Raw genomic sequence first — 259,913 nt, 5'->3', positions numbered from 1 at the left:
GAAGCCGCCCCCTGGGCTTCCCCGCGTTGCTCTCTCCGCCGGACCGCTAGCGGTTTCTGCTCCATGAGGCGCTCGGTCCGAGCCCGCACGTCAGAGCTGCCGATTGGGTCAGGACTTCAGAGGGCCTCGGTGTCTGCCCTGCCCGAGGGAAGGGGTGGCGCTCACCGAGTGGTTTCCAGGTGGCCGCGCGTGTCGTCGCGAATCCTTCAGTGTGAGAGCTTTCTCCCTCCAGGCCGGCCGTCCTGCCTTCTTGGCAGGGTGGACGGAGAGGTCGGAACCGCCACAGCTGTCCCGGGGAAATGCCAGGCCCCAGGGCGCTGTGAACAGCTGATACACGTTCAGTCAGCCTTGTGGCTCTCTAGCCCCAGGGCTGACAAAGGGAAACGCTGGTCAAGTGGGGAAAGCTCCTTCTGGCGTTGGAGTCAGAAACTTGGAATCCAGCCGTGGCTCTGCCTGTCACGAGCTCGCCAGTCTTTAAGAACTTTCTTTACCTCCCCAAACAATTTCATCGTATGTAAATGGAAGAGAACCCAAGTATAATCACCTCGCGGAGTGTCTAGCCCATAGGTGCTCATTAAATACAATTCTTAAGGAACTACTTGAACAGTATAGAGGCAGAAGGTATATAGAGACTGCTGAACAAAACCTCCAAGAAATATACTGTGTATCCCACTTAACAGGAAACCAACTGTGTATATAGAGGCAGAAGGTATACAGAGACTGCTGAACAAAACCTCCAAGAAATATACTGTGTATCCCACTTAACAGGAAACCAACAGTCCAGTGTCCAATTTCTAGCTTTGAGTCTCTTCACCTCTCTGAACTTCAGTCCCCTCGTATAAAATGAAGATCATGTGCAGCACTGCTGAGAAGATAAAATGTGAATAAATGATGATGCCATTTTTTAAAAAGGCATTTATTGTGCTGTGCCAGGTCTTAGCACACAGAATCTTTAGTTGCAGCCTGTGGGATCTAGTTCCCTGACCAGGATGCATCCTAGCCCCCTGCATTGGGAGTACAGAGTTTCAGCCCATGGACCACCAGGAAAGTCCTGATGTCATTTATTTTTGCATCCTCATCTCCACAGTTGATTTCTCTGTGGCAGCACAGAGAAGCTTGCAGGATCTTAACTCCACAACCAAGGATTGAACACTGGCCACAGGCAGTGAAAGCAGGAGTCCTAACCACAGGACTGCCAGGGAATTCCTCATGGTAAAATTAATTGAACTCAGTGAAATGTGATCCTTTCAGGGAACTCTATTTAATACTCTGGAATGACCTACATGGGAAAAGATTAAAAAACAGTGGTGAAGTGAAAGTCGCCGAGTCTTGGTCTGACTCTTTGTAACCCCATGGACTTATACAGTACATGGAATTCTCCAGACCAAAATACTGGAGTGGGTAACCTTTCCCTTCTCCAAGGGATCTTCCCAACCCACAGGATCAAACCAGGGTCTCCTGCATTGTGGGCAGATTCTTTACCAACTGAGCTATCAGGGAAACCCTTAAAAAGAGTGGATATGTGTGTAACTGATCTACTTCGCTGTACAGTACAAACTAACAACATTGTATATCAAGTATACTCCAATAAAAATTAATTTTAAAAAGCTATCAGAAAATACTATGAATAGTTTTATGAAGATAAGTATGAAAACTTAGTTGAAGAAAAAGTTACTGGAAAAATTATTAAATGGATTTAAAAAGAAGGAAGAAAGAAATGTGATCCTACTATCCCTTTGAAGCCTTTTGGAAGAGAATCATCACTTACTTTGATTTCCAACCTCCTCCACCATAATACAGGGTGATTATAACGCACAAAGGTATTCATGGAAAAGCAACATCACCTAAAGATGTTAGGCTTTAAAAAATAATTTTACCACATATTTTCATAAAGAAATGTGTTGTACAGGGCTTCTCTGATAGTGCAGTTGGTAAAGAAATGTAGTCTACAAGTGAACCTATCTATGAAACAGAAACAAAATCAGAGACTTAGAGAATAGAATGGTGGTTGCCAAGGCGTGGGAGGAGGTGGGAGAGGGTTAGGGGTGGGAATTTGGGACTATGAAAAAGAATGTAAATATATGTGTACTGAGTCACTTTGCTGCACAGCAGTAATTAACACCACACTATAATCCAACTAAACTTCAATAAAAAATTAAAAGAAATATATGTTTTGTGAGACTGACATACTGCCTACTGTGCTAAGGAGGCCACTAAGAAATGTGTTTTAAAAGGAGCATGCAACATCTTAAAAGCACTAGGGATCCTGGGCCCTACAAGTTTTTTCCTTACAACAACTTCCATTTTAGAAACCAAGAGTGAAAAGTAAGAATTATTAAGGAAGACTATTTAAGGTACACCCATTGGAAACATTAGTTTATGGGAAGATTTCATTTTAAAGCCCCATACCAAGAACAGTTAAGGGCTGTAGAAGCTCCTTTACAGACTACCCTGCTGTGCCCAAACTAGCAGTAACTTCACATTCAGCCTCAGGGTCTTAGTTGTGTCATAACCCTGTAGACTGAGCTGCCAGTATTGTCAATTGCTGTGTATTTTTGGAAAAGAGCCTACTTTGGGAGTTCTTAAATTAGTCATAGCAAGTCTGTCTGCTTTTAAATTGACTGTATATTTTGTTTGTTTGTTTCAACACAGTATATGCTGACAGCAGAGAAACTAGAAGAAAAATGAATTTCAGAGTAATAAATTTTTTTTAAGTTTATTAATATGCCTGTTTTTCCCATGCAGGATTCTATAAATACATAATCTCTCTCCATGGTTCCTTACACAACAGATGGTTCTGTTTTTGAAAACTCCATGGTGGTTATGTTGGTCAACCAAAAAGACTGTACTTTTTTGTTAGCTTGTTTGTCATTTTCCCACCAGATAGATGGATTCTCATTCTTAACTACTCAGGGCTATCTCACATATAATTTGCAGATTTTATACGGTGTTTAAACACGTGTTTCTGCCTGACATGTCCTAGACTGTGTGTTTTAACTTTTACAATTATCCCAGACCTTCCTCTCCAGTTCCCCTAATGTAGTTACATTTCTAAGAAACAGTAAGTTATGATCATTTCTTCTTAAGGCAGCTTCCCGATCCCTCTCTTCTATTTCACTACCTCATCATTACCCTAAGTTAGCGCAGGCAGCCCTCTGTGTCTAGGGGTTCCACATTCATGAATTCAACTAACCTTCTGGGAAAAAAAATTCCAGAAGTTTCCAGAAAGCAAAATTTTAATTTGCTGCACACAACTATTTACATGGCATTTACATTGTATTAGTATTATAAGTAATCTAAAGATAATTTAAAGTATACAGGAGGGTGTACTTTATATTCAAGTATTTTATATACGGGACTTGGGTATCCTCAGATTTTGGTATCCTCAGAGTTCCTGGAACCACCCTCCACAGATCATGAGGGTTGAATGTATCCCATTTTCCCAAAGAGATGTTTCATAGACCCTGACTCACTGAGCAAACATGGAGATAGCCAGTTGACTTGCGCGTCTTCCAGGCAATGTCTTACAGCACACAAAATAAAGAAGAGATAACCTTCAATCAAAAGGAGCATCAACAACCCCAGGTAGGGACAGATCTGAGGCAAATCGCACCATGTCTGATATGAAAGAAGAAAAATCAGGGGTCTCTGGCTTCTAGCCAAAGCTTGATCCTCCTAAGGAAATCCTCTTGAGGAAATCCTAAGGAAATAACATCCTTATCTTTTCTGGGCCTCACTTTCAACCTTTTTAAAAATAGAGTCGTACCTTTCACTTCTAGTGTGTGGTCCACAGAGTGAAAAGAAAAAGATGGCTGATCAAACAATGCCTGAACTCCTATTAAATGATCCTATAGTTACTATATTTGTGAAGACTGAAATCTTAGAGGAAAAGTTATCTTTAAAAATAAAATGCATGCTAGCTGTCTTTAGAATTTCGCAGCATTTGCTAAACCCGCTACCTATCAAGGACTTAAAATTCACCAAAGACAATCAGTGAAATGATAGTTAGAAATACCTTTTCACCAAGACTATTATTCTTGACAAAGATGTTTCCTCTTCAATAATAAGACTTATAATCAGAGAGTATTCAAGGTCCAGAGAGAAATCCATGAAAAGCTCCTTGGACAAGGTACTTGTGGCTTCTAGACTATGAGGAAAGCTCATGGCAACATCTTTCAGCCCAAGCTGTAAACTTCACAACGTTGTTTTTCTCAGAGAGGACAAGACGAGACACGAGTTACTGCAGTTACGTGCCTGGGGCATAATGACTATCTATTTAATGACTCGTCATAAATACACCTCAAGAATAACTTCATATAGTTTTCATCTTTAGAATCTACACCCAGGCTACTTCTTTCTTCCTCCACTACATTTCTAATCTAAAGTAATTTTATTGGTCTTTGGTAAGTGTACTTTTTCCTAGGCTTATGAAAATTGATATGAAGTGTGTTCTAGAGAAGAGGCGGGAACTTGATTCCTAACTGCTCTTTAGAAAAGATATAGCTCAATTGACAAAAGCTCATGAAATCTACCTCATGTGTAACGTGCAAGATTCTGGGTGGCTTTACCAACTCCTTGTAGGATAGAATTGCTCTGAATTTTAAACTAGAAGTTTTGTTTCCTCTCTTGCATATATTATTATAACTGGCTGGAAAAATTTTCTTTTTCAGTTACAATTAATTCAGAAAACACTAATACTATTATTCAGCATAATATTCACCTGTTTACTGTAAGAGAAACTCAAAGAGGCTTTGTTCTTTTTTCTAGGAACTTTCAGTCTTCGACCAGTGATACTGACACCCTCAGAGACTATCACCATGTACAACTTCTTTGGTAGTTTTTAGAGTTCTTCCACATTTTTTTCTTTTGACCCTATTGCCATAGACAGAGAATTCAGTGAAGGATCCAGAGATACTGGGCGAAACAAAGTCAGCCTGAAAATGAAGGGGTAAGTGCAGCTCTAAACAGGGTTTCTTGTGGTGAGGCAGGATTTGGAGAGGGAATGAAATTACCACCTCCCATCGCATTAAGGAACATTTCCTGAAAGAGGTGGCGTTTGAAAGACTTGGTGCTAATTCAAAAATGTGTAATGCCTGCTTTTTTTCTTCCTTACTTTATTTATCCAGCTGCAAAACAAAATTAGTTTTGCTGTGCTAGAGAACTTAGCTTGTGAGTTGTGTGCCCAATTCAGAAGTGTGACACAGCCACCAGCTTCCCTCTCTCAAGGGAAGGAAATTTGAATTCTGTTTGGGCTCAACCCTGGGAAGTGGGAAGATTACTGGGTCTGGAGGACTTTTTTCCTCACCTCTCTCTCTCAGCTTCTCCTCATTCCTGAAAAAAAAATGCAGTTATGATGCATATTACTGATCAAATATGTCTAGAAATCAGATCCCAACAGGAAAACCCTGAAGAAGAGGGAGAGCAAGGGGTCCTGCCCATGACAGAAAAGAATCTGAAGGCAAGGTTGTGTGGAATAGGGAGTTCTGGCTAGATTTTCTTTGGATTTGTATCCCTCCCCACTCTATGTACACGTTCTCTTCGCTTCTTTGCTTCCTCCCCACCTCCCACCCCAGCCTTTTCTCACAGCCTTATTTTTCTTCTGGTCTATGTTTCCTTTCCCTTTATACCTCTATTTACTAACCCTGCCAGTGGCCCCCTTGAAAATGTATTAGCCATGACAGTGGTCCTTGGCCCCGAGATGATGTCATATAAAACATTTTTTAAGCGTTAGCCATGAGAACTGTTCTAGATGTGTCAGGAGACAGACAGATGGCTAAGACAAGTCTCTTCTCTTTAGAGGTTTCTAATAGATGAGGGGGCAAAAATCACTATGACATAGGAAGGCATGCTAAATGGGGGCAAAAACAAGTGCTGGGAGGTGAAGGTACCATGGACAGGAGGTTCCTCGTGTTCTCCATGGACATCCAGGGCGTCCAGGGTTTAGAGAAAGCTGGGGCGGGGATGTGTAGGAAAGACATTCTGCTTGGAATGCCTTTTCCCCTGCCATGCCACACCTGGCTATCTTCTACTTTAGGCTCAGCTCAGATGTCACCCACTCCAGTAAGTCTTCTCAAGCCTCCAGGCTGGGTCTGTGACCTCCAGTATGTCCGATCATATCCAGAACTAACCCTGTCTGTGGCACCGACCTGAAATTTCTTTTTTGCTAAAATAATTTTATTTATTGTTGGCTGTGATGGATTTTTGTGACTGTATGGGCTTTTTTCTCTCATTGTGCTAAGTGGGGGCTACTCTCTAGTTGTGGTACTCAGGCTTGCCATTGCAATGGCTTTTCTCATTTCGGAGCTCAGGCTCTAGGGCACAGGCTCAGTAGTTGAGGTGCATGGGCTGAGTAGTCTCAGGCTCTAGAACACAGGCTCAGTACTTGAGGCACATGGGCTCAGTAGTCACAGGCCCAAAGCTCTAGAGCACAGGCTCAGTAGTTGAGGCGCGTGGGCTCAGTAGTCTCAGGCTCTAGAGCACAGGCTCAGTAGTTGAGGCACGTGGGCTCAGTAGTCTCAGGCCCCAGGCTCTAGAGCACAGGCTCAGTAGTTGAGGCACGTGGGCTCAGTAGTCTCAGGCCCCAGGCTCTAGAGCACAGGCTCAGTAGTTGAGGCACGTGGGCTCAGTAGTCTCAGGCTCTAGAGCACAGGCTCAGTAGTGTGGCACTTGGCTTGGTTGCCCCATGCCATGTGTGATCTTCACATTTCAGCAGTCGAACCCATGTCTCCTGTACTGGCATGTGGATCTTTATCACTGAGCCATCAGGGAAGCCCCTGAAATTTATTTGTCTCTTTAACCTTTGGATGAGGTCCTTGAGAGGTCTTGTTCCCCACTGCAGTCCAGCACCCAGAATGGTCCCTATCCCGGGAGCTACTCAGTAAATGCTCACAGAATGACTAGGTCATCAAGATGAACAGTGCACACACACGGGATGCAGAGAAGTGTGCTGGGGTATGAGTCACCGTCCTTAGGAAGCCCCAACTCTCAGCCTACCTTTTCCTCTCTTCCCTTCCCTTTAGTGAACGTCGGTCCGTCGTGTCCCACTCTTTGTGACCCTGTGGGCTGTACAGTCCATGGAATTCTCTAGGCCAGAATACTGGAGTGGGTAGCCTTTCCCTTCTCCAGGGAATCTTCCCAACCCAGGGATCGAACCCAGGTCTCCTGCAGTGCAGGTGGATTCTTTACCAACTGAGTTATCAGGGAAGCCCTTTAGTACTGAGCTTCACAAAATAATGTTTATATTTGCCATCTATGCTTTCTTACCTTGCACTCAATCTTTAATCCACTGAATGTGTTTACTGGCCCCACCACTGACTCTGCCCTAGAGAAGGTTACAGTCATCCTAATGGCTAGATCCAACCTCCCCCTCCAGTCCCCATTCTGTTCTCTGTCCTTAAGACTAATTCAGACATCACCCCCTTAGGCAAACACACCCTGACCTCCAAAGGAAACTTAGATGTCTCTTCCTGGCACCTTCCCTGAAACACAGTTCTCTCTTGGCTTCCATGATTCTTCTTCTATCTCTCTGGCCAGTTTTTCTCTCTCTGGGGGCTTCTGTTCCACCAGCTCTGAAGAATGGGTTCTATCCTTGCCTTAGAGTGCTGTCTTTGGGCTCAACACACTCCCCACAAAAGACCTCATTCTTTCTATGGCTCTGTTCACCACCCCAGTGCTAATGACCTCTAACCTTTATCTCTGATCTGTACTTCTGCCCTGAACTGTGGTCCGTGTTTCCGATTTCTTACAGAGTATTTTCACCTGGCTGTCCCCATGACCCTCCCTCCACCCCAGAATATGTACCCTGCCACACCTTCCCCAGTCCTCCTTTCCAACGTCAGTTGAAAGCATTCCACAGACATTTCAGTCATCTCTAATGATTCCTTCTTCTTCACCCTCTGCAACTGGTCACCCTTGGCTGTTGTACCTAATCTCTAGAATATCTCACATTTGTTCCCTCCTCATGCATATCCCAAAGGCTCTTACCATCTCTTGCTAGGACTACTGCAGCAGCCTTCTACTTTCCCTCCCAGTATCCAGGCATTTCAGCCCATCCTCCACATCACCACAAGGAAAATTGCTAAAACCCACATTTGATTATGTCACTCATCCATTTCAATGTCCTGTGATTGATTTTTCTGCTGCTTCCAGGATAAAGTCCAAACTCTGGCCCAAGAGGCCTGTGAAGAGTAAGGCCATATCATCCTACAGCATTTCCTTTTTTGATTAGTGACCCTTTGCTGTCTAGCCCTTTTTCAGGCTAATCTCCAGCCATACATAGTAGAGCCCCTCAAACATATCAAGCACTCCCAGGACTTTGTGTGTGGAGTTCCCTCAGCCTGGAATGTCTCCTCTAGCGCATGGGATTCTTTGAAAAAGTACTGTATCTGTCACTTGTGTACACCCAGCGTCTCCTAACTTAGCATCTGGTATAATAGGGACTCAGCAAGTGCTGAATGAGGAACTCCCACTTCAAGGAAAGCCCAGCTTTCTGTTACATCTCTATTTCTCCTGACCACTGCCCACTTCCACCACAATTAAATGTGATAGTTCCTTCCAGCCTTCATCACTTAACAAAAATTTCATGAGTTCCTGCTAAGTACCATAAGAGAGAGGGCCATAAGGAACCTCAGTCAAGGGTAACAGAGGGACAAGCAGTGATCAGAACACTGAGATGTGTCCTATAGCAAAATTAACGTGAAAGCCAAATCATGACCATCCTGCTAACTGGTGAGTATGGTGTATGGGCAGAGGGAGTGAGCTGAATGAGTCAAATGTTTCATGATGTCTTAGATCATTCAGGCTGCTATAACCAAATACCACAGACCACACAGCTTATAAACAGAAACCTATTTCTCACCGTTCTGAAGGCTGGGAAGCCCATAATCAAGGCACCAGCATGGTCACATTCTGGTGAGAGCCTGCCTCCTGGGCCTGAACCAACACCTCTCTCTGTCCTCACAGGGTGGAAGTAGCAAGAGAGCTCTTTGGCCTTTCTTTTATATGAGCACTAATCCCACTCACAAAGGCTCCGCCCTCGTGACTGAAACACACCCCAAAGGCCCCACCTCCTAATAACATCATCTTTGGGGGTTAGGAATCCAATACACAGATTTAGGGAAGACAGCAACATTCAGACCTGATATGTAACCTGATATGCCAAATGCACAATAGGGTGCAGGCAAGAGCGGCCCTTCTGAACAGCGTGGGACCGATCACCCCCAACACCTTCCCCATCTGGTCCCCTCTTGCTGTTTCTTACTGATACATTCTCCTTAGCGATCTTAAAGCAATCTCCTGGCTTCTAGCCTAACTCTGCCTGTTTGTCCAGGCTCTGCGTCTAACAGAAGAAGAGAAGTGCATACCGTACAGCCTACACAACAGTCGGCTTTTTAAAAGTATTTTTTAAAACTTTTATTCATCGGTTTTTGGCTGCAGTGGGTCTTCATGGCTGGGCACACGCTTTCTCGAGCTGTGGTGCAGGGGCTGCTCTCTGGTCGTGATGCTCAGGCTTCTGGCTGAGAAGCGGTGGCTTCTCTCATCGTGGAGCACGAGCTCTAGAGTGCAGGCTTCAGTACTCGTGGTGCACAGGCTTAGCTGCTCCATGGCGTATGGGGTCTTCCCGGACCAGGAATCAGACTCATGTGCCCTGCATTGGCGGGTGGATTCTTAACCACTGGACCACCAGGGAAGACCCACAACATTCTACTTTGTATTAAAGGCATTTGTGCCTTTGGGATGGGGACTTGAGTTTCTTGTGCCAAACAGTGCTTCATACACAACAGACCAACGTGTTTGGTTGGATGAAAGGTCATACTTAAATCTCTTCAGACTCCTCTAGCCATGACTGTTGACCAGTCTGTAGCCTCACACCAGAGAATCTCAGAATCTGCATCAAAAATAGATCTACATTAAAGATGACAGAGAGACTTCCCTGGTGGTCCAGTGGTTAAGAATTTGCCTTCCGATGCAGGGAACGCGGGTTCGATCCCTGCTCAGGAAACTAAGGTCCCACTTGCCACAGGTCCTCTAAGCCCATGCTCTGCACCTAGGGAGAAGCCCACGCACTGCAGCTGAGACTCGATGAAGCCAAACAGATGAATAAATTTGAAAAATAGCATAGACCAATCAGCCCTTAATGCTTACCCTGCACCAAGCACGCGTCCAGTGCCTCCAGCGCAGAGAACGCCCTACCTTCTGAAACAGCCCGTGTACTCTATCAAAATCTGTATTCCTGTAACCTTCCTCCAGGCAGGCCCTGCCCTCAGGAGAACACAGAACAGCTCTTTGAATAGCTGAAGACTGCTCCCAAGTCTCCTGAGGGGTCTCTTCTCCAAACTAAACACATCCCTGTCTCCTTTTACCTCCATCGTGTGGTGGGATTTCAGGTATCTTTACCATCTTGCCCGCTGTCCCCGTTCTAAATAGGAAGGACAAATATGATACTGGCCATGGGCATAATACAGTTTCTTCCTTCAAGCTGTTGCCCTAAAGAGAACACTCAATCAGAAGCTTCACACAAGCAAAAAGCAGAAAAGTTACACAAAAGGTTTGAAAATAGGCCTCTGGTTACCTCATGGCTGGAAACAGCCTCTGCCCACTCTATCCACAACACAGCCCAACATAGCCCGCCACCCACTCGACCCATGACACATCCCAAAGTAGCCAGGAAGGCAGGCACATGCACACAAAGTTTTATTTCTAAAAAGAGGCAAGCGTTACTGCTAGAAGTCTGTATTTTCAGAAATTTCCTGCAAGCTTGCTGAAATTAAGGATTGGCCAGCCCCAGCCATTCATGTCCCTGGATGTGTGAAGTCTCAACTTCCCAGCACAATACAAATGACCGTGGTCTGGGGCAGCGCTTGAGGTCAAAAGGAGGTGAGGTCTGGGGGCCTGCACTGCCCCTCCTGTACCCACTTCCCATTGTCCCAAATGCCTCCTCCTTTCAAGATCCAAATATGCCCATCGTGCACGGATTGCTTCCGTCTATCTCTGAAACTCTCATCCATCAAGGACCTCAAAGAGAGTAAGAACTGTGTCTACCATTTCACCCTATACACTTGCCTTCCCCCACCAAAAATTGCTCTTCAGAAAACATTCCACCAAGTCATTTATATTCTCTTGTGAATCCATATGGGTATATTATTTTCCTAGGGATATTTGCATTTTAAGTATCCTTTGCAAATATGGTTTCCAGTTAAGGCGATTTCAAGCATCAGCTATGTAGTGAATACGATAGGTAGATTATGCCAGGTAAAGATCCTTCCTTCTTAGGCTGCAATTTCATCATCCGTCAACTGAAGGAGGGGTTTAATCCCCAGCTGTGGCATCTATGAGCTGATTATTTACCTGGTGTTAGTATAACCTCATTCTATTAGTCACAGTTTTCCAAAGAAGCAGAACCAATAGGATTTACATAAAGAGGAAGATTCATTATGAAAAAAGTGGCTCACAAAATTGTGAAGACTGACAAGTCCCAAGATCTGCAGGGTGAGTTGGCAAGCTGGAGACCCAGAAGAGCCCGTGGTGCAGCTCCAGTCCAAGTCCAAAGGCCTGAGAACCCAGAGAACAGTGGTGTAGCTCCAATCTGAAGACCAGCAGGCTTAAGTCCCAGGAACCGCCAGTGTTTCAGTTTGAGTCCAAAGGCAGGAAAAATTTGATGTTCCAATTTGAGGGCAGTCAGGAAGAAGGAACTCTGTTTAACTCAGAGGAAGGTCAGCCTTTTCATTCTATGCAGGCCTTCAACTCATTGGACGAGGCCCACCCATTTTGGCTTTACTCAATCTACCAATTTAAATGTTACTCTCATCCCCAGACATCTTCACAGATAGATTCATCATAACGTTTAACCAAATAGTTGGGCACCTTGTAGCCCAGTCAAGTTGACAAATAAAATTAACGATCACACTCATAGAAATAGATGATGGTCTCTCAAAAGACCTGGCCCTGGGTTTGAACAAGAGCAACATTGGATGGGAAACTGCTTTGAACTCCTGGACATAAAGGCAAGGTCATCCAAGTCTATCTTCCCCCCACCCATCACCCCTATAATCTCTTTCGATTCCCACTTCACAACCGTAATTTTTCTTTTTTTTTTTTTACATTAAGAAAAATTTACAAGTCTTTTAAAGAAAACATTATTTATCCATAAAGCTCATAGACATTAAATACTTACTTCTATAGCATACTGAAACAAAAGCCACAGACTCTTTCCAAAAAAAAAAACATGAAACCACTCACACAGTATTACTAAACCAAACCTAAAGGTCAAAAAAAAAGAAAAAAGTACCACAATAAACCACATGAAATGCAAAGGCAAAACACGGCCTTCATCCTCAGCTCAACCAACTGATATTAGAAGCCGGGGTGTTAAGCTGAGGTTGTCCGTTTGCTTAAAAATAAGATGGTTTTTATTCGCCCATTCATTTTGTTTGCTCAACAAGTCATTTAACCAAGAAAGCAAATTTAGTGAGCCCCTACTGTGTGTAGCTACAGACCTGGGTATGGGCAATGTAACAATGAATGAGATGCAGGTTTTGCTCTGGGAAAACTTGATAGGGAAACAGACTGCAAATGTCTGCTTGGGCTCCCCATCTCATTTACCATCACTTCTGGGGTGCCCTCTCTGCCCCGCCCCCACCAGAGCTCATCCCAGACCGGACAGGGGCCCCTGTGTGTACTCCCCTAGCCCTGGGCCCCTCGTCACAGCACTGTCACATGTTCTGAATTGCTTCTGTGTGTCTCCAAAGTCCTTACTGGTTGGGGACCTCCAAGAGGGCAGGGACCTCCAAGAGGGCTCCTATCTTTTCACCCTGCCACAGTTCTGGCACATGGTAGCTACTTAAGTGTTTGTGGAAAGAATTCATAGAGGAATATGCCATGTTTTATTAGAATATAATTGATGTACAATGGTGTGTTGGTGTCTGCTCTACAGCAGTGAATTGGTTATACATATATCCACTATTTTTTGGATCCCTTCTCCATATAGGTCATTACAGAGTGCTGAGTAGAGGTCCCTGTGCCCTACGGCGGGTCCTTACTAGTTACCTGTTTCATAGTAGGGTGTATGTGTCAGTCCCAATCTCCCAGTTTACCCCTCCCTCCCTTGCCCCTTGCTGATAGTAAGATTGTTTTATACATCTGTGACTCTATTTCTATTTTGTAAATAGGTTCATTTGTACCATTTTTTAGATTCCACTTACAAGCAATATCATACAATATATTGTCCTTTCTCCTCCTGACTTACTTACTTCACTCAGTATGATAATTTCTAGGTCCATCCATGTTGCTACAAATGGCATTATTTTGTTCCTTTTTATGACTGAGTGATATTCCATTGTATATGTGTACCACATCTTTATCCATTCCTCTGTCAATGGATATTTAGGTTGCTTCCATGTTCTAGCTATTGTAAATAATGCTACAGTGAACATTGGAGGGCATGTGTCTTTTCAAATTATGGTTTTCTCCAGGTAAATGCTCAGGAGTGGGACTGCTGGATTATATGGTAGCTCTGCTTTCAATTTTCTTAAGGAACCTTCATACTGTTCTCCATAGTGGTTGTGCCAATTTACATTCCCACTAACAGTGTAGAAAAGTTCCCCTTTCTCCACACCCTCTCCAGCATTTATTGTTTGTGGATTTTTTTTATGATGGCAGTTCTGACCAGCGTGAGGTGATACCTCATTGTAGTTTTGATTTGCATTTCTCTAATAATTAGTAATATTGAGCATCTTTTCCTGTACTTTTTGGCCTTCTTTGGAGGCCAATGTACATCTTCTTTGGAGAAATATCTATTTGGGTCTTCCAACCCATTTTTTGATTGGGTTGTTTTTTGTTATTGAGCTGCATAAGCTGTTTATATTAATATATTTTGAAGATTAATCCCTTGCAGGTGCTCCATTATTTTCCCCCATTCTGTGGGATAAGCTACGTTTTTGTCTAACATACATGAGTAGCACGTTAGCAGTGTGTTATGGGAAGACAGAAAAGGAAGTGACTAACTTCAGGCAACCAGAGAAGGAGAGGTTTAAGCTGAAGGTTGGAGAATAACTATAACTGCTGTAGGCAGAGAAGCAGAGGGTTTTCCACGAAGAGAGTGCAGCAAGGGCGAAAGTCCTGAGGCTCACACGAGCCAAGTTTGGTGAGCAGTGGGAAGAAACCCACTGTGGCTGAAGTGGTGTTTGAGGGGCTGGGAGAACGACGAGGTGGAGAGGAAGGGCATAAAAGGTGGACAGAGCCACGTGTGAAGGAGCCACATGCAGGTGAGTCTCCTGAGGTTGCCCTGCACGGGGCCATCAGCTCAGTGCATGGGAAGCTAGCTCAGGATGCAGTACAAGCATGGACCTGTAACTGCTTGAAGTCCGAGCAGTCGGGGTAAGTGGAGAGTAGACTGGAGAAAGCGAGATGGCCAAGGTTGATGGATTAGTCCAGGAGAGGACGATATGACAGGGGCAGTGAGGTTAGCAGTGAGGCAGTCAGGGTGAAGGATATTTACGACCAATGCAAGAAGGCTGAGAAAATGTACATATAATTGATTGAAGTACTCATGTATGTCTAAAGTGTTCATTAAGTCAAAAACCCCTGAACTTTTTTTTAGAAGGCAATAATCTTTGTCCTCTGCGTATCTGAGGTTATTGATATTTCTCCCGGAAAACTTGATCCTAGCTTGTGCTTCATCCAGCCCAGCATTTCTCATGATGTACTCTGCATATAAGTTAAATAAACAGGGTGACAATAAAACAGCCTTGATGTACTCCTTTTCCTATTTGGAACCAGTCTATTGTTCCATGTCCAGTTCTGACTGTTGCTTCCTGACCTGCATGCAGATTTCTCAGGATGCAGGTCAGGTGGTCTTGTATTCCCATCTCTTTCAGAATTTTCCAGTTTGTTGTGATCCACACAGTCAAAGGCTTTAGCATAGTCAAAGCAGAAGTAGGTGTTTTTCTGGAACTCTCTTGCTTTTTCGATGATCCAGTGGATGTTGGCAATTTGATCTATCTGGGAGTTCACGATTCACATATTGAAGCCTGGCTTGGAGAATTTTGAGCATTACTTTACTAGTGTGTGAGATGACCACCTTTATGACAGAAAGCAAAGAAGAACTAAAGAGCTTCTTGATGAAAGTGAAAGAGGAGAGTGAAAAAGTTAGGATCATGGCATCCAGTCCCATCACTTCATGGCAAATAGATGGAGAAACAGTGGAAACAGTGGCAGACTTTATTTTGGGGGGCTCCAAAATCACTGCAGATGGTGACTGCAGCCATGAAATTAAAAGATGCTTACTCCTTGGAAGGAAAGTTATGACCAGCCTAGACAGCATATTAAAAAGCAGAGACATTACTTTGCCAGCAAAGGTCCATCTAGTCAAGGCTATGGTTTTTCCAGTAGTCATGTATGGATGTGAGAGTTGGACTATAAAGAAAGCTGAGAGCTGAAGAATTAATGCTTTTCAACTGTGGTGTTGTAGAAGACTCTTGAGAGTCCCTTGGATTACAAGGAGACACAACCAGTCCATCCTAAAGATTAGTCCTGGGTGTTCATTGGAAGGACTGATGTTGAAGCTGAAACTCCAATACTTTGGCCACCTGATGTGAAGAGCTGACTCATTGGAAAAGACCCTGATACTGGGAAAGATTGAGGGGAGTAGGAGAAGGGGACGACAAAGGATGAAATGCTTGGATGGCATCACTGACTCAATGGACATGAGTTGGTGATGGACAGGGAGACCTGACGTGCTGCAGTTCACGGGGTCGCAAAGAGTCAGACATGACTGAGTGACTGAACTGAACTGAATCTCTGTCCCTATTTAAAAAGCATCCTCCTGGCAGTGATCTCTCCCCCATCCCCCTTGTACTCCTGTGTGCCATTGGCATGTGTCAAACTGCCTTGCACCATTAGAAATAACTCCATTTGAACATGCTTTATTTTTCCATGGAGAAGCCTCAGAACTCACAGAACAAAGACCACCTTTGATGTATCTTTATAACCTCCTTAGTTATATGTACAATGGTGCCTCACACCTATCAGTGAATAGTAATGGCTGATTAACAGATTTTTTGGGTGCCTATCAGAAGGTGGTGAGATGGATCAAAAGTCCTCCACATTAAAAAGAAAGAAACTTTTTACATTGGAATAATACAAGCTGCAAAGATAGCGCAGTCTTCCTCTGTACCCCTCCCGCCCAGTGGGTGGTGCAGAAAAAGCCCTGTGCCCGTGTGCCCGGGACAAGTCCCCTTCTCAGCAGGCCTCGGGCGTCCCTGGCGAAGCGGGGTCCCAGGGTCCTCCTACCGCTCTGCTCTCTTCAGGTCACCGGGAGGAGTCCCGGCCGCCTGTGAGGGAGTCCCTGGGTCCGGGTGGCTCGTCACGGGCGGACCCTCTCCTGGCTTCCCTGGAGCCACCGCCGCCCCAGGACAGAGCCCCCTGAGGGGCAGGGGGCCTCCCCGTGTGCCTGCTCCCGGCTGCACCTGAGCCGCCAGTGGCCGTCTTCACTGCCGCAGCCCCGGGGTGCGCGTCAGGTCAGCACGCGGGAAACCAGACATGTGTGACGAGGAGAGAACGGAACCTGGGCACTGTAGGGTGCTAGACAGCGTCCTGGGGAGCAGCACGTGGCATGGAGCCCCAAAGGACGGGAGTCCAGCACTGCGTCTGCAGAGATGGCCGGTTAACCCCTCACTGTACACACAGTGGAATGACTTGTCAGAGGTCAGACGTTAGTCAAGGGCAGACTGAAGTCAAGGGACGGGGTTGCCAGGGAGATCTCATGACAGTGTTGGGTATCAGCGAGTTCCAACTCTGCACAACCCTCCAGGCAACGGTGACAAAACTGCCAGGCTGCTGTAATCGGATCTGAACCTGGAAACCAAGGGCTCTTTCCCCCGGCTGCACGAGCAGCAGCCTGAGATCCAAGCTGCCCACCGAGGGATGTTCCCTACACCTGCTCCTCCCACTCCTGTTTCTACAGGGAGAAGCACCCCAGGCTGGAAGGACAGACCTGTGAAGGTACAAGGGATGGGACAGTGCCCATCCAACCCTAGTCCAGCCCGTCTCTGATTCCTGGGCTCAGACCACAAACCAGAACACGAGGCTCCATCCCGCTCTGGGAGATGGCAGGTGCCGAGGGATGAGGGCAGGGAGGTGTGGATAGCCTGACTCTCCTCTCTCCACACAAAATCGTTTCCTTTCTCTAAACTGTTAACGTCTTTGCTTCATGTTCTGAAATTTTCTATGTACATTGTACCTGATACATTTATGTACACCTGATTCATACCTCTTATTCCTTTCCATTTAAATTAATGATCTTAAAGGACACTGGCCAGGTTGTACTCATCGGAGACCCACATGGAAAGGACTGAGTAAATCTTATTTGTGGTGTCTTTGAGGTTACTTGCAGTTTCCTTCTCCTTTCCAGAGTCCCCTTTCTTCTTCTTTCCCCCCTTTCTGTACTTCTTAGTGAGCTGGCATTTCTGTGAGGGATGTAGTTTAAAGTTGAGGAACTACCATTGTGAATCAACTATAATCCAATATAAATAAAAATTTTAAAAAAATAACTGAAGACCTACAAACACAAGGCCTCACAGCCTGTGAACTGGCTTAGCTGGTCCCCAATATTGAAAATTTGTGCTAGTAAGGCCCTCTGAAATTAAGAAAACAATCTTTTGCCTGCAGACCACAACAGGAGAGTGGCCCCTGGGCTCACTGCAGCTAGAGAAAAAGCCTGCGCAGCAACAAAGGCCCAGCATAGCCAGTGAATAAATAAGTAACATCATATTAAAAAGATTGTTCTCCTAATTTCAGAGGGCCTTATCTAGGCTCTAGGCTTCGTAGGTGCACTTCCTCGGCTCTTAGAGCAAAGGCTCAATAGTTGCGGTGCAAGGGCCCAGCTGCTCTTTGAATGTGGAACCTTCCTTCCCTTCCCACAGGGATCAAACCTGTGTCTCCTGCGCTGGCAGGCAGATTCTTTACCACTTAGCCACAAGGGAAGCCCAAGAAAACAATCTTATTTACAAATGCATCAAAAGAATACATTACTTAGGAATAAGTCTAACAGAGGTAAATGACTTGTATTGGGCTAGCCAGAAAGTTCATTTCCTTTGGACCAGGAAAAACAATGAACATGCCTCTGGGCCAGATTCTAATTTCTAGTGGCACAGAAAGGCTGACATTAATGGCTGACCAGTGGCTCTTTCTGCTTCTCACACACACATACATACATGCTGGGCCAGGCCTTGAGCTCTGTTTCAGCGTGGTAGAAATTAGAGAAGTAAAATATACATGTATGTATATATATATATAAACACATGTAATCTCTAATCCTGAACGTAAATAGGCAGTATCAACGGAAACTCACCATGTATTGACATTAAACATCTTTTCCCTAGCTTTGTCCACAGAAAAGGCCTAATACCAATGATCAACCTAATAATAAACACTCTCAATGCCAATATTATGGTCACTGTGGGGAAAAAAACCGTTTCCCACAAACCTCAATCAGATGCCCTTAGGGAAAACAGCTCATTTCATATCTATGTCAAGAAATACACCAGGTGAGCAGGGACATCTGGTAATGCCAGACAGCAAAGAAGCTTTCAAAGACCATTAAGTTTGCCAGGTGCGTCCTCTTGCTAAGGCTGATAACGGGCGCTTGCTCCATCTTCTTGGCCTCACTGTGAGCCCTGTGATAAGGAAAACGCGCCCCTTCCCTGTGCCTTACTCCCCTTCACTCCCAGAGGGTCTCCCCAGTCCCTGCGTAGCGCAACCGACAGGCAAGACAGACGAGTGCTGGTCTATGGCGCCACCTGCTGGTGATGCTGGGACCTGTCGCTGCCCAAACCGGGTCCCTCAGGAAAGACAGAGACCAATGAAACATAGAAGGCTTTAATTTCATCACCATAAACATTATACTCTGATTGCTCACATACAGCATAAAATATTTACTCCGCTAAATAAATAAGACGTGACATTATTACAAACGGCACTTAAACCCCCAGAGAGATAAGACCTCCTTAGCCCAGGCAGGGGGTGCTCCTGAGTTTCTGCGCTAGAGTCCCTAAGCACAGATATGCCCTGGGGGCTGAGACGGATCAAGGCGCAAGGAGCCACACTCTGTGCTTCAGGTCCCAGGACAGCCCCAAGGAGGGGGCCGTGGAGCGGCGGGGAAAGATGGGCTTGGGCAGCCCAGCCCTAGAGAGGGTGGGGGGTCTGGGGGCTGGCAGGGTCATGGGGTGGGGGGTGCTAGGGAGGCGGCTGAGACCTGGAGCCCCACCCTTCGTGTTCCCCAGCCCTCCCCACCTCGGGTACCAGGAGCTGGGGTTATCAGTTGGGGTGAGCAGGGCTTGCAAGCTCAGGATTAGGCAGTTTGGGGGCCAGACCAATCCCTCCAGGAGAAGGAGATTCTGGCAACCCTCAGCCCAATAACCAACCATCTCCGGGGACCTAGTCGCCGAGGATCTCATCCTACCCAACTCCTAGACACCTTGATTCCCCCTCTACTTAAATAAATAAGTTAAATATTTAAAAACTGGGGTCCCTGTGATGGCACCACAAGGGCCAACAAGCAAAGTCCTAATAAAATGTAGGGGAGGGGGAGGAGCAGAGGGGTGCTGGAGGGCAGGGCAGCTTGCCTTCCCCTCTCAGGATTGTGCTCCCCAAGTCCTTTTCATACCTGCAAATCCTGCAGAGTGTCACAGCAGAAACACCCATGCAGGAGCGACAATGGGAGAGCCTGCCGGATAAAGGCCCTTGGTGCCGGAACAGGTGGCTGCATTTACTCAAATTTGGGATTTACCCCAGTCCCTTCACTGGGTGTACCTTGACCAGGACACTAGCTGTCCATCCTGAGCCTGGGTGATCCCCCGGCAGAGTCCTGCATTCCAGTGCATGGACTTACTTAAATGCCCTGCCCGTCTCCCCTTAAAGAAGCCCAGACTGAAGCCCTCTGAAGAGCTACCAAGCCAGCCGGCCCTAAAGATCTGCTTAGGGCTGGGAGGGAAAGAGGTGGGAGAGAAGAAGCACCTCGCTGCCACCGGGAGGCAGCGGAGAGCCACACCAACCACTTTGGCAGCAGCAGAAAGGGCAAGGCCAGCCCCGACCCCAGGAGGCTGAGCAGGGAGAGCCTGGGACCAGGGAGGTAGGCCCTCAGCCCTCCGTGCCTGGCGAGCACCCTACACAGAGTATTTGGCCAAGTCATTCTTGTCAAATACTACCTGCGTGACAAAGTAAATGGCAACCAGACCCAGGCCTGCCGCCGAGACCATGTAGGCAGTGACGGACTGGCTGAGCTGAACGATGAAGCCCATGAACAGAGACGGGGCCACCTGAGACAGCAGGAAGGCGCTGTCCAGGATGGCCAGGTCCAGGCAGATGCCGCGGCCCGGGACTGCCCTGGCCTCCGGCGGCTCAGCCCCGGCGGTGCGCACGGAGCCATCGCAGGCAGAGGCCCCGCAGAGAGCGGGCGGGGCTGCCAGCAGGCTGCCAGGCCCCCCGTGTCCATGCGGGAAGGGCGCCGCGGCCTTGGGGCCCGGCAGGAAGCTGGTCATCACGCCGTCCTCGCTGGCACCACCTCCGTCGTCTCCTCGATACTTGGGCAGGAAAACCTGGGGGAGGGGGGACACACCGGGACAGGTCAGCACCCAGATACGGGGTTTCCCAGCCGCGAGAACCGGCCCTGGCCTTCATCTTAGGGCCGAGAGGAAGCCAGGCATTGGGTCTCAATGAAAATCGGGAGCAGGGCAGAAAACTGGGCAGACCCCTGCGTGGTCTGCGTCTCCGGCGAGGAGTCTTCTCGCCGGAGTGGGGGCCGGGAGCCCAGAAGAGGACCCCTGAAACCATATGTTGAAGTCCAATCAGCATGACAGACGAACTCAGTACTGCCAGTTCGGAAGAGAACTGAGCCCCAAGGTAAAAGGAAAGACAGCAGAAGGAAGACAGGCGGGCAGAGAGACACGGGGCGGAGGAACACAGGTGAGGGCCCAGCCGCCACGAACCGCACACTCTCTCCCAGCCTCCTCACGGCCCCCGCCACCTGCCACTGGAAACCCGTCGACCCCCAAACAGAGATGAGCGCAACGCGGTGCCCAGGCCCAGGCTGCAACGGCTGCCCTACTGTGAGGTCTGTGGCCCCAGCCCGGGGCAGGCAGGATCCTCAGACTCAGCCTGAAGAGGCCAGGAGCGCCCGCCGTGGCTCGCACGGCCGGCTGCACTCCTGTGGGAGCTGTCCTGTCTGTCTCACCGTCTGCGGGGACGAGCACGGACTGCTCCTGCCCTGCCTGCGACGCCCCAGAGCCTCCCATCTGAGGACAAGGCCCGTCTGACCGCCGACTCCAGGCCCACGCGTGCCTGAACACCGAGTTCTCAGGGTCGGCTGCATCAGAGCCGGGAGCCTGCGGGTGAGCTAGAGCCAAGGCTCGTGTGCGGCCAGGAGGTGGAGGCGGCGGGCAGGCAGCACGGGGCCAACTGTGTCTGGGACCCCGCCCTGGCCGGCTGCCCTGCCCTGGGGACAGACGTGCTCCCCAGTCGAGGGGAAGACCAACGCCAGCACATTCCCTGGCACGTGTGCAAGCCTGGCCTCAGGACACCAGCCTGAGCCCCCAGTCAGCGCAGGAGAGACTGGAGGATGATAAAGGTCATCAGCGCGCCCACAGGGGCCGCGGGGGTCAGGTTCCCCCACCCAACGCCCATCTCTGCTGCTACCGATTCGGCTAACACGCCCCCCAGCTAGGTGTTTCTCTGCCACCTCCCTCGTGTCCTGCAAGGGGCAGAACATGTCTCCGCTACAGTCTGGAAGCCCTGTGAAGGCAGGCGGAGTCTCTTTTCTTGGGACACCCCTGGACAGAACTCTGCAACGGGGCCGCAGCCCAGTGAGGCTGGTGGAGGCAACAAAGGTGACCACAGTCTGGGTCAGAAGGTTCCCACAGGAGGAGGCCCCTGGAGGGGCTGCTTAGAGGGGGCTAAGCAGGAAGGAGGCCCCCGACTTACACAGCGCCCAGGCCAGCGGCAGCAGGGGCTTTCAGGCTCCAGGCTCCTGTGGGGGCGGGGGAAGGGGACCAGGCAAAGGAAGGAGGCAGGAAAAGAGAGACTAGAGACAGAAAAGGAAGATAAACTGAAAGAGGGGAGGGAGGAGTCGGGAGCCTTCCCCGTCTGAGACGAGAGCAAGGTCAGTCACCAGGTCCCTCCCTGAACAAGGCCCACACCAGGCCTTTCCCACTCACAGGCTGTGAAAACTAGATGCCCCAGAGGTCATCTGATCCAGCCCCCTGCTTCTGCACAGAACACCACAGCCCAGACTGAGGACTTCAGCTAGCCTGCTTCTTCAGGATTTCCAGAGGATTTCACATTTCCTGCAATCATCCACTTTAAAGGCTTTATAATCCTGACATCAGGAAGTCATTCTCAGAATCTAATCTACACCCTCCTTCCGCAGCCGAAGTCTCTGACCCTGGGACCACAACGGGCTTCCTCTCCTGTCAAAGAATTCCTCCTCCAGCTTCTCTGGCCAGAGCCTGGCCCTGGACCGATCAGCCACCCCTCCCTGCCCCCGGCTCCGCTGAGTACCTGCTTCTCGCGGTGGTAGAGGGAGGCGAGCGTGTAGGGCAGGATCTGCAGGGCAGAGAAGGTGACGCCCGTGAGGGCAGCCGAGGCAGTCACCACCGCCACGCTGCGGGACAGGCACGTGGCGCCAGCCGCCACAGGGAAGGCCACCACGCTGGCCAGGTAGACTGCCCGGGTGCCGAACCGCTGCACCAGCCGGTCCATGACCAGGGAGAAGAGCAGGGAGATGGCACACTGCAGGAACAGCCCCAGGCTGCCCATCCGGACGCCTGGGGGTGAAGGGGGAGAGGCCATGAGACGGGGTGGGGCGAGAGCACTCGGAATCAGGAGCACCGGCGCCTGAGCCCAAGACCTGCTATTGCCAAACCCGCACCCAGCACCCCGCACCCACCCCGAGCAGCGGGAGTCCAGGGCAGGGAAAATGATCACAGCCACTGGCCAAGGGCCGAGGAAGCCGCTGTGAGGGCTCAGAGCGCTCAGCTTCCAGGAGGGGCCCAGACAGCCCCGCCAGAGGCGCCAAAGGAAGAGTTTGGGGCGCCTGAGCTAGAAGGGGCTGGCCACGGCTGCAGCGGAGCAGAGGGCACACAGAACATGGGGCCAGGCAGACCTCGGCCCAGCCTCCAGACCTGAAGTAAGCTCAGCCTCTCCTTCCACAAGGTTGGGGCAATGACTGATCAAAACTTTACAAACAGCCTGAGGCTCCACTGAGGTTGCAGCCAACCTGCCACTCTTCTCCTGAGCAACTGCACACGCAGGCTGCACACTGGCCCATTTGCCAGACGGGGAAATCGGGGCCCAGACGCCCAGGCTGTGGGCGTCTCCCCATGCCCGAACACCCACCAGAGGGCAGCTCCCACAGCAGCCCCCCGGGCACAGCCACAGCCTTACCTTCGTCATAGTGTCTGCGGGCCTCCGTGCCTGGCTCGGCCCCGGGCACGCCCTGGTACAGCCCCTCGCCCACAAAGTCCGTGTAAAACAACGTGAACGTCATGAACGCCATCCAGCTGCACAGCTCTGCCACGAAGAGCCGACGCAGGGCGCGGGGCATGCGGCAACAGAGCCGGCGCAGCCGAGGACAGAGGGCACCCAGGCTCCGCAGGGCCAGGCGGGCACGGCATGGGCAGCAGGGCGGCACCGAGGGGGCGGAGAGCCCTTCCACAGGCTCGGCGGGGCCCAGGGCTGCCTCCTCAGCCACAAACGCCGTGGCCGCCACGCAGGTGAGGAAGATGAGTGCGAGCAGGCCAAAGAGGCACTCCTCCTGGGTACCCAGGTAGGGCGCCAGGGCGCTGGCGTCCCAGTCGATGGCAGGCAGGAGGTAGCCCAGGCAGCCGCCCAGGCCGATCATGAAGGCGTAGACGGAGAAGGCCTGGCGACAGTGGTCTGGGTCCCGGAAGAGGTCGGAGAGCAGGGCCTCCAGGGGCGTGAAGCACAGCTGCCCGCAGAAGGCCAGCAGCCCCACACCCAGGATCAGCAGCGCCAGCTCCAGCGGCCTGGTGTCCGGGCACAGCAGCCCCGCCAGCCGGCTGGCCCTCGGGATGAGGAAGAGGCTCAGCAGGACGCCCAGGGACAGGGCCCAGATGAAGGGCCTCCGGCGGCCGTAGCGCCCGCGCCAGTGGTCACTGGCCGAGCCAAGCAGCGGGACCGAGACCAGACCCAGCACGGGACCAATGCCTGCAAGAAGGGCAAGGAGTGTGAGCAGAGGGCCGGGGCTCAGACGGGGTCCATCCTCCTTGAGAAGGAGGGACGCGGTGACCACATCGCATGCAGGGCCCGCTCTGTACTGGTGCTGTGCTGACCACTTCACAGGACCCCGATGCACTCCTCACAACTGGGATCACTAACGCCCCATGTTAAGACGGGGAAACTGAGGCATGGAGCAGCCGGTCAGTGATAAGCTGCATGGGCACGGAGCCAGGGAGGGCGGGAGGCGGGGTTTCAACAGGCAGGCTGACCCCGACCCTGCCATCCTGACAGACCCCTCTTTCTGGGAGTGAAGGAAGTGACCATTTGCTTGGTCACCACCAAACGATGGTGACCATTTGCCTTCTGTGGCTTCCGCAGAATTCATCTCCAGTCAGGAGCCCAGCCCCTGCCCTGGGGGCCAGAAAGAGCCCTGGCGGCGGAGCGGGGAGAACCCCAACCCAACTTATCAGTATCGAAGTTAGCAGCACAGCTGGGCTAAGTCACCTAACCTCTCATTAGCTTCCACCATCTTCTCTGTGAAATGGGTAACCTCAAAGCGTTACTGCAGGAGTTGGATGAGGCCACAGGTTTGAACTGCAAAGGGCAGTTTCTCCATGTCTCCGGGGGCTGTACATGTGTAGCGACCTGGGACACAGAGGTAACCAGGGAACGGCCCTGTCCTCCTCTTTCTCTTGCAGCCCCTCGGCGCAGGGTCAGCCCTCTGCTCAGCAGCGCTGACCCCCTGATTCAGGGGCAGCAGGCACCTTCTGGGCAGAGGCACTGGTGCCTTCCTTCCCTGGGAGGTCTCTGGAGCAGGAGGGGACGAGGACACGGTGACTCACCCAGCACCATGGTCATGAACTTCTCCTCCACCCCCACTTCCAGCAGCAGGGGCGGCACGTAGGTGATGCCTGCCGCCAGGCACACCTCCAGGCCGAAGGTCAGCAGGTTGACCAGCAGGAGCTGGGCTTTCCGATGCCGCAGCAGGCGGCTTGCCCACAGCCTCTGGACCATGCCGGATGGGAGGGTGGGGCTCCGGCCCGTTCACGCGCTCCAGAACGGCTCCGTCTCTGCCTCGCTGCAGACACCGAGGCCTCTCCTCCTGGCTGCCACCGACTGCCAAGGACTCAGCCGGAAACCCACTTCTGCGGGCCCTCTCTGCAGGTCTGGTTTCTCAGCCATACTAACCGCCTATCATCATGGGGGGCCTCGGCGGGCACAGATGTCAATGCTCAGATCCTAAAAGGGCAGGGACAGTCACACACACAGAGCAGTAAGTTCCAGGAACCCAAGCTCGGACTCGCTCTGAACTCTGAATCTGGCTCCGTCCCGGGCTGGTGGCGTGGCCCTGCCACCCAGGAGCCACCCCCTGCCGTGCAGGCAGGAAGTGCATGTTCATATTAGCCTGAGGTTGACCTAATTAATAAGGTAAACATGGTTTTTAAACCTCAGTACACTCCAGAGTCTACTAGATGTTAGTAATTCTCTGTTTTGAAATACCCTTGCAACTGCCCTTGTTTCCTAGTATAGAAGGGAGGGGGAGAAAAAGGTCAAACCAGCTGAATCCCCAGTTCCCCGGGCAGTGCTATCAAGGTGCCCCTGGAGACCCTCTGCGAGGCCGGTTTGTTTTTCTCTCTCCACCTCCCAAAGCTGGGCTGTTCAATTCCCCTTTGTTAAGAGTCACACTTCCTATTTCACATTGCCTGGCCACAAGCCAAGCTGCACCAAGCTGCCACCCCAAGGAGGAGGACAAGGGGAAGAGAAAGGCTGTGGCTTCTTGGGTTGGGTTTGAGCCTGTCATTGAAACCATTTGAAAAGCACTCGCCTGGAAGAACCTCAGCCTGAAAACCCCTCCTGAGTTCCTCTCCACGCTCAGAGGCCATGGGGAAGAAGCATCCCACGTGAGCTGCCCGACTATCGGGGGACTGGGGACTGGTCCCAGGTCCCAGCCTCGCCACCTGGCAACCGCTGTGATGGCACCAGTGACCCCAGGGCGGCTCTGCTCTTGGCCAAGAAATCCCCACAGCCCTTCCCGTCGGGGCTTCTGCTCAGAGATCCCAGCAGGGAAGCACCCACCCTGGTCTCCAACCCCTTGGGCGGTGGGCCTCTAGGTCTTGTTTCCTGACCACGGCACCCCCTGCAGTCCAATCTGTTTACAAGTGACCACAAGAGAGGGAAAACCAGTCAGCTGCGCAGAGAAGGCAGAGGGGGGCCCAGTCCCCTCACCTGTCGTCCCACGGTGGGTGGACGGGTGGACAGAGCCTCACGCCCCTCGAGCCTGGAGCGCCCCCCCCCCCCCACCTCACTGCCACAAACCCTGCAGAAAAGTACTACTGCCGTGCAAGTTCCCTGCCGAGGGCCTGGCTCCAGCCCGCCCCGCCCGAGAGCACTCCTGGAGCACCCTCCGCCCTCGGGGCCCTATAACCATCTCAACATCTCCTAACTTGGTGCTTCTGCTTCCTTATCTAACATCTCCAGGCCCCACAGGGCCTGTGCCTTACAAAGCGTGGTGCAGGTGCTGTCTGCGCTGTGCCACAGAGAAATCAGACGCGGTCAGTCCTGGCTGAGAAGTGTCCATCCCGTCACTGCCTGCTGGGGTTGTGCAGCTTGTAGCCCAGGAAGAAAGGGGCTTCACACAAGGCTGGACAACCAGCAGCCTCCCCCTCCAAGATCCACTCAGACCCAGACCATCAGAGAGCCACGGACTGCCACGGGGTGGCATGGGAGACGCGTAAAACACTGCCCCGCGTGGTCTCGAAAGCGGGCTGGGGGACCAGACAACACCCTTAGCTGGGGTGCGGTCCTGCACTGCCATGGCAGCCCCATGAGGAGAGCAGGGGCTGTGCTGTCTGACCTGCAGGGAAGAGTTCGGGTCTCAAGGCTTCCAGCCCCTTCCATTCCCCACCCTGGGGACTCCCCTGCCCTGGGCTTAAAAGGGACCAGGTCCTCCCTGGGCAAACAGAGACTTTATCAGACCCAGCCTTACCCACATCCGGCACCCATGCCCAAACCCTGGTTTGCCCCGATTGTTTAGAATAAATTGCAGCTCTCCAGCACCATCAAGCACCACCCCCCCACCTCCCTCCCTCCCTTCGGTCCAGCTCCCCACAGACAGGACTGAGGAAGATGAAATCCTTCCCAGGCCCGGCTCCTCTCTCCACCCTCCAGAAGTGCTGTATCCAGGACCAGGGCCTGGGCCAGCTGAGGGATCCCTGGAGGAGGTGGGCGGGCCCAGCCTGCTCTGCACAGCCCTGCTCTCAGGGTGTGAGCCCAGCCTCCCTCCCTCCTGCCACCCCAGACTCTCCCCAGCCGGGAACTGCCCGAGAGACGCCCAGCCCATGAGAACACCCTCCCCTCCAAAGCCCCCCTTTCTTTTCCTTACCATTCCACAGTGCCCCGGCCTCCCGTTTCACCCCACCCCAGCCCTCAGGAGGAGGAAACTAGAGGATGACCCCCACAGCACCAACTCGAGTCACCAGTGTCCTTCCAGGGCCTTCTAGACACAGGAGCCCAGGGCCCAGGCTCAGACAGACAGGGGACCAGGAAGCGGTCTGTCCCCACCTTCCTGCCTCTCACTCCCATCTGCATCCCAGGGAACACCTCTCCCTAAAGCTTGAAACTGACCACTCCCGCTGTTAGAGCCCCCTGCATCCTCAGGGACACAGGCAGGGCAGCAGCATCCACTCCGCACCTCCACCCTCCAGCTCTAGAGATGCCTCAGATTCAGATCTTCCTCCCCGTGGCTCCTGGAGCCCAACCAGAGGGGCTCACCTGGTGGGGAGGGGGCGGAAAGACAGGGAAAGGGGGCTGATCCTGTGGACAGGAACAGAAACCTCTAGGAGGGCAAGTCCCTCTCGAGGTCCAACTATCTCCCCCTCTCTTTCCAAATCTCGGATGACGGGACAGCAAGGAAGCTGAAGGAACCCCAAGACTTCTGGAAAGCCTTAGGGAGCTCTGCCCTGGGCCATCTTCCCTCCCCTCTTGGGGAGCAGAGCTCAAGCCCAGAGAGATGGAGGGTGAACCTGCATTCTACCTGCCCAGCTCCAGATACCCAAAAACTCCGGGTGCAACACCCCCAGAGCGGACTATAGGCTCTGCTGCAGCTTTCCAGCATCCACCTCAGCATGAGAAGGGGCTGGGAAACTTTATCTAAAGAGTAACTCACTGACACCAGCCCGGGGTCTGGGGTGGAAGGGACAGGCAGGACATAAGTGCTGCCCCCACACCCAGACGCCCCAAGGAGACACCAGCCCAACCCCCGAGGGCGGCTCCTGAGGGCTCAGCCAGGGGTGCTGAGTGGAGGGCAGACGTTCCCGGGCTGGAGGCGGCCCTGTCCCCCTCGCCCCATCTCAGGTCAGACTGCAGCAGGGAGTACGGGAAGTGCAACTGAGCAACAGGAGCGAGCCTCGGCCTGAACTTTTTCTCCAAACTCACAGGGCTGGAGGAGGCCGGGCAAAGGCCCCTGCAGGAAGGGAGTGTCGAGGGACGCATAAAGAGGCCTTTGAGGCCGTTCAAAGGGGCTCCTGCCACCCCTCCGGCGAGGTGGGGCTAGGAGAGCAGGCGGCCCCTGCGACAGAGGCCGAGGGAGCGGGCTGGGGGCAGCTCTGTGGCCTCTTTATGCGGGCGCGAGCCCCCACACCAGCCCAGGCATCAAAGGGCCCCAGCCCCAGCCTGACCCTGGAGCCCCGCGCCCGCACCCTCCCTGAAAGCTCACACAGGCCAAGGTCTTTCTCACGAGGCCAGGGAGCCCCTCCCTGCAGAGAAGGAAACTGGGAGGGGTAGGCCCCTCGAGGAACACTGACTCGGGGGCAGAAAGGGGTGGGGTCACTCGGGGCCAAGCTCCCTAAGACCCCCAGCCCAGGCGGGGGCTGCAGGTGCGGAGGACCCCACAGGTAGTGCCCCGAGGCTGCACGGGACAGGGGACCCCGGTTTCCTCCACACCAGCCTGGACCCCAGAGCCACACCCCAAAGTTGCTGTCTCTCAGATCCTCTAGGGTCCGGGGCAGAGAATAGCTCTGGAAGCTCACCAAAACCTCCTTGGGGGGGGGGGGTCACCCAGCCCCTTGCCTGAGTCCCAGGGGGCCAGTGTCCTTGGTCCTACCTTGTAACACCGAGCCCCCCTGCACCCCCAAAATGAGCTCTGTTCTTGCAGCAGCTCCACAGGAGCCTAAGGACACCCCAGAAAGCTTGTGCTGGCCAGACAGGTGATGGGAGATGAACACGCCTGTGAGGTGGCAAGCTCTCCACCATGACAGACCCCCCTGCCTGGGCCGCTGTGCTGTGGGAATTCCGCCTGCCTGGGCAGCCAGGGAGAAGGGGACACCGGACAAGGCTCCAAGCAGCTCCCACGCCTTCCAGCCCAAGTTCAGCCTGCATTCTCCGGGCTCAAGTGTACTTCCAAGGAAGCAAGGGTCTGCTTCCCCACCCCCGCACGACCACCGGCAACAGCGATCTGCATAAGAAGCCAAGGCCCACGACCCCCCAGGCTCCCCAAGGCTTGCGCGAGCCTTACTCGGAATGCAGCCAGAGAGCGGGAGGCCTGGGGCTGCGGCAGAGAGAAGGCCCTCCCCCACCAGCCTGCAGCCCAGCCCCGGCCTCCCCCGGGCCCAGGGCCGGGGATTTAGCGTCCGCCCTGCTGCGCCGCCTTTTCTTCGCTCGGACGGGAAGCCTTCTGCTTAGCAGCTTGTCAGAGCGAGCGCGGGGCTGCGGGCCGGGACACAAAGGGGGATTAGGGAGAGACCTCTCGGCCGCAGAGTAATCCGTCAAACTCCCCCTGGCTGCCGCCCCGGCCCTGCCCGCTCGGGCCCCTTCCAGCTGCTGAGGCCCCCGCCCCGCCCCGCCCCTGGGCCCCGCCACACTGGGCGGCAGAGAGACCCCCAGTTCCCGGGCGGGGGGCGGCCGCAGACACTGGGAAAAGGGCAGCGGCTCCCTCCCCCCATTCCCCGACGTGTGAAAACCCAACAGGTGGCAGCCCCGCGGAGGGAAGCCGCTTTTGTTGCGCGTCTGAGAGCCCCGGCCCGGCTCTGAGACACACAAGTGCGGGGGAGGCCCGGGGAGGGGAGGGAAGAGACCCGGGGCCCAGAGCCCGCCCACCTCCCCCGGCCGACGCAGCCACGCGGCGGCGGGCCGGCGACCCTCACCTGGGCCCCTCTAGGCAGAGCACGTCTCCCAGAGTCACCTGGCAACCCCACGGGGGCGGGAAAAACGGACACACACCTAACGCCAGGCGTCCGGGCCTGCAGATCAGACGCCCCTCCTGCAAACTGCAGCGACCCAAGGTCCCCCGGGGACCACCTTGACCAAGCGCCCTCCGCACCGAGACAGTCACTCTCCGTCAGCTGGCAGCTCTCTGGACCCCAACATCCCCAGACCCAGTGGGTTCTCCAGGGTGGCCAAGGTTTGACAGTCAGCTTGACATGGGTTCGCCTGCCAACTCAGCACCTCACTATAACTATGGGACCTTGTTCACTGACCTCCCTAAGCCTCAGTTTCCTCATCTGCAATGACCAACAGCAGCTGACACTGAGGTCTGCTACATGCCAGGAACCCTTCCAAGTGTTTGAGTCTTCCAACTGGCTCGATGAGAGGGTACCCACTGACAGGCGAGGAAACTTAGAGGAATGCCACCGTCAAAGCACAGTGCGAGAGCTCGGACGTGCAGGTTCCTGCAGCACCGGGCTTCCTCGCGGAGAAACATGGGAGGGGGCCTCCCATTCCCAACAGGAGCAGCAGAGGTCGCAAGGGGACCGATGCGGCGTCTCCGCTCGGCTGCCACCCTCACCCACGTGGCTCCTGCAGGGGCCCCCCAAAGGCAAGAAGAATGCCAAGAATGTAAATGCCTCCCCAGGTGCTGGCCCCAGCAGGTGAGGAGAGGTCACTGGGCAGACGCGCCTGGTGCTGGAGGCTGCGAAGGGAAATGGAGGCTGGGGTAACATTTCCAGTTAGAGGACAGTGTGGTTCCCAGCCACGGAAAATAATCACAGTGGCCGACACTTGCTAACTGTCCAGGAGGTGTCTGCATGTACCGGATGTACCTTCTCCATTCATACCATTTGCACAATCCCACAAAGTATTTAACATTCCTATTTCACAAGGATGAAAGGGGAGTTTCAGAGAAATACGTTAACATGCCCAAGGCTCCACAGGTAAAAACAGTTGACTGGAAAGTTCAAACCATTCCTGAATTCTAGAAAGTGCTCCGAACTAGGAGCCTGGACAGTGTAGTTCAGTTTCAGCAACTTTTCCAGCTGTGTAGCCTGAACTACCTCTCTGGGACTGTTTCCACACTGTAAAATGAGCGCTAGTCTAGATGCTGTCTGAAGTTCTTTACAACTGTACAGCTACGTGATCTCACACCTGCCCCCTGGCCCCAGGTGGGGTGCTCACCAGGGACAGGTGCCCACCGACAACGCCACATGGCACTGGTGGGGGAGTCCTAGCCCTCCACCACCGAGAGCCAAGGGGAACCAGGCGGAAAAGGGTGCCCCAGCTACACTTACCCCATCCTTTACCTGCCTACATACTGCTCGAGTACAACAGAGCGCCAAGGGTCAGCGGTCACCTGAAACTGATCCGAGCAACCAACCCGTCTGGGGGCAGAACTGACCTCTCCCCTCCTCCCTCCCAGAGCTGGACTCTGTTCCTGGCAGAGTAGCTAAATTCTTTCTCTACTTGGGCCACAATGAACACTTCCCTACAAGGCGGGGTAGTGGTGTGTGGGGGAGAGGAACACAGGAGAACGGGGAGCGCGGCACATTCAGGCCGCTGGGGAGTCCCCTCCCCCTGCTCCCTACAGCCCCTGCAAAGCGAAACCTGACCAGCCTCCCTCCAGCGCACTTGCACTCTGCCAGCAGCCGGACCAGGCGGCTCTCCCCAGCCATACACATCCTTGTCACGCACACCCCCCACCACCGAGCTTGACCTCCCTCAGAAGGTGACAGATACAGGAAAGAGACCAGGACATGGAGGTCTGGGCAGACCCACTAAGGAGCAGAGAGCCCTGGGCCCTGGAGTTAGACAACGGTGTTGGGTCCCACTCCTCAGATCTCAAATTCAATGGTCTCCGAGGCCCTTTCAGCCCTGATGTTGAAGCTGAAGCTCCAATATTTTGGCCAGCTGATGCGAAGAGCTGACTCATTTGAAAACACCCTGATGCTGGGAAAGATTGAGGGCAGGAGGAGAAGGGGATGACAGAGGATGAGATGGTTGGATGGCATCACCGATTCAATGGACATGGGTTTGGGTAAACTCCAGGAGTTGGTGATGGACAGAGAGGCCTGGTGTGCTGTGGTTCATGGGGTCACAAAGAGTCAGACATGACTGAGCAACTGAACTGAACGGAACTGGTCCTAGGGTCTGTGACCAGCCCCATTTACCAGAGGGGGCTCTGGGCTGGACTCAGCCCTAGGGATGTGTTCTTCAAAACAGTCCCCTTAGCAGTAAGCAGGGTTGAGGGGCTCCAAGAAAGAGGCAGTTTTTCTGTTGCTGCTAAAGAGCCCGAGTTTGCCCACCCCTGAAGAGAGTGTGCCTCCATGCATTACAACCTCACCTCCCCCAGAGCAATGTCAGTGAGACTAAAGCCTGCCCACCCACCACCACCGAGCTCCCCCTGTGCAAGCCCCGAGGTGAAGGGGCTGGGGATTGGGAAATAACCCACCGCAGGCAGAGCACCCTGAGGTGGGGCAGGCGTCCATGCTCCGTGCTCTCCAGGGTTCCTGGAGGAGGCTGAGCCGTGACAGTCAGCAGGCAGGAACTATGCACAAAAATGTAATGTCCACAGAACACCACTGCAGGAGACGGGATTTCTATATGCGCCCCCCTCTCCTTTTAGCCCCTTCCCAGTCAGGTGTGGCGGGGAAGAACACCAGGCCCCAGATCACGGGACATGGGATATTCATCAGCACTGGGCCTGTTTTTATTTTCAAAGCAGCCATCATGTTCCAGTCACCTCCCCCGGCCCCACCCTCCCTTTCACCTAAATCTTATCCAGCAAAAGTCCCCACGTCCCCCAGGACTACCTGAACCTCCTGCTGCCAAGGACCCCTTTCCCCCAAACCCTGATGACACACGCTGGACACTGAGTGATGGATGTGGTACTCCTGGTCTCGGGCTTGTAGTCCTTCCCTGCCTCCCATCCCACTAGCCCTTTAGCTCCTAGAAACCAAGGAGCATAGCGCCTGCTCAGGCCCTGTCAAGGAAGGTGCTCAACCAAGGGCCTTAAAGGTGAGGCTGATTCAGGATTCCTGTCTGATGGGATCCAGCCAGTGTGTCCAAGTACACTGAAGGTGCTCGGCTCTAAGCCACAGGAGCCAGGAGCAGGAATCTAGATTGCCACACTCCCAGGGATGGGTCAGGCACTCCCAGCTTGAACACTATTTGCTAACTCAAAGTATGCTTGGGCAAGAGAGGCTGGGGGGGGGGGGCGGGGGGATAACAAAGCACTGGGGAATGAGGGCTGTCTCCAGCTGACTGCTCCTGGGGGCATCCTCTCTGCCTAGACATTCATCTGGCCTGAATCTGATGACTGAGGGACCACAGGCTATGAGACCAGAGGCTGGTCTCCAAACTCCATTCCAGCTGGTTCATCCCAGCTTCCTAGACAGAATGACCCCCAGAATTAACAAGCAAGGCAAAACCGACAAACATACCAAGCACCTGGTCTGTGCTGGCTCCTTGCTAAACATCATGATCTCATTTAATCCTTACCGTAACCTTGTAAGGTGGATATGATCATCTGCATTTATTACAGACACAGAAACCAAGGCCAACAGGTGAGGTAGGCTTGTCTCCAACCTCGGAAGCAAGAAGGCCCACAAGTCGTTCAGGGTCAGTAGCAAAACGTGGACTTCTTCCCGTGGGGGAGGGAACACAGACCATGTAGCAAAAAAAGGCTCACACAGGAAGTTCTGGTCAGCCATCAGGATCATCCCGGGATGGTGCTGTCACCAGCCCCTGCCCCCAGGCGGGGACGCTTAATACAGTGGACAAAGCTGCACGCTCCAGCCCTGCTGCTGGGAGTCAAGTGGCATCAGCGTTCAAGACACTGGGCCTGGTACCAACTGGTCCAGCCTCCACCCTTGCTATCCAGCAAACAGGGCCACAGACTGTTAACACACAGAAAGCCAGGCTGGGTTTTCTTCCTGACACCAGAAAGCAAAGGGTTCCAAGGGCTGGGGCAGGAGGACAGAGAACAGCAACTTCAGAACACTCCCTCCTCTCGCACAGTTTCTCTAAAAATCAGAACAAAAGAAGTCTTCTCTGCAGAGAAGGCATTTAACCTTTCAGGCGCTGTACCTTCACCATTTCATGCCACTTTCTTCCGACTTGAGGAAATAGGCAGGGTAGGGGTTTCTGGACTGATTGAAAAACAAGCCATGCACAGCAGTGACAGGGAAGAGACCAGGACGTCAGTCCTCCTGTGTTCCTTGCACTGGGCAAGTTCGACTGCAAGTGCCATTTACGGCTCACATACAGCTGTATACGGTGTAATTCCCTTGCTGAGAAACTCTGGTTCCTGAGCATGAACCACAAGGACTGCCTCCATTGCTAAAAAACAACAGCAGCTGACATTACTTGCAGCGGCTGTGCTCAGAGCTTTACCTACATCATCCTCACAATACTGCGAGGCAGGTACTGCTTTCCTCATCTTACAGAGGAGGAAGCTGAGGCATAGAAAAGTGAAGTAATTTGTGCAAAAGGAAATGAGATTGGGACTTCCTTCGTGGCCCAGTGGCTAAGGCTCTGCACTCCCAATACAGGAGGCCCAGGTTCCGTCCCTAGTCAGGGAACCAGAGTCCACATGCCACAGCTAGAGATCCTGCATGCCGCAGCCAAGACCCGGTGCAGCTAAATAAGTAAAGGAAATGGAATTCAAATCCAGGCAACGAGTGCTAGAGCCCAGTCTTTTAACTAGTCGTAGGGACTCCCCAGAGTCCAGAGGCCTTGATCCTAAAGAAACAAAGTCTACAGCAGAACCCAAGAACAGAGGCCCAAGGTGGGTGCTGTTGTCCACTAGGGAACACATGTACATACAGTGGATATAGTTAATACCAGTTACCTGTAACTGGGCACTTGTTACCTATCAGGCACACAGTCCAGTGCTCTGCATGCATGGCTTAATAAAGCCGGAGTGCTTTTTACATTTTAGATATAGGAGTTAGTGATGGACAGGGAGGCCTGGCATGCTGTGGTTCATGGGGTCACAAAGAGCCGGACACGACTGAGCGACTGAACTGAACTCATGTGTACATATATTTATATTTGCTCCATTATTATTTAATAAATAAGAAAGCTACAGAGTAGGAATTTTCATTATTACTATCATCCCCATTTTGTAGCCAGGGGTACTGAGACTTAAAAGATGTTATGTAACTTGCCCTTCATCCCGTAGCCCGTGGAGCAGCCAGGATACAAACACCTGATAGTCTGGCTGTTATCCATGATACTGTGTTTCAGGCTCCAGGAGTCCTGATGAGAGCTTAATTTGCCTTTCAGAGTCCTCGAGAAGATCCCGCCTCTCTCCCTTTTCTCCCCAGAGCCCTGCCCAGGCTGAGAGAGAGGTACCCACGCCATCCCTCCAGCACCCAGCGGCCTGGAGGTATCTCTGGCCACCGAGGATCACCGTGCAGCTCCGCATCCTCCTGCAGGCCACCTCAGAGCCAGGAGGGACACACTCCATGAGCAGAGAGGAGAACTCCCACCCCAACAGCCTGCAGTCCACAGCTGTACTCACAGATTTATCCTGTGGACTCAAGTTCTATTTTTCTGAGCGCTTTTAGTTAGAACAACAGAGTCCTGGTTTCGAACAAGCCTGGTGAGAGGAGATAAGGGAGGAATGGGAGGATGAGACCCGCATCTGTTGGCTGTGATCTCAAATAACTTCGCAATCTCACACTGGAACAAGTTGCTCTATAGGGAAGGCTGGGGCAATCAGCAGCCTACCCTTCCTGGCGCTGCCCTCCCCACCCCCACACTCCCGCCTGCCGCCGGCCTCCGCGCAGGGGCGTCCAACACCAAGGCTGCCCCACTCTGAAGTGCGCCCAGAAAGGCAGTCAGAAGCCGCCCAGGACCTCACCAAGCCCCCGAGCAACGCTTTCTGGAGCCCAGCAAGGGTCACTCTAGGACTGCAGCCAGCTGCAGACGACAGCTTCGCCGGGATGGGGTCTGTGTTACAGCTGAAGAACAAGTCTGCACCAGGTACCCACCGGGCCAAACCCTTCCGTACCCTCGAGTGTGGCCCCTGGGGGAAAAAGACAGGGAGGTGTGGCCCTGGGGGGTGGGGCGGGAAGCGGAGCAGGTCAAGAGTACCGGTCAGGAAGGCAGACACCGATTCAGGGGTCAAGGGCAAGGTCAACGCACAGTGATGCAGCGCCGGGGACCACAGGGGACCAGGGGCAGGGCTGGTCCTCACCCACGGGACCCGGCAGTTCCCTGGGACCTTCCCGGGCAGGCCTGCCATGGGAGCCCGGAGTCCTGCGACTGTGGCGGGTGTCCAGGGACCACCTCAGGACACCTGTTGGCTGATCTCAGGATCTTCAGCACCTTCGAGCCTGAGAGGCGAAGATAAGGACGCCCTTTCTTTTTCCTCCTCTTCTGACGGATAACCGAGGCTCAGGACGGCGCGCACACTGCAGCTCAGCTCTCTGCCCGGAGCCAAGCCCCGAGACTGACGTGCGAAAGGGCTCAGCCCCCTTTCCTGCCTAATAACCCCTCACTGCCCCCAGGCAAGCCGCCCGCGCCCGAGGACCCGAGGCGTTCCGGCCGTCGGCCCCTTCCTCGGCTCCCAGGTCCAGGACGCTGGCGCCCCGGTGACTCACCCTGCCCCTTTCCGGCGAAGCTGAGACAAGGGAAGAAAATAAATGCAACTTTCCAAAGAAAACTCTGACGCGGGAGAAGGCCACCGGAGAGAGCGGCCGGTGCGCCCGCCGTCGGCCAGACCCGGGGCTCCGGGGAGGGGCCTCTCTCCACCCGCCCCGCCGCCCGGCCGGCCGGGGACGCGGGGGACCCGGAGCCTCCAGCCCGGCCCGCCTCCGCGAGAGAGAAAGCGCGGCTCCGCGGGGGCCCCCGCAGCCCGCCCGCGGCAGGGCGAGGGGCGCGCCCGCGGAGCCTGCAGCCCGTCACACCCCCCCGGGACTCGCGGGGCCAGCGCGCGGGCGCCGGACGGCCACCGCGCCGCCCCCTCCCCGGGGGCGCAACACACGCGCCGCCGCGGAGCCCGGCCGCGCCGCGCCCCTCCCCGCGCCGGGACCCTTCCCGCGGAGCGGGGCGGGCGCGCCCCTACCTGGCCGAGGCGGGCGCCTGTCACCGAGGGCCGCCGCGCGCGGGCTCGTCCCCCCCCCCGCCGCCCCCAGCGCGCCAGCCGGCGGCTTTTAAATCTCCAGGTTACTCGGCGGGGGGAGAGAGCATGCGCGCTGGGGCGGCCCGGAGGGGGCGGGGCGAGGCGGGCCGGAGGTGGGGGGCTGCGGGGAGGGGGCGGGGTGGGGCCGGTACCCACCAGGGGAGGAAAGCGGGAGGTCTCCGAGCTGTCTTTGTAGCCGCGACCGCGACGGGCAGCCCCCGCGTGGCTCCCAGACTATCATTACCTAGGGCAGTGCGCCGCCCCCTCGCCCCCGCCCTCGCCACCAAAACATTTAGGTAGAACCTGCCCGGCTTCCCGGGTCGCCTCCGCTCCCCGCGGCCGGTCTGCAGCCATTACCCGCGCAAGCTATGCCGGCCAGTCCCGGGTCCCCCGGGCCGAGCCGCACCCCACCCGCCCAGGACCAGCCCTTGAAAGAGATGTCGCATTCTCCCAAGTTACTCTCCCTACTGTTTGCTGTTCTCGGAAGCAGAAAGAGCTTCCTGATGGCTCATTCAGTCCCTCTTCCTGAAGTTAAAAGATTTCAGATTTTTTTTTTTTTCTTTCTGTTTAAGGGTGTGTATGGGGAAAGGGGGGAGGGCGGGGATAGAATATGTTGACAGTAAAATGTTCCCTATATCAGCTGTTGAGCAAGGTCCCAGAAGATGCCTGTTTCCAGGATGATCTGTGCAGGTGGGAGAGAACTGGGGGCCCAGGCTGCCCTTGGGGTGGGGGCCCCGTTGTGTCTGTCTTCCTCCGTGGAGTGGAGAGCACTCCGATTTATGAGCATTGTTGGTTTGAATACTACAAAATCAGGGGGAAGATGCTTTTGAAGGGGAGGACCAACTATGGCTGTAGCCATGGACCTAGCACCAGGGCACAGGGCTCCAAGGCTGGCCCTGACATCACTCAGGTGTGATGTGGGAACAAGTCTCTCCCATATTCTGAGCCTGCGTAAGAAGGTGTTGGCCAGAGGGTCTCTAAAGGAACCTCCGATTGAAGGCTGAAAAGAACGGGAAATCTCAAAGGGAGAGAGGAGCAGTGGAGCCCTGGTGATGGTGGGGAGAAGAGTGGGCACAGGAGAGGGGAGAGGGAGAAAAAACAAGAATCTACTCAGTTTTCTGGATCACTGAATAAGTTGCCTCTCTGGGCACACTTCCCCCTCCCCCAGCCTCCCAGCAGGTGACCCTCCAGGGCCGAAGTCGCTTTCCAAAGCCTTTGGCACACCCATTTGTGGTCAGCAGAGAGATCGGGTGGAGTCCTGAGTCCCTGAGCTGGTGTCCCTCTTGCCCCTAAAAGAGGGCAGCAGTCAGGAGGAATTCCAGGTCAGTTGGAAAATTACTGAGCCAGGAGAGCATGGATGGTGGTATTTTCCAGGCTTGGGGGAGGAGCACTGGGGGTTCAAGAGGGAGCAGGAGCCCACCCTCCCCGCTGGCTGTTGCTGGGAGAGCTGGCTGTTGCTGCGCCCTGCCTTGAGCCCTGGCAGGAGGAAGGGGGAGGAGGGCTCAGGAGAGTGAGCTGACAGTGTCCTGTGAGATCCTGGGCCCCACCAGAGGGTCTGGCCACGTGAATGAGTGCTGGCTCACCCCTCTGCAATGCCGGTGACCCTTCTTTACCAAGCCAGGTGGGCCGACTCGCTAGGCCCCACCCAGCACAGGGGACTGGAGGACCCTCCACTGGCAAGATGCTCCCTCCCCTTTTTCTGCTGGTGTAGCCTCATATAATAACAGTCAACTTTTACTGACTGTGCCGGTCGCCCTTCTAAATGTATTTCACGTATAAACTCATCCATTCCTCATGATGACTCAATACACGGGTACCATTTTCAGATGAACTGAGGCAATCACTCAGTCCAATTACTACTGCTACAACTACATACCCACACTCACATACACAGTCTCTGAGCCCCAGAAACAAGGCAGAGGCAGTCCTGGCCAGTGACATCCACGCCTAAACGAAAAGTCCTAACATCCACACCACCCGCATGATGCTGGGTCGTTCTGGATTAGTAACAGTTTCCCTGGGTCTCAGAGCCCCACTAAGTCAGCTGTAGAAAAACCATCGTGTCCCTTCCCCGTCTTCTGCTCCCCCTCCCCCACCACACACACACACACACACACACACACACACACACACCCTACTCCCTAGCCACTTCCCATTTATAGGAAATGGGGGATGACGTGAGGAGCAAGGCATTCCTTGGGGAACTGCTAATAGTCTGGCTGGATATTGGAGAAACCAAAGATGCTGGCAAAAATGCATTAGCAACTTCTGCTCCATCCCCCACCCACAACCCCTTCCCATTATCCTTGGGCTCAGAGGAAGTGTCTTCCTCTTTCTACAGAGATAAAATACCCAGCTGGCGCTGGTTAGCCTGAAAAACTAAGGCTGAGAAGCTATGAAGAACCTAGAGTTACCTTGATGTTTCCACCTGCTTTCCCATCTCCACCACCCAAAGGCTGTGGTCCTGGTGGAGAGGGCTCGTTGCTTCTTCTCCTGTTTGCCTCGGGGTGATGGGTCAGCAGTCTCTTTAAACATAAAGGCCACCAACTGGCCCAAATCTTCACTGTGGACTTTGAAGGGGGAGGGATGGAACACAAGAATTCTGGACATAAGAATTCGATTTCTGAAATTTCTCTTGTGTCAAAATAACTAGAGTTATGTACCTCAAGGAGATCCAACTAGTCCATTCTAAAGGAATTCAATCCAGAATATTCATTGGAAGGACTGATGCTGAAGCTGAAACTTCAATATTTTGGCCACCTGCTATGAAGAACTGACTCACTGGAAAAGACCCTGATGCTGGGAAAGATTGAACGTGGGAGGAGAAGGGGACGACAGAGGATGAGATGGTTGGATGGCATCACCAACTCAATGGACATGAGTTTGAGCAAGCTCTGGGAGTTGGTGATGGACAGGGAAGCCTGGCATGCTGCAGTCCCTGGGGTCACAAAGAATCAGACACGACTAAGCGACTGAACTGAACTGATGTATATCAGAAGTATGTACAAGATGTTCATCCCATAATTCTTCATGATAGTGAAAAATTAGAAACAATTTAAATGTAGACTAATGAGCCATTGGCTAGGTAAATTATAGCAAATCCACACAATGGAACATTGTTGTTACTCAGTGGCTCAGTTGTGTCCAACTCTTTGCAACCCCAAGGACTGCAGCACACCAGACTTCCCTGTCCCTCACTATCTCCCAAAGTTTGTGCAGATTCATGTCCATTGAGTCTGTGACGCTATTTAACCATCTCATCCGCTGCCAGACTATTCTCCTTTTGCCTTCAATCTTTCCCAACATCAGGATCTTTTCCAATGAGTCAGCTCTTTGAATCAAGTGGCCAAACTGTTAGAACTTCAGCTTCAGTCTCAGTCCCTCCAATGAATATTCAGGGTTCATCTCCTTTAGCATTGACTGATTGAATCTCCTTGCAGTCCAAGCAACTTTCAAGAGTCTTCTCCGGCACCACAATTCAAAAGCATCAATTCTTCAGCACTCAGCCTTCTTTATGGTCCAACTCTCACATTCATACATAATGGAATATTATGCTGCCATTAAAAATGATAATAACAGAAGAATTTAATTGAATGGGAAAATGCTTATGATATATTACTGATAAAATTAGCTGGGTATGAAATAGTATGCACAGTAGGTGTACATTATTAAAAATTAGGTTTATACTGGGACTTCCCTGGTGATCCAATGGCTCCAAGCTCCCAATGCAGGGGGCCCAGGTTCAGTCCCTAGCTGGGGAACTGAATCCCACATGCCACAATTAAGAGTTCACAAGCTGCAACTAAGGATCCCACAATGAAGATCAATGCTCCCACATACTGCAATCTGATATCCTGGATTGGATTGGGGACAGAAAAGGAACATTAGTGGAAAAACTGGTGGAATCTGAACAAAGTCTACAGGTTAGTGAATAGTACTCCACCAGTGTGAATTTCTCAGTTTTGATTATTATACTCTGGTGTTAACATCAGAGCTTCCTTGGTGGCTCAGCAGTAAAGAATCCACCTGCCAATGCAGGAGACACGGGTTGGATCCCTGGGTCTGGAAGATCGCCTGGAGAAGGAGATGGCAACCCACTCCAGTGTTCTTGCCTGGGAAATCCCATGGACAGAGGAGCCTGGCGAGCTATAGTCCGAGGGGTCACAGAGACTCTGACACAACTTAGCAACTAAACAAAAAACATCAGGGAAAACTTGTTGAAGGGTATATGGGAAATCTGTATTACTTTTCTGTAAATCTAAAAGTATTACAAAATAAAAAGTTTTTAAAACTAGGTGAATATCCACAGAAAAGCAATGATTTTAAGAGGACATAGCCAAAATGTGAACTCTGGGTTTCAACGAATGGGATGGGTGATTTTGATAGGGTGGCAGGAAGCTAGGGAAATTTTTCAGTAGTGGATCATAAATTGCTTTTGTAAATTGAAAGAAAAGAATCAATAAATATTATTTTTTAAAGGAAAAGAATAAAATAAAGAGGAATGAGCCATCACCCACGGGCTGCTGCCCAGTGGGGTCTCTTGCACCCCGTTTCTGCTCAGAGGTTAGGGACTGGGAGATCAGGGGCCGGAGCAAGAAAACCACCCCGAGGGCCTCCGTAACTGAGAGGTTTAGAGTGGTTCAGGTGAAGAAATAGGATGGAGCGGTTTGAAAGGAGGGTCTACGCCCACATTTGGGCCATATTTCCACCGGCACAAACACTCCTCGGGCACAGAGGGGAGGAATCGGAATGCGCTGAGAGAACTGGACAGCCGCCTCTTCCCTCTCAAACCTCAAGCCTGGGAATGACTGTGGCCTCCAGGTCCTGAGGTGGCCCTGAGGGTCACTGCTAGAAGGTGGAGCTTTAAAATCGCTGGCAAATGCAGTCCCCACTTTACAGCTGGGGACAGTCGAATCTGAGTGGTAACCCATACAGGGAAGTGTCTGAAACAACAACACCTTCAAGGAAACTTCCCTCTGACTGTGAAGAAACAGAAACTCTTCTACAAAGAGAACTTTCCTCTGGAGTTAAACTTCCTCCTGAGTCCTCCTCACAGCCCCAACCAGGCACCCAAGGAATCAAGGGAGACACCAAAATTGCCTTCGAAGCAGAGAGATCCAGCTGAATAGGGATCAGAGGTAGACTAATGCTGAGTCCGTTCTTCCATGAAAACATGTAGGCTTTTCTGCAGGCAAGGTCAGTGTCAGAAGGGAATGGCTTCAGAGGGCCAGCCTAGACCAGAGGAGAGTCTCAGGGAGCCAGACCACAGGTGACTTCACGAAGGGGCAGGACCCAAGTGGCTTTGAGCAGATTCAATATGGTGGAAACACCTGCAGGGCTCTTTACCTTGGTAAGGTGCAGGAACTGCACGTTGCTGGAGTAGCCCTGAAGACATACCCCATGTCTAAGGTAAGAGAAACCCAAGTAAGATGGTAGGCGCTGAGAGAGGGCATCAGAGGGCAGACAGACTGAAACCACAATTACAGACAACTAGCCAATCTAATCACACGGCCCACAGCCTTGTTTAACTCAATGAAACTAAGCCATGCCATGTGGGGCCACCCAAGATGGACAGATCATGGTGGAGAGTTCTAACAGAATGTGGTCCACTGGAGAAGGGGGTGGCAAACCACTACAGTATTCTTGCCTTGAGAACCCCATGAACAGTATCAGAAGACAAAATGATAGGACACTGAAAGAGGAACTCCCCAGGTTGGTAGGTGCCCCATATGCTACTGGAGATCAGTGGAGAAATAACTCCAGAAAGAATGAAGGGATGGAGCCAAAGCAAAAACAACACCCAGTTGTGGATGGGACTGGTGATAGAAGCAAGGTCTGATGCTGTAAAGAGCAATATTGCATAGGAACCTGGAATGTTAGGTCCACGAATCAAGGCAAATTGGAAGTGATCAAACAGGAGATGGCAAGAGTGCATGTTGACATTCTAGGAATCAGCAAACTAAGATGGACTGGAATGGGTGAATTTAACTCAGATGATCATTATATCTACTACTGTGGGCAGGAATCCCTTAGAAGAAACGGAGTAGCCATCATAGTCAACAAAAGAGTCCGAAATGCAGTACTTGGGTGCAATCTCAGAAACAACAGAATGATCTTTGTTATTTTCCAAGGCAAACAATTCAATATCACAGTAATCCAAGTCTATGCCCCAACCAGTAACTCTGAAGAAGCTGAAGTTGAACAGTTCTATGAAGACCTACAAGACCTTCTAACACCCAAAAAAGATGTTCTTTTCATTATGGGGGACTGGAATGCAGAAGTAGGAAAGTGAAGAAACACCTGGAGTAACAGGCAAATTTAGCCTCGGAGTACAGAATGAAGCAGGGCAAAGGCTAATAGAGTTCTGCCAAGAGAACTCACTGATCATAGCAAACACCCTTTTCCAACAGCACAAGAGAAGACTCTACACGTGGACATCACCAGATGGTCAACACTGAAAATGATTATATTCTTTGCAGCCAAAGATGGAGAAGCTGTATACAGTCAGCAGAAACAAAACTGGAAGCTCACTGTGGCTCAGATCATGAACTCCTTTTTGCCAGATTCAGACTGAAATTGAAGAAAATAGGGAAAACCACTAGACCATTCAGGTATGACCTAAATCAAATCCCTTATGACTATACAGTGGAAGTGAGAAATAGATTTGAGGGACTAGATCTGATAGACAGAGAACCTGATGAACTATGGATGGAGGTTTGTGACATCATACAGGAGACAGGGATCAAGACCATCTCCCCAAAAAAGAAATGCAAAAAGACAAAATGGCTGTCTGAGGAGGCCTTACAAATAGCTGTGAAAAGAAGAGAAGCAAAAAGCAAAGGAGAGGAGGAAAGATATAACCTTTGAATGCAGAGTTCCAAAGAATAGCAAGGAGATAAGAAAGACTTCCTCAGCAATCAATGCAAAGAAATAGAGGAAAACAATAGAATGGGAAAGACTAGAGATCTCTTCAAGAAAATTAGAGATACCAAGGGAATATTTCATGCCAAGATGGGCTCAATAAAGGACAGAAATGGTATGGATCTAACAGAAGCAGGAGATATTTAGAAGAGGTGGCAAGAATACACAGAAGAACTATACAAAAAACATCTTCATGACCCAGATAATCACAATGGTGTGCTCACTCAGCCAGACAACCTGGAATGTGAAGTCAAGTGGGCCTTAGGAAGCATCGCTATGAACAAAGCTAGTGGAGGTGATGGAATTCCAGTTGAGCTATTTCAAATCCTGAAAGATGATGCTGTGAAAGTGTTGCACTCAATATGTCAGCAAATTTGGAAAACTCAGCAGTGGCTACAGGACTGGAAAACGTCAGTTTTCATTCCAATCCCAAAGAAAGGCAATGCCAAAGGATGCTCAAACCACCGCACAATTGCACTCATCTCACACACTAGTAAGTTCAATTGAGTTCAGTCGCTCAGTCATGTCCAACTCTTTGCAACCCCATGAATTGCAGCACACCAGGCCTCCCTGTCCATCACCAACTCCCAGAGTCCACCCAAACCCATGTCCACTGAGTCGGTGATGCCATCCAGCCGTCTCATCTTCTGTCGTCCCCTTCTCCTCCTGCCCCCAACCCCTCCCAGCATCAGGGTCTTTTCCAATGAGTCAACTCTTCGCATGAGGTGGCCAAAGTATTGGAGTTTCAGCTTCAGCATCAGTCCTTCCAATGAACACCCAGGACTGATCTCCTTTAGGATGGACTGGTTGGATCTCCTTGCAGTCCAAGGGACTCTCAAGAGTCTTCTCCAACACCACAGTTCAAAAGCATCAATTCTTCAGCACTCAGCTTTCTTCACCATCCAAGTCTCACATCCATACATGACCACTGGAAAAACCATAGCCTTGACTAGACAGACCTTTGTTGGCAAAGTAATGTCTCTGCTTTTTAATATGCTGTCTAGGTTGGTCACTAGGTTTACACACTAGTAAAGTAATGCTCAAAATTCTCCAAGCCAGGCTTCATCAATACGTGAACTGTGAACTTCCAGATGTTCAAGCTGGTTTTAGAAAAGGCAGAGGAACCAGAGATCAAATTGCCAACATCCACTGGATCATCAGAAAAGCAAGAGAGTTCCAGAAAAACATCTATTTCTGCTTTATTGACTATGCTAAAGCCTTTGACTGTGTGGATCACAATAAACTGGAAAATTCTGAAAGAGATGGGAATACCAGACCACCTGACCTGCCTCTTGAGAAACCAGTATACAGGTCAGGAAGCAACAGTCAGAACTGGACATGGAACAACAGACTGGTTCCAAGTAGGAAAAGGAGTACATCAAGGCTGTATATTGTCACCCTGCTTATTTAACTTATATGCAGAGTACATTATAAGAAACGCTGGGCAGGAGGAAGCACAAGCTGGAATCAAGATTGCCGGGAGAAATATCAATAACCTCAGATATGCAAATGACACCACCCTTCTGGCAGAAAGTGAAGGGGAACTAAAGAGCCTCTTGATGAAAGTGAAAGAGGAGAGTGAAAAAGTTGGCTTAAAACTCAACATTCAGAAAACAAAGATCATGGCATCTGGTCCCATCACTTCATGGAAAATAGATGCAGAAACAGTGGAAACAGTGTCAAACTTTATTTTTTTGGGCTCCAAAATCACTGCAGATGGTGATTGCAGCCATGAAATTAAAAGACACTTACTCCTTGGAAGGAAAGTTATGACCAACCTCAACAGCATATTAAAAAGCAGAGACGCTACTTTGCCAACAAAGGTCCATCTAGTCAAAGCAATGGTTTTTCCAGTAGTCATGTATGGATGTGAGAGTTGGACTATAAAGAAAGTGGAATGTTGGAGCATTGATGGTTTTGAACTGTGGTGTTGGAGAAGACTCTTGAGAGTCCCTTGGACTGCAAGGAGATCCAACCAGTCCATCCTAAAGGAGATCAGTCCTGGGTGTTCACTGGAAGGTCTGATGTTGAAGCTGAAACTCCAATACTTTGGCCACCTCATGCAAAGAGTTGACTCATTGGAAAAGACCCTGATGTTGGGAGGGGTTGGGGGCAGGAGGAGAAGGGGACGACAGAAGACGAGACAGCTGGATGGCATCACCGACTCAGTGGACATGGGTTTTGGTGGACTCTGGGAGTTGGTGATGGACAGGGAGGCCTGATGTGCTGCAGTTCATGGGGTCGCAAAGAGTCAGACGCAACTGAGCGACTGAACTCAACTGAACTTACCCTGGTGGCTCAGACAGTAAAGCATCTGCCTGCAGTGCGGGAGACCCAGGTTTGATCTCTGGATTGGGAAGATCCCCTGGAGAAGGAAATGGCAACCCACTCTAGTATTCTTGCCTGGAGAATCCCATGGATGGAGGAGCCTGGTAGGCTATAGTCCATGGGGTCACAAAGACTCAGACACGAGTGAGCAACTTCAATTCAGAGGCACCTGGTAAGGGTGAGCCTGGATGAACACCAAAGTCTTCTCCAGCTCTGAGAGCCAGTGAAACCCATCCCACATTGCTCTCAAGGGCCAGTACTGAGTCCTGTAGCCTCTTAGGTTTTCAGGGCATCAGTAGAATTCTGCCAGTCAAGAAGCCTAGAATTGGAGCCGCGATGGCTTAGTTATAGAAACCTACGTAATGGGAAGGGTTGGAGCTGGGAGTGAAATGCTTGATGGGACTCGTTCAGGGCAGTGAAGCAGAGGCAGAAAGGTGATGCTGTCTCCTTCTCCCTAAGGGTTTCAGGAGTGAACCCAACCACTTCCCTAGAAGTCTCTAGTGGGGAAGACACTTAGTTAATCGGGCTGGGTTCTAAAATGCCTGGAGCAAGGAGGTGATTCTGTCACAGTGAAAAACTCTCTGGAGCTCAGACTGCCTGAGGGGCTAACTGCAGGGAACGGGGAGGAGAATGGGCAGTGACAGCCAGAGGCTAGAGATCTCTGCCCACTCCATGCCCCTCGGAGATCTTTCATCAGCTAGTCAGTGAGAAGCTGTTCCGGTGGAAAACGTGTTGGCCCTGGAATCAAGCAGACCCAGCACCATCTACTGTGCATCCAGGCATTCACTTCTCCTTCAGCAAACATTTATTAAATAACAATTACCAATCAGGCTCAGTGCTAGGACATAGTCACTTTATGCCTGCAAGCAAGTCATTTAATCCCAGAATCTTTATTTTTATGCAGAAAGCTTTTTGGGAAGAATGCAAGGCTACAGTGTAAATAATGCATTTAGAGGAGAATCTCATGCATGTTTGTTCACTCTGCCTTCCAGACAGATTTCTCAGTGTGATTTAGGAGATGGGGAAGGACACACGAGATATCTCTCTGCCTTCGTGGAGGTTACAGTCTTCTCTGGGAACTAGAAAGTGGTGAGAAAACGTGATTCAGCAACACATCAGCAAGTGCAAAAATGTCGAGGCTAGAACCACATTCCAGAGGTCAAACATGATCCAAGTTCAGTGGTATAACTCCAGGGAAGCGGAGAAGTTCTGAGCAGGGTTTTGAGGCCAGTGTGCTGGTAATGGTGAGAGATAATTACTCGTTTCTGTGCTATACTTAACTACTTACACACATTTTCACCAAGATCAGCAGGTTTGATTCTCACAAATACCTTTAAGGTGGGCAGGTGCCACCTCCTTTTACGGATGGGAAAACTGAGGTCAAGCACCTGCCCAGGGAGGCGGAGCTGAAGTCGGGGGCCCAGGGCCCCTCATCTGGGCCGACTCAAGCCCTGGTTGTCCTGGGTCCCTGCCCGGCAGCAGAAGGCAGCGCTCAGAGCTCACTCGCTCACCTTGTTCCTGCAGCAGCGGCAGCAGGTGGACGGAGCCCGGATCAGGAGGCCAAGGCGCTCAGAGGAGTTTAGTTGCCAGCTGTGTGTCTACACTCTCCAGATGGGGGAGGAGGAGGGGTCAAGCGAGGGGCAGGAGGGAATGAGGCAGGAGACCTCGAGGTCTTGTTCCCATTATCCCGGTGGGGTTGACTTTTCCACTGCAAGGCGGGACTGAAAAAGAGGAGACTGCTACGCCACCAGTAGGTTCTCTCACACTCTTTGCTCAACCAGAGACGAGGAGGGCCAAACAAGGGTGAAAACACTAGAAATGCAGCAAGAAGGATGGGAGTCTGACTGGAGGACGGGCTGCCCTAGGCATGAGGTGAGGTGTGGAGTCTCGAATCTCCTTTCTCTAAGTGTTCTGGAGTTCAGTGCAGTGCAGCAGCTCAAGGATCGAGGGGAGCTTCCCTGCAACAGGCCCCACCTTCAGGGTCTGCCCTGTGGAGCCTGCCTGAGTGGGCAGCTTTGGCCATTCTGGAAGGGCTGGCCTGAATGTGCCAGGTGTGATGAGCAGCAGGGTGGAGTTGGACTGACTTTTGGCAGGACTCACTGCAATACCCAGACCTGTGTGTGTGTCTGTGGAGAAGGGGAACTGATACTAATGAAAGTGCCTATAAAGCCATTCTCACGCTCCTGGTCCTGATGCAATGCTCAAGATAATAAGCAAGAGAGTAATTAATAACTCGATTGTGAACTAGCCTCTTGCCTCAGGTGGGTGTTGTACCACTTTTGCACAATCCAGCCCCAGGCCTGCAGGGAAGAGAAGTGTAGATACACCTGGTTCAGGGGTCTGGGCCGGGTCCCAGCCCCCAGACTCTGCAGTTCCTGGGGACCAGGAGGAAGTCGTTGGTGGGGGTTGGGGCACTTGGCTGGGCTCCCAGGCCAGGAAATGGAGGGGGCACAAGCTGCAAAATCTCTATCCTGGAATTTGTTTGGTTTTTCTTCTCTTTAATTAATCGCGGAGTGCCTCCTAGGGCTGCCGTATGCAGTTGTAGCTGTTATTCACTTCACAAGTGCAACTAGGCAAGGCTGGTGGTCATACCTACCTTTGCCAAATTTGCAGGGAGGCCCCTTATGGGCTGGCTGCAGCCCCTGCACCCATGGCAGGCCAGGCACTCGTAGCACTGGGACGCCTTCGGGCCTCTCCCCGCCCCTCTCCACTGCCCTCCTCTCCTCCTACCCCATTTTATCTAATCTTATGCCCACACCCAGAATAGACTGTCTAGAGCCTTGGAGGGGTCCACAGATCACAGATGCTGGAGTTAGACTAACACGGGCTTGTTGGCCTGCCTAGAGGTGAACTTGGGGCAAATGACAACTCTGCTGAGGCTAGGTGGTCCCCGGCAAATGGGGAGGATCGTACCCATCCCCAGGGTTGTGTGAGAGTCAGGGCTTCGTGCTGTGCTTGACACAGAGCCCTAAATCGTCCCTGCCCTGTTCCTGTCTTCCCTGCCTGCTCCCCCAGCCTCAGGGCCGCAGCCTGTCCCGTAGCCCTGCGAGTCCTCCTCAGTCTACGACAGCCGGGTCCTTGCAGCTAAAGGGCACAGTTCTCAAGCACTCACACTGACATCTCCCCTGTGCTCCTCACACACACACACACAGTGGGCACACACACACACACACACACACACACACACACAGTGGGCACACACACAGTGGGCACACACACACACACACAGTGGGCGCACACACACACACACACACAGTGGGTACACACACACACACACACACAGTGGACACACACACACACACACAGTGGGCACACACACACACACACAGTGGGCACACACACACACAGTGGGCGCACACACACACAGTGGACGCACACACACACACACACACACACACACACACACACAGTGGGCAGGAAGGTGTCCGCGTTTCACGGGGGACCGAGGGCCCAGCCCCGAGAGGTGGCTCACCGGGGGTGACATGGCCACAGAGGGGCAGAGCTGGCCTTGAACCCAAGGCTCACAGCCTTGGTGCTGAGCTCCCCGCGATCACATGGGGCAGCGGTGGGGGGGTGGTTCTAGTATTTTACCAGCACCTTTTCAGAATAAAGGGGGAGAGAGGCCGGAGCCTCCTGAAGTCCACACATTTTCAACCTGTCCTCCTGCACCCTGCCAGCCCTGAGCACGTGAGCAGCCCAAGAGAGCAGAGGACCACGAGAAGCTGTTGCACCAGCCCTGGCGGGAAGCAGACCGCGATCTCCATCTAACTGTCAGGGCAGCAACGGAAGGCCGGGCCAACAGGGGCGATGCCCAGATCAGACCACAGGCGGAGGCCCGATGTGATGTGGGCCTGTGATAGCGCCTCCGGAGCCTGCCAGCTGGGGAGCGAGCTCTCTTCTGCTCGCTGCTCAAGGCCTCCCGCCCCTCCAACTGTGCTCAGGGTGGGTGATGGTCAGGCTTTCAGAGGCGGTCAGCCGTGGGGCCGTCTCGCCGTGGCTGTAACGGCAGGCTCCCGCCGTCTGGTAGGTGGTGCAGGCGCCAACACCACAGCTCCCTCCTGAGAAGGTTCCTCCCGGGCTCCATGGTTTCTAAGCTGGTTCAGTCACTCAGTTCTCATGAAGACCTTGGCAGACAAGTGCAGGACAGAAATGCTAACTTGGAGGAGTAGAAGGGATCTGCTAGGGCCGCACAGCCTGAGTGCTGGGGCCAGGCCTGAGCCCTGGTCCTCCATCTCTTTCTGAGGGGGATAACTGCAGGGGCACAGGCTGTGGATGCCGAGGCTGGAGCCCAGAGACAGGACGGTGCCCTGCTCTCTGCCCCGGGGACGGCTTCAGTGTCCAGGAAAAGCCTCTTCTTTCTCGGGGTGAACAGGGCAATGGTGGGGTCTCGGCCCAGCCCTCCTGATCCCCCAGAGACTAGAAGAAGGGATGAGGAGAGGGAAGGGGTCTTTGGGGTGGTGCCCTCTGCACAGGCCCCCGCCCTGCCCCTAGGAGGCAGCCCACCCCCTCCCCCACACCCTCTGCACGCCCCCCCACCCGGCCCCTAGGAGGCAGCCCACCCCCCCATGCCCTCTGCACACCCCACACCCTGCCCCTAGGAGGCAGCCTGACCCCTCCACACCCTCTGCATGACCCCCCCCACCCTGCCCCTAGGAGGCAGCCCGACCCCCCTTGGTTTCCTGTTCACCCCCTTGCCTCGCTCTGGGTTTGCTCTGCACTCCCCTCCACCACCCGCCCCCAGGCCACACACCAGCCTCTGCCATCTCCTGGCTCAGTCAGCCCTGAGTCCCTGCCACGAAGGGGGAGCCTCCCGAGGTGATTATAAGTTCCCCAGAGAGACAGGCCTGTCATTAAGAGCAGACTTCCCACATCCTCCAAGCAGCTAGTGCGCCTGTGTTTTCCTAAGAATCTATCGGAGCTCTCACAGGCTGCTCTTTGGGGACCCCAGTCGGGACCTGGAAGAGCTTCTGGGAGAAGAGAGGGTGCCTAGGGCCCCTCCACCGGGTAGACTGCCTTTGTCTTTGAAAGCTGACACCCCAGAAGTTAAGCCCCTTAACATCGCCACCACCACCTTCTAGAAAGAAAGTGAAGGGAGGTCTGAGGAGCAGCACCGGGGCGAGGGGCCCTGGGGGCTTCACTCTGGGGGCTCTGCCCCGAGGCTTATGGGTGTGCAGGCCCTCGGTGTCCCTCTGGACCTGGGGGGCTGGCGCGGCCTCCGTGGCCGGGCTAAGACGGCTGTGCGCAGGGTGCAGCAGGGCGCCCGGAGGGGAGAGCGGTTCCCGGGGCCTCGCTGACCTCCTTGTCGCCAGGCGGCCTCTCACACCAGCCTCTCACTTTTGAAAATCAGCTAGGGGACTGCATGCATTCTCTGTAAAGGGTCAAATAGAAACTATTTTAGGGTGGCTTCTGTCACAATTCAACCCTGCCTTCATGGCATGAAAGCAGCCACGGGCAGCGCGTAGACGAGTGGATAAGGCTGTGTTCTGATAAGCTTTATTGATGGGCCCTGAAATTTGAGTTTTTCACACTGTATTTTTGTGTCAGAAAATAGTCTTCTTTTTCTTTTTTTTCAACCATGTAAAAATGCACAAACCCTTCATCTTTCATGGTGCAGACAGAAACTGGCAGTGCCTGGATCCGGCCTGCAGGCACCAGCTTCCTGTTTAGCTCTCCATTAGAGCTGCCCTGGGTGTCAGCCTCCTTAAATAAAAATGACAAAGTTGGTAAAAGAAGTGAAGAAGTTAGCGGGTAGCAGCACCTAAGTTCTATTTTACTGTTTTTGGATAACCATGTGGATTTATTTTTAAACCAGTGCTTATTCCATATCTTATTCTGTGCTTTCATATAATTCTCTCATCCTCCCTGCAATCTTATGAAGCCACGTGGTAGCACTTCTGTGTTACAGATGAGGGAAATTAAATGCAAAGAGGTAAAGCAACTCGCATGCAGCGACGCAGGTAATATATGGCAAAGTGCAGTTGCAGACTTATCCTTGGTTTTCTAGTCTCAGCAGCCAGCATTCTGCCCACATTGTGGGCCTCTCTCTGCCCAAATGCAACCTCAGGGGATTCATCTGTCCATCCAAGGAAACATTGGTTAAACCCCTTCTAGACGCTAGGGACACACTCTAGGTCTCTACCTCTTGGAGTGTACATTCCGCAGGAACCCGCACATGCCTATGAAGAAGGTGGAAGGAGATGTGTTAGGGCGCCTTTAGGGAGGAGATGGCGGGGAGGTCAAGCAAGAGAGCGCCCTCTGAGGAGGTGACACCGAGCTGGGTCTGGAAAATCAAGGAGGCGCCCACCCCAGGAAGATCTGGGGGGAAAGGACCAGGAAAGAGGAAGAGCAAAGGCAGAGACCCCGAGGCGGGGCCAGCCTCTGAGGCAGGTGTGGCCAGGAATGGCAGGAGAGCCAGAGGAAGAGAGGAAGGCAGGGATGGTGCTGGGTGGGCGAGCTGAGTGACACCAGAAGGAGGCAAGCAGAGCAGTGACGCGATCTGCTTGATATTTTTCAAGCGCACTTTGGGAGGTCCGAGCTTGGCAGGGAGAAGTATCAATAACTCCAGTGAGAAAAGTGATGATGGGGGCAAAGACATCTGGACCAGAACTGGACAGTTGCTGACCGCTGGAGCAGCCGGCGGGGGGGCGCTGAATGGGTGGGAAGGGCTCCTTGTGACCGGGCACCCCCGAGGGGGGCTCCGCCTCCGTCTCCCCTCTCCTGTCACAGAGCACTGGCTTTGGGTTTCCCATGTAATACAGCAAACTCCCACTGGCTATCTATTTTACATACGGTAAAATGTATGTTTCAGTGCTGTTCTCGAAAATCAAACCACCCTCTCCTTCCTACAGTGTATCCCCAGGTCTGTTCTATGCCTCTATTGAAGAAAGAAACTGTCAGTCAGTTGTGCCCAACTCTTTGCAACCTCATGGACTGAAGCCAGTGGGCTCCTCTGTGTCTCCACTGCTTCCCTGTAAATCGGTTTGTCAGTATCATCTTTCTAGATTTCATATCTATATGATTTATGTGTTAATATATGATATTTGTCTTTCTCAATCTGATTTACATCACTCTGTGTAATAGGCTGTAGGTTCATCCACCTCATTAGAACTGACTCATATGCATTTCTTTTTATGGCTGAGTAATATTCCATTGTGTATATGTATCATAACCTCTTTATCCATTCATCTGTTGATGGACATCTAGGTTGCTTCCATGTCCTAGCTGTTGTAAATAGTGCTCCAGTGAACACTGGGGTATACATGTCTTTTTCAATCATGATTTCCTCAGAGTATATGCCCAGTAGTGGGATTGTTGAGTCATATGGAGAAGGAAGTGGCAACCCACTCCAGTGTTCTTGCCTGGAGAATCCCAGGGATGGAGGAACCTGGGGGGCTGCAATCGATGGGGTCGCAGAGTTGGATGCAACTGACGCGACTTAGCAGCGCAGCAGCATGGTGGTTTTACTCCTAGTTTTTAAAGGAATCTCCGCACCGTCTTCCATCGTGGCTGCATCAGTTTATATTCCCACCAACAGTGCAAGACGTTTCCCTTTTCTCCATGCCCTCTGCAGCATTTATTGTTTGTAGACTTTTTGATCATCCTGACCAGTGTGAAGTGATACCTTATTGTAGTTTTGATTTGCCTTTCTCTAATAATGAGCGATGTTGAGTATCTTTTCATGTGTTTATTAGCCATCTGTATGTTTTCTTTGCAGAAGTGTCTGTTTAGATCTTCTGCCCACTTTGTGACTGGGTTGTTCATTTTTCTGGTATTGAGCTGCATGAGCTGCTTGTTTATTTTGGAGATTAATCCTTTGTCAGTTGTTTCATTTGCTATTATTTTCTTCCATCCTGAGGGTTGTCTTTTCACTTCATTTACAGTTTTCTTTGCTCTGCAAAATCTTTTGATTAGGTCCCACTTGTTTAATTTTGCTTTTATTTCCATTACTCTAGGTGGTGTGTTGAACCTTACCTCTTGTCTCTATATAGAATCTTGCCCTCATTGTCCCCACTGCTTAATGCTGATGTCTTTGTGTCTTTTGATCAGTCCTTTCTTCAGATGGCGCCTTGATTTTTGGTTCCTTGTTGAGTGTAACTCCTGTCATATACTGTAATCCTCCCATCCTCCCTCGCTCCCTCTTGGATGGAAGTTCCAAAGTCAATGGTCCTGTCTCCAAGGAGCATTGACTGAGGACCCACTTTGTGCCCATGCAATGCTATCATTGGATAGAAAATCACTTGATACTCATGTAAAATGAACATCCATAGCAGCCGTATTTGTAATAGCCCCAAACTGGAAACAACCCATATGTCCTTCAAAAGGTGAATGGTTAAATAAACTCTGGTACCAACATACCACAAATTACTGCTCATCAATAAAAAGGATAAAAAGGGATGAATTATTGATGCACACAACAACTTGGATGGATCTACAGGGAATTATGCAGAGAGAAAAGCCAATCCCCAAGAGACACATGTGATGTGATTTCTTTTGTATAGTATTTTTGAAATAAAACCTTAGAAATGACTCACAGAATAGTGCCTGCCAGGAACGGCGGGCAGGGATGGTTATAAAAGGGTAACACAAGGGATCCTTGTTCCCTGTTGTAACTTCAGAATCTGGATTGTGACAGCTCAAACACACACAGGTGATAAAACTGTATAAAACTAAACACACACACACAGGCACACGTAGAATGGAAACGCTGAATAAGACTTGTGGTTTATATCAGGGTCAATATCCTGGTTGACTATAGCTTTGCAAATGTTACCTTTGGGAAAAACTGGGCAAAGTGTACAAGGAATGTCTCTGTATTCTTGTTAGTAGTTTTTTTGTGTGTGAATTTGCAATGATCTCAATAAAGATTTCAAATAGGAGAGAGAGAGAGAGGTCTGCCTTCAAGGGGTTCACAGTCTCCGGCGGCCTCTGCCTCTTTATCCAGCTCTGAGTTGACTGCAGTTGAGGTATAATAATTGAGGGACTGCCTTGGAAACGAAAGGGACGACAGAGGATGAGATGGTTGGATGGCATCACAGACTCGATGGACATGAGTTTGGGTGGACTCCCGGAGTTGGTGATGGACAGCCAGGCCTGGCCTGCTGCAGTCCATGGGGTCGCAAAGAGTTGGACACGTCTGAGCGACTGAACTGACTGAGGCATAATAAACAAACGGGCAGATGTTCCTCAGGAGAGAGATTGCCGAATCGCCACTGAAAGACCATAAATGCAGGTTAATCCTCACTCCCCTTCATGATTTCCCATTCCCAGTCTCCCCAACTTTGGCATTGTTTAAAACAAAGAATTGGGAGGGAGAGGCGTTGGAAGTTGGGGTGGGCAGCCCTGAGGCCAGGGTCGGGACAGCCTCTCCTGGGCTCCACGGCCGGCTCCCTCCCGGCTCAGCGGCTTCCTCCCTCTCGCCGTGGGTCTCACAGGGACTGTGGATCGTGGGATCTCTTCTCTCTGCGTCTCTTTGCGTCCGTCTATCTCACCGACAGAGGAAAGAGGAGAGGTGCCCGTAAACCTCACATCCTGGGAAGCGGGAAGCGGCAAGCGGCAGCCCAGCCGTTTCCTGCTCGCATTCCCGCCTCTCCACGTCCTCACCTAGGATCCCACGAGGGGCGACTTTCTGAACCCATCCCCCGGGGACTGGGCGGGCGGAGGAGGCAGCCCCGTCCCGGGCCTTCGCCAACGTCCCTCCGACCCCGGGGCGGTCCTCCCTTCCCTCCTCCAGCCCTCCCCCGACCCCCTCCCCCGGCCAAGCTCGAGCAGCGGCTCCATCCCCGGCGGCGGCTCCATCCCCGGCGGCGGCTCCATCCCCAGCAGCTGCGCGCTGCAGGGGTGGGGCAGCCACACCGCCCTCCCACCTGGGCGGCAGCTGAGGGGCTGTGAGGAAACAACTCCGCTTCCTCACGGTCTCTTCTGACTCCCAGCCCGTGTCCCCCCACCTCCTCGCCTCCTTCGCCAGGCTTTCCTCCCAGCATCCGCGTCTCAGCCCGGCCCAGGGGTGGATTCCGAGGCGTCTGCGTGGAGGAGGAGGCGCTCCGCGTCTCCAGGCCGGGTTGGGCGCCCCGGGCGAGGCCAGGGAAGGCAGGGGGGACTGTGAGCAGCTGCCTCCTTTCTTGTCCTTCCCATGATACCCGCGACGAGGGGGCACCGGGGACTTGGGTTTCCCAGCTTGGCCGGGAAACCATTTCCTTTCATAAAGAGGCATGTAATTAGCCTGGGGAGACGGGAGGACCCACAGTCACTGTGTCCTTGGCTACACTGACGAGAAAGGAGGGGCCCCAGGGGGATGGAAGCCCCCCTCCTAGCCTCCCGGCCTCTGCAACACACAAACCCTTGATGCTCTGCCTGTTTCTCTCCTATCCACACACACAGGCCGCACTCAGAAAAGAAATACTAGGTGTGCTGGAATAAATGGAAGACCTTTGAAATCTTGTTGAGTTGGGAGCACGCTGTGGCGGATTCCGGAGGCAGGCAGACACAGGGCGACCACGGCTACAAACAACTTGGTAGAGGAAGGTGGTCCCCTGGGATCCTTCCCTCCCAGCTTCCTGTTTCATGTCACTTTCCACTCACTGCCAGCTATTCCCCCTGGACCCAGACCTCACAGGCCTGCACTCGGCGGCCGGCAGTTGCAGACTGTTCATGGAGGTGCGGCTGAAACTCGGGGCCTCCCACCCCCGCCTCTCTCCTCTATAGGAGCTGCAGCATTGAATCAGAGGGGCCTTGGGGGGCTGAGTGGGCGTTCATATCACTCCCAACCCTCCCTGCCCCAGCCCACATCTGCTCCAGTCCTATTTCCTAGTCAGAGCCTCTCTGTAGACGTTTCTCTGTGTTTCCACCGTGCACCACTCCCACCCCTAACCAGAGAGGTCTGAGCAGTCAAGAGAATGTGGTTTCCAGGCAGGCCTAGCCTGTGCCCTTTGGGGGCGCTGCGACATTCCGACCAGAGACCCCCATCTGGTTCTATCCTCCAGTACCAAAATGTACATAAGAAGCCTTTTTGTTTGCCAGCTATTTCACAGGACAAGTATAAATAGACAGTGCCCCAAGCAAAGTGCTTGGGAGGCACAGAGGGTGGACAGCCGGGAGCCTTGAGACTAGTTGGCTGGGTGGTTCCCATCCCCTCACTTACCTGGATTGCCCCCTTATAGCACCCCCCACAGAAGGCACAGCCAGAGAAACTGCTGCATGCCTCTGCAGCGCGAATGAAGGGCACTCTGGCTCGAGAGCCAAGGCTGCTCCTCGTTCATATTAATGATGCATGATTAGCTTCGGGTCCCCTGGAAATAGCACTATGAGGCCTCTAGCTGGGCGGGCTCACTTACGACCCTCATAACAACCCTGAGAAGTGGATGTCACCGACACAGTTAACAGTCTGAGAAAACGGACACTTTGGGAAAGTCAGCGTCCTGTTGGCGGAGAACCAGAACTCAAACTCAGATCCTCGACTTTCTGTCTAAAGTTGTTATTTTTCTTCATTATATATCTTTTTAATCTATTTTTTTGGTCAATTCACCGATCCCTGATATTTCGGCTAGAGGCTGGGTATTCTGGGGAATAGCCAAATGCAAGCTATCAAGGTTGGCCTTAGTCAATAAAAAAGTAGCTAAAAAAAAAAAAACAGCAGAATGTTGTGTTTGTCAGGCCATGTGCCCCGGGGCACACCCTCTAGACCTCGGTTTCTTCCTCTGTAAACCGGAGATCGTGACATTACCTGGACCTCATGGGACTGCTCTAAGGATTCAATGATAGAAGCCATGATAAATGTTCAAGATGATTCCTTGAACATAAACACTCAAAAACAAGAGGTATTCTTATTAAGACTAATGTTGGAAGAAATACAGGGTTAACAGCCCAAATGAGTTCTCCAGGGTGAGAGGTAGATTATTAAAGGATGTTACTATGTATTTTCACTTTTGAACATGAACATCTGTTGTATGTCAAAGACATTTTCAAGGTCCAGTGGTCTTCCCAGAAAGAATTTGGAAAACAAAAACAAAAACAAAAACACTTAAGACCAAGGCTTCTGTAGGAAGTCCAAAAGCAGGCAGGATTCTTAAGGCACAAGATAAAAAAATCAGAGGTACCAGAGATGACAGCGGGATTCATCCCAGAGAAAAGGGCTGTTTCCATCTTTAGAGACTCTTAGAGAGGAATGAAGCATCTAGGGGTGAAGAAAATCATTTCCAGGAAAGGAAAATAAAGTGCAGTTATGAGGTTTAATTGGTGCTGTTGAGCCAAACTGAGATGGCTGCAATAACTGGTCTGTCACAATAGCACCATCTAGGCCAAGTTGCCTTTTCCAACAAGAAGAAAAGGGCAAGGATCTGGTCCAGCTGATCCTTTGTCATGATTTAAACTAGCAGAGGTTCTCAAACTTTAGTGTGCATTGTAATCAACCGGAAGGCTTGTTAAACCCCAACAATTGGGCCCTACTCCCAGTTTCTGATTCAATAGGCCTGAGATGGAGCTGAAGATTTTGCATTTTGAACAAGTTCCCAGCTGATGCTGAGGCTGTTGGTCCAAAGATCACATTTTGAAAACCACTGGTTTAAAGCCCTTTTCCAGGGACAGCCAAAGTGTATCAAATTGCAGAATCCTTAATACCTTCCTTTCCAACACATATAACAGTTGAATTTAGTTACTAGTCATCTAACTCCATCACACTGATTAGAAAATAAATGTGTATTCTCAATTAAGAATTTTAAGAACGTGGAAAACACAAAAAGAAATAAACACCCCATAACAAAGAAATATCTTTGGAAAGTCTGACTGACACAAGCAAGAACTGACTTGGCCTGTCGAGTGAGGAGAGGAACAGGGCCGAGGAAGGCAGGTTCTGTATCCTTCACACTGTGTCACCACTGGATGCTTTTCTATTGAGAACCTGCCTTCTATGTCTGTCTGCCCCCAAGCCCACATTCTGACTCTGCAAGAATGTTGTGAAAGCTAGGCCTGAGGAGAAGAGAACCATCCTGGTACATAGCTCAGTTTTCTTAATACTGTATTCTTAATTGGGGACAGAATTCCAGTTCTCACGACCTTAAATGCTGATGCTTATCCAAAGTGCCTAACGAGGAGGAAGCATGTGGCATGCACATTAACAGAGCTCAGAGACGCTAACTGGGTTGTGAAAAGTGAAAATTTTACTAAAGCCCAGATGACCAGTTCTCTCTCTCTAGGCGAGATCGCATGACAGGAGGAACTTGCGACTTCTGGGAGTTATTTTATCTACACAAGAAGCACAAACGATCTTCTTAAAAATCTGATGGAAGAGAGTGTTCAAGATAACAGGCTTCTGACCAGAATTTCCGTATGTTTAGTCTGACTGTTACTCAACTCACATAAATCAAACTTTTAAAAAGAAGCCTCTTTCATATCTGTTGAAATTGCATCTTCCTTCCCCTCAGACTGAAGAGAGTCTGTGGGGGAGGAGGGAGCATCCATCTTCTAGCTCATCCCTGCGGTCGGGTTGCCAAGACGCTCTTCGTCTGCAGAAGGGTTTCCTGATAGGGGCCTTCTACGGAAAGCACTCTAGTGAGGCCCCCGTGTCATAAGAACAGGATATCACACCGCAACAGTAAAGCAGTTCAGTTGACCTCCGGGGGGTCTGTCCCTGATAATGGCTCCAGTAGATAGTTTTGTGGCTTCCTTTCCGGTATTAAACTTGAAAAACCAAAGATACAAAAATAGAGTGATATCATACACCAGAACTACGCTCCTGACAAGTATTTCTAATCAGCTTTCCAGTGAAAATGAGCGTTCCCTCTTTTAAAATGTGTGTCCCATAACTAGAAACACAGTTTGTAACTACTGGATGGAATTTCTTTTCGTGTGAGAAGCTGAAGAAATATTCACACCCCAATCAGTTCTGTGTACCCCCACTATTAAAAAACCTTCTTGGGCTTCCTTGGTGGCTCAGTGATAAAGAACCCGCCTGCCAATGCAGGAGACACATGCTGTCCTCTCAGCGGGGAAGATCCCACAGGAAGCGGAGCAGCTAAGCCCATGTGTCGCACCTAATGAGCTTGTGTTCGAGAACCCAAAAGCCGCAACTGCTGAGCTCACTTGCTGCAGCTCCTGAAGCCCACGCACCAGACAGCCTGTGCTCCGCAGCGAGAGCAGCCACCACAGAAGAAGCCCGAGGACCGTAACTAGAGAGTAGCCCCGCTTTGCTGCAAATCGAGAAGAACCTGTGCAGCAGTGAAGACCCAGCACAGCCAAAAAGAAATCAATAAAACATGTTTTTAAAAATTAAAAAAAAAAAACTTTGACTAGAGTAGACTTGGGGATTATTGTCATCCTTCCCCTCTAAAGCCACCCTACATTGTGGGCTGGTTAAAATTTGCCCTTCTGCAAGAGTGTTCTTACTAATAAATAACTCATTTGTACTTCAGAGACAAAGCTAAAAGGATTTCAGTTCTGCATGAATGAGGTTTTCACCGCCTCCTGTACCTTTGCCTAGAGGTACACTACTGCTTTTGTTTGAGGCCGGTTAGTCTACAAAGTCAGCAGCAACTTAGGTTCAAGGCGTTAGGTGCACACAGCCTCATTCAGGCTCACAGCATCCCTTCGAAGCAAGGAAAGTCAGCCTCGTTATGTAAAATGGAGAATCATGCATGAGGTGCGGAGAGATGATGGGCTGGGTAGGTAAGTGACTAGCCTAAGATCACTCTCTGAGCTGATCTGCTTGATCCACAACCAGCCACAAAGTTTTTTTAAAAGCAGGTATCAAGATGAGGAAAGATGACACGAGGCTTCAATAAAAGGGGACTCACGCTTTAGTGGGCGTTATGTACTATTCTGAACTCTGCTGTTAACATCTGTTATACTTTTTATACAAGGCACATGCATTTCCTGAAACAATCCGGTTTTAAGTATTTCACGCATTAGTTCCTTAAACTATAAAAATATCACAGAAATGCTAATACTCTGAGTATTAGTCCAGACTGTATCTTAGACTGTTTTTTTCAATGAGGAGTAGGACAAAACTTCATCATACCACAGGTCCCAATTTTGGGCTGGGAGTATAGTCACCATAATTTTCATTGTTGAAAATTGCTGGCTAACTCAGAGGTAAACTCCAGAGGCAACAGATGAGCTAGAAACTCTCATTGCCACTGTCCGGCGGTAGGAGACTGTCCCCTCTTAGACCTGAATCTCCCAGAAGAAGGCAACTGCTTCTCAGTGGCTGCTCAGTGCTGTTGACTTCTTCAGTTGCTGGCCTGTGAGCCAAAGTTTCGGTCTTATTGCTTCACTTGAGGGCGTGGGAAGAGAAAGAGGGAAAGCAAGATTAGAAAAGGAACGGCTTGCTTTGTAGTGACTCAAGACCGGCCCACTGTGCAAGGTCTTGGGCAGCAAGCACTCGCTTTGACTGGGTGCCGTGTGTGCGCATCCTGTATCCTGAAGTCACAGCAGCAGCGCCTTACAATGGGGCCTTGGAATCTAAGCTCTGCACTGTTCCAGGTTTACCAGGAAATGCTGTTTATCTTGTACTTGGGCCAACTGTGTGACTCTACAGGACAGGTGGTTCCCTAACGACTTCTAGGGCTACCTGAATTCATGTACAAACAATATATTTGCCCCAAACACAGTAAGCCCATAGAAACTGTTTATTCACGAAAAAAGAAGAGACATGGTGGTAAATTCGGTCAGAGGCAGAAGACCAAATTGGGGAGCCTGGCGTCTGTAACTGAGATGTGGCATGCATTAGATATGAAGTCAGGTTACCAAAGCCCCAGGTTATGTTCCAAGATCTACCCAGAATGTCAACTGAGTCCTCTGTGACTCCTAAAGACATTCAGTGTCTTAGAAAAGTGCTTTGCTATTTCATTTTTCTTAACTACATTAGAGGTAAAACTGTATTTTTAAAATGACCAGTACCTTACTCCATGAAGTCAAACTAGAGAATCAATTATAGTGACAAAGAAGATTCAGTGTATGTGACTGCCTGCCTCTAAAGTTTTTGGGTAAAGACGTGTTTCATCGTCAACTTTTTATTAATTATATCACTGTACACATTGAGTTCATTGATGAGAATCAACTTTTACCACATAACTAATCTAGTTACCAAATTGGTAGTCACCCTAAAATTTAGGTCACTGATTTTCTTGTGCCAGTGACTTTCTACCTCCTTCAGAGCCTTACCTAACACATTTCCCCCATCTCTTGTAATCAGGAGAGGCTTATGCATTCATGTTCCTACCCAAGGTGGACAAAGTGTTATCTACTAGACACGTTACATATCAGCCAAGGAAGTGGTCTTACACATTCTAATAAAAGGGTTTGTGCGTGTGTGCGCCTCTCCTTCTATATTTATTCAACTGAATAGCTAAAATATTACCAACAATTGTAATATTATGTGACCTTCCTTTTATTTATTCCTTAAAGTTAGATTTTTAAACAAATAACTTCTGGGTGCCAGTTTGGAGCTCAATCAAGGCAAACTATTGTTTTTAACATTTTATGCTATCATATTTTAAAGTAATTATTTTCTTTACTAGGATGTAAACTCTGGCTGTGCTCTCATTCCCTGGCCCCAGAATCAACACGCATTTGTTTCACAGTATTTGTCCAGGACTTTTAACACTGAAACGGGAGGTACACCCATGAGCAATGCTGATTGCTCCTGGTGGTGCCCCAGCCAAAACATGTCAAATGGGTACCTGTGCATTCTAGTAAAGTAATGGAGGGAAAGAGAAGCATGCCACTGAGGTAAAGGAACACATGGTACCACGTTGCTTTGAAGTCTCAGTAATTCTGTCCACAGGCATGTTATCAGTGCTGCTTGTGCAAAAAGATGAGGCTTTTGAGCTGGAGGGCAATTTGAAAAGGCAATACTTGTTTCAAAATGGGGCCGAGAGTTCACAGCTATATTTTTGAAATCTCAACATATACTTTCATTTTGGGGACGTTATGCATAAAGGTTTTGGGAATTGTTAAGGGAATATAAACAGACAGATGTGCATGAATCAAGAGATCCTATTTTGCACTTAAAATCAGAAAATATTACTGCTGCATACACTAGGATCTTAAGCAGGCACACTGATCACAGAACATCGCTAACACAAGCAGACGGTAGTGTCTTGATACTGTGGATGCTGAGCCCAGGGCAGTATGGAGATGGTCAAGGCTAAGCGTATGGAGGACACCGCCCTCTACCGGCAAAGGATGAGAGTGGCAGTCAAGACACTTTTCTGTGTGTCATCACTACCTTAAAACATAATCAAAGATGAAAGGAAAGCTTTTCACATAAGCTGAAGCTTCCTATCTAGGGACCACAGGGGTTTTCAGGTAAATTTAAGCATTTAATGAGAATTTTCATATTTCATTGAAAAGAAAATTTCCCATTAAATCTCTGATGTAACACCGAAAGTTTCAAGCATTGCCTTTACTTAGTGATGCTGAAGAATATGTTAAAAATTTTATCATCAGTACGAAGGAGCTGGTTTTAGAACCAACAGCCGTGACAGCTTAAAGAATGACCTGATCTGAAGCCATGTCACATACCAGCCACATTAAGTCACATTCTACCTGAGCCAATTTATTTTCTACAAAATTGGAGGAACATCTGAGCAATCTCAGTTGTTGGGAAAACTGAAAGGTACTACATAAACAGAAATGCTTCATAGGCAGAAACCAATATGGTACTCTTACGTGATTATCCTTCTATCAAAAATAAATTTTAAAAAATGTTCAATTTTTTAAATGAGCTGCAATGTTAAATTACTGTAGAGTAATGCTCACAGATACGAGTCGAGGGAGGGAGGGAGTTCCAAATGTGTTTTACCAAACATAAACTATGCCTCTGATGTTTGTTGACCTGATGGTCTTTGAAGTCCTGTAAACCAGACTATTTCTTCAGCATTGTGCTCAAACAGAAATTTGATATGTTAGTCATAAAACATCAACAGAAGGAAAACTGGCTGGTTAACGTTCTTATGAAGTAAACTTTGGCTTGAAACAAAGAACTCTATATAAAAAATAAATGCCAAGTTAGCTAGTCACTAAAGGGTAACAGCATGCAAAAAACACTTAATCTCAAAGCCAAGATGAGTTTGTAACGTGAATTACAATGTTTGGATGACAAGGCCAGAATGTAAATCAGGGAAAGGTTGAAAAGGATAAAATCCCTAATACCTACAGTATCTTGTACCATATTCTCCATCAGAGGTTAACTGTAAACTGCAAGAGAGTGTAATTTTTACAGGTATTTGAAATTGAATGCAAATGTCTATTTTACATGTATAAACATTATTCTTCATTACATATGATTGTTGAAAGAATTTTGCCCTCATAAGACTGCATAACCTGGACATGAACGTGAGAAAAAACACTAACTAGGACTCCTCATGCACCCAGCCTCGTGCTCCCTTGAGTAATTAAAAGCTAATGAGTGTTTCTTGATTCCTAACTCTAGTCCTAGTTAAGACAAAACATACTTTTCCTGTTACCAACAACAGTGACGGCCACTGCTAATTTCTAAAGAATTCATTCATCTAGCAGTTTCCCCCTAAAGTCAAATTAGACTGGGAGGTGACAGGCCAAGGTGCCCAGTTGTATAGTAAATCAGTGTATTTGCTTGAGTATTACAAGAAGTACACAGAGCACGCATCTGGGTTACAAAAGCCCTTTTATAAAGCCATTTTAAAACAAAACAAAAAAAAGTTTACAAAAGAAAAAAAGATACAGAAAAAGAATAACTTGCTTCATATGTCCCAAAAAGAGAAAACAAATAAAAGGGACAATGCCAACATGCTCAACAATAAAGTGTTCTTTTCCTTATTTTTAATACAAAATACAAGCAGAGGACACACACACTGAAAGCAGAGCTCAGAACAGACACGCGGTCCTGGAGACCCTTCAGGAAAAGAGAGCAGGAGTTTGTTTATCTTTGTTTATGCAGGTACATACAGAGACTGGGGTATGTAAAAATTAAGGATCACAAAAGACCATCGCACAAGTCTACCAACGCATGTTGCATCTAGAATTCACGGACATGGTCAACAAAATCATGTTCACTGCAACCCCCATTTCATTTAAATTAAAAGAAAAACCTTTTAAATAAAGTGGTTACATTCAAACTTTTAACTTCCTTGGTACCATGCTGCAGGTATCGGCACTGTTAAGGTGTTGCAAGGATGCCCAGCCCTCTGGTGTCTGACCACGTGTACCTAGCAACATTACAGTCTTTAGGGATGCCCGGGTCTCAGCCCATGGGCAATTAAGTACATTTAAGCAGGTTCTTCTTTTTCACCCTTCCTGCTTCTAGAACATAAAAGGTTAAGGACTACAATTAAGGAAGACTGGGTATTTCAGAGCTGGCAAAATGAAGTCTGAAAGATGAATCAAGGCCAAAAATGACTGAGAACCTGGCTGCTGCTTAACCTGGCAAATCTTAAAAGTCGTTACTTCAACCTTGCGGGAATTAGGTGTAAAAGGTTTGCTGCAACATGTTCTTGGTAAACAAACTAAGTAGAGCTCTTATTTACAAATCTTGTAACAAATACTTCTGGAGAAAAAAAAAAGAATTTGCTAATTTCCAGAAGACAAAGATTTAATTGCCAGACATATAACAAACACACACTCACACACACACCCACACAATATGTCAGGGATTTTATACAAGTTATTTAGGGCATAAATTGAGTACTGTACCCCTATATCCCATCAAAAAAGGAACAACAGAAAAAAATCCCAATTTTACCCTCCCCCCGTAATCTAGAAAACCCTCCCTTCACCCCGATGTACAAAGTGTCTGCACAATGGTGGCGTCCCACCAGCCACACGAAGCACGCCATACAGATGTCACCAGCCCAGTCACTCCATGGCATGGCCACGGGCAGGTATATAGGGTTTTTTCCAATAGTGGTTAATACACAGAAAGCACCACTGTGAATTCTGAATTAGGCTTTGAGAAAAAAGTGTAACTTAGGGATTTGGGAGTCAAGAAAACTCATTTTGTATCAAGCTTATGTCAAGAAAAAGGGAAAGTGGGTTGCAGATTGAAATTTGGCTTTAAGTAGTTTGACGTCCCAATATTCAAATAAACTAACTCCCTTTTCAAATAAACCCAGCTCCATGCACAGAGAAAAGGACAACTCTCTAACCTCGAGCTATCCCTTGACAGCAAATGAATATTGCTTGTTCTATCTGAATGTCATAAAAACTGGAGGCCAGGCTTCTGCCTTTCCAAACTCCTAAGGTGATAGCTTCTTCTAGGCATAGCTACTGGTGATGCAGGCACAGAAAGAAGTGTTCAAATCAAAACTCCCTTTCTTCATAAAAGCCACGATGGTCATATAACCTTTTATAAAGCTTTCCCTGTAGCTCCTGGAGTTAATTTCTGCTCCTGCTTTTCTGACAAACTCAAAGCATCTCCTAGAGAAAGGGAAAAGGAAAAACAAACACTATTCCCTTCCCCCAATAAGGACTCTAAAGCCCACTGTCACTTCAATGTATATAACAAACAAACCCCAAAAATCTAGCCTCAGAAAAAGTGGCAAGTTCAGTTTAGTTGATCATATTATAAGAATGTCAAAAACTTTACTGGACTGTTAACCTCAAATTCCACTCTTGATCAGTTACCTGTAAGAAAATGCTGTTTGAACCAGTACGAAGAATAAGTATTGAACTGAGGGCTGAACCTGGAACAAACCAGTTATGAGAAAAAACAAAAAAGGTTATCAAAAGCTCCATAATGGGAAATCAACTACTATTCTTCAAAGATTCAAAGATTTCCACTCACTACCTCCCTAAAGGAGGAAAACACCCATTAATTTTCCTACCTGGATTCAGTAGGGAGCAGAGATATGAGAGGCAGAAATGTTTTACAACCTAGGGGAAAGCTACCCTTACGAAAACTAACATGGATCCTTCTAGCCCACTCCATTGATTCCAGTCTGAGGTGGGAAAGGCGAAGAGCAGCAGCAGGCTACAACAGGTATAAAAGGTCCAGGCTACCTAGCTCTGTGTGTGTGTGTGTTGGGGAGGGAAGTCTGAGAAAAGAGTCTGAAGAACTAGAATGTAGTGTCAGTCAGCGTAGCTGCCGAATTCATGTTCCAGAGGTAAACCTAACCGCTAACAGAGAACTGAGAGAACGCAAACAAGCACTTTCAAAGTCAATGTCCCACTTCCTGAGCAGCTGCAAACAAGACAGTGAGCACTGCCGGCACCCCCTAGAGGCACTCCAGAGAAAGGGGGCGTTCAACCAAGGGGGTGCCAACGGCGGCACTAGCAGCCTGTCGCCCGTAACCTGTGCAGACATCACTGTCAGCCTGACCATTGAGCACCTGTTTCCAGTTGAGACACCCCAGCTGTCCTATTTGCATGCATGATTTGAGGGGAAGACCAGAGTGTTTTAAATCATCAGCAAAAACTGGAGAAAACAAAGGTCATTCAGAGCCTGTCTCTCTTGGGACACAGATCCTTTTGTCCAGTCTATTAGAAATATACATTTTTTAATCTCATGAATTAACCTTTAAAAAAGGGATCCCAAACAAAAAGCCCAACCAAATGCACACAAATAACCTAGAGGATGTGATTACCCTAAAGGATGTGCATATATCACAGAAACGTTAGTGCAGATTAATATACTAAAGAGACTGTTACATAAAATACTAAGGCTAAAGTTTTAAAAGACCCTTCCCCCTAGTCTTCGTGAGGAAAGCACACATGTTACTAGGAATGTTAAGACTTAAAAGTTATAAACCCCTAAAAACAGAAGTGCATGGTGGAAACACTGATAGGTTTTTAAAAAACATGTGAACACAAACCTTCTTGTTAAAATACCTGAACAAACCAATAAAGCAAACAGAATAATCTTTAACACCTCATTACAAAGTTCACAACTGTAAAGTCAACCATCATGAAAGATAATAGTCCAATTGCTACTTATGTTCAAGTTTTACATATTTGGCTGAGTACTAAAATCTCCAAATTCCTTCTTTAATCCCCACAGTGCAACAGTGAAATGACTCTCTGCCACTGGTGCTTTCTTTAAAAAAAAAAAAAATCACAGAGTAAGGATATTCCTTACAGTGTCTCAAGAATATTCCTTAAATAACCGTTTTCTATGAACATCTGTAGGAAAGCCAGGTTGTTTGAGAGAAAAACATGCTATAACAGTAGATAGAAAGAAAACTGCATTAGTAAATACTGAGGAAGCAAATCTAGATACAAAGGCAGATGTTAAATTTCACTAATTTTTCAATTTATTAGCACACTGTGTCCTGTGCTAAGTTGCTTCAGTCCTGTCCAACTCTTTGTGACCCTATAGACCATAGCCCGCCAGGCTCCTCTGTCCATGGGATTCTCCAGGCAAAAATACTGGAGTGGGTTGCCATGCCCTTCTCCAGGGGATCTTCCCAACCCAGGAATTGAACCCGTATCTCCGGCGTCTCCTGCATAATAGGCAGTTTCTTTACCCACTTAGCCACCTGGGAAGCCAATTAGCACACTAAGACCCCCTCCTAAACCTTGTTCCCATTAGCTCATGGTATCAGAAAGTGGGGAAGCGAGCCTACAGATCTGTCCCCTGACTACCTTCATAAGGCATGTGACTGGCCTGTTACCCACTGCACACAGGCCTCCCGAATGCACGGTCTCCCCAGCTCTGCAGAGCCCCGTAACTGTGGCTGTAAGTGACATGCGGTCAGCAAGGGCACCGGTATAAAGACAAATGCTAACTGAGCAGTGTTGGAGCAGCATGTCCCATGCTCCCATCAAGTACAGGATTAGAAGTGAAGAACAGGACCAGGAGAAACCATGCTCTGGAGCAGGGCGGTGGGCGCTGCGAGCGGGCTACGCACTAGTGCCCTGTGCACTAGCAGGAAGCCAAGAGAGGCACTCCATATGTTTCTACCAAGAGATGAGAAGGACGGGTCTGACAGGAAAACTCTCTATCCCTCAACAAAAGCAGAGCATGGTTCATGGACTCTAAGTGCACATTTATGGTGCAGAATTTCAACTCTCTGTTTTCATAAAGCAAAAATCTCAAGTCTTTGTCATTGAGTTTCACATTAACTGGCACTTTATTTTGCTTAAAACCTAAACATTGTCAGTTTGAGAAGAAACCCACTGTGATATATAGATCTCCCCATTTTAATCTTAGGGTTTTTTCTTTTGATCCTTGGTAAAATTTTTTATCCAAGAAACAGAATAGATACATATATATATTTAAAAACATGAACCGTTAGAGAATGAAATAGGAAATCAAGAAAGATTTAAGTTTTGGCGGCCCTTGCTTTTTTTAAGTTCTTTAAAGACTGTAGCTGAATAAAAGGATCACTGGCTCCGAGTCTCCTAGAGATAACAAGTGATGAGACTAAAAACAAGCAAACCTATATCCTCAAACAGGGTCAGGAAACCTCGATCCCCTGCCTTGCCCCACAGTAAAAAACATGAATACCCTTAGTAGCAGTTCAGAATTCATCTTTCTCCCCTACCTGCCCCATCAGTGGAAGTTTAACATCATTATTTTTTAGACATCCGTATTTTTGTATATAGAATATAAATTTGTATTAGATGACAACTGATTTTTTTTTTAAATTCAGGTAGAGAAAGAAGCAATAATGTTTAACTAAGACCTTCTACATTTTTTGATTACTGTTCAACTTGCTACCATTTAGCAAAAAGCAAAATTTTCATAGCGTTTACCTCAAATCTTATTGCTTTACAACTGTGGCATACCCTCCATTGAAAATAAAAAGATGAAGCAGTCAATCCAGTGATTAATTTAACATGGCTTTCATTGGGAAAAGGGGAGGGGGGCGGAAAGAGGGGGTCATGACGAAGAGACCAATAGACAAAAAAGGTAAATTAAACATACAATGCTTTTCTTTAAAAAAAAAAAAAGAAGAAAAAGAAGAAGAAAAGAAGAAAATGTTATTTTCAACAAAAGGGAAAAAAAGCATTGAAAGCCCATGAGTCAAGCCATAGCCAAAACCATATTCTATCTTAAGTAGCTTTTCTTTTTTTTCCCTCTTTTTTTTTTTTCTTTTTTCCTTTTTTCTCTTTTTTTTTTTGCTTTTTAAATAAAATCTCTCCCCAGACCATCATCACTTTTAATCTTCCCCAGACTGGGCTTCCTCTTCAGACCCTTCATCCCCAGATTTCTCAGGCGGGGGACTTGAAGACGTTTTCTTCTCCAGAGGGCTTTCTGGTTCCTCATCTTCTTCTTTGGGAGAAGGAGTCTTTTCCTTTGATGCCTTTGAAGCTGTGGGGCGACCCACTTTCCCCTTGCCTTTCACAGGACTTGGCGTCACTGAAAGAAGAAAAATACAAACTTGGGGAAGGGAAGAAACATCTAACGTTTTTAACAAAAATCAGCTACAGAACAATCTGTAAGAAAAAAAAATCATAAAGACGACACCCAGACTTACTGAAAATGAAAGTGGGTACTTGGTTTTCAAACACTTTCAGCTAACATTAGTATGTTAACAGTAATGTTTGTAAATAAAGAAACTACACAGTATCCTTGGTGGCTTGCAAAACTGTAAGTTGTTTATGTTTAAAACTTGAGTGAAGAAGAGGTGATGCAACTTAATGGACTAGAAAGCCATCAAATACCTGTTTTTTTTACATTTTTTGGCCATGCTGCATGTGGGGTCTTCGTTCCCTCACCAGGGATAGAACTGGTGCCCACTGCACTGGAAGCTCGGAGTCTTAAACCACTGGAGGGTCAGGGTAGTCCCCATCAAGTAACTTTTAATATTTCCATCATTACCAAATAGTAAGACATGATGAATAAAAGTTCTATTTGCCAGAATAAGAAGGAAATGGCAACCCACTCCAGTATTCTTGCCTGGAGAATCCCATGGACGGAGGAGCCTGGTGGGCTACAGTCCATGGGGTTGCAAAGAGTCGGGGACACAATTGAGCAACTTCACTTTCACTTTGCCAGAATAAAAAAAAAAGCAAATCCAGTTTTCTGATTTAATGACAAACTAGCTTCACCCAGAAGAATATCTGACAGAAACCACAAGGGCCCAAAGAAAATAAACCTATGCTGTCAAGAGTGATTTCATTCTCTGTACAAATCAGAATGCTTAAATGTATTACTGTAGGTGTGTATTTTCACAATTTTAAGTCTTTAGGAGCTGCTGGGATTGTGACATCAGTGGGAAAAAAGGCAGTTAATAGCTCAGCTGCTGCTGCTAAGTCACTTCAGTCGTGTCCGACTCTGTGACCCCATAGACGGCAGCCCACCAGGCTCCCCCGTCCCTGGGATTCTCCAGGCAAGAGCACTGGAGTGGGGTGCCATTGCCTTCTCCGAATAGCTAAGTTGGTGCAGTGTTAATAGGTTATTCCCAAATCTTGCCTTCTGTACAGCACTAGTTGAAGAACAGGGCCAAGCCACCAAATTCCTGGAGGGGCTGGAGTCCTTAATAATAAATAAATGATACTTCCAGGTACAGAAGATAGGATCCTTTAGTTTTTGTTGTGTGACCACTATCAAGTCCTACTGAAGGATTTCTGTAGAGAACGTTTACTGGTGACTTAACCTGACTTCTGCAGAGCTCACCTGTGGCCTTTAGCCTGGGCTTCGGCATTTTCTTTTCTTTTCTCTCAGGCTTCGACTTCTTAACCATCTTTTTGTTTTTCTTTTTTGAACTGCCATAGTCACTATCATCATCGTCTTCCACTAGGAAATCCTCATCACTGCCAGAATCTTCTGAGAGGAAAGAAGAATTTCAACGTCCAACTTAATGTATACATCCTTCCAAGTGAACAAAGGGAGAGAGTGCTAAGAATGGGGGATGGGATTTGGAAGTCAGACACTCTTGGGTTTTATTTGCAGCTGTACTACCAATTCGTAGTACCAAGCTGTACTACAATGGAGCTGTCATTGGCCCCACCTGTAAAATGGTTTAACATGCACATGAGGGTTACACGACTGACTTGTTTGACGAGTAGGCAGAAAACAGGAAGAGATTAGGCTTATAGTGGATAAAAACTGAAGCCATCAAATAACTCCTGGTAGTTCTATATTTTCCATATAGTCCTGATAAGACCAGGGAAATGAAAGTGAACTGATTTGGTGTCTTTGGCCCAACTATAAACAAAGTAAGAAACCTACATACAAAGCAAATATACATATAATTAATTAATCTGAGTATCCTGTGAAACATCTAAATTCTTTTAACACCATTTTTGCAGAGAGGTCTACACCTTTCTCCACTAGGACAAAATACAGATCTTATTATTCTAACAATGGTTCATTCAGTATATGAGAATGAATGGTGTACTTAATCACTATTTGAGTATTTAATCAGTACTTAAGTATTTATTTGACGAACTTAATCAGATAATAATCATGAGAATCTCTGAGTCTTTTAAAATATAAATAGATATAAAACAATCATCTCTAATAACACTGAGTATCTAATTTAAGGGGCTGATTTTAACACTGAGTATCCAAAATATTGCTGAAGTAAAACTGAGGTCACAAACGACAACCATGACCAAGATGCAAGGCACGTTACGCACTCTCCTGGAATGGCGTCTCGTCCTCCTCTTCTTGCTCTTCTTCACTGCCCACATCTTCCATGAGCATCTCCCTCTGTTTAGAGGCTGCTTTAGAGGCTGCCTGCCGTTGCTGGCGCACATTTTTATGATCTTCTTTTTCATCTTCACTGTCCTCTGCAATATCAAAGTTATAATGCAATGATCAAAGAGTTATGGGTTTGACAGATGACTGGAAAAGGCAATGTAAGATATAAACTGCAGCTTTATTTCATTCAGAAAGGGAAAGTTCTATTCCTAAAAATGTCTACAAAATATGCAAAAAAACAGGTAAAATTCAAAGAATGAACTTGAATAAGGCTATGCATGCATTATTATGGGTTTCCCTGATAGCTCAGGTGGTAAAGAATCTGCCTGCAATGTAGGAGACACCAGTTTGATTCCTGAGTTGGGAAGATCGGCTGGAGAAAGACTACCCACTCCAGTATTCTTGCCTGGAGAATTCCATGGACTGAGTCAGACAAAGAGTTGCAAACAGTCAGACGTGACTGAGTGACTTTCACTTTCGCCCACTATTACATATGAAATAACCTAGGCTTGTAGTTTTAAGTAATAATAAAGCTGAATTTAGGTATGAACACATGCTTCCTATAACATGCTTTAAACTTACATTACTGCTGTACCCTAAAATTCTCAATTACATTCAAACCTATCTACACAGTTTTTAGAAACTAAAGTTAGAAAAAATATTTTAAATAGTAGAACAGGGGATGACTGTTTTCCAATATATCCATTCTACAATACAAAACACACAGAACTAAAAATAATGCCAAACTACTATCCTTTTCAACGAATGAGGTGTGGCCATTTCAGTTTAGGGGAGACGGAGGGAAATCTTCAAAACACACAATTAGATCAATCAGATCTTAATACAATTTTATAATAAAAAAATTACTCTCATACACTACAGTTTATTAATTAAAACCTTTTTAGCACATAGTTGTGGTCTTGCATAAATCTGACTTAAAGGGCAGGATGCCAGTCTACTGCCTCTAGACCAAGTTATATTTATATTAGTTTCACCTACAGCCCTTCTCCTGTCAAGGTTTAGCTGTTACTCTTTTGGAAACACTAGAATCTTATAAGCCTTGCTATGGTCACTGTTCAAGTCATCACTTCCACTACCAAAAACTTCACCTGAAGACAACAGACACAAGAACAGAGCTGATTTTGGCAGACTCAAAACTAAACCCACTTGGTAGGAGGTATGCTTAACATTAGTACAGAGTTATTCATCTTGAGGTGCTCAAATGCTTATAAACACGAGCGATTCAGTTAGGGTTTACAAGGTAAATGAGTAAAAGTGTATGTTACATTATCACATTACTAGCTAGATAGTGCAAAAAGTTAATACAATTTCTTTTCAGACAATCATTTAGCAGACTTGAACAAGTGAAAGTGAAACAGCTCAGAGGAGTGCTCTCCTGGTGACTCAGTGGGTCCATCTGCCAATACCGGGGACACGGGTTTGATCCCTGATCCGGGAAGATCCCACGTGCTGAAGAGCAGCTGAGCCCCTGCACCACAACCCTTGAGCCTGAGCTCCAGAGCCCGGGAGACGCAACTTCGGTCTGCGTGCCCTGGTACCCGCGCTTGGCAACAAGAGACGCCACGGCAACGGAAGCCGTCAGAGATAGCGCGGCTCGCCGCATCCCGGGAAAAGCCTGCGCAGCAGCGGAGACCGAGCCCAGCCCATTATTAGGAAAAAACAGCTCAGTAGAGTGAATGCAGTGGAACTTTGTCTACCCTTCACATCTTACCTAAACAGCATGGGGATGTAGACCAAGACTAAAATGGATGGGAGCGAGATGGAACTCTCAATTCTTGAACAAGTTAAATTTTAAAAAATAAATACCAACAACAAATAATCAGGATTTAACATTTAATCTAGTCAGAGTCTCTTCAATTGATGCTTTTAAGTTAAAACTCTTACAAAAAAGCTTTCTCTGTGGCTGTTTCAAAGGACCTCTTCACAGCTAAAAAGTCAAACTAAAACTAATCATTGTTTGCTTTTCAACCCAGTCATCACTTCCTGTATTTTATACCTGGATTTCACTTAGTATTATATATATTCTATATAGTTTGATATCTTTTATTTGTTCATGTAAGTGGTTTTCAATTTTGATTATGCACAATTTCAATTATGCATGAGAATAATCTGTAAATACTTTTAAAAAACAAAGCCCCAACATCCCACCTAGACCTACTGAATCAGAAGTCCTGGCATGGGATGGACATAAGTATTCTTAAAAAAAAAAAAAAAAAAAAAAAACTTCCATAGGAAACTGTAATAAGTCACTAGGAGTGAGAATCATTGTGAGCTCTTAGAATATGGAAACACTTACTGTTTGTAATGTGGTATTTACCACAGAGCCTGGCACTATTATGAAACCATTTATTAAAATGTTCAATAAATAAATATATAAATAGAATTACAGCTACTACATTAAAAATTGTTTACTACCTGCAGAATGAGAATCATCCTTCTTAGTCTTCACATCTTTTTCTTCTGAGTCCTCACTATAAGAAAAAGGGGGAAAAGTTTAAAAGTCTTAGATCAAAATCCAAGTGAACATAAATCTCTAGAAATCTGACTGGAGAACAATACTAAAGAAAATCTGTTATACATAAAATAATTCAGATGCTGAGGAGTGAAATTGCGTCCATCATTTCCCTAATACACAGAGATACTGGTGATTAAGAACAATTTTATCCACTTTTGGAAAATATTGCTTCCTTTGAAGACCCAAAAGAAAAAATGAAGGTATCTCAACATAGGCTAAAACTTTTTACCTATGCATAAGCCTTGGTTCACTAGAACATTTACTAAGAAAAAAACTTCGTTGTCAGAGACAGAGTATGACTATAATGAAAATAAACCATGTAATGTATCAACGGTGGTAAAGAAGGCAAATGAGTGGATAGCACCAAATATAAATGCAGCAAATACCCTTATAATTATTAAAGGAAACTGGAGTTATATAAATTACAATATGCCTAAAAATTTATCTGAAGCAAAATGAAAATAAATTAATTATATCCTAATATTGATATTTAGGAGTCCAGTATGCTGTACATCAGAAATCTGAATACACAGGCCTGCCTTACATCATGGAGAAAATAAAAGCGAGCTAAAGATCATTGCAGGGTAAAAGTTAAAGAGCTTCAAAGTTAAAAGGAAAATTTTATCAAATTTTTTATGTCACAAAAATGAACATTTTATATCTTCACAAATTTTAACTTAGAAATCTGGTGTCTAGTGTTCTGTCTTTGTCATAAATTAATTAGCTGTATGATCTTAGGCAATTCACTTGGTACTCTTCAGTGCTAAAATTTTATGATTCCATGAGAAATTCTGACAAACAACAACAACAACAAAAATCATATATAAAATTGTCTTCATAGCCTTCTTTTTTTCAGCAGCAGATTCTGTAAATCTTTTGGTAAGTATTCCCATAATCTAGATCACACTCAAATGACAAACTATTGAGCCCAAGATTTCTAAGCAAAGAAAAAAACCAAACACATTTCTTTACTAAGCAATCTGATCTAAATATATTGTAATTTTGAAAATTGTGACTGTTCTAAATATTTTATGCAAAATAAGCATTTAATTCACAAGTCTATTACAGTGATGAAGAATGAAATCATTTTCTCTATTTATCTTATTATTGAGTTTATAGAGGCCATTAATCCTTGAGCCCTTTTAAAGTGAAGTCAAGTAATAGCTAAACTTTTAAGTAAAGACCAACAGAAAAATCAACATAATACTGGTCTGAGGGAATAAACATATAAGGTAATACAAATGGCAACAAAAACTGTATTTCAACCATTCCTGGACACATAGGAGAAAGTAATAAAACCAAATGATTGCAACAATGAAAGATGTAGTCTAGATATCAATTATATTGGTGAGACATGATAACAGGCAATGAAGATGCTCATTCCTAGGGAAAATATAATAAAATAAATACAATAAAAGACAATTCTAAGTTGGGCTGCTGTATGAAACCGGAGTACGGACTTCCCCGACAGTCCGGTGGTTAGGACCTTGCTTTCCAATGCATGGGGTGTGGAACTGATCCCTAGCCAGGGAGTTACGATCACATAAGCCTTGTGACCAAAAAACAACCAAAACATGAAACAGAAGCAATACTGTAACAAATTCAATAAAGACTTTAAAAATAGTCCACATCAAAAAAAAAAAAATTATTTGAAAAAATAATTAGATTAGAGAGATATATTAATGAAACTATGGAAGAGTTATCTTCCTACAGTAAAATTTGATCTTATTTTTCCTCAAAATTTTTCCACATTTCTGAAATTCGCCAGGAAAGAAAATATTAGAGGTAAGTGATTCAAGCAAACAGAAAATGCTTGGTGAATGTATTAAGTTAGCTTTCTGTGAATTCAGAATGAAAGACTTCTACTCAGGGCTTTATTATACTGATTTTAGTGCTTAAAAGTAAATATCTTAGAAGAACTAATGAGAATTATCATTTCATTTCTTTGAAATGCTCATACTTAATAGTATTGTTTGGAAGTGGTATAGTCTAATGGCTAAAAAAATGGATTTTGGAGTCCAATAGACATGGCTTTAAAACCTGTTGATTCATTTGCTGGTCCTTAGATAAATCACTGACTCCTCTGAGTTAATGTTACTTAGCCTAATAAAGGTTTTGTGAGCATTAAATGATAATGATTATAAATTAGCACATAATAGATACTGGCACATAATAATCATAAATGGTAACTATCATCACCACCACCATCAGGTAAGTCTTGGTATAGTTATACTACCTTGAATTTGAGAGCTCACACGTATGCCTGTAAGAGCAGAGATGAAAGCTACAGCACCCTGGTCTTGTGAGGCAATTACAGGTAAAAATATAACTCATCTGAACTCATTTATAAAATGAAGGGAAAGGGAACAACTCAAAATGATTAAATCATTTAAACAAAGTAGGATTGATTCTATAAAACTCAGCAGGCAAAGGAACTTAAGATTCTATAAGCTTTAGTTATAATTCTGTCAGCGATTTGTGCCAGTGATTTTCTGAATAGGAAAGGTCACTTATTCTTTGCTCTTTCTACAGTGAAAATGGCAATAGTAACTTTGGGCAACAAATTATCAATACATACTTAAACAATCTTTCTGCCTTTGTTCAGAGGTTTGTGGTAGCAACAAAATCATTCTATCATTCCTGGAGCTCACTTGAGACTCCAGGTTGAGTCTAAGCAAGCCTCCATGACCTTAAAGAGGCTAACCTCTAGAATCAAAGCACTGCATGCTTTGATAATATGAAATACACAAAACAACACTAGGTGAGCAACGGGCACTTTCCCAAAGTAACTGAAGATTCTACCAGTTTAGAGATCAGAGACTACCCTCATCTTACAGTGGTGGCAGTGTAAGTAGAAACAGATAGGTAAAATGCCTCTTACCTATCTTCCTGTGAATTCTTTCCAGATCGCCTCTTATTTTTAGCTTCTCGGGGAGATGATCGAATTTTCTTAGCTGGAGGGCCTGAATCTCTTCCATAATCTTCATCTAAACAGATTATGAAGATAAAATTTTATTTATGAAGATAAAAATTATCAAATTCAATGAACTGTATTATGATTTTTACATATCAAAAATACCACAGTATTTACTGAGATAATTCTCTCAAGCTGTTTAAAAGTTAAGAAGGCAGAATTTCCTAAATAATTTTCTCTCATTACAAAAAAAAATTATTTTCCACTCTAGTTCCACTTTGAGTCATCATTTTTATTTTTGCCTATTGCTTTCTAGTCCTCATGTGTATACTTTAATATACTCACAGTCAAACATCTCTTATTTTATATTTTACTCTTTTAATTTGCTAAAGCTTTTTACATGTTTCCACATCTTTGTATTTATTTGGAAACTATTATAGTAACATGGTTTTATTATAAGCATTTTAGAATGTAAAGAACCCACAATTCTACAATCCTAATACAATTACTATTATCAAGCAAATTACTTTTAAGCTAAAGTATTATATATACCACACTCTGACACTTGAAGAAAACATCCTCAATTTTAAAAGTCCCATAAAACCTTGAAAGGTGACTATTTCCAAAACTGTTCACTATACCGTTATATACAGTCGTGAGGATCTAGAACAGTGTGAAGCGTCAGCAATTATTAAATGGTTGAATAATTATAAATTATGGAATACCACACAACCAGTAACAAGCATAAACTTTTCATAACACAAGAAAGCTAAGCAAGGGCAGTTGGGAAAGGTACAACAGAATCCAAAATTCTACAGAAAGATGTCATTATATTTTTAAAAGGAAAAAAGACCAAAAGCCTTTTAAAACAAAGTTTACTTGAGGGCTAAGGGACTTTGAATAATATTTCTGTCTCAGTTTCCTTATCTGTAAAATGAAAATAACAATACTTATAACACCATTTTAACAGGACTGAGCTAAGGATTAAGTGAGTAAACAAAAATAGTTAGCAAGTATTGCCTCTGGGAAGTTGGGTTATGTTCTTTTTTTATTCTTCTTTATACATTGCTGCATTTCCTCCATTTCCCCAAAGCATATAATATTATCTTTATAAAGTAACATTAGATTAAAAAAATAAAGAAAAAAGAACAGTAAACACATCTTGAAAATTAGAGTAAGGACATATTTTAAAGAAACCTTTTATGGCTAAGATTTACGATACACTAGCCTCTCTACAGTTAGTTCACAAATCAAAGGTGTTGCACAAAAACTCTCATCTTACTTCATCATGCAAAATACATCAGTTCAGTTCAGTCGCTCAGTCGCGTCCCACTCTTTGCGACCCCATGAATCACAGCATGCCAGGCCTCCCTGTCCAACTCCCAGAGCAAAATACATACATGCTCCCTATTACAAGGTATGAGTTTTATTGTGATTACAGCAGGAGATATATTAACTAATAAACAATGTATCAGAATTATTGCACATTTAAACTTTGGACTCCAAAACTAGGTAAGAAAAAAAATTATTGAAGTGTTTATTATCAATGACTTACTAAGGAAAAATTAAAATCCACGCAGGTTCAACATTTGAGTGACACAGACTGATGTAATTTATATGTCAAAATAGTCTAAATATTAAAAATTATTTCAAAAGAATTAAAAAAGTGTAAATAAGCTGGGTATTCTTCCATTAATCAGTTCAATTTACTACTTACTGAAATCATAAAACTTACCAGCATCATCGGATTCCTGAAATTGTGAATAATCAACGACCTTCCTATTTCTGTAGAAAGAAAAGACTCTAATCAAGATAATAAAAATATAGGACCTTTCTAAGATATTAGAACACACATTTTTATTTCATAAACAGAATTAGAACTAGCTCTCTGAAATTTATTTTTCAAAAAGCCCTCATCTCAGCCAAAAGAATGTCACATTGTGTTATAGGAAAGCGTAGCTTAAAACAAAAGTATTTCAAACAACAATTCTTATAAAGCTCTTCTCAGGGATAGCTCAAATATTATCCTTTCCAACAAAACAACCTCCCAGGAGTACAGAGAATGGCAAAATGAGCCATAGTACCATATATTCTTTATATGCAGAGTCTGATACCATATGCACACAAACCAAAACTGTAAATGTTATTTTATTCACACATATTCCTGATAAATAAGGTTACTACTAATTTTTTCTCACAGCAAATTGTCTTAGCTTTTAAATATAATACAGTTAATTACAATACACAAACCATGGGGACTGTAAGTTAAGCTTTACACAGAGGGAATGGAAGAAACTGATTCATTCAAAAGCTATTCTTTGGGACTTATCTGGTGGTCCAGTGGTTAAGACTCAGTGCTCCCAATGCAGGGAACTCAGGTTCATTCCTGGTCAGGGAACTAGATTCCATATGCTGCAGTTAAGATCCAGCACAGCCAAATATATATATAAAAATGCTCTTTATTAAAGAGCATTCTGGGGGCCGCACCTCACAGCTTGCAGATCTCAGTTCCCTTCCCACAGCAGTGACAGCCTGGATGGAATCCTACCCTCTATACCACCAGGAAACTCCCCTAAAGAGCCTTTATTAGAGAAACAAATTTATGTATCTACTTGGCTCAATGATTTTTAAGTCCTTTCAGTTCAGTCACTCAGTCTTGTCTGACTCTTTGTGACCCCATGGACTGCAGCAAGCCAGCCTTCCCTGTCCATCACCAACTCTCGGAGTTTGCTCAAACTCATGTCCATTGAGTCAGTGATGCCATCCAACCATGTCATCCTCTGTCATCCCCTTCACCTCTTGCCTTCAGCCTTTCCCAGCATCAGGGTCTTTTCCAATGAGTCAGTTCTTTGCATCAGGTGGCCAAAGTATTGGAGTTTCAGCTTCAGCCTCAGTCCTTCCAATGAATATTCAGGACTGATTTCCTTTAGGATGGACTGGTTGGATCTCCTTGCAGTCCAAAGGACGCTCAAGAGTCTTCTCCAACACCACAGTTCAAAAGCATAAATTCTTCGGCGCTCAGCTTTAAGTACTTAAAAGTACTTTTAAAAGTATTTCTTCCTAGGTAAAGCATCTTTAATACCTCAAACAAATTTAATTCCCATTTTTATACTTCATATTCTAAACCTAGAAGTTTAAAATTTCTCCCTTAAGAGAGATATAAGAGCTTTCATGTTAGTATCCAAACAGCCTGACATTTAGAAGAAACTTAGATGCACTGTAACTAAGGGGAAATTGAACAAATGAATTTAAAGAACTAAGAGAAACATATCACCAACTACACTTAGACCTAAGCTGAGGACTATTCCTGGTTTGATAGATTAAGACGCTTCCCAGGATGCTCAGTGGTAAAGAATCCACGTGCTAATGCAGGAGACAGGGGTTTGATCCCTGGGTCGGGAAGATCCCCTGGAGAAGGAAATGGCAACCCACTCCAGTATTCTTGCCTGGGAAATTCCATGGACAGAGGAGCCTGGTGGGCTACAGTCTATGGGGTCGCAGAGAGTTGGACACAACTTAGTGACTAAATAACAACACAACAATAGATTAAGACACCATTTAAAAGCAAAAACAGGGCAGTCAGAATTCAAGTACAGGTGCAGCGTCTATATAATATGCAAAAATGAGAGCAGGAGTGAATTCTGAACACATGCTTGGGGCCTAGATGTGCAAGAAGGTACAGTCGCACTCTTCCAAGCTGTGCTGGGTCTCTGTTGTGCACAGGTTTTCCTCGACCTGTGGTAAGTGGGGCTTTGTGTTATGGCTCACAGGCTCTAGGACCTTGGGCTCTGGCGGTCGAGGCTCATGGGCTCGAGAGCTACAGGCTCAGGCGTTGTGGCCCCAGGCTTAGTTGCTCTGTGGCATGTGGGATCTTCCCAGATCAGGGACCAAACCTGTGCCTCCTGTGCTGGCAGGCAGGTTTTCACCACTGAGCCACCAGGGAAGCCCTATGGACACACTCACTCTTGATTAAGGAGAGAAAAAGGACTCGTGAGAAATTTTGCATTATTTTTCTTTAGTCTACCAACAATGAATTATCTTCTGACTTTATTGCCTCAATGAGTCAAGATGCAAAACTATAAAATATATTGTAACTATGTTTTAAGAAACTGAGTTTATATATTAAAGATACCACTCTATTAGGAAAGTTAATTTAAAAAACATGACTATTAATTCCACTTACATGAGTTACCTAGTCAAATGCAGAGAGACAAAAAGTAGAATGGTGGTTGCCAGGAGTGGGGTAGAGGAAGATGGAGAAGTCAATGGTATGTATCGTTTCAGTTTTACAAGAGTTCTAGAGACTGAATGCACAGAAATGTGAATGTATTTAACTACTGAACCGTACGTTTAAAATGGTTAAGCTGGGGCTTTCTTGGTGGCTCAGTGGTACAGAATCCACCTTTAAATACAGGAGGCAGGAGGCCAGGTTCAATCCCTGATGCAGGAAAATCCTACGTGTGGCAGAGCAACTAAGTCTGTGTGCTACGATTATCGGGCCCACGCCACAACTGCTGGAGCCCGTGAGCCTGGAGCCGTGACCTACAACCGGAGAAGCCACTGCAGTGAGAAGTCCGAGCAGCCCAACTAGGCGGTGGCTCCTGCTTGCTGCAGCTGAAGAGCCCACCGGCAGTGAAGATGTGGCGCAGCCAAAAGCAAATAAGTAAGATCATATAAAAGAATCGGGAGAAAACCAGCTAAGATGGTGAATACGCTACTTTACCACAATTAAAAAAAATTTCTTTTTCTTAAAAAAAAAAAAAAAAACAAACAACAACCAAACTATTGGGGGAGCTAGTAAATATTGGGGGAGCAAAATAGTGATTTTTAATGACAGATACCATGAAAAACAACATTATGAACCCAATGCAAAGATGACCATTTTCTGCATTACTTAGTATCAAGGAAAATGGGACACTTAAGTTGGGGGAAAGGATCCAGGAGAGGGAGTTTTAAGCTTCAACTTCTAATAATTATGTACAGATTCTGAAATTGCAGGTATAATAATTTTAGGTTATTCATGCTGGTGGAATTGCAGCTAAAATGCGGTACAATTTCCAGGGATCGATAGACATATCCTATGATACTGTATAAAGGCAAGTAATCATAATAGAAAAGGATCATTGTTGTTCTTAAATCATTAAGTTGTGTCTCTTTGGAACCCCATGGACTGTAGCCCGCCAGGCTCCTCTGTCCGTGGGGATTCTCCAGGCAAGAGTACTGCAGTGAGTAGACATTTTCTTCTCCTCCTTCCTTCTTCATATGAAGAACTGAATAAATTGGGATTTTTTTTTTTAACTTGCAAAAGGGAAAACACGTTACTTTTGGTGGTCAGATTAAGTATGGGTTCAATATAAAGAACTTTCTAACAGTTTGCTAATGATAGTTAACACTTCTCTAGTGTATCCCTAGAAACACTCCTTAGAAAGGAATTATGTAGTGATAAATACAGAATCTGCCAAGAGGAATTCCAGGTTCTGGTTCTAGAACTTTAGGCCAATCACTTACTCTCTGGGCCCCAGTTCCTCAGCTGTTGGAACAGATGACCTAAGTTGCAAGATAGATCTAAAAAGTTGCTCAATAAAATTAAACACAATTATGAAAGTTTAATGAAAAACATGACTTTTTTCAAATTCAAGTAGTCAATGATCCTTTTGGGCACCACACATCTTAACACATACTGCGGTACCATTTGTTTTCTTCATTAATTTGAGCTCTCTGAAGGTAACAATTATATCTTATGTCCACATTGCTGCCACAGAACAGGTAGGCACTCAAATATTTTCTGAACTTTGCTCTTAGGGCCAAATTTTAAGACCTCTGTTAGAAATTTAATTATAGAAAATACTGTAGAGGTTAATCATCCAATCTCCTTATAGTCTGGAGAAGGCAATGGCAACCCACTCCAGTACTCTTGCCTGGAAAATCCCATGGACGGGGGAGCCTGGTGGGCTGCAGTCCATGGGGTCACTAAGAGTCAGACACGACTGAGTGACTTCACTTTCACGCATTGGAGAAGGAAATGGCAACCCACTCCAGTGTTCTTGCCTGGAGAATAACAGGGATGGGGGAGCCTGGTGGGCTGCCGTATATGAGGTCGCACAGAGTTGGACATGACTGAAGCGACTGACTTAGCAGCAGCAGCTCCTTAAAGTCTTTTTGGATCTCATTTCTTGCCACTTAACAATCAACACCAGGAGGCATAATTCCAGCAATCAGGGTTTTTTTTTTTTTTTAACCACGAGGTCCTGCAGCTTCCTTGCTTAGAATGCTATTTGTATCAGTCTCATTCATATCAGCTACAACATCACCTCTCAACACCTTTAATCCCTTACTGATACTACATAAACCACTAATGTCTGTCTCCCCTATTAAACGTGAACTTCTTGAGGACAGAGGCTGTCTCTCCTTCACTTAGAACATCAGATTCAAGGAAGGTTTGATGAGTGAATGGATTTGGCCTCCGAAAAGGATTAGGGTGAGAAAGGGCAACAGAAGGGAGGATGTATGTGCCACTGGATGTTTTAACCTATCAGACTTTCAATCCCACTGCCCTTAACAACAAAAGAAAATTCAGTTTTCTCCAAACTAAAAAACTTTTAGATTTAAGAGATTTGAAAGGGGAATTCCCTAGCAGTCCAGTGCTTAGGACTTGGTACTTTCACTGCAGTGGTCCAGGGTTCAATACTCAGTCAAGGAACTAAGATCTTGCAAGTCACCTGGCACAGCCAAAAAATTATTTAGTACGTTTTTCTTATTTTGGCCATGCTGCATGGCATGTGGGATCTTACTTAGTTCCTTGATCTAGCCTCCTGCTTTGGCAACGAAGACCACCACGGTCCTTGGACCACCAAGGAAGTCCCATATTTCGTATCAATGTATTTTTTTCTATCCTAGTTTTCAACACAGGAAAATTATGATGCCACTGAAAGCACGGAGTCTTAACCACTGGAGCAACTATCAAATGCCAAAACCAGCCCTTCAGTGTAAAATGAACATCAAACACTCAAACTGGGAGGACAACACAAAATTTCAATACAGACACTGCGAAGCAATGATTCTCCAATTAAAACAAATTAAATTAAAAATTTTCAATACAGCATAAAAGTTAAAAACATGGATTTTTAAAATTGGGTTTAAATCCTGTGACTCCCAGTTACTTCCCCTCTTTGAACTTCAGTTTTCTCACCTGTAAGACAGAAATAACAACACCTGTCTCTCAAGGTTGCTGTTGAGTGCCAGGCACACAATTATCCAATAAATAGTAGCCATTATTTCTTGTAAGCACTAACCTGTTCCATCCAGGATACCACTGTAATCTTGAACCCACCTGAATACACAACACTCTTGAACTATTTATCTGAACAGCATGATTAAATCACTCCTCTTAAAAACACTGTGTCTAGTTCTAGTATTATTTAGAAAGATCGTGTTCAAGTGTTGCTCATTTCACTAAAATGCAATGTCAAAATACCTATTTTAGCATTATTTCCAACTCTATGATAAAGTTTCCAGTTACCATTTAGGCCAGAGAAAGTAGCAGTCCTAGCTATTTTTAAATCCACCATTCAAGTTTGATCAATTTCTATTACTCAAATCAAATGGAGTTCCATTTAAACAAGTCTAAAAATTTACACTAGAAAGCAGAACTGTAATCCAGTAAGGAAAACAAATGTTTAAAATAGAAACTATAGGAACACAAAAACTTCAATTATGTGCCTGCTCTTATTTTAAAAGCTGATATAATCACTATATTTAGATTCTAAAGGTAACTTGGTTACACATGAACCAATTCCTGGATGACCACCAGAGGGCTTTGAGATAAGTCCTCACTTTTGCATTGGTATAAAGTGCAAAAGTGAAAGGTAAAGTTGGAAGCTAGACGAAGAACAAGATCCATTTTTGGCACCAAATATGGCTAACTCAAGCAATAGGATTTTTTTTCTTCTTCTCTCTTGATCATCAACTTCCTTCTACTAAATAATGGTGAGTCTACCCCCCAAATACCTTTTCTTTCTTATAGCAGCAACCATCTAAGACCAAGTCAATAATATTTGAATAACATTCTAAAGATCAAGTGAAGTGAAAGTCACTCAGTCGTGCCCAACTCTTTGCGACCCTATGGAATTCTTCAGGCCAGAATACTGAAGAAGGGAATACTGAAGATTCCCTTCTTCAGGGAATCTTCCAAACCCAGGTCTCCCACATTGCAGGTGGATTTTTTTTTACCAGCTGAGCTATCAGGGAATGAACAGTATTTCAGAGATGAAAATTACCACAGCTTTGAGATGATCTCAACTAACCCTCTTAACCTTACAGATGAGAAAACAATTAAAACCACAAAATTTGATGCTAATCTATAACAAACGTTCACATCAAATTCCAGGTAAGGAAGCAGAACTTTAAAATAGAAACACACATTTAATTGTTGACACCTTAAGCTTTATAGTACTTAAAGAGCACAAAATCATTTTCTCAAGGAAAACCGGAAAGAACTTATAAACAATTTACATTGTTTAGCTCATTCAAGCGGACTATCCTTCCATTTGTAACCCTGAAGAAATCACACTGCTCTGGTCAATGCAGGGAAGAAGAAATACCTAGTTTTCTAGAATTTAGTTTCTCATTAGGCACTTAAAATTCACTTGAAATCTGAGTTTTGAGAAACCCAAAACAGCTAACATAGCTCTTTTCACTAATCATATAAGTGGTAAATATCTATAACAATGTTTTTTAGTGTCAGTCACAATCCATTGTTGGGTCCTGGAGTCAATTTACTGATGTACGCCTTCGAGTGTGCTCAGTCACTTCAGTCGGGTCCAACTCTTTGTGACCCTGTTGACTGTAGCCTGCCAGACTCCTGTGTCCATGGGAGTCTTCAGACAAGAATACTAGAGTGGGTCGCCACGCCCTCCCCCAGGGGATTTCCCTGACCCAAGGATCAAACCCACAACTCCAGTGTCTCCTGCAGGTTCTTTATCCATTGAGCCCCCTGGGAAGCCATTCAGTTAGTTCAGTCGCTCAGTCGTGTCTCTTTGTAACCCCATGCAATGCAGCATGCCAAGACTCCCTGTCCATCACCAATACCTGGAGCTTGCTCAAACTTATGTTCACTGAGTCAGTGATGCCATCCAAGCAACGCATCCTGTCGTCCCCTTCTTCTGCCTTCAGTCTCTCCCAGCATCAGGGTCTTTTCCAATGAGTCAGTTCTTCACATCAGGTGGCCAAAGTATTGGAGCTTCAGCATCAGTCCTTCCAATGAACATTCAGTACTGATTTCCTTTAAGATCGACTGGTTGGATCTCCTTGCAGTCCAAGGGACTCTCAAGAGTCTTCTCCAACACTACAGTTCAAAAGCATCAATTCTTTGGTGCTCAGCTTTCTTTATAGTCCAACTCTCACATCTACACATGACTACCGGAAAAACCATAGCTTTCACTAGACAGACCTTTGTTGGCAAAGTAATGACTCTGCTTTTTAATATGCTATCTAGGCTTGTCATAGCTTTTCTCCCAAGGAACAAATGTCTTAATTTCATGGCTGCAGTCACCATCTGCAGTGATTTTGGAGCCCACAAAAATAAAGTCTGTCACTGTTTCCAGTTTCCCCATCTATTTGCCATGAAGTGATGGGACCAGATGCCATGATCTTAGTTTTCTGAATGTTGAGTTTTAAGCCAACTTTTTCATTCTTCTCTTTCACTTTCATCAAGAGGCTCTTTAGTTCCTCTTCATTTTCTGCCATCAGGGTGGTGTCATCTGCATATCTGAGATTATTGCTATTTCTCCCAGCAATCTTGATTCCAGCTTGTGCTTCATCCAGTTCGGCACTTCGCATGATGTATTCCGCATGTAAGTTAAATAAGCAAGGTGACAATATACAGCCTTGATGTACTCCTTTCCCAGTTTGGAACCAGTCCGTTGTTCCAAAGGGAAGCCCTTACTGATGTGTAACTAGCATTTTATTTTTTTTTGCCACACAGGTGGGGGATCTTAGTTCCCCCAACCAGGGGGTGAGAGCACTAAGCCTTAACTACTGGACCACCAGGGAATTCCCTGTAACTAGATCTTTAAAAGAAAAAGCAGCAAATAGAAAATATCAGAGAAAATTGTACCTAAATAACTGGCAAGTGCCTGAAGCTTGTTTCTGTGTTTGTATTCTTACATGTAACAAAATTGCAATGTCAAACCTATTTCTTACAGGAACCTCATCAAAAATGTCTTGAGAGCCACTGCTTAAGAATATACTGATTTCCAAAGTAGTTTCACTTTTACAAGAAACAGTTACAATCTGTGGCCACAAAAGTTAACATTTCTTCCTACTTTAATTCCTCTTTTCAAGAACATCACTTTTTTAAGCTTAAGCACTCATAAAGCCTATCCAAGGTGAGTGGCCTGTGGGGGTCGGGGGAAGGGTGATATACCACCAGGTACTAGAACTACTGGACCTGGGAGCTAACCCAATCTTACCCCAAACACGCTATCCTATTAACAGATGTACTGTAAGGGCTTGACTAAGGACCTTTCAAGATTTTCCAAGGCTACTAATTCTAAGAAAACTCCATAATGGAAGCTTCCAGTGTGGTGAGATCTGCCTCTAAAGTCCACTCACCAATTGTCTTATCTAGCTCCTGGTATTACCATGGTCTAATTCTTAACTTTCTTCCATACAGCAGCCCTTAAAATTGATGTGACAGTTTCCACTCTTTCCTTCAAGGCTAAATATGAAAGTTTCTGCTTATCAACAATCACTATCCACTCTCCCCTTAAAACTTAAGACATTTGCCTCTATTTTTCTAACTCTCAAGATTATTCATGTGCCAAATTTTCTCAGGATCTGAGAAAATTAGTTCATAGAAGCTGAGATACGTAAATTCAATTCAGGATAACTTCTCACAATTGCTTATCTTTGAACTTCATATTCCTTTTGGCTAAGAAATGTTGCTTTAACTGTATCTTATATCATTCTGCTTTTTACAATTAAATAGAATTCAAAACCAGTCACAAGATACAATAAAGCAAAAAATTTTAAATAAAAGTTTTAAAAAATTAAAAAAATCAAGAATGTTACAGGAAAGAGTTCTCAGTTCTTCAAATGGGAAAAGTAAATTTCTAACTTCTGCACGAGAATAAAGGCATTCTGAATGATGAGCCAGATATATATTAGATAGTTATTATAATTCCCTCCTAAACCTTTTATCAACTTGCTAGTATTTCAGTCCAGGTGAATAAATATGAACTATTATATGGCATTCCTTACTCCCAAAATATATTCAGTTCCTCCATATAGGAAAACATTTCAGTGCAAAAACTATGCAATTAGGAAGAGTAAACCTCAAGCAGGTGAGACTAAAGGGGTCTCAGATGAGCACATTACCAAGTAGAGTCCTGTCTGCAGCAAAGTCTTGGAAACTTCACTGGACTCTTCCAGTTGTCTTCACACAACTATCAAGGACCAATATGTAGCCTAAGAAAGTCAGATTTACTGACTCATTACAATAAAGATGATGGAACATCAGAAGTGTGGAGCATCTAACCAAACAGGAAAACTGAAAAGGATTTGGGGAAGGGTACAATTTAGGTGAAATTTAAATGAATTAGTGTATTGATGGTCTCAAAGCACAGGACGACAGTGTGAAAAGGGGTCTTCATCAGGTTTAGACTGTGAAGTGGACCTTGGGTCCTATTTCTTGGCAAAGAAGTTAAGGTAGATGTGAATTTTGTGCCCACAAAGCCCTTATTTGAAGCTCTAAAATTGTAAATCAAGGACAGTTCTCTGCATCAAAAGGGCAGCTTTTCCTGACAAAAGTGTGATGCTTCACTCTCAATGATACAATATCAAACGACAGAGTTTGACAGTCTGATTTTAGAGAACTCAGTGGGAAAGCAGTAGTCAAAATATTATTAAAAATTGTTTGTATTTATTCATCATTATAAATTATTATAAATCTTCCTAGTTGTAGCTTCTGTGGAAGATAGTCTGTTGTCCCAGCCCAGTGAATAGCTGGCTGGATTTTTACTTCTCAGTGGAGCTAAGTTTTAGTTTCTTTTTTTATTTTTTAAGTTTTAGTTTCTTAAGAAATTCACTTTCTGAGTCATTTTATCTTGAGAGATGAAATCTTCCTGAAGATCACCTTGCTTTGCAGGTAACTGTACAGGTACACAGTTCAAAAGATACTAAGAAGCACCTGAAAATAGAGCCAGTTGAAACACTCTGGCAACCTAAAGTTTTTCAAACACCTCTGACTCTTTAGATACTGGTTATTTTAAAATATGGCAATACAATTCTGTAACAATCAGTTCCACTTCCTAGAACTTAGACAGTAACACATTTTTTGAGACAAAACAAAGGGATGCCCCAGTTTGATCAAGTTGTCATGTGCTAGATCAAATGTTTTCTCTGTCTACAACACTGCAGTCTCTATTTCTAGACTCAGCAATCCAAGAAGCCATTTCTTCATAATCCAGAGTGATATGTTTATTTCTCTTTGCAGCTAAGAATTTAAAAAGGCAAACAGAAGTAATACTTCACAGGATACTCAACAACTTCATTAAGTTCAAGTGAGTCAAGTTTGCAAACTCTATTTAACTGTGTATCATTAACTCTCAACTCCAGAGAGGCACCATTCACATGGACTGTAACAGTGAATGTTAACTGGGTTGGTATCTGAGTTACACAGAATGGTGGCCTTGTTTTTTCTCTTTCTGGGGGAAACAGACCAAAAACATAAATAAAACCAACCTCCCTTTCTTTATTCCAAATTACTTCTCCTTACTAATGAGTTGTATTGCTAAATGATTTCAATCACTAAAACTCAACCACTTAATTTCTAACTTTTGTCAAGTTAAATCAACTCCAATTTATTAATCTTAATTTCCTACTAATTGTAGCATACTAATGAGTTTTATAATTGGTGTTGAACCTTTTCAAATGGTCTTTCTCCTTTGGTTGTTTAATAATATGATGAAATCAGTGAAAGATTCTACATTTTGTTTCTGGGACATATTCTAGTTGATATTTTTAATACATACTAGATTCAGCTATGTTTGGCATTCTTGCACCTATGTGTATATGTAAAATGAGCCCATTAATTTCCTGTGGTGTCCTTTAGGTGGTTTTGGAATCCACTTACGGTGTTCACTTAAAGCAATGCTATTTTCTTCCCACAAAAGCCTCACATTACTTCAGTGCGTTTTCCTCTACATTCAAGTGTCCTAACCCTTCAATGAACCTCTTTGCATATTCTCTTCCGCGGAAACTCTCCTTTCCTCCATTCATACCCCTCCCCAGCTCACTTTAAAGCTGGTCTTGTCCACCAAAGTCCTGCTGTAAACCATAAACCCCTCCAAAGATGGCAAAGTATGCTACTACCATGTGAGTAATACCCCGAGGCAGGGACTCACAGAAAAGATCACACTGGCTTTGGATTGGCCACAGTTTCTATTTGAATTCCTGCTTCCTCTTAGTGGTTAGGTCAACTGGGCCAATTATGTAATTATCTAAGTTTCAGCTATCTCACATACAAAATAGGGATAATATACATATTTTGCTTAAAGAGTTGTTTCAAGATTTTGAAAAATGTGTAAAGCACCCTGCAGAACTGGCACAAAGTGTTTCTCAGTAATAGCTCTATTGAGTTTTGAGTGATTTTACTTTTTCTAAAATTAAAGGTTGAGAAAGGGACTGCACTGTTAAAAGGTCCATTCTCTCATCTATGATTTGGAAATTCAGAAAGTTCTGAAAACCAAGTTTTTTCATAATTTATATGGTGGTAAACATGAGGGGCAAATGAGAGGATTTTTAGAATTTTAGTGTGAAAATCCCTAGGTTTTACCAGAGATTAGTGTGTTTCATTATAGAAGCACTACCCCAGACTGGTGATGGTACATTATATATACAGTATAGGAACCCTGCTACTTGTTTTTTAAAAATCTTGTTACCTGCTTAAAATTTTTGAAAATATTGAACTCTCGAACACATATAGTCCCCCAATGGTTTCAAACTAAGGATTGTGGACCTGTAATACATTCGGTGTGTAATCAAATACAATAAATACAAATCTGGAAGAGACTTAAATAAGACTCATGCAGCCTAAATCCACCTTTACTATTATTTCGACACCTTAGCTCCTTGACTTCAAAGTTATCACTTCAAACAGATGGTATTGGACTAAGCTGAAGTTCTTTTTAGTTGTTCTTTTAAAAAATGCTTTCAATGAAAACTTATCTCTGAAAGTTAAAGACTGAGTTGGAAAAAAACATAGATCGCTATTTAAAACATTTTGGCCATATATTTCCCCTCAACTATTTTCTATATAAATCTTAACCACTGGTGCATACAGAATGCACTCACCATTAGAGATGACTAAATAAAGAGCATTTGCCCATCTTCATGCCAAACACTAGGAAGGAAAAGAGTGGTACCATAGAATGAATGCCAGCATTGTACTCAGAAAATCTCAGTTCAAATACTGGCTGTTTGATAGTTCTGTGACACTGAGTAACATACTATTGAAACTTATTTTGTCATGTTATTTGGAATTTTTAAAAATGTTCTATTACAGGGTGATAAGGATGACAGAAGATAATGTGAAATCCTCGAGTGGAGTACCTGTTTCTCTATTTATACTTAGCAAATGTTTATTTACATTTAGAGAAATGTAATTTCTCTAAAATCAAACTTAAAACACTTTTTTTTCTGGCTGTGCCACACAAACAGCTTGCACGAGGATCTTAAGTTCCCCAAACAGGGATCAAACCTGGGCCATCGCAGTTAAAGCACCAAAAGTCCTAAGCACTAGACCGCCAGGGAATTCCCAACGTTGTCTTGTTATAGTTTTCACATTACACATATATATGTTGGCAAATGTTGAGTATTTAAGTGTTGTTACAAAATTAACTCCTCCATTATTCAGGCTTTGCAAGTTATGTGAGATATTTTGGAAGGTAAAGTCTACCAAGAGTTTGTCTTTTTAGAGGAAAGTGACATGTAAGTAACAATGTACAGATTCAAGGTTAATAAAAATCACTCTTCTTTCACATGCACATGCACACACACACACACACACACCCTGGACATAAAGAATAAGATGAGATACAAGGAACCAGGCTCATCTAAAACCACATTTATTAGTATATGACACTTAGTGTCTACTTGTGGGCTTTCCAGGTGACGCTAGTGGTAAAGAACCGGCTCGACAATGCAGGAGGAAACGTTAGAGATGCGGGTTTGATCCCTGGGTAGGGAAGATCCCCTGGAGAAGGGAATGGCTGCCCACTCCTGTATTCGTGCCTGGAGAATCCTTTGGACAGAGGAGCTTGGCTGGCTATAGTTGCAGTTGACTTAGCACTGTGTATACTTGGTATCAAAATCCAAACTATCTAAAATTTTCAGGTTTCTAAGTTTAACAGGCCCTTTTTTCCTGTTTTCCCTTTAACAGGCCCATTTGAAACTAATTTCCCGGTAAGAGTGAGTGTCTTTAAAAAAAAAAAAGAAGAAGAAAAAATCCAGACACATTCCAAACAAAATTCTCTTTGAAAATAAAGCAACTTAATATCTTGGGAAAGCTGTTAATTCTCAACAAAACTATAAACAAGACCAAAAGTATTTTTATCAATCTGTAAGAGCCTAAACTTTCAATGTTAAAGTTTCTTTGCAATCTCAAGTACTAAACAAAAAGAGGCAGGATATCAAGTACTTACAAGATGGAGAGAGGAAAAAATAGATTGATCTGAGTGACTTGGGAGTATTTTCAATAAGAGGATCTCTGGAGAATACACCAAGCTGCATTTCAAAAAACCCACTTTCTAGTCTGGGCAAGTCAGTAAATCTCTGAGCTTTCTTTTTCATCTTTTACAAGTAGTAGCATTTTTAGTCCCTACCCCAAAGGATAAGAGTCATAAAAACAAAAGTTGAAAGTGTCATACAGTCAAGTAACATCAATACTTATCTGGTAGAAGGTAGAGCGTTTATGTGGGAAGGGGGAGGATGAGGGTAAGCAGGGCTGGAAATTAAGAAATCTGGGTTCTAGGCTCAATATTGGCATGTATTAGCAGGTTACGCAAGGCACTTCACTTGTCCAGGTCCTCACATAAAGTTACTTGCAAGATGAATTTGCCTAAATTTCTCTCTGGCTCTAAGACTGTAATTTTACGCTATAAATTTGAAACCAAGGCCTAAAATATTTGAACTCTCATTTATATGTGAGTCATATACTATAAAAGGTGAAGAGAGAGCAATAAAGCCTGAACAAAACTACTTAGACATGTGTTGTGCACACATCTATGGAAAACCCTGCCATAGCTGATCAATTCCACTCATTTGTAAACTGGTGTCAAGCAGCCATTAGTACATTTCTAAATCTTCTTTAAATGCTTAGGTTAACATATAGACATAGCAAAAACATAAACTAGAAAACCCTCAAAATTATATACAGGCCTAAGGACAGAAACATACCCCAAAAGAAGCTGCATAGACACTTATCCAACACGTGCTTTTTTTTTGTTTTTGGTTTTTTTAAACGAGGTTGATGATTCTGATACTGGGTCAACATCTGTAATTTTTGGTTACATTCCTTCAAGTACACAGATTCAATTACACCTTGAAATAAAAGCACTTCCCTAAGACAGAACTTTTTTTATTGCAAATTTAACACACCACCAAACTCAAGTTTAATTATTTCTGCTTTATTATTGATCAAGAGTATGTAAAAGACTTAGAAAACAGTTACAAAGAGACTTCATCACTAAATATATAATCAGAAACCAAGTTGCTTGAAATTAATAATTTGAAAGAGACTCAAAGTCTACAATATATTTAACTTCATTCTTCAACTAGGGGCAAATAAACACTTAAAAAAATTACTTTTAACATACTAAGAAAAAAGTTGTGCACAAATCCCAATGCCTACAAAAAAACGCATTAGAACGTGCTTAATGTATTTATTCCCACCTGGTGATATTAAAAAAAATCCAAATTTTCAAGAGATAAAAGATGTTCCTGTCCCAACATATAAATCTGGGGGCACAAACTCAGGCAGAGGAGTAAAGTTACAATGAAAAGTCATCAAAACCTAGTGACCTGCGGTTACATTTTCATCACGCAGTAATTTACTTCCAGAAGACAGAAGATCTGATCAAGGTGAAACAAATCTTTATTATGATAATTGTCCCGTTTGTTCTGATCCTAAAGAAAATACTCTACGAAAATTGACCCGATACACCGGTCAATTATTATGCAAGAAAGTATGCATACTATAATTTGAACTATCGATTCAGACTCCGTGCCAAAATGCAGGCAGAACTCCTCCCGGTGGCGATGGTAAGGTATCAGAGATGCGGGTTGAAATTAAGCAGAAAGGCTGTCAGGGAGTTAGTGAGCACTCTGCTCACGCCCACCCGGAGCGCAGGAGTACGCAGCCCCAGACCACCATCAGTTGGAGCGGACAGTCTAGTCTGGAGACAGAACGGTGTGCAACATTTAGAAACCCTTTCCGGGGTTCCAAACCTCCCTTTACAGCTCTAGGTCAAAATACTTCCGTTTCTCACAAAACTTGGAATGGAGAAGGGGGAAGACACTGTTAAAATACCTAAAGACGAAACCGATTTATCCAGAAAACGCCAGGCCAAGCAGTCAATCCTTACATTGAAAGCCTCAAGGACATTGTTAAAAATAACATTTATTAGCAACAGCGCTCCTTCTTAAGGCCGCAACAGATTGGATTAAGCCACACCCCTCCATAAATGGCACATTCCATACAATAGCCAGGACGACGACAGAGGGCGATTCCACTGGGTGCTGGGGAACGGCAAACTTGTTGACAGTCTCAGAATGAAGTCCAACGATTGCCCGACCCTAGCCCGTTTATAATTAAAGTTATTCGGGGGGTAAAAAGAAGATTACAAACACACCCGAGACGTGTTCGGCCACGTGATAAGAGAGCAGGGTAGCGGTAAGGACGAGAACTCGGGATTTGGGCCGTGCAAGTTGACCCGCACCTCCTTCAGCAGGGACGCTTCCCTGAGGAAGGGCATTTCTAGAAGGGGGCCGGGAGCGAACTCAGGACGGGAGGAGCGGCGTGTCACCCAGCTCAGAAACCTTCAGGAGGGGCAGAGGCCGCGATCCGCGCCAGGGCCCAGGCCCGAACTCTTCCTCTGGCCGGAGGGGAAAAGAACGCGTCCCGCCCACGCCCGGCCCCGATCCGGGAGGCGGGGCCCTGCAGAGACCCCGGAGGACGGAGGCGGGGCCCGCGGTAGCGCGGCCCCTCCCGCCCGGCAGGGAACACCCCCGTCCACCAGAGCGCGGGCCGCCTCCCCCCACCCCGACGCGGGCCGCGCGGGGCAGGCGCTCCACAGCGTCTATGCCCGCACCCCCACCCCCGCCCCAAAGAGGCCGGGACAAACCCCAAGCCCGCGGGGCCGGCCCCGAGGAGGTGGGGCCTGCGCGGGGGCGCCGACTTCACACCCCTCCCCCTCCGGCCCGGCCCAGTGCGGCGAGTGGGGGAGGCGGCAACGCGGCCCCGGGCCCTGCAGCGGCGCGGGGCGGGGAGGAGCCCGCGCTCGGGCGCGCGGCCGCCGCCCCCGCGCAGCCCCGCGCGCCAGCCAGACCCCCGCGCTCAGGGGCGCGCGCGGGGCCCGAAAGGGAGGAGGCCGCGCGCGGCGCGGAGAGGGCCGGCGCTGCGCCTCGGCACCCCTCCCCCCCCACCCCACTCCCTCACCAGTCACCCAGCCCCCTCCAGCCCGTTCCAGGCCTCGGACTCCGCACTGACCTGACAGGCCGAGACATGTTCGCTGTCGAAACAGGACCGAGTCGAGGAGCCAAAGACCAGGACCCCCCCCACCCCGCGCGCTCGGCGCCCCACCCCCCCCAACTTCGGCCGAGGAGGCCGCTGCCGCCGAGCCCCGAGCTGCTGGCTTCTCAGACTCCGCCGCTCCCTGGTTCAGGGCCCCTTAATCAGACGAGCCCCCCGCTCCCCAGTCTCTTCAAAATGGATGAATCAAACCAGCCGAAAATGCGCCAAAGCCGCCGGACTACCGAACCCACTAGGGCCTGTGGACTCCGCCCCAGCACGACCGGTCATTGGCAGCTCCTGCCAGATGCGCGGAGCTCATTGGTCCGTTTGAATCATCACGTCCCTCCAGGCTCCGCCCCGCCCGCGGAGAGGCCCCACCTCCTCCGTGAGGTCCTGTTTGTCAAGATTCTCTGAGAGCGCACGGCCGCAAAACAAAAATGGTCGCTGCTCGTCCCGCCCCCTGGTTGCCACTCCGGAGTTGCAGATTCGTCTTGGGTCGCGCCTTAGGACGACTGAGAAAAAAGATTTATGAAGGGCTCAGTGTTATTTAATGTTAGCTTAATGATATATCATTTCGCCTGTCTTGGTCATCTAAAAACTCCACTGACAGCAATACCTGTGGGCTAGGCAGCTGATTCGTCAGCAAGGGGCTGCTTCTGAATTGGAGGGAAACTTAACAGCTTCAAAATTTTTGACCTTAAACCCAGAAGCCCCTTCTCCTTGCTTCACCGTTGGACCTCAGGAGCCCAGCAACTGCTGGAGCAGGGAGGCAGGCTCTCAGTAAAGGAATAACTTCACCACCAAGTTCCATTCTCCATTTAGGACCTTGAGATCACTTCAGTGTCATTAACGTCCCAGTCGTGGACCTTAGGGGCCTAAAAATTAGGAGCAAGAGCGCTGGGCCAGAAGGTTTTTCTGTTTGAACCTCAGGCCCACCACTTAATAGGTGTATAGCTTTACCGCTCTGTGCCTCAGTTTTCTGATGTGTAAAATTCAGTAGTGCTGAATTCATAGAATTCTTAGGGTTAAATGAGTTGATATGTTAAAAGGCTTTAGGACAGTTTCTGGAACAGTAAGCGGAATGTAAGTATTTGTTATTAGTAAATTCATATTCCTAATTCCTTGGTGGGGGAGGGGCTGGTTCAAGACTCAAGTCAAATAACTGAGGGTAACTCAGATCGTTGCATTTATATCTATGAACATTTGTTGGACGCATAGAACCCTCAGAAGTAGAGCTCAGGATCCCTATGGCAAAGGCCAAGGTTTACCTGACCCATTATAAAACAGACTTCAATCCCTGTCACAGGGAGCCTGTTAATAACCAACTGAAGCCACAGTTCATAAACAAACAAACCAAACCTTTACTGTTGCCTCCTGAATGTCTCCCCTTGTAAAATCTGGCTTCCCCAAGGGAAAAGAATAGCACAGTCCACCAGTAAAGCGTTAAACAAGTTATATTTTCTCTTCCATGTCACGCCACCCTTCCCCCCCAATGTTGTTGGTAGTTAAAAAAAAAAAAAGCATACCATTAAGTACATTCACATCTCCAGAATATTTTCAACTAAACATTATACTTAAACACTAATCCCCCAGTCCCTCTCTCCCCAGCCCTGGTACCCACCATTCTTCTTCCTGTCTTCAGGAATTTGACTGCTACAAGGAACCTCACGTTAAGTGGAATCATATAGTATTTATCCTTTTGTGATTGGTTTATTTCACTTAGCATAATGTCCCTCCAGGCGCAATCATGTTTAAGCATGTATAAAAACTTTCTACCTTTTAAAGGCTGAATACTATGTCATTGTATGTATATACCACATTTTGTTTATCCATTCCTCTGTCAGTGGACACTTGGGTCACTTCCAGATTTTGGCTATGGTGAATAATTGCTGCTATAAATGTGATATATAAATAGCTCTTTCAGCACCTGCTTTCAATTTTGGGGAGTATATACCCAGAAGTGGAAATCCTAGCTCGTACAGTAATTCTATTTTTAATTTTTTTGAGGGATCTCCATACTATTTTCCATAGCAGGTGCACTATTTAACGTTCCCACCAACAGTGCACAAGGGGTCCAGTTTCTCCATATCTTGCCAACACTTGTTTTGGTTTTATAAGTTATTCACTTTTGGCTGTGCTGGGTCTTCATTGCTGCACAGGCTTTTCTCTAGTTGCAGAGCAAGTGCTTCTCGTGATGGCTTCTCTTGTTGCAGAGCACAGGTTCTAGGGTGTGTGGGCTTCAGTGGTTGCAGCACATGGGTTCGTTAGCCGTGGTTCCCTGGCTCTACAGCACAGGCTCAATAGTTGTGGCACACAGGCTAGTTACTTCGCAGCATGTGGGCTTTTTCTGGATCAGGAATCAAATTCACGTCTCCTGCATTGGCAGGTGGATTATTTACCCCTGAGACACCAGGGAAACCCTTGTTTTGGTGTTTTTTGATAGTAGTCATCTTTTTTTTTTTTTTTTCTGGTGGTAGTCTTAGCGGATGTCCAAATATGTTTTGACTAAGTATTGTCATCCATTATTGTCACAATGCCAGTGGAGAGGCTGGCGTGGTGCAGTCACAGGTGACTTTCTTGGAAGCTCTTTTATTAGGTCAGATTGCTGTTATTTAGCAAATACCATTATTTGTTATTGTGAGATGAGGCAGAGGAGTTCTTGTTATTCATTTATTAGGCAATGAAAGGAACTGACCAGTCTACATATCCAGGCAGATGGAAAGTTCGGAACAGGTCTTCTGGGCCTTGGCAATGTAGTTTACTTCCAGGCCTATGTACAGATGGCCACTGAATGAAGGCTATTCCTTTTCCAAAGTGAGGGCCATATTCTCTCTCTCTCCTTATCTCAGCTTCAGCTAATAGCTTCTGTTTGCTTGTTTATTCACTATTTCTTTTTTTCTCTTTTTAAAAACACTGGATACCCTTTTTCATTTGTTCCAGGTACTGTTCTTTTTGTTTTTTTGGCCACACTGTGTGGCACATGGGATCTTAGTTTCCCAGCCAGGGATCAAACCTGTTCCCTCTGCAGTGGAAGTGGGGAGTCTTCACCACTGGATCAGCAGGGAAGTCCCTTCACTCAGTATTTTAACAAACACTGTCTCTCAGGAAGGAAGGAAGACTTGAGCTTCTAGTTTACTTTTTAGTGAGCAAGTACAGAGTTATGCCTACAAGACCCCTAGAACTGTCTCCCTAGCCGTGAGGAGAATCTGAAATGCAACCTGCAAGGTCAGATCCCTGCAGTGCATCCCCACACAATCTCCCCTGGACACCTGCCTCAAGCACAGCCATTCTGTAGGAAACTGAAGAAAGACACTGATCATCTGACATGTTAGATCTTAGATGCACTGTCAGTTAACCTTGAAGAGACAATATATGAAATTGTGAAAAAGAAACAGGCTCAGGAGACAGAAAAGACGGTTATTCTTTCTCCCAGGAAATGAAATTTAATGGCTTTTGGAACCCAATGCTTAATTTCCCCTATGATTTTGTTACATGTTGAGAATTAGCCTTTTCCTTCTCCCCTGCATATGTTAAAGACAATAAGAAGTGACAGTGTGGGGGCAGTGAGTCTGATATTTCTTTCCTACCCCTAACAAAGACCCATTTCCTTCAAGGCTATGCCATAGTTTCTGGGAGCTTTGTAAAAATTTTTGAGCACTTACTCCATGCTGGGCACTTCCACTTCTGTGGCCGTGTGAAAATCAGCCAGCCAGGTTTAAAGACAGACACTGCTTCAACATAGTTTTGTAAGTTTTAGCCACAGTAATCAGAGAAGAAAAAGAAATAAAAGGAATCTATATTGGAAAAGAAGAAGTAAAACTCTCACTGTTTGCAGATGACATGATCCTCTACCAGAAAATTACTAGAGCTAATCAATGAATATAGTAAAGTGGCAGGATATAAAATTAACCCACAGAAATCCCTGCATTCCTATACACAGAAAGAGAACTTAAGGAAACAATTCCATTCACCATTGCAATGAAAAGAATAAAATACTTAGGAATAACTCTACCTAAAGAAACAAAAAACCTATATATAGAAAACTATAAAACATTGATGAAAGAAATCAAAGATGACACAAATAGATGGAGAAATATACCATGTTCATGAATCAGAAGAAGCAAGATAATGAAAATGAGTATACTACCCAAAGCAATCTATAGATTCAATGCAATCCTAACAAGCTACCAACGGTATTTTTCAAAGCATTAAAACAAATAATTTCACAATTTGTATGGAAATACAAAAAACCTCGAATAACCAAAGCAATCTTGAGAAAGAAGAATGGACCTGAAGGAATCAACCTGCCTGACTTCAGGCTATACTACAAAGCAACAGTCATCAGGACAGTATGGTACTGGCACAAAGACAGAAACATAGATCAATGGAACAAAATAGGAAGCCCAGAGATAAATCCACACACCTATGGACACCTTATCTTTGACAAAGGAGGCAAGGTTATACAATGGAAAAAAAGACAACCTCTTTAACAAATGGTGCTGGGAAAACTGGTCAACCACTTGTAAAAGAATGAAACTAGAACACTTTCTAACACCACACACAAAAATAAACTCAAAATGGATTAAAGATCTAAATGTAAGACCAGAAACTATAAAACTCCTAGAGGAAAACATAGGCAAAACACTCTCTGATGTAAATCATGGCATGATCCTCTATGACCCACCTCCCAGAGTTACGGAAATAAAAGCAAAAATAAACTAATGGGACCTAATTAAACTTAAAAGCTTTTGCACAAAGGAAACTATGAAAAGTGAAAGTGAAGTCGCTCAGTTGTGTCCAACCCTTTGCGACGCCATGGACTGTAGCCCACCAGGTTCCCCCGTCCATGGGATTCTACAGGCAAGAATACTGGAGTGGGTTGCCATTTCCTTCTCCAGGGGATCGTCCTTACCTAGGGATCAAACCCAGGTCTCCTGCATTGCAGGCAGGCGCTTTAACCTCTGAGCCACCAGGGAAGCAAGATGAAAAGACAGTCTTCAGAATGGGAGAAAATAATAGCAAATGAAGCAACTGACAATCTCAAGAATATGCAAGCAACTCCTGTGGCTCAATTCCAGAAAAAATAAGCAACCCAATAAAAAAATGGGCCAAAGAACTAAACAGACATTTCTCCAAAGAAGACATAGAGATGGCTAACAAACACATGAAAAGATGTTCAACATCACTCATTATCAGAGAAATGCAAATCAAAACCACAATGAGTTACCACTTCACACCGGTCAGAATGGTGCTCTCCAAAAGTCTACAAACAGTAAATGCTGGAGAGGGTGTGGAGAAAAAGGAACCCTTTTACACTGTTGGTGGGAATGCAAACTAGTACATACACTATGGAGAACAGAGTGGAGAATCCTTAAAAAACTGGAAATAGAACTGCCATACGACCCAGCAATCCCACTGGTGGGCATACACACTGAGGAAACCAGAACTGAAAGAGACACGTGTACCCCAATGTTCATTACAGGACTGTTTACAATAGCCAGGACATGGAAGCAACCTAGATGTCCATCAGCAGATAACTGGATAAGAAAGCTGTGGTACATTTACACAATGGAATATCACTCAGCTATTAAAAAGAATGCATTTGAATCAGTTCTAATGAGGTGGATGAAACTGGAGCCTGTTATACAGAGTGAAGTAAGTCAGAAAGAAAAACACCAATATAGTATATTAACGCATATATATGGAATTTAGAAAGATGCTAACGATGACCCTACATTCGAGACAGCAAAAGAGACAAAGATGTAAAGAACAGACTTTTGGACTCTGTGGGAGAAGGCGAGGGTGGGATGATTTCAGAGAATAGCACTGAAACATGTATATTATCATATATGAAACAGATGGCCAGTCCAGGTTTGATGCACAAGACAGGGTGCTCAGGGCTGGTGCACTGGGATGACCCTGAGGGATGGGATGGGGAGGGAGGTGGGAGGGAGGGTCAGGATGGGGAACACATGTAAATCCATGGCTGATTCATGTGAATGTATGGCAAAAAACCACCACAATATTGTAAAGTAATTAGCCTCTAATTAAAAGAAATAAAAAATCTAAAAAAAAAGAAACTATGTAAGGCTGTATGCTACATCAACCATAACAGAATGACAAATGTTCTTTCTTACATTAAATAATTCAATTAAAGATGCCACAATGTCCATTAAAAAAAAAAAGATAGACACTGCTTCTACTGTCTACGGGATCTCAGAAAGGGACCTTTCTTTGAAGACCCTGCCAGGAAATTAAAGAAAGATTCTTGAGTTGTGTTTTCTTTTTCATTCTTCTTCTTTTTAAAAATCTTTTACCTCCAACCTGCTGAGTCTCTGTCCCATCACAACACTCATAAGAAAGGGTAGGATAGAGGAGCTGTGTGTTTAGTTAGTCTTTCTGTAACCCCAGTGGCCAAAAACCTTCTTGGAGATAGGTTCATGGTTAAGAAGGATGCTCCCTTGCCTCAGGTCACAGCCAGAAAAAGACTGGGCCAAAGTCCATTTAAACTTTCTAATTCATTTTCTCAAGTGTATTTTTCTTCTGCTCCAGACTTCTATGTTCCTTTCTACTCCTAAGAATGTTAAGAGCTGGGGCTTCCCTGTTGGCTAAATGGTAAAGAATCCGCCTACCAGTGCAGGAGACATGGATTCAACCCCTGGTCTGGAAAAATCCCACATACCAAGGAACAACTAAGCCTGTGCACCACAAGTACTGAGCCTGTGCTCTAGAACCCGGGAACCACACACTGCAGCTACTGAAACCCTTGCGCGCTAGAGCCATGTGCCGCAACAAGAGCAATGAAAAGCCTGCGCACCACAAGGAGGAGCACCCCCCACTCGCCACGACCAGGGAAGAGCCCATGAAGCAAGGAAGACCCAGAACAGCCAAAAATAAATAAATAAAAGAATGTTAAGAGCTAAGTTTAGGTGGGTTTCTGCTACTAAGACAAACAGGATGTACAACTTGACATCTGGTTGAAGGAAAAAACCCTCAAAACACTAACACTTGCTGTTTGGCTCAACAGCAGTAAAATCCATAGAAAACTTGCACTTGTAACATGGAAGATGACACAGCCTTATCCATCTAAACCACCAGTAAACACTGTTAAGTGAACACTGCTGAAAGGGGAGGCCCCAAGGTATAACAAAAAGAGCACTTGTAATGAAGTGCCCTGAGCACTGTGGTTTACTACCTAGGTGATCTTCAGCAAATTTTAAATTCTTGTGCTTCTGCTTCTTCATTTGTAAAATGGGGATAATTATGCTAGTTCTTCCCTCCTTCATGAGATCAGTTTAACAATAGCAACAGAAAGGGCTCCCTTGTGAAAGTAGGTTGGACACTGTGAAGCACTGTAGGAGGCAGAATGGATTACACTGTCTTCACTGAAGAGAAAACCCCAAATCCAACAGCTGGTTTATGCCTCCACCGGAACATAACAATCCTTAGGAAGAGAGTAAACAAAGAGTTCCCACAGCTACACATGGAGAAAAGGTGACAGTGAGAAGTGATGACAGTCATCTTTTACCTCCATGAATGTCCAAGGAAGTATGTCCATAATTTCACCACCTGATGTGAAGAGCCAGCTCACTGGAAAAACCCTGAGGCTGGGAAAGATCAAAAGCAAAAGGAGAAAAGGGCGGCAGAGGATGAGACGGTTAGATAGTATCACCAACTCAATGGACATGAACTTGAGCAAAATCCTGGAGAAAGTGGAGGAGAGGGAAGCCTGGTGTGCTGCAGTCCATGAAGTCGCAAAGAGTTGGACACGACTTAGTGACTGAACAACAATAACATGTCCAAAGTGCTGTCACTTATTCTCCACTATCTCCTAACCATTCCTAGAAGTACTGTATCCTGACCACACCCAGTATGGACATGATTCTACCAACTGCTGCCAGCCTCTCTGCCTCCAATGAATTCCAGTATATTGGAGTTCCAGTCCAGTATCCTGACTGCCTAGCAGACATTTCCACTTTGAATACCCACAAGCTCAGTTCATCTATGCCAAACAAATTATTTCCCCTACCCACATTCTTTTCCTGACTCCTCATTTCTGTCAGCAGCATCTTAATCGCCTGAGCTCAAATCCTTGGTGCTACTGACTCCACCCCAACCCTTCACTGTTAGTCTTCAACAAGGAAACCTCTTGATTCTTTCTTCACTGCATTTCTCAAATTCACTATTCACTTGCCATGTCCATTGTCACCATTCATGCTTAAATTACTGCAACAGCTTCTCTTCGATTTTTGGAATGTGTGGTATATACAACAAACAATACTACCTTCCTGAACTACAGCACTCATGGCATTCCTAATACTTAAATTTTCAATATGTCCTTACAGTTCTCATAATAAAGTCTGAATGCTTTATACTAACATTTAAGCTGTTGCCAGAGTTTCTCAGGCACAAGTCTAATATTATTCTACTTTAAATCTCTTCATGAACTGGGGAAAATATTTACAATATGTATGAGAAAAAGTTAATATCCTTAATATACAGTGAGCTTTTACAAAAGCACTAAACAAAGACAACAAAGTAAAAACAGACATAGGATACAAATAGGTGACTAACATAAGAAATAAAAATGACAATACATTTAATCATAACCAAAATTTTTTTTTTTTAACGTTTCACTACTTAAATTGGTAAAGGTTGAAAACAGTCTTGTTAAGGATATGGATAAACTGGCCCCTCATATCCTACTGGTGGGAGTATATAATGGGACCAACGTTTTGGAAGGAAATTTGGCACTATATGTAAAGTTAAAGTATGGATACCCTTTGACTTACTTCTAGGAGTTCATAAAGAAGGTTTCACACAAGTCTATAAATTTATAGAGAGATTCTGTGGCACTATTTGAAGAGAGGAAAAAGAAATAATCCAAACATCTATTACTAGATAACTAGTCAAGTAAATTATAATACATCCATATAATCCTATGTAGCAAGTAAAAGGAATGAGGTAGAACTATGTCTAACAAGGGGAGATATCCAAGATACATTAAAGAAGAAAAAAAGCAAGTTTCAGGAAGCCGTGCATAAATTTGTTTCGTTTTGTTTTTAGGAGAAAGCGTTGTACAGCTGGGATTGCATATGCAGAGAAAATCCTGGAGGAATATTCATACTCATTAATCAAGTTGTCTTTCAGAGGTCAAATTACAAAAGAATTATATTTCTTTCTAAAAAATATATTATTTGAATTATAACAATAATGTTCTTGGCCCTACTTACTACCAGCTAGCTGTGTGACTCCAGACAAGTTGTTCCTTAACCCACTACTCCTCAGTTCTATGACCTAACCTCTGGAACCTGTGAATGTAGGAAAGGGAACTAGATTGCTAATCAGCTGATCTTAACATAAAATTAACCTGGATTATCTGAGTAGGCCCAGCATAATCACAAGGGTCCTTAAAAGTCACAGAGAGGGACAAGAAATGTCAGAGTGATAATCTGTGAGAAAGACTTGACGGACCTTTGCTGGCTCTGAAGATGGAAGAAGGGGACCATGAGCCCAGGATGTGCGTGGCCTCTGGAAGCCAGAAAAGAAAATGATTCTTCCCTAGAGCCTCTAGAAAGGAATGCAGTCCTTCCAACAACTCAGTTTTAGTCCAATGCAACCTATTCTGGATCTCTGACCTCCAGAATTATAAAATAATACATTTCTGTTGTTTTAAGTCATTTTTAAAAAAGTAGGCAGACGCTTTGCCATCTGAGCCACCAGGGAAGCTGTTGTTGCCAGTAGCCAATATCTGAATGTTTCTATACGCCAAATACATATTTGTCTAAGCAGTTCACATGGATTATTTTTATTTTCATAATGATCCCAAGATTCTATATATATAGACACTTAAGGCACAAAAATTAAGACTCTGCTTGAGGTTAGACAGCCAGAGAGAGTGGCAAACTGATTTTTAACCTTTAGCTGTGTTAACTTCAGGAGCTCCTTTTACTAAATAAACTGCCTCCTGTTTTGTATGTGTCTGTTTTGGTGGTGGCTTCCCTGAAGTTTTCCCACATAAAGAGTAATTTATTAAATGGGTGTACAGGTTTTTAAGTACTTCTATAACAATTTTAAATCTGTTCCGTAAGGAAAATGTCCCACAACCCAAACAAACCTCTATTTTCATTTTGATAAATTCATGTTCAGTCCATTTTTTTCATGTGCAGACTTTTTTCATATAATTGGATTCACACTTAAGTCAGTTTTGATTGGATACTTTTTATGTATCCAGTATTGCAGTAGGAGTTGTGGAGGATATAAAGATCTATGCCACAGAAGTTCATGGAACGATGTCAAGAAAGATTTCTTAAAGGGAAGTAGGACACGAGATGGATACCAATCGAGAAAGAGGTGGGACAGGATTTCAGGCTGGGAAGAAAGGGGGCTTAGAGTTTTTATGCAGGTTTGAGTAGTAACCAGTAGACCAAAGGGGTCATGTTATAGAGCAGTGGGAAATAAGGTTAGAAAGGCCATGGAGAGATTATATAGGTCACTAATTAAGTGGTATACCTACCATTATTATTGTGGGATGAGAGCTGGGGAAGAAATGCTTTCTTTCCAGGAAGGGCAGTCCAGAAGAGAGCCAGGCATGTAAAATAATTGCATCTTGCTGCAGGGAGTCTACTTCTTGGAGTGATGTAATGATGTAGTGATGTAGAGGAAGGAGGTCAGGAACAATCTCATGGAAGAAGGCACTCCAACTGGAGGACTACAAGAAGAAATGCATTCTTAGACAGAATAAAGTGAATGCGTGGGGGCATTCACTAAACAGCAGAGCTTGCTGTAAGGACAGTAGATGGATGTTAGACAGTAGATGGACAGTAGATGGTGCGGGGGGGGGGGGGGGGGGGGGGGGGGGGGGGGGGGGTGGGGTGGTGGTGCTGGGGTAGAGAGAGGATGGATGGAGGAGAGCAAGGGACTATGAGAAAATAAGATTGGAGAAAGGGTATAAATCAGGAAGAACTCTATAGGCCATGCTGGGGCATCTGAACTTCATCTTGTTGGAGAACTGTTAAAGGGTTTAATTGTTTTTTAAATAATTTTTTCTAATTGAAAAATACATAAGCATTATTACTTTTTATTATTTATTATTTTTATTATTTTTTCCCCAGCTCTCATTATTACAGGGTCACAAAGAGTTGGACTGGCAACAACAGTTGAAAATGGAATGGCTGTTAAAATCCCTGTCAGTTCAGTCGTTCAGTCGTGTCTGACTCTTTGTGACCCCATGAACTGCAGCACGCCAGGCCTCCCTGTCCATCACCAAGTCCCGGAGTTTACTCAAACTCATGTCCATCGAGTCGGTGATGCCATCCAGCCATCTCATCCTCCGTCGTCCCTTCCTCCTCCTGCCCCCAACCCCTCCCAGCATCAGGATCTTTTCCAATAAGTCAACTCTTCGCATGAGGTGGCCAAAGTATTGGGAGTTTCAGCTTCAGCATCAGTCCTTCCAGTGAACACCCAGGACTGATCTCCTTTAGGATGGACTGGTTGGATCTCCTTGCAGTCCAAGGGACTCTCAAGAGTCTTCTCCAACACCATAGTTCAAAAGCATCAATTTTTCAGTGCTTAGCTTTCCTCACAGTCCAACTCTCACATCCATACATGACCACTGGAAAAACCATAGCCTTGACCAGATGGACCTTTGTTGGCAAAGTAATGTCTCTGCTTTTTAATATGCTATCTAGGTTGGTCATAACTTTCCTTCCAAGGAGTGTCTTTTAATTTCATGGCTGCAATCACCATCTGCAGTGATTTTGGAACCCCAAAAAATAAAGTCTGACCCTGTTTCCCCATCTATTTGCCATGAACTGATGAGACCAGATGCCATGATTTTAGTTTTCTGAATGTTGAGCTTTAAGCCAACTTTTTCACTCTCCTCTTTCATCAAGAGGCTTTTTAGTTCATCCTCACTTTCTGCCATAAGGGTGGTGTCATCTGCATATCTGAGATTATTGATATTTCTCCCGGCAATCTTGATTCCAGCTTGTGCTTCCTCCTGCCCAGCGTTTTTCATAATGTACTCTGCATATAAGTTAAATAAGCAGGGTGACAATATACAGCCTTGACATACTCCTTTTCCTATTTGGAACCAGTCTGTCGTTCCATGTCCAGTTCTAACTGTTGCTTCCTAACCTGCATACAGGTTTCTCAAGAGGCAGGTCAGGTGTTCTGGTATTCCCATCTCTTTCAGAATGTTCCACAGTTTATTGTGATCCACACAGTCAAAGGCTTTGGCGTAGTCAATAAAGCAGAAATAGATGTTTTTCTGGAACTCTCTTGCTTTTTCAATAATCCAGCGGATGTTGGCAATTTGATCTCTGGATCCTCTGCCTTGTCTAAAACCAGCTTGAACATCTGGAAGTTCACAGTTCACGTATTGCTGAAGCCTGGCTTGGAGAATTTTGAGCATAAAATCCCTGTACTTGCATATATAAAATAAACAACAAGGTCTTACTGTATAGTATAGGAAACTATTCAGTGTCTTGTGATAAACTATAATGGAAAAGAATAACTTTTTAAAATTTCTGTATTTGCAAATAAGAAAGCTGATGTTCAAAATTAAATGACAGTCACTGCATTTGGGTGACATTATCTTAGTCATTGGAACTTGTCAAACATCTCAGGACATATCTGTGCTGCGTGCTATTCAAACAGCACTAAACTTGGCCCCAAGTTTAATTACACATGTCTCTGAACATGATCTCAAAGTCTAATACAAACTAAATTTCCAACCCAAGAGCCAGTTCTGCTTCTCTAAATGTCTGGGCTCATATTCTATTAATAAAATAGGTTTTTCAGGTCATATGCTTCCCAGAAACCTAAATCATAGAATGGGGATGGGGAATTTGAAGATCTGCAGTTATGTCTTGGCTTTATTACAGATTCAAATGGCTGCCTTTCATTAGTCAAATTTTGAGATATTTGTTCCCTCAAATATAAAATGAGAACTGTTTGCTTTCTTATTTCTACGGTAGTATATGAAACATGCAAAACTCACAGATCTGAGGGAAGAGTTTACACAGTCAGATACTGGTATCCAGTACTACTGGACCGCCCATCTCATGTCATGATAAATCATAAAATGTCAATCTTATTTTCTTCCTTTCATATCTGCTTTTCCTCTTTACTCCCATTAGTAGTAGGTTAGTTCCTAATCAGATAAGTGTAAATCAATTTGAGTGTGAAGAAAGTTATCAAAACAGTACCATTATATAGTAAAGAACTGTTAAGTGCAAGTAATGGTTAATTTTGTGTGTCAATTTGACTGGAACATGGGTTTACCCAGATATTTGGTTACCATTATTCTGGGTGTTTCTGTGACCGTGTTTTGGGATGAGATTAACACTTACATTGGTAGATGCCATAAGGCAGATTGCTTTCTCTAATGTAGGTAGGGCTCATCCAGTCAGTTGAAGACCTGAACAGAAGAAAAGGTTGACGCCCCATCTTGAGTAGCAGAGAATTCTCCTGACGGCCTCTGAACAGGAACATCAGCTCTTCCAGTCTGGGGACTTGAACTGGGGCATCAGCTCCACAGGTTCAGGCTGGCCAGCCTCCATAATTACACGAGACAAATTCTTATAATAAATCCCTTACATATATACACACACATATTCATATACATACATACATACATATCTGTATCTTACTACTTCTATCTCCCTGGAGAAACCTAAAGCAAAACAATACCATTATTATACTAAAACTGCAGATAAAACAACAGAATTCAGATTACACTTGAAAGCCAAAGAGAGGGCAGGGTTTTTCTAACAACAACAAAGATCATGCGTAGATATATTCTCAAGTCAAAAATACATGTAGAGTTCTTTCCAATGCACATTTTTGACTGGCTTTCTACCTATTCCAATTTGCAGCAGGGGGGTATTTGCCTTTAATAAATGAGTCATGTACACAGCTGGGGCCTCTTCCTATACATAGTGAACCAAGGGGGTGAAGGAGAAAAGGGCACTTAAGTTTATTTCCTTGAGCAATCTAATCACTGGATTGTACAGAATATCATGGAAATTTTTACATCTGCTAACCTTGGCCACTGCCTACAAAAGTATAAAAGGCAGGAAGAGCCTTCTGTTAGATGGGACAGTGTTCTGAGGACAGAATACAGACCAGCTAAGGAAAAGAGTTAAATCTGGAGATAAGGGGGAAAATGAAGAACTCAAATAGTCCTCAGCTATTGCTAAGTGAGTTAGAGAAATCATCTCAGAGCAACCGTGGCTCATTATATAGCACAGAAGAGCACACCATCACTTGCTGCTGAGGGGCCTTCCGTGACCTGTGGTTCCTTTCCCAGCTTGTTTGATCACTCAGCTATTCTGTTCAAAATAGCAAGCCAGGGCAGTCACAGCCTCACAGCTCTGTTCTCAGCCCTTCCTCATATCTCTTAGACCACTCTGCAGGGAATGCTTATGTTTTCTTCTTGGCCACAGACTAGCTGGATAAGTGAAGGGGAATCTTGTCTCAAATATGGAAATTTCTCTAGGGAAGGGCTACAATGATATCCATGTTCCAAACAGTTTTACCCAAGAGGTAGCATCCAAATGATAAGATCTAATTATTTTTAATATAATCACATTTCTGATCATGTAAATATTTTTTCTTCCTTATCTTTTTCTTTCTCTTTTCTTTACAGATAGGGATATGGAGAGGAATTATATTTCACTTTCTTCTTAATTGGTTTCAGGGCCATAATGTTCACCAGCTGGGAGAGAAAATCCAGAAGGGCTGGTAGGCTAGCCTCTAGCAATGCTTGAAAAGGCAGAAATATCCTGAGTCAGCAAGTGGGAAAAGAAAACATATTCAATTTTTTTTTTAAATGGTCACATTTCCAAGCAGTATTTGAGAAGTTACATCACTGAATTGGAACAAGGCAACTGGTACTAGTAAATTAACAGATGAACAGAATAACACTTACCTTCATTTTAAAGAAGGTATTTTAAAAAGTCTCCATTTCCAGAATACTCTTATCAGTATAAAATAACACTTAAACAAACTCATATTGAAGGTCAATAACTACCATGAATACAACACTTATTTCCCATTTATTTGTGATTGTGCAGGGGTTCAAATCAGTGAATAAAAATCAATTTTCTTTTCACAGAGAACTTGTTCTTCCACTGTTACTTTCAGAATCATTGTAATAAAAACTCTATCTGGAATGGGAAATACAAAAGAGAACTTGAAGGTCTAAAAAGACTGTGCAAAATTTATAACAACTGGCATTAAAAACAAACCATCAAAGGCTCTGATATCTGGCTTCTGATTTCTTAGGAGAGTGGTTTTCAGTCTGCACGCATGCGTGCTAAGTCACTTCAGTCATGTCAGACTGTGCAACCCTATGGACTGTAGCCCATCAGGTTCCTTGTCCATGAGATTCTCTAGGCAAGAATACTGGAGTGGGTTGTCATTTTCTCCTCTAGGGGTTCTTCCTGACCCAGGGATCCAACCCTCATCTCTTATGTCTAGTGCACTGGCAGGCGGGTTCTTTACCTCTAGTGCCACCTGGGAAGCCCCAGTCTGGTGTGTGTCAAAATCACCTAGAGAACTAATGGAGCCTACAGAAGCCCAGGGACATTTCATTGGGAAGGCCTGGATCTCTGCATTTTTACCACATTCTCCAGCTGTGGTTTCCAAACTGGCCTGATCAGAATTGCCTGGGAAGTTTTGAAAATAACAACAGTGAATCCCCAGGTTTCACTCCTGGACATTTTGATTTAGTAGGTCAGATTGGGAAACTGATCTTAAAACATTTTATTTTAAAATCTTTAAACAAACTTTCCAGGTGGTTTTGATTAGATGTGGGGACCACAGACTTAGAACACTTATTTAGCTAATGTCTCTCACAGAGCTCTAAGTCTGAGCTCACTAAGAATATTCATAACTCTAGGTAGGTTATAAATCACCATCCTGTGAGAATTTAACAAATTAGACTGTCTAGAAGTGATTGGATACTAAAAACTCTACCCAATTTAGCACTTAAATTACCTAATGATTTTCTGTCTGTCTACTTTCCACCTCTAGGCAAAGTTCTATGCATAATATTTATTTCCTATGGCTGTTAAGTGCTAGCCACAAAAGTGCTCATAAGCAAGTTGCCCCACAGGATTTTGTTCTGTTAACCTCTCCCTCTTTTTCCACTCAGACTCCCAGAGCTTTGAGGAACAGACCTATTTTAGGGCACCATAGCCAACTGATGTCACTTGCAGCATTATGCAGCAAGACATCAACCCAGAAACCTGCAAACCTGGTCCCCAGTCCACTGGGAAAAAGACACTAGAAAACATTAATGTGAGAATCAATTTCTTTGGAGAAAGAAATGCTCTCACCAAAGAGTTCATTTAAAAGCTTGGCTATTTTTAGAGCCAAGACAAGAGAAAGCTAATACAACTTTAGAATCTTAAAAAAAAATACAGTGACTTTTCGTTTAGGGCCTCCAGTAGCCCTAAACCCATATTATCTGGCCCCACTCCTCCTGCATCTCGGAATCAGATGTTTAATTCGAAGGCAAAACAGAAAGAATCTGAAAGCAATGGCCAACAAGGAATTTGGGAAATGAGCTTTGATCTCACTTTCCTTGTAACTGAAGTCCTATCAGACTGGGATATCAATATACATTGAATGGAAAAATACACTCAAAAGCAGGTGAGAATTATGCTTCTTGAAACACAGATGCTAATTTCTAATCCTTCCCACAAAATCAATCCCAGATCACAAACTGAGGGATGAGATGATCTTGTTTGGACAGAAGACACTGACTGGTCTCTCTAAGCCAGCAGCAAGCAAGAGGCAGAAATGCCGATGGGTCCCACGCATCTCTTCTTAGTGATGATGGCTCTCCTTACCAGACAGTCACCAGCAGACAGGTCAAATGTACTTAGTAAAACTGTTGGGTGGGCAATCAAAGGGAAGAGAAAGACTTCCTGGAGCTGAGAGGGAAAACAAGCCAAATGCTACTAGCAGCAGGCCCAGCTGGAGGAGGGCTTGGTTTGCAGGTTGATGTAGTTCCCCTGAGTGGACAAAGACATATCTTCTCTGGAATTGCTCATCATCTTTTCAATGAGGACTCTAAAAATCAAATAAAAAATAAGCCTGAGAAACTGAATGGAGAAAGGGCAGATATTGTCTGTTTCGTCACCAGATGGCATTCAGTAAAGCCACAAGGTTTAAATGCCTCATTTTCCCCAATTATCTCAGGAGAGAAGAGAGTATCCCTGGCCTTCAGAAGCTGGCATTCCATTGGCTCAGTCTGTTCTTGTTTGCTCAGAAACAAGAAGGTCCAAGATGCTGCAGTGAAAGATGGGTAAACCTGTATGCCTGTCCCTAGAACAGCATAAGCTACTCACCTCATGGCCTCATTAATATTTTTGTTCTCCTTGACTGAGGTTTCTGTCCAACCTGTGAAACCATGCTCTTTACTGAACCGGTCAACCTGGTCTCGGCTCACTGCCCAGGGGGATAGATCACACTGGCAAAGAAAATAAAGGCAACACCATAAACCTCCTAGGAATAGGAACATTGCTCAGATACATGTGGATTTGAAATAGTTCCCCCAATGGCTAGAACAGCAGCATCAGAAATCTACAGTCAACGTTCTTCTCAAAGAAAGTTTCAACATCTCTTGAAAAGAGGTAGAGAAGATTTTGCCAGCATGAGAAGGGCAAGTGGAAACCTAGAATCAGAGTGCATTTTAGATCCACTTACTCTCTGACCACAGACTGAAGCCAGGGGCCATTTCCCAAGCTGACCACATACCTTGTTGGCTAAGAGCAGGCAGGGCACCGGCTCTCCATTGGGCAGTGTGAGCTTGCTGTCCAAGTCTTGCTTCCATTTCTGGCTGTTTCTGAAGGTAGTGGCATTGGTAACATCAAACATAATAACACAGGCAGAGGCATCCCGATAGTAAAGTCGGGTCATAGAGGTGAAGCGCTCCTGCCCTGGGAAGTAAGACAGTTCTTGAGAAGGTGATCCTCAGAACCAGCTTGGGGACCCTGTCTGACACCCTGCCCTTTCCATCTTCATTAAGGGAAAGAGGGCAGTATGAGGAGTGGGTGAGTCCAGATTCTGTACCCAGATCATCCACTTCCAAATTCCTGCTCTGTCATCTACTACCTATATGACTTTGGATAAGTCAAGGTTTCAGTGCTTCAGATTGCTCCTCTGTAAAGTGGGGGAAAGCAGTGGCTTTTTACTATAGGCTAGTTGTAAAGATTAATGAGTCAGTGAATTTAAAACGCTTAGAAAAGTGATTAGCAAATAATAAATAAGGGTTGTTGTTGTTCAGCCACTCAGTTGTGTTCAACTCTCTGTGACCCCATGGACTGCAGCATGCCAGGATTCCCTGTCCTTCACTATCTCCCAGAGTTTGCTCAAACTCATGTCCATTGACTCTGATGCCATCCAACCATCTCATCCTCTGTTGTCCCCTTCTCTTTCTGACTTCAATCTTTCCCAGCATCAGGGTCTTTTCCAGTCAGTCCACTCTTCATATCAGATGGACAAAAGTATTGGAGCTTCAGCATCAGTCCTTCCAATGAATATTTAGGGTTGATTTCCTTTATGATTGACTGGTTTGATCTCCTTGCAGTCCAAGGGACTCTCAAGAGTCTTCTCCAGCACCACAATTTGAAAGCATCAGTTCTTCAGCGCTCAGCCTTCTTTATGGTCCAGCTCTCACATCTGTACATGACTATTGGAAAAACCATAGCTTTGACTAGACAGACCTTTGTTGGCGAAGTGATGTCTCTGCTTTTTAATACACTGTCTAGCTATTATTATTGTCTTCTCTTGTTTCTCACCAAGGTCAGCTGGAAACCTTAGAAAGAGCACCCTCTGCCTGATGTGGGAGCATCCACCTATGGTCTTCATAGTTCACTACCTCACCAGCCCCTTCCACTCACACAGAGACTGCTCTATATTTATTCAGGGTAAAACATTTACAGAACACATCTACAAAAGTTCTACATCTATTCAGCTTACATGTCCTCGGAGTAGTCTGATCATTCCAGCTTCAGAAAAAAACTTTTGGTTCTACTTTTTCTCTGAAAGCTTGTTGGTTAAACCAAAATATCTCCCCTTGTTCTTGTCCCATCTTCCCATCCTACCTGCAATATCCCACAGCTGGAGGCGCACCATCTCTGAGTCAGACCACTGGAGAACCTTCAGAGCAAAGTCCACTGAAAATATATGTATAATGTACTTGAATAAAGTTTACCTTTAAAAAGTCCACAAAGTCATATCAAATATGCATATACAACCCTAGGGACACACAACTCCAATCACATTCATTCATTCATTGTTTGTTTATTTTGTTATTTTAAGCCCTCAATGGACCACACCCATGTACTAAATATGGGACATATAATTCACATGCATCTTCTGAAGGCATCCCTGGCTTTTACTCTTGTCAAACCAATTATTTGATCCTACTAATATTGCCTAATCTCTTTTCAGACAGTTGGCTCAGGCTGAGAAAACTCAATTGGAGAATATTAGGTGAGAGTAATTACAAAAACAACTCCTTATCTCAGGTTAAACAGTTTTTGGAAGATTTAGGGGGCTTACTCAGGGAAGGGATGATGAGGTAGAAGAGGGAAATGAGGTAAGTGTGTTGGCCTTTGCATCTTCCACACTCAGTTTCACTGTTGGTTTCTTATCCAATTGTATTATGAGAAAATCACACCCTTGGGGGGAATTCTACATCCTTCATAAGGCTGTAGGAATTATCCTGGGCAGGAATGAGATAAAGTGAAAAGGTCCCAGAGGATTCACCCCATGGTTGATGCTTAAGAGCTGTGCTGGAAGCTACTGTCACATCTGTAGATGCTGAGACTCTGTGAGTTAAGGCCAAGGGGGAAGAGCTTTTGACAAAGACAGAAACAGGATAATTTCTGATGTTTGGAAATATATTTCTTCACATCTATGACAGAAATGAAAGCTAGGGGAAATTTAGAATAAACACTGAAAAAAACAGCCAAGAAAAACTAGAGCAATTGCTAAAAATTAGTGGGATACTTTTAAACCAAATCCATGAATTAGGGGCCCTCATGCTACTTTTTTTTTTTTTAATTTGTTTGAAACTTAAAACCCTTCATTTTAATGGATGTTCTTAAGGAAGATGTCTTAGTTGCAATGTAATTGCATGTTAATTTTTAAAAATTCCATAATGAACACTAGTGTACATTTTCAAAATTTGTTTTACAAAAGTTCTTTTAATGGAGATAAATAAATGTTTGTTACTTTCCCTCTTCACCAGCTCTCCCCAGCTAAACTTTTAATTAAAAGGCATTCTTCTACTTCTGGAAAGATGAGTCCAAAGGCCACACCTGGAAAGAAGTGAATTAACCCCTGGTGTCCCCTGTCCTTGGCCTCCCCAGTCTGAGAGAAAAAGGGGTCAGAAAAGTGGTATATTTTACACCAGGAATAGGTTGTCTTTATTTAAACAATCAATGGACAAAAAGCACACAGCTCATCAGTATCTGACTGAGTGTCCGAGGGGCTCGCCCAGGCAGGCATCTCCATAACAAAGCCAGGCTCCTTGAGGCCAGGTTCCTTGAGTTCCTTGTTCCTTCAACAGCTGTCTGTAACTCTCGTGAAAGGCAGAACAGGCAGCCCCAGCTGGTACCTAACTAGGTTCTCCAGAAGGTCTCAGCGGCGTCCGCTTGTCGCAGAGATTTGCCGGTGACCGCTAGGAAGGCTGGAGACTTGAGTTCACAGTTCCCCAGCGAAACGCAGCAACTGCTCATTTGCTCACCCACCCTTCCCCATTTCCTACCGTCACATCTTTGCCTTTCTCTCTCGAGACAGTCAGCTCTGACTGGGAAAACTTAACTGGAAAAACCCCCAAGAGGCATGCACATCAAACACCAGGGCCCCAGACAGCTCCTTCCGAGCCCGGGGAAGGACCTAAAGACCGCAAAACCCCCGGCCCCCAGCCCACTCCAGTCCGCGGCTGGAGTCGCAGGACCCCGGCCGCTCCCCGCAGCGTCTCACCTCCCACCGTGGACTTGTAGTGTTTGCTGAAGCTGTCCTGGGAATATCGCTGCACCAGGGACGTCTTGCCCACCGCGGCGTCCCCCACCACCAACACTTTGAACAGGTGGTCGCGGCTGCTCATGGCTAGCGGGATGGACGCTTTACGGAGGCGGGGAGTGGGGGGCTCGCTTATTTTCACCCTTTAGTCTCGGGACCCCCGCTCAAACTGAAGTGTGGCATACCCGCCCCACGGCCCGTTAGGGCGACTCTGAAGAGAAAGCAAAAAAAAACCAAAACAAAAAAGGAAACTTTGCGCTTAACTAGACGCGCTTCCTCCCCGCGCGGCCGCAGCCTGGGCGGGGCGCAGGGCGCAGGCTCCGAGCCCACGGCTGTTACCTTCTTCCCCTGCCCGCCCGGCTGCCGAGAAAAGGGGCGAGGAACCACGATGCCTTACCCGACCGGACTTCCCCGGGGCTGCTCCGGCGGGCGACGGAACACGGCCAGCTTATTTCACCTCACCGTGGGGAGGAGATGGGAGCCATCCCCTAACCGCACAGAAAGAGAGGCGTGCGCCTAGCCGCCTCAGGTTGGCGCGGTCCCCTCGCCTACCTCTGCGTGTCACGTGCAGCATCGCTTGGCGCACTACATTTCCCAGCGTACCTTGCGGCGAAAGCTACTTGACAAGCGCAGCGACTCGCCCGCATGGCTTCCTGGGAGTGTAGTTTATGTAGTATTAAAAAACAAACCAACCTACATTTAGTTTCAAACTCCTTCAATGATTTGGAATTTTATTTTTAAATAATTCTGGAATAGAAAATGTCCTTCAGTAAGTGGTTTGTCCGACATGATCTAACCTTCCTAAATCTGTCACCACATACATTTCTCATCTTTAATAAAAGTTTCATGGACCCAAGATTAAAAAATTATTCCATAGATTCCATACATTATTTCGACTAATAAAAGCTAAAGCCTCATCCCTCATGTTCAAGTCCATTTCCTGTTCTTCCAAATGGATAGATAGACATACCCACCGCAAAAGACCCCAAAACAGTTAAATTCAAGGACAGATTAAAAGACCGACACAGGAGAAGACATGTCGTTAAACGTTAGTTATTGATGTTTGATAACTTGCTACTGCAGTAAAGACAGAAAACAACAGACGGCTCCTCATTCTCACTTGGACAATCTTCAGTCACACTACACCGCTCACATCATTTGAGTTGGAAGCTGACTGAAGTACACTGCCGGTCCTCCTCCATTTGTTTTTGTTGTTGCTCATGAATAATGATTAAACTACAGTTTTGCAAATACTTTTAGTTTTTTAGCCTGTAACTTCTGACCTGCCTGCCCTTTAGGTAGGAGTTAAGTGGACATGAGCTTCATGGCAAACAAAATAAGCTCCGTTTTCTATGCTTTTCCCAGGAATAGAAGAGAAAGCAACAGGAAGATGGAAAAATCAGCCCTGCTCAGGTCTCTTGACCTTCTTAACCTTGAGGAGAGACCATCAGCATGGTTCACAATGTTTGTTACCCAGGTAAGGAAGGTCAGGCTAGGCTTCTCATCTGTTTGGGATGTCTTAGTTTTCTTCCCAGTGGTCTTTTCTCAATTCCCGTTGGCTTTGACATAGTTAACCATTTCTTGAAATTTGCTTCTCATGTGACTTAGTGACACCGTTCTTTCTTGTTCAGCCTCCTCTAATGATCACCTTATTTCACTGTTTCCTTTCATCCTGTCACTCTTTAAGTTTTTCTAAAGGCTTCATTCTTGGTCCCTGAGCTGATGATTCTTTGAACTTTTTACTTTGGTGAATTGCCCTTGGCTTCGCATTTTTCTTTGTCTAAGTTTTATTTATATCTTCATCTCTAATCAGTTTTGCTCAGCTGATATAAAGATACTTTTAGTTGGCTGTCCTGTCAGAGCCTCCCTCTCATTGCTTCACCTCAAAAACAACTATTTCTGTCACTGGCCTCATCATTTCTTCCTTCCACTCAGACCTGAAATTTTCTATTTTACTGTGGTAGGAACACTTAACATGAGACCTACCTCTGAAGTTTTTTTTTTTTAAGTTTTAAAGTATGCAGTCACAGCAATATAAAAGTTCAAATTTTAAGTGTGTAGTAGAGGGACAGTGTTGTACAGCAGATCTCTAGAACTTATTCATCTTGTTTAAATGAATCTTATGCCTATTGATTATTAACTGCCCATTTCTCCCTCCCTCCAGCCCTTAGTCACCACTCTTTAGTCCATTCTTTATTTCTATAAATTTAACTATTTTAGATACCTCATACAGGTGAAATCATGCAGCAGTTTTTCTTTCTTGGATATTTCACTTAGCATAATTAATATCTTTAAGGTTCATCCATGTTGTCATGTATTGCAGAATTTCCTTCTTTTTAATGGCCAAATAATGTTATATTGTATGCATATACAATTTTTAATTTTATTTTAAAATTTTTATTGGCGTAGAGATGCTTTACATTGTTGTGTAGATCTCTATTGTACAGCAAATGAATCAGTTATGCATATACATGTATCTCCTCTCTTTTGTATTTCTTGCACATGTAGGTCACTACAGAATGTTCAGTAAAACTCCCTGTGCAATACAGAAGGTTCCCACTAGTTATCTATCTTACACATAGTATCAGTAGTGTATATATGTCAATCCCAATCTTCTAGTTCATCCATCTCCCTTTGCCTCCTTGTTATCCATGCATTTGTTGTCTACATCTGTGTCTCTATTTCTGCTTCATAAATAAGATCATCTATACCAATTTTTTCAGGTTCCACATATATGTGTTAATATACAGTATTTGTTTTCCTCTGTCTGACTTACTTCACTCTGTAAAACAGTCTGTAATAAGTCCATCCACATCTCTAAAAGTGACTCAGTTTCATTCCTTTTTATGGCTGGGTAATATTCCATTGTGTGTGTATGTACACACACACACATACACACACACATATGTATTCTTTGGCAATGCCAAAAAATGTTCAAACTACTGCACAGTTGCACTCATCCCACACACTAGCAAAGTAATGCTCAAAATTCTCCAAGCCAGGCTTCAACAGTACGTGAACCATGAACTTTCAGATGTTCAAGCTGGATTTAGAAAAGGCAGAGGAACCAGAGATCAAATTGCCAACATCTGTTGGATCTTTGAAAAAGCAAGAGAGTTCCCAAAAAGCATCTACTTCTGCTTTATTGACTACGCCAAAGCCTTTGACTGTGTGGATCACAACAAACTGTGGAAAATTCTTAAATAGATGGGGTTATCAGACCATCTCACCTGCCTCCTGAGAAATCTGTATGCAGGTCAAGAAGCAGCAGTTAGAATTGGACATGGAATAACAGACTGGTCCCAAATTGGTAAAGGAGTACATCAAGGCTGTATATTGTTACCCTACTTATTTAACTTATATGCAGAGTACATCATGCAAAATGCTGGGCTGGATGAAGCACAGGCTGGAATCAAGATTTCTGGGAAAAATATCAATAATCTCAGATATGCAGATGACACCACCCTTATGTCAGAAAGTAGAAAAGAACTAAAGAGCCTCTTGATGAAAGTGAAATAAGAGAGTGAAAAAGTTGTCTTAAAAGTCAGCATTCAAAAAACTAAGATCATGGCATCTGGCCCCATCACTTATGGCAAATAGTTGGGGAAACAGTGGAAACAGTGACAGACTTTATTTTCCTGGGCTTCAAAATCACTGCAGATGGTAACTGCAGCCATGAAATTAAAAGATGCTTGCCCCTTGGACGAAAAGCTATGACCAACCTAGACAGCATATTAAAAAGCAAAGACATTACTTTGCCAACAAAGGTCCATCTAGTCAAAACTATGGTTTTTCCAGTGGTCATGAATGGATGTTAGAGTTGGACTATAAGGAAAGCTGAGTGCCAGTGAACTGATGCTTTGAACTGTGGTGTTGGAGAAGACTCTTGAGAGTCCCTTGAACTGAAAGGAGATCCAACCAGTCAATCTTAAAGGAGATCAGTACTGAATATTCACTGGAAGGATTGATGCTGAAGCTGAAACTCCAATACTTTGGGCCACCTGATGGGAAGAACTAACTCATTGGAAAAGACCCTGATGCTGGGAAAGATTGAAGGCAGGAGGAGAAGAGGATGACAGAGGATAAGATGGTTGGGTGGCATCACTGACTCAATGGACATGAGTTTGAGCAAGATCCGGGAGTTGGTGATGAACAGGGAAGCCTGGCATGCTGCAGTCCATGAGGTCGCAAAGAGAGTCAGACACAGCTGAGTTACTGAACTGAACTGACATATATATATATATATATATATAATATACATATTGTATATATATAAAATTACGTCTTCTTTGTCCACTTTTTGTTGATGGACATTTAGATTGCTTCCATGTCTTGGCTATTGTAAATAGTACTACAATGAACACTGGGGTGCATGTCTTTTTGAATTATGTTTTTCTCTGGGTATATGGCCAGTAGTGGGATTCCTGGGTCATGTGGTAGTTTTCAGTTTTTTAAGGAATGTCCAAACTGTCCTCCAGAGTGGCTGTATCAATTTACATTCCCACAATCAGTGCAAGAGGGTTCCTTTTTCTCCACACCCTCTCCAGTGATTTATTGTTTGTAGATTTTGTGACGACAGCCATTCCAACCAGTATGAAGTGATATCTCACCGTAGTTTTCATTTGCATTTCTCTAATCATTAGTGATGTTGAGCATTTTTTCATGTGTTTGTTGGCCATCTTTATGTTTTCTTTAGAGAAATGTCTATTTAGATCTTCTGGCCATTTTCTGATTGGTTTGTTTGTTTGTTTTGCTGTTGAGCTGCATGAGCTGCTTGTATATTTTGGAGATTGATCCTTTGTCAGTTACTTCATTTGCAAATATTTTCTCCCATTCTGAGGGCTGTCTTTTCATCGTGTTTATGGTTTCCTTTGTTGTGCAAAAGCTTTTAAGTTTAATTAGGTCCCATTTGTTTATTTTTGTTTTCATTCTCATTACTCTAGGAGATGTGTCAAAAAAAGATCTTGCTGTAATTTATGTCAAAGAGTGTTCTGTCTATGTTTTCCTGTAAGACTTTTAAAGAGTCTGGCCTTACATTTAGACCTTTAGTCCATTCTTAGTTTTTATTTGTGTTTGGTATTAGGGGGTGTTCTAATTTCATTCTTTTACATGTAGCTGTCCAGTTTTCCCAGCACCATTTATTAAAGAGACTCTCTTTACTCCACTGTGTATTCTGGCCTCCTTTGTCATCATTAGGTGACCATAAGTGGGTGTGTTTACCTCTGGGTTTCTGTCCTGTTCCATTGATTTGTACTTCTGTTTTTATGCCAGTACCGTACTGCCTTGATGACTGTAGCCTGTAGAATAGCCTTAAATCAGGGAGCCTGCTTTTTCCAGCTGTTTTTTTTTTTTTCCTTAAGATTGCTTTTGTTATTTGGGGTCTTTTGTGTTTCCATACAAATTGTAAAATTTTTTGTTCTAGTTCTGTGAAAAATGCTATTGGTAATTTGATAGGGATTGCATTGAATCTGTAGATTGCTTTGGGTAGTGTAGTCATTTTCACAATATTGATTCTTCCAATCCAAGAACATGGTATATCTCTTCATCTATTTGTGTCATCATTGATTTCTTTCATCAGTGTCATAGTTTTCTTCATACAGGTCTTTTACCTCTTATGTTTTTACCTAGGTTCATTTCTAGGTATTTTATTCTTTTTGTTGCAGTGATAAATGGGATAGTTTCCTTAATTTCTTTTTCTGATCTTTCATTGTTAGTGTATAAGAATGCAAGAGATTTCTACATATTGATTTTGTATCCTGTGATTTTACTAAATTCATTGATTAGCTCCAGTAGTTTGCTGGTGGCATATTTAGGATATTCTATGTTTAGTATCATGTTATCTGCAAACAGTGGCAGTTTTACTTCTTTGCCAATTTGGATTCCTATTATCTCTTTTTCTTCTCTGACTGCCATGCTAGGGCTTCTAAGACTGTGTTGAATAATAGTGGTGAGAGTAGGCACTCTTGTCTTGTTCCTGATCTTAGAGGAAATGATTTCAGTGTTTCACCATTGTATACATAATTTTTAAAAATTATATTTTGATGGACATATAGGTTGCTTCCTTATCTTGGCTATTGTAAATGGTGCTGCGATGAACATAGGAGTACTAACATCTCTTTGAGATTCTGATTTCAATTCTCTTGGATAAATTTCCAAAAGTGGGATCATTGGATCACACGATAGTTCTATTTTTAATCTTTTGAGGAAACTCCATGCTGTTTTCCGTAATGGCTGCAGCATTTGCATTCCTACCAACAGTGTGCAAGGGTTTCAGTCTCTCCACATCCTCACTAACACCTGTTGTTTCTCTCTTTCTCTCTCTCTTTTTTAAAAATAATAGCCATCCTGACAAATGCAAAGTGATACCTCATTGTGGTTTTGATTTGTATTTCCCCAATGATTAGAGTTATATATATATATATATTTTTGCCATCTGTCTGTCTTCTTTGGAGAAAAATCTATTCAACTCCTTAGCCAATTTTCAAAATATGTCCTTAGGTCTTTGTTTTTGTTAGTAGAATTTCCGCACTTTTTTGCTGTTCTTTTTTACAGTTTTATTGAAGTAAAGTTGATTTACAGTGCTGTGTTAGTTTTAGGTATACAGCAGAGTGAATCAGTTATATACACACATTATGTCCACTCTTTTTTAGATTCGTTTCCCATATAAACCATTGCAGAATATTGAGGAGAGTTTCTTGTGCTATACAGTAAGCTCTTATTAACTAGCTATCTTATGTATATTAAAGTGTAAATGGATCTTGAGCATTATTAATATTTCCTCTTACATACATTCCTCTGAAGCCCCTCTGTTTTATTTTTAAGATTTTTAAAATTTATTTTAATTGGAGAGTAATTGTTTTACAATGTTGTGTTGGTTCCTGCCGTACAACAACTGGAATTAGCCATAATTATATATTATATTCACTCCCTCTTGAACCTCCCTCCCCCCTCCCATCCCCCTTCTCTAGTTTGTCACAGCAGCAGGCTGGGCTGCCTGTGTTATATAGCAGCTTCCCACTAGCTATCGATTTTACACATGATAGTGTAGCCCCTCCCTTTTAAAAAATCAGTCACCACATCCTATTGATCTTTCCTTCAAAGATATTTCTTCCACTCACCCTTTACACTTTGTATCCAGTGCTGCTTTCATTACTCACTCCTGGATCGTCTTCAAAAACCTGTTTATTGGTCTCTCTGATTTTAGTTTTTTAAAATCTTCAATGCATCCTATATAGCCAGCCAGGTTGATTGTTCTAAAACCTCATTCAGTTCAGTTGCTCAGTCATGTCTGACTCTTTGCAACCCCATGGACTGCAGCACGTCAGGCCTCCCTGTCCATCACCAACTCCCAGAGCTTGCTCAAACTCATGTCCATAGAATGAGTGATGCCATCCAACCATCTCATCCTCTGTCGTCCCCTTCTCCTCCTGCCTTCAGTCAGGGTCTTTTCCGGTGAGTCAGTTCTTTGCATCAGGTGGCCAAAGTAGTGGAACTTCAGCTTCAGCATCAGCCCTTTCAGTGAATATTCAGGGTTGATTTCCTTTAGGATTGACTGGTTTAATCTCCTTGCTGTCTGAGGGACTCTCAAGAATCTTCTCCAACACCACAGTTCAAAGGCATCAATTCGTCGGCACTCAGCTTTCTTTATGGTCCAACTCTCTCATCCATACATGACTACTGGAAAAACCATAGCTTTGACTACTGCTGCTGCTGCTAAGTCACTTCAGTCGTGTCAGACTCTGTGCGACCCCACACACGGCAGCCCAACAGGCTCCCCCGTCCCTGGGATTCTCCAGGCAAGAGTCCTGGAGTGGGGTGCCATTGCCTTCTCCTATAGCTTTGACTAGATGGACCTTTGTTGGCAAAGTAGTGTCTCTGCTTTTTAATATGCTTTCTAGGTTTGTCATAGCTTTTCTTCCAAGGAGCTTTTAATTTCATGGCATCTGCAGTGATTTTGGAGCCCAAGAAAATAAAGTCTGTCACTGTTTCCATTGTTTCCCCATCTATTTACCATGATAGGACTGAGTGCCGTGATCTTCATTTTTTGAATGTTGAGTTTTAAGCTAGCTTTTTCACTCTTCTCTTTCACTTTCATCAAGAGGCTTTCTAGTTCTTCTTCACTTTCTGCCATAAGGGTGGTGTCATCTGCATATCTGAGGTTATTGATATTTTTCCCAGCAATCTTGACTGCAGTTTGTGCTTCATCCAGCCCAGCATTTCACCTGATGTACTTTGCATAGAAGTTAAATAAGCAGGGTGACAATATACAGCCTTGACATACTCCTTTCTCAATTTGGAACCAGTCTGTTGTTTCATGTCCAGTTCTAACTGTTGCTTCTTGACCTGCATGCAGATTTCTCAGGAGGCAGGTGAGGTGGTCTGGTATTCACATCTCTTGAAAAATTTTCCATAGTTTGTTGTGATTTGTTCCTTCATTATTTACCAACTGTCCAAAAACAGGCCAACCTCCCTGTCTGGTGTCAGAAGCTTTCTGTACCCTGGTCCCACCCTACCTAACAATTCTGTCTCACCTGATCTCAAATGGAAATTTTCCCCCTCTGAAGGATTCTACTCTTTAAAAGCCCAATTTCTTTCTTTCTTTCTTTCTTTCTTTTTTAAGGCAGGGGAGGATTTGATGGGACATAGCCAGTTCTACAATCCTGAGCACAGTTATTAAGCTCTAACATACTCTCCCAGGAAGAGTGTATTTGAATTCATTAGTTTTGATGGCACTGGGGCTTCATCACTACATGTGGGCTTTTCCCTTGTTGGGCTGAGTAGGGGCTTGGCTACTCTCTAGTTGCGATGTGCAGGCTTCTCATTGCAATGGCTTCTCTTTTTGTGGAGCAGGGGCTCTAGGGCGCCCAGCCTTCAGTAGTTGCGGTTCCCAGGCTCTGGAGCACACGCTCAGTAATTGAGGGCTTAGTTGCTCCGCGGCATGCGGAGTCTTCCCAGATCAGGGATTGAATCTGTGCCCCTGTCTTGGCAGGCAGATTACTATCCACTGTACCACCAGGGGAGTCGCCAATTTCATTTTTGACTTTGTATATTTGATTTGGGATATCAGGATACCCCTCAGGTTTCTTTTCATACACCTAAGTCTTACCACACTTTAAGTTCTCAAACTTCAGTGTACATTAGAATCGCTGGGGGGTGCTTGTTAAATATGAACATTCTGACTCTGCAGGCCTGGGGTAGGACCCAGGGAAATCTGCCTTTTTGTCAAGTACTAAGATGATGCCTAGATCAGATCTACTTTGAGAAAGCTGCTTTAAGGCCTGACTTAAGTATCAACCCATTTAGGAATATTTCCCTTATTACTGTAGCCCTTATTCATCACCTGGAGCATTTACAATTGGTTTGACCTGTGGTCTCTTAATGGACCAATATAAAATTATTTAACATACATGCAAACAGCACATTGCAAAGTAAACAAGAATTTCAATTACAAAATTTTGGCTTTGGCCCTGGTTGTGTGTAAGAGGAACTACTTTAAGTTTGCCAGATCTGAAGTGTGAAGAGGGAATATTAGCAAGTTCCTGGTGTCTCCCCATCTTACAGAGTTTCTATCAAAGGAGTGACAATTCTTTGGTGGGAATAGGGGTATTGTGTTTCTTTAATAGTAGTTGCCGTTTCCCAGAGAGACAATTATAAATAAGAGAGAGAAAGTACATTCAGAGTGCCAAACATGAATTTGCATGTTCATGTTTGGAACACAGCTTTTTGGAAGCTGGGGAAAGTGGTCAGCCTTGCTCTGATCCTATCACAGTTCCAGTGGGTGCTTGCTTCTTTCCTTTCTACTTCCCACTTTTCATTTAAAAAAATTTCAAACCCATAGAAGTGTTAAAGAGTATAATGTATGTCAATATGTCCTAAAACTGAATTTTTGATTATTGACATTTTGCCGCATCTGCTTTGTCTCTTTGTCTATATGTATGTATCAAACCATTTGAAACTAAGTAGCACACAGTTCATCCCTACACACTTCAGTACACAGGATCTAATAATTAAATTCTCTTATAAAATCAGAATATTGTAATAGAGAAGGATAAATGTGACTCCATATTAGATCTGTTTCTTTTACTTTAACCTTTGATTTCTACTGATTTCGTTACAAGTTAAGAATGTTGCCTGTCGCCTGAAAGGATAACTCATTCTCAAAGCTCTGACCTTTAAAGGTATGATACTTTCCCACTCATACAGACATAAAACATTGTAGAATAGAGAATAACATTTATCTTGTTAGAAGTTTATAGGAGCATCATGACTTGACCTCTGTGGACAGCTACAAGAAAAAAGGATTCTGATACCAGAATGTTTGCAACAACTCACCACAGTCACTCCATCTTTAGTACACAAGTAGCCTTGATTTTAACTAGGTAAAATGGTTCTCTGGAACATTAGTCCACCGTCTTCTTGATCAGCTGACTTTCAAAATAAAGTTGTGATTCCTTGCCCCCCAAATCAGCTCTCCATTTATTGGTTTGTTATGGGGTGAGCAGTAGGAGCTTGGGCTTGGTAACAATACTATTATCATACCTAACAAAATTAACCTTAGCTCAATAATATCATAAACAATTTACATTTATCTATATCCTTTGAAATATTTTTTTCTCATTTCTCCTACTCTGATCCAGAATACAATAAAAATTCATTCATTGCATTTGGTTGTTTTATTTCTTTAGTCTTTTGTTTTGTTTTGTTTTAATGTAGAACTATGCTGTATCCTAGGGGCTTCCCTGATGCCTCAGACAGTAAAGAATCTGCCTGCAATGGGGAGACCCAGGTTCAATCCCTGAGTTGGTAAGATTCCCTGGAAAAGGAAATGGCAACCCACTCCAGCATTCTGGCCTGAAAAATCCTATAGGCAGAGGGGCCTGACAGGCTATAGTCCATGCAGTCACAGAGTTGGACATGTCTTAACAACTAACACTTTCCCTTTCATGCTGTGCTCAATACAGGAGCCAGTATCCATGTGTGATTATTTATATTCAAATTAGTTAAAATTAAATAAATTTAAAATTCAGCTCACCAGTCACACTGGCCACATTTCAAGTGTTCACATGTGATAGTGGCACTGTATTGAACAGCTCAGACCCAGAGTATTTTTCTTATCACTGACAGTTCTGTTCAATCTATAATTCCTTGTCTTTTTTTTTTTTTCTTTTTGTAACACTGACATTCTTTCTTTCTTTTTTTCAATAGCTTTGCCTTTATTTTTTTCTTTTTTTTAAATTTATTTTTTTATTGAAGGATAACTGCTTTACAGAATTATGTTGTTTTCTGTCAAACCTCAACATGAATTAGCCATAGGTATACATAGATCCCCTCCTTTTGAACCTCCCTGCCATCTCCCCTCCCATCCCACTCCTCTAGGTTGATACCGAGCCCTGTTTGAGTTTCCTGAGCCACACGGCAAATTCCCATTTTAAAAGCGTTTTATTGTAGAGAGTCTGGGTTGTTGACCTACATTCTAGATTATCTGATTATTTTCTCAAGAATAGATCCGGAAAAACGTTTTTGGCAAGAGCACTACATAAAGGACATAGCGTACAGCTTATTACATCATTCATTTCAGGTTGGTGACGTCTACTGTCTGAATAAATAAATATTGATATTTATTAAAGAAGTAAGGCAGCAGGAAATTGTCTAACAACTTGGGTGTTTGACTTCAAATAGAAGACAGCGTTTAGGGAAGTTCCTGGTGGTCCCGTGGTTAGAACTTGGGGCTTTCATTGTCGTGGCCAGGGTTCAACTCCTGGTTGGGAAACAAAGATCCTGCAAGCTGCGAGGTGCAGCCAAAAGAAAAAAAAAAGAGAGAGAGACTTTATATAATCTCCATAGCTTCACTCCTGTGCTAGGAAGAGAGTGAAAAAATGCTTTGTAACATGAAACGGAGACTGAAGTGATACGGCAAGTGGCCCAGGAGCACGGATGAGGTGGATGGAGCAAGAGAAGGGTCTGCCCACAGGGCTCCAGCTGCCCCTCAGCCCCAACTCCAGACTGGCTTAAGTAATTGTAACTTTTTGGTGGCTGCTTTGGGCACAGGAAGTAGCTTGGTGAGATGCCTGTGACCCAGCTAAGCATTCAGCCGGAAGGCCTGCAGCAAGGTGCCCTAGGAAACCCTCCAGAGAGAGGCTGGCGGGCTCAAAGGCCAGGGTGTCAGTCACTTCTCTGCAGGCTTCTGCCCAAGTGTGCAGCTAGCTTTGAGCTGGGAGTATCTGGGGAAAACATCAGACCCCAGTTTTTACAGCTTTTGTTGCCACATTTGCCTTCTTCCATGGATACTGTCCCATTCATTCCAAATAAAGACCAGGGAAAGAAGATGGGAAAAGGGTAGAGGAGAATTTGTGGTTTAAAGAACTGAATGTGGGCTTCCCTGGTGGCTCAGTGGGAATGAATCTACCTGCCAATGCAGGAGACACAGGTTTGATCCCTTATCTGGGCAGATACTGCATGCCATGGATAAACTAAGCCTGCGAGCCACAGCTGTTGCGCGTGTACTCTAAAGTCCTGGAGCCACAGCTACTGAGCCCTGGCTTCCTAGAGCCCATGCTCTGCAACGAGAGAAGCCACTGAATTGAGAAGCTTGCACATCGCAACTAGAGAGTAGCTCCTGCTCGACACAACTAGAGAAAAGCCTATGCATCTATGAGGACCTGTTGCTGTTGTTTAGTTGCTAAGTCATGTCTGACTCTTTTTGACCACATGCACTGCAGCCCACCAGGATCCTCTATCCATGGGATTTTTCAGGCAAGAACACTGGAGTGCCATTTCCTTCCTGATGCGAGGATCGAACCTGCATCTCCTGCTTGGCAGGCAGATTCTTTACCACTGAGACACATGGGAAGCCCCAGTGAAGACCTAGCACAGCCAAAAATAAGTAAATAAAATTAAAAAGAGAAGACAGTGTGTGTTAGCGTGTCACTGAGAAAGTCACATCTCTCTAACAAAGGCATTCCCTTCACACAGATGATTTTGATTTTCTGTGTCTTTTCAACTCTCTAAGAGGTGAGCAAGGCAAAGATTATTGTACTCATAGACCGTCCTTAGTTACCCACTGACAACCCCCTATCCCTCCGCAAAGAGCTTGGAAATACTGTGTTCTTCCTAGGCCTCCCAGAGGTAAACTCTAAAATCAACATGTAATGGGAAGTTCTGAGGCAGGAGACAGTCTGACTGGAACATAAGCAAATCTAAAGGAGAAATGCGTGGCTTTGAAGGGAAGTTGGTCGGTCTTAGAAGTGAAGGAGACACTGAGAGCAGAGCTCCCAGCTCTCTGGCTTCTGTCTGGCAGACACTAGGGTCTGAAGGGAACACCTGCCCGCCTGTCAGGTGTCCCGACGGTGAGGACTCAGGCAGCTGACTCGCAAGGCACGGTGCCATTGTATTTTCAAGTGCTAAAACGAACCTCTCTGTTGTGATTCCGAGCTCTCTAAGTGCCTTCTGATCACCTTTCTCCTGGGTAAATTCCTTCTGGGCAGTGATTCTGTAGGCCAGGCGGACATGTCTGTTGGGCCCACTGACCATCTGGTCTCATGACAGGCCTCTGTGAGCTTGTGGGCATAGGTTAGCCTCCCCAAGATGACTTCTGGATGGGACTGAGTTTCTGAGCTTCTGAGGATGAAGCCAGGTCAGAGTCACAGTTTTCTTACTCCACGGAGACCTGTGAAGCTGGCTGGCTCTCCTCATGGCCCAGCTTTTTCCAACCTCAACTGTAACCGTGCCACCAAAGAGCAGAATCCGGGTGGGCCTGGGCCCATCAGCTTCTCAGTTCACTAGTTCCTTCATAGCATCCCACACTCTATGTCCTGAGTTATTTCTCTTCTCGTTTCAATTAACATTATATATCATAATAATAAAAGTTTGTTTATTGAATCTTCTGTGTGCCCAACAGCCCCACAGAGAAGGCATTATCGTCCCATTCTACAGATGGGACAGCTGAGGACGAAAGAACTGAGAAAGGTAGGATTTAAACCTATGTCTACATCCAGAGCTTGTGCTTTGCTATTATATTTAAAACTAAGCTGCGAGAGGAAACTAGGGTGACTTCTCAGAACAATGTAACATCCTCAGCATGTTTTCCAAAAAGTTACCTCGTTCCAAAAGTGGACACGAGGATTCTCACTTACTGACCTCAAAAAATAAGCGTCCGCCTTGATTGGAGGAGGCAGGCTGGCAGTCGTGCCTCGCTGGGGGAGTAGGAGAATCTAAAGATGTCCTGGGGTATCCCAGAGGAATCTGGCCATAAGCTTTGACCCTGACCCAGGAGAAAGTGGATCTGGATGGTAAGTGAAGCAAGAGACAGCGTGTAGAAGGCTGGGTGGGTGTGCGCTGTGCTGGTCTGTCCTCTGTAGCATGGGGGGCCCGGGAGAGGGTCAGTGGTTGTTCCAGGCTTGGGATGGGGCTCCCCGAGAACACCTCAGGCAATGGTGACATCTCGCCACTGCACCTTCCTGAACCTGTATAGAAGGCTGGTTTGAGTTTTAGCCTTGAAATCTTATTAATAGTCCATATTTGACTTAGTTCCTTTCCACACACATTTCTAACTCCTAAAACCCAAAACATATACTTCACTTCAGGGTAATTTGTGAGGTAGTCAACAAGTTAGATAACGTACTTAAAAGTCACATATGTGCCAGTGCAGAGTCAAGGACAGATATCACATATGAGTCCCAGGCCGGTCACAACTCAGAGCTCCCTCAAAGCAACGATTTCTATCTACGTGTTCAACATTCCCTTCATAGAATCTAAGAGAAAATAATTTCTGTAATGTTCAAAACAAGAAATTTGTTCCAACATGTTCAAAATAAGGAAATGTTACGGTGCTGTGAATGTGACATACTTTTTACTTATTTGGGACTATTTTCATTTAACCTAAAAACAATAACTAGACAATATTAGTCAACCCCACTAAACTAAACATGAATATAGCCATCAGGTCTTACAAATTATGTTAAAAACTGTTTTTTTCTGGCTGGCTGACTGGTCCTCACTTTCTGTTGTTGTTGATTTGACTGCGCTACACGGCTTGCATGATCTCAGTTCGCCGACCTGGGAGTGGACCTAGGCTGTGGTAGTGAAAGCCTGGGATCCTAACCACTAGGCCATCAGGGAACTCCCGGCAGTACGTTTTCTTATTAGCTTTTTAAAAAACTTTTTCTTTTTCCAAGCCAGACACTTTTTTGGGAGTCATATTAAAATGTTTTATATCTAGATAATCGTAATAAAGTATAGTGCAGTAAACAGCACTACACAGTTACTGAATTCAGTTACCGAATTTTAGCTGGAGACAGCTGGATTTCAGGAGACTGTCAGCTGACTGATCTCAGGGTTGGTGGTGTTGCCTGTAATTATGTTGCAAAAATATCATCAGGGATAGGATGGCGCCTGGGAAGCTTGTTTTTAAATGCCCACTGGAAGATATTGTCTATTTCTGTAGACAGTTACTGTTTTGCAGCAATTCAAGGTGTCTCAAGGGAAAAACTGGGATAACATGCACTATATTTTCGATTATTTCAGTATAATGTTTATGTGTTGTCTATGCAGGGACACCTTGGCCAGTGCTTTCATCTGGCTCCAGGCATGGTGGGCTGAGAGCAAGCTGAGTGGCAAGGCACTTAACCCTTCTGTGTCTCAGGTTATCCCTTGTAAAATGGTGATAAAATATTTTTTGCAGAGCTTTTAGAGATAATATTGAAGTTGTAAATGAGGCTATTATTTAAAACTATATCATATAGTATAAAATATTGTATATTGAAATATTATCTAAATAATAATTAGCAAGCAATTATCCTCTTCCCATTAACTTTAAATATTACTGCTTTGAAGGGTTAGTCCCAGAGTCCAGGTGCATTGTAAAAGGCTGATTTCTTAAATGTTTTCATCAGGGAAAAAAAAACAAAAAATATGGTAATAATGTGAAATGACGGATGTGTTAACTCAATGAGGGGGGGAATCCTTTCACAACATATACATATATGAAATCATCACAGTACACACTAACTGTCTGACAATTTTATTTGTCAATTATATCTCAATAAAGCTGAAAAAAAGAAGGCTGATCATTATATAGGGTACTGCTCAGCACTGTGTGCTATATAACATGGTCTTGAATCTCTGGGGCACGTGTCCTGGGTGGGCAGTGGTTCCCGGCAGAGGCTTTAGAGTCAGACCTGGGTGGGGCTGCAGTGTGACTCTGCCCTTCCCTACCTGCCGTCTCAGAAAAACTGTGTCTCTCCGAAGGTTGTGTTATCACTCCCTGCCCCCAAGCTCCAGTCACATGAACTATTCGTAGTTCCCCAAAGCACCAGGCCTCGCTACCCTGCTCAGCCTACCATTTCTCCTCCATGTCGCTGCTCTCCTCTCATGCTAACTCCTATTCTTCCCGGCTTCCTCTACGACTTCCCTGACCCTCAAGACTTTTAGGTGTTCTTTCCACCTGCCTGCTCCCCAGTCACTCCTGATTCACCACTATGGTCAGTGTATTGACATTGTCTAGAGATTGGCCCACTTCCCTCTCACTTTAAAATCGACCACTACATTGGGGTTTGGTGTGTGCCAGCCACAGTGTTTATTGCCTTCTGTGAATTATCTCATTGAAGTCTCTCACGACCCTAGGTATCTGTACAGATGAGGAAACTGAAGCTCAGAGAGTGTAAAAGGCCTGTCCAATGTCACACAAATACAATTAGAAGATCTGGATCCAGGCCAGATTCTAAACCCTTTGCAGTCAGTTATAAATTTCTAAGCACTTACAGTGCTGAGCATGGTGAAGGCAAGTGCGAGTACTCAACAATACAGCTACTGTTACTGTGACCCAAGCAGGGGATAAACCTCTGCAGGGAAGGACTCTTAACCCCCAGCTGCACGCACCCTTTGCCAGCACCCCAACCAAAGCCGCGTCAGTGTGCGGAGAGCAGGGAGGATGTCCCAGAGCAGCACCGGCTGCTTCTCAAGAAATGACTGTTTCCCATCACACATCTCCGTATTTAAGAGCTACTTCGTTTGTCACACTCTGGCCTCTTTCCACTTCTATGCCAGGAGGGGGTGGGATCACAGAGCAGGCTCAAGGCAGTAGGGGAAGCTGCTTTTGGGTGAGACACACAGGAACCACCAGCCACCTAAATAAACGTCCTCTTTATTTTACCAAATATAATTTATCAGTTATGTTGACATTTGTCAATTCAGTTATAGTCACTATAAATAATTCTCTTAGGACACAGTTCTGTAACTTTTTAAGGATATAAGAGTAAACCAATGCTGCTCCCCACAGCCAGGCCAGAAGTCCATGTGATTTGTGCAATCAGGGGAAAAGAAATGGATCGTCCATGAAAGTCATGAAGTTCATTTTCTTTCCCTCTCGCCCTGCAGACCTCCCTCTGCTCATCCTCAGGGCTTGGGGCACGCCTACCTTCCAGCAAAGGAGGGCACGCCGGACTCCTCCAGGGCAGCCTGGCTGAACTCCAGAGAGGAGAAAGGGGTGAGTGCCTGGGGCAGGGGTGACTGCAGACCACACGGGCACAGCCTTGGGGGCAGAGGAGTTGGTTTTGACGCCTGTACAAGAGTCTGTGTGCAAACGTGTCTGGAGATGGACAACGAGACAGGAGAAGGCCCGAGAAGAGCAGGAACAAGGCCGGGCTGGTGTCAGTGAACTCTGCTGGGGGCAACCCCAGCTGGGTAGCCTCTACGATTCCAAGTCTAAGGATCTAGGCTCTGGCGGGTGTCCTGGGTGGAGATGCAGAGACAGAAAGCATCTCTAGAGACGCAGGGCAAGTTCCTTGGGGTGAGGCAGGGTGGTGGTAAGAGACGGGGTCACTGCCTGGCCTTCTCCTGGACACAGGCCCTTTAGGTGACAGAGGGGGAGAGCTAAAGGGCAGGCTATGGACATAGAGGCTTGAAGAAACCTGCATCCAAATGCCCAGGTCTGTCCACATGTGAGTGTGGACAGCAGAATTCTGACCTGTTCACAGTAACGTGCTGAGAGGACGCAGAGACCCCAGCGCTCTCCCACGCCTGTGCTGGGTAAACTGGAAGTAGTGGGTGGATGTCTGGCCTTCAAGATCTGAACCCCCCTTCGGGTGAGTGGGGAGGAGATGGAAAGAGGCGAGGGTGAGAGAGGGTAGTGTAGGGAAATCAGTAGTGGCTGAGCAGTGGGGCCTGAGTTGTGGCCAGTGCTCCATGCCCGTGGGAGCCAGGAGCGGCATCGAGAGGCAGACCCTGCTTGGACAAAGAGGGAAATTCAGTGAGGACACATTCTCTGCTAGACTGAAAAGGGTGCACAGCCTTTGTATCCAGGGACTGAGGCGGGGGTGGAACTGTGTTTCCTCTGGCCAGTCAGTACCCGGCACAGGACCTGATGTGTAGTAGGCACTCAATAAACAGCGCTCAGTGAATGTTTCAGGCTGTGCCTGCAGAATCGCTCCTCTTGGGGAAGCTGTGTATTTGCTGAATGAGTGAATGAACACATGATGGATGTGGGCAGAAGCCAAGAGAGAGGAAAACTGACCTCCACGGCATGAAAGACTGAGTGATTTCAGGAAGCGAGAAATTCTAAGGTGCATGTGATTATGTCCTCAGGAGGAACAGCAGCAGTGAGACACCCATCAACCGCCCAGCACTTCTCCACAAACCCATTCTCCATCCCCAATCTCGGAAGCCAACGCGGTAAGCTCTGGGGAAGGTCATGCTTAGAAATAATTAGAGATAAAGATGAACAGAGAAGAAGAATCAGGTCTCTGGGTCCAGGGAGGATGTCGATTCTGGCAAACTTACGGGTGGATGTGGGCCAACAGGGAGACCAGGTCACAACTCATTGCTTCTTGGATGAGACAGTCAGTTGGAAAAAAAGATCAGAGGGAGGGGATGGTGGTGTATTTCAGGCAGTTGGGTAAAGAGCAGGTATATAATTTAAGGAGTTCACCTCATCCTTTTGGAGAGCAGGGCAGAGAACAGGGCTAGGATTACTTGGGGCTAGGACCAGTTGTCTCTTAATTAGAGCTTTGAAGCTGGTCCACTTCTAGAAAACTTATGTGTCGGGGGGAGGGGAGAGTGACATTTATCCCTCTGTTCAACCAAAAAGAAAGAGAAAACAAAGACAAACCCCCCAATCCAGAGCCGTAGTTTGCTAAAGCTAAACCAATGTCCCCAGATCCTGGACGGAGACCCCTGCCCCAGGCATCTCCTCTGGAAGCACCCACCATGCAACTGCATTGGTGACTGTCTCAGACACCTACTTGTACTGTTCATCTCAGTCCACCTGTCCTGTCTGAATTCTTACTCTACAAACTTGGCTCAATGTATAAAAATTCCCATTGAAAATAATGAGAATTCGGTATCCACGTGAAGTCCTAGAAAGAGGCGGGAGTGTCGAGTGGGATGGAGGTGAGGGAAGAAGACCTAATCGCCAGCCCCCCCAAAAAAATTTCAAACAGAAAGTGCAGAGAGGTGGAGAGAAGGTTGAGTGACCAGGCTAGTCCCCGACATCTGTGTCTCGGTCCCCAATGAGCCAGAGGACATGGAAGCTGAGTGCCAGCAGCCCAGTGCCGAGAAGGTCCCCCAGGGCTGTCAGGTACGGGATGGAGAAGTTGTCTGGGTCCAGGCCGCGGCCCCACATCCAGTGCACCATCCAGTCTGCGATGTAGAGCAGGATCAGCACCTGGAAAATAGAAAGGCCAGTTACATCCATCCCCTCTCCAGGGGGAGCCAGAGGCCACGCGATCGTCCCGTTCACCGCACGGCAAGGCTTGGCTAGCTGCAGCCAGTCCTTAAGCAAGTCAGCTCATCTTTTGGCCCCCGCAACCCCTCTCTGCTCCTCCAGCCCACAGTGACCACCTTGAACAGATGACAGAAGGAATTTGAGTTCATCGGGAAGGAAGATGCCTCTGTTCTCCGGAGTCGCCTACATTACATTACATTCTGCTCCCAAATTTACCCAACAAGAGGTTTACTAATCAACATCCTACTTGTTGCAGGAATTCAGTCCTCTTGCCTCTAATTCTGGGTCATCCTATTCTCGGGTCACTCCAATTCCTGCCATGTTGGCCTCTGCAAGAGCCCAGCAGGCAGCTGGGGGGTTGGAGTTTGCTTTTCAGAGAGGGATTTGTCCTCAGAGCAGAGAGAAATAAGGACAGTGTGAGAGGCTGCTGCCGGCACAGTTGTCCGAGTAACAGTTGATTATCCCAAGCTGCCTTCCTCCTGACCCTTCCCATTCTGCTCAGAGAATGCAAGTTTATTTTAACATTAGTCCTAGCAAAATAGAATTAGGAATAAGTCAGCTGAATACCAAGCACACAGTGCATATCAATTCAAAAGAAACTTGCTGCTGTGATGTATCTGTTCCTTGCTTTTCTTCCATTATTATAGATAATTAATGATGATCTAGATTAGAACCTTGCTAGTGGGCTCAGGACCAGGGGCATCGACAGCTGGAAGCTTGTGAAAAATGCAGAATCTTAGGCCTCATGCTGGATCTCCTAAATCAGAATCTGCCTTTTAACAAGATTTACATGTACTTTTAAGTTGGCGATGCACTTGATCTAGAATACTATGGGGACGTCCACAGGCCTGCATCTTCTCTATACTCTGCACAATTCCTGGCATTTGGGCTCCCCAAATGACTGCATCTGAGCAAGAATGAAATGGTTTCTAACGGTAAATCTCCGAAACAGTCATTTAGGAGGTTTTACTCCTGACTGTACTTTGTAAATACTGTGGTATGCAAATTCTGCCCAAAGGGGCTTAGTTCCTGGAACCAGAGCCTACTGGGGGATCCAGAAGTCAGATGTGATACCTAAATTTAGGCAGACTGGTTGCTCTCCAGTCTTCTCTTCAAGGAAGGAAGAGGTTACAGTTTCAGCATCCTTCACCTTCTGCCTTGCCCTGCACACAACGGCCTTGGACTTTTGTGGCCCTGATCCTGAGTGAGGGACAGCCCCCTCAAAACCACCTCCACCCACCCACCCCCCCCGGCATAACTTCACACCCTTGCCAGCAGCTGCAGAAGGGTCCCAAATAAAGAACGTGGCCAGAGGACTTTGGGATGTGCCCCAGGAAGGGACGGGCAGCAGCTGTCTCCACATTCCAGCCTCCCGAGCAGGCCCTGGGCACACGCCGGGAGGAGGCAGCGAGGGGATCAGGAGGAGCCTTTAGAGGGGATCAGGTATCCCACCCTGGCCCTGTACCAGCTGGAGAAGAGAGGAGGTGAGCATGGCCCCCGGCATGCTCACAGCGGGGAATGGAGGCAGGCCTGCCCTTCCCAAGGTGGCCGAGGGCCGCCCTCCAGCCATGGACCCTGGGCACCCACACCCATCCCTGCTCTGCAACATGCGCTTCACCCCAACTCGCAACAGAACGTGGCAGTTGGGGTCACGGCTGCGGGGAAACCACGTGGGTGGCCCAGACCTGGCCAAGGTGTCCTGACACCCAATAATATGTGTCTCAAAAAAGAGTAAAATGAGAAAAATATGTATGTTTACTTGCCTAAACATGGAATAAGCTTGAAGGATATATGAGAGATACAGATCAACAGAAGGTCTACTATATAGCACAGGAAGCTATACTCAATATCTTGTAACAAACTATAATGGAAAAGAGTATGATAAAGGATATATACATGTATCTTTTATATCTCTGTATATGAATCACTTTGTTGTACACCAGAAACTAACACAACAGTGTAAATCAGCTCTATTAAAAGAAAGGAACAGAGGACCCCAATGGCCGGTGAGGAAGAGAACTGGATGCAGAACCAGAGGGAGGAAGGATGTTTCAATGAGGCTTCTCTATTGACCCTTTCAAATTTTTTGAACTAACCTATTAAAAAACCAAAGCTATAGAAATTGAAAATGTAATAATGAGGATTAGATTGGCTATAAAGGGGTTGCATGAGAGAGCCTTGTGGTGACGGAGCTGTTCTGTGTCTTGACTGTTGTGGTGACATGAACATATGAGTGATAGAACATGCGCACATGAGACTGCATGTAAAATCGGTGCAATCTGAATAGCTTTGTGCATTATACCAACACTGACTTCCCGGGTTTGGTGTTGTGCTATAATTATGCAATATGTTACCACTGTGGGGAGCTGGGTGATGGGTACATGGGCTCTCTCAGCACATTTTGGGGGGGGCACATTCTTATGAATACATAATGATTTCAAAATAAAAAGTTGAAAAAATATAGTAAACAGCAAGGGAGAAGATATTCTAGTATTACAGGAAGGCTGAATGGGATCCTAGAGATTGTCTAGTACAGTGGTTTTGACACATTCTCAAGCTGTGAAATCCTCTACTCAAATGAAACCTCCCAAGGAAGCCCAGCATGTGAACAAAGCCACGTGGAGCTGTGTGGCCAGGCCAGTGGGGGTGGCACCTGCCTGAAATCCAGCACCTCCGCTTCACTCCCCTTGATTTGCAAATGTACCACTGAGGCTCAGAGAAGTAAAACAACTCACTGAAAGCCACACAGCCTCTCAGGGACTGGGCTGGAACTGCGGTCTGCTCTCCTGAGCCCCCGCCCAGCATTCACCGGCCACACCGTCCCTGGTCCTCCCCTCTCACCCCTGCAGGGCAGCCCTGGCCCCTCCCCACGCCCCTGTCGGTCCACACCTGGAGCAGAGCAGCTGTCATGTAGAAGATGATGAAGATGAGGGTGAGGGTGGTATGCCCGCCCTGCATACAGCTGATGGTGTAGAGGAACACCAGGTGTCCCGGGACCACGAGGAGGAAGAGCACGCGGGCCGAGCGAGAATTCACATCTAGGACCAGCGGAGAGGGGGCGTGAGCAGAGAAGGGGGAGATCTGGCGCCAGGAGGCCTTTCACAGCCAGGGGGCGCCACGCTGCACTCCAGGGCAGCAGACGGCAGACTGTCTGCATCCATCCCACGGCGCCCAGCCCCCAGGGTGCCCCAGGCAAGGACAGCCTTCCTGCCTGGACTCTCCCTCTAGAACAGCTGGTGCACACAGCCCAACAGATGAGAATCCGTGTAACCAGGCGCCAGGGGTTTCTTACGTGATGATGTAAACCCAGGAGAGGAGGTGGGAACTCTGGCATTACCAGGGCTGAAGAAGGTGGTACAGGGGCTGGGGCATCGGCGAGGGGCTTGCTCCGAGTTCTCCCCTGGCGTCCCGTTCATGTGGAGGAAGGTGGAGATGCGGCTGGCCTGCACGGCCACCAGATTGCCGCCAACACCTGTGCAGACACGCAAGTCCTAAGCCGTGGTGGGCCCGGGGAGTGGGGAGGGCGTGACCCATCCACCAGTCCCCAGGACAAGACGGAGGCACTGAGCAGAGAGGCTCCTTTCCGGGGTGTCTTCGAGGCTCCTCCCATCCTCCCAGCTACGGAGACACGGCAGTCCCCTGCGGCCCCGGCGGGCTGAGAGCGTGGGAAGGGACAGATGTGTAGATGCAGGGAGCCTGACTTCTCTGCCAGGGCAGCGGGGGCACCTGTGGTCACACACAGCTCAGGGGACAAGCCCCGCCGTCATCAGTCCCTCTCCAAAGTAGGTGGACACAGCACCCCGTGCTCAAGCGCTGGTTCCCGGAACCAACCCAAGTCTTGAACTCTCTGAGCTGGACTCTCTTGCCTGCAAGAACCCTGACTGAAACAAAGCCCCCAGACCCTCTGATCCAGCCCTCTCCTTCCCCTGCTGGCAGCTGATGCCGAGACCTCACCGTTAATCACAGGTGTGAAGACAGCCATCCCTGCAAAGTTGGGGTCCGAGACCGTCTTGTCCAAGATGAGGCCTCCCACACTGCACAGACATAAAGACCACTGAAGGCTTCTGCTCTTGTCCCTGGGGTGGGGCCGCAGGTCCGTCTGGATGAGGGCAGGGAGGTGGCCCCAGGAGTCCCTCGTCCTCCAGTCCTCGCCTCCCCTTGCCAGAACCGGCTGATGCTCCTGACATTCACCCTAACACAGCACCCCGAGCAAGCTGGCGCTGCTGGGTCAGGCAGCCGCCTCCAACTCCCTCCCAAGTCTGCGTGAGGAGCTGCTGGCTGCCGTGCCTGCTCAGTGTTTATTTCCCCTCTGAGAGGAGGGCTGGACTTTTCCTCGGGGAGCAGGTCTCCCAGACTCGGCCACTGTGGTCTGTGCGGCCCCAGGCCCGTGCAGTCGGAGCAGCACATCTCGGAGGCCACAGTGACTGGTTCAGGGACAGTCAGGACGACAGGCAGTGAAATTCTATAATGGGACTTTGCAGAAGAGTTTAGAGAAAGAATCTCTCTTCACCTGTTGGAATTAGCACACGGAAGTGCAGACCTGAAGCTGCAGGCCAGCACAGAGAAAAGCAGAGCTGAGAGATGGAGAACGCTGGGGCCCGGCCTTTTATGTACCTGAGCCCAGCTGTGCATAGTCAGCTTCCTAAGCTGATGTGGTTTCTAATGAAACCCCTTCACACAGCTCCATCACTTCCAACAGAAGCACACGAGACTGAGCCACTACTGAAGGCATTTCTAGGGTCCGGCCACACTTCCCCTCCCAGGGCTGGGAGGGCGGCGGATGGGGAGTGAGCCTACCTGCTGATGGCCATGGCGATGATGACGGGCTCCCAGCCCGAGTACAGCACCTCCCTTGTAGCCGGGCTCCGTCGGGCCAGCATCACCCAGACAGGGAGCAGGGCCACAAAGAAGGCGCACACCAGCGGGTAGATGTACTGCCAGATTCCTGGGAGGTGGAGAGGAGACGCAGGTGAGCAAGTGCTCCCTGCTCCCAGCCGCCCCTTGGCTCAGCCTGCAAAATCCCAACAGACCAACGGTAACACCACGCTAAATGCCAGCAAATGTATCTACTCCTTTGATGCTCGCTGTTAACCCAGGAGGTACACGGGGGCCAGCTCCTCAGACACTGAACTTATCAGGGGCAGAGACCAGATGCTAGGTTTCTTGCTTTGATCCCTGGAAAAAGCTCCATTGCCTCTCTTTCATTGTGCAAGCAGATTCCAGCCTTAGTTCCTTTCCTTTGCCCTTTCCCCCTTACGCCTCCAAGGGGAGTAAGAATCCACAGAACCAAGCGTATTTCTGAGATACTTTCACCCCTGCGCCTGCTGCCTGCATGAATCTGAGATAAGAACTCAGCCTCATCTCTGTAAGGTAGGGAGTTATCTACAAACTGTGTTCCAACCAAATGGTTAGGAATGCAGGAGAAATCCTTACATGTGTGTGAAACCACTGCTACGTCTCCCAGTCCCACCCAGGAATCCACCCTGGTTGCATCCTCCGTGACCTCAGCCTCACCCTGCTCCAGGTAGAGTCCCCAGCTGATGCCTGAGAGCAGTGCCAAGGTGATGAGGTCACCCAAGCTGGCAGCAATGGGCGTGGCCACATTGTCTGGGTTGATGCCAATCTTGCGAGAGCCAATGATGACTCCAATCATGATCATGCCTGGGGAGGAAGGAGAAGGGCCAGGCAGGGGAAAACGAGATGACGGGGCATCGCCAACTGAGAGGGAGACCGGAGGGGCCCGGTTTCGGACACCTCTGGGACCGCCCTGCCTACACCCCTGCCCCTCCCTTGCCCTTCTTACCCAGGACCAGGGAGGCGATGGAGGCCGTGGCCACGCTGCTGGCACAGAGCAGGAAGGCATGCGGGATGCTGAAGTGGCCGTCAGGGATCCAGCCGAAGACCACGGCGGCGATGGACGCCAGGAAGCCCACCACTGTGGCCTGTACCTGCGGAGGGGAGCGGTGACTCAGGGAGCAGAGCGCTGCTTAGCTGAGGTCACAGAGCACTTGGCCAGACCTCCTCCTGCCCCCAGCAGCTCCAGCAGGCGGGCAGAGCTGGCCTGTCTGGTCCTCTAGGCGGGAATGATGTCTTTATTTATTTAGTTTCACACCAGACACCAGTCCTGGGTAGTGCGCCCTGCAGGAGCCCAGGACATGTTACTGGCTGAATGAGTGCTCCTCTGGGGCCCGGGGGAGGGTCCACAGAGCCCGAGACTTCATCCAGACACAGGCCTGGGACTCAAGGGAAGGAACTCTCAGTCTGGAAAGTGTGCAGCATCATGGGGACATGGGACAAAGTGGTCAAGGGCCTTCAGCACTCCAAGTCTCCTCCCGATGTGAGCTGGGGGGACACAAGCCTCCGGCATTACTGCAAGCTGAGAACTGACACTGAAGATCCTGGGAATCCCCCTGATCTTGGCCATTTTCCTGGGAAGTTGGGAAAACTGCTAGAGCTCCTCTGGGAGAAGGCAGCTCAGCAGGACCCTGGAGCTTCACTCGGGAGCCAGTGGGTGCTGACTTAGGCCTGTCGCGTTCCTGCCCAGGGAGGAAGGAAGCTGATCCCCACCGTCCCAGTCCCCACTCTCTTACCTGGATGAGGGCCATGTTCCCAGTGATCATCCGCCAGAGCTCCGTGGGTGTGTCCATGTGCCCGATGTTGGCCTGGGAAAGGAAGGACCGGGGTCTGGAGCGTCAGGCTGGGAAAGCCTGCAGCTTTGTTCATCAGGATCCCGCCTGGATCAGCAGACGGTGCACGTGCCCCGAGACCCTGGACCAGGGTGTGACCCCCAGGGAAAGTGAAGCAGGGTGGAGGGGCTGGATGAGAGGGAAGGCACAAGATAGCCTTGAGCTCCTCCTGCCTCTGGCTGGGGGGTGGCGAGGGGGTTCTTAAGGCAGCGCCCTCTTCTCTCCTCTCCTCAGGACAGAGGCCGATTCTGGGCTCTGCCCTGCTCCTCTGGGCAGCTCATCCCCATACGGGTGAGAAGGACCCGATCAGTCCCTGGCTCTGAAGCCAGCTGGCCATCCAAGGGGAACAGGTCAGCTGCTGGTGCAGGACAGAGGCCATGAGAGTGTTTGGGAAGGACTGAGGTGGCTGGGAGCCAGCCAGGAGGGCAAGATGGGGAGGGCTAGGCAGGCTGCCACTTCTCTCTGCTGCCTTCTCTGGGCTCATGGCCACGTGGGGACATCCCTGCCACCTGGCTCCCCTGGCCTCCCGTGTTTTACCACTTCCTACCTCCCGCCCCGTGGCCCTGAATCTAGTTTAGTCTCCAAACCAGGACGGCTGATCTAAGAGGTTGTGGGAGGTGGGAGTGATGAGCAGCCCCTCTTTCTTGATTCCCTTACAGAAGAGCAAGCTGCCGTGGGGGAGAGGGAGCGGGGTGGGAGGGGCTGGGAAGGCCTGGCTCGGCTCCTGCCCAGCTGCAGAGCAGGGCTGGAGATCAGAGAAGGCCCCCAGCTGTGCAGGTGGAGGGACCAGCGTGAAGCTCGCCTGGCAAAGCTGCACAAACAGTCACGAGGCGGGCTGCGAAGCAGGGGATGGGGCAAGAGTCCAGGGGTGGCTGGGACCTCCAGAAACCAAGCCTGGGAACTACTCTGAGCAGGGAGCCCTTGACCAGGGGCAGGACAACCAGCCCGGGATCTCCCTGAGCCTTTCCAGCCCGGACCCACCTTGCAGGCCTGAGCAGCTGAGAAAGGCCTGCAATGACCTCTCAGTCAGGCTCTGTGCTGCCCGTCTCTGTGTGCCCCACTCCCTCAGCCAGGACACTCACTGCGGTGGAAAGCCTTGATGCCAGCGTCATTTCCAGGTTTCCCTTAAGGCCCAGCAGTGCAGGCACCAGGATGAAGACCTCCGTCACCTTCTGGAATACTTCCCAGTGCTACAAGGGGAAGACAGAACCCAGGAATCTCAGGGCCCCACAGGGCTGGCATCAAAGTTGAAAGTGAAACTGAGTCCCCTGAAAGTGAGTTTATGATTAATTAATAAACTCTGCTCCGAGTTTATGATGAATGTTTCTATCCAAAACTTGATTCCCTTTCTTGTCCCTGTCTGAATTCAATCCCTTTCTTGCTTCTTCTGACCTCAATCCTGTGCTAACTAAACAGCAATCAGAGTCAGATGACTAAGATTGCTGAGATCAGTGATAACATTGTTACAAGCTCAGGTTGTTTCTCCTGGGCGATGAGTTACCAGAGCTTTTTTGTTCTTCCCCTTTAAATCCCCTCACTCAAAAAGACCAAGTGGGCGAGGCTGTGAGGCTTCTCTCCCTCCACTGCCTCGCAGTAAGCCCATAGTTGACTGCAGACCCGCAGCCAGAGTTTGGCTTTCTGAGCTGTGGGCACAGAAGCCCTTGCTTGGTTACAGTTGGACAGTCTGGGAGCAGGGGCTTGAGAAGGAAGTGGCATCAGCAGGGAGTGAGCTGGTCAGACGCCTTTCCTCCAGGAATCCTGGAAGCAAACCAAGTCCATGATGCTCCAAACAACACAGCCCCCTTCCTGCCACCCAGAACCGGGGATGTGCAGAGGGTCTCCCCCAGTCAGGAGACCCCAGCCTGGCTCTGCTTCCTTTGGCCACTTTGTGGAGCCAGGACAGGGGACGGTGGGGACCCACGCAGCTGAGTCACCCTGGAGCTGGCTTACACCCCAGAACTGCAGCGCGATCCCCCTTCAAATCACCTTCAGTCTAGTTTCTCTGTGGCCTCAGCCTCGGGTGCTGTTGTCTCAGCTGTTGAGCACTGGGCTCCACGGGGCTGAGGAGATTAGAGAGTTTGTTTGGCTTCTATCTCCAAGGGCTCTGGGCCTCAGCCACAGCCGCTCTCCTTCAGAAGAGGCTCTGAATGAAGACGGTGGCCCCCAAACCTCAGAAGGCTGGTCTGCAAGAGGCTGTTCATTCCTCCTCGGCCCTGTCACCCCAGAAAACTCCCCCAGTCTCTCGGTTAGGAAACGGAGGGGTGCTGCTGCAGGGAGAGCACCGGCGCTGTGGATTCCAGCCCTGAGACCATCAGGCTCTGCTCTCCGACCCGTTCTTCCAGCTAACTCCTTTTAAGTCTGCACTGTGTGCCAGGCTGAGGGCTCTCTGTGCAGTTTTTTATTTTACTCTTATCAAAAACCTGGTGAGGTAGGAGCTATTCTTATCCTTGTTTTGTAAAGGAGGGAACTACTGAGCTTCAGAGAGCACTATACTCAGTGCTAGGAAGGACAAATGTAGGAGCCAGGACTGGCTATTTGAAAGCTACTTTAATTGCAACTGAAACTAGAGACTTGCAAGAAATGCTGGGATTGAGTTACCCTCCCTGGCCCCTGAGTTCCTTTCTATGCTTCCTTTTCTAAGAATGGAAGGGTTGATGTTTGGCAGAAAACAACAAAATTCTGTAAAGCAAGTATCCTTCAATTAAAAAATAAATTAAAAAAAAAGAATGGAAAGCTTTCAGGTTTGGAGAGGGGAGGGGTCAGGCAGCCAGACAGAAATATGCAGGCTGATCAGACTACCAAGGTCAGGAAGCAAAGTGCAAGGGTACTGGACTGACAGCCTTGGTCTCCCACGTGAGACCACGAGGGTGGGCCACCTGCTCTGTCCCCAGCATTGTCCCACAGAGGCCAGCAGGGGCTCCTTAGACAAGTTACAAGGCCTTGAGCTCCTAACTGTAAAATGTATACTTCAGGGGCCAGATCAGATGGTCCATAATGGCAATTCCAGGACTGACACTCTACAGCTAATGATAAGCAAGGCTGCAAATCAAATCCACAATGAGATATCAACTTATACTCGTTATGATGGCAACTATTAAAAAACAGAAAAATAACAAGAGTTGACAAGGATGTGGAGAGATAGTAAGCCTTGAGTACTCTGGATGGGAATGAAACATGGCTCAAACACTATGGGAAACAGTATGGCTGTTAGTAACAAATTAAGGCGAGAACTACTATGGGATCCAGCAGTCTCGCCTCTGGTATACACCCAAAATAATCGAAAGCAGGGTGTCAGAGAGATATTTGCACTTCTGTGTTCATAGCAACGTTATTCCTAATAGCCAAAGAGGCAGAAGCAACCCAAGTGTCCACTGATGGATAAATTAACAAACAAAACATAGTCTTACATACACAACAGAAAGTTACTCAGCCCTAAAATGGAAAGCAATACTGTTATGTGTAACAGCATAGATGAACCGTAAGGACTTATAATGAGTGAAACAAGCCAGTCTTAAAAAGACAGATACTACAGATACTACATGATCCCACTCATACAAGGTATCTAAAGCATTCAACTTCCTAGAAATAGGAGTAGCATGGCTGTTAAGGGGCTTGGAGGAGGGGGAAAGGGAAGTCGATGTTTAGGTGTAGAGTGTGGAGTTTTAGCTCTGTAAGATGAGAAAGTTTTGGAGACCTGTTTTACAACAATGTGAATATACTTAACACCATTGAACTGCACATTAAAAATGGTTAAGATGATAAATTTTATGTTATGTGTTTTTTTTTTAAACCACAATTTAACAACAACAAAGAGGAGCATGGAAATCAGAGGGGGCCGAGGCCAGGGGAGGCGGTGCACCGGGGGTCCTATAAAGGCAAGGACCTCTCTTTTCTTGTCAGAGTTCTCTTTGTGGGTATGGGGGGGTGTGTTGATAGTGGGGGTCCCTACCAGGACCCCAGAGGAGGGCTCCTCTCATTCCCTGAGCTCCTGGCCTAGCCCCTCACAGTGGAAGGCATAGGGATCTTTTTAGGGAAGGCTTCCTCTTGACAACTAAGGATGGGAGGGAAACCCCCTGACCCCTAGCCACAGTTGCTGAGCTTTCAGACACCCACAGGAGGAGCCAGGACAGAGGCACCTCCTTTCTTATCCCTGGGGCCCCTAGAGGGGAGGCAGCCCCATGAGCCCCACGTGCACTGCAGGAGGTCAGGCACTGTTGCTCTTGGCTGAGGCCAACGCACAGCCGCTGGGGCTCCAGCTCCCAGCAGGCAGGGCTGTGCCCCACTCTGCCCCCTCCCCCTCATCTCAACTGCACACGTCGGAGAGCAAGCATTCCTTCTGCGACACCCCCCCTCCCAACAGAAGTGGCTGACTGGCGGTTTTGGAAGCCTCTCTCTGAGGCCAGCCTCATATCCCCTCTTCACTGCATAACATCCACCTCTCCCAGCTTCCATGCCTCCAGTTCTGTGAAAAGCTGTGATCTCCAGGTGGGTGTATGTAAAATGTCTGTGTGTGTTGGCAGAGTGAAGGAGGCCAAAAAGAAATACTCCAAATGTATGCCACAAATATTTTCTGAATTGTTTGTAAGGAATATTGTCTTTATGGTTAAGAAAAAATAAATATATGAAGCCCAGCTAAGCCCCTCTAGCTGCCACTATATTATACAGTAATACTTATTATATATTATAAATATATAATATAAATATATATATGTGGTTATAAATCCTCAAATCCCTGCACCCCCTCAGCACACATACACCTTCTCCTTCAAGTACAGTAGGACCTAGAAGGGATGGGCCTTCAGCAGCGATTTGGACAGAATCGGCGCTCACGCTAACAGCCCCTGAGCAGAAGGCTCCCGCGCCTGCCAGGGGCAGTTGGGAACCTCACACCACCTGACCCCCACCCAGCAACACCCTAAGCTGGCACTTGGTCAGGGTAGCCAGTGGCTGCACACATCCTTTCTTCACCCACAAAAGCCTCTCAGGGGAGCCTCTGACATGCACGTGCGCGCGTGTGCACGCGCACACACACACACACACACACACACACACACACACACACACACGGCTCTGGGAGGGCCCGGGAAGCAGGCTGGCCCTGAGGTGAGCAGCGGGCAGAGTGCCAGGGGCCAGGGCCCAGTGCGTCTCCTTCCTGCTTTGGCCTAATTCAGGCCCGTCCTGTTCACCCTGCCTGGAAGTGTCTGACCCTGAAGTCAGACCCACGAGCCAAGCCTTCACCCACGCCTTCCTGCTCGCTGGGGATGGAAAAGAACACGTTCCAGGAAGCCCTTGGCGGGAAATGCGGATGGCACACAGGGACAGATTCACTCCTTCTCAGAAATGCGGCCCCTCCTCCCCTTCCTTCTCTGTCTGTGGATGGTGGGGGGTACGGGGGCTCAGTGGTTCCTGATAGCTTGGAGGAGGGATGAGCCTGCCACCCCTCCACAATGATCCTGACTCATCACCGAAGGTTTCACACCTCAGCGACCCCACTGCTGTCTCACCCTGGTCTGTTCATCTCTCTTCCATCTGACACCTCCTCTGGCCTCAAAGAGAGAACCAAGTCTGCCTGGGAGTGTTCTGCCCTGAGCCTTCTTCCCCTCCAGGAGGAGAACTGCAAAGAAGGAAGTCACAGGCTGGAAAGGCTGGAGTCAAAAGCTCGAAGGCGACTCAGATCCCCAGCAGCTCTGAGAACTGCAGGAGAACCTGGGAAGCTGGGCTAGAGCTGACTCAGCTCAGATGGGCGTAAACCCAGCCTGCATCTAAGGCTCTCCCTGCAGGTGTCCAAGGGGGAGGCCCTCAGGGCGGCGCCTGGGGGCAGAAGGCTGGACAAAGCGTGATAAGAGAGGCAGATACCGGAAACCCGAGTGCTCTGTCCAGGAAAGCAGGCAGCCTTGGGGGCAGGCCAGCCAAGGGTAGGGCAGCCTACCTGTGGGGGCAGGAGGGATGTTTCTGCTCCACCCCACTTACCCAAAGCCATCCTTGCCATCCACCTTCACCTTTGCAGACTCCTCTAGTACACACAGAAAAGCCAGAGGAGGAGGCGTTTGGGGGCGGGGGTGTCTCCTTTCCTAGGGATCTTCAGGACATGAGTAGTGAGGATGAAGAGCTGGGAGACTCACCTGTTTTAACACAGCTCAGAATTCCAGTGACAGAGAAGGAAATGGCGACCCATTCCAGTGTTCTTGCCTGGAGAATCCCAGGGACAGAGGAGCCTGGTGGGCTCCCATCTATGGGGTTGCACAGAGTCGGGCATGACTGAAGCGCCTTAGCAGCAGCAGCAGCAGAATTCCAGGGAAGGCTGGCACACCACCTCCTGCTACTCCCATCCCTCCAAGGGCTGACAGAAGAGGGGAGTGAGGTGCCCTGGGGCTGCCCAGGACCAAACCAGGAGGCTGGGCAGGGCCTCTGCAGGATGGAGGCTCCCCAGCCCAACCCCCTTCCTCTCCCACACTGGGCCCAGTCCCGCTTTCCTTCCCAAACGCTCCGGGAACTTCAGCCTCAGTACTTAACCTTTTCCTACTTTTGGCCAGTAGTCAGTCCCTTATCTCACCGCCAAGGTGGCTGTACACACTAAATGGAGAGAGGGCAGATAAGAGGAGCCTGGGGAAAAGCCGGGGCTTCTGCAGCAGTGGGGAAAAATGAGAGCCTTGGACCAAGGAGACGTCTGCACCGGCAGGGCCTTGGGCTCAGCTGCTCTGAGACACGGGGGACACCCTACAGCCAGCTCCTCCCGAGGGCCCCAGCCGCTGAGAGGACTCCATCCCACTGTAGTTCAGCTTAGCCTGTGAGGGGGAAATGCAGATGTGAATCCTTAGAAATCATCCTGCTCCTCCTGACCCCAAGACTGCCAGTCACCTCTTTCACTCCCTTAGATATGGAATAAAAACCTCCCTGCAGTCCCTGATCTCTCTGCTCCTGCCATCCCTGCCATGACTGCAGCCATCTGCAGGGCTTGCTCCAGACATGCTGCGGGAGAAAGCTGGGGGCGGGCACAAAGACAGACCAGCCACTGTTGTCCATACCAACTGCACCTTAGCTCTGGGGTGAGCCAAGGTGCCACACCAAGGGCAAATGCTGGCCCTCTGTGGGCACACTCGGCAGGCTCCAAACATTCCCTGCCTGGTTTCTCAGTGTCTCAGGGTAAGGGATAAGACGCCAGAAGTCATTTCCAGCTCTAGAATTCTCTTGAGTGCGTAAGAGAAGGCGAGGGAATGGCCCTCTAAGAACCTTTGTTCTTGCTCATTTAGAATATAACTCCAGTTGTTCCAGATTCCAGTCTACCCTGTTTTTCGAGGAAAGACAAAGAGTAGACTCCTCCCAGAGTCTTTAACCAACTTTGGAACCATGGCCACAGTAAAGGTTATAGAGGCTAAGGACATAGGTTCTGAGTCCGATGACCAAGGACAAGTTACTAATCCCTTTGAGCCATTGGCTCCCTATCTACACAATGAGGACAGTTATGGTGCGAACCCCACGGGTCCACAGAAGAGTCCAACAGATGTTGCCCACTACCGTTCTTACTTTCTAGAAAATAAAATAACCGCTCCCAGGTTACCATCAGACCCTGGTTCTACACCCCTCTGGAGGCACCAAACCAGAACTGGAAACCTCTGAGAATGAGAACCCAGGCCACAGGAAAGGGATGGAAGAGGTGGAGAAACTGGTACCCTGGTCTAATTTCTCTTCCTCTCATTACTCCACTCACTGCTCTAGGAGAGGGAGCAGCTACCTGGGCAAGGAATCCAAAGCCTGCCCTCCCTGCTCCAGACTGGCATCCCAACCTCCATGAGGAACAATCCCCAAGGAGACAGGTTAAGGAAGACAGGGGCATGATATAAACACCATCCTCAGTAGCAACCAAAGGTGCAGCGTTCCCCTAAAGACTCAAGTCAAAGTGGTCCAGGTAGACACCATCGAAAGAACCTCCTAGAACCAATCATCATCCTGCTTCCTGGGACAGGGGCCTGGTAAGACTCGCCAGCAGGACTCTGTATCATCATACGCATTGTTTGTAGGGCTGGCTCGGCAAAGGGGAGGGGATGCTGAAATCCACGCCCTCCTGAGAGATTCCATGGCCAAGGACTCGCTGGTTGGGGCAGGGGGCAGGGGGAGGCCCAAAGGGCAAAAGCCAGATCACCTCCAGCATTCCCATTTCTCTGAGTACCTAGGACAGAGCCCAGAACTCAGGAGGAATCTGATACATGTTAATGATTAACTTAGATAAACCCAGCAGTTTCAGAAAGCTTTATGTGTCTTACTAAGCTTCAAAAACTTTAGCTGGAAACAAGGCTTTAAATCATCTTGGGGACCTGGAGGTCCTGGGTAACTCCTAACCCACAATACGCTAACATAGCATATCCCTGGCTCTTAGCTTCCTGGTTCTGCCAATTCCTCTCCTTAATTCTACCTAGGAGCCTCACAAAGAGCTCTCTTTGCCCACTATGGTTTGTGAAAGATAGGTAAGGAGCAAGGAGAAGAGAGAGTTCTGCCCAAGTTTGGTTATATTTTGTCCCCATATTTGTCACATAATCAACACTTCTATGTCTTATCACGCCAGCCCTCCAAATCATGTCTCAGCATGTGCCCACCCCCATTCTCTAAGGAGAGCCTGCCAAGGTTACACAAAGACAAGCAACACAAAATGCCTTTAAGAACCTTCTTGCTTAATTTGAGACCCTCTTGGCAGCTGAACAAATTCCTGCCCAGCAGGGGGATGAAGGGAAGGCTTGAGACTGAGCTTTCTACTGTGGGTATCCTTGAAACCCCCAAAATAAAGGGGAAAGAAAGCCTAAAGAGAAGGCCCATGATCTAAATGTCTCCTAGTGGGCTGGGCCCTGCAGGAATGACCAGGAGGGATGGCAGGCAACAATCTGTTCCATCTCCTCTTCCAAGCCTGAGCTTGGGAATCAACCCTGCTTCTGTTAAGCAATACAGCCCTGACCACCTGTCCCAGGGCTACCGGGATTCCTCAAGGCTTCTGTAGAAAGGGACTAGAGGAAGAAGAAACCGAGGACATGATCCAAAGGGAAACAGGGTTCCAGGAAGCAGCAGCTGCTTCTGACAAGGAGGTGGAGGAAAAGCTCCAAGAGACAGTCTCCCAGGAGGAAAAGCCAGCTCCAGGCTCAGGGTCCAAGGCCGCCCTCCCAGCTCCTACCTGCACGATGTCCAGCACCATGCCGGCGGCCACCGTCCCGAAGCCAGCCAGGAGGAAGGGGAACAGCACCTGCAGCCCAATGGAAAAGGAGGTCTCCTTGAGCGGGGAGGGGGCGGCGGGGCCGTGGTCCGTGCTGACGTCGTCACTTTCGTTGCTCTGGCTACCGTTCTCCAGCAGGGCGTCCTCCTCCCGGAGGCCCTTGGCGTTGGCCCGAGACTCAGGCACCACCACTTCGACCTCCGCCCCGTCGGGGCCCAGGAACTCCGAGGTCCCAGCCAAGGGCTCTCGGCTGGGGCCTTCCGAAGAGCAGGCTGAGGCGGCGGGACCAGTCCCGTTCAGCTGGTGGGTGTCCTTGGGCTCCGGCTTGGAGGACATGTCGCGGAGGGAGGAGGAGAAGGGGGAGCTCCCCTCTTTTTGTTCTCCGCTCTGGTTCCCTTTCTAATTTGGGAAAGAACTTAGTCTTGGGGTGAACGCAGGCGTGGTGGCCGCGGGACCTCTTCCCGCGGCTCTCCGCTCCGATCGGGCGCTTCAGAAGCTGATCCACCGACAGGCAGCCCCATCAAGCACTGAAGCCACAAGCTGGAGGGGAGCAGGAAACTCCGCACCAGAGCTGCAGCCGGCGCTAGGGGTGCAGGTGCCCGACCCAGCCGTCCGAGAAGCTTCTTGGGGGGAGCTCCTCTGGCCTCGTCACTTCTTTGGTTCTCAGCGCAGACTCCTCAGAGTCAGGGGCATCCAGAGCAGAAGAGTCAGGTCAAGTCTGGGGCGCCTCTGAGGTGGTCCTGCTTTGATGACAAGCAGCCCAAGTTCAGATCCTTCAGAAGGCAGACTTGGCCTGGGGTGTCCTCTGGCTGGGCTCAGTCAGCTGCCCACAGCTCCTCCGGCTCTGCTGGTCCCAGGGCAGTGTCAGCCGTCTCTCTCCTATTTTCCAGAGAAGTTCCTCCTTTCTGGGAAGACCCTGTATCTTCGCAAATCCCTGGTCCTCACAGTCACAAGAATCTGGATGGAACACCTTACGTGGGAAGAAGGAAGACGAGGAAATGTTATGATAGGGCAGAAGACAGTTCCCACTGCGAGAATATTCCCACACGGCAGGCAGAAGGAGTTTGCTAGTTCCCTTCCTTTTTCACTAACACCCCCCATTCCTGCCCTGCAACATGTGGATGCCCAGCAGGCACTAGCCCTGCCATCCTCCCAACAGGCAACGCACTGCCCACCAGGGACCACCACCATGGTCAACAGCCATGAGACGGGGCCTGCCTGGGACGGGGAAGATGCTGCGCAGGAGACCTTGGCATTGCCTTCTCAGCAACGGGGGATGGGAAGGGATGTCCTGGGGGAGATCCCTTCTTGAATGTCCATTAAAAACCCAAGGTTACTAAAATGTGGTCTCCCAGTAGGGTCTGTTACAAATTCAGTCACAAGTTCCCTGCAGCCACTTGGCTGCAGAAAGCGATAGTTCACAGTCATGAGACAAGGCAAATAAGCAAGGAGAATCTGACTACTGAGTGAAGGTCCCTACACCCCTACAAACCCTAGTCCCTGAGGGAAAAAACCCAACAAACTGGGAGAACTCCCAGGGCAATGGGGCAGGCCTGCCAGACCAAGGCCAAGAGCCAGAGGCCTACCCACTCCTGCCCTTGAGAGTCAAGAGTGTTACAAAAAGCTCAGACACTGATTTGGATCCAGGCCTCCGCTACTTCTCTGCCCCTGCTCTTGGCCTTGTGAGCTTGTCAGATAGGACGAGCGTGTTATCTCACTTTGAAGGGAAGGATGGTAACACTGTGGTTACTATGCACACATTTCAGTTCTCTAGGTTCATCCTGTTCCCCAGGGTTACTGAGAGTGGGATATAATGGAATTCTTAAAAAACAAAAACAAAAAAGCACCATCCGAAAAAAATAAATAAAACAGAGCAGAATAAAAAACAAAACCAGCATAAGCCAAAACGCACTTGCTCCCAAATGCATGTCTCTTTAGGGTAATGGCCCCACTTCTTCTTGCCTACAGGAACCCCCAGGCCTTGTTCCCACCCGATTCCATTCCACCAGAAGAGCTCTCACAAGTTAAAAATACGTTTAAAGAGAATTTCCCTAGGAAGGATGAATAGGTCCTTAAGTATTCCAAACACAACTCCAGTTTGGGGAAGGGTGGATCAAACTCCAGTAACTGGCTCACGGGAATTGTTTTCTCTTTCTAGTCACTCACGTCCCCAGGACTCCCTTTTCCAGTCTCCTTCAACACTGTTCCGTTGGTTCTTTCAAAAACCTTCACTAGAGATCCAGGAAGAAACCTCTGAGCAGGAGAGTCCGCGACTCCTGTGCCAGAAAAGTTTCTGAGTCCGCTAAAACCTGACCGGCCCTCCTCCTCTCGTCTTCCTGCCAAGTCACCTAACCTGAAACGGGGCTCGTAGCGAGAGAAGCCAGCCCCTCATCCGCTGCTGCCAGTAAAGAGACTTCAACCGGGCCTAGGCCCTGGGATGAAAGAGGCAAAAGTGACCCGGGATGCTCCGGGGAGGGGACTAAGCAGACGACTTTCGTGTCCCCGAACCCAGGGATTGGGAGAAGTATCTGGGTGGCCCTCCGGCCTCTCCTCCAAACAGACTCAGCGAATGCGCGGGGTGCCAGGTCCCTCGGCCTCGCCACCCACCCCCTAGACCCAACAGCACTGACCTGCCCCTCCTCACTCAGAAGGAAAGGGGGCGCCTGGCGACTGGCGGCGGGGACCCGTGGTCTCGGGGGAGGCAAGGGTCCCCCTCTTCTCATCACTCCTCCTCCTCTGCAGTCCTCCTCGGCCCCGGATGCCCCCCGCCACACACACACACACCCCAGCCTAGGCGAGTGTCCAGCCGCGGCACCCGACTTGCTACATTTCGCCTCGGCGCTGGGCGAGCGAGGCCGCCGCTCGACTTCCACGAGGGGTAGGTGCCCCAGGCGGGCAGGACAGATCGCCGCGTCCCAGGCGGGGCGGGGGGCAGTCCGGACGGCGGGCTGTGGGGCCGAGCTCGCTCGCCCCCAATCCCTTCTTGCCCGCAGACTTGGGCCCGACTGGTTGGCTGCTAGCGGCAAACGTGATCTGGGGCAGAATGGGTGGCACCCCCATTCCATCAAAAATAGATTCCGGATGGACAGCGGCAGCCCCCAATCAGGGGCGGCGAGGGGGGCGGGCTCGGCCGCGGCCCAGCCCCGGGGGCGGGGCGCCGGGGAGGCGCAGTACGCGAGGTGACGCGCGCCGGAGGCCGCTCGCGGGTCCTGGCGCTCCCCGCGAGGTGCCGCCTCCCGGGGCCGCCACGCCGCGCCGGGACCGTCGCTCGCCCCTTTAAGGCGTGCGCGCCGGTCCGCGGCTACCCCTGCGTACGGAATTGTTTCCTTGTGCCTCCGGCCTTCGAGAAGACCGAGAAACCTCCCAGCGGAGCCGCCAGCTCTGACCGCCGGGGCTCAAACCACCATGCCGCTGCTCTGCGCCCCGGGCTCGGTTCCCGGAGAGAACCGTCCCTACCTTGTTTGGGGACACAGCTTCTTGCCTGCTGGGGAGAAGTCACCTCTGCTCTTTCCACAAGATGCCGCGTTCCTGCCAGCGCGTGGCTCAGCCTGAAGGAACCGGCCTTAATAAAGTCCCAGCCTTGGAAGGGCTGGGAATGGGCGGGCGAGAGGGAGGGAGGAAAAAGAGGTCAAAACCACCGCTGTGGTCCTACACTCACCGCCCGAGGCGGGGCGGAGGGGGATCGGCAGCACGGAAGGATGTATCCATCCCGGGCTAAACAAAATCCAACTTTCCCTGACGCACCTTCTGGGATCAAAGAGGGCTGTTCCCATTTCGCCTTTTGCCACTTCCTCCCTGGGGTATCTCCACCTCTCCATCGCGAACGGAGAACCAGTTCTTTGGGGGATGTTTTGGTGTCCGGGGTGTGATCTCCCCCGTAAAGGAACCACCACCCTTGGGTTTTCCCCTCCTGTCAGTGGAACCTGTGACCAGTGGTTCCTTCCTGTTATTTTCCTCCCGGAAGGTGGCTCAGGGCTGCATTCGAGCGTGACTCCAGACCCCCGGATGAGTTTTGGAGTAGAGATGTGCCTGCGGAGAAAACACAGTGCTGGATAGGTGCTTCTGGCTGCCTCTTCCTCTTTCTGAGATACCGCACCCCCTCCTCCCAACTCGCACGCACCCCAGCACACACAGAGCAACAGGAGCAGGTAATTAATTCCCTTGCGCAAACCCACACTGTCTAGTCCCTCTTCTCCCACTCTCGTCCTTAGGGTTATTCCAGTTTAGCTGCTGGGACATTTGGCATCAGGGCCTGCCGTTTCTCATAGCACCTAGTAGAGGACATGGCTGTGTCAAAATTGGGGTTCTAATTTGACTGGGAACACTACGTCTTTCTGCCTGGATACAAAAGTAACCGTTGGACTCGGAAACATTGGGTTGCACCCAGAAGGATCCGATTTTGAGTAGGTGGTGTAGGCGTGGGTAGGGAATTAAGGCGAAGGTGTCTGGAGACTTTTCAGTTGGGGGCTGGAAATAATTCCTGCCCCTGCTCCATTCAACAGTCCTCTCTTTCCCCTTTTCATCTTGCCACAGCTGAGCCACCTGAATGGAAAATCTTGATCCACCTCCTATTCCCTTTCTACCCTCCTTTAAAAAAATAAAATTCTCCTGAAGCAGTTCCCTTCCCCTGTAAGTTTTTTTAAATAGAATTTCCCACCAGATCTGTGGGAAAGTGCACAAATCCCAAATATGTAGGTCAACAAATTACGACACAGTGTACCTGTATGACAGCCTCCCAGATCAAGAATTCGATCATAGCCAACACCCCAAAAGCGCTCTTCATGTCTCCCCCCAGTCACTACCCCGCCCTCCTTCCTAAAGTAACCTCTGTCTAATCCCGTGGGCTAGTTCACCTGCTCTGGGACTTTGTATAAATGAAACTGCCCAGTTGGTGCTATTGTGTGTCTAGCTCCTCTCAGTATTGTGTTTGTGAAATTTAAGCCCAAGGTAGCAGAAGCTCATTCATTTTCATTGCTGTATGGTACACCATTGCAGCTGTTGGTGAAAAAAAAAAAAATCAATAGATGTTCTGAGAAAGAAATGGAAAATTTTATTCAAGCCAGCCTGAGGATTATAACTTGAGAGACAGTTTTTCAGAAAGCTGGGAGGACTGTTCTGCCTGCTGGAGGTCAAAACATAGTTATATGTGTTTTTGAGATGAAGATTTATACACTGAATGATGTATTGACAGTTTATGCTATCCAGATGTGCATAACAAAGCAAGTAGTGGGGCATCATGACCCCTTACAAGATTAAGAAGGAATATTATCTGCTATGGAGTTCTGGTTAACGCGTATGCACGATACATACTAAAGGGGAAGGAGGAGGCCCAAATGGGCAGACAAAACTTTTATGTTTCAATTTTTCTTGTCTTGTAATAAAATATGAGTTTTATTTCATCACCATTAAATGCATATACCACAGTTTAATTTTCTATTATTCTGTTGGTGGACATCTAGGTCGTTCCTAGTTTGGCATTATTATGAATAAAGTTGCTGTAACAATTTTGTTTCTGTCCATTGGCACACTTATGTTTCTATTTCTGTTGGATATATACTTACAAACAGACTTACTGAGTCATCAGTTCAGTTCAGTCGCTCAGTAGTGTCCAACTCTTTGCGACCCCATGGATTGCAGCACGCCAGCCCTCCCTGTCCATTACCAACTCCTGGAGTTTCCTCAAACTCATGTTCATCGAGTCAGTGATGCCATCCAACCATGTCGTCCTCTGTTATCCCCTTCTCCTCCTGCCTTCAATCTTTTCCAACATCAGGGTCTTTTCAAATGAGTCCCCTCTTCGCATCAGGTGGCCAGAGTATTGGAGTTTCAGCTTCAACATCAGTCCTTCCAATGAACACTCAGGACTAATCTACTTTAGGATGGACTGGTTGGATCTCCTTGCAGTCCAAGGGACTCTCAAGAGTCTTCTCTAATGCCACAGTTCAAAAGCATCAGTTCTACTGGGTCATTGAATATGTTTATATGTTTAGCATCAGTGCGTGTGTGCAGGCGAAGAAGTGTGTGCGTGCATGCAAAGTTGCTTCAGTCATGTCCGACTCTTTGCGACTCTATGGACTGTAGCCCACCAGGCTCCTCTGTCCATGGAATTCTCGAGGCAAGAATACTGGAGACGGCTGCCATGCCCCCCTCCAGGAGACCTTCCCGATCCAGGGATTGAGCCCATGTCTCTTTTTGTCTCCTGCATTGACAGGTGGCTTCTTTACCATCAGTGCCACCTGGGAAGCCCTCTAGGGTCCGTAAACGCTACTAAATAATTTTCCAAAGTGCTCATGTTAGTTGACAGTCCTGCAGGCAGTGTCTTAGCATTCCCGTCACTCCACATCCCCATCAACACTGTGTCATCACTCTAAAATGATATAAAAATGTTAGCCATTCTGCTGGGTGTGCACTGTTATCTCATAGTGGTTCAGTTTCGCATTTCCTTAGTACTGATTGAGGTTAAGCACCTTTCCATATGTTTATTTGCTATTTGGATATTTGTTCAAGTACTTTATTTCTCTGTCCATTTTCTTTTAAAAAATTATTTATTTTAATTGGAGGTTAATTACTTTACAGTATTGTAGTGGCTTTTGCCATACATGAATCAGCCATGGGTATACATGTGTTCCCGACCATCTTCTGTTAGGCTTTCTGTGTTACTGTTTTATAGGAGTTCTTTGTTGGTTATGGGTATTGCAACTATTGCTATGAGTATATAAATACCGAAGACCTGAGTTTTGCAGGTCTTCTGAAGCCTCAGGGCCACTGGATCACTAATGTATTCCCAGCTCCTAGCACTTAGGTGGTGCTAGTGGTAAAGAAACTGCCTGCCAATGCGGGAGATGTAACAGACATGGGTTCTTCTTCTGGATGGGGAAAATCCTCTGGAGGAGGGCATGGAAACCCACTCCAGTATTCTTGTCTGGAGAATCCCATGGACAGAGGAGCCTGGCAGGCTACCGTCCATAAGGTTGCAAAGAATCAAACACTACTGAAATGCCTTAGCACACAGCACACACAGCATTTAGGAGGTACTAAAGAAGTGTGTTGAATGAATGATGGATAAAATGGATGAGACTCATCCAGGTAGTCTGTTCTGTGCTGTGTTGATTCCCAGGACCTCACACTGAGAGGGGCTGAGGGGACAGATTTTCTTCCAACCCAGCCAGATGTGACCTTGGGAAGGGGAAGATGCCCAGCCCTTTCCTGCTGAAAAAGCAGAAATAGAGTCTGTGAAGAGAGAAGCACAGATACAGGGAACAGAGGTCACAAGTGAGAAGACAGGAACTAGCAGCAGGTAGCAAGCCCGCCAGATGCTGCAGAAGAAGAGTCTGAGAAGTGGAGGAGGTGATGGTGTCAAGGAGATGGTGAGGGTTTCTGAACATCACAGTGGGTCTCAGTATGACAAGAACCTCCAAGCTCATGTAGGCGCTGCTGCTACTTATTCTCTCTCTCTCTCTTTTTTTTTTTTTGGTGGATCTGCTTGGCTTCCGGGTTTTTAGTTCCCTGACCAGGATTGAACCCAGGCATTCCCCCAGCAGTGAGAACACCGAGTCCTAATGCCTGGACTGCCAGGGAATTCCCTCCGGTCACTCTTAAAGTGTGTTAGTTGAGGCAGTTCTTCTATGCTTTTCCTTTCCAAAGGAGAGAACTTAAAGGGTTCTCAATTGCTATCTCCCCATTAAGGAACTCTTTTTTTTTTTTTTTTTTTTGGTCAGATCTGAAACTTCCTCGTGGTCTGTAATGTCCATTATGAAGATGGAAGACAGTTAAGTCACTGCCGGCCCTCTCATCTCCAGGACGTCTTTCCCGAGGCCTTTTGCATTCTCTCGCGTTCTTATGTCACTTTCTCTGCCCTGTCCTCTCTTTCTCCTCCTCCAGCTACAGCTGATACCAGGTCAGGTCAGAAGTCTGACCAAGTTCCATGAGTTCAGAAGAGAAGCTGCCCCCGTGTAGCACCACAGTACACTCACAGCATCCCCTTCCCAGGTTTCCCCTCCAGGAGACAATGAGACTGGCAGCTGCTCCAGAATTTTCTATATGGTGTAAACTTGGGGGCTTAACACTTTAGTTGAAAAGGGGCCCTTGGAGTGTCATGGAATGGCACTCATATAGCAAGCACAGCATTTCACTTAGACTTTGAGACTGCTGATGGCTGGAGGATTTAGAGGAGGGAGGAGGTGTGGATAACTGTTGGGACCTGTGGAGTGGCCTGTGAGGGACGTATCTCCAGCACTTTGCTAATACACGGTTCTTTTAGCTTCTATCCTGGGGTCCCCCGGGTCGTGTGGCCTTTCTTTCAGGAACAGCTGCTGTCTACCAGTGGCTTCTCCATAGACTACCTGGATGCTCATTCTGAAACATCGTAAAATTCCAGAGCCCTGTAAACCCTGAATCCCATAAGCAGCATGGTATAGTCACAAGACTCGCCTGACATGGCTGGAAACTTTTCCGTCTTTCGTTTCTGCTGGGGAAGGGATGACGCGTCCCATTTTTCCCCTTCCTATAACCCCTCCCCAGCCATGTCCCTCCCAGAGGTCAACATCTTTCCTGCTGACCTGAACTAAGGTGATATCCTCTTCCGGCTTCCTTCGGTTCTAGGAGGATGTGTGATGGGGGTGGATGGGGAAGAGTGACCATCTCTGCTCCAAGCTGAGTACTCTCATCACCCCCTTTTCTTCTCTCTGAACTCGATTCCCAAAGCTCCCTGGATACTCGCCTGGACTCCTTCAGGCTGGATGGTTCCAGGTATTTTGGAGCTGCAGGTCTGAAATTCCCACATATAACAGAAAACTTAGCAGCAAGCCAAATAGTCTGGTGAGCTATAACTGGGGAGATGAAGTCATCTTTGAGAGACAGAGTTGCAGAGTGGAATGTGTCACAGCTTTGTAATCACATGGTTTGAATCCATGCTTAGTCACGCATTAGGTATGTGACCTTGAGCAAACTCCTTTATGTCTGAGCCATATCTAAAAAAAATGGTGACAGTGCGCTCTTCCTTAGAGATGCTGTGGAGATTAGAGATACCGTCACGTTTGGAGCATTTCTTGCACACAGTAGGAACAGGATGATTTCACCAAAGAGGAAGAGCCACAAAGAAGGAGTAAGGCATCTGTCTGGGCAGCTCCGGCTCTCCGGGACTCACACTGAGGTCTGTGCTTCGCAGAGTGAGGGCTCTCCTAACTGTGGAGGGTTTAAGGTGGATGGTCTGTCACATGGGTATGGGTGGGGACAAAGTCTTGGAGGGCAGCATCCCTGCAGTAAGTTTTCACCAAAGGTTAGCAAGTTTCTCTTTTCCAGAGCCAGAATGCGAGATGATCATATTCTGAAAACCAGATTATCTAGTTTCAAAATGCCCCCTGTGTTTACTGCCCTTTGATTGTCCACTAGCTCAGTTCAGTTCAGTTCAGTTGCTCAGTCATGTCCGACTCTTTGCGACCCCATGAACCGCAGCATGCCAGGCCTCTCTGTCCATCACCAACTCCAGAAGTCTACCCAAATCCACGTTCATTGAGTCAGTGATGCCATCCAACCATCTCATCCTCTGTCGTTCCCTTCTCCTCCTGCCCTCAATCTTTCCCAGCATCAGGGTCTTTTCAAATGAGTCAGTTCTTCACATGAGGTGGCCAAAGTATTGGAGCTTCAGCTTTAGCATCAGTCCTTCCAATGAATATTCAGGACTGATCTCCTTTAGGATGGACTTGGTTGGATATCCTTGCAGTCCAAGGGACTCTCAAGAGTCTTCTCCAGTACCACAGTTCAAAAGCATCAATTCTTCGGTGCTCAGCTTTCTTTATAGTCCAATTCTCACATCCATACATGACTACTGGAAAAACCATAGCCTTGACTAGACGGGCCTTTGTTGGCAAAGTAATGTCTCTGCTTTTTAATATGCTGTCTAGGCTGGTCATAACTTTCCTTCTAAGGAGTAAGCGTCTTTTAATTTCATGGCTGCAATCACCATCTGCAATGATTTTGGAGCCCAAAAAAATAAAGTCTGACACTATTTCCACTGTCTCCCCATCTGTTTGCCATGAAGTGATGGGACCAGATGCCATGATCTTAGTTTTCTGAATGTTGAGCCGTAAGCCAACTTTTTCACTCTCCTCTTTCACTTTCAGCAAGAGGCTCTTTAGTTCCTCTTCACTTTCTGCCATCAGGGTGGTGTCATCTGCATATCTGAGGTTATTGATATTTCTCCCGGCAATCTTGATTCCAGCTTGTGCTTCCTCCAGCCCAGCGTTTCTCATGATGTACTCTGCATATAAGTTAAATAAGCAGGGTGACAATATACAGCCTTGACATACTCCTTTCCCGATTTGGAACCAGTCTGTTGTTCCACGTCCAGTTCTAACTTTTGCTTCCTGACCTGCATACAGGTTTCTCAAGAGGCAGGTCAGATGGTCTGGTATTCCCATCTCCTTCAGAATATTCCACAGTTCATTGTGATCCACACAGTCAAAGCTTTTGGCATTGTCAATCTACTAGCTCAGGGTTTCCTAAACAGGCCTGGTCATAGGAATCACGTGTGGGCACTTCTCTTAAAATATAGATTTCCAGGCCTCCCTCCTGGAAATTCTGTTTCCAAAGATCTGGTGCCAGGCCAGGAAATCCACCCTTTTAATTAGTGTCCCAGGTGACTCCCATGATCTGACCAGTTTGGGGAAGAGTGTCCCAAACCAGTGGTTCTAAATCATGGCTGCTGATAATAATCTCTTGGGGAGCTTTAACAACAATGTGGCTACCAAGAGGAGGAGCCTCCCCATAGGAGAAAACACTGAATACTTGAAAGGCTCTGGGGGTGTTTAAAGACACAGAGATGCTTCAGTTGAATCTTCCTGTGTGGATTTATATATTGACTCATTTAATCCTTATAATTACTCTATGAGGTAGGATGTTGCAATATGATAGCTCAAAAGCAAGTCATTGGATTGGAGAAAAGTAGGTGCATTCTGGGGCTTCCTTGGTGGCTCAGATGGTAAAGCATCTGCCCACAATGCAGGAGACCTGCGTTCGGTCCTGGGTCAGGAAGATCTCCTAGAGAAGGGAATGGCAACCCTCTCCAGTATTCCTGGGCTTCTCTTGTGGCTCAGTGGTAAAGGATCCTCCTACAATGCAGGAGCCGCAGCAGATGCAGGTTCGATCCCTGGGTTGGGAAGATCTCTTGAGACGGATTTGGCAACCCACTGCAGTATTCTGGCCAGGAAAATCCTATGGACAGAAGAGCCTGGTGAGCTACAGTCCATGGGGTCACAAAAGAGTCGGACATGATTTAGCAACTAAACAAGAAGGTGCATTCAAAAGTTACTTAGGGGTTTCCCTGGTGGCTCAGTGCTAAAGAATCCATCTGCTGATGCAGGAGACATGAGTTCCATCCCTGATCAGAGAGGATCCCAATTATTGCAGGGAAATGAAGCCTGTGTGCCACAGTTGAGCCTGTGCTCTAGAACCCGGGAACCGGAGCTAGTGAGCCCACATGCTGTAATTACTAAAGCCTGAGTTCCACAACAAGAGAAGCCACTGGAATGAGAAGCTCCAACTAGAGAAAAGCCTGTGCAGCAATGAAGACCCAGCACAGCCCAAAATAAATAAATACTCAAGATTTTTTAAAAGCAAGTTGCTCAAGATAGTCATGTATGCGTACTAAGTCCCTTCAGTCGTGTCTGACTCATCCTGACGCTATGGACTGTAGCCTTCCAGGCTCCTCTGTCCTTGGGGATTCTCCAGGCAAGAATATGGAATGGGTTGCTGTGCCCTCCCCCAGGGGATATTCCTGACCCAGGAATCTGAACCTGTGTCTCTTAGGTCTCCTGCATTGGCAGGCAGTTCTTTACCACTAGTGCCACCTGGTAAGCACAGAATAGTCATGTTGTTTAGTTGCAAGTTGTGTCTGACTCTTTGCAACCCCATGAACTGCAGTGCGCCAGGCTTTCCTGTCCTTCACTATCTCCTTGAGTTTGCTCAAACTTATGTTCAGTGAGTCAGTGATGCCATCCAACCATCTCATGCTCTATTGCCCCCTTCTCTTCTTGCCCTCAATCTTTCCAAACATCAGGGTCTTTTCAAATGAGTTGGCTCTTTGCATCAGGTGGCCAAAGTATTGGAGTTTCAGCTTCAGCCTCAGCCCTTCCAATAAATATTCAGGGTTGATTTCCTTTAGGATGGGCTGGTCAGATCTCCTTGCTGTCCAAGGGACTCCCAAGAGTCTTCTCCAGCATCACAGTTCAAAATCATCAATTCTTCAGCACTCAGATTTCTTTATAGTCCAACTCTCACATCTGTACTTGACTACTGGAAAAACCATAGCTTTTACTATATGGACCTTTGTTGGCAAAGTAATGTCTCTGCTTTTTAATATGCTGTCTAGGTTGGTCATAGCTTTTCTTCCAAGGAGCAAGCATCTTTTAGTTTCATGGCTGCAGTCACCATCTGCAATGATTTTGGAGACCCCCAAAATAAAGTCTGTCACTATTTCCGTTGTTTCCCCATCTATTTGCCATGAAGTGATGGGACTGGATGCCATGATCTCAGTTTTCTGAATGTTGAGTTTTAAGCCAGCTTGCATGTGTGCATGCTCAGGCACTTCAGTCGCGTCCGACTCTTTGCTACTTTATGGACTGGCTGTTTATCCATGGAAGTCTCCAGGCAAGAATACTGGAGAGGGTTGCCATGCCCTCCTCCAGGGGAATCTTCCCAACCTGAGGATCGAACTTGTGTCTGCCTGTGTCTCCTGCATTGCAGGCAGATTTTTACCCACCAAGCCACCTGGGAAGCCCTTAAGCCAGCTTAAGGGAAATGCAAATAAAAACTACAATACAATACCACTTCACACTCACTAGACTAGTAATAAAAAAAAAAAATAAAAGCAAAACCCAGAAAATATAACACGTGTTGGTGAGGATGTGAAGAAATTGGAACTATTGTACATTTGTTGGTGGAGTGTAAAATGGGGCAGCTGCTGTGGAAATAGTTCAATGTTTCATCATAGAGTTTAACACAAGACTACCATATTATCCAGCAATTCTACTCCCAAGTATGTTCCTCTAAAGAATAGAAAACAGAGGAGAAAAGCATTCTAGTTAGAGGAAACAGTGAAATGACAGACAGGCAAGGGAGAATGTGTCATTTTCAGGAACAGGGAAAATGTGTGGCTATGTGGCTATCTTTGTGGCTGTGTGCATTTGGAGAAGTGGAGGGTAAAAAGATGAAATGTCTTTGATGGTTGTTACACAACTTAAGACTTACTTTACATGGCTGTATTGTTTTACCTGTTGATTTCATTTTTCCATGTAGGTCCTTGAACATAGAGATTTTATATTTTGAAATTGATATTAATTTTTAATGCCTTATATTTTAAAATTTCTGTAATGTTTTCTAACATAGTCTACTTTTATAATGACTATATATATATGGTTTCTGGGTTTTTTTTGGTCACATTGTGTGGCTTGTGGGATCTGAGTTCCGTGACCATGGATCCAGCTGTCACCCTGTGCATTGCAAGGCAGATTCTTAACCACTGGGACACCAGGGAAGTCTCCCTAAAGATTATCCTTTAAGAGCAGTTTTCTTAAAGAGCAGTTTTAAAATTTTCAGTAAAGTTGAGAGCACAGCTCAGAGATTTTCCTTATGCCCCTTGTCCCCATACGTTCATCGCCTGCCCCATTATCAACACTGCTCAACAGAGTGGTTCATTTTTAACCAGTGTGAACCAACATGGACATCACAGTCACCCAAAGTTTACCTTAGGGTTCACTCTTGGTGTTGTACATCCTATAGGTTTGGACAAATATATAATGATATATTTCTCTCATTATAATATCATATAGAGTATTTTCACTGCCCTAAGAATCCTCTGTGCTCTGCGTATTCATTTACTTTTCATATTAAATAATATTCCATTGGTTGGATGTACCATAGTATTTATCCTTTCACCTACTGAAATATATCTTGGCTACTTCCAAGTTTTTGGCAATTATAAATAAAGCTGTTATGAACATATGTATACAGGTTTTGGTGTGGATATGTTTCCAGCTCCTTTGGGTAAATACCAAGGAGCCCAATTGTTGGCTTATACGGTGAGTATGCCTAGTTTTGGAGAAGGGCATGGCAACCCACTCCAGCAAGCACTTTTGCCTGGGGAATCTCATGGACAGAGGAGCCTGGCGGGCTGTAATACCTGGGGTCGTGGAGAGTTGGATGTGGCTGAAGTAACTTAGCATGCACATGCTTAGTTTTGTGAGAAACTGCTGAACTGTCTTCCAGAGTGACTGTGCTGTTTTGTATTTCACCAGCAGTGGAAGAGTTCCTGTTGTTCCACATCCCCATCACCATCTGATGTTTCCAGGGTTCTGGATTTGGGCCTACAACTTTAACAGATGTGTGGCGGTGACTCATTGTTGCAGTGTGTATTTCCCTGATAACATGTGATGTGGCCCACCTTTTCACATGCTGATTTTCCCTCTGTGTATCTTTGGTGAAGTGTCTGTTAAGGTTTTTGGCCCATTGTTTAACTGGATTGTTTGTTTCCTTATTTTTCACTTTTAAGAGTTCTTGTACATTTTGGATAACAGTCCTTTATCAGACATGTCTTTTAACATGCTGATTTAAACTTACAAATTTGGTTCTTCTTTATTTATTTTTTTGATTAGACCCTTAGATATTAAGTCTCATTTGCTCTTTTTTAAAAAAATTTTTAATATTTTTAAATTATAAAAGTATGATAACACAGCTACAGGAGACTTGGACAATAGAGAACAAGGTTACATATAGTTCCACTGTATATTACAGTTACTTTTTTAAGGAGATAAATTAAGATTTTTAGTTGGAGTTTCAATATCAAACTCTCAAAAATTAATAGAATAAATATACAGAGAAGTAGAAGGATATAGTAGACCTGAAAAGCTTTGGGAACCAATTCAAGTCTCATTTACTCTTAAAGAGTTAATTTATGGTGCTATGTTGATGACTCCCAAACATCTTTGTCTTAGACTTCTGAGCTCTCACTTGTGTGTCTCAACCCTTCTTACTTGTCATATCCAAAATGGAGCTCGCCATCTCCTAGAAGTCTGCTCCTGTCTTCCCCTTCTCAGTAAATGTAGTCACTTTTCCCACTTGCTCAAGTCAGCTGGCTGGCAGTCCTCCTTGACTCCTTCCTTTACTTCTCCATCTCCCTTTGTTGCTGCTGTTTAGTTGCTAAGCCGTGTCTGAATCTTTTGCACCTCCTAGGACTATAGCCCACCAGGCTCCTCTGTCCATGGGATTTCCCAGGCAAGAGCACTGGAGTAGGTTGCATTTCCTTCTCCAGGGAATCTTCCTGACCCAGAGATCAAACCCACATCTCTCGCATTGTCAGGCAGATTCTTTACCACTGAACCACCAGGGAAGCCCTCTGCATCTCCCTACCCTCCATCAATCACCAACTGCCATCTTACTGACTCCACCTCCTACAGACTTTTTTTGGATTTTTAAAAATTAAGATAAAATTCACATAACATAAAATTAATTGTTTAAAAACATACAATTAACTTATTAATGGATAAACATCAAGGTCCTACAGCATAGCACAGAGAACTATATTCAGTATCCTATGATTTAAAAAAAGATTACATAAAAATAATGTGTGTGTATGTATATGTATACCTGAAATATTTTGCTTTATAGCATAAGTTAACACAACGTTGTAAATCAGCTATACTTCAGTAAATAAAATCAGAGCATACCATTCACTGCCATAGAAAACAAATTTGCAGTTACCAAAGGGGAAGGTGGAGGGGGTAAATTAGGGCTTTGAGTTTAAAAGGTATACACTGTGTGCACGTGTGCATGTGAAGTCGCTTCGGTCACGTCTGAGTCTTTGCAACCCTAAGGACTGCAGCCTGCCAGGCTCCTCTGTCCATGGGACTCTCCAGCAAGAATACTGGAGTGGATTGCCATGCCCTCCTCCAGGGGATCTTCCAGAGCCAGGGATCAAACCTGCGTCTCTTGTCTCTTGCATCGGCACAAGGGTTCTTTACCACTAGCACCACCTGGGAAGCCCCAGAAGATAAACACTGCTATATATAAAATAGATAAACAAGGACTTACTTTATAGCACGGGTACTATATTCAATATCTTGTAATAACATATAATGGAAAGGCATATGAAAAAGATTCAGTTGTGTATATGTATATATATATATATATAAAATTGAGTCACTGTTGTATATATGAAACACTGAAAATCAAACATACTTCAATTAAGAAAAAACATATAATCTGTTAGCTTTTAGTATATTTACAATGTTGTGCAACTATCACTTCTATTTATTTTTTATAAGACATCTTCGTCACCCCAAAAGGAAACTTCTTAACCATTACTCCTCACTCTCTCCTTCCCCTAGCTCCTGGCAATCACTAACCTACTTTCTGACTCTATGGATTTTCCTATTCTAGATGTTTCATAAACATGGAGCCAGGTAACATGTGACCTTGTGTGTCTGGCTTCTTTCTCTCTCCACGTGACTAATTCGAAGGTCACCCACATTGCAGCATGTGCCATTCTGTTTTATGAGAGACTAGTAGTCCATGGCCCAGACACGATGTATCTTGTTTATCCATCCACCTATTGGTGTCTAGCTGGGTTCTTTCCATCTAATGGCTATTGTGAACAGTGCTGCCAGGAGTGCGAACTTTTCTTTGAATATGTGTTTTCAGTTCTTCTGAAAGAATGCTTCAGAGTGGAATTGCTGGGGGCTTCCCAGATGGTGCTAGTGGTAGAGAACCTGCAAAAAGTTGGATACAACTGAAACAGCTTAGCACAGCACGCACAGTGACTAACCTAAATATTTTTTGAACACACCTACCTTTTTTGGATCCACTGACTTGATCTTTCAACTGTTACACTGTAACAGCCTACTTCACCGGGTAATTGTTAGTATTAAATGATTATAATTATATAATTGAATGATTATACACACACAAATCTATGTCTGTGTATCTATTTCTACCTATCTATTGATGTTGTTTAGTCGCCCAGTCATGTCCGACTCTTTGCGATGCAGTGGACTGCAGTGAACCAGGCCTCCTGTCCCTTCCCATCTCTGGGAGTTTGCCCAAGTTCAGGTTCATAGTGATGCCATCCAGGCATCTCATCCTTTGACACCCTCTTCTCCTCTGCCCTCCAGTCTTCCTAGTATCAGGGACTTTTTAAATGAGCTGTCTGTTCACCTCAGATGACCAAAATACTGGAGCTTCAGCTTGAGCATCAGTCCTTCCAGTGAATATTCAGGGTTGATCTCCTTCAAGATTGGTTTGATCTCCTTGCTGTCCAAGGGACTTTCAGGAGTCTTCTCCAGCACCACAGTTCAAAGGCATTAGTTTTTTGACATTTTTCCTTCTTTACCATCCAGCTCTCACAATCCTACATGACCCCTGGGAAGACCATAGCCTATATGGACTACATGGGCATTTGTCAGCAGAGTAATGTCTCTGCTTTTCAACATATTGTCTAGGTTTGTCTTTGCTTTCTGGCCAAGAAGCAATCATCTTATGATTTCATGGCTGCAGTCACCATCCACAGTGATTTTGGAGACCAGAAAGAGGAAATCCTCCACCATTTCCCCTTCTATTTGCTATGAAGGAATGAGGCCAGATGCCATGATCTTAAGTGAAAGTGAAAGTGAAGTCGCTCAGTCATGTCTGACTCTTGGTGACCCCATGGACTGCAGCCTACCAGGCTCCTCTGCCCATGGGATTCTCCAGGCAAGAATACTGGAGTGGGTTGCCATTTCCTTCTCCAGGGGATCTTCCCTACCCAGGGATCAAACCTGGGTCTCCTGCCTTAGAGGCAGGAGCTTTAACCTCTGAGCCACCAGGGAAGCCATGATCTTAGTTTTACTTTAATATTTAGTCTTGAGCCAGCTCTTTCACTCTCCTTCCTCACTCTCATCAAGAGGCGCTTTAGTTGCTCTTCACTCTGCCATTAGGGTGGTATCATCCGCATGTCTAAGGCTGTTGATGTTTCTCCCACCTATCTTGATCCCAGCTTGTAACTCTTCCAGCCCAGCATTTCCCTTGATGTGCTCAGTGTGTAGGTTAAACAAACAGGGTGACAGCAGACAGCCCTCTCGTACCTGCTTCTCAATCTTGAACCAATTAGTTGTTCCATACAGGGTTCTCACTGTTGCTTCTTGACCCTCATACAAGTTTCTCAGGAGATAGTTAAGAAGGTCTGGTATCCCCATCTCTTTAACAATTTTCCACAGTTTGTCATGATCCACACAGTCAAGGGCTTTAGCATAGTCAATGAAATCGAGATAGATGTTTTTCTGAAATTCCCTTGGTTTCTCTATAATCCATTGAATGTTGGCAATTTGATCTCTGGTTCCTCTTCCTTTTCTAAACCCAGCTTGGACATCTGGAAGTTCTTGGTTCGCATAATGCTGAAGGTTAGCATGCAAGATTTTAGGCATGACCTCACTAGCATGGGAGATGAGTGCAGTTGTCTGATGGTCAGCACATTGTTTGGTGCTATCTATCTATAGCTATTCCTATTTCTATACCTATGCCTTTACCTATATTTATATCTAGGTATAATGATTTAGTACAAGGCCTGGAATATCATAATCACTGTATACATGTTAGAAAGAAGGAATAAAGTGAAGATGAGAAGAGTGGAAAGATGGAAGTGAGGAAAAGTATCCCCTCACCTGTTCTCCCCTCTCCCGCTCACCTCATGTCAGGCTTCAGAGTTCCTGTCCTGACTCATGAGGCCCAAGCAAGCCTCCTTCCGGTTTCCTGAAGGCATCAGGCTCTCATTTGCACACTCTATTCTGTTTGGCACATCCTTTACACCCCCTCCCCTGTTTTCCCCACTTCTTTGCTTTGTTAACTCTTATCTAATCTTGAAGTCTTAGCTTATTCATGACCTCCTCACCATGAGGGCTTCCTGATTGCCCTGACAGGCACCATAAAAGTGAAAGTGAAGTCGCTCAGTCATGTCCAACTCTTTGTGACGCCATGGACTGTAGCCCTCCAGGCTCCTCCATCCGTGGGATTTTCCAGGCAAAAATACTGGAGTGGGTTGCCATTTCTTTCTGCAGGGGATCTTCCCAACCCAGGTCGGGAACCTGGGTCTCCTGCATTGCAGGCAGACTCTTTACTGTCTGAGGCACCAGGGAATCCCGACCAGGAACCATGGGGAATATAAAATAAGGTTTTACCTCCTAGATCTGAGCAAGAGAGCTCCTTACCCACAGCCTTATGCTTTAGAAGGTACCACGGGTTACAGCCACGAAAGAACTAAGTCTACTAAAATCCCAGAGGCGCTTCTTTCCCTTGGGGTTCAGCCCTCAGTGCTGGTTCAGAGCACCTGGTCACCCCAAACACACGTTTCTGAGACTAACACAGTTCAGGTCCCAGAGAAACACTTCTCTGCATAAGTTGCTCTATATTTTCGGAAAAGAAAAGTTACATCTGAGATGCCCCAAAGACGTGGCATTGTGAGTTGTGGCATTGTGAGTTGCGTCACTGTGAACTTTGGAGACAGACATGGAGTGCAGGGAGGAGTTGGGCTGTCAAAGTGTGCTTAGCTAAGGGAGAAGAAAATTGACTTGCAAATCCTTCCTCTCAGGTAGCATGATGGCAATAGATTCCTGCACGGTGCGTTATTTCCCGGGAGTGCCGAGTAACCACTTTCTTGCTTCTCTTTGAGTTCCAATTTCTGGTTTTGGAGGCACTCAAGAATCAGTGTAATATTTGCTGAAGACATTTGTAGTATTAAATAATTTATAGCATTCTTAAATTTGTCGTGTTGACTTAAAAAGTAATGCACAGCATGAGAGTTAAGTTTTATTTGGGACAAAATAAGGACACTGAAGCCTGGAAGATAGCGTCTTAGCTAGGTCTGAGAAACTGTTCCAAAGAGGCAGTGGAAAGGACAGTATATATGTGATTTTGGTCAAGGGGGAATACAAGCAATCAAGCACATATTTTCCCAGAAGGTTTCTGCTAGTCTCATGAAGCTTTTGCTAGTCATGAGGACCAGTCATCACCATGAAGGATTTTCGTGCTTTTCTAGATTTGGGGAGATACAAGAATTGGGCTCATGTTAGTAAAATTGGCTCCTGAAAATATCTATCTGAAGACCTGTCCTGCCAGTTCCCGATTCCTCCCTCATACTGGTGGGGGGTGGGGATTTGAAAGATACTGGGACAAACCCACCAGCATCTAGACGCTGGGTGGGGTTTGGTTGGAAGAGATCAAGGAATACCTGCCCAGTTGAAAGATACTGGGGTGGGGGCTGGTTGAAAGATACCAGGGTTTGCTCAGTTGTAGGAGACTGAGTGGTCTTTCCTGAGTGGTCAGGAAACTGATCTGACATTTTTTCTCAATTCAGCTGCCTTAATAGTAATTTGTTAGGATAAAAGTGAAGATATTACATGAGAGCTTGGCCCTGAAGAAAAAGGATGAGACTCCTCCTGACCAGTTACAGTTTTCTCAGGTGACTGAGAAATTGACGGGAGTGGTAGAGGCTGAGTCCTCACCCAGGCAGTGGTCCCATGGGGAAACCCATCCGCTAACTGAAGCACTTGCTCCCAGAGGGTGGAGACGGAGAACTGGCGATTCAGTGATCTGAGTATCCTTGGTGGTCTTAGACTGCTGGAGGGAGAAACTGAGACACGTGAGAACTGAAATGTCCGGGATGATGGCTAGAGCTGATCTCACACCAGCACACGGGCCCACCACACAGTTTCACTAGGGAATTTTACCTCTGACAAACTCAAACTAAAATGGGAAATAGAGCCTCTGAAATACAGGAATAAGGAGCATCAGAGAGCCAGCCTTTAATTAACACCTCAGCCAGGGTTATGTACATACAAAACTTCAACTTGCATGTACCTACTTAATTTGGGGAAATTATACTAAAGGACATCTCAACCTAAAATGACCAAATTGAGGTTCTTTTGATATTCCAAAATTGATAGTTTTGTGCACACAGTTGGAAAATGTTGGCCACAAGATCAAACAGACTGAATAGAACGCTTACTTTGATTGGTGTCTAGAAGCTTCTTTCAAAACTACATCAGGATGAAAAAAGGCTGCTGGCAGTCTGTCATTGACTTGTTCTTCCTCCAGCCCAGCGTTTCTCATGATGTGCTCTGCATACAAGTTAAATAAGCAGGGTGACAATATCCAGCCTTGACGTACTCCTTTCCCTATTTGGAATGAGTGTTGCTCCATGTCAGGTTCTAACTGTTGCTTCTTGACCTGCATACAGATTCCTCAAGAGGCAGGTCATGGTCTGGTATTCCCATCTCTTGAAGAATTGTTTAAGAGAAAGTTAGCCTGAAGGAAAAAGAAAATGTCCCGAGGGAGGAAGTCTGACTTAGGAGAACCTGGTTTTCACTCTCTGTGCCTTGAGACCAGAGCTCTCAGGGTCACTTATCTATCAAGACCATCTCTAATTGCTGAAACTGAAAAACAAACACCGAAAACAAGGAGTGAAGCTAAATCTCTCATTGTGTCTGTCTGAATATATCTATGTCTTAGCATGTATCTGTCTTTGGATAGAATTCTGAGGTTAATTTGATAATGAGCTCTAATTTAATTTGCCTGAAGAAAAGTAAGTGCTTACAAATCAAACAATTCTAAATATAAGAAAAATGAAACTAAATGAATTTCAGATTCATGTGAACTGGGAAATACTCAGTATTAAATTAATACCTGTCATGGACATGAGTTTGAGCAGGCTCTGAGAGATGGTGAAAGGCAGGGAAGTCTAGCCTGCTGCAGTCCATGGGGACACAAAGAGTCGGACTTGACTGAGCGGCCGAACAGCAGCGTCCTGGCATTAATGTTCACGTTTGTTGATCTAATTAGTATAGACATGTCTTAGAGTCATCAGTATAGTACTTTCATTGTGCCTAGGTTTAATATAGACTAAATAATATCTTATTATATCTGTTACAAATTTGCCAACAAGGAAAGGAACTCAGTGCGAAGAAACTTTTAAGGAAAGAAAATGTAAATGAGATAAGAGCTTTCAGATAAACTCCATTAAAGAGTAATTATATTTTAGTCTCTCCAGATTTTGAGAAACTGAATTACTAGGGTTCTGCTAAGTTAAGTGATGAAAGCTTATTGAATACCTAGGTCGCTCCCAATAAAATGAGATACTGAAACAGTAATTAATAATCACTGGCTTCCTCTTACAGAGAGACTAAGGATATTTTAGACTATTAATGAATATGTTTGCTGCCATCTTGAGATGTTCTCTATAAGAAAGGAAGTGTTTTTAGAAATTATCATTAGTATTTATGCTCACCAATCTATAGAATGCTAATATAAAGGTCAGCTCATGGTTGCTTAAGGAAAATAGGATGTGTTTTCAGTGAAAAAGGCATGAAGAATAGAATTGCATTTTATTAAGGGAAAAAGAAGTAGGTCTGACTTACAGATGTCTGTTTCTGAGTGGGAAAATAGTGATGGTATAGAAAGTGATGGCTACAAACAGGTTTGTGAAAAGTGGACCCTGAGAAAAGATTTTCTACATCACAAGTTTTGTTAAGATGCTGAACTGCCTTTGATAACAGATTTTAAGCTCTTTTAAGTGATCTGCTCTGTATTTGCCCTTGAAATTTGTTACTTTGGCTAAGTGAATAAATATTGCTTCACAGGGACCTATGATCCTATCTGATTGAGTGTTCTAAATTCTTTTTGATATTTTTTGACAAAACTTCCTATATCAAAATTTAATGAAGTCCTTTGACCTCTAGCTAACTTTGGGATGCTTCAAAGGGCCCCTGAAACATCCCAAAGAGAGATGTAAACTAGGTTCATTTGATACATTAAATTACATTGGAAGTATTGTCAAATGAGTACTAGATCTTCTGAGGTTATATTGTATGGTAAATGTTACTTATATAGATATTCTAAAATTTATATGGAGTTCCTAAAATTCTGAAATGTCCTGGTAAGGTGTTATCAGTCATAATTCTAATTATTATCTGCAAGTGTTGTATGTCACAGCAGTAACCACGTTACTTTGTCAATTGCATTGTAATCAGATTTTAAACGAGCCTTAAGTTGTCATTATAGGCAGTTATGGTTTTATGCTGATGCCTTTGCAAAAAAGCTTCCTCTTCAAGAAGATTAACAGAATTGGATAAATGTAAGTTTCTGACTTTTAGACCATAATGCTGAACTGGGTAAGAAATTAAAGAATCCTAAGGAGAAACCGGATGGCTTCATAAACTGTTAACAAAAAGAGTTAGTTAACAAAAGGACTGAGTAACCTGGTGAAAATGGTTATAATTTTTATGGCTTCTGTCTGAAAAATTACTGGGTTGAGTCCATGTTTTACAGGTGAAAGGAAAACCTTCCCATCAAACAAATTATGGCCTACAGTAATTTGGTAAATCATACTTTTGTAGGCAGAACTGAAACACTTACCTTTTTTTTCTATCTGCACCTTCCAGATGTTGTAATCTATTAGGTTTCCAGCAGCTTCACCAGATAAATTAGGAAAGATAAATTGGAGAAGGGGACGACAGAGGATGAGATGGTTGGATGGCATCACTGACTCAATGGACATGAGTTTCGGCAAGCTCCGAGAGATGGTGAAGGACAGGGAAGCCTGACGTGCTGCAGTCCACGGGGTCACAGAGCCAGGCACGACCGAGCAACTGAGCAACAAAAGGAAAGCTACCTCGCCAACAGGTGCAGAGATCTTAAGGTATTTGGGGACCTTGTGAAGGGAGAAGTTCCCCTAGGTCTGTAAGGTGAAACATGTAATAAGTCCTTGGCACGATTTTCCTATCCCTGAGAGGTTTTTTTAAAAAGTTCAGTTTGAAGTTTAGAGTTTGGGGGAAAAAAGTTGTTTGAGACTCCTTATAACAATTTCAGTAAAGCAAAAAGCCTATATGATCAATTATAGTTATATAAATCATCAGGCCAAGATATATTTTTTGAGACCAGATTTATTTTGCAAACAAATTAATCTTAATTTGGATATGTCTGGTAGAAATGAGAGTAATTTTAGAGATTAAAAAGATTATGTTTCAATGAATGTTAAATCCCAGTTATGTAAATGAGTGTCTGTATTTACTCACTCACTTCCCAGATAGTTCCTTGTTGTTATATTAATATGAAGTTAATCAAATTATTAAAAGGACACTCTAGTTTTGTTTCTGAAGCTTATCTCAGTAATCTCTGGATGAAGATCAGATGCTCCATGACCTGCAAACAGGGGATTACATATACTGGAAAAGACATAATTTAAAGGGCTGTCTCCAACCTGGATGGAAGGACTTTTAAATCAAGTATTCTTAACTAGTTCATGTACAATGAAACTGAAGGGAAATTGACTCTTGGATTAATTCCCACTTCTAAAGGCCCCTATAACTGACTGACCTAGAGAGAGGACTGCTGACCTCAAACTCACCTTAAAACAATGCTCAAGTAGAGGAAACTACACCTACACCAGGAAGAGAAGAAAATGACATGAGAAGTAGGCAGCTTACCAAGATCCTGGACCTGATTTTTGTGATCTTGACTTCTTAGACTTTTGCATATAAATCAAAAATTTTCTATCATGGATATGATATGCTAGTTTTAAAGATCAACCCCAATTGTTGAGTTGTGGTCTATTATCTGCATCTATTACTTCCAGATTACCTTGGTGGATTTCTCCACTCCAAGAGTCTAATTGGAAGAAAGTTCAGTCCTATTTAGGCTACTCTTGATATTACTAGGTGGAATTCTCTCACCTGGTGGATTAATAATACGTTCTCTGACCCTTTCCATAATATGAATTTTCCTCTAAGCTATTCAAGCTCAATCAGAGCAACAGCAAAAATTCAAGGAATAAAACCTCCCACAATTGTGGGATGGATTTATGACATTAACACTAGGTTGTGGTCATTTCAGATTTAAGCCCCTCTTCTTTATCTTGGGAACAATTAAATTATACTAAGCATAACCAACCTTAGTAACACTAGAAAACTGGGCTAGGAGCCTTATGGACAGTGCATAAAATTTCCCTGAAAGATAAAAATTGGTACAGAATAGTCTAAGTCAGATGACCTGAGAATATACTGGGATGCACTTAGTGTAAGTTCTGGCTTCATTCTTATGACTTTAATAATATGGCTAGCTATGTTATTTGTACTTGTTTTGTACTTGTTTTACAAGATAGTCATTTCTTGTATTACCATTTGGTAATGTGTGTGACTGAACCTCCAATGAAAATAATAATGACTAAGCAATTTGAAGCAGTTGATGAAATATATAGTTTTGTATGTGATCAGTGACTGTAATAGTATAACTCTAGATATGGGAAGGTACCACAAGAGGGAATTTTTCCTGGACCATAACAGATTAAGACAAGTTGGTCCAGAGTCCTTTGATTACTACTGATAAGACCTAGTCCAGTAATAGCACACTGAGTGGGTAGCCTATCTTCGAAATTGCCAGCAGACCTAGGAATGAGCCTTCCTTGCACTGTGAAATAGTGAAATAGTCATGAAATGCCTCCCAAAGTCTGGTCGAATTTATGACCATGATGGCACCCTGTCAGCTACAAATTGGTACTTACCAACTGCCTCCACAATGATAAAATCATGCTGCTGCTATTGCTGACCTTCAATACCCACTGAAAGGAGTTCAGGGTGGAGAGCAGAAATGAGGCACTCTGTGCTTGGGGGAAAAACTGATAGGATAGGTCTTCTATTTCCAGGAGCTGATCTTATGAGTCCAATTCTTGTATCCCACCATATCTAGAAAAACACTAAAATCCTTCATGGTGACAACTGTTCCTTGTGACTAGCAAAAGTTTTATGAGACTAGTAGAAACCTTCTGGGAAAATATGTGCTTGACTGCATGTATTCCCCTTCACCAAAATCACGTATGTACTGATCTTTCCCCTGCCTCTTTGGAGAAATTTCTCAGAGCTATCTGAGGTGCTGTATCCCAGGCTGCAGTCTTCACTTTGCTCCAGATAAAACTTAACTCACACTCCCATGCTGTGCATTTTTAAAAGTCAACAGTGGGTCTAGATGTCACATATGAAACATGATACGCTTTTTATTAACAGCCACATGGACACTGAACACAGATATTGCAATTAGCTTCATTTTTATTAAAATATTTAATTAGGTTTAAATATTTTAAAAACTAAAGAAGTGTCCAGCTCTTCAGAAGGAACTTTGTCTTCATTATTTCCTCTGGAAGAAAAGAATACTGGATTGAGAATGGCCAAGTTTACAGAAACCTACGATCAAAATCAAGGGACTTCAGGAGAGAACAAGATGTCGGAGGAGTAGGTGGACGTGGAGTACATCTCTCCCCACGGATACATCAGGGCTACACCTTCAGACACAGAAGTGCATGCGGAATGCCAGCTGAGAGTGGACAGGAGTACATGACCAGAGGAAAAGAATCTATAGAACCACACAAAACTCGGTAGGATGAAGGAACTAGGGGGAAACACAGGAGTGTTAGAAGGACTGGACCTGCCCTTGGTGGGTGGGGGAACTGAAGCAGGGGTCTGATCCCCACATTGGGGCAATTGTCTGAGTCACAGGAGAAACATTTAAGGCTTGAGAGTGAAACAGCTGATCTGCAATGGAAATGAGAATGGAATGAGAATGGAATGGAATAGAGAATGGAATGAGAATAAATGGAATGAGAATCGGATAGTCATTGTCGCAGCCATACATATGCCAGGCAGGAACGCAGGTCTCCTGGAAGTGTTGTAGGAAGGGGGACCCCCTTCCAGGGCCCGAAGTTGGGCTCTTGTCTAACACTCGGAAAAGAATTGTCCGAGGAGACACGTGCTGACAAAGCAAGAGATTTTATTGGGAAGGGCACCCAGGTGGAGACCAGGAGGGCCAGGGAACCCAGGAGAACTGCTCTGCCGCGTGGCTCGCAGTCTTGGGTTTTATGGTGATGGGATTAGTTTCCGGGTGGTCTTTGGCCAATCATTCTAATTCAGAGTCTTTCCTGGTGGCGCACGCATCACTCAGCCAAGATGGATGCTAGCAAGAGGGATTCTGGGAAGTGGACGGACAGGTAGTGTTTCCTCTCGACCTTTCCCGAACTCTTCCGGCTGGTGGTGGCTTATTAGTTCCATATTCCTTATCAGGATCTCCTGCCATAAAACAACTCATGCAAATGGTTACTATGGTGCCTGGCCAGGGTGGGCGGTTTCAATCAGTGTGCTTCCCCTAACAGAAGGGGCAGTGGTTGGGAGCTGGAGTTTAGGGATTGAGGAGCAATCCTAGTGTGAGGGCTCCTGTTGACTGCAGAGAGACAGATGGAGGGGAGGTGAGGGAGGAGATTGTGGTGGGAAATGCCTGTGGAGGAAAGCCAGGCAGCCTTGGAAGCAAGGCAATACTGCTGAGTCACACGTAGGGGGTGGAGCCATCACCATAGCCTCTCTCTCCACATGCCAGCATCCACAGCTGAACAATAGAGAGGCTGGCCCATCAAACGCCTGACTCACTGAACTACAGAGTAGGACCCCAGCCAGGGGGCCCCCTCTGTGTGCCTGATGTGCTGAGCAACAGAGACGGACCCCAGGCAAGGGAGCCCTCTAAGGGCCTGAAAGGGCGGAGTTATGGAGAAAGACTGGCCAAAGGGGCCTTCTGATCGCCAGCTACAAGAGGCTCGAAAAAAGACTCTGATAGGGCCATGACTCCTGCGGCGGAGGCAGTCTGTGTCCCTGCACACTTGGTGCTGCCAGGGTCATCACAAGCCAAGCAGTTGTGCCGACTTCATGCTCATCTCTCACAGGGGCAGAGCTGCCACAGGCAAAAAAAGTCTTGTGTCTATGCGCACAGGGTCACTTTGGTCTTGACCGACCCTTTGCAACCCAGTAGACTGTGGCCTGCCAGGCATCTCTGTCAGGGAGGGGGGTTCTCTAGGCAAGAATACTGCAGGGTATTGGCCACTACTGGTTGCCATGTGCTCCTAGAGCACTATATTTCCTGCTGCCCTAGCCGCCAACCCCCCTTAGTACCTGGTGCTGCCAGAACCCCTGCAAATCAAGCAGCTGCACCACCTCCACACCTGGCCCCCAACAGAGGCAAACCCAAGTCCTCCAGGGCAGCCTCAGGAGCAAACCCCAGTGGACAACCCCCGTGCAGAGGTGGAAATAAAGCCACAATTGAAACCCAGGGGCAGTGTGACTAAGGAAGAAGACCCAAAACCTTCCCACCAGCTGTACAAGCTGCAGATTAAATCCACACGATCAACTAGCAGGATTCTGTGTCTATGGAATATATAAAAGGTTGCTGAGAGCTCCCACAAAAGAAAACGCACTAGTTCTGATAGCTGTGGACACTGGAGGCAAGAACACATAGGAGTAGGACCAGATTAGAATCTGAGCTGCCCCCTCAGCAGGTCTCTGGACCAGCCCAGTGTAGGAGGCCATCCTCGGGTGGGGAGGTGGACTGTGACTCCCAGTGAGGGAAAGGACCCTGACAGCAGTGACTCAAGAAAGACATTGTTATTCTTATGTTTTGTTCTATGGATTCTTCTGTAGTTTATCTTCTCCCCCACCCCATAGTAGTTGCTGATTTTATTGGCACTGTGAAATCTAATTAAGCATCTAAGCTTTTTAAGTTTTTTTTCAGTCACAGCTTTTATTGTTGTTATAAACCTCTGCCTCTACATTGGGCTTTTGTAGTTCTGTGGAGTTTTCCTCCCCCCCGCCCTTTTCTTTCTTCTTCCTTTTTTTTTTCTTTTCTCTTTTTTATAATTTTAATTTTTGATACCTATTTTTTTTACATTTATTCCTTTGTTTGCCTTCCCACTGTTCTTTTCCCTTGCAGTTAATCTTCAATGTGTATAAATCTTCATCTACCTCTATTTAACTTTGCATATCTATTCTTTCTTTCTTTTCTTTCTTTCCTGTCCTCTAAATATATTTGTTAGTTTTGTTTTCATTGCTCTATTCCCCACTTGGCAACTTGCTTTAGTTTTGTTTTCCAGTTTGTGCTTTAGTTAGTTTTGTTCTTAACTGGTAAATATACTTTTTTGATTTTCTTTATTCACAGGGTCAATCTATTGTACTTTATTTTTGTTGGACTGTTTTGACTTTGCTTGTGGGTGTATATGTATATGTGTATATTCCATTATTTTAATTATTATTTCCCTGATTTTGTAATTGCTATTTGTTTGGCATTCATCTTTGGCTTCTCATTTTTGGATATTTGCTTTAATCTCACTTAATGTTATAACAAACCACTTGTGGTATCTTCGTTCCTGACCAGAGATCAAGCCCTGCGCCTTTGGAGTGTGAGCACTGGCTCCAAGACCCCAGACTACGGAGAACTGACCCTCGGGTCAGTTCAGTTCAGTCGCTCAGTCGTGCCCGACTCTTTGCGACCCCATGGACTGTGGCCCACCAGGCTCCTCCATCCATGGGATTCTCCAGGCCAGAATACTGGAGTGGGTTGCCATTTCCTTCTCCAGGGGATCTTCCCAACCCAGGGATCAAACCCAGGTCTCCCACATTGCAGGCAGACGCTTTAACATCTAGTATCAAATAGGAGAACTCACACAAAGGAAATCACTTGAATACAAGACCTGGCATCACCCAACCACCAGTAGCACCCTGTGCAGGACGCCTCATCTAAACAACAAACAAAACAAAAATACAAACCCAATCATCAGCAGACAGGATGACCACCTCACTCAGCCTTGCCCATCAGAGGAAAAACAATCAATCAAACAAATCTCACCCTATACAGATGCTTACACAAACCACTGGACCAACCTTCAGAGGCCAGAAACCAAAAGGAAAAAAGAATTCAGCCTTGAAGCCTGGGAAAAGGAGACCTCAAACACTAAGTTAAAAAAAAAAATGAAAAGGCAGAGAAATACTACACAAATGAAGGAACAAATTAGAAACAGAGAAGTCCAAATAAATGAAGAGGAAATATGCAAATTACCTGAAAAAGAATTCAGAATGATGATAGTAAAGATGATCAAAAACCTTGAGAACAAAATGGAGAAAATGCAAGAATCAATTAGCAAAGACCTAGAAGAATTAAAGAACAAACATACAGAGACAAACAATACAAATACTAAAATTAAACATACTGTGGAAGGAATCAATAGCAGAATATCTGAAGCAGAAGAACAAATCAGTGAGCTGGAAGATAAAATGATGGAAATAACTTCTGAAGAGCAGAATAAAGTAAAAAGAATGAAAAGAACTGAGGATAATCTCAGAGACCTCTGAGACACTCAAATACACCAAAATTTGAATTATAGGGGTCCCAGAAGAAGAAGAGAAAAGAAAGGGTATGAGAAAATTTTTGAAGAGATTATAGTTGAAAATTTCCCTAATATGGAAAAGGAAATAGTCAAGTCCAAGAGGCACAAAGAGTCCTGTACAGGATAAACCCAAGGAGAAACATGCCAAGACACATACTAATCAAACTAACAAAGACTAAACACAAAGAAAGAACATTAAAAGCAGCAAGGGAGAAGCATCAAGTAACATACAAGGGAAACCCCATATGCTCGACAGCTGGTCTTCCAGCAGAAACTCTGCAGGCCAGAAGGGAATGGCAGGATATATTTAACGTACTGAAAGGGAAAAATATGCAACCAAGATTACTGTACCCGGCAAAGATCTCATTCAAAACTGATGGAGAAATAAAAAGCTTTTCAGAAAAGCAAAAGTTAAGAGAATTCAGTACCAGCAAACCAGCTTTACAACAAATGTTAATGGGGTTATATAGTCAAGAAATACAGAAGAAAAAGATCTACAAAATCAACCCCAAACAATTAAGAAAATGGCAATAGGAACATATATACCAATAATTGCTTTTAATGTAAATGTATTATATGCTCCAGCCAAAAGACACAGACTGGCTGAATGGATACAAAAACAAGACCCATATATATGCTGTCCACAAGAAACCCACTTCAGACCTCAAGACACACATAGACTGAAAGTGAGAGGATGGAAAAATATATTCCATGCAAATGAGAAGCAAAAGAAAGCTGGAGTAGCAGTCCTCATATTAGACAAAATAGACCTTAAAATAAAGAAGAACACTACATAATGATCAAGGGGTCAATCCAGGAGGAAGACAGAACAATTGTAGATATCTATGCACCCAACATATGAGCATCTCAATACATAAGACAAACACTAACATGCAAAAAGGAGAAATTGACAGTAACACAATAATAGTAGGAGACTTTAACGCCCCACTCACACCAACGGACAGGGCATCAAAACAGAAAATTAATAAGGAAACACAAGTCTTAAAGGACACACTAGAGGAGACGGATCTCATTGATTTCTTCAGGACATTTCATCCAAATGCAGAAGAATACACCTTCTCAAGTGCTCATGGAACATTCTCCAGGACAGACCACATTTTGAGTCAGAAATCAAACCTCAGTAAATTTAAGGAAATTGAAATCATATCAAGCATCTTCTCTGACCACAACACTATGAGACTAGATATCAATTACAAGAAAAAACCTGTAAGAAACACAAACACATGGAGATTAAACAACACGTTTCTAAGTAACCAACAGGTTACTGAAGAAATCAAAAGGGAAATCAAAATATTTCTAGAAACAAATGACAATGAAAACATGACAACTCAAAACCTATGGGATGCAGCAAAAGCAATTCTAAGAGGGAAGTTTATAGCAGTTCAATCCTACCTCAAGAAACAAGAAAAACATCAAATAGACAACCTAACTTTACACCTAAAACAACTGGAAAAAGAACAAAAAAACCCCTAAAATTAGTAGAAGGAAAGCAATCATAAAGATAGAGCAGAAATAAATGAAAAAGAAATGAAGGAAACAATAGTAAAGATTAATAAAACTTAAAGCTGGTTCTTTGAGAAGATAAACAAAATTGACAAGGCTTTAGCCAGACTCATCAAGAAAAAAAGAGAGAAGAATCAAATCAACAAAATTAGAAATGAAAAAGGAGAGGTTACAACAGACAGTGCAGAAATACAAAGGATTAGAAGAGACTATTATGAACAATTATATGGCAATAAAATGGATAACCTGGAAGAAATGGACAGATTCTCAGAAAAGTTCAATCTTCCAAGACTGAACCAGGAAGAAATAGAAATTATGAACAACCCAGTTACAACCCAATTGAAGCTGTGATTAAAAAATCTCCCCAAAAGCAAAAGCCCAGGACCAGATGGCTTCACACAAGAATTCTATCAAACGTTTAGAGAAGAGCTAATGCCTATCCTTCTAAAACTCTTTCAAAAAATTGCAGAGGAAGGGGCACTTCCAAACTCATTCTACGAGGCCACCATCACCCTGATACCAAAACCAGACATAAACAACACAAAAAAAGAAAACTACAGGCCAATATCACTGATGAACATAGGTGCAAAAAATCCTAAACAAACTTTTAGCAAATAGAATTCAGCAACACATCAAAAAGCTCATACACCATGATCAAATTGGGTTTATTCCAGGAATGCAAGGATTCTTCAATATATGTGAATCAATCAATGTGATACACCATATTAACAAATTGAAAGATAAAAACCATATGATAATCTCAATAGATGCAGAAAAAGCCTTTGACAAAATTCAGCACCCATTTATGATTAAAACTCTTCAAAAAATGGGCATAGAAGGAACCTACCTCAACATAGTAAAGGCCATATATGATAAGCCCACAGCAAACATTATTCTCAGTGGTGAAGGAACAGGACAAGGGTGTTCACTTTCATCACTATTATTCAACATAGTTTGGGAAATCCTATAGCATTCAGAGAAGAAAAAGAAATGAAATGAATCCAGATTGGAAAAGAAGTAAGACTCTTAGTTTGCAGATGACATGATACTGTACATAGAAAACCCTAAAGATAGTATCAAAACATTACTAAAGCTAATCAGTGAATTTAGCAAAGTTGCAGGATACAAAATCAATACACAGAAATCACTTGCTTTTCTATATACTAACATGAAAAATGAGAGAAATTAAGAAATAAATCCCATTCATCCTTGCAACAAAAAGAATTAAATATCTAGGAATAATCTTACCTAAGGAGGCAAAAGAACTGTACATAGAAAATTATGAGACACTGATGAAAGAAATCAAAGATGACATAGACAGATGGAGAGATATTCCATGTTCCTGGGTAGGAAGAATCAATATTGTGAAAATGACTATACTACCAAATGCAATCTACAGATTCAATGCGATCCCTATCAAACTACCAATGGCATTTTTCACAGAACTAGAACAAAAGAAGTCACAGTTCATATGGAAACACAAAAGACCCTGAATAGCCAAAGCAGTCTTGAGAAAGAATGGAGCTGGAGGGATCAACCTTCCTGACTTCAGATTATACTACAAAGCTACAGTCATCAAGACAGTATGGTACTGGCACAAAAACAGAAATATAGCTCAATGGAACAAGATAGAAAGCCCAGAAATAAACCCATGCACCTATGGGTACTTTATTTTTGACAAAGGAGGCAAGAATATACAATGGGGCAAAGACAACCTCTTCAATAAATGGTGCTGGAAAAACTGGACAGCTACAAGTAAAATAATGAAATTAGAACACTTCCTAACACCATACACAAAGATAAACTCAAAATGGATTAAAGACCCAAATGTAAGACCAGAAACTATAAAACTCTTCGAGGAAAGCATAGGCAGAACACTCGATGACATAAATCAAAGCAAGATCCTTTATGACCCACCTCCTAGAGTAACGGAAATGAAAACAAAAGTAAACAAGTGGGAACTGATTAAACTTAAAAGCTTTTTCACAGCAAAGGAAACTATAAGCAGGTGAAAAGACAACCCTCAGAATGGGAGAAAATATTAGCAAATGAAACAAGTGACCAAGGATTAATTTCCAAAATATATAGGCAGCTCATACAACCCAATGCCAGAAAAACAAACAACCCAATCAAAAAGTGGGGGAAAGACCTAAACAGACGTCTCTCCAAAGAAGACATACAGGTGGCTAACAAACACATGAAAAGATGCTCAACATCGCTCATTATTAGAGAAATGTAAACCAAAACTACAATGAGATAACACCTACCAGGCTCCTCTGTCCATGGGGTTTTCCAGGCAAGAGTACTGGAGTGGGTTGCCATTTCCTTCTTCAGGGGATCTTCCCAACCCAGGGATCAGTCCTGGGTCTCCTGCATTGCAGGTAGATGCTTTACCGTCTGAGCCACCAGGGGAGCCCCTAAAAGTCTACAAACAATAAATGCTGGAGAGGGTGTAGAGAAAAGGGAATGCTCTTGTACTGTTGGTGGGAATGTATAAATTGATACAGTCACTACAGAAGATGGTATGGAGATTCCTTAAAAAACTAGGAATAAAGCCACCATATGACCCAGCAATACCACTCCTAGGTATATACCCTGAAGAAACCAAAATTGAAAAAGACACAGGTATCCCATTGTTCACTGAAGCACTATTTACAATAGCTGGAACACAGAAGCAACCTAGATGTCCATGACAGATGAATGGATAAAGAAGTTGTGGTATGTATACACAATGGAATATTACTCAGCCATAAAAAGGACTGCATCTGGGTCAGCTCTGATGAGGTGGATGAACCTAGAACCTATTATACAGAGTGAAGTGAGTCAGAAAGAGAATGATAAATATCATATTCTAATGCATATATACAGAATCTAGAAAAATGGTACTGAAGAATTTATTTACAGGGCAGCAATTGAGGAACAGACATAGAGAATAGACTTATGGACATGGGGAGAGGGGAGGAGAGGGTGAGAGGTATGGAGAGAGTAAAATGGAAACTTGTATTACCATATGTAAAATAAATAGCCAATGGGAATTTGCTGTATGGCTCAGGAAACTCAAACAGGGGCTCTGTATCAATCTACAGAGGTGGGATGGGAGGGAGGTTTGAAAGGGAGGGGATATATGTGTACCTATGTCTGATTCATGTTGTTTGACAGAAAACAACAAAATTCTGTAAAGCAATTATCCTTCAATAAAAAAATAATAAAAAAAAAGCAAGGGTCTTCAGCCCAAATTTACTCCTTCCCCCCACTCTCTTTGCCTATAAATACTGTATCTTCCTTCCAACCTTTGGGAGTGAGGTATGAATAAGGTACTTGAGCCAAGTCCTTGATGGGAGTGTACAGTGTACTTGTGATTATCTGCTGGATCTCTTTCAGATGGATTTGGGCAGTGGTACATGGATGGAGTAAGGGTGAAGGAAAGTCCCAGGTTCACTGTCCCATTCTGCCCAGCATCATGTTATGTTGTTTTGGCCAGCATGTTCAACTGTTCTTTTCAGAAAACTTCAGAGGCCAAAGGGCTGGAATGTCTGTGTTCTCAAAGCCAGGATTTGGAGCAGTTCCCTCTCGAGAACTTCTTCCCTCTTCAGAGGCTATGAAGACTGTTGTTCTGATGCTAGAAGAGAGAAGGGAGACCCGGTAGGGACAGGGACCCCTGCTCACTTTTTCCCCAGTTATCCCACAGATCATGAGAGGCCTGGCTGTCCCCAGACTCAAGAAGGGAGAAGAGCTGAACACAGAAGCTGAGGGTGGGGGTGGTAAGGAATGTTGGCAGACAGTGGGACAAGTGTGAATAGCAAGAGGTCAGCCAGGGGAACAGAGAACTTGAGCTCAGAACCAAATTCAATAGTAGAACTGCCTTTGTCCTTGAGATCTCCCTGAATCACAATGAATGAGCCACACACCAGAGGTTCTTGGGGGCAGGCAGTGTAGGATGATTGAAAAAGCACTGGATTTGGGGATTTGTGAGCTGCATTTGAATTCCAAGGCTGCCCCTTCAGAACTGTGTCTTCTTGGGCAAATGACTCCTCTGCACACAAGCTTTGGATTCAGATGGACTCTGCCCCTAACACCTGCATGACAAATTAGTTAACCTCTGAGCCTCAGTTGCCTCATTTGTTAAAAACAGGGGCAATAACACGTTTGGGGTTGTTGTCAGTATTAAATAATATTTAATCTTGTTAAAGCAGATTTCATCCATCACATTGGATCATGGAGTAACAACGAGCTCGGGGCCAGGAGACATGCATTTGGATCTGCCTCCAGCTAGACGTGTAATCTCTCTGAGAAACAATTTCTCCTCTGTGAGAAGAATGATGCCTCTCCACGTAGCTCTCATGGGGCTCCAGTGAGATAAGTGGGGCTGCCCAGGGGGCTCGGTGGCAAAGAATCCACCTGCCAACGCAGGAGCCGCAGGAGACTCGGGTTTGATTCCTGAATCAGGAAGATCCCCTGGAGGAGGAAGAGCAACCAGGTCTTGCCTGGGAAATCCCAGGGACTGAGGAGCCTGGTGTGCTACAGTCCACGCGGTCCTGAAGACTCAGACACGACAGAGCGCAAATGACGATGAGTGAGACGGGTGTGCGAAAGTACTTTGCACAGCTCTGTGCATATGTGAAGAATCCTTTTTGTTCTTCAGCTCACCCTCTAACAAAGGCTAAATTAAGTACAGAAGTGGCCAAAAGAGGGAGGGCGAGGGAAGGAATGTGACTCTTGGGCGGGGGTGGCAGAGAACCTGAATAATCCCTGCTCCGTGTGTGAACCCTTTCCATTAGGCTCCAGCTCCTGAGGAGCAGCCCACACACACAGGCGGGTGGAGAGGGGCAGGGGATAGCGAGGAGGGAAAAGAAGCCACTGCCCCACTGCTGTTAAACCCCAGGAAGGCGAGGAGGGTCCTGTCTGGACAGGAGAAAAGAGGGAATGTCGTCTCTAGCCCCAACTCCGTCTGTGTGCCCCTCCGTGACCTTGACTCGCTCCCTTGTGACCCACAAAGCATAGCTCCCAGCCTTGAGCCAACAAGTACTGCCTTTCAGTGCCCCCCACCTGACAGCTACTGAGCAGATTCCAGTGTGCTCCGGCGTGGAATCCGCGGAACACAGACTGGAGTTTCGCAGTCCCCGAAGGGAGGGCAGCTGGCCCTTGCCCCACCCGTGGAGCACAGCCTCTGTAGGCAGTCCCCTCCCCACTTGCCCTCCACTTTTCCTCGATGAGTCTGAACCAGGACACGATGTTAGGGCCAGGGCCCTGCTGGTCCTGGGCTCCAGAGAGGCTGTCTTTCTCTTGGGAGCTCAGCCTGCAGGATGTGCCAGGGAAATGTTTAAGCAGATGAGTGCCCCCTGGGGTGGGACGGCAGCAGCAGGTGGCAGGAACAGGGCAGGGGAGGGAGCGAAACCCAGGGAGCCCTTGGGAGGAGCCCAAGGACAGAGGTCGTCTTCTCCAGGCCCCAACCTCAAGAACCAGGAGGTCTGCGGTTCCCCCAGAGCCTGCTGCCTCAGTTTCACCCCCCAGTGACCAGACGGTGCTGCACAGACCACTTTATTTGACCAGCTGTTGCTGTAATTATGGTAGTGACATAGTTTAAGTCCTGCTGCAGGTGTAGAATAAATGGGAGGGGAAGAGGTGAGAGGCAGGGGTAGGAGGGGAGAGATGAGGAGCCAGGTAACAATCCAAGAAGAGACAGGGGAAAAAAGGAAAGGAAGTTACGGCAAGAGCAAATTTATAAGCCGAGGAAAAGCCAGCCCAACAAGCGTGCCTTAAATTAAACACTTTTAAAAGGTAAAATCTGGTTGATATTTTTCAAATCTGTTTTTGCTCAGTTAGGTCTTAACAAGGAGCAGTGAATTCACCAGTGCAAGGCAGACAAGCCAGATACCTTCTATTTTAAGAGAGGGAAAAGAAGGCAATAGCTGACGGTGAACCGAGGAGCTGTCTGGAGGGAGGGAGAAGCCAGCTTCCTGATGGCCCTCCCCTTCTTCCTGGCCGTTTTTCACTGAGTTTAGGAGTGACCAAGGCAGGTGGGTGAGGTTATTATGACATGATTTTTGACCAAAAGTTTCATCAACACTGGCTTTCCCCCTTGGGTTAGTCCTGGTCCAGCATCAGGCATCCCTAATCCAGCTGGTCCCCAACCTCACAGTTCGTGCAGGTGAGAAACTGGCTCCATGTCTGTGTCACCATTCTGGATAAACTCGAAGATGAATTTCACCTGGGTCTCATAGGCTTGGACCGAGATTTTCTCGTTGATTCCATGGATGCTGAGGGAGAGAAATTTGGGGGGGGGGGGTGCGGAGGCCATTGCTTTAGTGCAAATGTTATTGCCGAGCACCCTACATCCCTTGAAGCCACTGGCCTTTGACCTTTCAGGGGCAGGAAGTGGGCAAGGGGGGAGCAGCCGTTTGGAAGCAGTGAGATTTCATGGGACAGGTTGGTCACTGCTCCAGGATCTAGGTCCATGGCAAAGTACAAGGAGAGCAGATGATAGTCCTGGGGAGTGCAGATCAGCTCCTGCTCTGGGATCCATTTAATGATTCCTCCTCTGAGGGGAAGTTATCTTTTAATTCTCTCTCCAAGGCTGGAGTCCCAGCTAGACTTATCCCGATGCCAGCCACCCCTCCCCACATTATCAGGGGCACAGGGGGGTAGAAAGGGCAACTGCCAGGCTGTGGGAGAGCCTATGGGGTTCTCTGCTTCACCTCGAACTTCACTGCCAGATCCGATGCCCACAGCCTGCCTCCACACAACAATACAACCGAGGCACATGTGTAACCTCAAAGATGACAGGATATAAAGAAGAGCTACCCCCACCTAAACTCATTAAAAAAAACCAGTGAACCCCCTCCCCATAAAATCTGTTCTTAAGTTCATATTCAAATATATATTCAAACAACTTGACTTTTGATGAGGAAATCAGAGCTGGTATGGTAAGGAGCAGAGAGGCAAATGGAAATCATGCCCCTATATCCCAGGACTAAAAATTTGCTGAAGAACCCACAAATCAGAAGTTCACACACAGTAGTTGAAACTGGTGAATAAGTTTCAGATTCCCAAGGTATGTTTTGAGAATTCAAAGCATGAATTCATCTTTGACCTCGAATGTGTCTGCAGTTCACTAAGTGGAAGTTGAGAATTCTGGAGTACCCACTTTCGGGGGAAATGAGATCCAGAGGGGAGCACTTCTTGCAAAGGAAGGAAGAGGTGGGACTCAAGGGTCCTAATTCTACCAGGTTCTTTCCAGTCATCTGATTATCTCCATTCCTGAAAAACAGTCACTGGTTCCCCCAAATTCTGGGGAGTGGCAAGACTCTGGCACTGAGAAAAGCTGGCCAGTTGGGCTCCACAGTATCTTTTAGTTCGTACAAATCCCAGGTTGCCCCCATTCTGTGGGCTGTCAGGAGAATGAAGCGGGAAAGGGACAGGTCAGATGTATCTCCTCTCTCCACCAAGCTGTCCAAACCTGTTCCACTCACTCACCTACTGAAGCCCTGTGGCTGTATGTAGAGGGGGTTGAACCGGTAGATGCTGGTGGTCAGATTCAGATAGTGTCTGCTGTCTGTGTTGCCAATACAAGTACCTAGAAAGGAAGAATCCAGAGAAATGGAGCTTTATGTAAGCAGCCAAGCCAAGGAAGTGGTGGCCCATAGGCTACCTGGAAAATTGGGACCCTTGAGTCACCACAGAAGATGCCTGGATCTTCCTTAGGAGACTGCAGCCATGGATTTTTGTCCTTTAGCCTACCCATTTTCAAAACTTTTCTAAGATACTATTTCAGCCAGAAACATGGAATCACCTCCCAAGGGCACTAGAGAGACATCCCTTACATGGTCCAAGGCTGAGTGCCCTCTCTCCATGATGACCACGGAGGCCAATGGCTTCATTTCATATGTGTGGCCAGGTTATCCTATCAGTAGAAATTTAGATACCCAGAAATCTAAGCACCGTTTCTTCACTGCCCAACCTTTCTTGTGTATCACTCATGTCAGAAACAAACGCTCTCTGGGGGACTTTTCCTGCTGCTGATGGCAATCCTCTTAAAGGAGAACATGCTGCGCCACTGTGCTCAGCTGTGTCCGACTCCTTGCGAGCCATGGCCTGTAGCCCACCAGGCTCCTCTCTCCATGGCGCTTCTCCAGGCAAGAATAAAAGTAGAACACAATTTCTGGTTATTCCTGTCTTCTGAAGGAGGACTCTATCTTCCCAGAGTCAAACTGCAGGTCTGGATAGTCCCAGGATACTCTCTAGTGTCCCACTCTCCTGAAGGTAGTAGGTCATCCATCCCCATCCCCCCTGTCCTCTCCCAGCTGGGGCTGGGATTCCTTTCCATTATGAATGATCTTTGAAAAAAGACTCCCTAGATTATCAGTTAAAGTGTGGTGGGATGAATTTGAGATGGTAATTTGTGTTTTATTTTGATTGAGTCAGTGCTTTTATTCTAGAAATGCATCCCACTTTTAAGTACTTTCAGGCAGAACAGATTTATCATGAAGCTATTAAGCTTATGCATAAAGATCCCACAAGTACAGGTGTGCTTTTTGAGTTCACGACAGGGTCATAGCTCTGTGTTCATGTAGTTGGATAGGTATTTTTAATAATTTAAAAGTGACAGAAAAATTCAAAAATACAATTGGCTATTGTTTTATAGCAAACTTGGGATGATGTGTTGCATGTACTTTTTTTTGAGTATCCTTTTTAAAATTGAAGTATAGCTGATTTACAGTGTTGTGTTAGTTTCAGGCGGACAGCAAAGTGACCTAGCTATCCATGTTCAGACATACCTGTCTTCTTCAGATTCTTTTCCATCATAGGTTATACAAGACACTGAATGTAGTTCCCTGAGCTACACAGTAGGTCCTCACTGTTTATACACTTACTATATAATAGTGTGTATCTGTTGATCCCAAGCTCCCTATTTATCCTCTCCAACACTTTTTCCATTTGATAATCACAAGTTTGTGTTCCATGTCTTTGAGTCTATTTCTGTTCTGCAAGTGAGTTCATTTATATCATTGTCCTAGATGTCACACGAGTGATACCATATGATATTTGCCGTTCTCTGTCTGATTTGCTTCACTTAGTATGACAGCCTCTAGGTCCATTGTTCTACTTTCCACTCCTGGTTGCAGATGGGTCCCTTCACAATTCCTGGCTTTGGAGATTTCTGCCAGTTGAAGTCTGCCTATCTTTATTCTGTAAAAGCCTAACTGTGTTGATGAGATTATTGCAGGTTCCCCACAAGGGAGAGGGAAAGGCAGAGAGTCTTTGAGGCCAAGAGAGGAGAACCTGGGAGTATGAAAGCCAGGGTTCCTAGATGGTAGGGACCCAGGTCCTGCTCTGCGGTAGGAGTCCAAGGAGGTAGAAAATCTCAGAGGGTATGTTCAGGGGGAGATCTTGGGTCTGGATATCTCACCCCCCTGACAGGTCAAGGAATCAGAGGAAGCCTGCAACCTGAAGTGACCTTGTGGGCAGGATAATGGATGTCTCAGTGGCAAACACAAGGACTGATGACCACAGAATAAGGGATCCTGATGCTATGTTATTGCATAAGACCCTGAAGCCTGACTCAAGGTGGGGGTGGTGGAGTTGCTTGGAGGCTTCAATAATGCCTGAGGTTGAATTTCTGAGAAGTGGGTCAGATTTAAGTTGATTAAAAACTAAGACTGCTTCCCCCCCGCCCAATACCTGAGGAGTTTATGGTTGTAGAATTTCACTATAATATCTTTAAGGTCCATGCCTAACAGGTCCTAAGAATTAGCTTAGAAAAATGAGAGGTTCCATGATTGAAGGTAGATAAAAGCAAAGTGAACACAAGTCTTCACATTAGAGCATCTCTTCCTCACATCACAGACCAGAGATTCTCAAACTGTGGTCAGCCATCAGCTGGTGTCAGAATTCCCTGGGATATTTATTAAAAAGGCAGATTCCAGGGTCCTCTCCAGAGTTAATATACCTGAATCTTTGGAAGTGGGTCCAGGTAATCTGCATTTTAATAAGCTCCCTAGGTGATCCTCTTGTCCTCTTAAATTTGAGAACCACTATCTATACAGCATAGATTTGGAAGGCATGCTGGAAGACTGGAGAACGGGCATAGAGGCACTGCTACTGGGAGGGTGAAGGGGGTTAATTCCAATGGGACAGCCAGGAGAAGTTCCTGGGCGGCAAATTCTGAGCTCTGTTGCTGAGCTGCTATCCTAGAATGGGTCAGAACCAGACTGCATGGGTGGAACCCAACCCCCTCTGTGGCTCCTCCAGAGGAAGGGGAATCTGAGCCGATCCTCTCCTCTAGGCCAGAGTGGCTGGCCTAGGTTAAGCAAGGACCCAGGCTTGGCTGACCTAATTTATTGTTTCTGATCCTTTCCTGTTTGCTTTCTCACTTCCACTTGGAGGGGAAAATACATTTCCAGTCCCATCAGGAGAGGAAGCAGCCAGCTGTTTCCAGGCTGAACAGCTGGGATGGGGGTGAGGCAGTGGATATCAGATAGGCTACAGTTCCAGCACTGCCCCCCTGCCCCCAAACTCTGGCAGCCACAGTTGATGAAGTCATTACCTGGGGCAACAATGTTGACTTCCGGGAAGACAGATTGTATGGTCTGGCGGAGCAGCTGGTAACCCAAGGCCTGATCATCAGAGGGGCTGACAGGCAGGGGGTCAAAGGCATCCAACACGTGGAACTGGACCCGGTCATCAGCCACAATGTCCTTGGCTAGTTTTAGGACCTTGAGAGAGGAAATAAAGACAGTTTGATTTCTTATTGGTCTGCTATTCAAGTACTGTATGAATTTATACAGTCCTGATTTCTCTCCAGCAAGGCAGAGCCTTTACAGAAGAGACTCACTGTAGCTCTGAGACCTCAATTTCAGCCTACTGGTTGTTGGAGATAGAAGGGCTGTTCTTCCTGGAAATCTGCAGCGTGGTAGATTTATGTTAGATGTTTGGGAGGCTTGCCTTATAGCTGTGAGGTAGGGAACTGGAAAATCAGGATATTGGGTCATTTCCCTTAGGCTGAGAACCTAAGGCTAGGTGAAAATGTACAAGAGACAGCAGAGTGGAAATCTCAACCATCTCAAGGCAGGGGGGTAGATGTAATGACCTCACTTCAGCCTGGGAGAGTCTCAGACAGGTGGTGACAGTTCATACACTTTCTTCCTTCTCTCTGGGTATCCCTGCTTCCTGTTTGTAGCCATCTGCACTGGGGCCAGGAAGATGAGCTCAACAGACAAAAAGTTAGAAGCTGGGGGCTAGTATTCAAGTTTTCTCTCTGAGCCTCCTTTCCTCAGGAAGGAACATGAGGAAGCTTCTAGAAATTTCAGTCTGAAGTGACTAAAGCTGAATTCAGCAAAAGTCCTGGTCCCAGGCAGGATGTAGACCAGACCCTGAGGATCAGATCACATGAAGCTGTGTGGGAATGGATGAGGATGCTGACCGTCTGGGCTGGCTGACCACAAACCCACCCAGCCCTCTAGGGAAAGCTCCAGCACCGGTCTCAAGTTTTTGCAGGCACTTGCTTTAGGATGGTCTCTGCCCTAGAAAGGGGAATGTCTGTCTCATAACTGGGGGGCATTATCTTGAGAGGACCTCTTTTAGGTCAGTGTCAGGTCTGGAAAGGAAATGAGGGTTCCTTCTTCTGACTTAGAAACCATCATTTGAGGCAAAGCCAATTCTGTGCTGTTGGACTGAGGGGAGTGGCAACTCACTTGTCAGAGCTTATTTTCACTCCAGCACAGATGTCTCAAATACTCTGATACAAGAATTAATATATCATCTGGATATGTTCTTGACCCACTGGAAGGCTCCTAAAGTTATCCCCAGAAGTGTCTGCTGTGCCCTGCCCCACATTACTTAAAGATTCCTGCCTCCAGACACTGAAGAAGGCACACAGATTGGACCTCAGTGAGCAGGTGGCTCAGCGGTAAAGGGTCTGCCTGGCAATGCAGGAGGCACGCGTTCGATTCCTGGGTGGGGAAGGTGCCCTGGAGGAGGAAATGGCAACCCACTCCAGTACTCTTGTCTGGAGAATCCCATGGACAGAGGAGTCTGGCAGGCTGCAGGCCATGGGGTCGCAGAGAGTGGGACACGACTGAGCCCACACGCCTGCAGTGAGCACCACAGAGCCCAGGTTTGCCACCAGCCGCCAGGCTAGGTCCTGACCCAAAGGCCGCATTTCTTTACGCCTAGAACGAAGACTATAAAAGGTGCGCAATGAATGTTGCACATATACATTTTAAAAGACGTGTGATGATAATAATAAAAAAAATAACAGGAGTTGTCTCATTAAGGAATTTGCCCAAGCTTTATAGAGTTAGTACTGCTGGGCTGGGTATCTGACTTCACAAGGATGGTGCTTCACTGTTTCCAAAGTACCTACAGGTTGAAATGGCATTGAGTAGAGCCAGAAAGAGGGTGGTGTTCATTTAAGATGGATTTCTTAGTGGTATGGATTTTGAGCCAGAATTTGAAGGAAGGATATCAGAATGATGGAGAAGAGGCAAGAGACAGGCTGAGCAGGGAAGGGGCATGCACACTCAGCTCTGGGCCTCGGGGAGCTACTCACAGCTGTGTGACACTCCTCAGCCTCTGTGTCTCCGCCTGCTCATCTGTTAACAGAAGCATGATGGGAGCACCTACCTGCTGAGGTGGTTGTTACCGTGACTGGACGTGTGTAATATGCTTAGGGGGGCTCCTGGCACTCAATGTATGTTAGCTGGTATTTGCCTGTTTAGAAGGGCAGTAATCAGAGGCACTAGGATGGGACTAAGAGGAGGGATTCATCAACGGTAATGGGGACCTCAAAGGTAAGAGCACATTGATTCCTCACCTCTCTGAGCCCCTACAGTCCTTATTTCCACATTATGTTGTTCTCTACTTTAGGCAAAGCTGTATTTTCTTCTTGAGTGAATAAGTTCGAAGGCAAGGACAATGGGGACCTAAAGACTTAAGTCTTTAGAGTTAGCAAGACCAGCTTCCACCCTACTGTAAGACTGGTCATCAAAACCACCATGACAGGCTGTCACTGGCTTGTGCTCCAATATTTCCAGTGGCAGATAGCTCACCATCATGTGTTTTAATCCATTTCATCTTTGAATAACTCTGTGATGAGCATCTTCTTAATAATGAACTGAGGGACGGCTTCCTGTAGCATCTAACCTACTCATACCTCTTTTTATTTATTTTTGAAATATTCCACAGAATCCACAGGATAATGTGTCATTCGTGCCAGAGCCATCAGCACCTCCGTTGAGCCATTTCACCTCTGTTGAGAACAGAGGCCTGTGCTTTTGCTGCCTGAATGCTGTTCCCAGGGTTTTGCTCCCGCCCGGCTTTCAGTGTGAATGCCTCATGAGAGAGGACTGTGTGTGTGCTTAGTCATTAGTCATGTACGACTCTTTGCGCGACCCCGTGGACTGGAGCCTGCCAGGCTCCTCTGTTCATGGAATTTTTGAGGCAAGAATACTGGGGTGGGTTGCCATTTTCCTCCTCCCGGGGATCTTCCCCACCCAGGAACTGAAGCTGCCTCTCCTGTATTGCAGGCAGATTCTTAACCTGCTGAGCCACTGGGAAAACCCAGAAAAGAGAGGACTGACCATGGATACGAAGCTGTTCACCGCCCCAACCCCACTTCACAACCATTCTGTGACACATTGTCCTATGATTTCCTTTATGGTGCCTACTGCTTCCACCTGTTCATATATTTGATTCCTTACACCCACTAGCAGGTAAACATCTTTAGAATGGGAATCTTGGCCTGTTCACCATTTTCCCAAGTGCTTGGAAGAATGTCTAGCCCACAGGAGCCACTGAATAAACACTTGGTGAATGAATAAATGAAGGAAGACAGGAATTTTCTGTAAAACACTCTAGATAGGTAGACATCCAGCCTCTGAGAAGCTCACTATCATGCGAGGTGCTATACTCCAAAACTCTGCCTTAAGTGGGAGCTCCCAGAAACATCTCCCAGGGGCCTTATTTCTGCCCTTTGAGGGCCGCACAGAGCAAACCTTCCTTTCCATGCGGCAGCCTGTTAGGTTTCTGAAGGCTCTGTTCCTCACCGATGGGGCCAGAGACCTAGCTCTTGGGTTGGTCAGAAAGTTCACTCAGATTTTTCTTGTAAAAACTTACTGGTGAGACCAGGTAAAGATGGATGAAGAGGGCACAGGGAGCCATTTAGAACTGGGGCACGAGGAAGAGGCGTGACCAGGACGAAGAGGTGCTGTGTGCTTCTGGGATGACGGGGGCTTTCCATTCCCCACTGAGGCAGGGGAGCAGGGCGGGCCTAGGGAGCCCAGAGAGCTCATTGACCGGTGGGGGAGGAAGGCACTGCAGCAGGGGACTGGAGAGGAGGGCAGAGCGCCAGAACCTGGGGAGATGGAAGTCCCAGCTGGTGGAAAACAGCCCTCGGAAAGGGCATGGAGCTGGAATGGGGCTGGAAAAAAACTGGTGGAAAGCAGCTCAGTGAGGGAATTCAGTGATTTCCTGGCCCCACGAGCCCCCAGGGAGAGGACAGAGGTTGGCACTGGATGAAAAGCAGCAGAGCCCAGGGCTTACGCTGTCCCAGCTCCCTGCCAATGCTGGGTGACTCTGGGCAGGCTGCCAGCTTGTGCCCCCAGCCCCTGCAATGCGGGCCTGCCCCCAGCCTGTGTGAGGACACACGACGGCCTCCATGGGGAAGGCCCCAGGGAGAAAGGACCACAGAAATCGAAGTGCGGCTGACCCTTGATGATCCGCCAGGAAGAGCACCAGGAAACACCACCCGCCCCTTATCTTGCTTACTCCTGGAGTATAATACTCATCTCATAGTCGTCAGGTTGGTTTTTTTTTTTTATCATTTTCAGAAGGACCAGATTTTCCTTCTGAATTCTTTTTAGCTCAACCTGATGTTTAAATAAGCTGGTCTTTCTTAGAGATGTCAAATGTTCTGTGTATTTCTTTTCACCCTTTAGCTTCCAGCTCAGATATCACGTAGGGAAGTCTTGCCTGACCCGTGGACAGATTCTCATTCCTTCTTAAATTCTTCGATAGCAGCAGCCCCCTTTCCTCATAGCACTCATCATGGTTTGCAATTACACATTCATTTTCCTAACTTTTAAACTGATGTTCACAGCAGAACATCACAAGTCTGTCTGTAACCTCTTCTCTCCAAGGGGGTCACACACCCTTCCCATGGGATTTTATTGGCTCTAGAGGTTTCAATTAATAATACTCCAGCCTCTGTCTCTATTATCTCTTCAGATCTAAGGTATTTGTAATCGTCTATTAATATATTAGAAGCCTCTCAAATTTCTAAACCATTATATTTCTCTGATAACTTGCTTTCTTCTTGAATTCCCAATCTTGGTTAAAGGCATCAGCACCTGGCCAACTAATATCACACACTGCATCCTGAAGAATGCACCTCTCACACCTCTGGAGGGTACCTACTCTACCCCATGACCATAGCCTCAGTTAGACCTCCATACCCACTGCCTGAGATGTTGTAACAATTTAATTATTTCTTCTTACTTCAAGGCTTCCTCAGGATCGCCACTAGCACTGTCTCCCTAAAAGAGAGTCTGAGTCTATCACAGCCCGGTTTGAAGACCTCTGACATTTGCCCACAGATTAGAGCCCAAACTCCTTGGCATGGCACTCAGAGCCTAGACCCCCAAACTATCAATACAACTCCATTTTCATCTTCCATCACTTTTCCCCAAATTATCCTACTCTTTAGATTTCATTTTCCCTGTACCCTGAATGTCTTACTTTTAGCCAAATCCTATTTGTCCTTTAAGTCCTTTTCTAGTGGTTGGAAAAGACTTTCTTGATTCTTAGAGGTAGCATCAGCCCCTTATTTTGCTCAGATTCTATGGTAATTTGTTCATCCCTAATTGTTATAATCCTAGTATGGTGTGAGGCTGAAAGCGCAGACTCTGGAACTAGTCCTGGCTGTATAATGCTGGGCATGCTACTTACCTGCTGCGTGGCTCTGTGCCTCCATTTTCCCTGTTAGATGAGGAGGACACACTCCCTGCTTCACATAGTGGTTGGGGGGTTAAATGGGTGTATACAGTATGTAACCCTGAGAACAGCGCCACGAGCGCAGCAAGCCCGCTATCTGGGCTGCTGCTCTGATCATGATTATCATCATTCATCTCCCACCCCAAGACTCCACGCTCCCTAAAGCCAGGGATCTCCTATCCCAGCCAAGCACCTGGCACGTAGGAAGCCTTTGAAAAATCATTGAACAAATGAGCCCCTGGGCCAGCCCTGGAACTGCAGCTCCACCCAGCCCTGCCGGACACACTTCAGCGGGGCTGACCCGGTCGTCGGGAACACGTGGCACGCACCTCCTGAACAGTCTGTGCGGGGTGAATTCGGAAGTTGATGATGGCCTCGGCCACAGGGGGGATGACGTTCACCTGGAGAGAGAACCACAAACCTTGGCCTGAGCTGACCTCTAGTCCCCCACACCTGGCCCCCACCCAGGAAGAGCTGACTGCCACCAGCAGAGGGAGAGGAAGCTGCTTTGACTCAAAAACTCAAGGTTTAATATTTCTAGTCAGCCACTGTCTTCTCTGGGCCCTTGACGTGTGGTTATATTCAGTGCTAGAGGTGTGTCTCTGCTTCAGGCCAGACCTTCATGTTTCTTGGTCCTGGAGGGGTCACAGCTGCTCAGAGCAAGACTGCTTTCTCTGGGACGCCAGGACACCTCTATTTTGGCCTGTACAAGGCTGCTAGTGGTCTTTGGTGAGCGCTCTTTCCCAGGATGCCTAGGACAGTTCTGCAGTGGTCAGTGTTGGTTCTTACTCAGGAGGGGCACCCCAGAGCCTCTGAGGCCCCATTAAGGCCCCAAGGGGGACAGTCACTATAACTGATGGTGGTAGTGATCTTCCATATCCTACTGTGAAATTTGTTCTCTGTCTGATGAGGAAAAACTAAACAGAACTAATCTAATTAGGACTAATTAGAAAAGAGGGTTAAGGCTATGGAGGGAATTTTTCCCCAGAGCCCATGGGAGAGGAGATTCCCTAATTGTGTATCTTTCTTTGAACTGCTATGGTGCAAAAAAGCACCAGACTAGGGCCAGGAGAACTGCACTGATACAAACTGGCTGTGTGATTTTCAGATATGACAACCTCTTTGTGTCTCTGTCTTTCAGCTGGCTCCTCCTCTGTTAGGAGTACCAAATGGAAAAACAAATGTGAAAGTATTCTGGACAGATAAAAACACCATTCAAATGCAAGGACATAGTACACAGTACTATTATTTTGGTGAATTCTCTAGGCAGCTGGTGAAAACAGCTCAGGTCTGGCTGACATGCCAAACACACCGGCCAGTTACAGCAGAAATGAATTCTGAGACACCATTCACTTATTCTCAAGCTGGTCTGCACAATAGCAGAGAGCCACAAGGCCACACTGGGTGGATGATCCTCCTTGAAGTTTTGCTGGTGGCACTGGTAGAAACTGGAGCAGTCTAACTCCTTTCAAGATTTCAGAAAGCCTCAGCCCCGGTGAGCTAGTGTGGCTAGTTCAAACAGAAAAGCTCCTTGGTGGCTGGTCCAACTGAAAGTAGACCGATTTGCTGAAAAGGGGTCCTTGGAAAAAACTTTATCAAAGTATTGGTTCACCTGAAACTTACTTCTATAAAAGTAAATCTTGGGAATTCCCTGGTGGTCCAGTGGTTAGGAGTCTGCACTCTCACTGCCAAGGGCCAGGGTTCAATCCCTGCTCAGGGAACTAGGATCCCACAAGCCAAAAAAGTAAATCTCATGTAGAATTTATATTTTTGAAGGCCATTCAAAATTTACTGTATTTTGGAGAATGACAATGTATGTATTTTAAGGCTGTATACATCATAAATATTATAGATTTTTAAACTAGTAGGTGAGTTTCTCTCATTCAACTCAGGGAAAACATATTAATCATTCAGTAAATTTGTGAGGTGAATAAATCTTTCAAAACATGAGGAAGAATAACAAAAACGTGGTAAAGAGGTTGGGAATCTTTAGCCTACATGACCAAAATGCTAGATGAATATATTACATGTTAAATGAGTATAAGTCACAAGAATTAACTCCCAAATAATACCTCTTCACATCAGTGTAATGGTTATGTTTTTGAAGGGGTACAGTCCCAAAGAACCTGAGGGGGGCCCCTGAAACACACATACATGAAACTTGGCCAAACTTCAAGGAGTTTGTAGATGTCAGCTAGAACCCTTGCTCCTGAGGTTAACCCATCTGATGACATAAGACAGTTGAGCACTGAGCCTTCCTACTATCCACACTGTAGCCAGAGAAGGAAGGAGAAGCCAAGAAGACAAAGCCAAGGGATGCAGGGGTGTGTGGGAGGAGTCGGGTGGGGTTACCTTGACCCCGGCATTGAACATGGTGAGCGCCGTGGTGGTCCTGACCAGCGAATTGGTTATGTAATTCCTCTCCATCAACCTAAGGCAGAAAGACTAAGGTCACTGGAAGGGTCACTGTCCATTGGAAAGAGAGGGTTGTAGGATACCCCCTTTCCTGAACCTTGGAGATCTTTAAGACTAGGAGGGGTGTCTTCTGGACCAGTTAGATGTAGCGTCTGGTGGCTGAGGGATGGTTAGTCAGGCCCGGTTAAGCCACAGAGAGGAGACGGGGAAGTGGGTAGGTTTGGAGTGGGGATGTGAGGAATGGGAAGATAAAACATTACCTGCTTACAAGGGGCCGAAATAGCCACAGGTTGTTCAAGACTATATTGGTAGGGAAGGGAAACTGAAAGGGAAAGCAACAGGTCAGAGGATTTCAGAGGGGTCAGCATAACAGGGTCACTGTTCTGGGATCTGGGCCTGTCCTTACTTTAGACCCGGCTCGAGGGCCCGTGGCAGCAGCCTCAAGGGTGAGTGGGAGCCACCTCTGTCAGAGTGGCTGGTGATGGGTCTCAGGTTCTCAGCCTGAGCACTGACAGCCCCAATCAACAAGCTGGGTCCCTGTGTTTTGGCCCAGGCAGCAGCTGGAAGTAGGTGAGAACGGGCAGAGCATTGGCCAGCAGCAGGGCCCCTTTATTACGCTAAAGACAGCTTCTCCAGCAGTCTTTCTGCCCCTCCCACCGCTGACCAGCGTCTGGGTGCCTCCTCACACCTCATCTGCCAGTTGTTCCAGTGCTGTCCTCAACGGCCCACCTCCAAACATGTTCGGCATTGGTGTCTGCTCCAGTCTGGAAGAGAAAGGGAGCTCAAGACTCACCCAATGCAGTCCAAGAGCAGCAGTCCAAGGAGACGATGGGAGACAGGGCATTTCCACAGGCCTGGCCAGGAGGTCTCCTGCTCACTCCCCCATCATCTCCACCGTTCCAGATCTCCGAGCACGAGTGGGACTACTTCTACTCCACTCACAGGAGCTGTCCCCAAATACCAAGTCCGAGATAGGGCACCCCAGTCTCACTGCACCTACCACACTGTAGCAAAGTTTTCAGCCTCTTCCACTAACTGTTGGGTTCCTGGAGGAAACGGCACCACTGCATGCCCATTACTAGACACAAAGTCTTGGACATGGTAGATAGTTAAATATTTAGCTGAAAGAATATAGCTTTTCTTCCTACTCTGCAAGAAAACCAGCCAGAGCTAAGCTCTGCTGTTACAAACCCTGCTGTCCTCATCCACAGACAGCAGCCTTTGTTTATCTTGAAGTCGTCTTGCCAGGGCAAGTGGAGAATTTAGACAGCTCTTTTCCAGCTTGTGATCTATAATTTCAAGCCTGGACTTTGGACTATTCCAGCTGCCTAACCTAGCTTTCGTCTGCTGGCCCTTGCTTGCCATACGGACGGGTCCATTTCTGACCTGCCTGGGAACTGCGAGCTCTGTCCTCCCTGTAGCCGTCGTCATGGCTTCTCAGCCCTGCATCAGGACAGGAAGCTTAGCCTCCTCAACTCAAAGTGGGAAAGTGCCAGGTCTTCTAGCCAGAGTCTGGTAGGGGTGGCAGGCCCAGGAGTGGCTCACCGGCTGACCGCGGCAGCGAGAATGCCTATGCTTGTTTCCTTTGGAGGAGCTGAAGAGTGGCCTGGAGTCATGTTGACTTGCAGCATGAGGTTAATTGCTCCCTTCTCGGAAACTGAAACCCTGTAAAAGAGGATCAGAGAAGGCCCTCCTGACTTCCTCCCACCCCGAATGACCCCCAGGCCCATCTGTGCAGTGGTCTGGTAAGCCAAGAGGTCTGTTTCATGCTGCTTAAAGATTTTTACTTTAGAAGAGATAGGGAAAGGAGAGCTCAGACTTGGTCAAAGCTCGTGGTGATTAAAGCAAGTGCATGCCTGTGTATATGGCGGTTGTGTCCAATGCTTTGTGACTGCATTGACTGTAGCCCACTAGGCTCCTCTGTCCATGGGATTTTCCAGGCAAGAATCCTGGAGTGGGTTGATTAAAGCAAGAGGAGTAGGCTTATCGATAACCAGACCGAGGTCAGCTCCCATGTGAGAACCTCTTCTGAGGTGGGGCTGGGGTGCTATACTCACATGGCAAAGGGCTTCTTGAGGTTGGGAAAGAAACCATCCAAGATGAAGCTCCCCTCATCCACTAGGAAGGCGAGCTGGACACCCCTTGCCTGGAGCAGGGCTGAGATCTTCTGCGCCCCATTTATCCCTGACACCTGCAGATATTGAACCCAGAGCCACAGTCCTCCTCAGTCAGATCACCAGAGACAGCTCACAGAGACCCATTCAGCACAGCTGGGTGCTCCAGAGCCTTCCCATCCAGGCTCCTTCATGAGGGACAGGGCCCTCAACAATCCTGCTTCACAGAATCCGGAATGTCAGAGCCAGAAGGGCCCAACCCCCTCATTTCTCAAACAAAGAAACCAGGACCCAGAGTGTGAAGTGATTTGCCCTCATTGGAAATAAAGCACATTCATCGATCTGCCTGCTATCTCTCTTCCCATCACACTGGTGATTCTCTGATGGACGATGTGCCTGCTGCAGGTGTTACCAGGGGGTTCGTTAAACATTCAGATCTGTGCATCACACCGAGTGAAGGAAGCCACTCTGAAAAGGCCACAGTCTGCAGAGTTCCAACCATATAACGTTCTAGACAAGACAAAGTTATGGAGACAGTCAGAAGGTCAGTGGTTGCCAGGCTTTGGGGAAGGAGAGAGGGATGAATGGGCAGAACACAGAGGTTTCTTAAAGCAGTGAAAATATCCTGTATGATACCATAATGATACACCATTATAATGTACAACACCAAGAGTGAACCCTAATGTAAACGTTTGCTTTGGGTGACTATGATGTGTCCGTGTAGGTTCATCAGTTGTCACAAATGTATGACTCTGGTAGGGGACGTCGATATTGGGTAAGGCTGTGCATGTGTGTGGGTTGGAGAAGAAAGGAAATCTCTGTATCTTCTCATTTTTGCCGTGAACCTAAAACTGCTCTTAAAAAGAAAAACAAACAAACAAACAAAAACCCATCGGATCTATGGCACAGAGCCCAGGCATCTACATTTTGGTCAAAGTCCTTACATATTTCTGATGACATATGCACAGTGTGTGTGTACTCAGTCATGTCCAACTCTTTGCAACCCACTGGACTATGTCCCACCAGGCTCCTCTGTCCACGGAATTTTCCAGGCAAGAAGACATATTCACAGAGAAGTTGGCAAATTGTGCATCCAGGGAGCAAACCAGACCACAGTGAAGCATACTCCCTCCCCCAGGAGGGGACCCAGAGATAGGTTTAGGATGAAGGCATTCTACCTCCTCATCATGGCCCAGAGCAATGAAGAAAGATCTTCGGGGGATGTAGCCTCTGATCAGCAGAAGCTCCAAGGCCTGCAGGATTGCCTGGGGGACAGAAGGACAATGGGAGAAGAGAAAGGCTTATTATCTAAGTGGTGGTACCAAAGCAACAGAGATATTCAGCAGCTGGCAACAGGGCTAGGCTGTGATGGATTCCTTATAGAGAGAACACATTAAAATGGCCCCAGGGGATGGAATGGAGGGAAGCAGTGGGTGTATGCATGGTCAATCACTCGGTTGTGTCTGGCTCTTTGTGACCCCACAGACTGTAGCCCACCAGGCTCCTCTGTCAGTGGGGTTTTCCCAGCAAGAATACTAGAGTGGGTTGCCATTTCCTCTTTCAGGGGATCTTCCCCACCCAGGGATTGAACCTACAACTCCTGCATCTCCTGCATTGATAGTTGGATTCTTTACCACTGAGCCACCTGGGAATCCCTGTAGGGAAACAGAGCTCACATAAAACCATCCCCACCTGGAAAAAGCATAAAACTTATCAATGTCAGAGCTGAAAGGGTACCTGGGATCATCTACTCTGATCCATATTTCACAGTCGAGAAGTCAGGACCCAGAGCAGTGACCAGCTGATGACTGGAAGTCAGATCTCCCAGAACCAAGGTTTTCTCCACCAGAACCTCCCACCTCCCAGGGATTAGCAGAGCACCCCCACCCTGGATTGATCTTTAGGACTCTAAGGCAGAGGGAACATAGCATTCCAGACCATAAGAGAGTTCTTGTTGTCCAGTGTGCCTCGACCATAGATGAAGCCATCACGCTCCAACCCAGAGAAGGGGGGCACGTCCCAGCCTCTGTCCGGGGCAGGCACCACGTCAATGTGAGCGAGGAGCATGTAGGGCTGCATGCTGGGGTCTGAGCCTTTGACAGTGAACAGGTGGCTGTAATTTCCTATGACCTCATGCCGGATAAAGCTGGTATGGAACACAGTAGGAAAGACTAGAAGCAAAGAGATGCAAAGCAATGAGAGAAAGCCAGATTCAACAGTTGCCTTTGGTTTTCCTACTAATTGATTCTCCCTGCCCTTTTCCTCCCCTTTAAAACAGGCAGCCTCCTTTAGGAAGCCCTCTGGAACAAAGCTAGTCTGATTCCTGGTTCACTCAATCTCTGAAATATCTCTTGCTCATATTATATTGTGCTATTACTGTGTAATAACAAGCATATCAAGACTGCATCGTTAATGACAGATAAGAGCTCAAGATCTGGACTGACCTGACCTCTAATGCTGTCATAAATACAAGTTACAGAGTGATGCAGACTAGGATTACATTAAATTTTAAATATAATAGGCCCCAGTATCCAAATTATTTGGAACCAAACATGACCTTTACCTGTGTATATTAAAAAATCAGAGATATTTTTCCTTTGCAAAACAATATTCTTAATGTTTGTGTTATACAGAGATAAAAGCTGATCCTGTTGAGCACATGACCATACTTCTGTGTTCAAGTGTTCTCAGGGTCAACTATGCTAGTTACAGATAGGTAATAACACAGGCGGCTTTAGATACATGGGAGGAAGACCTTTGATCTCTCTTTGTGCTGTGTTCGAAGAATCCACACATGCCTCTGTGGATAACTGAACACAAGCAAGCAGTCAAACAAACAAAAAACTGAAGAATACATTTCTTTTTTCTTGTCAGCCTGCTTATCTAGTCTACTATTGCTGAACATTTCTTTCCCAATTTTTATTTCCTATTTGGTGAAGACTTTCAGCCTGGCCCCTGGGGATTGATCCCAGATTCCCCACCCCCCGTCCCAGAGTGCTAGAGAAGGGACTGCTGGCTGTGCTGTGCCAGCCTCTCCCACTCCTGATGACTTGAGAGGGGGCCATTTTTTATTTGATTTAGTAAAGTGGCCTCACTACTCTGCATGAGCTTTTTTTATAGGGAGGGGGAGCTCCAAGTCTCCTTTTCCCCCGTGACCCATCCTTCTTTAGCTCATGGGCAGTAGGGTGAGAAGAGAGCAATTATGTGATAGTTTAAAGTTTTTGACTGCCTAGCAGCTCAGACACGTGTTAGTAATGAATCTGGAGCAAGGCCTGGGTAGGTGGAGTGTGCCTGTGTGTGGGCTGTAGGTGTGTGTATGGAGGTAGGGAGGGGAGGAGCCTGTGGTGCAGTTCTGGAAACTTGCAAATGAAGAAGGAATTCCCAGTCCTATCTTTTTATTTTATTGACTTTTATTTTATTTATTTTATTTTATTGACATTAAAGGGCAAAAATTGACAGAGTTCAAACTCCAACCCAATGGCTATGTGCCTTGGTTCTTCAAAGGGTAAATCTAGTCTCTACTCTGTGTCTGCTCTAACTCCTGAACCCTCCCTTTTATCCCTCCCCCCTGTATACAAACATGTCCAGAGAGGCCCAAGCACATTAGGCTGCCCTCTAGTCAATCACAAGATAAACTTCTTTATCACCTTGTAAAAGCACTGTGTCTCCAGTGCTACCTCTCCTGCCCCTTTCCCACGGTTTGTGGCTGACCTTTACGAATGTATTCTCCAAACTCAGCCAGGGCTGTTGTGTTGAGCTCCTTGGGGGTGAAAGACACTGTTGGAATCTGGATGGCACCTGTTGGAGTCAGAGATGGAAGATGATAACAACCACTGATTTTTCCACAGCCCTGTGTACATAAAAAGTTCTCTTGCACTCATTATCTTATTGTGGAGGGCAAAACAATCATTCCAGGTAGGCATTGTTGGTTTTCCTGATTCAAAGGTGAGGAAAAAGTTTAGAAGCATTAGGTGAGCTGCTCAAGATTGTCCAGAAACAAGCAGTAGGATTGGGATTTAAACTCAAGTCCTTTGTTTAGGCTAATATGGTTCTTAAAGGAAGATAAAGTCCAAAACGGGATGGAGTTGAGGAGGTCAGACAGGAGTAAATTTTGTACCCTGATCTTAAGTGGGAAGCTGCTATAAATTTCCACTAAGGCCTCACTCTGCCTCTGAAACCACCAACCCTTTGATGACCCTGAGGAGCCCACTGTCCTGGGTCCCTTTGCGAACAAAGCTTTGTATCTTTTTGTGTACAGTGAGTGTGTGAAAGTCACTCAGTCGTGTCTGACTCTTTGTGATCCCATGGACTATATAGACCATGGAATTCTCCAGTCCAGAATACTGGAGTGGGTAGCCCTTCCCTTCTCCAGGAGATCTTCCCAACCCAGGGATCAAACCCAGGTCTCCTGCATTGCAGGCAGATTCTTTACCAGCTTAGCCACAAGGGAAGTACTCCTTGTGTACAGAGTAGGCTTATTCCTCATAGACTGGTTAATCCAGAGTGTCACTGATCTCAGCCCAGGTCAGCTTTGGGGGCACATGATACCTGGGAAGGGGGGCATTTAGAAGCTCCCAAACAAGCTCCTTTGTCATAAACGATCTAATCCACTCTACCCAGAAGTCCGGTTCTTGAGTTGCCACTAGGTTCATTCCTTGGTGAAGGTTTTATATTCTTAAAGATTTCCACTGTCAAATGCAAACAGTAGGGGGTAGGGGTGGTGTCATGAGATAATTTGATTAGATGGTTATCTAAAAAGCACCCAGAGCAGCTAGATGTCAAGGGAGGCCTCTCGGGTTTTGCGAAGAATCAACCCTGCATCATAGCCTACCAATAGGTGGGGATGCCAATGTTCAAAAAGACTAAATGAACTGCCTGTGTGAGATTGAGAGGCAGACTCAAGATTTGAACTCAGATGTTTTGCCTCGGCTTGGGGTTCTAAGTCATGGTGCTATGAGGTCCATATTTTAGTTTCTTATCTAGCTTTTGCTTTCTTTTGTGCAAAGAGACTCTGGTGAGTGGCTGCCCAATGCCTTTCAGAGAACTCTTTACACTAGGATGCTTTGGGAAAGCCCTGCTCTGCCTCCCAGGCCTATCACTCCAGCACAAACACAGTTTATATTTAACAACAAGGGATAGCTCTTGCATTTGCCTGCATGTTTATTTAGGCAGTTTCTTTTAATCCATTACCTAATGGAAGGGAAAAGACTGAAGATAAGCCCAATGGTGAGGAAGGATCTCATTGTTTTCATTGTTTATTCCCTAAGTCGTGTCCTGACTCTTTTGCGACCCCATGGACTGAAGCCTGCAGCCTGTCAGGATCCTCCGTCCATGTGATTTCCCAGGCAAGAATACTGGAGTGGGTTGTCATTTCCTTCTCCAAGGGATCTTCCCGACCTAGGGATTGAACCCGTGTCTTTTGCATCCTTTCACTGTTGAGCCACCATCTCTTTTCTCCTGGATAATGCAGACTGAGAAGGTAAGTAAGTTTTTAGCTTGGTTTGAGGTCTAGGGGAAAGATGTCCTTTAATTGGTAGAGGAAATTAAGAACATCTCACACCTCAGCAACAGCCCCATACTTCTTTATGGAGCCATCTAGAACCCGAAGGATCCTACAGGCATAAGAGGCTGTCACCCAGTGCTTACTCCAAGATGTAGGGTCCTGGGAAAGATGGTTCGGCTGACCTAAATTTCAGTTTCCCTCATCTGTACATAAATAAGGTTCAGATCGTTTAGTCTTAAGAGACTTAATAAGTGAAGACTATCAAAGGTTAAAGGCTGTAATGCTCCAGGGAAGGCAAGCGGAGGTGGGCGTGGGGTAGGGCGGGGTGGATGACACCCTGGTCAACCCAGGCGAAGTTCAAGCTTCCAGGGTAGGCAAGGAACGCCCTGGAGTCCCCAGGAGGCAGGTGTAGGAGCAGAGTGCGGTCTCCAGGGGCCCGAAACGGGGCTGGGGCTTGGTGGTGGGGTTTTGCTCAAGCTCGAGGGGCGGACTTCTGCGGCGGGGGAAGGGAGTCACGGGTTGGCCCGAGGAGACGGGGACCATTATCTGAGAATAAGCGGTGAAGGGGACCCGGGTTCACCTTTCAGCGCTTCCTTCATGGCGATGCGCTGCTCTTGGCTGAACTGAGAAGGGATTCGCAGCTCCTTTTGACTCTCCGTGCCCCGCAGGCCCTTCGATCTGGAGACGGCGGCGATACCTAGGAGCAGCGCAGACAGCGAGGCTAGCAGGCAGACGGACGGCCGAGCCATGCTCCTCTCACGTCCTTGCAGCCTGTCGGCGGCTGGAGTTTGGACCTAAACGTACAGATCGAGTTCTTCCCTCTGTTACTGCTCCAATTCCCGCAACGGCCTTAGCCCCGCCCCAATCCCAGAGCTGGCCAATCGCCGCTCCCCTGGAATCGCGGGCCCACCAATCCACGGGCGACCCCGCCCCAGGCCCGCAAGGCCTTTCGGGGGTTGTGGCCTCCCGCCGGGTAGCGGGTCGCTGTGGAACTGAGGTATAGTGGGGCATCAGGCTGTTTAACCGGCAGGTCTGGCGTGCATGTCACCTTCTGCTTTGAGATGCTAGTCAATCCCTTTCTTCGTGACAACAAATCAGATAAAAGGGGGAAGAGGCAAGTAAATGAACCAAGCTTATCAGACTTACCTTCTCGCTTCCTCTGAAGCTTAGGGTTTGACCGGTCTCCTAGGTTCCTTGAGGGAAGCTCTCCACCCTCGGCTCGGCTTCATTTGAATCAGGACAATATTGTTCTGTCCATGGACATTGTTCTAAAGTATTTTGGATCAGAGGAATTGCTTCTGCTTAGGAATTCGCTGGAAGTGTTTCTGATGTCAATGTTAAATTGCATTTTTGCAGTCCTAGGCAAATGCATTAAGGCTGAAGGATTTTTAGAAAGATTATGCATTAATAGACTTCCCTGGTGGCTCCAGACAGTAGTGTCTGCCTACAATGTGGGAGACCTGGGTTCGATCCCTGGGTCGGGAAGATCCTCCGGAGAAGGAAATGGCAACCCACTCCAGTACTCTTGCCTGGAAAATCCCATGGACGGAGGAGCCTGGTGGGCTGCAGTCCATGGGGTCGCTAAGAGTCAGACACGACTGAGAGACTAAACTTTCACTTTCATGTGTTACTAACTTCAGTGTGTCCAACAAACTGAAATGTGATAGCTTTCAGAGTAGAGGGTCATTCTGAAAAACAAAACAAAACCAAAAAACCTCGTAAAATACAGACACTTAAAGTTAGATTTCCTGGAACCTAAAAAACTTTTCCTTTCAGATCCCTTGATGCAATATAATATGGTACCACTCTCACATTTTACAGTTCCCTAAAAAAAAAAAAACCTCATAAGTGCTCTATGGTCAGTAACTAGTCATGACCAAACTTGCAAATTCACACTCCTGGTGTTTGCAAAAGCTCAGAAAGGGAGTGCTTTGCTCCAACTCTTTCACTTATCCTACTTGAAAAACCAAAATAAAAAAACCCCTGCAATCGTGTATTTGTTTTTCAATAGAATTTTGAAACAATATTATGAAAACTTCACACATGTAGAAACATGTAAAGAATAGTAAAGTGAACATTTCTGTATTCACTATGCAGCTTAACCCCTAGAATATTAAAGATGGAATTGACCTGGGGTCCAGCTTAGCCCCCTCCGGCGGCCTGCCTGGTGCTTGAGGAGGGCGTAGTCTCCCTCAGCTGCTTTTTCAGCCACTTCTGGCTGTGGGTGGACTGCAGGGCCCTTGGGTTTCTGAATGGTTGTCCAAGGGGCTGGGGTGCCCTTTGATGGTGTAGAAGCTCACTCTCCAAGGGGCAACTCTTGGCTAATGGGAAGAGGGAGACTAGATGGAAAGTGGTCAAGTCCCCTCCTTCCTCTTTCCTCAGCTGTTCTGGGGGTGTGGTCACATTTGCTGCGGGGCCAACTGTGTGACTCCTGGTGAACCAGGGTCCACCCTCCACCCACACTCACTATCCTTTGGGATTGTGTCTTTCCTGTGAAATATTTGCCCCCGGCTCTGATTTCAGATAACCAACCATTCATGACGGAACAAGATGCCCAAATCTTAGAGGCTTAAACAACTTCGTGGTCTCATGATCTGTGGGTCAGTCATTTGGGCTGGGCTCAGCTGGGGGGCAGTGCTGCCAGTCTTGCCTGAGATCACACTGTGACCATGGTCAGCTGGCAGCTGGATGGTCTAACATGGCCACACTCAAGTTTGGCCATAAGGCTGGGCCCTGGCTGGTGGGCTGGGGAGACTCAGCTGCTCTAGGAGGCCCCTCTTCACCCGTTCCCTGTCTTGCCTGCCCCTGGGAGTGGGCTCAATTGGGACCACAGTCCTCCCAAGTCTCCCTGCTGGGATGGTGCCAGGGAATGCATTCTGCCTCCTGCCCCAAACCTGCCCTTTGTGCTATGGGCAGCTAATGGCACTGGCCCTCTGTCCACACCCCTGGTAGGGTGTGTGGTCCTGTTTGTAGGGTCCCCTGCCCCTCCATTCTCAAGGCTCAAGCACACCAAGACCCAAGTCTGTACTACTCTAAAGATGATGACAAAACACAAGTGAGGAAGTTCCTGCTTCTTCTGAACACCACCACTCAGATCAGCACAGACCCTAGATGTGTGGCTTTCTGGCTACCTTGGCCCACTGCTCCCAGCTCTGTACTCCCTCCCTCCAGGTTCCCACAAGGTTGACCTTTGCTCTCTCCCCAGCCTCCACAGCTCTGGCTCTCTGTGGTCTGTAAAGTGGACCTTCACCACATACTATACTCCTGCCACATACTTGTGTTGCCATTTCTCACCAAAAAGAACTAGAAGCATCACTACGAACAGAGCTAGTGGAGGTGATGGAATTCCAGTTGAGCTATTTCTAATCCTGAAAGATGATGCTGTGAAAGTGCTGCACTCAATATGCCAGCAAATTCGGAAAACTCAGCAATGGCCACGGGACTGAAAAATGTCAGTTTTCATTCCAATCCCAAAGAAAGGCAATGCCAAAGAATGCTCAAACTACCGCACAATTGCACTCATCTCACACGCTAGCAAAGTAATGCTCAAAATTCTCCAAGCCAGGCTTCAACAATATGTGAACCATGAACTTCCAGATGTTCAAGCTGGTTTTAGAAAAGGCAGAGGAACCATAGATCAAATTGCCAACATCCACTGGGTCATTGAAAAAGCAAGAGAGTTCCAGAAAAACATCTATTTCTGCTTTATTGAATATGCCAAAGCATTCAACTGTGTGGATCATCACAAACTATGAAAAATTCTGAAAGAGATGGAATACCAGACCACCTGACCTGCCTCTTGAGAAACCTGTATGCAGTTCAGGAAGCAACAGTTAGAAATGGACATGGAACAATGGACTGGCTCCAAATGAGAAAAGGGGTACGTCGAGGCTATATATTGTCACCATAATTATTTAACTTATATGCAAAGTACATCATGAGAAATGTTGGGCTGGATGAATCACAAGCTGGAATCAAGACTGCCGGGAGAAATATCAGTAACCTCAGATATGCAGATGACACCACCCTTATGGCAGAAAGTGAAGAAGAACTAAAGAGCCCCTTGATGAAAGTGAAAGAGGAGAGTGAAGAAGTTGGCTTAAAGCTCAGCATTCAGAAAACTAAGATCATGGCATCCAGTGCCATCACTTCATGGCAAATAGATGGAGAAACAGTGGAAACAGTGGAAACAGTGTCAGACTTTATTTTTTTGGGCTCCAAAATCACTGCAGATGGTGATTGCAGCCATGAAATTAAAAGTTGCTTACTCCTTGGAGGAAAAGTTATGACCAGCCTAGACAGCATATTAAAAAGCAGAGACATTACTTTGCCAACAAAGGTCTGTCTAGTCAAGGCTATGGCTTTTCCAGTAGTCATGTGAGAGTTGGACTATAAAGAAAGCTGAGCACCGAAGAATTGATGCTTTTGAACTGTGGTATTGGAGAAGACTCTTGAGAGTCCCTTGGACTGCAAGGAGATCCAACCAGTCCATCCTAAAGGAGATCAGTCCTGGATGTTCATTGGAAGACTGACACTGAAGCTGAAACTCCAATACTTTGGCCATCTGATGCAGAGAGCTAACTCATTGGAAAAGACCCTGATGCTGGGAAAGATTGAAGGCAGGAGGAGAAGGGGACGACAGAGGATGAGATGGTTGGATGCCATCACCGAATCAATGAACGTGAATTTGAGCAAGGTCTGGGAGATAGTGAAGGACAGGGAAGCCTGGCATGCTGCAGTCCAAAGAGTCAGACACGACTGAGTGACTGAACTGAACTGAACTGAAGTTGCTTGTTGGCCAGAGTCTGCCCTGAAGTTAGGCAGTGGGTTGGGGCAGGGCTGCAGCAGGGCTGTGGGTATACCTGTGCCCCAATCTGGGTCATAGTCACAGCGGCTGCCCCCTCATGCCAGGTTAGCATCTGTCCTTTCACCGTGGGGCCATTATCACCTTCCCTGTCATCCCTCAAGCAAAACTACTCTGTGGAAGTACAAGGTGCTAATGGATTTGTACATTTTCTGCACCACAAATTAGATGAGATTTGTGAATGGGAAAAAAATAAAGTTGAAATGATTTTTTTAAAGTGGACATTGACAGAATTTTTATTAAAAGTAGTTTAATTCTTACCAAACTGAATTTTTTTTTTTTTTGACCAAGTTGCTGGGCTTTTGGGATCTCAGGTCTCCAACCAAGGATTGAACCCTGCATGGCAGTGAAAGCCTGGAAATCCTAACCACCAGGCCACCAGGGAACTCCCCCCAAATTTAAAAATTTTAATTGTCAACTCAATATACATTTATGCTCCTGTGAACTCTTTGGAAAACATAGGAAAGAGAAAGAAAAAAAAAATCAGGTGCCATCCCAATATCCAAAGATATTCACTCATAATATTTTGATGTTGCCCAATTTTTTCCTACACTCACAAATACTCACACATGAAATATGTATCTGCTTTAGAATGAAACAGATGCATACTATAGGCAGAGTTCTATATTTTGCTTCTTTCTTTTGACATTATCATAAGTATTACCCTGTCCTTAAATATTCTTTAAATTCTCTTATCATGTAATATCTAAAAGTTAATGACTGTATGCAATGACTATGTAAAGCAAATAATCACGGAACTGTGACCTCCCCAGTGATCAATAACACTGAAGGTGTGTATGTGACCCATTGCCTCTATCCCTCAGTTCCTGCCCAAGTAACCACTACTTGAGATCGTGTGTGTCTATGTGTATGCTTTAAATAGTTCTACCACATATGTGTGAGCCCTGACATATATGTATATGTATGAGAGGAGAGTTTGGTTTTGCTTGCTTTCATAAAAATGATAGCATAGTCCTATGAAAAGTTTTTTCACTCAAAATTTTGTTTGTGCTATTTATTTATACTGTTATATCTAGCTGTGGTCTATTCACATTCACAGTGCATGATATTGCATTCTGTGAACATACAAACATCTGTTGTACTTGTCTCTTGGGCTACAGGTGAAAGAGATTCTCTGGGGTATATCCCAAAGTGGAAATGTTGGGTTGGACTGCATGAGGGTATTCAACTGGAAATTCTGAATCATTTTCCAAGGCTATTGCATGAGTTTATATTCCCATCATTGAGCTGCGTATAGTATGTAAGTTCCTGTTGCTTCACTTTCTCACCAGCACCAGACACTTCAGATGAATAATTTTGCCTATTTTGTGGCTGGAAAGTGATATCTCATTGTGGTATTAATTTGTACTTCCCAGTTTATTAAGGAGTTTAAGTATCTGTTCGTATGTTTATTTGCTATTTGTGTTGTCCAAACAGAATGGCTGTTTACTTCTTTTGCCTATTTTTGTTTTGAGTTGTTCTCCTTCTTATTGACTCTTCAGAGTATCTAAATATTTGGATAGTAATATTCTGTTGGTTATATTTATGTTGCAAATATTTATGTCCATTTGTGTCTTGTATTTTCACTTTCTTTACATTGTTTTGATGAACTGAAGTCTAATTTTAATGTAGGTGAATTTATCAATCTTTTGTTTTCTTGTTTAATATCATTTCCTATTTAAGGTTATAAATATATTTTGATATGCTATCTTTTTAATTTTTTACATCAAAGATCTTAATCCATCTGGAATTGCTTTTCTATAAATGGTGTGAGGTCAGGTCTAATTTTGTTTTTCTCCAACTAGATAGCAGTTTTTCTGGGATCATTCATTAAATAGTCTATCCTTTCCTCAGTGATCTACAAGGACAACTTTCCCATTTACTAAGTTTTCAGTATGAATGAGCCCATTACTGGGCTTTCTATATTGTGCCATTGGCTTCGTTTATTCCTATGCTAATATGACTGTCTTAATTACTATAACTTTAAAATGTGTCTCAACATCTGGTGGAGCATGTTTCTCCTTTAGCCTGTTAATGTAATGAATTATATTACTAAGTTGAAAAAATGTAAACCACCCTGACATTCCTAGGATAAACTCAACTTTGATAAACCCATTGCTGTATCTTCTTTTAGAGTTTTTACAATTCTATTTTTAAGTGTGATTGGTCTGTAATTTTTTTTTTTTTTGGATTTGTTATCAAGTGTATAGTAGAAATCTAGTTAGAGGATACTGTAGTGATTTCTAGCTGCCCTATATTTGTTTCTCCTTCCTTCTAAGTAATAAGAACCCTGATGAGCTCAACACATTGACACCCAGATAAAAAATCAAATTTCCCAGACCCACCCTTGTAGCTAGGTTTGTCATGTGACTAAATCTGGAGAATGAAGGATAAGTAGATATTCTCTGCTTAAATCACTTTCTCCAGTTTCACATGTGATGGTTGGCAGCTCCAGCAGGCATGCTGGACCGTGAGGATCTGCTTTTAAGAGGAGGGAAGGAGCTAGAGAGAGAGGGGGAGGGAGTGGGGGCGGTGCGGAGAGAGAAGAAAGAGGAGAAGAAGGGGAGGGAAGGGGAAAGAAAGGGAAATCTGAGCTTGACTTTCCTTCCATTTGTTTTATTTGCTTGTTTTTTGCATTTTCTGGAAGAGTGTTTATAAAGTAGGATCAAATATCTAAGATATTTTCTAGTAATTCTAAAAAATGGAATAATTTGGACCTGGTGTTTTCTCTGTGGGAAGATTTTAAACTGATGATTTCACTTAAGAGTTACAGGATTTTTCAGCTTTCTACTGTTTTCTTGATTCCGTCTTTGGTATATTATATTTACTAGCAATTTATTCATTTCATTTAAGTTTTCAACTTTATATTAGCTAAGAGTTTAAACTCTGGAGCCAGATTGTCTGAGTTACATTCCAAGGCCTTCAACGTTCATTGAGTTGTGCTGATGATCTTGGGAAATTCATTTAATCTTTCTGAGCCTTGTTTCCTCATATGTAAAATGGAGATACCAACAGTATGTACCTCTTAGAGTTGTTGGGGAGGTTAAATTAGTTTATGTACATGAAGAAGAGCACATGGCATATAGTAATTGTTGAATGGGTGTGAGCAGTTCTTACTGTCTCCTTTCTTTTGTTTTCTTTACATTTGTTTGTTTTCCAACTGCCATAGTTGAATATTTGGCTCATTAATTTTTGTCTTTTTTCTTTTCTGATAAAAGCATTTAGAGCTATAAATTTACTATGATGCACTCTTTCCTGTGTACCATGGGTTTTGATATGTAGTATTTTCACTATTGTTTAGGTCTAAGTGTTTTAAAGTTTCCATATAATTTCTTCTTTGACTATGAGTTTTTCAGAACTGTTTTTAAAATTTAAAAAAATGCATACCTTTCTGTTCCCTTTTTGTAACTGATTTTTAACTACAATGCAGTGTCACAAAATGTGGAATGATACCTGTGTTTGAAATTTGTTGAGAATTGCTGTAGGGCCTAGTATATGAACAATTTTTGTAAATATTTCATATGTACTTAAGAAGTGTAAATTTTAGTTGTTGTGTGCAGAATTCTATGTATGTTCACTAAATCAAGATTGTTTATTTTATTGCTTAACTCTTTCATACCTAACTTTTTAAAAATCTGTATGAGTTACCAACAGTATATCGAAATCTTCCATTGTGTGGCTGGATTTGCCATTTTCTCCAGTTTTTAAAATATCAATTTTGCTCTATTTATTTTGAGACTTTTATTGGGTGCATTCAAATTTAGAACTGTTGAAAATTTCATCATGACATAGTGGTCTTCTTTATGCTTCATGGTCTCCTTGTCCTAAAGCCAATTTTTTGCAATTAATATAGCTACCTCATTCTTTTGGTCAATATTTGTCTTGTATATGTTTTCTTCCATTCTTGTGTCCCTATGTTTTACAGGGTCTCTGAATTTAATTTTTAATCTAATCAGATAATTCCTTTTACTAGTGAGATTAGTTATATTTTTTGTGATTTCTTGTGTATTTGGGCTTATTTTTATCTTCTTTTTATTAGCACTACTTTTTCTATACTTCTTTCCTGCCATGTACTGGCTTTTTAAACAGTTTATTAAATTTTCATCATGTGGGTTTTTTATTATCCTATTCTCCTCTGCCTCACTGGTTTGGACATTATATTCTTTTCCATCTTATGATTTACTATTGAAATGTTATATTCATACTTAATAAATTTGAATTTAATACCGTAACTCTTTTCCTCTGAAAAATAAGAAGACATCTGAACACTTTAACTCTGGTTGCCTTCTCTTTATATGCTCTTGTAGTTTGTTATTTTAATTTTTAAATTTATTTTTAAAAATAATCTAGTTATGCTATTATTATTATATAGACATTTCTTTATATTTACCAATATGTTTATCTGTTTCCTTGTTTAATCTTTCTTCTTGAATCTCAAAACTTACTTCTGGAATAATTTTTATTTTTCCCAATATTCATCCTTTTGAAGCCACTTGATTGAAAGTTGTGACAGTCAACTCTCTCAATTGTTGTCTATTTGAAAGTATCTTTATTTTATACTCATTCTTGCAAGATAAATTTGAGTATACAATTTTATGTTGATGGTTATTTTAACACTTTGAAGACATTAATTTACTGTTTTTTGGCTTCCATTTTTTTCTGTTGAGAAGTTGTCTGACAATGTAATTATTGATGTTTTGTAGTGAACTGCTTTCGCTCTGGCTCCTTTTAAGGGCTTCTCTTTGTTTTTAGTGTTCTTAAGTTTCACTACAAGGTGTCTAGAATCTCTTTTTTTTAATGTGTACAATTCAATATTTTCACAGATTGTGCAACCATCACCACAGTCAATTTTAGAGCATTTCATCACCCCCTAAAGAAACCCTGTACCTTTTGACCATCATCCCCTAATTCCGTTCACCTTCCTTCCTAGACCTAAGCAATCACTAATCTACTTTCTGTCTCTATATACCTACCTATTCTGGACATTTCATGTAAATGGAACAATATAATATGTGATCTTTTGTGTCTGGTTTATTTCATTCAACATAGTTTTCAAGGTTCACCCGCATTATAGCCTGTATTAGTACCTCATTCCTTTTTCTGTTCAAATAATATCACATTATATGAGTATACCACATTGCATTTATTCATCTTTCATCTATTGGTAGACATGTGGATTTTCACTGTTTGTTATGAATAATGTTAGTATAAGCCTTCATATATATTAAAGAATAGTTGATTTACAATGTTGTGCCAATCTGCTGCACAGTGAAGTGACTCATTTATACATGTGTAAACAACAAGATCCTAATGTATAGCACAGGGAATTATAGTCAATATCCTGTGATAAACCATGATGGAAAAGAATATTAAGAATGTATATATGTGGATAATTCATGGTGGGTTTGATTTGCATTTCCCAGGTGGCAAATGATGTTGATGATGTTGACATGTGCTTATTGGCCATTTGTATATCTTCCCTGGAGAAATGTCTATTAGAATATTTTGAGTTGCAAGTGTTTTTTAATGTTCTAGATACAAGTCCCTGCTATCAGATGTATGATTTGCAATAGTTTATTCCGTTCTGTGGGTTGTCTTTTTACCTTCTTGATGGTGTCTTTCGAAGCACAGAAGTTTTAAATTGTGATGAATTCAATGTACCTATTTTTTTCTTTTATTGTTCTTTTATTGTGCATTTGGTGTCATATCTAAGAATATTTTGCCAAATCCTAGGTCATGAAAATTTACCTCTGTGTTTTTTATAATATCTTATATCTATATTCTTTTAATAGCTATTTCTTGAATAGATATTTCTTAATTTGCTGTTTTCCCTTTTAGGACCATTTATAGAGGCTTAAATTAAGGGAAAAAAAAGTTACCAGTTTCACTGGGGAGCTGGTCAATGTAGTGCCTCACACTGTCATGACAGACATTGATTTTTCTCGATCCTTTTGTGATAAAAATGTGAAAAAAATTATAAAGTATATTTTCCAATACTAAAGCCAGAATTATGTTTAATGATAAAAAGTAGAAACTTTAGCATTAAAGTCAGAGAATAAAGAGAAGGATGTCTACTTTCACCACTATTATTTATATCATTTTTGCAGGAACTAGTCAAGACAAATAAATAAGAGAAAGAGATTAGAGGTATAAAGATTTGAAAAGGAGATAAAATTATAATTGTTTGTAGACATAGTATGTATTGCTGGCAAACTTGAAATATTCAATAGCCAAACTACCACAGAACTATTAATACTGTAAGAATTCAGCAGGTACTCTGGGTACAAAGTTAATATACAGAAATCAATAGCAAACATTGACCAGCTAGAAAATACAAGATTACATTATATAAAAAAAAGGTAAAAAAAAACTAGGAATAAACTTGAGAAATGCGTAAGATCTATATGAGAAAACACTACTTAAATTATCAAAAGGAGATCTAAATAGGAAAGAATATGGCATCCTTAAATAAAAAAGCTATATCATAAAAATGTTGTAGGTGAGGACTAACCTTTCCAGATGTTAAAAAAAAAATACTACAAATCCTCTATAATTATCTTCTGTCTATCTATCTAGAGGAAATGGCAACCCACTCCAGGATTCTTTCCCAGAAAATCCCTTGAACAAAGGAGCCTGGTAGGCTACAGTCCGTAGGATCACAAAGAGTTGGACATGACTGAATCACTGGCAAGAGCACCTGAGATCTATCTATCTAGTATTGATATAGTCACAATTATTGTTTTTAGTGGTTTAAAATCCATCTTGTGTTTATTTTGGTGCCCCAGTTACCCTACATTTGGTTAGCAGAAGGTGCTTGAATCTGATTCCTGTGTCCTTGTGATATGCCTCCATCATTTTTGGGGAATGATTTCTTGCCTTCTGACCCAGAAAGTTGTTTCAGATTCATTTCATCCCTACCCTTCCCTGGCTCTGTAACCAGTCATTGCTCTGAGGGGCCTTGGTCCCTCTTAATAATGAATTGTACTAGAGACCATGTTTAGGAATGCATAGTCTTAAAATACTCCATTCCATGGTAGAATGGGGAGATCATCTTATAGAATTAAAAAATCGAGATATAATTGATGTATAACCATTTATTAGTTTTAGGTATACAATATAATGATTTGGTATTTGTTTATATTGTGAAACAATGACCCCAATAAGTCTAGTTAACATAGAAGTTTTGACACTTCTTCCCCAAAGACTGCTAAAGCCATGTTGTAGTTTTACAACTAATGGTAAAAATGTGTTTTAAAGGTAGGTTAAAGAAATGCATCTGATTTAGATGCTGCTTATATGCCACTCAAAACTCTCTTTAGAGGTAATAGTTCTGAGCAGTCTTACCTGCTGACCTCTCCTGGAGCCAAGCACATCTCTTCCTTCCCGCCCTGGGGGTCTCCCTGATGCCACAGCAAAGGGCCCCTCGGGACTGCTCTGTGCTCATGTCCTTGCAACCCACATAGATCACCCTTGGCCAAGAGGAGGTGGGAACGATGGTTCAACGTTTCTCCAGGTCAGTTTGCAGGCGCACTTCGCAGGGCTCCAGGAGGTTGGGGCCCCAGTTGCCCTCTGTACGGGCTGCAGTAACTCATTCTTTTGTGGGTTTTCCCTCCCTGCCTGTTTCACTCCTTCTGCCTTTCACCACTGCTCCCTGGGGTCACTTCTCAAATACCTGGGTGGCAGCTTTTGTCTCATGTTCTACTTTTAATGGTTAGGTTGAGACGGTATCATTAAAAATACATATAAAATTCAGAAGGGAGGGATGCCCATTGCCAACTTACTCAGATCTTGAAGGGCATTTAAACAGCTTGGTGAGGCAAGATTAGTTTGTTTTAGATACATAATTGTTTTGGAACTCAACGGCTTCTCTGCCTCTACACCGCATCCTCTTCCTCCACCTGTTCTCCCTTTTCTAGCTCTCTTGATGTCTTTGTTTCCATACGTTTATCCTGCTGATCTTCCTTCCTTCTTTGCTTTGTCTTATCTCTAGTCTTCCATCTGTTGCCACTTCATCCTATTTCTGTCTCCAGACAGAAGGAGTCTTTGCTCTTTTTCTGTGATTCCTCTTATTTCCTACAGTTAGCAAACAAAGTTCTGGATCAGCCAAGCTTGTTGGACACTCCAGTCCTTTGGCCTTTTGCTCCCTGCATTGTCTCACAAATAGGGGAGGGAAATGTGGGATTAGGCTGTGTGCTCCCCCGAACTGGGGATTCTGAAAGCTTTGCTGAGTATTGATAGGATTGGCCCATTCGAGAGACATCTCATGAATACTGAAGAACTAGCACATGAAACAGTGGAAGTCTGATTTCCTTGATAGCCACAGAAACCACAAAGTTGGCTCTGGGAACTGTCTTGAATTGGAGGATCCCTTACACCAGGCGTTTCACCCTATCTCTGTTCTTCAGCTGTATCATGGGAGTTTATTCATTCCCAGGAGTGGAAAACCAGACCCCAGAGAGGAGCTGGGGGACTCAAGGAGAAGTCTTAGCTTTCCGTTTCTTTCCCCCGGGGGCTTGGGCAAAGCAAGGCCGCCTCTTCCTGGAGGTGACTTGTTTGTCTCTCTGTAAAACCACCTGAACACATACATTCATTCACATTTCAAAACCACTTTATTAGCAAAATGAACAAAAGGAGAATGGCATTTAAATTAAATAAATTACACAAATATCTCAAGAGTCCTGGTTCCCGGGAACCACATCAGTATCCCTAAGAATATTCAGAAGTTTTGAAATCCTGGATGCTTTCACTACCTTCCCTCCTTCCCTGCCTCAGTCACGTTCGGTAAGTGGTCTCTGTGAGCTTGTGTTCTCGCTAAGGCATTCCAGCAGCGAGTTCTCTTCCGGCTGTCTCTCTGCACCCCGGGTGTTTCCCACCTTACCTCCGCCGTGGACTCGGGTAGTACTCACACTCTTGGACGTGGTGCAGGACCCCTCCCTGAGCCCCCACTCGAGCCCACTGTGCGCCAGCAATCCCCTTTAGGTCTGGGGCTGGCCTGGGGGTTTGCGGTCACTTCAGCAAGTCCTCAAGGGTTCTAGACACTTGGTTCCCAAGGCACCTGTGACTTGGGATGTCCTGAGACTCTGTGATCTTTCCCCCACCTCTTGGGCCTGAGCTGGACTTTGCTGGAGGTGGAGCAGGGGAGGTTGACTTTTCATTGGCCACGGTTCTTGTCCTCTTGAAATTTGGCACTTCGGGTGCTAGGCCCAGTGAATCCCAGATAACATTGGCCTCTGCCTTCCAAGTTTTGAGTTCCATTGGCAGCCAGATGGCATAATGAATTCACAGAGAAGCAGTGCTTGTAGGCCAAGAATCTGTTGGCTCTTCACCAGCACCCCCTCCTTTAACTCTGTGAAGACTTGCTTGCTGACCAGCTCATGCTTAACAGACACACAATGTAGGTCAGGCTGAAATTAGGAATTCGACGTTTTTCCAGGCTGGGCCAGCCCAACCCTTTGGGCAGGGATCATTCATTGAAGGAGCTCAGGAGACACAGTGGGCAGAGGCCAAGGTGTTTTCTGTGCTCTTTCATGGAAAATTTCCCAAAACACCTGCACATGGAACCTATTTATTTTCAAGTCAATAGTGGGTTTCTTCTACGTTTTTTCATAAATACGGAGAACTTAACCCCTCTTCTCATCTTTCCTAGAAGGAAGTGGCCTCAGATCCTGAATTTGTCACGGGATCCCTTTGGGGGAAGACTCAGTCTACATCAGCCCTTCTCCACGCCAGGCACCCAGTTGGGATATGACCTTGGAGTCATCTTCCCTCACATGACTGAACCACTCAGGCCTCGAGCTGAGAAGGGAGGGTTAAAACCATCGGCGCTTTGCCAGAGAAGAGGACAGGCAGACTTCTCCAGTGGGGGAGGCGTTTCTAAGGTTGGGGAGCTGTCGGGGCTTGGGCCCACCAGTTGGCCCTGGACTGATGGAGCATCCTTTCCCTCCATGTCTCCAGAGCAGGGATTGCCCAAAGCTTTTGTGCAGAGTAACTGGTATCTGTTGCTAGGCTGCCAGAGGATTCTGCCAGCTATCCCCTGTTCCTCCTGGGTTTCTACCTGGGCTCAAGTAGAGGGGAGCAGCCCTCGAGGGCAGGGGGAGTGAAAATGTTTCAGGAGGCTGCCCCTGGGGAGGTAGTCCTGGTGGCCGCTCCCCAGGCTAGAGTCTGATGTGCCAAATAGCAGTGGGGGTCTCAGCAGCCTTGAGAGGAGGAGGAGGGGGCATAGTCGCCAAGACGGAGATTCCTGGGTGACTGGAGCCCATGGACCCAGGAGTACAGAGCTGCTGGGACGGACTTGGGGCAGCGGGAGGGGATGAGCCACAGAGTCATGGGCCAGTTTGTCTCTGTGTCCTGTGACAGCCTGACACAGAGGCGTGCGGGTCTCGGGGCACTCTCGAAGCTTGCACGCTACGTCAGCACGAGCTTTCCCTCCGTTCCTGAGTCAGTCTTGAAGCCTGGCAGTCAAGGGTCCCCTCAGCTGCCACAGGCAGGGTGTGGGCGGGTGCAGAGCAGCCAGCAGGAGGTGTGCTCACTGTGGGTTGGGGCCCCGCGGGTCAGTAGGAGCGTGAAGAGGTGTCTCTGCCTGCTGCTGAGACCGGCTAGCTCTAGAGGTGCCTGGGGGGACGTCAGAGCAGAGGCACCCGAGTTCCGGCGGAGGTGTTCTCGGCTCTCCACTCCTGGCGATCCCAGGCTCATCCTTCACGGGGTCCGAGGGGCTCTGGAGGCGGCCTGGGCCCTCACAGGGCAGTCAGGGTCTCTGCATGAAACATGCTTCCGAACATCTCCTGCAGCAGCCGCAGCGGGTGGGGGAGAGAGCGTTAGATCTGAGTAGTCACAACTGCTGGGTGACCCTACTAAACACTGGCCAGTAAGAGGCGTTATGAGGAAGTGAGGGTGCATGTGTGCATGTGTGGGTGTGAACAGTGGAGGGGCAGGGTCAGCCAAAGAGGTGAACTGATAGAGGTGACGAGAGAAGAAGCTTGAAATCTAGTTTTGAATCACCTCTGCTGTGCTGTGTGACGGTCACAGGCCCCTCCCTCCTTTGCTCTCCTTTCTTCATTAGATCAGATGACGATTGAGATCAGACAAGTTCTAAAGTCGTTTCTTGCTCCGACAAGCTCTTTTGTCCTAGCCAGGTGTTTGGAATGGGCTGGAGACTCTGGGGGTGCCCAGGAATCAGTGTGCCGTCTTTGCGGCCCTGGCTCTATTCCCTAATGCCTGCTGCATGCCACCAGGACTCCCAGAGATGGGCTCAGAGGACCGTTGGAACGCATGCCCAAAAAGATTGGGAAGAGGCACCAAGTGAGTTGTTCTTTCTAATAGACCCAGAGCTGGATTTCTCTAAAGCTTTGGTTTCTTTTAACTCAGGGCATTGGGGTAGGGCTACTTTTCATGTCAGGACCATAGCATTCTCTATGAAGTACACGCCACATCTGCATGGCTCTGAAGGGCTGCCCACTGGCAGTAGTATTTGCACCCCTGGAATTCATCTGATCGGATGTGTGCCCACCCTGGGACAGTGTCAAGCAAGTAGTAGGCACACCATCAATACAAGTCGAATTAACAAAAGAACAAAACCATCCCTCACTAATCTTGTTAGGTGGATGGGACAGGCATTCCTCGTATTTCCCTTATTTTACAATGATAAACACTGGGGGCCCAGTGGTGTCACATGGCTTGCCCAAGATCATGCGGCCAGTGCGTTGGAGAGTTAAGAATAGATGTTGTTTCTCTAGGACTTGATCCAGTGACTCTCCCTTCCCCCATGATGCCTTTCAAGGAGTAAGAATTAAGATCTGCTATGAAACATGTATATTACCTAGGGTGAAACGGATAACCAGCTCAGGTTGGGTACATGAGACAAGTGCTCGGGCCTGGTGCACTGGGAAGACCCAGAGGGATCGGGTGGAGAGGGAGGTGGGAGGGGGGACTAGAATGGGGAATACATGTAAATCCAGGGCTAATTCATATCAATGTATAACAAAAACTACTGTAATGATGTAAAGTAATTAGCCTCCAACTAATAAAAATTAAAAAAAATAAAAAAAAAAATAAAAGAAAGGTGAGAAAGAAACATTATTGCCTTCAAGGTGACTGTTCTGGCTTCTGGCAGGAGAGCTCAGCCAACACTTTGGGTGGGAGAGGGTCTCCTTCCTTCCCCTTCTAAACCCCGCTAGTCAGCTCACCTGCTCTAAATCCCAGTAGCTGGGGCTGTCCTCCTCCGGCTCATACAGAGAAAGCTCAGGGTCCACGGGCGCCTGGGTGGGGGAAACCAGTGCAGAATGAGCTGCAGTGACTGAAAGATGGTCTGGCACAAATGGCAGGGGTGGGGGGCATCATTTGTTCTGACGCCTAACTTGGCCTCTTGTCCTTGCCCTCTCCTCCCTCATTTGCCTCTCAAAACACAGCACAGCCACGGTTTCCCTCTTCCTCACAGACAGGCGTGCATCAGCATCGGCTCCCTTGGCAGGCACTTCAGAAGCAGGAAAGGCTTACCTAGCTTACCTAGCTGCCTGACCTGGGGAGTCCATCTCCCTTCTCTGTAAAAGTAGGATGATCACACTCACTTTGCTGACTCCCTGCCTTACCACGCTGTTGAAAACAGTGTGTGTGTGTGTGTGTGTGTGTACATAACTTACAGATATGAATATATTCTGTAATATGTAAATATACAATTGGTGTAACATACATCTGTAAGAATACTTAAACTGTAAAAACGGCATTATCTGTGCAGTTACAATGATGAGGGTTTCCCCAGAATCCCCCCCTCTCTGCTCCGCTGGCAAAGGGCAGGAGACCAGGAAGGCCACTGCTGTCACAGTTGCCTCTGTGTGGCGGGCGGATGCCTGGCCCTGTGTTTCCCTGGACAGGCTTTCTGCACCCAGAACAGATGGCTCCATCTTCATCAGTCTCAAAACGCAAAGAGCAAATGGTTGCTCTAGGGCCAGAAAAGCCTTTCTTATGATCCCCAGAGGGTAGAAGGGGTTTGCATCATGGTCTAGGGCACAGAGGTTTGGCAGGCCGAGGGTCGAAGATGAGCTGTCAGGGCAGCCTGGAAGATGGGGCTATCTGGGGTGGCCTGGGCAGGGACCCCAACGGGATGGGCTTTTTCTGCCTCTCCAGCTTTCTGGAGTGTTATTTGTAGACACTGTTATTTGTAGCTCATTTGCATACCATTTACTGAGCTAGTAAATTAAATGTCAAGAAGCTGAGACAAAACTCTGATCCACACTCTTCATCCGTCACCAGCCTGAAATCTCTAAGCTTGGCTAAATTAAAACCTGCAGGCTTACTCCCCTCCCTTCTCTAAAACATCTTGTTTCTAGGGAAGGAATAGGATGGTTGAGCCATGTCAGAGTACCACGCATAACCTACTGTGCTTCAGGTGTTTGTCTGATCTCAAAACTGATAATCATAAAGATTCTGTAATATACAAAGCTCTTTCAAGTGTCACAAAAGATATAACTATCAGTTAATCCTGAAACCAAAACAAAAGAGAGATCCTGTGAGGTAGATAATGTTACATTAAGGCACCCATTCCACAGATAAGAAAACAGATTCAGGAAAGTTAATTGATAGAACAGGTGTTGGAACCCAAACCGTCCTGTTATTTCAACGCCCCAGGGCCTAGGATTCCCCAGGTGCAGAGACCTTACCCCTTGGAAGTCGTGTCCTGGGGCCACTTCCCTGGCCTGTGCCTGGGCAAAAAGGACCGCGTCGTGTATGCTGGGAAAGACGTGACTGCTCTCTAGACACCCGTCTTCAAAGAGGCCTCCCTGGCTGATGTCATTGTACACCTGGGCTGCAAGGAGGGAAAGGTCACCTTCAAAAGTCGATGCCACTGTGGCCTGGAGCTGGGGGGTGGGGGAGATGGAGAGAGGGCTGGGGGTGGAGCCCTCGTTGCGTCCCGGGGCCCGGGCCTGGCCTTGCAGTACCAGTTCTGGACAGCAGAGGGTAACGTGAGCTTGAGGATGCTGAACCTTCAACCCCGGGCAGAAGGAAACAGCTTGATTCAGGGAGTCGGTCCTTTGTGGTGAGGGAAAGCCGAAATCGTGGGCCAGTTCTGGCCCTTGAGGGTCCGTTCTTGCTCCTGTTCACCCAGACCTTTCTTGCAGAGCCCGGTGTTGGCAGAGCCTTACTCCTCCCCAACCCTGGAGCACATACACAGCAGAACCCGTGCGGACTCTGCCTGAGCGGGGCTTGCACAAGTCGGCTGGCTGGTCCTGCTGGAAGGCGCTGGCCCTCTGAGGGAAGCGCGGTGTGCAGACACGTGCCGTTCCCTTTCTCCTGCGCGTCTGTGTGCTCTTGCTGTGTCCACATCCTTGTACTCCGCACACATGCTGATGAGACGTCCACCGCCGTGTGGACAGGGACTGGGGGCTGTATTTGTGGGCCCCTCGGAGACTGAGTCTGTATAAAACTGTGTGTGTGTCTTCCCTGGAGAGTTATGGTATATCTGTGCTTTCTGCCTATTTATGGACTTCTGGATATGGAGAAGATTCCCCAGTTCATCTAGTCAGCCTCTTCGTGTTATGTAGGTGGCAGTTGATCCCTAGGCAGATGAAATGACTTGGCCAAGGATACATGGCAAATTGAAAGTGAAAGTGAAAGTTGCTCAGTCTTGTCTGACTCTTTGCCACCCCATAGACTGTACAGTCTATGGAATTCTCCAGGCCAGAATATTGGAGTAGGTAGCCTTTCCCTTCTCCAGTGGATCTTCCCAACCCAGGGATCAAACCCAGGTCTCCTGTATTGCAGGCGGATTCTTTACCAGCTGAGCCACAAGGGAAGCCCAAGAATACTGCAGTGGGTAGCCTATTCCTTCTCCAGGAGATCTACCCGACCCAGGAATTGAACTGGAGTCTCCTGCATTGCAGGCAGATTCTTCACCAACTGAGCTAAATGTGGCAAATTAGTGGTGGGCAAATCAGAATCCTAGTTGCTTCTCCTTAACTCCACAATCCCCACCCCCACCCCCCAACTCTTTTATTGGGACCCCTAGTGGTAAAGATCCTCCCTGCCAGTGCGGTAGATGCAGGTTTGATCCCTGGGTTGGGAAGATACCTTGGAGGAGGGCATAGCAACCCACTCCAGTATTCTTGCCTGGAGAGAATCCCATGGTCAGAGGAGCCTGGCAGACTACAGTCCATAGGGTCACACAGAGTCAGACATGACTGAAGTGATTTAGCATAGCACAGCATACAGGATGTTATATAACCCAGCCGTGGTCTCTTCTGAGTTGTGCCTGAAGTTCTCGTGAGCAGGCAGTAGTTTAGGGGAACAGGTGCTGTTCTGGTTTTTACCCCCCTCACTATTCAGCCTCCCACCCACCTAGTCCCACCCTAGCCCCTCGCCAGCCTTCCAGTCCCCTAAACATCCTTCTTCTCTTACCGTGAATGTTCGCCAAGAAGACTGTCACCCCGATCTTCTCATAGGTGGAGCTCAGCTGTAGGAGTTAGGAGCGTGTTGGGTAGGGAGACAGAAGGAAAGGAATGTTCTGAGTGGGCCTCCAAAGTGATTCACAAAATGCACTTGAGAGGGAAGCCAAACAAATAAGCAACCAGGAGAGCCCTGGCAGCCCAGGATAAAAATAGCAGCAGGGCACACCACTCCTCCCTGGAGTGTTGGCTGACCGCTGCTCTGGAAAGCGGGGCAGACGTGGGGCTTGCCAACAAGTCAGCCACTTGGTGTCCCCGTGGCCCCTTCTTATGGGGCCAGACCTTTTCTTTCGCTAGCTTAGAATCCCAGACCCCACCTCGTACCTGCCTTTGAGGCTTAGGCAGAAGCCGTGGGGGAGGACCACGGCCGGGAGCAGCTAATGCCTCAGCCACCTGGATCCTAGTAGATCCAGGCTGCGGGAGCAGGCCGAGCCCTTGTCTGGGGATGGAGCCGGCTGTGAGCTGGTTGACGAGGCCATCAGCCTCTGTGCTCTCTCGGTTCCTCAGTTTCATTATGCTGCCTCTCTCTGGGCCAGTCCCTGAAATGACTCTGCCATCAGAAGTGGCCACTGAAAAGCTATCAGATGGACGCATTTATTCAAGCTGCCCTGTGAGCCGTCTGTTTGGCCTAAAGATGAGGGCCACTGATATTATTTCTTCTTCTTCCCTCGGTTGGCCAGACCTGGCTGATGCTAGGGTGTCTGGCTGAGTGTGGGAAGGAGCAGTAGACCATGAACCGGGGCAAAACGAGCTCTACTCGGAGGACCCTGGGCCGGGTTCCTGTGTCTGCTAGAGAGGGGTGCTAGGACGGGGTGGATAGCGGGCCCGGTCCTGGGGTCCCTCCCCGGGCACGCACTGTTCTGTGCTGTCTGGGTCTGCTCTGCAGGCAGCATCCTGTCCTGGTGGCATCTGGGAAAAGGGCTTTTAGGAGAGGTTAGCCTCCCTGGTGAGCCTCCTCACTCAGTTGGTCGAAATGAAGCCTCCAGGGAAAGGGAGTGTGGGAGGGTAGGGGTGAGGGGGTCAGGCTGGGGGTGCGCTGGGGCTCCCTCCACCTTGGGGCTCCCTCACCTTGGCCAGGGCTTTGATGCCCATCAGATCCACAAAGCTGACCCCACTCATGTCTAGGACGAGGGTGTGGAAGGTGACAAAGGGTGGGACGCTGGCCAGCATGTCACTGGGCTTAGCAGGGGCTGGGGGCTCGCAGTGGGCAGCAGTGGAGCTGTCAGGGCTGAAGGTGATGTAGGACACACTGGCGCCGTTAGCAGGCGTCTGGTTGTTGTTGGGGTCGGTTGGGGAGCCGTTCTCAAAGTCCTGCTGGAGCTCCTGCAGGGAGACAGTCTGGAGCGGGGAGTGGGAGGGCGGAGTCAGATCATCAGGCTCAATCAAACTTTCCTGTGGCTGAAGCTGGGGCAAGGTGCGTGCAGGTGGAGGTAAATAACCAGACTTCGTGGTGGGGAATCCAAACCCCTCTAATCCCTGAGGACTGGTGCCTCCCAAAGCCTCCTCCTTGAGCAGGTCAGCACGTTTGGTCTCCATAATGCAGGCAAAGTTAGAGTGCCCTTCTAAGAGAGGCACTGAAGCTTCAGCCCACTCGGCTCTGGGAGGAAGCCCCTTTGGAAACAACGGAGACCCTTTTTGCATTTACCCGTGTTTACGTTTTCTCTGCAGAATTCCCACATCCACACCCACCTTGCTAGTTCTAGGTTGGCTGGGGACCCCAGGAAATTCACTGCAACTCTTGATCTGGGGTTGCTCTTAAGTCCATGGGCAGATCCCATCTTAGCCAGAAAATGCGGAGGGGGCCTTGGGAGTTTAGTGGTTACCCTGGGAGCTGAGGGCTCATCATCCAAGAAGATACCCACCAGACAATGTCACCCAGCAGTGGCCACAGAGGCTCGCTGTCCTTGCCTCCGAGGGTGCTGGGAGGTGGGCACCAGCTGGCAAGGTCAGAGAGGGCAAGGGAGAGGGTGTGGGCTGTTCCTAGCCTCAGTTCACCTTGGTTTTCATGAACAGAGACTTCCTCTGTTGCGTGAGCATCGTTCTCCCCTTCTCCTGCTTCTTGAGGTGCTTTTGCTTGGCCAGCAACACTTTCTGGGGGTCCACACCTGTCTGGAGGAAGAGGGCTGAGAGAAGTCTTCACCTCTGCCCTCTCTGAGGGTGGCCGGACCTTGGCTCCCAGCTCCCTTTCTTGCCTCTGCCAGGCACGCTCTGTCCACTCCCTCTGGTCACTAGGAGACTGAGCCTTACCTTGGCAATGACCTTTTGCCTGAAGATCTCTGAGTTGGCGAAGTAGAGAGGAGAGCAGTAAGTGACGATCTTTATACCTTGGATTTCTTGGACCTGTGGCAGGAGAATCAGCTTCGTCAGCAGCAATATCTTTTATTGGTTTTTCATAAAACCTTTTTATGTGGGGTGATGTAGGGCGAAAGAGGGCGGTCATGATCTTGGATTACCCACCCTATTGTAGGTCTTGGGATTCACGTAAATGTCAGTGTCTGTGCCTTGGGCCAAAGCAGAGCCATTACGACTGGATGAAGAAGGAAAAGACAAATACAAGAGGATGCTGTTAGCAGACAGGCCTGGAGGGATGCTTGGGCTGGGGGCTGGGCCGAGGTAGGGCAGGGGAGGGTCCCGTCCTGACCCTGGGCTTTTTCTGCTCATCTCTCTGCACTGGAGACACACGCCTGGTGGCCTGAGGCTGGGCTAATAATTAGAGGGATGGCAGGCGGCTCCCTGACACAGCGCCTGGGTTGGGGGGGGGGGGCCGCGGTGCTCAGTGGGGAGGAACATGGAGAATACAAGTGTAAGTGGCCCCAAAGTCACCACTTCTTGGCTCTGAGTTCTCAAGGAGAAGACAGGTCGCTGATTTCAGGATCCTTCCTGCCCTGGACTGGACTCCCCGTCTGCTTCACTTCATGTTTTTATGGGAGACACTTAGCTGTCTCCTGGCCCAAGGCTCCCTCAGGGTGGGCTGCGGTCTGGTCTGGGGTCTGACATGCTCTTGGAAGGACACTGAGTCTCACCCGCCTGCCCAACCCTGCTTCCCCTGGGCCCCCAGCCCTCTACGACCATGATGGATTCCCCTGGGTTTTCAGGACATGGGAGTCAGACAGCCCGGCCTGTGCCAATGGTCCCGGCTGGGCCGGGCTCTCCTCGGGGCTGACAGCCCCTCCAGAGCCAGACCCCGTGGGTAGCGGGGCCCAGGAGCTGCAGCAGGCTCCCCGTGGCTGCCCCTGCGGACCGGCTGGGGCATGACAGCTGTGCCTTTAGGGAGGGACCATTACTTACAACTGGGTCTGGAAGACCACAACCAGGGCGGAGAAGGTGACCCCCACGGCCACACCGTAGGGCAGGCTCAGGAAGAAGGCGGAGAGGAAGCTCACCACCCAGATGCACTGTGAGGAGAGAGGCGTCAGAGCAGACCTGAGGAGACAGCTGCCCCGCTGGGGAGGTCTTCCGGGTCACCAAGGCCCTTCTCTGCTAGCCCAGCCTCAGACCACCCTCCCCTCTTCATGGCAGTTTGGCGGTGTTTCATGTAGGCGAGCTTTGGTGACACTTGCCCATTTCCAGTGGACAGAGGGTGGCTCCCTGATCTGGTCTGGTTGTTAGTAGTCAACCTCCAAACCCACTGGGAGCTGGCATGGCACAGTCAAAGACTGTGGGTCTTGGGACAGATACGCCTGGGCTCCAAGTTTCATTGTCCTACTCGTGAATATTCACTTACTAGCTGTGTGAATAATAATACCAGCTTCACAAAAGGATTAAAGAATTAAGGAAGATAGGGTCCTACCAAGCCTAGTGATGGGTGCAATAATGTGAGTTCCATTCCTCCATCTGATAGTAACCTGTGCACTTGACTGGGGCTCAGCTGTGCTTCCTGACCTGATAGCCTGGGGCCGGGTTGTGTGTGCAAGGCGGGAGGGATGGGGGGTGGGAGGTGGAGGGATGTGGTGTGGGGGTGGAGGGATGTGGTGTGAGGGTGGAGGGATGTGGTGTGGGGGTGGAGGGATGGGGTGTGGGGGTGGAGGGATGGGGGGTGGGGGTGGAGGGATGGGGGGTGGGAGGTGGAGGGATGGGGGTAAAATGGGAACCCAAAGCGCAATGTGAATACCAGGACTATTGCTATTGTGGGGTGATGGTTGGGATGAAACAAGAGCAGACCTTCGGGGTGGGAACTGGGGCCTCGTTTTTCTCCCCATCCTTGTCCTTCACACGAGGAGGACCCCAGATGCACCACTCACCTCTCAGACTTTAAGGATTTCCTTTCTTACCATGTAAGTGCCCTTCCCCCCCAGAAGACAGTACAGCTCAGAGGTTTGGAGTCTAACACTTGGGGTTCCAGTCCTACCACTAACTACTTCTGTGGCCTTTGATGAGTTACTTAACCTCTTTGAGCCTTCAGTCCTCATCTTGAAAGGAGGTTAAGAAACCCTCTCTCACAGCTTACACTAAGCTCAAGTGGGGTAAGCAGTGTCATCGATAGCAGTAGCCTCATTCCCATCCCCCAGTGGAAGATGTGTTGGGAACGTGACCAATCAAAGTGATGTCATGTTTGCTAAGGGTTTCACGGTTACACGCTGCTTTCCAATTCTGATCTCACTGAAGCCTCAGAACCACTGTATGGTGCAGCCATGAATATCACCCCCATCACAGATGGGGACGTAGAACTCCACAAAAATCTTAACCTGCCTAAGATCCTGGTCCACTGGCTTTATGTTTGGTTTTTTGTTTTTTAAAACCACAATCACAGACAACTAGCCAATCTGATCACAGGACCACAGCCTTGTCTAACTCAATGAAACTAAGCCATGCCATGTGGGGCCACCCAAGACAGACACGTCATGGTGGGGAGGTCTGACAGAATGTGGTCCACTGGAGAAGGGAATGGCAAACCACTTCAGTATTCTTGCCTTGAGAACCCCATGAACAGTATGAAAAGGTAAAATGATAGGATACTGAAAGAGGAACTCCCCAGGTCAGTAGGTGCCCAATATCCTACTGGAGCTCAGGGGAGAAATAACTCCAGAAAGAATGAGGGGATAGAGCTAAAGCAAAAACAATACCCAGTTGTGGATGTGACTGGTGATAGAAGCAAGGTCCAATGCTGTAAAGAGCAATATTGCATAGAAACCTGGAATGTTAGGTCCATGAATCAAGGCAAATTGGAAGTGGTCAAACAGGAGATGGCAAGAGTGAACGTCGACATTCTCAGAATCAGCGAACTAAGATGGACTGGAATGGGTGAATTGAACTCAGATGACCATTATATCTACTACTGTTGGCAGGAATCTCTTAGAAGAAATGGAGTAGCCATCATAGTCAACAAAAGAGTCTGAAATGCAGTACTTGGATGCAATCTCAAAAATGACAGAATGGTCTCTGTTCATTTCCAAGGCAAACCATTCAATATCACAGAAATCCAAGTCTATGCCCTGATCAATAATACTGAAGAAGCTGAAGTTGAATGGTTCTGTCTCTTCCCTGGTGGCTCAGAGGGTAAAACGTCTGCCTGCAGTGCAGGAGACCCAGGTTTGATCCCTGGGTCGGGAAGATCCCCTGGAGAAAGAAATGGCAACCCACTCCAGTACTCTTGCCTGGAAAATCCCATGAACAGAAGAGCCTTGTAGGCTACAGTCCATGGGGTCACAAAGAGTTGGACATGACTGAGCGACAACACACGTGAAGACCTACAAGACCTTTTAGAACTAACACCCAAAAAAGATGTCCTTTTCATTATAGGGGACTGGAACAGAAAAGTAGGAAGTCAAGAAACACCTGGAGTAACAGGCATATTTGGCCTTGGAGTACGGAATGAAGCAGGGCAAAGGCTAATAGAGTTTTGCCAAGAGAACGCACTGGTCATAGCAAACACCCTCTTCCAACAACACAAGAGAAGACTCTACACATGGACATCACCAGATGGTCAACACTGAAATCAGATTGATTATATTCTTTATAGCCAAAGATGGAGAAGCTCTATACAGTCAGCAGAAACAAGACCAGGAGCTGACTGTGGCTCAGATCATGAACTCCTTATTGCCAAATTCAGACTTAAATTGAAGAAAGTGGGGAAAACCATTAGATCATTCAGGTATGACCTAAATCAAATCCCTTATGACTATACAGTGGAAGTGAAAAATAGATTTAAGGGACTAGATCTGTTAGAGTGCCTGATGAACTATGGACGGAAGTTCATGACATTGTACAGGAGAGAGGGAGCAAGACCATCCCCAAGAAAAAGAAATGAAGAAAGGCAAAATGGCTGTCTGAGGAGGCCTTACAAATAGCTGTGAAAAGAAGGGAAGTGAAAAGCCAAGGAGAAAAGGAAAGATAAACCCATTTGAATGCAGAGTTCCAAAGAATAGCAAGGAGAGATAAGAAAGCCATCCTCAGCGATAAATGCAAAGAAATAGAGGAAAACAACAGAATGGGAAAGACTAGAGATCTCTTCAAGAAAATTAGAGATACCAAGGGAATATTTCATACAAAGATGGGCTCAATAAAGGACAGAAATTGTAGGGACCTGACAGAAGCAGAAGATATTAAGAAGAGGTGGCAAGAATACACAGAAGAACTGTATAAAAAAGATCTTCATGACCCAGATAATCACAATGGTGTGATCACTCACCTAGAGCCAGACATCCTGGAATGTGAAGTCAAGTGGGCCTTAGGAAGCATCACTACACACAAAGCTAGTGGAGGTGATGGAATTCCAGTTGAGCTATTTCAAATCCTAAAAGATGATGCTGTGAAAATGCTGCACTCAATATGCCAGCAAATTTGGAAAACTCAGCAGTGGCCACAGGACTGGAAAAGGTCAGTTTTCATTCCAATCCCTAAGAAAGGCAATGCCAAAGAAAGCTCAAACTACTGCACAATTGCACTCATCTCACATGCTAGTAAAGTAATGCTCAATTCCCTAAGCCAGGCTTCAGTAATACGTGAACCATGAACTTCCAGATGTTCAAGCTGGTTTTAGAAAAGACAGAGGAACCAGAGATCAAATTGCCAACACCCGCTGGATCATCGACAAAGCAAGAGCGTTCCAGAAAAACATCTATTTCTGCTTTATTGACTATGCCAAAGCTTTTGACTGTGTGGATCACAATAAACTGTGGAAAATTCTGAAAGAGATGGGAATACCAGACCACCTGACCTGCCTCTTGAGGAAACTGTATGCAGGTCAGGAAGCAACAGTTAGAACTGGACATGGAACAATGGACTGGTTCCAAATAGGAAAAGGAGTACGTCAAGGCTGTATATTGTCACCCTGCTTATTTAACTTATATGCAGAGTACATCGTGAGAAACGCTGGGCTGGAGGAAGCACAAGTTGGAATCAAGATTGCTGGGAGAAATATCAATAACCTCAGATATGCAGATGACACCACCCTTTTGGCAGAAACTGAAGAAGAACTAAAGAGCCTCTTGCTGAAAGTGAAAGAGGAGAGTGAAAAAGTTGGCTTAAAGCTCAACATTCAGAAAACTAAGCTCATGGCATCTGGCCCCATCATTTCATGGCAAATAGATGGAGAAACAGTGGAAACAGTAGCTGACTCTATTTTTTTGGGCTCCAAAATCACTGTAGATGGTGATTGCAGCCATGAAATTAAGACACTTACTCCTTGGAAGGAAAGTTATGACCAACCTAGATAGCATATTAAAAAGCAGAGACATTACTTTGCCAATGAAGGTCTGTCTAGTCAAAGCTGTGTTTTTTCTAGTGGTCATGGATGGATGTGAGAGTTGGACGGTGAAGAAAGCTGAGCACCGAAGAATTGATGCTTTTGAACTGTGGTACTGGAGAAGACTCTTGAGAGTCCCTTGGACTGCAAGGAGATCCAACCAGTCCATCCTAAAGGAGATCAGTCCTGGGTGTTCATTGGAAGGACTGATGCTGAAGCTGAAACTCCAACACTTTGGCCACCTGATGTGAAGAACTGACTCATTTAAAAAGACCCCAATGCTGGGAAAGAGTGAAGGCAGGAGGAGTAGGGGACAACAGAGGATGAGATGGTTGGATGGCATCACTGACTCAATGGACATGAGTTTGGGTAAACTCCGTGAGTTGGTGATGGACAGGGAGGCCTGGTGTGCTGCGGTTCATGGGGTTGCAAAGAGTTGGACACGACTGAGGAACTAAACTGAACTGAACTGACTGATTTTGCTTTTTGGAACTATAAAAATAATAGCTAAGTTTTATTGAACACAAGATGCAATTCAGAGAATGTGTTCCTTCCTTGTATTATCTTGTTTCATAAGCATCCCTGGGGGTTGGGGTGGGGGATTGGAGAGTATAAAATACCTGTGATCACGGATGAGGAAGCCGAGACTCAGAGAGGTTAAGGGACTTGCTATCAGTCACAGAGCTGGTGAACAGTTGAGTTAGGATTTGAACATAAGCTGTCTCACTCCAAAACCTGAGCTGTTAACACTTGGTTATGCCAATTAGGGCTTCCCAGGTGGCTCAGTGATAAAAAATCTGCCTGCCAATGCAGGAGACACAGGAGATGCTCATTCAATACCTGGGTTGGGAAGATCCCCTGGAGGAGGAAATGGCAACCCACTCCAGTATTCTTGCCTGAAAAGTCCCATGGACAGAGGAGCCTGTTAAGCTGCTGTCCATAGGGTCGCAAAGAGTCTGATCCAACTTAGCGACTGAGTGCATGCTAATTAGGGAGCAACTGACCAGAGGGATCAGTGACAGAAGTGACAGGCTTGTGGGGCTGGAGGAGGCAATACCTGGGGTACCAGGCAAGACAGGTACCCAGGGATTGCCTGCTACTTACACAGTCCAGCTTGCTCTTCTTCCACAGGTAGTAGGGATCGGCGAGTTGCTTGAGAGAATTCTTGAGGTTGACAGCAATCAGGGCTCCTAGCACAGACTAGGTAAGCAGAACAATGCTGCCTGTCACCTGGGGTGTGTTCCCTTCTTCCTGCCCTTCCTACAAACCCCTGGCCCTGGGGGCAGGACAGAATTGCAGTTCTAGAACTGGCAGAGCCCCCAAAACTTTGCACTCAACCTTAGGGTTGTTAACTGCAGGTGCTGGAGCCAGAGGGCCCTTGGGCCTGAATTTTGCCATCCCCTCCTTCCTTCATCCCTGGACAGACTGTGCCTAGGGCCTTCTGAGCCAGGGGCCCACAGATGCTGTAAACGCTGACTTGGGTGTGGACCCTGAAGTCAGGAGGCTGGAGTTTGAGACCAGTTCTGCACCTGTGAGCCTTGTCACCGCTTCTCAGCCTCAGTTTCCCTCACTTGTAAAATGGCGAGAGTAAAACCTACACTAACTGCTTTGCAGGTTCTGGCCAGGACGAAGTGTGACAGTGATGGTACTCTGTAACCTGTGAGGCATCACACAGCTCCTAAGGCCTGTTCTTACTGGAGTCTCTCACTGCCTTCTGCTCTGACGCTGTGTCTTACCTTGGGGAGAGCGTAGAGATAGGACCCCAGGACCAGCATGGTGACCATCACCACCAGGGACACACACAGGCTTGACACCTATCCAGAGAAAGAGATGGAAATGGGGCGTAGGTGTGAAATTCCTGCTCTTGATTTTTTTTTTCCCCAATAAATGCCTTTGGTGAAGTAGAGACTGAGGAGAGGAGAGGGAGGCTGGAGACCTGTTGACCTGGATTCTCTGGGGCAACTGTTCTGCTACACCCAACCCCTTTCCCACTCCCCTGATCCAATGCTCACCTGGGATTTTCCTCCAGCTCCATCCACGGCCAGAGTGACAGAGAGAGCACAGCAAATGACATGGATCTTAAAGAAGGAGCCGAAGAAGTTGCTGCAGCCCAGGGCGATCATCTCCTGTGGGCACAGGGGCAGGATTGGAAGCTGAGGGTGTGTGTGTGCGGGGGTGGGACACACGGTACAGACCAAACATAGTCATTCAAGCTAGCTGGATCTTGAACTCGAGAATGACCGAGCTGCTAGAAAGCCATACACTCCCAACCAAGTAGAAGTCAGCCAAAGAGCCCCTGGACATCCCTCGCCAGGCCTCTGTGGGCCCGGGCCTGGCCTGCTCAGCCCTGCTGGGAGTGGCTGGACCTACCTGGTTAGCATCCACATCATAGCCGTGCTTGTTGGCCAGGGTCCGGCCCATGGCCAGGTTGATGACATAGCCCACGATGGCCAGGGAGAAGGCCGTGCCAAGCATGTCCTTCCACTGCGAAACCACAGGCGACACGGGAGTGGGGAAGCTGTCAAGGAGCCAGAAAGGAGGCAGGGCCCGAGGGTGTGAGGAGGGAGCCCGCAGCGGGCACCAGAGCCCACTCCGCTCCACGGCCTCTGCGTGAATCCCCGCTTCCAAACGGGGCGCTCAGTGCCCTGCTGCAGGGCAGCTACCGTCCTCCCCTTGAAACAGCAAAAATCGAGGCTCAGAGAACACAGCTTGTCTGAGGTCACCACGCTAGTAAGCGGCAGGGCCTCATTTGTTCACATGCAGAATTTGGACTCCTCACTCTTCCCGGTCCAGAGCCACAGCCCCCAGTGCTCTGAGGCCTTTTCCGCATTGTCTGCTCCAGCCCTGCCATATGAACACTGGTCCTCCCCTCCTAGGGCCCAGCACAGTCCCTGGCACAGAGTAGACACTCAGTGAATTCCGTTGATCCTAATAGCTTTTATTCCGTGTGGATAGAAGAGCCAATGCATTAAAGCAAGGCAAAGAACCAGAGAACGACTGACCAGAGAGGTTTCACCCATCAGATGAAACTTTTGGGGGGAGTGTGGCAGTCAAGGGGGCTTCCCAGGTGGTGAAGAACCAGCCTGCCAATGCAGGAGACATAAGAGACGTGGGTGCAATCCCTGGGTTAGGAAGATCCCCTGGAGGAGGGCATGGCAATCCACTCCAGTATTCTTGCCTGGAGAATCCCATGGACAGAGGAGCCTGGTGGGTTATACAGTCCATGGGGTAGCAGAGAGTTGGACATGACTGAAGTGACTTAGCATGCACACACATGGCTGTTAAGAATCACTGTTCATGAAACAGCCCACATTGTGTGGCTCTTCTCCATAATAAGTGATAGTAACCATTCATAGCTGGTCAGTGTCAAGGAGTTTATAATACAATTTAGAGAGTTCATCTCATCTCTGACTCTGAACCTAGGTGGGGAGGAGAGTGGGGGTGGGGCCAGGCTTCCTAGCCACCGGGACTCACCCAGGTTGGATCTCTCCCACGATCTGCATGTGGTATTTTTTTGGCATCTTGTAGCTCCCAGAGATAGCTGTTGCCACCACTACCTGCAGAACCCAGAATGGAGAATGGGGATTAGATCTAAATTAGGGCCAGGGTAGGGGTCCCTCTCTAGTCTCCCTTTTGTCTGGGGACCCCAAATCCCCCTCCCCTGACTCCTTGAGGGGGATCAGCCTGAGGATCAGGAAGAAGGGGAGCCACACACAGGGGGATGGAGTGGATTCACCCTAGACCTGTCCTACCGGCTCATAGGGGGCAAGCTGGTAGGGGAGGGATGCATAGAGGGACTCTCTTCATTCTGGCTGGAGCTAGATTCCTTTTCGACAGCCTCCTGCCTGGGCCCCAACACCCCAGCCCTGGGCAAGGTCCTTACCACAATCATCTCTGTTGGGATGGGGAAACGGATCCTGTGCATGTAGCGGGCATTGAGCTCCTTCACCAGCACCAGGACCACACCGCTGATGAGAGCGAAGATGAGCGAGGCGATGTTGGTATGAGCGAGGTTTTTGCAAATGTCAATGAAGGTCTGGGGGAGAGAGCATGACGCTCATGGGCTCCCACCCCTTCCTCCTGCACCACTACCACCCAGCATTTGAGCCAGTGGAGGGACGTTGTCAGGGCTCTGAGAGGCACAGCAAAGCAGAATCCAGACTCTACTCACAGTCCCACTTCCCACCCCTGTCTCCATGCTGGGACGGGGAGGCTGATGCCCTTCCTTTTCCTCTAGGAAGAGTTCAAGCTAGTGGAGGAGGGATGGCGATCAGACATAAGGAAAAACTTTCCAGGTAGGGAGGGGTTGAGGCACTGGAATGGGGAACTGGTGGAGAGTGTACATCTCCTTTTCTGCAGCAATTAACCACGGCGATTTGACCACACTTTGGCTACCTGATACAAAGTGCTGACTCATTGAAAAAGACCCTGATGCAGGGAAAGATTGAAGGCAGGAGGAGAAAGGGGCGACAGAGGATGAGATGATTGGATGACACCACTGACTCAGTGGACATGAGTTTGAGCAAGCTCCGGGAGTTGGTGATGGATGGAGAAGCCTGGCATCCTGCAGTCCATGGGGTCTCAAAGAGTCAGACACGACTGAGTGACTGAACAACAACCACAGAGACCCTCAGACAGCCTTCAAGGTCACATGTTTGACCCTCCCTCCCCAAATGGGAACCTCTTGAAATCCACTCTGAACAATGGGTCAGATGGCCTTTGCTTGAGAACATCTCATAACGAGGTGTTCACAACTTCTTAAGACAGTGAACTCGGCTCACGTGTCTGCTCAAGACCCTCTCGCAGGGGTGCACTCATAGACTCACAAATACGATGGACCCTGGGCCTGCGTAGGAGGGGACGGTCAGTCCGAAGATATACTTGAGCACGGAGATCAGGATCTGCAGGCCAGCGGCCGTCATGAAGCCCCGGATGAAGGACTCAGAGAGGTAGATGGCCACAAAGCCAAACTGCATGAAGCCCAGGCCCATCTGGGAGCAGAGGGGTGGTGGAGTCAGACCATGATGGGCCAGCCACTCTCACACCTGCTGGGCCCAAACCCAGGACTGGAGTTCATGCAGCCCTGAGACAGTAGTAGCTCTAGGAAAACAAGTCCCTTGTGACCTTGTCCTGCCTTGTACTGACAGAGAAAATTAGTCCCTCGGGACACAGGCCTCTGACACTTGACCTCATTGGCTCCAGTTTCCTCCGCTGTGGAATGAACCTGGTACTTGCCAGTGTTTGCCCTCTCAGTAACTGACACCCCGTCCGCCCAGTTGGCCAACCCAGAACTTGGAAGTCATCCCCCCTCACCCTTCATTTCTAATATCCCAAGCCCTGTTTATTTTGTTCCTGGCAAAGCATTCTCCCAGTCTACCCCTGCCTCCTTGCCTGCCACTCTGGTCTAGGCCCTTATCACTCTTGCACGTGGGCCTCTTCACAGTCTCGCAACTGGCCGCGTGCTTTGATTCTAATCGACTTTCCATCCACCGTCTTCTCCAGAGTCTGAGTAATGCAATCTGACTGCCAAATAGGAACCAAATTTGCTGCTTAGGGGACAGATCTCAGCCTTGACTGTCTGGCCCTGCCTCTTCTCTGGCTCATTCTCCCAAGGTCTCCTGCCCTCCGGCCACACTGAGTGCCCTGTTTTCCATCCCCTGGTCAGTTCACGCTCAGTTAGGCCTCAGTGCTTTGGGGTGCTGCTCCCTCTGATGGGACTGTCCTTCTGGGCCTCTTTCCTTTGGTTACCTACTGGCCAACTTCTACTCATCCTTTTAGACTGAGGTCAAATATCACTTCCTCTCTTTGAGGAGAGGCCTTCCCTGACTTTCTCTTTGATGTTCCCAAAGCTGCTTGTATATAGCTCTATTCTGCTGCTTATCTTACTGCCTACACATTTATTTGTTGATTTGGCTACTTCCTCCGCTGGGCTATGAGCTTCTGGAAAACTGGGCCTCTCTCTCTTACTTATCTTTTATCCCCAGAGCCTAGCCCAGTTCCTGGCATGGTGAAACAACCAAAAAACATTAACTGAATGGATCAATGAATGAAACTTCTGAGGCCCCTTCCTGCTCTTACATTCTGCCCTGCTACATTTGCCTGCATGAAGCCTAGCAGAGTCCTTTGCATGTGGCGGAAATGCGATTTATCTCATGCAGGAGGTGCTGTGGCTTGGAGCAGAGACGGCTGGAGGGGGATAAGGGGTGTTACAGAAATGGAAAACTTCTGGCAGAGAGCTGGGCACTGGAAAGGGTATCGGAGAGAGGCCATGAGTCCTCTAGACAGTCATTAGCTCTGGACACTTTTACTAAGTGTGGATGCTGGTCTTATGCACCTGCTGAGGGCAGATGAGATATTCTGAATTTTTAAGGTCATTTGTGGCCTCCAAACAGGGAAAAGGGAGGATGGAGAGGCCTAAAGCTGCTTTAAGGTCAAGGCTGGGCTTCTGTGGGAAGGGCAACATGAGCTGATGCCTTATTATGGGGGGCATGGCAGAGATGGAAGCCGAGCCTTTTACCTGGATGACGGCCGTCAGGCAGGCTAGCGTTGCTGACACGTGCAGCCTTTCGGCCTCCATGGCCCCCGTGTCCACATAGCTTTCATTGGTGGCATTGTTGAAGACCCGGAATTTCGACTCTGGGGCCAGCTGCAGACAGATGTTACCCACCAGGATGCTGATAACGGCAAAGGTACCTGTGGTGCCCCACCCCGCCAGCAAAAGTCAGAGGTTTGGACTGCACCCATGGAAACCAGAAGGGGCCCAGAACACTCCCCAACCCCCGCAGGGATGACGCTCCATGCCTCCAGGGTCCTCTCCAGCATCACAGCAACCATTCGTATCTGACCATGATCTACACTCTTCCCGGTGCTTTCACCCCACCTGTTAATATTCCTTTATTGGACACGTGAGGAAATAGGCTTGGAAATATAAGCAGAGCCTGCGTCAGAAACAGGCTGTTTGACCAGGCCATTTTCCTCCATCTCATTTTGCACCAGAGAGCTCCGAATGTCCCTGAAGTGGCCTGATGGATGATGGTTGTCGGAAGGCCATTTCTGTTCAGCCCTTTATGGCCTATCTTGTGCTGCCAAGTCTTCCCCACATTCCAGTGTCATGCTAACTGAGCTCACGGAAGCTAAATGGCTTCTCCAAGGTCACAGAAGACCTGGGATCGACACTCATAGTGACAGTCCCTCTGGGGCCAAGCAGTGCCAGCTGGAGGAGAATGCAGATGGGAAAGCACCCAAGTCCCCTTTGCCACCCACTACCCATCCCCACGGTCCAGGTCACCTGCCTGCTAAGAGGGGAGGGGCCTTACCTGGCACCATCTGGTGGATACCCCCCAGGAAGAAGTAGGTCAGGAGGGGGAAGAAAGAGGAGTAGAGGCCGTTGACTGCAGGAAGGTTGGCCAACAGAGCGAATGCCATGCCTGCACGGGACACAGAGAGTCAAGGCCCTGGGGCACAGTTGGGTGATGGAGGTCACAGAAGATGGACTGGGAAGGGGAATAGGCTTGGCTTAGGGGACCCCCTGACCTTGTGGAACCTGGATGCATCCACCGCTGAGGCCGCCAAGAAGGTCGGGGACGATGTAGTCTTTGATCTTGTACTTGGGGAGCCAAGAGAGAATGGGGAGCAGCCCGAACACTGTGGTTTTGATCTTGGCTGAGGAACATCTGGAGGGGAAGAGGGTAGGTTTTCAGTCAGCACTGCATTCAGAGTGGGGAATTGATTACAATATCCTGTTCTTGGTCATTCATTCACGCATTCACACAAAATTCAGTGAGCATGCACACTATGTGGCGGAGACTCTCCTCTTGAGAGCCGTCACCTTGCTCTGGGCCCTGGTTGGAGATCTTCTGATTGCCTACTGCTAACCTGGGAAGTCTGCAAGACTTGTCATGCAGAAAGGCATGGATTTTGTGGATGCTTAGCATTCTGAGGTGTCAAGTCCAGCTCAGACGGCCGTTCTCTGATCTGACTGAAAACAGGCCCGGTCACCCTCACCTGGGCTCCTGCAGCAGTGTGTGTACCTCGGGCTGTAATTCCTTGCTTTTCATCTGCCTCCCCCACTACACAGGAAAACCAGCATGGAAAGAAGTCTGGTCTCTTGTCTAGCTTTGTATTCCTCATGCATCATACTGGGATGCTTAGTGAATATCTGTTGAAAAAATGAGTGAATGAACAAGTGAAAGAATGGGCCTGATTCTGATTCAGAACTCAGTCTGAATGGGGGCTGCTGCTGTATTTTTTGGAAGCTCCCCCTAAAGGGAGGCTCCTCTGTCCCTGCAGGGTGTGCCTCTGCTGACCCACCATCCTTTGTGTGTGACGATTCCAATGCTGGAGTTCTTTCCCCTGTTAATTCATCAAAAGAGGGAAGAATGGGGAAACTATTTGTTGGTCAGCGCAGGGTGGGGAGCATTGATCCCTCCCCTGTTTGCTGAACACCTTGAGGTCCTTTCATCAGAAACTCAGAAGCGGTAAAAACAAGGGCCTTCAATCTCAAGGATGACAGCTGGTGGATTGATGACCAGAAGAGGTGGGGAGGCCTTTGCTTTTCTTCTCCCAGCTGAGGGAATTCAAATACTCAGGGCCCATCTGGTGACTCACTGGCTTGCTGTGATTAGGCCTCCTTTCCTGCCCAGCACCGATTCCTGTTCTTTACTGTTGCTCAACAATAGTTTCCCTGACACTGGGTCCCCTGGGTGTCACCCAAAACTGAAATCAGCACAGACAATGCTTTGTACCCTTTAAAATCTGGGTAGATTTTCTGTCCCAACCAGCACTTCATGGAACAGCATCACCACTGCCTTTGAACTCCCCAGTCCCCTCTGCAGTGGGTAGTACCTCTCCCATCCCTGGGATGATGGACAGGGAGTTGGACTGGAAGTAAATAGCTTAAAGCATTTCTAAAGGCTTGTCCTAAGAGACAACCAGGCCCCCAGGAACTCTCTCAGGTTTGTTCATGGCAGGGAAAACTGGACTCATGAATGGAGAGCTGGCTGGGGGAGAAAAACAACCCACTCAAGGGCTTGTACATGTCCAGCCTCACTTGCAAGCCTGCCATAGTTGAGCAAAGCAATCTGACTTCTCTGAAGTCTGAGAGAAGATCTGGAAACAGATGCTAAACACCTGTAGAGAGGTTCCAGAAGCCAGCTGGGAAGTAGATAGTGGGATTAGTTTTCTAGACATTCATTCATTCATTAAACAAAAATTTATTGGAGTACCTTCTGTGTGCCAGGCACTGTTCAAGGCCCTCCTGCCAGTCACATGGGAATTGTTAGCTCCCTATGACTTTTTGTGGTTTCCATCATCTTCATCTTTTAGGAAAACAGCAGATACCCTCATCCCTCCAGTACAGAAACAACACAGACTTAAACTCCTTGGCACAAATGCTGACAAGGTCTTTATATAACCAGGCAGAGATGGAGCCTCCCAGGAGAGGTAGGGCTGGACTGGTGCTTTTAGTGAAGACTCAAGTGGGTGATCCCCCAGCCTGAACCAGTTCCACCTGCACCTCCACTTCAGCCATTGCCAGTGACCTCAATTCAGGTAACTGAATCAGCTGTTTCCCCAGGGGAGTGGGGAAGTGACTTCTGCCACGGACCACAGCGAGGCCTGAGGGAGGTCTACCAGATGTCTGCGAAGGGGGGTGCGGTAAAGTCCATAGCCTCAGCCTCCTGGAGTGCGGGTATAAGTCACCTCGCAGAGTTCCCTCCTTATGGGTGTGGTTTCACTACCCACCAACACAGTTCCAGGGATCTGAGAGTGGAACAAGCCCAGGGGCTGGTGAGACCACATCCTGGTAAGTAACTTTTAGGGGAGCCCAGGAGTTTAGGGGCTAACTTCGAGCACTGTCTGGACCTGGGAAAGGAAGGAGCATCCAGGAGAGAAAGAGGACAAAGTACACGGGCTGGGAGAGGCTTCAGATTTTCCTTGATGAGGAAGGGATAGGAGGAGGGACAGCAGAAGTGAGGGCGCTGAGCTGCTGTGATGACGCACCCTTCCCCAGCACCCTTGAGAGCCCAGGAGGTGCTCACATGGGCTGAGAGCATGGTGAGACCTCACGCAGGGGTCCGGACGCTGGCCAGCCCCTCTGGACCTGTGAGTGGTCCTTGTCCCTGTTCCCCATTTCCTCGAGGGCCTCAGTAAAGATGAGGTGTAGGATCTCCTGTTCCCCATTTCCTCGAGGGCCTCAGTAAAGATGAGGTGTGTTCAGGGTTCAGAACCTCACCTCCCCAAGGCTTCCCAAGTCCCATCTGAGGGACAGCGGTATAGGAGCTGTGCCCTGGTGTGGGGAGGGTTGGTGGGGGGCAGAGGAGAGAGGAGTCTGGGCTTCCAGCCATGTTACCTGAAAGTGTTGCTGAGTTTCTCTCCCAGTGGGTACGTCCGGTTCTTCTTCTCAAACTCGTCATCGAAGAGGGTGAGAGAGTATGCATCTCTGTCTACCACGTAGCGGGGCCTGGGCTGGCTCATGTCTGGAGCATTTACAAGCTTTGGGAGACACAGAGGAGGGAGGATGAGGGGCATCCCTTCTCAGTGCCGGCCTGGGCCATCTCTCTCTGGTCCTAGCTCAGCAGGGTTTTATGCTGTCTTCCCCGCCCCCAGCCAGCAAGGTGCCTCCCTTCCCTCTTTCAAGTCTTTCCACCAGACTCACTTCTCCTGGTGGCCTTCCTTCCCAGGCACAGGTGATGCATACACTTGCCCTGGCTGTTTTGCTTGGCACCCAGCACGTGGTTGGCACTCCACATCTATGATATCACTGTCACCCCCGCTGAACACCAGGCAACAAGGAGGCGGGAGTGCAAGGGCAGGAGTCACAGCTTGGATTCAGCAGGTTGATCCTCTCCCTCCTTTCCTGCCATCCTCGCCCCAACCCACGCTGGCCCCTGGTATCCTTGCAAGCCCCTTTGTGCACCCCCCCACCCCCAGCCGCCAGACTTCAGTTTCCCGGGCAGAAAGGCTCATACCATCCTGTCAGTCAGCTTGGAAGAAAGAAAGCAGGCTGCCTGGAGGCAGGGGGATGGCCAGGGTGACCTTGGGAGGACCTTCTTAAAGGAGTCGCCTAGGAACAGGTTTTCCCAGGGGGACAGTGGTGTTTGGGGAAATCAAGATGGTCTGTGCTGGCTGGCTCTCCCACGGCTTCCTGTGTCTAACCTTTCCCCCACCCTGTATACTGATGTCTCTCTCCTCCTTGCTTTTTGCGCAACCTTGCTGACATTCCAGGAGCTGAGCAGGGCAGAGCTAAGTGCTGGGGCCCTGAGGCCCAGAGCTCCTGGTAGAGATCTTTCCTCCTCATCCTCCAACTGCTGGTCCCCACTCCTGTCCCCTGCCCACCTGCCCCCCCCCCCCCGCCCCCGCCCCCAGAGCTGGGAAAAGCCTGCCTGGACGACCTCAGAGGAAGAAAGGGGAGAGGAGGAGAGGAAAGAGATGGCATAAGCTTAGGGGGAGATGATGTCTCGCAGGTGGAGATTGTGGGATGGCTGTAACCAGTTTGGCAAAAGATTCGAGAGAGAGTTAAAAGTGAGAAACCACATGGGGGACTCAAGATGCTCCTCCACAGGCTTTCTGGGGGAGAACCTGGGTGAGTGACAGGTTGTCAGAGGGGAGCAGGCTGGTTGATGTTTTTTGTGGAAGAGCACCCTGGGGGAGAGGAGGAAATGCCTTAACTACGGGCCCAGAACCTTGGGTTCTAATGCTGCCTTTACTGGTGAAGTGGAAGGGGCAGCATTCCTTTCTGAAACTCAGATTCCTCATCCACAAACCTGGGGGACCATAGGTACCTCACAAGGTTGTTTGAGGATCAGATGAGTAAATGGACAAGAAAGGCTTGTGTGAAGCGTAAGAGTGAGATAAATGTAAGTTGCTGTTGTGGATAAGACTGTGTCCAGGTAGATGCAGGTCAGGCTGCTGCGTCTCATTCACTGGGCCACAGGACCCTGAGTTCCACCAGGACCTGTAAGCATGGTGCCCTGCAGAACCCCCCAGATGCTGCTCAGCTGGCGGGGCAGTTGTGGGGTGAGCCTGCCCACAGTGCCTGGGCCCACTCAGCCCTTTGCCTGGTGTTTACTGTGCACCCAACAAATGCTTGTTGAGTGAATCAATAAATGTTCTTTCGGAGAACACATGCGTTGAATTGAACAAGAGTAAAGGCCCGTAAGATATTTCAGTGGGGCAGGTGAGAGACTGAGTGGCATAAGGAAAACAGCACAGGTTTTGGAGCCAGGATGACCTGGGTTCAAAGATTCGGTTTCTTCATCTATAAATGGGGATAATAACAGTCCCAGGCATTTGCCATGAGGACTAAATGAGATCATGAGTGTGAAGTTTGGTCTTCCAAGGGCACCCAGTGAATGGTAACGGCGATGATTACTATGATTAAGACGGGAGGGTGCTTCCTTCCTCTTGGGAGAGACTGTTCAGAGGCTTCCAGCCCTTCACCTCCAACGAGGCAGGGTGGCCTCGCTCCCCCTACCCCGCCCCACCCTCTCATTGGGCCTGGAAGGGTCCGACCTTCCCAGTACTTTGCCTGGTGGGCTCTATGGGAAAAATGAGTGGGAGTCATGACCCTCTGGAGGGACCCCAAACTCTAGCCTGGCTTCAGAGGAAGACTCATAGACGTGGGGAGTCTATGCCTGGCCACCAAATGGACCACTTATAAAGGAATTGTCGGGGTCTTCAAGGGAGCTGCACCAGGAGAGGGAAGAGGGGGCAATAGAAGATCTTGTTTCCAGGCCAAGCAGCACGCAGTGATACCAGAGGCTCTGCATTCTAGGGATGTGTGTTGGGGGGAGAGAGGGTGGTCAGTATCTGATCCCACAGAACCAACTCACCCGACTCCCTTGCTTGGCTCCCTCAGGTCCTCAGTGGCACCTTTCGCTACCCGGCATTCTTGTCCCTGCCCTTACCCTCCTGCAGCCTCCACATTCAGCAGCCCATCAAACCCCATCGCTGTTTCCTTCTGGTGTCACTCCCAGGTCTTATCTCACACCTGGACTATTGCATTAGCCTTCTGACCGATTCCCCAGCCCATACCCCCAGCTCAGAAACTCTCAGCTTCCTCGTGTCCAGGAGCGGATCAAGTCCAGACTCCTTATTTTGGCATGTTTGTCTGCGCATCACCTGACCCTGGTTTGGTGGACTCAGTAGATCTGTAGGTTGCACCTGCCCTCTGTATCCAGGCTGTCCACTCACCCCACTGAGCAAGCTTCTTCAGTTTTCCCTCTGGGGCTCCGTCCATACTTTCCACCTTACCTGAGATGCCCTGACTCATTCTGCCCTCACTCAGCCCTGCCCAGTCTTAAGACCTGCTGGGTTCCTCCTCCTCCCTCTCTTCCTTCTCCCTGCCCTCCTCCTCATTTTCTCTGATGCCTTTCCTGATCACTCTGACCTGGGATATCTTTCTCCTCAAAACTCCTTTCTTTGGACCCCTCCAACCTGCACACCACTATTGGCTTCCAGCAAAGGGAGGCAGGAAAAGGGGCATTGGTGCTGGAAATCCTTTCGAGAGCACAGATGAATTTGGACGACATGGGACTGTTTCCGCCCTTGTGGGCAGGCTTTATAGAGACAGGGCCTAGATGCTAGGGGAGTTCCCACTGACAAAGGAGAGAAGATGCCTCCCTTTACTGGAACGTAAAATCTGCCTCTCTCCCCATACCTTGGTTGTCTTCTTCTAGACATGGGTGCTGAAGGAAAGAAGGCTCTGGGAGGTTTTGCAACCCTGAGTGTGCACTGTGTATAAAAATGAGAACCCAGCAGCCCTCCAGCCTCAGAAAGCTTTGTTCAGAAGGGGACCTGAGGACCAGGCAGGTCCAAATCTCTCCTTTTGTGGCCGAGGAAACTGAGTCTCAGAGGCGGGAATTTGAGCCAGGCCTTTGATGTCAACTCAAGGGCTCCTGTTGAAAAGGTCTCAGACCTTCCAGAGATGACTCTGGCTTCCCTGAGAGGCAATGGACACCTCGTGACCTTCCATCCCAGCCAGTGATACAGGATGTCCAGGTTCTGCTCTTCCTCCTGAGGGCTCTGTGGGAGGTTCTGGTTCCTCCCCGGACCTGGACTTTCCCAGGACAGGGACAGACAGAGCGGCAAACCTGCAACCACAAGAGCTGCCCCAGCTCCTGGTGAGGAGGTGCCCCGGTCATACTTCCTAATTCCAAGACTAGGGGTTGAGGCTGGGTGGGGCTTCAGAGGGGAGGTTACTTCATCCCCAGCCAGTCCTTCAGGCCTGGAGGAGGGGGGGATGGGAGAGAGAGACGGAAAACGGTGAGCTGGCAGAGTGGTGGGAGGCACCGCCTCTCCTAGATGGCTCCCGGGGTTCTCAGAGTCCAGGGCCTCCCAGGGACCCCCAGGAAGGGCTCCTACAATGCCCGGTTAGGGGCGCGAAGGTGAAAGAGGGAGCAAAAAAGGGAGGGGGTGTAGGGAACATGAAGACTTGATCCCTGGTTAAACAAACACACAGCCCTGCCAAATGATGTCAGCATGGCTGAAAAAAGTCAAGTGCTCTATTGCCATAGGTGTGTATCACCCAGCCTGCCTCTCATCAAACTGTGTGGGCCCCTCCAGAGTCCCCCATCCCCCACTGGATCGGGGACAAACAGCAGGTGCCATGTGACAATATGGAGGAACAAAAGGGTGCCCCGCCCCTCCCCAGCGTGGAGGCAAGGAGGGAAGGTCCTGAGTTGCTGGAGAGAACTACAGTGGGGCGTGGGGCTTAAGGGCAGCAGAAGGTGAGAAGAGAAGCGAGAGGGCAGGAGAGGTGGGTGTCTGGACAGTCCCCAAGGCTTGGCAGGGGACTGGGGTCACATCTGGGGCAAGCGGGGATCGGGGGTTTTGCAGAGCTAAGGAGCTGGAGGTGGGGGCAGGGGGAAATGGACTCCGTCTGGAGGGTGCAGACAAGAGCAGACACTCCTCTTGGGTTCTTCCTCAGAACCTTAATCCCCCTGCAGTGAGCTCATTCGAAAGAAAGCCCACTGCAATCTCCTCCCAGTTGTATTTCTGACAAGGTCTGTCTACAATGCCCATGAGAATGCTGTGGGCAAAGATGGGCTTGGGCATCGTGCCCGAGTGAAGGCATAGAAAGGCTTGGAACGGTGCCCAGCCACGGTATGTGAGCAACAAATTTGCACTGTGATTATTATTACTCCGATTACCCTGGAGGGGTCTCTTCATCGTGCCTCTGTAACCTCAGGCAGGTCATTCCGCCTTCCTTGGGCTTCTTTTTCCACTCTGCTCTGACTTACCTCCCACCCACCCTTCCCCATGCCCTTGTTCCTCTGGAAGTTTCCAGGACTGGTGAGAGGAGGATGGAGAAGTCATTTCAGAAGGGGCAGGACACCTGGGGAGCAGAGAGCTGCAGGGCCCGTCTGTGGGGTGTCAGTGGCCTGGGGGTGATCCGGTCATTGTGGCCTAGGCTGACTTCCTCCTCAGCCCTGCGGGGTGTGTGTGTATGTGTGTGTGACTGGGGGGCAGTCCTTTGATGTGCACACGTGCCAGGCACGGGAACAACCCCAGCCCAGCCAACCCACCTCGGTCTTCTTATCACTGGTCCCTACCCGGGCGATCGCTGTGTCCTGGGCAGAGGAAAGGTCACTTTCAGGCTTCCCCTTTGCTCTAGCTGCTGGCTCCTCCCCGTCTCATCCAGGGTGGGAGTTAGAGGGAAAGGGTAAGTGTTGGGGTGTGTGGGGTGGGAGCTGGGGACAGGAGAGGAGGGCTGGGGTCTCAGCTAGCGACCCGTCTCTGGCATGAAGGAGTGTGGGCGGAGAGGCCTGTGAGTTTCCAAGACCTTTTATCAACACTTCTTTTATCTCTACTGCCTCCATGTTTCTTGGGCAAATTTCCCACCCCCTCTTAACCCCAGCCCAATTCCCTCACTGGTAATGCCAGGAGAGAGCATGAAATCTCTCTGTGTTGCCTTCTTGCTCTCCAGCTGTTCTAGGGCCTGGCATCGCCACCGGGGGGAATCCCTGCCACCCACCCCATCACACTGCTTATCTCTAAGCCCGCGAGCCCCTTTCTGCTTTCTCTGCCCAAGACAGCTGCTGGGCTGAGAAATCAGCTCCAGCAGGAGGCACTTCCCAGCAGTGAGACCTGACCAAGGTCATGGGTGCCTGAAACACTTCAGGTCAGGCTCCGGGAGGTCTGCATGAAGACAGGGGTTAGTCTTGTGCACCTTTTGAAAGCAGCTGGGTGTCCAAGGACTCCAGTGAGGGGCCCGCTGCTCTGGTTTAAGAAATCCGGAGCTTCCTCAGTGCTGACCTGGTCACTCATTCCCTCAGGGACATCCTTGGGATCAGATGTGGGTTGTTTGATTTAGCTCAACACACATTCACTAAATACCTGCTTTGTGACCATCCCTTGAAAGACTCTGGACACCAAGAGATAAAAATGAATTCTCCTCTGTCCCCCAGGCTTTCATGCAAATGAGTCTTTCAGGTCGGTCGACCAGTCTCTGGGAGGCACCCACAGAGCCCGTCCTGGTGCTGAAGGAGCTGTGTGTGCCAGCCTTGGTGCTGCCCGGGGAGGTTCTTGCCGGGTTCTGAACGCCAGGGCCGAGGGAGGCTGGGAGGGCTGTGCCAGAGGGGTATCAGTGGGAGTGATGCTGTTGCGGGGGAAGGCCTCTCTTGATTTGCCCTCCTTGGCATGCTGGGCCTCCCCAAGAGGCACGGCCTTAAACTTGGTCTTTCTCCTGGTCCTCAGACTCAGCACGGTCAGGTGTAAGTGGGGGAGCTTGTGCTCAAATGACAGGTCGGCTTGGCCGAGCCTGGGGACCCTGTGGGCTCACTGGGAGGAGTGGGGGTCCTGCCTGAGGGTGATTTGGGCCCCTCCGAGCTGTCGGACGAGGAGTTAGGAGCTGGTCCAACCCTCAGGTGGCTGGGTCCTGCTGCTGCCTGCCTGCCTGATGGAGCCCTGCTTGCTGTCTCTAAGCTTCACTTTGCCCTCCAACTTCCCCCAACCTCTCAGGACTCAGGGGACACGGAGCAGGAGGCAGGTGGAGAGGCAGACAAGCGAGAGAGAACGTCTCGGGGCAGAAGGACAAGGAGACAGTTGCAGAGAGACCGGAGAGCCAAGCATTAAGAACTTGTTGCTTCCAAGACTTGCAAAGAAAGGGAGAGGTGCAGCCAGCAGCCTCGAAGGCCGGTGCCCCGGGAAAGGTCCAGTATTTTTGTTCTTTCCTCTGCAAAGGGAAGAAGCCCATGCAAAGGAGCCAGCTGTTTCTCCTCACCCCATCTGGGGGTCTGGCAGGTCTCTCTGTTGGAGCTTCTGTCCTGCATGCTCCCTTGACCCCCAGCCCTGCAGCTGAGACCTTTACATGGAAGTGAGGGCCCCAGGGGTTCCTCAGGGCTGAGGGGCTGGGCGCTGTTCTCAGACCTGGGGTGCCGGAACCTGCTCCCCACCAGTGCTCAGCTTGGCAGACAGCCGCTGCCATGGCGGGCTGGTCCCTGTCATCCCTCCCCTCACGGACCCCCGCCCTCCTCCAGGGATGAGCCCAGCCCAGCGGGCGCCTGGCTGGTGCTTACCGGTGGGTGAGCAGGGCCGTCTGGGCAGGGCTGCAGGCGTGTCCGGGGAGCGGGCAGCTGAAAGGTGTGTGAGGTGTGCGAAAGGGCTCTGCTCAAATAATCCAGGGAGGCGTTTATAAATAACTTTACCTCAGGGCCGCGGGGTGAGCCCCGGCTTCCGATTGGTTCGGAGGGGAAGTGGTTTTGAACACTACACCGTAGCTAAGCCTGGGGAGATAGGAAAAGTAGATAAGGGAAGAAAGGTCCCAAATGAACAGCCCTTTTTTTGTTTTGCCCAAGGAGCAGGGCTGTTTGATGGGAGCTTGGCACTTCCTAAATCCACCCCGGAGACAATAGGTCACATTCAACGGCCCCGGCCCCACGGGCTCCCCCAGGGCCAGCCAGCCGTGGCTGAGGAGGGGTCGAAGCAGACCCCTCTCCAAGCTTGCTGTCCTGCTGCTTCTGGGGTCAAGCTGCCTGGCCTCTTGGACAAGGGGACGCATTGAGACAACCCAAAGGGAGGGGGCCTGGGGCTTCTTGCTCTGAAGGTTGGAGACTCGGGGTGTTGCAGGGGGACGGTAGAGCTCTGAAAACCCCCGAGGAAGGCTGCAGGCCATTACTGGGGAGGCCTGAGGGCCCTTGAGAGGTTTGGGGCAGTGGTGGAGACCTGGGTCCCAGGTCCGTCCTCAGCCTTAAGTCACTCGTAAGTTCTGTGTCTTGAGTGATGCCCTCCTAACTTCCCAGGTAGGGTGTGCGGGGTGCATGGGAGTTTGGGATATGGTAAAGGCACTCGAGAAACTGGAATGCCAGCAGTTACATGTAAGGTGACCCAAAGGCTTGCACATCTCTGCCACAGGCCTCTGTCACCTCCATCAGTGAACGCCCATCGGTCGTGGCTCGGCTCATGTTGCCACGTGCCTTCTGGGTTAGAGCTGCCCACCCACTCCATGCTCACTCAGTATTGTTGTGAACCTCAGAAAGGGCAGAGGGGTGGGTTAGGGGAGTTTCTTGACATATTTCCTGAGAGAGGGGGTCCCCAGCTGGTGCCAGAAGCCCCTTCCTTCTCATATCTGGGGCAGTACTGTGTTAGTCTGAATTGTCCTCTCATCTCTCCAGAAGACAACAGAGGCTCTGAGATGGGTTGGAATCAGTACAGGGGGTTTCAGTAAGTCCCCCTGGAAGCTAAGGAGAAAGTCCTACTGAGAAGGTGAAATGAGCTATCTTAAGCACATAATAAGGGTTCAATAAATTTTTTTTTTTTTGCTGTGCAGCATGTGGGATCTTAGTTCCTTGACTGGGGATTGAACCCATGCCCCCTGCATTGGAAGCACAGAGTCTTAACCACTGGACCGCCAGGGAAGTCCCACAATAAATGTTTGTTGAATGAATGAAAGAATGAATTGTCTGCAAGCCCAGCCCAAGGGAGAGTTTGCAGATGCATTGCTTGTGGGGATGAGGGTAACGCCCAAGGCCACTCAGAGTTGTCAGGGTGTAGCCAGGGGCCTGAGCGAAGCTGGCCCGAGGATGCCCTGCCACTTGCCGAAGGCCAGGCATGTGCGTGGGCACTTCCTCCAGCAGCCCTGCCCCAGGCCCCTGCACAGGCCTAGCTGTCCTGTTCCACCACTCCCTCTGCTTCATCATAGTAACAATGCACTGGTCACAGCAGATGGAAATCATGTATCCAGTCACTGTCTTTCTCCAAGGACTGTGAACTCCATGAGGAGGGTAGGGCAGTGCCTGTTTCATTCACTCCTGCATCCCTACCGTGTAACTCAGTGCCTGCCACTTAGTAAAAGTTCAGTATAGATTTGTGCAATGGGTGAATGACTGTGTGATGAAATCTTCAAACAAAGTAGAGCCAGAGGTCCAGAGCTGGCACATCCATCTCCAGTATTGCCCAGTGGCGTGGGTAGTATGACCTGGTCTAAACTTTGCACAGATGAGTTATCAGTGTTAGTCACTCAGTTGTGTCTAACTGAGACCCTGTGGACTATAACCTGCCAGGCTCCTCTGTCTATGGGATTCTCAGGCAAGAACACTGGAGTGGGTGGCCGTTCCCTTCTCCAGGGGGTCTTCCTGGCCCAGGGATTGAACCCGGGTCTCCTGCATCTCAGGCGGACTCTTTACCGTCTGAGCCCCCTTATCAGACTCTCCCAATAGCCAGGTGACTGTGAGCACCAAGATCAAACAGCTAAGTTCCCTTGCTGGGATACCATGCCTGCAAGGGAAATCTTTCTGTCGTACTTTGGTTCTTTGAGAGCAGAGAATGTACTGTCCAATTGTCTGGGGCATCTAGGACTGCCTGCAGGTACATTTCTCTTTTTTAAATGACCCATGGACATTTTGGTCTATCGATTGATCTAGTGTGAGTTTT

The 259,913-nt window shown here is 46.8% G+C and overlaps 6 protein-coding genes and 2 long non-coding RNA genes across 17 annotated transcripts; 2 read left to right on the top strand and 6 right to left on the bottom strand.

The window, feature by feature from the left end:
- Positions 1-18,857: 18,857 nt before the first annotated feature.
- Positions 18,858-37,622, bottom strand: SLC45A3 (solute carrier family 45 member 3). Of its 2 annotated transcripts, none has more exons than XM_070474596.1 (5): positions 37,508-37,622; positions 25,071-25,467; positions 23,434-24,216; positions 22,549-22,814; positions 18,858-20,591 (listed from the first exon to the last, which is right to left on the bottom strand). In XM_070474596.1, the coding sequence occupies exons 2-5, from the start codon at positions 25,240-25,242 to the stop codon at positions 20,160-20,162; spliced, it is 1,653 nt and encodes a 550-aa protein (XP_070330697.1). In that variant the 5' UTR covers positions 25,243-25,467; positions 37,508-37,622; the 3' UTR covers positions 18,858-20,159. The 2 variants fall into 2 exon arrangements, with proteins under 2 accessions (XP_070330697.1, XP_070330698.1); XM_070474597.1 differs by lacking the exon at positions 37,508-37,622 and adding an exon at positions 37,044-37,353.
- Positions 37,623-69,830: 32,208 nt separating this feature from the next.
- NUCKS1 (nuclear casein kinase and cyclin dependent kinase substrate 1) lies at positions 69,831-97,694 on the bottom strand. 2 transcript variants are annotated; one of them, XM_070474594.1, is made up of 7 exons: positions 97,587-97,694; positions 80,556-80,605; positions 78,788-78,893; positions 75,807-75,862; positions 73,307-73,459; positions 72,342-72,491; positions 69,831-71,081 (listed from the first exon to the last, which is right to left on the bottom strand). In XM_070474594.1, the coding sequence occupies exons 1-7, from the start codon at positions 97,601-97,603 to the stop codon at positions 70,882-70,884; spliced, it is 732 nt and encodes a 243-aa protein (XP_070330695.1). In that variant the 5' UTR covers positions 97,604-97,694; the 3' UTR covers positions 69,831-70,881. The 2 variants fall into 2 exon arrangements, with proteins under 2 accessions (XP_070330695.1, XP_070330696.1); XM_070474595.1 differs by having other exon boundaries at positions 72,342-72,488.
- Positions 97,695-112,653: 14,959 nt separating this feature from the next.
- Positions 112,654-119,235, bottom strand: RAB29 (RAB29, member RAS oncogene family). 2 transcript variants are annotated; one of them, XM_020903038.2, is made up of 6 exons: positions 119,056-119,235; positions 118,620-118,869; positions 116,732-116,803; positions 115,383-115,564; positions 114,974-115,095; positions 112,654-114,695 (listed from the first exon to the last, which is right to left on the bottom strand). In XM_020903038.2, exons 2-6 carry the CDS (start codon positions 118,741-118,743, stop codon positions 114,584-114,586), a joined length of 612 nt encoding a protein of 203 aa, XP_020758697.1. In that variant the 5' UTR covers positions 118,744-118,869; positions 119,056-119,235; the 3' UTR covers positions 112,654-114,583. The 2 variants fall into 2 exon arrangements, with proteins under 2 accessions (XP_020758697.1, XP_020758699.1); XM_020903040.2 differs by lacking the exon at positions 118,620-118,869 and having other exon boundaries at positions 119,056-119,232.
- Positions 119,236-135,782: 16,547 nt separating this feature from the next.
- Positions 135,783-158,072, bottom strand: SLC41A1 (solute carrier family 41 member 1). Of its 3 annotated transcripts, none has more exons than XM_070474589.1 (11): positions 158,002-158,072; positions 154,219-155,227; positions 146,144-146,251; positions 144,966-145,037; positions 144,179-144,323; positions 143,890-144,036; positions 143,173-143,320; positions 142,330-142,409; positions 141,668-141,847; positions 141,265-141,413; positions 135,783-138,315 (listed from the first exon to the last, which is right to left on the bottom strand). In XM_070474589.1, the coding sequence occupies exons 2-11, from the start codon at positions 154,591-154,593 to the stop codon at positions 138,130-138,132; spliced, it is 1,590 nt and encodes a 529-aa protein (XP_070330690.1). In that variant the 5' UTR covers positions 154,594-155,227; positions 158,002-158,072; the 3' UTR covers positions 135,783-138,129. The 3 variants fall into 3 exon arrangements, with proteins under 3 accessions (XP_070330690.1, XP_070330689.1, XP_020758701.1); XM_070474588.1 differs by lacking the exon at positions 158,002-158,072 and adding an exon at positions 156,888-157,299; XM_020903042.2 differs by lacking the exon at positions 158,002-158,072 and adding an exon at positions 156,888-157,297 and having other exon boundaries at positions 141,713-141,847.
- On the top strand, positions 137,240-140,283 carry LOC139037548 (uncharacterized). The gene is made up of 2 exons (XR_011490433.1): positions 137,240-137,324; positions 138,478-140,283. It is a non-coding gene; the product is annotated as an uncharacterized lncRNA (long non-coding RNA).
- A 127-nt stretch (positions 158,073-158,199) lies between the features above and the next one.
- Positions 158,200-180,931, top strand: LOC139037549 (uncharacterized). 2 transcript variants are annotated; one of them, XR_011490435.1, is made up of 3 exons: positions 158,200-158,405; positions 161,976-163,408; positions 177,714-180,931. It is a non-coding gene; the product is annotated as an uncharacterized lncRNA (long non-coding RNA). The 2 variants fall into 2 exon arrangements; XR_011490434.1 differs by lacking the exon at positions 177,714-180,931 and having other exon boundaries at positions 161,976-168,255.
- A 10,637-nt stretch (positions 180,932-191,568) lies between these two features.
- PM20D1 (peptidase M20 domain containing 1) lies at positions 191,569-226,235 on the bottom strand. 4 transcript variants are annotated; one of them, XM_070474590.1, is made up of 16 exons: positions 225,805-226,235; positions 213,209-213,750; positions 212,643-212,856; positions 210,271-210,357; positions 208,498-208,730; positions 208,155-208,214; positions 207,738-207,824; positions 206,503-206,636; positions 205,991-206,110; positions 205,134-205,209; positions 204,706-204,767; positions 204,383-204,461; positions 202,360-202,431; positions 196,587-196,755; positions 193,517-193,616; positions 191,569-192,300 (listed from the first exon to the last, which is right to left on the bottom strand). In XM_070474590.1, the coding sequence occupies exons 3-16, from the start codon at positions 212,809-212,811 to the stop codon at positions 192,177-192,179; spliced, it is 1,572 nt and encodes a 523-aa protein (XP_070330691.1). In that variant the 5' UTR covers positions 212,812-212,856; positions 213,209-213,750; positions 225,805-226,235; the 3' UTR covers positions 191,569-192,176. The 4 variants fall into 4 exon arrangements, with proteins under 4 accessions (XP_070330691.1, XP_070330693.1, XP_070330692.1 ...); XM_070474592.1 differs by having other exon boundaries at positions 213,209-213,330; XM_070474591.1 differs by having other exon boundaries at positions 225,833-226,235.
- Positions 226,236-227,384: 1,149 nt separating this feature from the next.
- SLC26A9 (solute carrier family 26 member 9) lies at positions 227,385-250,527 on the bottom strand. The gene is made up of 20 exons (XM_020903044.2): positions 250,393-250,527; positions 247,578-247,717; positions 247,361-247,471; positions 246,562-246,737; positions 244,871-245,035; positions 243,928-244,080; positions 243,519-243,601; positions 242,415-242,562; positions 242,057-242,170; positions 241,781-241,858; positions 241,149-241,244; positions 235,649-235,755; positions 234,818-234,887; positions 234,608-234,700; positions 234,356-234,469; positions 233,429-233,698; positions 232,314-232,368; positions 230,579-230,724; positions 229,109-229,180; positions 227,385-227,707 (listed from the first exon to the last, which is right to left on the bottom strand). Exons 1-20 carry the CDS (start codon positions 250,515-250,517, stop codon positions 227,660-227,662), a joined length of 2,364 nt encoding a protein of 787 aa, XP_020758703.2. The 5' UTR covers positions 250,518-250,527; the 3' UTR covers positions 227,385-227,659.
- Positions 250,528-259,913: the final 9,386 nt, after the last annotated feature.

The sequence above is a fragment of the Odocoileus virginianus genome, chromosome 11, assembly GCF_023699985.2.
Source record: "Odocoileus virginianus isolate 20LAN1187 ecotype Illinois chromosome 11, Ovbor_1.2, whole genome shotgun sequence".
In the NCBI taxonomy this organism is placed as follows: Eukaryota; Metazoa; Chordata; class Mammalia; order Artiodactyla; family Cervidae; genus Odocoileus; species Odocoileus virginianus.
This window is presented reverse-complemented; position numbering and strand designations above follow the sequence as displayed.

What these genes read in the sequence shown, in the direction of transcription:
- RAB29 (XM_020903038.2), bottom strand. Translation starts at nt 118,743, where the DNA reads ATGAGCAGCCGCGACCACCTGTTCAAAGTGTTGGTGGTGGGGGACGCC. An exon ending in GCCTGCTCTTAGCCAACAAG is followed by an intron (nt 115,096 to 115,382) that starts GTATGTGGTCAG and finishes TTTCTTTGCCAG; the next exon opens with TGTGATCTATCCCCCTGGGC. An exon ending in AATATTAATGAGGCCATGAG is followed by an intron (nt 114,696 to 114,973) that starts GTGAGTAGCTTA and finishes TTTGATTTTTAG; the next exon opens with AGTCCTCATTGAAAAGATGA.
- NUCKS1 (XM_070474594.1), bottom strand. An exon ending in TCAGGAATCCGATGATGCTG is followed by an intron (nt 78,894 to 80,555) that starts GTAAGTTTTATG and finishes TAATCTGTTTAG; the next exon opens with ATGAAGATTATGGAAGAGAT. An exon ending in AAGAATTCACAGGAAGATAG is followed by an intron (nt 75,863 to 78,787) that starts GTAAGAGGCATT and finishes TTTTTCTTATAG; the next exon opens with TGAGGACTCAGAAGAAAAAG.
- SLC41A1 (XM_070474589.1), bottom strand. Translation starts at nt 154,593, where the DNA reads ATGTCCTCCAAGCCGGAGCCCAAGGACACCCACCAGCTGAACGGGACT. An exon ending in CATCAAGGCTTTCCACCGCA is followed by an intron (nt 145,038 to 146,143) that starts GTGAGTGTCCTG and finishes TTCCTTTCCCAG; the next exon opens with GCCAACATCGGGCACATGGA. An exon ending in CATCGCCTCCCTGGTCCTGG is followed by an intron (nt 144,037 to 144,178) that starts GTAAGAAGGGCA and finishes CTTCCTCCCCAG; the next exon opens with GCATGATCATGATTGGAGTC.
- SLC45A3 (XM_070474596.1), bottom strand. Translation starts at nt 25,242, where the DNA reads ATGGTCCAGAGGCTGTGGGCAAGCCGCCTGCTGCGGCATCGGAAAGCC. An exon ending in CCGCAGACACTATGACGAAG is followed by an intron (nt 22,815 to 23,433) that starts GTAAGGCTGTGG and finishes CTTCACCCCCAG; the next exon opens with GCGTCCGGATGGGCAGCCTG. An exon ending in TCTACCACCGCGAGAAGCAG is followed by an intron (nt 20,592 to 22,548) that starts GTACTCAGCGGA and finishes CCCCTCCCCCAG; the next exon opens with GTTTTCCTGCCCAAGTATCG.
- SLC26A9 (XM_020903044.2), bottom strand. Translation starts at nt 250,517, where the DNA reads ATGAGCCAGCCCAGGCCCCGCTACGTGGTAGACAGAGATGCATACTCT. An exon ending in CTCTGTTCATGAAAACCAAG is followed by an intron (nt 233,699 to 234,355) that starts GTGAACTGAGGC and finishes TCCCCGCTCCAG; the next exon opens with ACTGTCTCCCTGCAGGAGCT. An exon ending in CTTCTTGGCGAACATTCACG is followed by an intron (nt 230,725 to 232,313) that starts GTAAGAGAAGAA and finishes CCCTCCTTGCAG; the next exon opens with CCCAGGTGTACAATGACATC.
- PM20D1 (XM_070474590.1), bottom strand. Translation starts at nt 212,811, where the DNA reads ATGGCTCGGCCGTCCGTCTGCCTGCTAGCCTCGCTGTCTGCGCTGCTC. An exon ending in CTCGCTGCCGCGGTCAGCCG is followed by an intron (nt 205,210 to 205,990) that starts GTGAGCCACTCC and finishes TTTCTCTTCCAG; the next exon opens with ACTGGAGCAGACACCAATGC. An exon ending in TTTCGGCCCCTTGTAAGCAG is followed by an intron (nt 204,462 to 204,705) that starts GTAATGTTTTAT and finishes TTTCTGCCTTAG; the next exon opens with GTTGATGGAGAGGAATTACA.